The sequence below is a fragment of the Sapajus apella genome, unplaced genomic scaffold (assembly GCF_009761245.1).
Source record: "Sapajus apella isolate SASKATOON/1434 unplaced genomic scaffold, GSC_monkey_1.0 scaffold19, whole genome shotgun sequence".
In the NCBI taxonomy this organism is placed as follows: domain Eukaryota; kingdom Metazoa; phylum Chordata; class Mammalia; order Primates; family Cebidae; genus Sapajus; species Sapajus apella.
The window spans coordinates 3,057,491-3,345,848 of NW_022436959.1; the positions used below are offsets into that span (position 1 = coordinate 3,057,491).

General features: G+C 39.6%; 1 protein-coding gene and 2 non-coding genes across 4 annotated transcripts; all 3 read right to left on the minus strand.

Moving 5' to 3' along the window:
- Positions 1 to 41,696: 41,696 nt before the first annotated feature.
- NPSR1 (neuropeptide S receptor 1) lies at positions 41,697 to 215,913 on the minus strand. Of its 2 annotated transcripts, none has more exons than XM_032286820.1 (9): positions 215,532 to 215,913; positions 182,260 to 182,392; positions 96,145 to 96,248; positions 80,392 to 80,485; positions 71,456 to 71,657; positions 62,370 to 62,446; positions 51,830 to 51,916; positions 46,356 to 46,535; positions 41,697 to 45,368 (listed from the first exon to the last, which is right to left on the minus strand). In XM_032286820.1, the coding sequence occupies exons 1-9, from the start codon at positions 215,676 to 215,678 to the stop codon at positions 45,217 to 45,219; spliced, it is 1,176 nt and encodes a 391-aa protein (XP_032142711.1). In that variant the 5' UTR covers positions 215,679 to 215,913; the 3' UTR covers positions 41,697 to 45,216. The 2 variants fall into 2 exon arrangements, with proteins under 2 accessions (XP_032142711.1, XP_032142710.1); XM_032286819.1 differs by having other exon boundaries at positions 41,697 to 45,122; positions 46,355 to 46,535.
- LOC116557624 lies at positions 64,863 to 64,968 on the minus strand. Its single transcript, XR_004271608.1, has one exon. It is a non-coding gene; the product is annotated as a U6 spliceosomal RNA (small nuclear RNA).
- Positions 215,914 to 265,188: 49,275 nt separating the features above from the next.
- On the minus strand, positions 265,189 to 265,352 carry LOC116557626. The gene has a single exon (XR_004271610.1). It is a non-coding gene; the product is annotated as a U1 spliceosomal RNA (small nuclear RNA).
- Positions 265,353 to 288,358: the final 23,006 nt, after the last annotated feature.

Below are 288,358 nucleotides of genomic sequence, written 5' to 3' on the forward strand. Positions count from 1 at the left end.
GAGATGAAACAATAGGCAAGGAAAGAACAGGTGGGGAAGAAGTGGTACTAGGGTCTCAGGGAGGATGGGTTGTGGGTCAAATGGGCAGGGGATGCAGGGGGCAGAAGCTGTGAATAGGCATGAGGAACAGGGAAGTCACAACCTGAGAGAGTGAAGCAGAGAGGAGTCAGGAGTGGGCTATGGCCACAACCCTCTCCAAATTCCTCTCATATGGTGTCCTATGGTGAGCCCATTCCTCCCATCTTGATGAATGAAGTAAGGCCCTAAATCACTCAGCCCTGCAGATGGCACCCCCAGAGGTGAGATGGCTGCAGCCTCCACAGGGGCCCCAGGTCCCTTGGAAATTCTTCCATTTGCTTTCTTGTTCTCCTCAGCATCATTTCCAAATCTTTACCCCCTCCCCACCACCACCCGCCTCTGTCCCTTCCTCAATACAGGCTGTACTTTTAAAAAGTCCTGTCTGGGCATGGTGGCTGATATCTGTAATCCCAGCACCTTGGGAAGCTAGCTTTGAACCTAGGAATTTGAGACCAGCATAGATAACAGGGTAAAACCCGGTCTCTACAAAAAAAAAAAAAAAAAAAAAAAAAAAAACAGAAAAAATTAGTCATGGTAGTTTATACTTGTAGTTCCAGCTACTTGGGAGGCTGAGGTGGGAGGATCACCTGAGCCTGGGAGGTTGAGGCTTAGGTGAGCTATAATTGTACCACTTCACTGCAGCCCAAGCAATAGAGTGAGACTCTGTCTCAAAACACAAAGTCCTAATACAAAAAATCCCTTGAGAAATGATCTCCCTCAGCTTCCTTTACAAATTCATTTGCCTAGAAATCACCCTAATCCTTCCTCGGTGCAGAAACTGAAATCCACCCCAGTTTAAGGCCTGTGCTCCCCTGGAGCCTTGATCGACCCCCTCTTCTTCCTCCCTTGCTCCCACACTTTATCATGACACTCATATGTCATCAAAGTCTCCCAGGAGTCTCTTGCCCCTTAACTTGTAGACTGCTGAAGTCTTCTCTGCCCTTGATTGTGGTCCAGCTCTCTCTGGTGACATCCCCTTCCTCCTTTGTTCTCTGCCACGCATCTTTTAGAAGTTGTTTACTTTTTCATCTACCATTCAGACCTGGACCAGGGCCACCTTCCCTCCTCTCCCTTAACTGCTAGCACTGCCACCTATCCCATCTACCACCTTTAAACCCATGGACTTTTCATGCTGTATCTTCCCAGGTTTCTGCCCTTTTTACAGCTTTGACCACACTCATCTTCTTGACGCTGTGTCACAGCTTCCAAGATACCCCACACTCCCAGTGCTGCCCATTCAGCTTTGCCTGTCATTTTCCCATCTCTTGCCTGGGCTCCTCTGTCCACCACATTCCTGATGATGTTGCTCAGAGTTCTCCCCCTGAAGCTTGATTTTTCCACTCTTTGCCTGTTCTCTGTGATCTTACTGGTCTCCATGCTGTTGACTCCCAAACATTTATCTTTGTGTATTGCATCTCCCTAAGCTTTGGATTTATATATTCAACTGCTTTTTGAACACATTTGTATGTCCCATAAGCTTCCTCTAGTCGGCATGTCAAAAACTGAATTCATAAACTCCCTTTATTCCCCAAACAGGCTTTTATTCCTCATTTTTGCTGCAAAATCACCATCCAGCTGTTTCTCCCACTATATTGTCTCCTCAACATCTAACCAATCACCAAGTCTTGCTACTTTTGTTTCTTGTATATTTCTGGCAGCTGTCACCTCTTTCCCACCCTGTTTCTGTGGTCCTGGTCAGGCTCTATGACCTCTCACTGGGGCCATGTCAGTGGCCTCTCACTTAGTGTCCTGAGTGGCTGGCTCCTGCAGGCTTCTCCAGACTCTGAGTCTACAGTGCCGATCTTGCCTTGTGTGCCCAGTGGCTTTAAGGGGGCTGTCTTTACTGTTTCCACTTTTCAGGCTGATGACTCCCACCAGACACCTTGCTTCGTTGCCTATTCATTTGCTAATTGGGTTTCTTACATTGATGTATTAGTTTGCTAATGCTGCTCTAACAAAATACTACAAACTGACTGGCTTAAAACAATAGATGTGTATTCCTGAGCAGTTCTGGAAAGTAGGAGACTGAAATCAAGGTGTCAGCAGGGCTGTATTAGTTCATTCTTGCACAGCTAAAAAGAAATACCCAAGACTGGGTAATTTATAAAGAAAAGGTTTAATTGGCTCATGGTTCCATAGGCTGTTCAGGAAGCATAGTGGCTTCTGCTTCTGGGGAGGCCTCAGGAAACCTGCAATCGTGGAAGAAGGCAAAAGGGAAGCAGGCACGTTTTACATGGCCAGAACAGGAGCAAGAGAGAAAGATGGGAGGTACCACACACTTTTAAACAACGAGATCTTGTGAGAACTCACTCACTATACCATAATGAAGGGGACGGCTCTAAACCATTAATGACAACTCCACCTCCATGATCCAATCACCTCCCACCAGACCCCACCTCCAACACTGGAAATTACAAATTAGACTTGAGATTTGGACAGGGTCACATATTCAGACCACATGATTCCACCCCTACTCCCTCCCAAATGTTATGTCCTTCTCAAATTTCAAAATACAATTATGCCCAACAGTCCCCCAAAGTCTTATTTCAACATTAACTCAAAAGTCCAAAGTCCAGAGTATCATCTGAAACAAGGCTAGTCCTTTTCACCGGTGATCCTGTAAAATAAAAAAACAAGTTAGTTACTCTCAAGATACAATGAGGGTACAAGCATTGGGTAAATACTCCCATGAGGGTACAGACATTGGGTAAATACCCCCAAAAGGGAGAAGGTAGCCAAAATAAAAGGGCTACAGGCCCCATGCAAGTCCAAAACCCATCAGGACAGTCATTAAACCTCAAAGCTCCAAAATAATTTCCTTTGACTCCATGTCTCACATCCAGGGCACAGTGGTGCAAGGGGTGGGCCGCCAAGGCCTTGGGCAGCTCTAACTCTGTGGCATTGCAGGATTCAGCCTCTATGGCTGCTCTCAAGGGCTGATGTTGAGTCTCTGTAGCTTTTCCAGGTACAGAGTGCAACCTGCTGGTGAAGCTATCATTCTGGGGTCTGGAGGATCGTGGTCCTCTGCTCACAGCTCCACTAGGTAGTTCCCCACTACCCAACCCCACATTTTCTCTCTGCACTGCCCTACTAGAGGTTCTACATGAGGCTCTGCCCCTGCAGCAGGCTTCTGCCTGGATATTCAGGCTTTTCCATACATCCTCTGAAATCCAGGCAGAGGTTCCCATACCTCAATTCTTGCACTGTGTGCATCTGCAGGCTTAACACTATATGAAAACTTATAAGGTGTATGGCTTGCACCCTTTGGTGCAGCCACCTGAGCTATAAATGGGCCCCTTTGAGCCACAGCTGGGGCTGAACTGATAGGGATGCAGGGAGCAGTGCTCAGAGGCTGTGCTGGGCAGTGGGGCACTGGACCTGGACCACAAAACCATTCAGTCCTCCTAGGCCTCTGGGCTTATGATGGGAGGGGCTGTCATGATGTTCTCTGAAATACCTTTAAGGCCTTCTCCCCATTGTCCTGGCTATCAGCACTTGGCTTCTCTTATGCAAATTTCTGCATCCAACTTGAATTCCTTCCCAGAAAACTGGTTCATCTTTTCAGACCACATGGCCAGTCTGAAAATTTTCCAAAATTTTTTACTCTGCTTCCCTTTTAAATATAAGTTCCAGTTTCAGGTCATTTCTTGGCTCATGCATGTGCGCATAGGCTGTTTAAAGCAATTAGGTCACATCTTGAATACTTCATTGCTTAGAAATTTCTTCTGCCAGATACCCTACATCATCACTTTCAAGTTCAAAGTCCCATAGAGCCTTAAAGCAGTGACACAATGCCTCCAACCTCTTTGCTAACACATAACAAAAGTGATGTTTTCTCCAGTTGCCAATATATTCCTCATCTCTGTCTGAGACCTCCTCAGCCTGGACTTCATTGTCCATGTCACTATCAGTGTTTTGGTCACAGCCACTCAACAAGTCTCTAGGAAGTTCAAACTTTCCCTCACCCTCCTGTTCTCTTCTGAGCCCTCCATACTCTTCCAATCTCTGTTCATTACCCAATTCCAAAGTTGATTTCACATTTTCATTTATCTTTATAGCAATGCACCACTCAAGTAGCAATTTTCTGTATTAGTCTGTTCTTGCATTGCTTTACGAAATAACCAAGACTGGGTAATTTATTTAAAAAAGGAAATTTAATTGGCTCACATTTTTGCAGGCTGTATAGGAAGCATAGTGACTTCTACTTCTGGGGAGGCCTCAGGAAACTTATAATCATGGCATAAGGCAAAGGAAAAGCAGGCATGTCTTATATGATCAGAGCAGGAGCAAGGGAGAGAGTCAGGAGGTGCCACATACTTTAAAAAAAAATCATAAGAACTCACTACAACCCAGTACTAATGAGCGATGGTGCTCAGCCATTCATGAGAACTCTGCCCCCATGATCCAATGAATTCCCACCAGACCCTACCTCCAACATTGGGAATTACAATTCAACATGAGTTTTGGATGTGGACACAGAGCCAAACCATGTCAATGGCCATGCTTATGCTCCAGTTTCTGTGGTTGCAGGCAGTGTTTGGTGTTCCCGGGTGTGCAGCTACACAACTCTCATTTCTGCCTCTGTCATCACACAACATTCTTCCTGTATGTTTGTGTCTTCACATGGCATTCTCCTCTCTGTGTGAGTCTGTCTCTGTGACTTTTCTCCTCTTATAAGGACACCAGTCATATTGGCTTAGGGTGCACTCTAATAATTTTATCATAATTTGATTACATCTGCAAAGACCCGATTTCCAAATAAGGTTACATTCTCAGATACCGAGGTTCGCACTTCAACACATCTTTTTGGAGACACAATGCAACCCATAACAGTTGAGAAGAGCTTTCTTACATTTATTTGCATGCCAAGTTCTCTGTTAAGATTCAAATCTCCCTTTGGGAGGCCAAGGCGGGTGGATCACGAGGTCAAGAGATCGAGACCATACTGGTCAATATGGAGAAACCCCGTCTCTACTAAAAAAAAAAAAAAAAAAAAATTAGCTGGATGTGGTGGTGCACGCCTGTAGTCCCAGCTACTTGGGAAGCTGAGGCAGGAGAATTGCTTGAACCCAGGAGGTGGAGGTTGCAGTGAGCCGAGAGTGTGCCATTTCACTCCAGCCTGGGTAATGAGCAAAACTCCGTCTCAAAAAAAAAAAAAAAAAAAAAAAGAAGATTCAAGTCTCCTCTCAGGTTTTCTTTCCTGCAGGAAGAATTCTCAAGATGCCTTATGCCCATTTCCATATTGGTGGCACCACCATATTACATTGAAGTTATCTTTTTATATGCCTTCTCCCCTATCAGACTACTGGCTCCTCAAGGCCAAGGATATTCGTATATGCCCAGGACAAAGCCTGGTGTCTAAAAGATGATATTCGAAGCAGAATTCAGATTGTGTGTGTGTGTAGTTTAAATCTATTTTTTCTTTGTTGAGAGTTCTTATTGTGAAAAGAAAAATTATGTTTTCCAAATCATATACCCAGGGGGCACCAAAAAACGATCCACTGTCATGTAGAAATAATAGATTAGAATATTTGTGTACATATTTTATCTCTTCCTTTAAAAGCTTTTTATTATATGTGTATTATTATGTCTATATTATATTTGTACATAGTATAGATATACAGTGTAGAAATATTAATAAGTAATCAACATTAGTAAATAAATATAAACATTGGCACATGCTAACATGTATCTCTATGTTTTCCTTTTAAATGACATCAATCACTAATTTAAAGTGGCTTCACCAAGGCAGGCAAAAAAATCATATTTGCAAAAATACTCAGCACTCTGGCTCATTCAAATGACCCATCCTCTCCCCTGACCCATCAGAGCTTCAACTCCTGTTGTACTGAGCCTTTGGTTTTAAAAAATTACCATTTCCCACTCCAGCCTGGGCCATAGAGCAAGACCCCGGTTCAAAAACCTAATAATGTTTAAGGATACATGAGACTTAACCCCTCCAGGAATACTGTTGTAAAGTTTTTTCTTGTGTAAAATGTCAAACATTGACACAAATAAGAGATTAGTAAAATAAACCCCTGTGTGTTCACCACCCAGCTTCAGCAATGAACACCCAGACAATCCTGTTTCTGTCACTCCCCACTCCTACCCCTGTGTCAGTTACCCCTCTCCCACATTATGATTTTTCAGAAAACTTTATTGAAGTATGATGTACATGCACATGTATACATATACACAGGTACAGAAAAGCATATGCTATAAAATTAAAGCACAGTGAATTTTCATAACCCAAAACCATTTGTGTAAAGGCACATTCCAGATGCCCACCTCATCCTATCTACTGGTCACTATCTCCACCCTCCACCCCACTCTCCTCACCTCAACAGCATGGGTTGTGATTTTGTTTTCTTTTGTACTGTAAATGAAATAATACCCATCCTGTATTATTTTAAGCTAATCCCCCAATCATATCATTGTATTCATAAATATTTCAATATATGTCTCCAAAAGATAAGAACTTTAAAAAAATGACCACAATACTGTTATATAGTTAGATTTCTTCCCTCTTCAATTTTGGCTGCCACATTCAGACAGACGGAAAGTGTAAGGTCAGTTTTTCCTTGCATCTGCAGGGGAAACCTTAGCAGCAGATAGTTATTATTCTAGTCTGTCAAATAGATACATATATAACTGAATTTTTAAAGAGATGTGTTGTTAATACCAACATATCACTGTCTCTGGGAATAAGTGGAGGAGGTAGTTGTGAGGGTTGTTTACTGCCAGCAGCATAGGTTGGGGCATGGGGCAGGTGGTTTACTGCCCCATGTTCTCCTCTGCCCCTTCATGAGGTTTCAGACACACCAGGTTCAACAATGATCCCCAGCCCTGTGGGATCACATGGGGATCAAATGCCTCCACTCACCTGTGCTGCTTGCTGTTTATTCTGTAGTAAGTGCTTCTGCTAAAGTAGTCACAGAAAGTTCTTCTTTGGGGAATTGGAGGAGCTGGAATTGGGGGAAACTGATTCTGGTTATGACTTCAGGTGAGAATAAATCTGATAGTCATCAGTCCCTGATGACTATGCTGCAGAGGGAGGAAGAATGTATCTTTTGAGCATTCATGTCAAGGATGCTTGACTGGAGAAATCCCTCTACAGCTGCACTCAGGGCATTTTGTAAAATGTATGAGTAAAGCAGAGATCTGCTGAGGCCCTTCACTTGTCTACACTTGACTCAAATGCTCCAGCACCCCCACCCCCGGAAGCTTCCAGAGCCCTTGGCCTAATGTTGGTTCTATTCTAAGCCCATGAATGGAGCCGCTTGTTCCAGTCATGTCAGCTTGTGGAACTCAGTTCTGCCAGATTTTCACAGAAAATGCAATCACACTAGCATTGTGTGAGCCATTGGCTTAAGGTTGAGAGCGCAGGCCAGAGGTCGTACAACCTCCCAGACAGCCTCCTCCAGCCCCAGCCTTCTTTCCCCACCAGAGAGAACCTAGGGTCTCATTCCCTCAGAAGCAAACACATTCCCCTCTTCCCCAGGGTGAGACGTCCAATAGCCTTCCTTTCCAAATTCCCTACCCGCAGGCTGGCAGCCAGTTTTCCGGCTGACTTATTAATGATTCATGTTCAAATATTACAGAAGCCGTAATAAGTGGTCAATAAATATTTCCAGAATTAAACTCTCCTTAACGGTTGCCTATTAAAAGAGGAAAGAAACTAACATTTGCTGGGTGCTGTTGTATGCCAGTCATGATGCTACAGTCTCTCACAAACAATATCTTACTTAATTTTCACAACAACCTTGTGAAAAAGGTACTATTATCCCTATTGCAAAGATAAATAAACTGGCCCAGGGCAGTGGCTCATGCCTGTAATCACAGCACTTTGGGAGGCTGAGGTGGGAGGCATATATCACTTGAGGTCAGGAGTTTTTACCAGCCTAGCCAACATGGTCAAATCCCATCTCTACTGAAAATACAAAAAAATAGCCAGGTGTGGTTGTGCATGCCTGTAATTCCAGCTACTCAAAAGGTGAGACATGAAAATCACTTGAGCCCAGGTGGTGGAGGTTGCAGTGAGCTGAGATTGTGCCATTGTACTTCAGCTTGGGAGGTAGAGCAAGATGGATTCAAAATAAATAAATAAAAGGAAACTGATGCTTAAAGACATGAATTGATTTGCGTGAGGTCATCCAATCAGCAACTGAGGACATGAGCTCAAATCTCTGTTCTCACAGTCTTATGTAATAGTTGTATCACTCTGGATAACCTTGTCCAGCCTAGGATGCTTGAAATACTTCCACAACATCCCCTGTGAGTGGGTGTCCAGCCTTGGCTTCTATGTCTATGAGGATAAGGGACTCACATATTTGAGAAGTCCCATTTCACTTGTGAAGAAGTCTGCAGCTAAAAACATCTGACTTATACTGAGCTGAGTTGTAACTCTTTGAAACACTAATCACTTAGTACCTACTCCTTCTCGAAAGATTACACACAAAAAATAAGATCACTTTTTAATATGTGAGAAGAGTCTTGTGTTCTCAAGGCCAAGATGACAAGTATTCCAATCCCACTAACAATCCTGAAACTTAAACAAGCGTATAAGCTTACCACTTATGAGCAGATAAGGATTGCTGATTAATCAAATAATTCAATGATAATCAAAAGATGGGGATTCTTCATTAGATATCATTGTTTGACTCAACATTCTTTGCTTCATGAAATCACCTCTTTCCATGTGGGCTTCAGGGACCTGTCAATCATGTTGCCCCACCCTCTTGCCAGATACAGGTTGACACTCAACTCAGGCTAGCCATTCAGAATAGTCCCTTCTCAGGCACTGGGCTGGGTGCTGAAAAATGAGATATCCCATGCTCAGGCCAGTCACATTTTCTTTCTCTATCTACCCTGAATCCTTAGGTGATGTCCAGTACCATGGTTCTAAATATTATCTAAATGTCACTAACTTGTCTATGTATTCTCTAGCCTGGACCACTTCCCTGAACTACAGATTCATATATATATATATATATACATATATATATATATACACATATCTGCCTGTTCACTATTTCTCCATGGCTGTCTAATAGGCATCTTACATTTAGCATATTTAAAACTGAGCTCTCTGGCCCAGTGTGGTAGCTCACACCTGTAATCCCAGAACTTTAGGAGGCTGAGGTGGGAGGATCACTTGAAACCAGGAGTTTGAGACCAGCCTGGGCAACATGGTGAATCCTGTCTCTACAAAATACACCACTGGGCATGGTGGTATGCACCTGTAGTCCCAGCTGTTTGGGAGGCTGAGGCGGGAGAACTGCTTGAGCACAGGAGGTCTAGGCTGCAGTGAGCTGTGATGGTGCCACTGTACTCCAGCCTGAGCAACAGAGCGAGACTTTGACTCAAAAAAAAAAAAAAAAAAGTAAATAAATAAAACTGAGCTCTCTATATCCATCTCACTTAATGTACGCCTCTCATAATTTACCACATTTTGATAAACAGCAACTCCATTCCATCACCTGAAAAAACTCTCAGAATCACCTTGAACTCCTTGCCTTCTACACATAATTTATAAGCAAATTCCACTTCTAGCTTCAAAATATGCTACAAATTGTACCTCTTTAAATCTCTTGAAATACTGTGATTTTGATGGAAGCCATGGAGACAATTGCATCCATAGCAGCCTCCCTTGTTCTCTGAAGAAGAGGAAAGCAGCCCCTGATAACTGGGATCTGCCTGGCACCCACACACAGAACATCCACAACAGACAAGGCCACTCTATGGCTAAGATGGATTAAGACAAAAACATTGTCCAAATGCAAAAGTGACCAAACATCTTCCTAGCCTGAGTGATTACTTTACCAATCAAATTTTCAGTCTCACTTTGTTCTTCCCACCTTCAAAATAAGAGTGATTAAGATACACTGCTACGGATTAGCCTGATGGCACCCAAGGCCCCACTTTCTTAATCCCCACTCTCAAATCTCCTGACAGAACCTTAAACCCTGCAGTAAGTTACACCCATTTTTTAAAACGGAGACACCTCACACTTCTTCTTTTTGCAACAAATCAATAAAACCAAACTACAGACTGGTGGTCTTTGGCTGGAGGACACTCATATCCCTACAATATAAGCTCTGCACAACATCATGTAGAACCTTCTAAAGCATCAGCACATCACTGTCCTGCTGAACACCCTCCCCTAGTGTCCCGTGTTAGGGCAAAGTAAAAAATCCTTATCATAGTCTATAAGGCTCTGTAAAATAGCCAACCCCAAGTCCAAAATCTCATCTTCTGCTACTCCCTTCTTTGTTCTTGACTTTCTAGAGGCAATGGTTTTCTTGTAGTTTCCTAAGCGGGATGAGCAGCTTCCAATCTCAGAGCCTCCATACTTGCTGCTTCCTAAATCTGGATTACTCTTCCTCTGGATGTGGATATTCACAAAGCTTACTTTTTCACTTCCTTCAGGTCTTTGCTTAAATATCACTATTATGTCATCAGAGAGGCTGTCCTGCCATCCTATCTAGAAAGCCCCTTCGCAATGACACTTTATCACCTTATCATACCTTTTTCTTCTTTGTCACATATGTCATCACATGGCATGTTGTATCTCAAAATCTTAAGCATCAAGAGGTAGAGGAGTGATTGTTTTCACTGCTGTACCTTCAGCACTAGACCGGTACATGCCACACACATTAAATATAGACTTATTGAATAAATGAATAAACGAATCTGAAGGTGGGCACATGGACTAAGCTAGGCCAATAAGAATCCTCCCATGAGATGCCCTCCATGAACGCTGGGAGCAGAAAGGCCCTCTTCTTTGATCAATCACAAGTCAAGGGTCTAAGTTTGAGACTGCCAGTGGCTTTTTGTCTACCAGGAGGTGGGGTGGGGAGACTGCCACTGAGAGTAAAGCCAACATTCTGAGGGAACGAGGTGGAAGGAGGGCACAAGACAGCCCTGATAGCATCACTTGAGCCCCTGGATTCAGCTGGGCGTAAGGCAATTCTACTACAGATTGTCCAATTATTTGAATCAATAAATGCTACTTTATTGCCTAAGTGATTTTTGTGTTTGAGCGGCGTCTCACCCTATCACTCAGGCTGGAGTGCAGTGGCATGATCTTGGCTAATTACAATCTCTATTGATTCTCATGCCTCAGCCTCCTGAGTAACTGGCTTTACAGGTGTGCACAATCATGCCTGGCTAATTTTTGTATTTTTAGTTTGCCATGTTGGTCAGGCTGGTCTTGAACTCCTGGCCTCAGGTAATGTGCCTGCTTCAGCCTCCCAAAGTGCTGGGATTACAGGCATGGGCCATAGAGCACGGCTATTGCCTAAGTGAATTTAAGTCACTTGAAAGCAGAAGGGGTTCAAATTAATACAGACACCTTCCTAAGGTGTGGCTTTTGGGTTTGCCTATGATATTCCAGGTACATCCAAATGACAGCACAGGCCAGAACAACATGCCTTTATTTCCTCTGTTTTTTTAAACTTCACACTTCTGTGATCACAGCTTGAGATGGTGTTTTTCTACTGGCCAACATATCACAATGTTGGTGCCTATTGAGCTTATTCTACAGAGGTACCTTGTTTCCTGGAAAAAAAAAAATTCCCCTTTACATCCAGGTACATCTTGTGGAGGTTAGATGGTTTTTCCTTATTGCATAGGTGACTTTATTTCTATGAAAGAATATCAATGATACCACCTGGAAGACTGATTCTACATTCAACAGAGGAAGAGTATCAGTATGCTGGACCCTTGTCTGAGAGAACAAATTCAGATTGACTTCTATGCAGGTCTTAGCAAATGCCCAATGGAGGGAAATGTCAATGGGAGGTCCTTGAATGGATAAGTAGGTCATCCACTTCTCCAGGCACACCAACATCCCATTCATTCACAGAAACAGCATTTCAGAATTGTCTTAATTATTTGCCTGAGGCTTTCATCAAACAAACATCACTGCAAGACACAGTCATTATGACATTATCTCTGCGAGACATAGTAAAAATATTATTGCATCTATTACACTACGTAGTGTTAACTAGGTAAACTCTCACAGGAGAAATGACATTTAAAATTAATACAAGAAAGCACTTGGCTTCTCCTGAGGAAATGGCATGCTTTCTCCTTTTGATATTGACAATTAGGTAACTGATTCTGCTTGCCTTTCACATTGGCTCCTGGGAAGCTCAAGGTCAGTCTTCTTTTTTTTGAAGTTTAATTAGAGACATTCAGTTGGCTCTGAGGAGGGTGTGTGCACATTTCATTAACTTTTGCTCTAATTCTAATCTCCTACTTTTAATAGTATTTTCCCCAAATCTTGTCTTTATTTTTCCTTTTTTAAAATCATAATTTCATTGAGTATGTTCTTGTCATTATGACCTAACTTTGTGCGTGTGTTTATAACAAAGTCCTGCCGGCTGGGTCCAGAGTCCTAACACAGCCTCAATCGTAAGGAATTAGATAATAGCTCTTGGACAAATTAAATGATCTCCCAGGATCTCATTTTCCTCACCTGAAAAATGAGGTCATTGGGTTACACATTGGCTTCTTTTATCCCTACCTTCCTCCTTAATTGGATAGAGACCCAGAACATTGATGGATTTCATTTCCTTCATAGATGTACCCATGGGCATCAACAGGCCATTCCTCATTTCTGCAGTGATGTAGTTGTCAGCCAGGAGACTCACATTCGTTTTAGAGTTTTGCTCAGTTTTTGGTGGAATGCATCTCTTACAATCTGCATTAGTCTTCTCAGGCATTTTGTAACAAATTTCACTAAGTGGCTTAGCCAACAAAAATTTATTCTCTCAGGCCGTAGGTCAGAAGTCTGAAATTAGTATCACTGGACTGAAATCAAGGTGTCAATAAGAGTGAGATCTCTCTGCAGGCTTTGAGGAGAATCTGTCCCGTGCCTCTTCCAGCTTCTGGTGACAGCCAGTATTCCTTGATTTATGGCTACTTTACTCTAATTTCTGTGGTCACATTGCCTTCTCCTCTTCTCTATGTGTAATCTCCCACTGTGTTCTCTTATAAGGACACTTGTGATTTCATTTATGACCCACCCTGATAATCTAGGATAACCTCCTCATGTCAGTATCCTTAATATAATCACATCTACAAAGACTCTTTGTCCTTACAACATGTACAAGTTCTAGTGGTTAGAATCTCATATTTTTAGACAATTTCACCATTTTATATCAGCCTTGTCAATGCCATGAGCAAGAAGGGGAGATAAGTGGTTGCAATGGCATTTCAGCCTCCGAATCATAGCTGTGACCTTTGTAAAATCATAGAGATGGATGTCAATGGGGATGGCTCCAACATTCTTAAATGCATTGAACTTTTTCAGGCAAAAAGAGCAGGTCTATAGAGTCTAGGCTTCTTGTACTACATGATGAAATTCTCAATGTCTTGGCACTCTACTAGAGACAGGAAACAGATGACCTGTTCAGAGATCTTTTGTTCTTTTCTCTTGTAGGTCACTATTCTGAGTGAGGGTGGTGTGGGAGGAAAAAACTGCAGAAGGAACTGAAAACCTTCCACGGGCAGTGTTTTACTGGAAATTTAAAGTTTTCAGATCCATGTCCCACAAGCTCCCAAGGCTTTTGGCTTTTGGCTTTCTGCTGTTTTTTTTTCTCTCTCTCTTTCTTTCTCTGTGCACACATGGCTGATAGGTAAGATTATTAATAAACATGTTTTGATTTAAATACATTAATTCAAAGTCCTAATCTCAAAATTCATTACCTTGTTTTTCCCTGTTTGACATTGGCAAGTCACTACACCTTTCTAAACCTCAGTTTTCTCATTTGTAACTTGAAGGGGAAGAGCACTGAGGGCACAGGCAGGAAGGGATGTGCAGTGTGATGAAGATTGCAACATGTAGTGGAACAGCTCATGCTTCAGAACCAGGCAGACTGGAATTAGAAACCTGGCTCTGACATTCTTCTAGTAGGGTGCTCTGAGCAGGTTGCTTTTCTTTCTGAGTCACAGACTCCTAATCTGTAAAATGGGGTTACCAATTGTTATGAGGATTCATGGAGGTAAAATGTCTTGTATAGAGCCTACACATAGGCATTCTTCATAGGTACCAGGAGTGGGGTGTGGATGAAAAAATACCCAAAAATGTGGAAGCAAATTTGGAACTAGGTAACAGGCAGAAGTTGGAACAATTTGGAGGGCTCAGAAGAAGATAGAAACATGTGGAAAAAGTTGGAACTTCCTAGAGACTTATTGAATGGCTTTGCTCAAAATGCTGATAGCAATATGGATAATAAGGCCCAGGCTGAGGTGGTCTCACATGGAGATGAGAAACTTCTGGGAATTAGAATAAAGGTGACTCTTTTTATGTTTTAGCATAGAGACTTGTGGCATTTTGCCCCTGCCCTAGAGATTTGTGGAACTTTGAACTTGAGAAAGATGATTTAGGGTATCTGGTAGAAAAAAAATTATAAACAGCGAAGCATTCAAGATGTAACTTGGGTGTTGTTAAAAGTATTCGGTTTTATAACGGAAGCAGAGCATAAAAGTTTAGATAATTTGCATCCTCACTATGCAATAGGAAATAAAAACCCATTTTCTGGGGAGAAATTCAAGCCAGCTGCAAAAATTTGCAAAAGTAGCAAGGAGCCTAATGTTAGTCCCCAAGACCATGAGAAAAATGGCTCCAGGCCATGACAGAGACTTTCACAGCAGCACCTCCCATCACAGGCCAGGAAGCACAGGAAGAAAAAGTGGTTTTGTGGGCCAGGCCTAAGGTTCCCGTGCTGTGTGTAGCTTAGAGACTCAATACCCTGTGTCCCAGCCAATCCAGATGTGGTTGATAGGAGCCAATGTACAGCTCTGGCCATGGCTTTACAGGCTAGAAGCCCCAGGGCTTGGGAGCTTCCACATGGTATTGAGCCTGTGTGTGCACATAAGTCAAGAACTGAGGTTTGAGAACTCCACCTAGATTTCAGAAGATGTATGGAAATGGCTGGATGCCCAGGCAAAGGTTTGCTGCAGAGGTGGGGCCCTATGGAGAACCTCTGCTAGGGCAGTGTGGAAAGGAAAAGGGAAGCCACAGTGCCCAAACACAGTCCCTACTGAGGCACTGCCTAGTGGAGCTGTGAGAAGAGGGCCACCATCCTCCAGACTCCAAAATGGTAGATCCACTGACAACTTCCACTGTGTGCCTGGAAAAGCCAAAAACACTCAATGCCAGCCCATGAAAGCAGCCAGGAGGCGGGCTATAACCCTGCAAAGCCACAGGGGCAGAGCTGCCAAAGACCATGGAAACCCACCTCTTGCATCAGTGTAACCTGGATGTGAGACCCGGAGTCAAAGGGGTCATTTTAGAGCCTTAAAATTTGACTGCCCTGCTGGATTTCAGACTTGCATGGGCCCTGTAACCCCTTTGTTTTGGCCAATTTCTCCCATTAGAACAGCTGCATTTACCCAATACCGGTACCCCCACTGTACGTAGGAAGTAACAAGCTTGCTTTTGATTTTACAGGCTCATAGGCAGAAGGGACTTGCCTTGTCTCAGATGAGACTTTGGACTGTGGACTTTGGGTTAATACTGAAATGAGTTCAGCCTTTGGGGGACTGTTGGGAAGGCACAATTGATTTTGAAATGTGAAGACTTGAGATTTTGAGGGCCCAGGGGCGTAATGATATGGTTGGGCTGTGTCCGCACCCAAATCTCAACTTGAATTGTAGCTCCCAGAATTCCCACATATTGTGGGAGGGACCTAGGGGGAGGCAATTGAATCATGGGGGCTAGTCTTTCCTATGCTATTTTCGTGATAGTGAACAAGTCTCACAAGATCTGATGGGTTTGTCAGGGATTTCCACTTTTGCCTCTTTCTCATTTTGTTTTGCCACTGCAATGTAAGAAGTGCCTTTTGCCTCTGGCCATGATTCTGAGGCCTCCCCAGCCATGTGGAACTGTAAGTCCAATTAAACCTTTTTTTTTTCTTTCCAATCTCAGGTATGTCTTAGGTATATCTTTATGAGCAGCATGAAAATGCACTAATACACCATCTATCCTTCCATCCATCTATCCATCCATTTATCTATCCATTCATCCCTGGATCTATCTATCCATCCATCCATTCATCTATCCATCAATCTGTCTATCAGTATCTCAGATCCATACCTTGCTTCAGACACTGATGAGCTGCTGAGAACATGGCAGAGATCAGTACAAGAAAATTTGCTACTTCCTAGAACTCTCACACTGAAGTACTTAAAAAAACTTTTCATTTTAGAAAAGTTCTAGATTTATGAAAAAATTGTGAAGATAGCACACAGCTTTCTCACATGTCCCACACCTGGTTCCCCTTGTTATTAACATCTTACTTTAGTATGGTATATTTGTCACAACTAATGAATCAATTTTTTGATTCACTATTATTGACTAAAGTTCACAGTTTTTAAAAGATTTACTTAGTTTTTTCCTAGTGTCCTTTTTCTGTTCCAGGATCCCATCAGGATATCACCTTATAAACGTAAGGTGATATAAGTTGTTGTTATAGTTTGAATTGTGTCCCCCAGAAAGATACATTGAAAGCCAAACTCCAGTACCTCAGAATGTGACCTGATGTGGGAAAGGAAATAATGTGGATGTAATTAGTTAATATGAGGTCATACTGAGGTAGAATGGGTTCTTGATCCAATGACTGGTTTTCTTATAGGAAGACACTATTCTGGGTGCTGGACAGACAGAGCTGAGCAAAGTAGGTGACATGGTTCTTATCTGTATGGAGCTTACAGAATAGTAGGGGAAATATATTAATCAATTAATCGCCCACCAAAATGTAAATTTGGAACTGTGCTAAATGCGTTGAGGGACTACTTTTATGACACTGTGAGACTATCTCCAAAATCCTGTGCCAGAGGCCTGAAGCCTTGTACATCTTATCAAGCCTGTGGCCCCAGGCTGGGCACTGAAGCAGTTTCTTGTCCACAGTAATCCCCACTAGTCTCCATGGCACCAGAGCCCTCCTTCACGACCCACCTTCTCATCCTGCAGGTTGGCAATCCTGATGGTCACGCCAACCAGACTCCAACAATAGCAGCATACATTGGCAAAAGAGGAGATAAATAATCAATTGCACATGTTAAAAAAATCCATGGATTTGAGTCCCACCTCTTCACCTGCCTGAAGGAGCTTTCCCACTGTCCAGAGGAGGTGGGGCACATGTCTACTTTGCTCAGCTCTGTCTTTCCAGCACCCAGAACAGTGTCTGGAGCCTGTGAGGGTCAGCACTGTTGGCTGAATCAATGAAAGTATTGGAAAGAACATGAGTTTTGAGATTGAACCAATGAGGGTTCAATATCCATTGAAGGGACATTTCTGCTTCCAGGTTTGACTGGGTCACTTTGTGGTTCTGAGCCTCCAAATCCTCATGAGTAAAATGAAGATGCTGCTGCCTTCTCTTTAGAAGAACTCAACACATGTGAACTTATCCCTTACTTTCCACTGTCCTAACTCTGAACACTTTTCCAGGCTGTCTCTTTATAAATCAAACAGGGACCAAAAGCCTGGATCTCACAGAATCATTACAGAAATTAAAGGACAATGCATGAAAGAAATTGCTTTATAAAAGTTGGTTCTAAAATTACGATGGCTATTGTTTAAAGAGGGAGGTAGAAGAGCACCGAAGTCTGTGTTCACCTCACAAGTTTGTCCAGAATATTCAAGAGTTGTATTTTACTTTATTTTATTTTTTGACAGTTCAGAGGTCTTTTATTTTTTTCACACCTATTATGCCATGAATTCATAGGGAAGAGGTTCCAGCAGCTCAGGCTCCTTCTTATTCGGTTCTTACACAGTGTGCTTCTCTGGGTGGTGCAGGCTGGTGCTTCGGTAGAACCCAGGTACCTTTCTCTTTGACCTCTTTCTTTTTCTGATCATTTTCCTTCACGTGTTTCAGGAAGTGATCTCAGCTCTTAGAGTGCTTAATATGCTCAATACACACATTAATTCTCTTGGCAAGAATCTTGCCTTGTGTGTTTACAACAATGCCAACAGCATGCTGGGTAATATTGTAGAGTTTTCCAGTTTGCCATGGTAACACTTGCGGGGCTTCCTTTTAAACAGTACCCATCCCCTTGATGTCTACAATATCACCTTTCTTATAGAATCCCATGTACATGACCAAATGAACAACTCCATGCTTTCTAAAAGGCCTAGAGACAATATATTGGGTGCCTCTCCTCTTTCCCTTTGTGTTCGTCATTTTGGCAAATTACTGGAAGAAGGTGGTTCCAGCCGAAAGGGCTATTCAGGAATTTTAACCCAGCAATTAGTTGTACTCTTTGTTATTTAATGACCCCAGTGGCATTTCTGAAGGTCACCAATGCCAAACGGACCCCAGAACCAAACGCCCTGAGTAGGGGAGGGTGGATGGGTATGTGTGTTTTGAGGAGGAAAACATAAAGACCCTTACCTCCCATATTCTGAGAGGCAGCTCATGGCAGAGGCTGCCTGGGTAGTGGCCTTGGACCCTGGGCACCTCGGCTGGGGGCTCCTTACAAGGACAGGGCTTGGCCAGGTAAGTGTTCACAAATGTCATGGTGATGTAGAGAAGAGAGCCCACCTCTCAGAAATAAGTAAGAAAAATATTATTTCATGCTCTGAATACTTCACTAGAATTAAATATGTAGGAATTTCCTTCCTGCCAGTAAAGGAGTGGGGAGGGAAACATTTTGTTTAAATCTGCTTTGTGCCTTGTGCCAGGGACATAGCAGCCTCTGGAAGAAGGTGTTATTTAGCCTTATTTCACAAGGGAGAAACTGAGTATGCAGCGATGCAATCTCTTGCTCAGCTTGTAAATGGTGAAGTGAGGACTCCGGGCCAAGTCTGCTGCTCCAAGGCCTCCATCTGCCTGTTTCTCTAGACCGGAGTGACTTGTCAGACACTCATCAGAGACAAGGGGGCCCAAGGTCACCCCTGTCTTCAGGGTGGTAGGGGTGGAGCAGAGGAGCATGGTAAGGGCTGGAGCCTCTGGAGAGTTCTGGGCTTCTCAGAGAGCTCTGTGCGTTGTGCAGGTCCCAGGACAGTTGTGCAGAACAGAGGCGGGGCCAGGCAGCATTCCTCCCATTGTGCTTTGTCATCTCCTCCTGCTCACAGACTCTGCCTGGGAGCCCCTGGTGTCTGCTACCTCCGATTTCACACCCATGGCCTCCACTGCTTGAGTCCATCTCAAAGGCTGGGGAGGGGTGTTAACTGGGGGCCCTATGTGTGTCAGGCACCATATCTTTAAGATACCATTCTTTAAGCAATCACCACTATGCCTATAGGTGGGCTTTGCTGTTCTCATTTGCAAATGAAAAATGGAGCTGGGAAGCCTCTCACCTGGGCACCCAAGGTCATACACCTCTAGTGAGCACAGATCAGATCTTCTCCCCTCCTGCTCCAGGGAGAGCAACAGCCAACTCAGCCCTGGCATGGCGGGGCTCTGGCTTAAGAGGGGTCTGTTGTCCCCAGTGAGAGCCCTGGCACCAGGCACAGGGCCACCTGCAGTACAGGGGAACATCCCACAGTAGCCTCTCCTCCCCACCATGTTGATATCAGCCTCAGTTTCTTTGCTCAGTTCTTTCATTTCCTGCTGACTAGAGCCCTATCCCGAATGCATGCCCAGCTCCCCAGCCCTAACCTCCTCCTTAACTCCTGTGGGGAAAAAAAAGGCAACACGTTAATTTAACTGAGTGAAATGAGTGTTCATTTACAAAAGCCAGCCATGCAATCCACTAGTCAGAATGAAGAGTGTATTGAAATGAACACAGACTAACCCTCTCCAGATGAAAGGAAGGGGACAGCACGCCTCTCTAGGAGGCATTGCGTTTCTAGGAGACCCACACGCTGAGTCTGAGCTAAGCCGCTCTGGGGGTCCAAATACGTCATAATCTGCTTCCCAGCACTCACAAAAACATATTTTCATTATGAACAGAATACATGTTTATTATAGAAAGTCAATTGCGAAAGAAATAGAGAAGAGAAACCTCTATCATCCTACAACTCAGATACATGCACATGCGTGAGCGTGTGTTTACAGAATCACAGTTATACATTTATTATTTACTACAAAGCATATTGCATATATATTTACAAAATTGGACACACACTTTTAGCTACCTTTTGTGAAATCATTTTTCATATTTGGATAGTTGTATTGTTTTGTGTAGATCAATATTTTCCAAATTTGGCTGTGTTTCACAATTGCTTGGGGAGTTGAAACATTTTTGTAAATTCCTGGGCTCTTGCCTACATGTTATTGCATCAGAATTTCTGGGTTTAGAAGTCTGCCTTCTTGGCCGGGCATGGTGGCTCATGCCTGTAATCCCAGCACTTTGGGAGGCCGAAGTGGGTGGATCACCTGAGATTAGGAGTTTGAGATCAACCTGGCCAACATGGTAAAACCCTGTCTCTACTAAAATACAAAAAATTAGCCAGGCATGGTGGTGGGTGCCTGTAATCCCACCTACTCAGGAGGCTGAGTCAGGAGAATTGTTGAACCTGGGAGATGAAGCATCCCCACTGTCCATTCTGAGATCCAGATCCTTTTTGTTATCAGAATGATTGCCAAAATGTAGTCCTATCTTGTGGTTCATGAACCGAGCATAGACCTTCTAACTTCCCAACTCCTTCAGAGCAGTGGGCATGGGTGTCTACTGGCCAGGAGTCGGGGGCAGGTCCAGGCTGTGTGTCTGTCTGGGGGACTCATAGGCTCTGCCATTTAACCTGTAGCCCTGACTCTCCCAGGCCTGATTCCCCAGTGACTCCTGCCAGCCACTGACCCTCACTGCTGGAGTCCTGCAGTGGAGTCCCCAGCATTCCAAGTCTTTTTCTGCTGTCAGAGCATTTCTCTCTAACCTTGTTCAATGAATGCTGGAATGAGATCTATTCAGAGGTCCCAGACAGAGGCTGAGTAAGAAAGTGGTCCTGTAGAGGTCATGACTCAAGAGATATCAGCCTAGGTCCTTCTCAGACCTCCTGATACCATTTCCATGATTAGAGAGTCTTGCTTTTGAAACAGAAGCCATTGACTCTTTTGAAGTCACCACTTAAATATAAATATTAGGTTGTATTAAAAGTAATGGCAAAAACAGCAATAGCTTTTGCACCAACCTCTAATATCTTGAGAGGAATCATGCCTTAAGCTTTCTCAGGGGGTGACATGGGCAGAGCTGGGGCCATGTTGTATGTACTAGTTGACAGGCAAAAGGAAGCAATTTCTAGGTTACTTAAAAACTGAGCTAGAATTCACAGTTTATATGTCAAGAACTGGGCTAAGCACTTTCCTGTGCTTGATTTCAGTTAATTTCACTGGCATATCACCACATACGGCTAATATCAGCATCTGCATGTGGCAAACCAGGAAAATGAGATCCAGAAAGCGTAAGCAGAACGCCTAAGTCACGTAGTCAGCATGTGGGGTAAGGGTTTCGATCTTGGGCTTCCTGACATCCTGCCCCATGGTGTGGGACAGTGGTGATGTTTCCCTGCCCTGTTCTTTCTCTCCTCTCCTTCAAGCTGTGGGACAGCATTCACAAACTCTGTTGCCTGCACCCTTCCCTGATCTGCTTGTGGTCTGTGGCTGTCATCACCTGTCTTTTGCCCCTTCATCTCTCCCTGCCCCACCATCCCTCCAAGTCCCTGGCAAAGTTTGCGGTAGCTTTACACCCTTTTCCTTGAGGAGACAATAGGCCTTGCAGTGTGGCCAAGGAGCCACAGTGTTTCTGAGGATGGGGGTGGGGCTCAGGAGGGGCTACATGTAGGAACAGTGGCCATTATAATGGGGCTTTCAGGGGAGGGCTAAGCAGGGTTCACACACAATGCCTTGGCTTTTATCTCTTAATCATTTCCTGGTCCATTTGGCTGGTTCCTGCCATTGAAATCCTATAATAAAGGGCCATTGTGCTTCTTTCCCAAATAGAATTGGGTCTGTCATTCCAAATGCAGATAGGAGCCCTGCCTTTTAGTCAGCATATACAGTGCCACTGTCCCCACAGTTCCTCATTCTCTCCTAATAATAGCAGCCGGGTGCTGCCAAGAGCATGACTCCGCACAGCTGGAGGCCTCCAGGAGGCACTGGGGCTTGACACCCTCTCAGGGAGCTCTTGATTCCTTGCCTCAAGCTTGGAGAATCTCTAGGCTAATCCAGGGTGAAGGGTAGACTGACGATGGAGCTGCAGGGCCAGAGACCATAGTGATCTGCCTGCATTTGCAGTCTTCCATCTCATTGCTTGAATCATGCCTTTGATGCGAAGCAGCTAAGCTCTCTGGAGATTGTTACCTCTTAGAACAGTGCTTCTCAACCTTCAATGTGTGGGAATCATCTGGGATCTTGTTAAAATGCAAGTTTGGATTCAGCCTGAAAGTCTGTATTTTTAATAAGCTTCCAAGAAAGATCAATGTTGCTCCAGGGTCTCTGTTTTCACTAGCAAGGGCTCAGGAACTTGCTCAGTATGGTCACTTTGACCTTTGATTACTTCTGTGTGGGACTAGGACCTGAATTTCATTGTCAGGAAGAGTTCCAAGCATTCATTCATTAATTCCTTCATCCAATAAATATGCAAAGAGTGTCTACTATTGTTTTGGAGTGATAATGCCACAGGGATGAAGGTGGAATATACCTGGTTGTAACTGTCAGTGTAGAAGCAGGCAATTAAACTGATTGTTAGGCACAGTGCGTCAGATGAGATAAGTGGAATGATAGAGGAAGTACTTCCCAGGAGCAGGATCCTTGAAAAATATATCTGTTGCTTAACAAGCAGAGGTAGTGGGAGTCAGGAGAACAGAGAAAAAGGGAGGACCAATGGTCTGCTTAGCCTTGGTGGAGTAGTAAGTCCAGAAAGCGGAAAGGGAACTGATATGGCCTGCTGGGGTCCTGTAACTTGGTACTTCACATAGGACCTGGAGTTTCCTGTTGGTTGCTCATGCAGGGAGAATTTGCCTGTTCTCTGCTCAGTTTAAATTCTCGTTTCCCTACTCCCTTCCTCCATAATACGCAATTCCTGGGGTCCTCAAAAGATGTTACCCAGATGCTGCACAGATCCAACCTTTTCAGCTTTCATTGGTTTTAAGCAATAAAACAAGATGGTCCCATGGTTTAACTGAGGTTTCATTGAACTTCCCATGAAGCAATCCATTTCTGATTATTGTGGCCCTTGCACAATTCCAGGGGTGGGACCTGGGGACAACATTAATTACACCCCCACCCCCAAATTCTCTCTCCCTTTTTTTAACCAGTGCCTATTTTCATCAGATCTCTACCCAGGAATCTTTTAATTCCTTGCAGCAGCCTGCTGGTAGGGTGACTCTTAGGGTAATGTGAGCTCAAATACGACACCACTGTGTTATAAAATATTAAGTAATTTAATTCTTACAGGAAGATCCTGACAGGCAGTATTATTGTTTCTACATTACGTTTGAGCAAAGGGAGCCACACACAGATAGATAAGCACTGCGACTTTTCTAGCCTCACTGGGCTTGTGGTGGCCAGTGTGCCAAGGCTCCCCTTAGCTGATGGGGTGGGGACCATCCTCTAGCTCCAAGAGCAGTGGACTCGGGTGGGAAGCCAGGATTCTAGTCTCAACTCTCCGCTTGGAGGGAAATTTACTCACTTCTCTGGGCCTCTGTCTTCTCCTCTTTAAAAAGAAGAGTGTGTATCACTAGGGCTCTTGCCAGCTCTAACTTACCATGTCCCTGACAGGTATGAATTGTTATAACTGTAGTTATCAGTGATTAGTTAGGGGCTGACAACAAGTCCCCTTTGCTGCCCTCAGGGGAAGTTGAATGATGAGGAGCCTGCTTTGTTCTCCACTGCTTCCTGCCGCCTTGTCTTCCTGTTTTCTGCCTAGGCTGTTTCTGAAGCCTGTTGCTGGCTTGCCCCACCTCGTCCAGCTGTCTTGGCATTCATCTCTGATGTGGTTTGGATGTTTGCCCCCTCCAAATCTCATGTTAAAACGTAACCCCTGTGTTGGAGATGGGGCCTCCCATCATGAATGGCTCCTTCATGAATGTCTTAGCCCTATTCCCTTGGTGATGGGTGAGTTCTTGCCCTGGTATTTCATGTAAGATCTGGTTGTTTAAAAGAGTATGGTACGGCCCTCCTCCCCGCACCCCCCCCCGCTTGCTCCTGCTCTGACCATGTGACACATTGATTATACCTTCACTTTTCACCATGATTGTAAGCTCCCTGAGGCCTCCCCAAAAGCAGTTGCCAGCACCATGCTTCCTGTAAAGCCTGCAGAACCATGAACCGATTAAATCTTATTTCTCTATAAATTAGCCAGCCTCAGGTAGTTTTTTATAGCAATGCAAGAATGACCTAACACCAAATTAGTACTGAGGAGTGGGGCATTAGTATAAAGATATCTAAAGATGTGGATGCAGCTTTGGAACTGGGTAATGGGCAGAGATTAGAAGAATGTGGAGGTTTCAGAAGAAGACAGAAAGGTGAAGGAAAGGTTGCAACTTGTAGACTAGCTAAATGGTTGTGACCAAAATGCTGATAGAGATATTGAAGTCCAGGGTGATGAAGTCTCAGATGGAAATGAAGTTATTTGGAACTGGAGTAAAGTCACCCATGTTATGCTTTAGTAAAGAGCTTGGCTGCATTATGTCCATGCCCTAAGCCTCTACAGAAGTTTGAACTTAAAAGTGATGACATAGGGTATCTGGCAATAGAAATTTCTAAGCAGCAAAGTATTCAAGAAGTGGCCTAGTTGCTTCAACCAGCAAATGCTTATATGTGTGGGCAAAGAAATGACCTGAAACTGGGACTTATATTTAAAAGGGAAGCAGAGTGTAAAAGTTTGAAAAATTTGCACATTGGCTGATATGGTTAGGCTATGTCCTCATCCAAATCTCATCTTGAATTCCCATGTGTTGTAGGAGAGACCCAGTGTGAGATAATTGAATTATGGGGGGAAGTCTTTCCTGTGCTATTCTCTTGATAGTGAATAAATCTCACGAGACCTGATCATTTTATAAAGAGGAGTTCTTTCTGTCTTTGCCTGCTACCATCCATGAAAGACATGACTTGTTCCTCTTTGCCTTCCTTCATGATTGTGAGGCCTCCCCAGCAATGTGTAACTGTAAGTCCATTAAATCCTTTTTCCTATATAAATTACCCAGTCTCTGTTATGTCTTTGTCAGCAACATGGAAATGGACTAATACACAGGCCATGTAGCACAGAAAGAAAATCATTTTCAGAAGAGAAATTCAAGCAGACTGTGGAGCAACCATTTGCAAGGGAGATTAGCCTGACCTAAATGAAGTCAAGCGTTAACATCTAAGACAACGGGAAAAAGGCCTTGAAGGCACTTTAGAAGTCTTGGGGCAGTCTCATCCATTATAGGCCCAGAGTTCTAGGAGAAAAGTGACTTAATGGTCCAGGTCCAGGGCTTTGCTTCCCTGTGCCACACTTCTCCCTGTATCCCGGCCACTCTGGCTTCATCCATGACTCAAACAGGCCAAGGTACAGCTTGGGCTGCAGCTCTAGAGGGTGCAAACCATGCCTCAGCAGTTGTCTGTGATGTTAAGTCTTCAGGTGCTCAGAATGTAAGTGTGAATGAAACTTCCCCCCTAGATTTCAGAAGATTATGGAAGAGCTTGGGTGCCCAGGCAGAGGCCTGTTGCAGGGTGGAGCCCCAACAGAGAAACTCTACTAGGGCAATGCTAATGGAAAATGTGGGATTGGAGCCTCTACACACTTTCCACTGGGACACTGCCTAGTGGAGCTATGGGTATGAGGCCACTGCCTTCCAGACCCCAGAATTGTAGATTGGCAGCTTGCACACTCTGCCTGGAAAAGCCACAAGCACTCAACTCTAACCTTTGATAACAGCCATGTGTGCTGCACCCTGCAAAGCCACAGAGATGGGTCTGTCCAAGACCTTGGAAGCCCACCCTGTTGTACCAGGATGTGGGACATGAAGTCAAAGGAGATTATTTTGGAGCTTTAAAATGTAGTGACTATCTTGCTTGGTTTTAGAATTGGTGTGGTGCCTGTTGCCCCTTTCTTTTGGCAAATGTCTTTCTTTTGGAATGGGAATGTTTACCTAATGACTGTACCACCATTGTATATTGGAAGCAGATAACTTGTATTTGATTATACAGGCCCATGGTGGAAGGAGAATGAGTCTCAGATGATACGTAGAACTTTGGACTTGATGTTGGAAAGAGTTAAGACTTTGGGGCACTACTGGAAAGGTCCGATTGTATTTTATAATGTGAGAAGGACATGATATTTGGGGGCCAGGGATGAAATGGTATGGTTTAGATATCTGTTCCCTCCAAAATTCATGTTGAAATGTAATTCCCAATGTTGGAGATGGAGCCTAGCATGAGATGTTTGTGTCATGGGGGTGGATGCTTCATGACTATCTTAGCCCCATCCCCTTGATAATGAGTGAGTTCTTGCTCTGGTAGTTCACATGAGATCTGGCTGTTTTAAAGAGTGTGGTGCCTTCTCTCTCTCTCTCTTGCCATGTGACATGCTGGCTTCCTGTCACCTTCTGCCATTATCGTAAGATTTGTGAGATTTACTTCCTGTAAAGCCTGCAGAACCGTGAGACAATTAAATCTCTTTTATCTGTAAGTTACCCAGCCCCAGATACTTCTTTATAGCAATGCAAGGATGGCCTAATGCAATCTCATTTGCCACCTCCACTACTAAGCCATTCACAACCTCTTCTTTCAGTGATCTATCTATCCATCCACCTATCCATCCATCCATCCATCCATCCATCCATCTTACCCACTTCTTCCTGACTAAACTGTCAAATTAGGCAACCCTGTTTGTTCATGTCTAGATGAGATGAATTTAAAGCCATAGTCCAAGGATTCTGAAGAATCCAGAGCTTTACAAGATTTTCATAAATTCCTGGGGGGCTTATTACTTGTGGTCACTTCTGGCTTCAGGCTCCTTATTCTGAGAAAATTCAGTCTAGGAATCACCGTGCTTATTGGTCATGACTTCCCTGGTCTGTACGCTGTTAACTCAGTTACAGGACTCAGCCATTTTTCTTAACGTTCACCACTCCAACCATTTCTATAAGGCATTCACATTGTGAATATCTTGTAGGTATGGAATAATTTTAGCTCAGAAAAGCATATCTCAATGTTACATATTACTGTACCTAAATATCCCATGGTCATTTCTACAATTTGAGCTCATCTCACCTTATACTTGATTCCTTTCCTAAAATGAAGTCTGATGACAGCTGTTAAAATAAGAGACATATTTTTTTTCCTGGCTCCAAATTTATTCAAAAGGAATTTATTTTAGAGTGGTCCAGGAACTGGGCCAGGCACTGTACCAGGGGTTGGGGATATTGATGAGTCATGTCTGACTCATCCCTGGCTTCAAGAACTTCACAGTACAGTGGGTTGACAGTCACATGACTAAGTAAGTGCTGAAGGTGTTCTGGGTGTGCACATGGTACAGCAGCAGTTCAGAGGGAGGAGGAGTCCGCTCTCCCTCTTAGGTCCAAAACTGCTTTGATATTTGAAATAAGTCTTGAAGGTAGGTATTCATCAGACAGACAAGAAGAAGAAGAGATTTCTAGGCACAGTGAGCAGCATGGGCTAAGGTACAAACGTATGCTGGTAAATGTTCAACAACCTGTTCTTGAAAAAGAAGATGCCCAGTTTCTGCCAATTTGTAGTGACTGCTGATTTCCACGGTGTAAATATTCCCACCCAGGTTGATGTCAAGCTACCAAAGCAATATCACTGAATGCAGAGTTGGGAAGAGATGTGCACCCTTGGTTTCCATGAGCTGATAAAAGCCCGGGTCCATACCACTGAATGCAGAAGAGCTGAAGACAGAGGGGTGCTAAATTTTGCCCGTAGAATGTAACTTCCTAAAGTCAGGGACTTTTGGTCTTTGGTTTACTGTTCCCTAGAACCCTTAACAGTAGTCTAGGGTAGAGTTGTCACTCGATAAATATTTGTTAAATGAATGAATAAACGGAGGCTGTTATAAAGCCTATAATATGTGTAGACTTTCGCCCCAAAAGTACAGGAAGTCAGGGAACATTGCTAGAGCTAAGGAGGGCCCTGATGAGACTGGAGATTTATAGATTGTTGTGAAAGCAGTGAGGAAGTGGGAGAGTGCAGTGAGGTGAGGCTGGTGGCAATAATCCTATCAGCAGTTCATTATGTCTGATCTAAGAAAGGGTGTGTGGGAATGGAGAAAAGGCAGAGGTTTTAAACAGGATCTGATATCATCAAATTTGCATTTTAGATTAATCACTTTGCAGTACTATGAATGACTGGGCCTTTATTTCCCCCCTTGAATTGTTTTGTTGTTTCACTTGAATCATTTCATTGTCTAATCCATGCTTCACTGATGTTTGCCTCCACCTGGTTATGCAGGACACATTCTCCCCATGGTTTCCAGTGGCTGTCATTCATGAAAAGTCCTGTCTGCTACCATACTATGGCAGTCCTGTCATGGAGTAGACTTCTTCCTACCAGCACTGTGGGACTAATTTTCCCTGAACCTTGACATTAAATGCTAAATAGAGTGTTGCGTGCAACACCTTTCCTTCATCAATGATAGAAACAGGAGGTGCAATGAGAGGCCGCAAGTGACAAGTCCTTAGGAGTGGTTGATCTCCTCTCCCACTGAAGTCCTGTCTTCTGCAAATGGGCTTGCTGCAAGTAGGCTGTTCGTTCCTCTGAGCCACCCCCATTCAGGCCTTTGGAGATCTGAGGGTCAGCAGCACTTCTTTCTCCATCTATGTTATATTTTGATAGAGGGAAACAGAGTAGTCCTGATGCCTCACAGACTTCTGGTGACCCTGCCTGCCTGCCTGCCTACAGGGTTTAAACCAGAGTCCATGGAAACTGACTCGGGACAAACAGTGTGGCCAAGACCACAATACTGTGAGAGCTGCCCCTCTTATTTTGAGGAAGAAGGTTTGTCTTACTGGGCCAATGTCATGCTCCCAGCTCCTTTTTCCCATAGTGTGAGTTTTCTCTCTTCTGCCAAGGGCAATCTCACCCCTCCCTGTCTGCTGGACAACCGTACACACTGCTGTGCCCAGTGGTGCGTCCTGCTGAGGGTCATGCTAGATGTTGAGTGCAGCTGTGTGTCCAGATCTCATTCCCTTTCCTTGACTTTGGGGCTTACTTTTTGCAGAGTGACTCTCACCCCTTCTTGGTTAGGGATGCTGAAATTCCCAACTTCAACTTTCTCTTTATTTGGGTTAGAGTTACTTAGGTCAGTCTAAGGGAGAGACTAATAGGCCAGGTGAGGTAACAGGGCTGTGGGGTACGGAGTGGGTCTGCCTGGTCCCTCCCTCCCCAGGGCTGGCTTTCTAGTGAAGGGGGAGCAGAGGTTTTAGACCCTTCCTAACTCTCACTTTTGGCTGTCGCTGAAAGGGCCTACATCCCCATGTCCCCAGAGCTTTGAAACCTGCTGACTTCTTGCTCTTTAATAAAGAAAATTCACCAGGGGCTTATTTAATAATAGTCCACTATCCCACTGCACCTGCAGATTATTTGGCAATTTGGTTAGTTGAACTGTCAATCTTAGATTCATCTCATTTGATTTCCTCCCTAACATCATTGTTTTTGGGGAGACTCAGAAATTTCAATATGGTATAGCTTTCCATGTTATAAATTCTAAAGGCTGAAAATTTTTATTAATATTGGCTGGACTTTCTCCGTTTGGGGTAGGCATACCTCATTACTTTATTTTTGGAGTTCCTCCCTTCCCACAGGTGACCTTGGAATTGAGTGCCAAACTGTTTTAGATTTATCCTGAAAGGCTGGAATACAGGGAGTACAATGCCTCAGACACCACTGAGCAGGAGAGCCACTTGCTTTACAGTTTCTTAAGAGAGGTTGCTTCTTAAGGAAGCTCTAATTCCATTCATATCTCCAGTGACCCATTACTTATTTCCAGAGCAAAAATCAATCATCCATGTTGCTCCTGGGGTGATATGGGAAATCTTCAGGAAGAAAGATGACACTGCTTTGTAGCTATGATAGTTGTGAGTCATGGGGACTTGGATGTGTTTCCAATGGCCAGTGGGCATTGCCCCAGGCCTGCCTGCTTTGGGTTGGTGAGCTGGCCTGGCCAATTAACTGTTCCCTCCAGTAGCTGGCTTCTGGGCTCCAAATAGCCTCAAGCCTTTACTGAAGATAGAAACAGGAGGTGCAATGAGAGGCAGCAAATGCCAGGATTTGCGATATCAGCTGGGATATCCTATCTCACATGGGACTCCACATCTACCATGCTTTCCACTTGCCACTTTGCCATCCTCTCCAGGGCTTAGCTTGGGAATAAGCCTTCTCACTGTCCCTTCTTCCATCTCTTCTGGTTTGGAGGTTGAGTCCACAAAGCCTTTTGGCTCTTAAAACTCTGTCAGGGCAATCACTCCCTTTCTTAGAGACATTCATTGGTTTTGATGTTTGGGTTCTGGGTTCCTACATCATGGCAGCCCATGTTTATGGGCACTTGTACTAGTGCCTCTTTCATCTTTTCTTGGAAGGGTCTTATTCAGGCCTCCACGACCCTCAGTGAAAGGGCTCAGTCTCTCTCCTGCGTGGAAAGGTGACACAGGCGACACTGAGGCCTAGCTTTAGTTCTCCCACCCTCAGAAGAAAAGAAAGTAAAAATCTTTTTTTTTTTCCCCAGAGCCATTATTTCCTTGAAGACCTCCCACGTGGTCTAAAGAATCTTTCAATTTGCAGGGGTTTTGCTGCAGGAATTTTTTTTTAACTGTAACCTCCAAACCTCATAGTAAGCTAATGAATATCCCAATAATTTACCTAGCTTACTCTCCTTTCTCCCCAAAGTGCAAATCTTACAAAACTATCTAGTGTTTATTCATACCCTTTTCCCTAAAGTTTGTAGCTCAAGGCATCGGCTGTTTTAGGTAGAAACAGGGAGAAGCCCATATGATGATGGTTTTGTAGATTACTTATCACAGTCTAATTATGCAATTGTGCAAGTGAGTTGTTTCAATCAGGTGAGGCACAGTGACCTTGACCACCCAAGTCAGGTCAAGGAGAAAGGAGCTTATTATAAACACAGACAAGGAAAGGAAGCACTGAACAACTGACAGGTTCCAAGGTAGCTCTGTGAATGGTTTCCTCTAGGCTGTGCGCTCTGCCTCCTGTCTCTCCACTCTCCTCTCATCATTTGCATACCTCTTTACAACTGAGCCATTGTCCTTTCTCCATGAGCTGACTTCCCCCATTACACATGCGTCCTGCTGTCTTATGATTTTGAGATGGTTCATTGTGACTTAGCTCATTTGAATTCTACATCATGAACTTTGGGTTTCCAGTCCCGTTAACTGGCTTTTCTCTCAGCCTTAGTTTGCTGACCAATCCGTGTGCATCCACCTCTGCCTCATCTGTTTTGTTGGGGAGGTAGAGGCCACGTGGGACCGAACGTTGGCCTAAGTATTCAGGGCTCTGCAGAGCATTGTCCCTCAGTAGGGACTATGAGCACGACAGGCACGTTGAAGTGGGTTCATCCCAGCATTAGTTTTGCTGTGATGAAGATTGGAGCTTTACTCTCTCCTTTTCAAATAAAACCAGGGAAGGAAGGTGGGTCTGTAGGGCAGGTAGACTTTGGGCATGGCTGTGGGTGCAAACTTCCCTTAGGAAGAGCGTGGTGATTTGTGAGGAAAGGCCTTCATTGTTAAAAAGAAGAATGCATTCAGGATCTTTATTATGTCTGCTGACAATGACATTTCACGGACTCTGGAATCTGGAACAGGTAGAAAGAGAGATCAAGAAGGGCTGTTTCTCCTTTAACTCTCACCCAAGATTGCCCAAAGGGGACCATATGACTGGTATTCATGGGCTAGTCATAAGAGAGAAAGGTCGTTCCCCTCTGTTTTGTGCCTGCTAAAGATGCTAGAAGGGGGTGCATCTTTAGAAACAGTATGTAGAACTGGATGGGGAACAAAGGGAAAGATTTCTAGAGATCAAGAAAAGAGCTACACAGAAAGAGAACACATTTATTGGTGGAGAGCTGTTTCCTTCCATGTGGCGGTGTGATTATTTTAGCCTCTGGAAAGAAGCTCCCTCACTCCTATCAAGAAAGAAAGAGGGGCTTAAGCTGCTTGGATTGAACATGGAAAGATTCCACTGAGCATCCTCAGCTCAGCCTTGCCCTCTTTCTTTTGGGGAGTGCTGTCCGTAGGGTCAGAAGTTTCTTCTGTGTCTCTGTCTCACCTGAGCAGTTCACCCCCTGCCACAGCAAAACCTGTCCTGCATCAGGGCCTCCAGAGATTTTCTGGGTGTATCAGGCAGGACAGGCTAACCAGTGAAACAAACAACTTCCAAACATTCTGTGGCTGAACAAAAATAAATGTCTGTTTCTCACTTATGCCACCGTTCCCTGAGGTTTGGTGAAAGAGAAACAGGCTATATTCCATGCGATAATGCTGAGACCTAGTGTTCTTCCATCTGGTGGCTTTGCCCTCTTCTAAGCCCTGAGAGTCCTCTTCATTCAGCTTGCAAATGAAGAGGGCAGGGTGTGAAAGCATGAAGCACACTTGAGAAATTTTTATAGACCATGCTAGAAGGGTGCATATAATTTTTTTCTACATTTCACTGGTCAAAATTCAATCACATGAACAGAGTTCACCATAAGGGAGCTGAGAAGGATCTACTGTAGTTGTGCCTGGAAGAGGGGACACACACAGATGTGGTGAACAGTAGCTGTTTATGCCACAGTGGGGAAGCCAGTTCTAGAGTTCACTGTTAGCAGCCTTTCTTGCCTGTAGGCACAAGCCACATTTGTTAGTAAGAAGGGTGTTGTTTTAGTCTCTTCTCTGATCTTCGTTGTTTTATTTTATAATCTGTTTAAGATGCGTATGATGAAAAAAGAAGTTATATTTGGACACCTCAACTCCAACATTTTGTGCATGGCCTAGGAGCGCTGAGAAATATAACACAGCAGTTGAATAAGAATTGGGATATATTTCGGACATTAATTTTCTTTGAACTTTTAATTACAAGGGGAAGAGAATATGATTTTGGACTTTAACTCCTTTGGGCTTTAATATCTTTGTACATTAATTTAATCATTGAACTTAATCATTGAATTTTAATTTCAGAAAATTAATGATGAGAAGGAGTTTATATTCAAATTTGGAACATCTTATAATTGGTATTTTATTGCTGGAGTATCTTAATGTTGTCATTGAATTTCACTGTAGAACATATGATGGTCTATATTTAGAGTGACCATATAATTTATCACCCAAACTAGATAGTTTTGAGAAAGAAAGGAGGCTGTATTAATAATTATGCTGGGATAGCAGGCCAAAACCTGGACTGTCTTGGGTGCATTGGTGTGTATCGTCACCCTAGTCATATTGGACAATGTGGAAGGGCATAATTAGGAAAGAGAAATGGAATAAGGAATGGATTTGCGGTCTTGTAGAAATTTAATTAGTAAATTTTCTGACTCACATAAGAGTTCTTTGGGGATGAATTCTAACTAGTCCACTAGTGTTCTCAAAAGTATCTACAGAGAAGCTGTATGAGTTAGGGGCCATCTGGGTAGGGAAAGAGAAACCACACTAGGTATTTCAGATAGAGAGACTCAATGCAGGGAACTGATCCCTCTGCCATCGGAGGGCTGAAAGAGCAGGAGGGAGGAGTAACATAGAGATTCTAACTGCAGAAAGCTGCTACCATTCCTAAGACTGGAGGAGCAAAAATTAAAGGCTAGAGTTATCCTAAGAGTTCAGAGGAGGCCCCAGGGCTGATGCTGGTAAGCTTCATGCAACTGAGGAGAAATAGTGCCTGAATGCTGCTAGTAACTGAGGAGATGGCAAGGCTGGGACTTGGAGGAAGAACTGCCACTGCCACCCCCAACTACTGCTCCCCTGCAATTATGTTCTTCCTTGCTTCCAGTCTCCTGCCTATCTCCTTTAGGCAGACAGGAAGTCAGCGATTGAGGTAGTCTGAGAAAGCTGGTCTGCAAAGTACTCACACCACCATCAAGAGAAGGGAATAGAAGGGTGGCTTTGGAGTTGAGAAACAATAGGGAAATAAAGGGCACAGGTGCAGTGGTTGGCACTTGGGGAGTGCCTGTTGAAGGGGGAGCAGAATGCTCTTGCTAGAACTTCTAATCTCTGAGGATCACCAAGGCTGAAACTGAGCATGGCCTTAGGAGTTGAGTGCATATGAGTTAAGAACAAACAGTTGGGGATATCAGGGGTGGGTTCTTCTTTTTCATTCCTGATGTCTTCTTTCATTGTGGACATGTCACATTCCCAATTCCTATTTGCCATTCAATCACTTTGATGAGAAGAAGTGGCTGAACCATGCATCATAAATTTGCAGGGAATAAACCAAGTATGCTCAGCTCTGCTTCCCCCTTCTCTTGGGAGCAGGCTGCTTACAGGAAGCTGATGTTCTCCTCTGCCCCTCCATTTGTAAATATTACTTGTGAGGTTCATTAAGCTAATATTTTTGGTTTCTACTCTATTTTGGGTGTGGTTCTGTCCTTGGGAATACAACAGTGAATAAAACAAAGATCTTTGTCTCATGGGAGATATCAATAACAAACAATAAACATAGCCAATAAGTATATTGTACAGTTTGTTAGAAAGCAATACATACTACTGCAAAAGAAAAATGCAGGATGGTCGGCGTCGGCATCTGGATTGCTAGGCTGGCAGCTGCAGTCTTAAGTAATGTAGTCTTGGTGGGCCTCTCTTAGAAAGTGCCATGTGGGCAAAGAGCTGAAGAAAGCAAGGATGTTGGACAAACAGATATCTGGGGAAACACATCCTCAGAGGGGGATCAGCTCAAGTTCCTGGGGAGGTGGCTCAGAGGCCCATTCTGACAAACATGAGTGCTGTTTGTTGCTTACACTTAGAACCCTGGGAAATGCCATAAACTTTGAGGTGAATCTTGACTATTCTCTTCCTCAATTCAAGCAATCACCTGTCCCCAGTCTTGGCCACTCCCTGAGAGCGTGTTTGAGTAGGGCATTGGGCTCTTGCCCCCAGCAGAGGTGGGCTTAACCACCAGGTGAGCCTGCTGAGGTGTTTGTTGTCTGGAGCGAAGACTCAATCTGCGTTGGCTATAGTTAGTGCTTTCACCAGTCTGCAAACTGATGCAAATGGTCCCTTAGCTTGCCCACCTCACCCACCTCAGCTTTGTGTTGAAGAGAACAATTTTACGGCAATGGCTCTCTATTGGCATAGAAAGGAGCACACTGCTTTTCTTTCAAGAAGCATCTTCAGTCTCCAAAGCGTGGTCCAGAACCAGAATGGGGGTGGGGAGGGTGGGGAAGGAGGGGCCAAGTCTGAGAAGCTTGGGGGTCTGTGAGGTCAAAACTATTTTTGTAACAGTACTAAGATGTTACTTGCCTTTTTCATTTTCATTCTCTCATGTGTACAGTGGAATTTTCCAGAGGTTACATGACATGTTATAATGCAACAGATTAAGTGCAGAGGCAGATTAAAATACTCCCTTTTTCTAACTACACATTTGTAAGGACTGATTTTCCTTATATATTTCCATCAAAACAGCATATTGTAACAGATTGAATGCAGAAGATATGAAAATCTGTCTTCTATTAAGTCAAACTTAAAAAGATTTGCATAAAGTTAAAACAATGTCACTTTTCTCCCTAATTTTGTTGAAAATAGTTATTTTCGTATAAAAGGTATTTATGTTAACATAGTGAGTTTATTATTTTTACTTGTAAATGATTTATAAAGAAATATTTTTCACTTTTAAGTTTTAATATGAATGTATTATACATATCTGTGTAAATATCAATGCATACAACACACATAAGCAATCATAAAAGACTTGTTTGCTCCCTCTGAGGCCAAAATATTTGAGAATGGCTTCTCTGGAGTGCTTTGATAAGGTATCACATCAGCATGTTGGTCTAGCTCTCAAAACACCTCTGCAGAGGTGTCCTTCCTTGTTCCGAGACATCACATCAACACATGGCCATATTTCCCAACTTGGCTCTCATTTGAGCATTTATATGCATGCATAACTACATTAGATTAAAGTCTATCTTTATGTGAAAAAAATACATTTAATCTCTAGTGGAAAGAGGAAGAATTAAGATATGTCTTGCATTTACCAGCAGATGTCTAGATGGTTAGAACAAGTGATAAAGTTGGACTCTTAAGAGATAACATTTGTGTTCCAGTTGGACCAGGGGAAACTACGTGAATGTAAGCAAGGGGTTCAGAAATCTGGATTAAAAAAGCAAATTCCATAATGCAGCCAGGTTTGAGAACATTGGATCAGCCTCCTTAAAGTCTGTCAGATAGTTATGATGATTGAGTTACACTGTTTGCCCCAGATATTTCTTCCAGTTGCCTATCATGGGCTCAAAGTCCCAAGCTTTTGTGATTAGTTCTTCGGGGTTTGGGCAGCAGTATCTCCAGTGTTCCCTTATAGAGGACAAATCCTCTCCTGAAGAATGCTGTGTTCAGCTGTGCTCTGAAAGTAATATCATCGCATGGGGGGCATATTATTTGAGATCTCCGCTCTGGGAGACAAGAAAGGGCAGAAAGAATGAAGACAAGCAGGAGGAGACTCTTTGGATGAATATTGAAGTGGGAAACTAGGAGCAAAAGCTTAAGGATTCCAGGTCCTCTTGGCAGGCAAGAAGAGAACAGAAGATGGATACTGATTACTTCTGAACTGACTCACAATCTCTGAGGAGGAGCTAAGTCATTTCTGCAGACTTTGAAAAATACTGGCATCAATGTTCCTGCTATCACCAGATGCTAATGATAGATGATGGCTCTGAACACAGAGAAGGATCTTTCAGCTGTCTCTGTTTCTGTATGTAACCGAGATCCAGTTGATTACCTCCGCGTTTCTAGTCTGGCTCCCTTCTCTGCACTGCTTCCAGAATAAAGTGAACACTCTTGAACCTGCCATGCACAGCAAAAAAGAGACTCTGTCAGCCCCTCTCTGCACATCTCTATCTCCCCACAAATTTATTCCAATCTGGACTTTCATAAGAAGTGATTTCCTTGCTTTGCTTTAGAGTTTTATCACTGATATGGTTTGGCTCTGTGTCCTCACCCAAGTCTCATCTTGTAGCACCCATAATTCCCATGTGTTGTGGAAGGCACCCAGTGGGAGATGACTGAATCATGGGGATGGGTCTTTCTTATGCTGTTCTCTGATAGTGAATGGGTCTTATGAGATCTGATGGTTTTAAAAATGGGAGTTTCTCTGCACAAGCTCACTCTGACTGCTGCCATCCATGTAAGATGTGACTTGCTCCTTCACGATCTCATGATTATGAAGCATCCCCAGACATGTGGAACTGTATGTCCAATAAACCTTTTTTTTGTAAATTGCCCAGTCTTGGGTATGTCTTTATCAGCAGTGTGAAAACAGACTAATACAATTACCTATGTGTGCATTGCCAAACATGATAAATTAATTTTGGCTAGTTTTGAATTTCCTGTAAATGAGGTCATATGATATCTTTAATGTCTCTGCCTTTGACCTTTATATTATGTTTTTTAAAGTTTTTTTTTTATGTTGCTGCAAACATATGCAGTTTCTTCATTTTCATTTTGTTGCTGTGAAATATTCCATTGTATAAAATACACCATAATTATCTATTCTACTGCTAATGGGTATTTATTTTACCTCCAATTTAAGACTCTTATAATTGGTGGTATTATGAATATTTTTTCATATATATTATGGTGCACATAATTCACACTTCTGTAGGGTATGTACTCAGTGTAGAATTTCAAGGTCATGGGAAACACAAATCCTTAGTTTTACTAGTTTAAGGCACGTAATTTTCCAGAATAGTTGTAGTAATTATTCTCCAGTCCATACAAGATAAGCATTTCTTATGCTCTACATCCTCACCAACACTTGATATTGTCAAAGATTTTAAGGTGTGCCAATCTGTATACTCATGTATCATTGAGATTTAATTTACTTTTCTCTGCTTTTTAATGAGATTAAACACCTTGTCATATGACTGTTGTCCATTTGAATAACCTCTTTTCTGAAGTTAATTCTTGCCCATTTTTCTATGTCTTCTGTTGTCTTTTTAAACCTTTTTCTAACTGATTTGCAGGAGTTTTTATACATTACAAATGTATAAAATAGATCTTGGTCAGTTATATATTTTGCAAATGTCATTTTCCATTCTATAGCATGTCTTTTCACATTTTTAATATACTTCGATGAATAGAAATGTCTAGTTTTAGGTAATTAAATTTATCAATATTTTCCTTTGTGAGTACAGTGGTTTCGTGTTTGGTTTAAGAGCTCTTTCCATCCCCTGAAATCTTTCAGGATATTCCCTCATATTACTTTTTTAATGTTGTACTGTCTTGTGAATTTAGATCTATAATCAATCCGGAACCAATTTTACTTATAATCCAGTAGTTTTTCATTTAAATTTTCTCCCACATAAATGTCCAATTTCTTATATAATTGAAAAGAACATCCTTTCCTTACTGCTTTGCAATGTTACCTCTGAAACAAATCAAGTTTCCCTATATGTGGGCATCTTTTTCTGGATTCCTTTTCTATTCCATTTGCTAATTTGTCTACTTTAGAGCCCATACCACAGTTTTCATTACTATTCTTTCATGATAAGTTTGATATGTGGTCAGTTAAGCTCTCCCATTTTTTCCGTTAGTTAACAGTGCTGCAGCTATTCTTGGCCCTATGCATTTCCATATAAATTTTACAGACAGCTTATCAAGTTCCACAAAATTCTTCTTGGGGCTTTGGCATTCTACTGATCATCAGAGATCAATCTGAAAATTGATTATTTTAGGATATTCAGTTTCCAAACAATGGTCAGGATATATTTCTGCATTTAGTTTTTAGAATATATAGCATTATAAGAATATTAGCATTTATAAGAATATTAGCGTTATAAGAATATATAGCATTTATAGAATATTAGCATTATAATTTCTCCATAGAAATTTACATACCTTTTATAAGTTTACTCCTAAGAATTTCATCTTTGAAGGCTATTGCAAATAACAAATGCAGGAACTCATGGAACTTTATCCCAAAATATAACTTCATGGTATTATAATCAGTATTTTGAATTAAAGGCCCTTAGAGATGAACGGATGCTAGAAGAGATTTTATCCCCCATCTACATAAACGCTGGACCAGTTTTCAGTTCTCCTACCAGGGAGAACAGTTGTGTCTCCTCTTCTTCCTCCTGTCTCTCAATCCTGAAGTTTCCTTATCTGCCTAAATCTAGACTTACCAAAGAAGAAAACAATGGCTTCTGGTCCTTTCCCTGAGTTCTCATTAACTGAACCCATATAATAAGAAGGAACACTAAAGTCTGTCAACAAACATGGGCAGACTTTTGTCACAAACTTTGTCTCAACCGACTTTGTCCTGGCCACTGAATTCCTAAAAATCATTTACTATTCCCCTAAAATCATCCTCACTTCCCCATCTCCCCTTCCTCTAAGAAGAAGGCTCTATAAGTATTTCCCCACTGGAATATTGGCAAATCACTCTGATTTTCCCTGTGTGTTTAGGAGTAATAAATTTGTTTGCCTTTTCTCTTATTTATCTGCCTTTTTGTGACTTGATTTTTCAGTGAAGCCTCTAAAGGCAAAAAGAGGCAAAAAGGAAGCTTTCCCTTTGTTGCTGTAAAACTTTAAGAATTAAATTTTTTATTTATTGCTATGTGGAAATAATATTGATTTTTGTATAATGATTTTTGTATCCTGCAACCTTACTAAACTTTCTGATTAATTCTAATAATTTGTATATTATTTTGGATATTCATCTATATATTTATATCAGTAATGTCAGTTTTTATTATTCATTATGAATCTATGTACCTTTTATCTTATGTTTTTTCTTCTTTTACTGCATTGGTTAGGATCACTTACAATGTGGAATAGAAGTGATGATGCCGGCATTCTTCACTCATTCGTTATTTCAAAAGGAAAATCTTCAAAGCTTCACCATTAGTATAGATTTCCTGTAGCTTTCTTGCAGATAAACTTTAAGGTTAAAGAAATTGTCTTCTATCCCAAGTTTGTGAAAATCTTTTATCATGATCGGAGCTTGAAAATTTTTATCAAATGTTTTTCTGCATCTGTTAATATATTGTTTTATCCTGTACTCTATTAATGTAATGAGTTGAGTGATTTTCTAATAGTAAGCCAATATTGCATTCCTGGAATGAAATCAGTTTTGTCACATATGTTAGCCTTGATATATTTTGCTGGATTTGATTACTAATTTTTGTTTTTGGAATTTTCGCATATATTTTCATGGCAAAATGGACTTGCAATTTTTTTTCTTGTAACGCCTTTGCAGCATTTGAGATTCAGATTTCTTTAGCCTCATAAGTAATTTGAAAAGTCACCCTTTTGCTATTTTACTAAACACTGTAAAATTGGTGTTGCTTTGTCCTTAAATTTTGGTAGAACTCACCAATGAAGACATTTTCTTTCTTTAGCAGTTATGCTACTACTTGGATTTTGTTTCTTTTTGGATCAATTATATATTTTCCCATGTATCTATATTTTGAATTTGTTTTGACATAAACTTGATTGTTATATCCTCTTATTATCTTTTTATTGACTCCAGGATCTATAGTGATATCCTTTAAAAATACTGTTTATTTGTGCCTTCTCTCTTTTTCTTCCTTTGATCAGTCTCGCCAGAGGTTTATTAATTTAAATTTTTTTAAGAACAGAATTTGATCTTTGTTGAGCCTATTTATTACATTTCTTATTTCATTAATTTTAATCTTATTCTTATTATTTTATTCCTTCTACTTCCTTTGAGTTTAATTTGGCGAATTTTTCTAACTGCTGACTCGGGCATTTAATCTCTTTGCACTTATAATTACTAATAAGTTTGGATAAAAAAACCCACCATCTTCCTATGTGTTTTTTGCTTATCCCAGCTGTTTTATGTCCCTGTTTCTCTCTTTTCTTGCTTTCTCTCAAATTATTTGAGTGACTTGTCACTCAGCTTTCCTTCTCTTTTAGTCTGAAAGATATATATTTCTGTATTATTTTAGTGATGACCCTGAAATTATAACATGCATTCTTGGTGTATCAATGTCTAATCTTAATCCACATTTTGCATGTAAGATAATTCAAAAAAACCTGAAACTATTTAACTGCATTTAGTTGCCTCTTGACTTCTATGCTATTGTTGTGTGTAAGAATTTTTTTTTTTTTTTGAGGCCAGGTTTTGCTCTTGTTGTGCAGGTTGGAGTGGAATGGCATGATCTTGGATCACTGCAACCTCTGACTGCTGGGTTCAAGTGATTCTCCTGCCTCAGCCTCCCGAGTAGCTGGGATTACAGGTGACCTGCCGCCATGCCCAGAAAAATTTTTGTATTTTTAGTAGAGATAGGGTTTCACCATGTTGTCCAGGCTGGTCTCGAACGCTTGATCTCAGGTGATCCATCCACCTTAGCCTCCTAAAGTGCTGGGATTACAGGCATGAGCCACCATGCCCAGCCATGTAAAAATATTAATATTGAGTCACCTCCTTGGAACTACTTCAGAGTCTCTGAGCAGTCTGAAAACCATGAGACTAGATGATACAAGACTCCATCGACTTTAACATTCTGTAAGCCTAGAATTGCACTTTTAAAATGTTAACTGGACCAGTCCTGTTGTGGATAATGTATTCTTAAAATGCAGTTGCAGAGAAATGAGGCACCGGTTTTTCATGTTTCCAAAAGCACATAGGTTGACATCTAAACAGTTAGCACTATGTCCCTTCAATTAAATGCAATTGGAAAGCTTCAGGGAGCACTGGTCGATCTGCATATAATATGAGGTATAGTCAAATGATGATGAAGAAATTGGAGTTGTCAGCAGGTCTGTAACTCACCGAAGATAATTTTAGAAGAGCAAAATCACTTTATTTCCTGCTAAAGATTTTTGCTTTCCATTTGTTCTCTCAGACTCAGGCTTGTGGCCTTTTCTGATTGACACTGTAAATGCATTTGGAAAAGGCAAGGTCATTTCTGCATATGTGTGTACAGAATTTTCCAAACAAAGCTAGGAAGTTTAAACTGCCTGTTGGGCTGGCTTCAAAGGGACTCTATTTTTCTCATGATTGTTCACAAATGAAAGTCATTAAAAAGGTGTTACCATTTTCTGGGGGAAAAGGTGGGAGATGTTGCTTAGTGAAAGTAAACTTCAACTAAATGATGTTCACATGCACCCTGAAAGTAGAGAAGTTTTTACCATTCATGTTTAATTTAGTTCAGTAAAGTGGAGACACTTATTTTCTAGAGTATGGCTGAAAATAGTAAGCACACCTACTCTGGCTCTCCTAAATTTTCTCCTGTCCCTGAAGCTATGCAATAATGTAACCACATTTATAATAATTTACAATGATGTAGCCACATTTATAATAATGTAGCCAATGCCTGAAAATGAATTTGTTGGCATTTCAAGGACAAATACTTTCTTGGCTACAAGCACTGAACTTCCAATCCAAAACTGGGGAAAAAGTCTAGACTTTTTGACATCTTGGTTTTTATTTCTTTTTGACGTCTCAAAAAGTGACATCTTAGGTGACATCTTAGGAACCACCCTGCTGGCTTCTCTGATTCCACCTGGGCATCAAAGGCTGCAAACAGTAATGTCACAGCACTAAGCTTCTAATTTTCTCCAAGAGCTCAGACTGCATTTCTCAGTTGGGAAATGATATTTCTCTGCATTCATAGCAATAGATAGGGAAGTTATACCTCTGAAGGGCAAATGACTCAGCATTAAGTCATTGAGTCATTGGTCTTCTGGAGAAAGAATTCTAGAAGCTCTCACTCTCAGAGTCTGTGCCTAGGAGGAACCACCAAGATCCTCTGCCCCAGGCTGATTTTGTCTCCATCTTGCAGATGAGACCATTGATGCCCAGAGGTGTGAAATGATTTGTTGAAGGTCACAAGACTATTCATTACCAGTATTTTCATAATGCTTAAGTCATGTTTCCCCAAGCTCAGCAAATACATGGAAATGACAATTCTAGAATTCATACCACTATCAAGCACGTTTCATTTAAATGGCAGATTATCCTGCAACAATCTGTACCCTTATCTTATTGATCTCCAGTCTTCACAGGAAATGAGAGAGACAGCATCACAACAACTATGAAATCACATCCACAGTTTCTGTAGATCACAACGCCCCCCACTATACTCTCTCCTTCACTTTGATAATCTACTGATGGATGAGGTAGGCATGCAATGTAGTTTGCAGACCAGACTTGACAAAGATTGAAAGCATCTGTCAAGAGAACCTGGTCCTCCTGTTTTGCCATCTAGGACATCTGCCAGTTTTTGCTCTGTTAATTGGCTCCTGTGCAGGCAGCTATTTTAGCAACAGTTCTGTGGGTCTTCTGTGGCACATCTTGATTTAAAGTGAAATGTGGAAAAGCATTTCTCAACTGTTCAAAGCTTCCAGGGTTGCTCAAGTTTAGCTGATTGGACAGAGAGGGAGGCAGCCTTCAAAAGTATTGTGTAGAAATAAAACTAGATTATTCAGCCTCCTCAAATTCAGAGAATAATTCTCGGAGAGATGGTGAGTGAGGAGTCTGATTTCCTCTTAAAGAGATACTTTCCCTAAGGTCAGATCGAACTGAAAAGAGAGTTTACAAAAAAAAAAAAAAAAAAATAGCCCACATGACCTTAAGCATGCAGACTTTGAGTTGACACCACAGTGAGGAATGGAGTGCTATTAAAATATACTGAACAGTTTAATGACTCCACTAGCAGTATGCCAAAAAGAAAAAGAAAAAAAAAGATTTAAGCTCTGAATAATTCTGGGAAGGAGGATTTTGCCAAGGAGACTTTAATGTCAAGAATATATGTGAAGCTAAAATAAGGTGCTCACGCGCATCCCAGAGCCGTGGGTGGGATGTATATATGATCAAATGAAATTATTTCACTTCCACTTGTGGAAAAATCTGATGGGAGAAATTGACTAGAAAACATTAAGTCATATTTCACTTGGATTATGCTCATAAGTGCCAAACTCCAGACCTGTCAAAATAAGCCCCACCAGCGCTTCCCGGCCGAGGTGCTAGACAAAGGCTGTGACAGGCAAAAACAATAAAGAGCTTAGCGAAACATCGAGCCTGGAAAAGCCACAGGAACCCAGCTCCCAAAGAAACAGCAGGTTCAGGTAGTTAAGAAGGGGAAGACTTGTTCTTGAGGTGTGAGGAATGGAGCCCAGAGTGGCCCAAGTGTTGAATACAGAGCAAGAGGTCTCAGAAAGCCTCAAGGACGTGTGTGTTCCAGGGACCAGCTCTCAGAGGCTGGAAGTCAGGGGTCCATGGCTTTTTAACACAACTTGTTTTCTATCAGAGCCAGTATTCCTTTGTTTGACCTTGTTCTGGAGGGCCAACAGTGTGCCCTTTCCACAAATCATTTGTTGATGGAATAGGAAATGCACTTGCCTGCTGCCAGCACACTCATCTGCAAACCAAGGCTATCTGCAGAAGAGGCACAAAGCACCAATGCCTGAAAATGAATTTGTTGGCATTTCAAGGACAGACACTTTCTTGGCTATAAGCACTGAACCTCCAATCCAAAACTGGGGAAAAAGTCTAGGCTTAATTAAGTATTTTATTTTCTTCTTCTATTGTGGCGAGAAGATTCATGCATAACCCTGCTACTTTTGTCCCTTCTGCTTGCCTGTCTACTCACTGCCTCCAAGCCAGGGCCCGGGGCCACCGATGCCTGTGTTCACTGGGTTCAGGTGCTGGCCAGTGGGAAGGAGGACTGGGAACAGTAGGGAGGGAAGGCGTTTCCTTCCAGGCTGGCATGAATAACTGGGGAGTTCGTGTTGGCCAATACTTAATGCAGTGCGTGGACTCAATAGAACATTTGTTTTGTGCATCTCCCAGGTGATGACGAGGGTGGGTGAAGTTGGCTCAGGTTCCATGCACATGCCCAAGCAGGTGACAAGGACCTGGGAGAGCTGATGGTGCTCAGCCTAGCACTGGTACTGCCCCAGGGTCTAGATGAATTCTGGCTTGGACAGAATCTGCATCTCACGCCTCTCGGTTCTCTCCCAGAACGTCATTCTGGAATCCTGTGATCTTTGCTCCCTGGAGAAAGTAAAAATGAAGCAAGGAGGGAAGTAATTTGACCTAATGAAAACGGAAGAAGACATGTTAAGAGACAATAGTTATAAAAAATGTATTAAACATCAGACAAAAACTGTGCCAGGTACTTTACATGTAATACCCTGACCTTCCTTCTCAATGACTCACAGCTCTCCTTCCCACTGGTCAGCACCAGAGCCCAGAGGACAGAGACATCACAGGCCAACAGGTAGACAATGCTGTTAGCCCCGTTTTACAAATGAAGAAAATGAGGTTTATAGAAGTTAACTAACTTGCCCAAGGTCACACATCACTATGACGAGGCAATGGCAAGATACAAATCTCAACCACTGGCATTAAGCCCAAGACTTAAATCGTTCTCCTCTTATGTCTCATATGGAATTCTCCACCTACCCTCTGTGGCTTATGCAGGAAAACAGCTGAAAAACAGCAGAAAAACAGCAGAATGACAATAGCTGTAGGAGGGATTTAATTTCAGCTCTGCTACTAATTATTTATATAACCTTAATGATGTCATTAAACTCGTAAGACTTACTTTGTTTATCTGTAAAATGGTAATAAGGCTCCATGTTCTGTTATTGCCATAGAATTGTATTGAGGCAATTCATGTGAAGATGCTTGGAACAAAAGCAAGGTCTTTTAGATGCGTCATGATTAAGATGGTTGCTATAGGAGGTGTTGTGGTATAAGAAAAAGCACATTGGCTGTGGCCTGGGCCAGGGTTTAAAATTAGTCACATTAGTGGAATCTTTCTGACTCTCAAGCCTCTCATCTATAAAAGGAGGATTCTGGTCGGGTGTGGTGGCTCATGCTTTAATCCCAGCACTTCAGGAGGCCGAGGTGAGCAGACCACGAGGTCAAGAGATCAAGACCATCCTGGCCAACATTGTGAAACCATGTCTCTATTAAAAATACAAAAATTAGTGGGGCATGGTGGCATGCACCTGTAGTCAGTCCCAGCTACTCAAGAGGCTGAGGCAGGAGAATCACTTGAACCTGGGAGGCGGAGGTTGCAGTGAGCTGAGATCATGCCACTGCACTCCAGCCTAGCAACAGAGCAAGACTCTGTCTCAAAAGAAAAAAAAAAGGTGGGTGGTGGGGCGGGGGGCATTCTGTAACCTACTGGAGAGTTTGGGCATGAGAAACCCACGTGTTGGTGGAATCCCAGTGCAGTGGCTATCAGTGTGTCTGACTCATGCAAGAGCTCCCCTTACCGGCAGGAGAAAGAGATGGAGCTGCTGAAGACACAGTAAATGAGGGGGTTGATGGCACTATTCAATGCTGGCAGGTTCTGAATGATGACAGAGGCATAGAAACGCTCCTGGGTGTCTGGAAGGAGGTTGAAATTGTCCAAAATGTCAAAGAGAAAGTATGGACTCCAACAGCAGATGAAGGCTGGGGGAGAAGAGAGCCATTAGCACCACAGCAGGCAGCAGGTCTTTTTGGTTGGTCCTGACTGGACTTTTACCTGGGAGGTTATTTGGGATCTGGGATTTCTCAGAAAAAATTGGGGTTAGATGCTGTTTAGAGCATTGATGTCATATTCACTTGAACACATACACACATGCATATGGACACATCTTACAGACATGTTCCTAAGACTGAGCAAAGGTCATAGAGCTTCCCATTGGTAAAATATTCTGCTGTTGTGGATTCTTTATAGAAACCTCAGGAACAGGTGACAATGACCATAGCCTCTCATCTAACACAGGGATCAGGAAAAAACAGCAAAATACTTTGAAGACTCTCTAGGAAAAGACAGAAGGACAAGAAGCATTTTTGACCACATAGTGACTACTGGTTTTAGGTTATGGCAAGGAGAAGGGGTGATCACAATATTCTCAAAGCGCAGCCCAGTTTAATTACACTGTTTTCAGTTTTTTTCACCTCTAAGTTGGCCTCTCCAGAAAACATCCACACAATATCCTTCAATAAATCCACTGGTTTATGTGAGACCCTAATTTTGTTTGGCTCTAAATTCTCAAATGGATGAAAGGTAGGGATTCAGAATGTGATGGTTAATTTTGAGACTTCTTGACTGGGGTGTGGAGTGATTCGGTTAAACACTATTCTGGGTGCATATGAAGATGTTTCTGGATGAGAGTAACATTTGAACTGGTAGAGTAAGAAAAGCAGATTTCCCTCCCCTGCATGCAGGCCCCATCCAATCTGTTGAAGGTTTGGGTTGTGGAAGGTTAGGTGAGAGAAAATTCACTCTGCTTGCCTGTCTTTGAGCTAGGACATTGGTCTTCTCCTTCCTTCATACTTGGAGTCAAACTGAAACATACCATCCACTCTCCTCAGACTTGGACTAGAACCTACACCATTGGGTTTCCTGGGTCTCCAGCTGTCAACTGCATAACTTGGGAATTCTCAGCCTCAGTAATCACCTGAGCCAATTCCTTCTAATAAACCTCTCTCTTTCATTTTTTCTGGAGGGCACAGACTACTACACAGAGCTAAACTCTCGTAAGTTGACTGGAAATACACGCATCTCTCATTTTCTCACCACGTGTCCTCCACTCTCCTTCTCCCACTTTCTCATCCATAGAATTTTTTCTCAGAGTAGAAGTTTGGCTTCCTCGGCTTTCTGCATGCAGGGACAAGCTTTCCTCCACAACTCTGTAATGCGAATTCTGTAACTTGTTGGGGAATTTTGGAATAATAAACTGACTCATGGTTCCCCTCTTGATCCCAGACCTTGGCAATGTATTGAAGAGGAGCAATTCAAACACAAAGCCCACTGAGTGTTCTGGATCCTGGTTAATTAACTCAAACATTGGCCCTGAAAAGTGTCTGGGGCACTAAGGGGGCAAATGGCCTTGTGTGCTTGTGTGTTTGCATGTGTGTGTATGTGAGCTTGGGGGATTCTAATTGTCACAGGGATGCCAGTCCTCTGGCATGCTACAGGCAGCTCAGCCAGCAAAGATTTGTATCTACGCTGAATGCCCAACTAGACGTTCATGTGGGGAGAACCCTCTGTATAGTTATCCCAGTCTAGAAACCTGACTTCATTTTACACATAAACACAGGTATTTTAAAGAATTTTCTAGAAATGCAATTCTGTTGCAAATGGAAGAAAGATTGCTTTGTTTAATTCAAAAATTTACAAGGATTTTTTTTTTTTTTTTTTTTTTGCAGCTCAGAAAATCAAGTCGCTGACAGCAATACTGCTTACATTTTTTTTTATATCTCCATGAAAATACACCTGTATTGGTTTTCATTCGTAGCTGTTACTATGTCAAGGTGTAGGTATCGCTACTTCATTCCTCTTCTAGTGTAGCTATGCTTACGTTTTTACATATTAAAATTAGAATAAATTTTAATTAACAAAATAGTATTTTTTTTTTCCCTTTATTTTATTGCATTTTAGGTTTTGGGGTACATGTGAAGAACATGCAAAATTGTTGTATAGGAACACACATGGCAGTGTGATTTGCTGCCTTCCTCCCCATCACCTACATCTGGCATTTCTCCCCTTGCTATCTCTCCCCAGCTTCCCACCCCCCACCCTCCCTCCCCTATTTCCCCCCAACTGACCCCAGTGTGTAGTGCTCCCCTCCCTGTGTCCATGTGTTCTCATTGTTCAACACCCGCCTATGAGTGAGAACATGCGGTGTTTGATCTTCTGCTCTCCTGTCAGTTTGCTGAGAATGATGGTTTCCAGGTTCATCCATGTCCCTACAAAGGACCCTAACTCATCGTTTTTGATGGCTGCATAATATTCCATGGTGTATATGTGCCACATTTTCCCTATCCAGTCTATCGTCGATGGGCATTTGGGTTGGTTCCAGGTCTTTGCTATTGTAAACAGTGCTGCAATGAACATTCGTGTGCACGTGTCCTTATAGTAGAACGATTTGTAATCCTTTGGATATATACCCAGCAATGGGATTGCTGGGTCAAATGGAATTTCTATTTCTATGTCCTTGAGGAATCTCCACACTGTCTTCCACAATGGTTGAACTAATTTACACTCCCACCAACAGTGTAAAAGTGTTCCTATTTCTCCACATCCTCTCCAGCATCTGTTGTCTCCAGATTTTTTAATGATCGCCATTCTAACTGGCGTGAGATGGTATCTCAATGTAGTTTTGATTTGCATTTCTCTGATGACCAGTGATGATGAGCATTTTTTCATATGTTTGTTGGCCTCACGTATGTCTTCTTTTGTAAAGTGTCTGTTCATATCCTTTGCCCACTTTTGAATGGGCTTGTTAGTTTTTTTCTTGTAAATCTGTTTTAGTTCTTTGTAAATTTTGGATATCAGCCCTTTGTCAGATGGGTAAACTGCAAAAATTTTTTCCCAATCTGTTGGTTGCCGATTCACTCTAATGATTGTTTCTTTTGCTGTGCAGAAGCTGTGGAGTTTGATTAGGTCCCATTTGTCTATTTTGGCTTTTGTTGTCAATGCTTTTGGTGTTTTGGTCATGAAGTCCTTGCCTACACCTACGTCCTGAATGGTTTTACCTAGATTTTCTTCTAGGGTTTTTATGGTGTTAGGTCTTATGTTTAAGTCTTTAATCCATCTGGAGTTAATTTTAGTGTAAGGTGTCAGGAAGGGGTCCAGTTTCTGCTTTCTGCACATGGCTAGCCAGCTTTCCCAACACCATTTATTGAACAGGGAATCCTTTCCCCATTGCTTGTTTTTGACTGGTTTGTCAAAGATCAGATGGTTGTAGATATGTTGTGTTGCCTCCGAGACCTCTGTTCTGTTCCATTGGTCTATATCTCTGTTTTGGTACCAGTACCATGCTGTTTTGATTACTGTAGCCTTGTAGTATAGTTTGAAGTCTGGTAGTGTGATGCCCCCCGCTTTGTTCTTTTTGCTTAGAATTGACTTGGCTATGCGGGCAATAGTATTGTTTTATTATAGATTATATTCTTATTCTTCCTTTGTATTACCTTTATATTATTTTGGGGGCAACATTTTTCTTTTTTTTTTTTTTCTTGAGACAGGGTCTTGATCTGTCACCCAGGCTGGAGCTCAGTGGTGCAATCTCACCTCACTGCAACCTCTGCTTTCCCGATTCAAGCGATTCTCCTGCCTCAGCCTCCTGAGTAGCTGCGACTACAGGCGCATGCCATCATGCCTGGCTAATTTTTGTATTTTCAGTAGAGACAGGGTTTCACCATATTGGTCAGGCTGCTCTCAAACTCCTGACCTTGTGATCCACCTGCCTCAGCCTCCCAAAGTGCTGGGATTATAGGCGTGAGCCACCACACCTGGCCTAATTTTTTTAGTTACCATGGTAGGTAGTATAAGTATACATTTTATTTCAAGATGGGAAAGGGACATTACAAAGTGTTTGCTATAGAAAGGGCCCTTTTGGTCTGACAGGGATGACAACACTTGCTGACCCTCCAGTGGGTGTCCCTGCTTGCTGACTGAAGGCATCCCACAGGGCCTGGGAGTATGGTTGCTGATGACAAAGGGCTATGCTGGCTCTGGGACACACTTGTAACATACATTTTCCAACTCAACATCCAGGGAACGTGCCTCTGTGGTTATGACTATCTGGGAAGGCAGAGGAGTCTTTGATCTACTTCAGAAGCCTCTGAGAAAGTTTTTGAGCCCTGGTGGGTTGTGTACGTTTTATCCCAGTTCTGCCTGCAGTGTTGTTTTGTGCCCACGTCCTGCTGGCTGAGTCGTGCTGCGTGTGGTCTGTTTGGCATTTTGCAGTTGTGTTTTAAAAAGGTGAGAAGACTGTTCTGGTGCTTTGACATGCAGCTAATGGGAGATCTATGCTTCCTCGGGGCTTCCAAGAGTTGACAGAGGGGCAAGTAGTGGGTATTTAAGCTAAGTAAAAAAGAAAATAGCACAAATGCTTTCCTTCTTGTGTATTTGTATGCACTCATTCATTCATTTAACAAATGTTAGTTGAGCAGTGTGTGGGGGACCCTATTTTAGGCCTTGGTGAAAATGTAAGTCACACAAAAGCCAAAGTCATTGCCCTCATAAATGTATTACTCCAGCATGGGAGATAGACGATAAGAAAATCAATCCATATCCTATCGTGCCGGGTAGAACCAAGAAGAAAAATAAGGCAGAGTAAAGGCTAGAGAAAGGATATAAGACTTGTCAAGGAGCCCTCAGGGAGGTGGCATTATTGGGGAACAAATGAGGTTTGGAAGTAAGCCAGGTCACCACTGGAGAGCAGCGTATTTCAGACAGGCAATAGTGCAAGGTGACTTTATGGGGCTTAAGCACAGAGAGAAAGGAAAAGGAAAGGGCAAAAGATAGGAGGGTGGAAGGGCAGGTAAGGTGCCATAAGGGAGGAATTTGTAGTGACCCTAACATTAAATATTCAGAAGAGATGGAAAGCCACTTCTGCCTTCTTTTTGCTTATGAACTCCAGCCTGGGGGAAGAGTGTGTCTTAAAGGAAGTGACTGAGTTAGCAGGTGATGTGAGCATCCCCTTCAGCTAGTTAGGTCCTAATCAGATTTTCTCCAAATTATTCAACCCATGGCCTTGGCAGGCAGCTGTATTCATAAGGAGAGGGATTAGGAACCAAATTTCAGCCTTTGAAAGAACCATGGATGGGCTGATGAGTTTCACACATTACTTTCCAATCAGACCAGTGTAGAAGTGCCCATCAACAAATTCCTTTCTGCTGCCAGGTCCAGGAGCAAGCTTGCTTTTGGGATGTTCATACCACTTTACAGCTCAGGAAGGGACACTGCTTACCAAGAATGATGACGATGCTATACTTGATAGCCTTGAGTTTTGCCTTTGAGATGAGTCCTCGGTTGTAGTGGCTGCACAGTTTCCCATCTGTAGATACAAGAGGGGAATGGTAAGATGAAGTGTTCAAGATGTGACAGTGTCTGTTTCTGCCAATGGGAACATTAAAGGTTAGACTCCAGTTCTCCAGTTTTCGCTTATATCCTGTGCACTTATGCCCAGATGGCCTCCTTGGAAATTCTTAGATTAAAGATAGTTCTGGGCTGCTTTCTAGAGAATGCTCAGTTTACACCTTAATATTATATGCAAATGCTATGGAATACTCAGACTCTCTCAAGAAACGTGGTCAGATGGCCTGAGCTAGCTGAAGCTGGAATTAGAGCATGTCACCATGCAGGAACTGAGCCCTTCCCTGGGGAGCACTATTCTCTGAGCCCTGGCTATGCTGAGACACCCATGCGGCCACTTTAGCAACCTGGGCAAAATTATTTTCTAAAATGGTTGCCCCAGACAAACACATTTGTCAAAAAAAAAAAACAAAAAAAAAAAAAAAACAAACACTCTCAAGCAAAGCTCAATCCAGGGGTATCAGAACTTTCCAAAATAGCAGCTTGGATGTACATTTTTTCATATGTGGGCTGCTGTCTGATGCTGAACACTGAGGGGTGAATATAAGAATCCACTAGAATACAAGCTTGATGAGAATAGGGTCTTTGTTTCCTGCACTCCTGTAGCCTATACACATATGAATGACTAATACAAACGTGTTGAATGAATCAATAACCAATAACCACCTCTCATTAGTTAAGTAGCAGTACAACAAGGGGATAGAATTAGGCTAGGCAGGATCCAATGCCATAGGCCTTAGTTAAAGGAGTGGTTACTGTAAATTTGGGGATAAAAATGTCAGATGCAGTGTCCTTTTCCTCATGGAAGAGTTTGTACTGTCAGGGCTTCCACCAGCCCATATGCCACCTTTGTGAAAATTCAGAAAAAGGACCCTTCCTCTGATCAGCACAGGCCTGCCTAGGGCACATATTCAGTGAGGGAAATACGAAGAGGATGGCAGTTCCGCACACCTCTCAGCCAGGAGCCACCCAGTGAGGCTCAATGGGCACAACCCCAGTGGTGGCCTTGGTCAGAGGCCCACCCAGTGCATCCACGTCACACGGAGCAGGGTAGCCGTGCACTAGAAAGGCAATCTGCTGTGCTCCATTGTCCTCACTGCACTGTACAGCTCTCATGTTTGAAATTTATTTTAATGCCCATGGAAACCAGTCAGATGTTTACATATTTGCAATATTAATTCAATCCCACCTCCAATCTGATCTCACCCAACCCCACAAGCATAGCATATCTGCTAAGAGATAAGGACTGACTGGAAGGGCTGAAATAGAGTTTTTGTTCTCTAAGAATTTTCAATCCAGTGTGTAAGACCACATACTCTCCATAAAACTGGTTGAGATGAGAGAGATGCTGCTGTGGTTTGAATGTCTCTGCCAAAACTCATATTTAAATTTAATTGTCATTGTAACAGTATTGGGAGGTAGAGCCCGTGAGAGGTGATTAGGCCACCAGGGCTTGGCCCTCACGAATGGATTAGTGCTGTTATTGTGGAAGTGGGCTTCTCATGAAATGGACGAGCTTGGCTTGACTTTCTATCTCTTGTGTGCTCGCTTTCACCCTCTGTCTTCTGCCATGGGATGACCCTTGCCAGTTGCAGGCACCCTGCTCTTGAATTTCCCAGCCTCTAGAACCATAAGCCAAATAAATCTCTTTAAAAAACAAATAAATTTCCCAGCCTGTGGTATTCTGTTATAGCATCAGCAAATGGACTAAGACAGAGTGAAACCAACTGCGGACAGAGGAGAGACCCATCCGTCCACCACTGTGCTGGTGAGGCTGTGTGGGAGAGGCAGAGAGCGTCAAGTGAACTCAAATGACATAAGAAGGATTCCAAAACAAAGGCAGGGTGCAGCGTGGGATGGGGAGAGGTGGGAAGCAGAGAGTGAACATCCTCAGCCAAGACATGGAACAAGAAAATGTAGGATGCGTTTTCACCACAGTGAGTCATATTGCTTGGCTGTAGCCTGCAAATGTGTGGGGTTTGAGAGTGGAGAAGAGAACTGAAGACAAACTGGGGAGGCCTTGAATGTCTTTGTGAGGAGTTTGGGCTGAACTCCTGAGGTGGCAGCAGGCCATTGAAGCTTCTGAGTGTTTGTACAGTGTGAACATTTACTCACTGCAGAGGACGAATGATTTTCAAGAGTAACAGGAATAGGGGCTCTTTAGGTACAAATAACTAAAATGCTTATTATAATTAATTCATATTTCTTAAAGCATACCCTCCTAAATACTATTAGGGTCTTCAAGTTATTCTGTGCATTTCCTGGGATCATGAAACCTCAGTCTTGTAAGAAAGCAAATGCTTCAGAGCATTTAGAGCAGTGATTCTCCACTAGGGTGATCTTGCTTTACAGGGAACTTTGGGCAATTGACACATTTTTGGTTATCACCATTGTGTGTGCATGTGTGCTACTGGCGTCTAGTGGGCAGAAGCCAGATATGTTGCTAAACATCCTTCAATGCACAGAGCAGCCCCCACAACAAAGAATTATCCAGTCCAAAATGCCAAAGGTGTCAAGAAACCTTGATTTCTAGGATGGGATCTTGGGAAGGACACAGGCTGTAAGATCGGATTGGAATGCATCTTCCGTCTCTACCAATTACTAACTGTGTAACCTTAGGCAAATTGTCTAAAGTTCCAGCTTCAGTTTCTCCATTTAAAAATCGAGGCGTAGAACACCTCATTCGCAGAGTTACTTTGAAGATTAACATAAAATAATATATTCAAGGAGCCAAGCCCCATGCCGGGGATGTCGGATGTGCTATCAGTTGAGATGGATGCAGTTTTAACAGTATTTCAGGTGGAAGGTGAGCCAACTTTATGGAAGTGAACAGAAGGTATTACTACATTTGATTGTCTATTATGCGAGGTTGTTATCTGTGTAAGAATTATGTAAAGCAGAAAATGATCAGGGTGAGATTATTCCCATGGGGGGCAAGTAAAGAAGACAGCAGACCAAATTATATTCTTTCAAAATGTCCCCACTGGCTGTTCCTAGGCAACAGCTGGCCCCTAAACAGTATGACTCTGCAGACTAAGTTGGTCTTTCAGCAAAGTTTTCGAGAATGACATTTGTGCTCTCAAATCTCTTTAAAATGGAAACTCGCAGTGCTTTCCACAGGGCAACGGGGTGGCAATATAATCAACTACCCGCCCAGAGATCAGTGAAAAGCATCTTTAATCTGACCATTCCAGGAAATGCAAAGCCTCTAGCTTCTAAAGATGGCTCTTCAGAGAGAGCTGAGCTACAAAATGCCGGTAATTCTCCTTTATTGGGAGATAAAAGGATTATTTCTACTCAGGCCTTGGCGCTGAGCTGCAGTGAAAAGCAGTTCAATTCCGCTGTCACTGTGCATTAATAACTGGGGTAGCCTGAAGTTGGCAGGTCCATTTGATTTGGGACTGGAAGAAGCACACTGATGTGGACTGTTTCAGTTCCAGGGTACATCCCTAATGGGGGCCTATGCTGAAAATTTAGTCTCCAAATGGCCATTTCTGGCTCTTGACCTTCCCAAGGCCACAGGCCTCTTACAGAGCTGCTGGGAACCCATGCTTCATATAGGCTGAGCACCTGAAGTGGGAGGAATTGGTACCTTGGGATTTCAAATGGAAGTAGAATTGGTTTCTAGGAAGTGGTGGGGGGAATTCATCTGTGTACCCATAATGAGTGCAGGTGATTTCTTTACAAACAAGGAAGTCTAACTGGCAATATTTTTAAATAAATGTGCTTACTAAGGTAGAAATTTGTGTATGTTAGGTTGATTTTTAAAAACTTTAATGTATTTTTAGCAGTTTTTCCTGATTTCTAAAAGTTTTAAAATTTGAAATTCATTTTGAACAGTAACGTTCTCTTTACAAATAGAGCGTGAATACTGCCTGAAATCACCAGTTCAGTATTTTAAGTGTATTAGGTCTCATCTGCTTAGCTGCAGGACTGTAGTCCGTTTCTTTCCAGGGTATTTTAGTTCCTCTAGTTTTTCTGGTAGACCCAAGGAGGCATCTCAGAGTGTTCCAGGATCCACCCGGGCTACTGCCTGTGCCTCTGCGGTGACGCTGTCTGGAGCCTGCTTTCTAGGTTCACTGCAGCTGCCCTGGGCTGCCCCAGGCCCCTTCACCCAGACCTCCTCTTTGCCAGTGACTGCCTCTTGAGGGGCTGCGGCTGGGCACCAGATGCTCCACAGCCACAGTCACTTCTAAGCCACGTTGTGAGTCGTCTTTGTTATTGCTCTTGACCTTGGGAAGTTGCTTTGCTTTTCCGCTCCACCTTTCAGGAACTCAGTTCTGTTCCAGGGCTGTGGACTATTTAGCACCACTGCCCTTCCCTGGGATACTTGCTATCCAAGTTCTTCTGCCAGGAAACAAGGAAATGGCCTCACTCCTCTGTGCTGTGCTATTCCAGGGGGCTACACCAGACTTGCTTGAACTCCCAGGGATGTCAGCTTCTTTAGCCCTCCCACACACAATGTTTTCCTCCCTAGATGCTGACGAGTGGCCAGAGTGCTTAGGTGGGAATGCTCTTCTGTGGCCCAGAACTTACATTTCCTTTTGACCTTGAGGTGCTCATTGTGCCTGACGCCATATTCTCCAGAATGTTTTCATGTTCAGGAATCTTACTGTCTTTTTCTTGTCATCTGAGGTGCTCCCTCTCTCCCCATTCAGTGGGCATGCCTGCATATCTCTGAACCTTCAAGTAGGAAAGCATTTTGAGTTTCTTTTCAGGAGGTTTTTAGTCCAGATCCAACTGTAAATCATAGCTAGGTATGAGAAGGTTTCATCTAACTCACCAGTTAGCCCTTTCTGTACCTCAGCACCTTGGCTCAGGCAGAAGCAGGAGCCCTGACAGCCTAAAATAGCTATGCAAAGACCAATGTGCTGTTCACCAAACCCATTCCTGTGTCCCCAAGGCACACAACTAGACTTCAATTCCCAGCCTGCCTTCCACCAGTGTGTAGTCATGTGACAAGGATCTGTCTAAGGGATGCTGGGAAGAGTTAATGTCTACTATCCCCAAACCTGGCTCAGATACCTCTCCTGAGCAGTCCTCCACCCTCTTTCTTCTCCCATCCCTGCCTGCTGGAGAGAGGTGCTGAGGGGTAACTTAACAGTCCTCTGTTAAGCATGGCAGAATCTCCATCTGCTTGAATTTCTGAATGACCCTGTAGAACAATGTCTTTCCCTCTGGTCTTTATTGCCAACTGGATTTTAATTAAGACATAAACTTCTATGTGGTTAAGGCTACTGATATTTTGGGTTTATACAGCTGCTAGTGTTTTCCTTACTAAAGTAGAAATTGGTACCTCATATGCAGTGCTGTCTTAATGAAAACCTGAAACATGTGGCATTGGATTCTGGGGCAGGCAGCAGGTGGCATGGAAACGGAGGTTTCCATTTGTCTATTGTGCCAATACCACACTCTGACTTTACAATGCATTTCAACATTTGGTAAACCAAACTTTCTCTACCTTGTTCTGCATCTCTAGGAATGTCTTGGCTACTGTGGGCTATTGAATTTTCCATGTATATTTTAAAATAGGCTTGTCAAGCTCAATAAAATGTTTCAACTCAATTTTGATTGGGACTTTGTTAACTTGTAGATCAGCTGGGGAGATTCAACATCTTTATAATATTGAGCCTTACTATGCACGAACACGTCATAATCTTCATTTATTTGTTTCTTTATGTTTTTCTGGCACATCTTTTATTAAATGTAATTAATTGTAGAGAAGCCATTTTATTCACCGTTACTGATGAAGAAGCTGATGTGGAGAGCAGTTAATGGACTTCTTTTAGTTTTCTTTAAGCTAGAAAATGAATAGGACTCTAACCCAATTCCTAATCCGTAGCTTCTTTCTTCACTCCATTGTACCTCATTTAATTAGAAACATGAGATTTGGATATAGCATCGATCATATCTAGCAAGCTATAATAGTTAGACATAGTTAAAATGAGATAAGTTATATTTTGTTCCATGGGTACACCTGCCTAACAGCTCTCATGCAGTAAATGTTCTATTTTGGAGAAGTAGATCCTCCTGGACATCAATAATATGCTCATTTATGAAAGATAACATACAAGATTGGAAACCCCATCTCCTCTATGTCTTGCGCTCCTCGTTTGTTTATGGGAAAGTCTTTAGATCATTTAGAATACAATCTTTTTTCTTTTTCTGTCAGCCTTTAAGGGGGAGAAAATAGACATATATGTCAGCAAGAAGAGCGGTTCCTGCACTAAGGATGGCTTGAGTTTTTCGGCCAGTGTTTACAAAGCGAGCTTCTGTTCACACTAATCACGGCTAATGTCCCCTTGTTGATGAGCAATAATCCTGGCATGTGGACACAGCTGGAGATCTCATTTACCTGCCAACTCCAGAGCTGCTTAGCTATAATGACAGATGGAAAATCAACTGCGTTTCATTTATGAATAAGATATAGAGAGTATATGAGCTTTTGAGAATACAAGCTGCCCTCATTCCAGGATGAGGTCACTGATGGTAACTAAAAAATAGATATAATGGAGATATAAAATTATATACAAGAATAAAAACTGGTGGCAGCCATTTCCACCTTTGGGAGGGAGTAACGGCATACTGTATATCAGTGGGAAACAGAGCTCTAAGTGGCTTTGTACAATTTCAAGGGCTGGAAGTCAGGGGAGCCCAAGAGTGCAAGGACTGGCTTATGTAGTAGCAGGAGACATGGAACTCTGGAGAGAGCCTGGAGCTCAGCCACCCCTGGGAGAGGCGTGCTGAGGAAGGTGGTGGGCAAGGGCGGTGCTGCTGTGGAGGGAACAGGAGAGCTGTGGGAGGTAAGACAGTGAGAGTGAGTGCTCAGAGGGACAGGGAGAGAGGAGTATGTCAGACCCACGGAACTGGCAGAAATCACAAAACAGGATTTACACCAATCTGATTTGTCTCAAAGTACAGGAAGACCTCGGCTACCTCCACAAAATTGGTCTCCACGCTGCCAGTCATGACTCAGCCTTTAGATTTCAAATATATCAAAACAAAACCTTCAGGAGATGAGGTAGGAATAGCTCTCTGAAGGCAGAGCTCTGGAGGGAGTGCCCTGGAGGGGAAGCCACACTCAAGACCCTGAGTTTGTGTTTTTAATTTTTAGAAAGTCTTGCCTTTATGTGTGCATTCGAATACCGGTTGTGTCACATGCTACCTGTGAAAACAAGCAAACTGCTTAACCTTTGAGCCTGCTGTCCGTCTGTGAGAGACAGCTAATAACACCTGGAACTGCTGCGTATTAATCCATTTCCTGTTTAGGGAAAAAAAAGTGCATCTCACTGCCAGTGCAGTATTCTCAAACGGGAGATGGGTTAAATGGGTAATGCGCACTGGCTGAAATGGGGCAAACAGGAACTGGGTTAAAGAAGAATACATGGAAAGGACCTAGCAGTGGCTGACAGGAGCCGCTCCCTCTGTCCTGTCAGTCTGTGTTGAGAGATGAATGGACGATGGCCTTGAGTGGGCCTTAGAGTGCCTGAGCATGACGTTTACTCAGAGAAGTGCATTGCAAATGAATGTTTTTGTGGGGGCTGAGTTGATGGTTTTAAAAAATGAACATACGTATCTATACATCTGGTATAATATTGGCTGTTTACTCAGGCTAAAGGGCCCCAGGGCTACTGTTTCAATTATATGATATAGGTAATTGTAGAAAACTTAAAAATATGGCTAAGTGGAGAATAGAAGAAAATAAAAATCAACTAAAATTCTACCACTCAGAGATAATCGCAATAACATTGATAACATTTAGCTTCTTGACATCTCCCTTCTCTCTCTCTCTCTCTCTAGCTATCTTCTATCTATACATGCACATACATATTCTGTAAAATATGGTATCCCTTTTTATAAATACATGTACATATTGATAAATATGTGCCTATGTACACATATTTATAAAAGGGATATCATACTGCTTTCTTTTTCTTAACCTAATATATTAGAGAAATATTTCTGTGGCAATAAGTATACTCTATAAAATAATTTTTAGGGCTGTAGTATTTAATTGTATGGCTATATAATTATTATATTCAGTCCATCATTGTAGGCTATTCAGACCTTTCCAGTTTTCCCTGATTATAAACAATATTTCTTACACTTTTTTCCTTTCTCTTTCCCTCTCCCCATCTTCCCCCCTCCTCTCCCTCCCCCTCCCTCCTTCCCTCCTTTCCCTTCCTTCCCTTCCTCCCTTCCTTCCTTCCTTCCTTCCTTCTTTCCTTCCTTCCTTCCTTCCTTCCTCCCTCCCTCCCTCCCTCCCTTCCTTCCTTCCTTTTCTTTCTCTCTCACTCTTTCTTTCTCTCTCATTCATTCTTTTGTTATTCCTTTCATAAGGGGTGTATTTCCTTGTAGCATATGATATAACAATTTAGTATATGATTATTTCCATATGGGCAGTTGTCTCAACACTAGTAATTAATTTCTATTTCTCTATTAGTTCAAAATACTTCATCACATTCTAAATTTCTGAGGTTTTCTTTAGCATTTCTGTTTTATTGGATGTCCCTGTCCATATAATTCTCTTTCAATGATTATGGTATTGTAATTACAGTACTTATTGCATTTATTTGATATCTGATAGAGGAAGGATGACTTCATTCATGTTTTTTCAGATGAACATTCTAACCTTTAACCAAAGCCAATTGTACTGAATAGAATGAATATACCTGTGTTTAGTCTCTCTGATTGCTCTTGCTCATCTAGAAAAACCAGGGTGTGGAGACTGTGCCAGTGAAGGGGGAGCACTAGGATCTGCATGGGGGCTGGAATTAGCCCCAAGCTGAATTACTGGGTCTTCGTGGGTTCAACATTTCCAAGCAGCCTAAGCACATCTCTTGGTTACCCTGGTTAGTCAGTGTGAAGGTCTGCCACCTGTGACTCTGTGTCCCACTGGGCCAGTTGCACATTAAAAACACCTAAAGAGCTTTTCTGAAATAATGATGTCCATGTCCCACTCCAGACGGAGTGAATCAGAGTCTCTCAGGAAATGGTGTCTGGGGTTTGGTGCATTTTAAAACCCCAGACAATTGTGCTGTGCAGCCAGGGCCAAGACCCAAGGCCCTGGACTGTAAGCTGCCTGTAGTCAGGAACCATGCTATTCATTCATTTGCCATTCCCAGTCCCTTGTACCATTCCTGACATGCAGAACACAAAAGAATTGAACTGAATCCAGGTGAAGAACCCAGACTTATACATCTCTACTCATTCTTCTAGGGAAAGAGACACAGATTATCAGTGACCAATAATACTTATGCATCCTCTTGGTGGCCTCACAGTCTTACTGGAAAAAGTAGCTTTAAGAGGGAGAAAACAGATCTGTCTCGGTCCAATAAAAGTTCAGCTCACAGTCTGAAAAGAGGAGGGCTTAGGGAGAATCCAGTCTATCCCCTTATTTTAATGTCTTGGAACCCAGGGATTACATGACTTTGCCAGGCGGTGCAGATCTTAGTAGCACATCTGGAACAGAGAGCAGCTCTTTTTATTCCAGATATTTGTGCTATAGCTTGTTGTCCTTGTGTATGTGCATATAGGTGTGAGTATGCATTGTTAGTGTGTGTGAGACTGAGTGTGTGAAGGTGTATATATGTGTGTATGTGAGTCTGTGTTGTGTGTGTGTGTGTGTGCACAAGGAATGGGAGGGGTGTGGAACCTGAGCGGAACCAGTCTCCTTCTGCAGAGCAATCACATTATTATAAACAGAAAACTAGAAGTGCTTTCTTCCTTTGGCCCTTAGGTTTGCTGTGTCTTCTCCAGGTTGACCTTGGTCAGGTCCAGTAATATTTTCCTGGGAACAGGGCAGGCTTCCAGGGCTCAGAGTCTATTGCATACAAGGTGCTCTACATTCAGGTGTACTGAGAAGAAATTTGGGGAAGGGTTGTAGTAGGTGGTCTTAGGCTTGATCTGGTTTGAATTGGTATGTCAGAGCAGCTGGGAAAGCATGGGCCATTGTGCCTGTACTGGCTTAGGGTCTAAGAGTTTTCTATGAACAGATGGCAGCTTTACGCATCTGAAAATTCAAGTAAAAAAAAAAAAGAGACGATCCTTATCCTTGCTGAAGGTGTGATGTCCTCCTTGGACAGTCTCTCTTTTCATATCTGTGTCCTCCAAGGTGCTTCTCTGCCAGTCCTGAGGCTAGGGTAACCCTTGGGTCCTAGCTCAAAGGCTAACTCTCTGCTGGCATAGCTTGGTCAGGCCCAAAGTCCCCCCCTTCCTTCTAGACTTCAGGGAGGTCGCATGGGGGAAGATAGAGCCTGCCTGTGACAGCCTTCGGTGGGTCTGGTCTGCTGGCTGGCTCCTGATATGATCCTGTATGCTTGTGTATCAAGGAAGCCCCAGCTTAAATTTGCTAGAGGAAAATCTCTGTGGAAGCAGATTAACCAAGAATTGGGCCATGCAGATTAGAGACTCACCTGAGCAGTTGGAAATCACTGATTCATAGGTTTTGCTTTTAATCCAAATAGTTCGGATCACAATGCCATACATGACGCTGCAGAAAGAACCAAAGGGAATATTAAAGTGGCTGGTGGATCCCTACTGTGAGGACACAAAGAAGACCACTCCCACCTCCCTGAGTGCAAGGTGTGAAGGGAGGGATCTTTTAACCATGCCTGCCCCTCCCCCATACTTGCTGTTTACAGAACTGAAAGTGACCATGAGGATCCACTGGATGGAGTTACTTCTTTCTTAAGTGAGGAGGCTAAGGGCTGGTAAAGTTATTGCAGTTTCCTCAACGTAACCCAAATGGTCTGAGGGAGAGCCGTGATTAAAATCCAGAAACAGGCTTTAGAGTCACAAAAACTTGGGTCTCCTCTACTACTTTCCTGTTGTTCAATCCTGACTTTAGACAGTCTTTTAAGTGGCATCTATGATCCCTGACTCTGGCATTCATGGCTTTGTGTGAACCTCACCCCTTTACTGTGGAAAGAGATGGTGACTTGCTTCTAAGCCATGCAATGTGGCAAAGGGAATGGGACTGATTACATAGAGCGTAGTGCCTGTCTTGCTGGTGTTTCTCTCCATTGCTGGCTTTAAAGAAGCAAGCTGCCATGAACCTCACAGCTGCAAGAGAATGAATTCTGCTAAGGACCTGAGGAAGCTTGGAAAAGAACCTTTCCTAGTCCAGCCTCTGATGACCCCCTGCCCTGGATAAACACCTTGACGGCTGCCTTGCCTGAGTAGGGGTCCCAGTTAAGCCATGGCCAGACTCTGACCCGCAGAAACTGTGAGATAATACATGTATCTTGCTTTAAGCCACTAGGTTCCTGGTAATTTGTTGTGCAGTAGTAGGTAACTACCACAGTGAGCCTTCACTGAGATTCTACCAAACGATGTTAAGAATACAGACCTCTTGAACTTGTTGAGTATCAGATGTGACAATATTTAAAGTGCCAAGTATAGTGCTGAAACATTAGTGGAGACTTAAAAGGCGTAATTTCCTTTCTTCTCTTTTTTGCCTATTTTGTACACTGTATCACACCAATTCTTACATGATTTAATCTGTGCCTAACAGGAAAACAAAGTGTTAATGATTCAAAAGTGTCAGCAAGTTTTTTGTCCTGGGTACTCTTTGATAAATAGAAAAATTCATACTCTTCTTTCATATTACTTGATATTTTGACTACATTAAGTGCCTTGACTAAAAACTTAAGCACCTTGACTAAAAACTTCGGGACAAAGCAATGCTTTATTTTAAAACTGCATATTTTCCCTCTTGAGAATCATTAGTTTAAAAAAAAAAAAAAAGCAGAGCTTCAGTTTGCAGTAGCTGACGAGGCACTAATTGCTTTTAATGATCTTTAGAATATAACTTAATTAATGGCCGTGTTAAAATCTCTGCTTCTTATTGCCTTTTCCCATCCTTGCTCAGCGAACCCCTCTGAGTGCTCCAGGAAAGCTCAGGGACTTTTTGGAGCATCTCCGTTCTTTCGCATATAACTGCCCAGGGACTTTTTTGAAATTTGTATGCCTGCAGTAAAGAACAATGTTATTAGTGAGTTCAACCCTAAGTTGAATATTTGCTAGAACAGGGAAGCTTCTTCCCCAGATAAGTAAAATACTGTGCAAGGTAAGGTTACACCCACCATGAAATGCCTGTGGTTATGCCAGTTGCAACCCCAATATTTAACTGACAAATAATTCAAATATTTATGACTATCAACCATATATATAGGGGGAGAGTTAAGAAATGTCTTCTGCTTTAGTGATTTGGGCCTAAGTCACCTGCCCTTTTTACCTAGGGCCAATCAGATGAGTGAAAGCCAGTAACAGCTTTTCTGTTAGCATGGTAAACACCTGATAACTAGGATATTATGGCCAAACCAGGCTACTACTTAGAGCATAGCAATCATGCATGAAAGAGACGTCTGCATTACTGTTTGTCACCATTGTTTTTGGACACAGGGTTTTGCTCTGTCACCCAGGCTGGAGTGCAGTGGCAGGATCATAGCTCACTGCAGCCTTGACCTCCCACTTCAGCCCCCTGAATAGGTGGAACTACCAGTGTACACCACCATGCCCAGCTAATTTTTGTGTGTTTTGTAGAGATGGGGTTTCACCATGTTGCTCAGGCTGGTCTTGAACTCCCGGACTCAAGAGATCTGCCTGCCTTGGCCTCCCAGAGTGCTGAGATTATAGCTAATTTTCAAATTAATTTTGTAGAGACAAGGTCTTGCTATGTTGCTCAGGCTGGCCTCAAATTCTTGAACTCAGTTGGTCCTCCCACCTTGGCCTCCCAAAGTGCTAAGATTACAGGCCGGAGCCACCATGCCCAGGCCATTTTAATTATTTGGAAGTGTACAGTTCTGTGGCATTAACTGCATCCACATTGTTGGGGTGCCATGACTACCATTTGTCTGCACAGTTTTTTCATCTTCCTCAACTGAAACTCTGTACCCATCAGACACATAAATATGATGTGTCTCATGAATTTGTGCATCATCCTTGTGTAGGAACCATGCTAATCTCTGTTATCATTCCAATTTTTGGTAAATGTGTTATCAAAATGAGCACCTCTTATAATCTCTTGCTTGCTTATTGGCATAATCCTGTAACAATCCCACTCTGTTACCATCTCCACACCACCATTGAGGCTGTAGCTGCAGGACACGGAGCCATCCCCCGGCTTCATGACCCAGCAGCTCCCCTTTCCACAAGATGCTATCCAGTCTCTTCAGCAGGGCATCCAAGCCTCTCAGTATTCCTCCACCATCCTCGCCCTCCTGGCTTCCTCTACCCAGTGTCTCTCGACACCTTTCCCTGTGTTGGTTAGCCAACCAAACCACCCTGACTCCATAACTCCTATGCACTTCGGATGAGTGTGAGCTCCAGTGCTTCCCATCTCTCTGTGCCTGCTTTGCCCCCTCTTTGGAATGCAACTTTGTCTTCTTTTTGTCCATTGTCCATACATCAACTTGCTATGAAGCCTCCTTGAACTGCCCTTTTCTCCCTGGTAATCAGTTCCATCTTCCTTGGAACCCCCAGGCTGGCAGAACACCCATTGCTTTAATTCTATCTATGGCGGTCATGTCTTCAGGATTGAGTGGACCTAGAATAGCTCTTTCTCATAAACAGAACTAAGGAAAAGCAATTTCATCATCTTGGGTATAACTTCCTTCATGTCTTTGCTCTATCTTCACTCTCTAAAGAAATGAGTTTAGCTTTTCTTGAAGCTTCTTAGAAATCTGAAAACTGAAGGATTGCCCAGACTGAGTAAAGTGCCCCTTTCTTGCACCTGGCTGGTTTATTTCTTGACTTCCTAGAAAAGGATCCAGCACAGGCCTGTTTCCTTCACTTCCTTCATAGTGGCAGCTCATGGTAGTATGGTGGTGGCAGAACGGGGAGTGCGAGCCACCAGAGCAAGACCTGCAGATATCCAGGAGAATGCCTGAGGCCAGATCCTGAGCCTTGGTTCTGGATCATGTGCAGGAAGTGTCCAGGAAATAGGGCAAACAGTTTGTTCTCCCCATAAGACACGACAGAGAGTGCTCTATCAAACTGGAAGTGCCCCCGTCCTGACCCCCTCACGGCTCAGTATGGGGTTAGGGACTTGAAAGATGCCCATCACTGCCTTGGAGCTATAGACCTTCAGAGGCAGAGAGGGCCTAAGGTTCCGCCTCCGCCAGCTGGATTTCCCGACCTTACCTCGTGGGGCTTGAGGGTGACATGAAGTTGTGCTCTGGAGGTCTCAGCAGGGCTATACACCTGTGCTCAGCCAAGCATGGGGAGAAGGGGTGAGGGAGAACTGGCGTTTTGTTTGATAATACCCCTTTTTCTTTTCTCTTACCAAGACCCTTAAGGATTCTTCCTGGCCAAAAGTGTCTCTCTCCTTCTTTAATTAATTTTGCAATAGTTATTTGAGCACCAGCTTTGTCCTAGGAACTGGATGAACTATTGTGGATACCATGGTAGGCAAAACAGACAAGGTCTCATTCCTCATGGAGCTCACATCTTAGCGAGAGATGATAACAAAATGAGGACACAAGTAATACATGATTGCAAAGGAGTAAAGTGCTATGAAGATACAATGCAAGGGGTACAAGGGTGTATAATAGGGGCCCTGACTTGGTTGGGGGGGTGTGTTAGAAAGTCTTCCCAGAGGAGGTGAAGTATCAGCTGAGATCTGAAATATAAAAAGATTTTCTAAATGCAGAAGGAGAGTGATCATTCAGGCTGAAATGGGATCACGTGGCCGTTCCTGAACTATTCACACGGTGAAGGGAGGAGTTGCTGTGAGTGGCTGAGAGTGAAAGTGGAATGGATGCTGGAAATCCAACCACAACCATCTTCTGTAATTTAGGAATGTAGGAATACATACCTCTTGCCACTTCTCAGTTAATTTTATATATACATATATGGTGTCACTTTGTCTTTTTGTAGAGACAAGGTTTCACCATATCTCATGATACATACATCAATACCAGCATTGGTGTCCTTTCCCTTCCTAATGTGATGGATTGACTTAGGGCCCTGTGATTCTCTTTGACCTTGGACCGCATGCCCATAGACAGTGCTGGCCAGGTCCCTGGGACCCTTTTACCCACTATGGCCGTGTATTCATTCCACAGGGCTGCACTGACCTGGCATAGGGCTTTCCTACAGTGTGATCCCATTTCCTAAGCAAAATAAATAAAGTTTTCTCACATGTGACAAATAAATGATCCATGACCAATGTGCTTTTTTCCACTTATTTTTTTTTTCAATTGTTGGCCATGATCCTCTTCTGCTTTTACCTTTATCTTACAGAGATGACAATGAGAAGAGAATGAGAAATCAATTAGGTAGCAAGGAAATAAGCACAGCTAAAGTAAAGTAATTACACTAGGGCTAATAACCTCCCCAGCAACAATTAGACAGTTACGTCAAGTGAATTTCAAAACAACTCTTGTTTTGATGCAGAAAAACAGCGTATTGCCTTTGCTGTCAGTCACTATGGTTTCAACTCCTAGCCTGATTTAGTGGGTGATGGAACAGCTAAATCTTTATTCATACACTGCTCTCATGAGAGTTTGCCACCAGCAATATGACTGCTTCTCTCTCTCTTTCTCTCTCTCCCTCTCTCCCTGTCTTTCTCCTCCTACTCATTATTTTCTCCCTTTTTTCCTTCCTCTCACATATATTTATGGAGGAGCTATCATATGCCAAAAATGGATCTAGGCATAAGATGGCTAGAAATTTTTATATTAGCAGGACGTGTACACGCTCACGCGTGCGTGCGTTTGTGTGTGTGTGTGTGTGTGTGTCTGTGTGTGTGTTTGTGCATGAAAGAGAGAGAGACTGAGGGAAAGGGAGAGAAAGAGAGAGTAGAGAGGGTGACATGACAGATCTGTTGTTACGTGCAATTTATTGTGTTATTCATTCAATGTAATATTCAGCAACCAATGTTACACCAACAATATTAGATTGAATGTTACTCATTCAATCTAATATTTACACTAATATTTAATGTGTGCTGGATGTGAAATCCAGAAACAAAAAGGTCACAGTCCCTGCACTTATGAGATACAGTCACACTACCATATAGTCTAGATAACTACATGGATAAAGTGAGGTTGCAGGTTAGGGAGTGAGGACCTGAGGTGCCTCTTGGTCCAGGGTTGGCAAGGGCAGCTCTACTGTGGAGCTGGTATTGGAAATAAGACACAAGGGATGTGAACTAACTGGCCAGAAGCAAGGCAAGCTGAGTTTGGCATAGTGTTCAGGCATGGGGGTGATGCACATGGGTAAGAGGGGTGTTTGTTCCATGGCTGGAGCTGGGAGTGCAGGTGAGGTCAGCAGCTCGCCATGAAGCAGCCAGGGAGTCTTTGAAAAAGAGAAGTGGATCTTGTCCTAGCAGATACTAAATGCATATGAAGCTAGGCAGTAAGTAAAACAATGAAGTACTCATGGCAGAAAAGCCACTAAAGTAGTAACTTGTGCTTTCTCCTTTTTTCTTAATTATGTCAATCACTATCATTAATAACCAAAAACAAAATAAAACCATAATATAGAGGCAAGTGACAAATCAGGAGAAATATTTGCAACACACGCGAAAAGGGAAAGGTTATTGTATAAAGAGTATCTCTAAATATAGAGAATAGAGAAAATAAAAACATTTAAACAATTAAAGCGGCATTACTTTTGAGGACAAAATCCGCAATTACTTTTGCACCAATCTAATAAGTACTTTAAACAAACAAAAATGACAATAAGTATATAAAATACATTTAATCTCATTTGTAATGAAAGAAATGCAAAATAAAACAAGTATGATTGTTTTTCTATCAATTTGATAAAGATATATATGCATATGTCGCATGCATGAAGAGCATGAGGCATGAGGAACAACGTGAGTGAACACTTTCCTTGAGCTGTTTTCTTTGTGTATTTAAGCTTCAAATGAAGAATTTAACCTTACTCAGAGAATTGAGCCCAGGGGGCCAGAATATAGATAATAAAGAAAAAATAAGAGTTGAACCTTATCTCTGAGATGAAATTGTAGCACCTGTGTCAGGTACTAGTTGGAAACAAGTTCCTCACAAATTCCCCCCGGGGCCTGGTCTCGTTAGAGAAGAGAGTCGTTGCTGAAGGAGGTGGAGGGTTAGTCCCCCAGTGCCTTCTTTCTTTACCAGGGGGAGCCATGGAAGAGGGAAGGTGATGGAAGGGCAGCCTCTTGTCAGGTAGGAAATGCTTCAGAGAAGCTCAAGGATGGCTGGAGGTCACAGCTGAGTTTTCATGACTACCACAACTGGAAGCGAGGAGCCAGGAGCAGGCCTTAACAGAGGCCTTAGCTTGATGAGAGCTGAGGGAAAGCAGCTTTTGAAATCATTTCCTTCAATCAGCAGACACATTGTATCTTGCCCTTTCAAGGACACTAAAAAAAAAACATACTAGCTAGCCTGTAGGCAAGTTTGAGGAGAAGTCCTGGTGGGAAAAAAAAAAAAAGCCCAAATTCATGGGGAAATCATAGATACAGGACATCCTGAGCTGCGCGGTCCACGTGCTGCAGCACCGCTCTGCTGAGCAGGGATTTTGACCATCATTCCTTGAGCTGATAGGAAATCAATCAGCAGTGAAGCCAGGACATGCACTGGCACTGAAATTGATGCCTCAGTTGCTCGGGATGACACAAGCCACTTCCTTCCAAATGCTTTCTGACAGTTGTGGCTCACTTGCCTGCCTCCTCTGCCATGGGCCCCTTCCCACATGCTGTGACTTACCTTGAATGGTTGTCTAAATAACCTTGTCTTTTTCAAGCTTCCTCTCAAGCTCAGCTTGATGAAGTAGAGGACAGTAAGTCGAAATAAAGTGTAGGTGTTACGTTGTCCATTCAGCAGAGATTACTAGACAACACCCCATCTCAGAAAGCCTGCTGGGCTGGCTATTGGGGTTACTCTGTGCTTGCCCATCTCAATCTCTGATGGGGAGCAAGGCAGTTAGCTTCTTTTAGCCTTAAGTCTACTCTTATGAATAATTCAGGGGTTTGAGCATATGACGGATAACATTTCTCCCGGCTTTAGTATTCTATGAGACTAAAGATAAACAATAAGCAAAAAAAGATGACTCCCACCATATCAGAAAATACTTGAAAAGCATGCCACCAGCTTCATAATTAAAGAAACGCATATTAAAACAATGATACACTTTTTAAACTCTTAGGTTGGCAAAGATTTAATAAGGAAATAGTACTACTTTCCATCAGATCGGGGAGCAAAAAGCAAGAGCCCTTGTATAGTGTTGCCCAGAATATACATTTTCTACAACTAATCTTAGCTAAAGGGCCAAGAAGCAATAAACCTTTTCTCAAGGGCAGCTTGTGACTATGCATCAAAAGTTTTAAAATGTGCATCATCTTGGATCCAGACCTTTGATGTAGTAATTCCTCTAGAATGAGTTATGAGGAAATAACCAGAGACTCATGTACAATTTTAAGTACAAGGATTTTTATCACAGCTCTCTTTACACTGTCAAAAACAAAGGATGATCTTCCTTTGCCCACGACGTGTTATATGACACACCATGGCAGGCTTAGAAGCACTTAAAAGGTGTAGGATCACCATGGCCTAAGAATAACATGCAATGTGCCAGGTCTCTCCCTGTAGTCTCCCACCCCATCCACACATACAGAGCCTATTTCAGAGGGTGATCCTGCCACAAGGCCAGGTGAGACCCTACCTTGACCAGGCTGTTGTGCTAATCTCTGTTGAGAGACCATCTATGGCTTACCATTGGCTGCAGGACACAGGACATCCTATGACTTTGTTGCCAAGGCCATTCACAATTAAGCCTCCTCCAGCCACTGGAAGGAGCTCATTGCCAACTTATGTCCCACTGGCACTACCTACCTGTCCACTCTGCCCTCATACTCACTCCGATATCTGGTGATCACAGAGTCTGCTTCCTCCCCACTTCTCCCGTATCCTACCTGAATCCTTACCTCCTTCAATGGTGGCTTCCCAAATATATTCCCTGCCATTATGTGACTCCACTGCATACACATTTTAGCATTTTAGCGCATACTGAGATTTATGTTCAGTTTGTTTTAGGTATACCTATCTTTCATTTACAAAATCCCTAAAACTGGTATTTTGCCTTGTATCTGAAAGGCTGTGAGATATAAGAGAAATAATATGGTATGAAATCAGAAAAACCTGGATTTCAATCTTGTTTTATGTTGAGTAAGATACTTAACCACTCTGAGCTTGGGTTTTATTATTCATTAAATTGGGACAATGGTAATTATTTCACAGGTTGTTTTGTGGCTAATGCAATAATTGTTAGCTATTTAGCATGATGCCCTATAGTGTATATCCCGTAATTCTTCATTCCCTTCTCCTTACTCTACTTTGAAGAAACTAGGCTTAGCCCATGGTAGCTATTGATCGAATCTTGAGGCCTGGCCAATTCCCCCAAAAGCACTAGGAAAAATGGGCCTGTAGGGGAGGAAAGCAGCAACTGGTGAAGCAGGAAAGCCCACCTGTCCCCGCGGGCTCTGTGTGGTCCTGGCATGATAGCTTCTTACCTGATGATTGTCAGAGGGATGAAGTATACCAGGAAGGCCACAATGGTCATGTATGGGGTCCAGTAGGAGTCGTCAGGCCACACGGCCCAGCACTGCACTTCACCGTTGGAGAGTGTCCTCTTCCCAAATATGATCAGGGTGGGAATGGAGAACAGGAAAGACAGGCTCCAGGCAATCACGATGAGGACCCTGGCTTGCTTTTCTGCCCAAAGAAAAAAGGGATGCCTGGGTATGTGGCAACCATTTTCGAGAGCACAATGGAGTCTGCTATAGAAAAGGATCACCATGGGGCAGCCACCCTGGACTTCACAGAACCTCCCAGAGCCTCCGTTTCCTCATATGTAAACAGTGATACAGTACCTGCATACAGGGTCAATGGGAAGATTATAGAGGGAAGCTTGAACAGAAGCTAGCACATTGCCTGGCCTAAGGTTGATGCTTCTTCTTTCCTGATTTACCCATCTGATTTGAGATGTTGATGAATCCACCTCTGCAGTGTTAGGGAGCTCAGTCTGTGCTATGTACATCTGATAAGCTGTGGTGCAAATGCTGATTGTGTCTACCCACACGCAGTTAGTCTCTTGGTACCAGGCAGGGCTACAGGCTTTGGTCTGTGCGGCATCCTTTCACTGTACCCAGCACTGCAAAGCTCTGGGACAGTTTTCGAGAGTTATTTGCCAAATGGGAAGGAACCTTCTTTTTTTTTTTTTTTTTGGTAGGAAAATGAATGGACTTATAAGGCAGAGAAAGAACACTGAACTTTGTTCTGGAGAATAGGGCTCATTCAAACCCAGACCAGAAACCTGGTAGCTATGTCTGCTCACTGGATTTCAGTTGCAATATTCTGACCTTGGGTAAACTATGCAGTCTCAGCCTCATCTTTTCTTTAAATTGGTATAAAAAATACCTGTTCTGGTCACCTCAGCAGGTTATGATGGGAATGGAGAGAGATAATTCATATATAAGCAAGTGCCTTTAAAATACACCTGTTGTTATGATGTGATGCTTTCTGTCAAGTTGTTGTTGAAGCCCTTGCCTCAATCCCTCACCTAGCTGTGCTTTCTGTGCTGCTTGCCCCTGGGACCTTCTTCCAGAAACAGAAGGCCACCTTGCTCCCCTACTTTCAACTTGGAAAGCAGTGTGTCTTTGGGTGGGGTTGGAATGTAGTCAGTGGTGTTGTTGAATGGTGTGCTGGCTGTGGTCAAGGAGCTACAAGAAGTGAGAAAAATCTAGAGGAAACTAGGGAATCTATAAAAATCTCAAACCCAAAATATTTCGGAGAATAATAATTCTCCTAAATATTTCGGGTTTGAGATTTTTATAGAGTCCTAGGGTCCTGTTCTTGCTGAATTGTATGCACTGGAAAGAGATATTAGATCTGTGTAGAAAAGAGTAGTTATTGGTCCACTGAGCAAGCAAGAGTCTTGGGGTAGAATTATAATAGCAATCCAATTAAGGCCTTTTCTGTTCTTTACTTGCAACCAGTAATCCACTGGGGATGGGGGAGTGGTTTTCTTGCCCACCTTTGGAAACTTAAGCCCCTTTGTGTCAGTGATGACTCATAGGTGACAGACACATTAAGTGGTAAACATTGTGTCAATTTAGTTAATTGCATACAAATTAGTAATATCAATTTTTATGTAATTAACTAAAACATTGTTTTATTCTAGATATCAATAAAACCCCCAAATTCCCAAGATCATTTCAAGTTAAGTCTTTTCTCTCTAGATGGGCTTGCTTCAGGGAGGAAGCTGGAGTCTGGGCAGGGGGACCGGCCCTTCCACTCTCTATCCTTGTCTGCTGTTCCTCCTCCTCCCCCAGATTGCTAACCATGTTGGGGTCTCTCCAGAGTTGGGGTACAGGGAACCCAGAGGAGGAAGAGGACAGTTCTCGCTTGCCTGGTGCTGTCATCAGATGGCTTTGTGCTGTCTGTGCCTGGCTGCCTCCAAAGCTGATTCTTGGTCCCCTGAGGAACTTTTCCGGGTCCTTTGGAAATTCTCCTGTGGGGTCTCTCTGGTTGACTTGGGCTTGACTTGGGCAGTGTCTTTCCACCCCTCCCTGACCTCCAGCCTCTTTCTCCTGAGGCCTCTCACTCTCTGGCAGAAATGTCTGGGGCAGGATCTTTTTACACACAGCCTCAGGCAAACTTTGCGATGCAGGTTCTATATGGGCCCTCATGGCTAGGACCACAGTGCCAACCAGCCTCTCCTCAGCATTCTCAGGTGTGAGGTAGTCATTGATTCACAATGCTCTCAAATACCGGAAACATGTCAAGCTCTGTGAGTCATCGTGTGAAGCCCTCTCACTAGACTTGGTTTATGTAGACATCGAGTCACCTGTGATTAGGACAGTATGAAAGGTGAAAGAGAGACTGAGAATAGTGTCAACATCTTCACTGGATGAGAGTTGTGGCCATATGGGCACAGACATGGGGGAGGTGTTGTAGAAGGTAGTCTAGACTCATAGCATGAGCATCAGGGAAACAGAGTGGGCATGCGTAGGCAATACCGAAGGAGAAATGGCCTGGAAGTGGTTTGGAAAAGGAGGAAAATGTCTTCACCATCACCAGGCCAGGAGGTACCTAAGAAAGAAGGCTGAGGAGCATGCTCTTAAGATGTCTTAAGGAAATCGGCTACCTCAGGAGGCAGGATGTGGAGGGATCCTCCTATTAGGAAGTTGATGGTATAGGGGAGCTGGTCCCTAAAGGAATAGAGAAAAACCGGGGTAGAGAGAAGCAGTGGGAGTTCAGATCAGGAAAGAAGCAAGGTGGGATTAATAGGACAGGCGATGGTACTGGAGGGGATTCTTCTTAATGGTGAGGTTGTGAAGCCTGATGGGTTTCTATGGACCTGGGTGACGTTAATAGCTGGTGCCTGTGCTCTTGTTCTTTCACTGGTTAGAATTCGAATGTCATCTCCTTCTGTAGGTCCCAGGGTACTGTTAAGGGCAACATGTCACTCCTGGGCCCCACCCAGATTCCCACTTGATGGATATACTGCATTCACTTTTGCGAGGGATGCACAGGGAAACAGATTAAAGGGGTATAGCACCATGCTTTAGGATCTCCTCTACCAAGGTCTCCAAAGATGTTTCCCTAAAGGCCCACCAGGGTACAGGCTTGGAGCTGTTTTTCTCATACTGGAGCTGGGCTATGCTGGGAAAGCCCCACTCTCTTAGGCTGTGATGCGGCTGCCACAGCAGGGAGACTGGTGGCCTTCTAGGCAGCTGAGCCCATGTGCCATGAAGAGTGACTTCTCAGGGCTGAAGGATCCAGGACTGAACAGAGGAAATGTGGTTTGCATATGAGGTGGACTGTCTCGTGTTTCTCACCCATGGAAAGTCAGACTCCCTCTTCCCTGTGCTCTTATCTAGCTCTGTGCTTCTCTGCGGCTTAGCCTTCGCCTTTTCCATGTAACTCATTTATCTTTTTAAAAATCGTGTAAGTTCCACACATTGATTACAGAAATACTAGCAAATAAAAATAAGCGAAAAGGAAGAAAACTCCATAGTGGCACCATCTAGAAACAGCAAGTTTAAATTTTGATAATGCATGCATATATAATACATAGACTACACATTTAAAGATGAGATCATGATACAGATGCTACCTTGTAAACTAACTTTTTTCCTCCGAAAAGCCTGTTATGACCATCTTTTCCTGTTAAGAAATGTGAACCCATACAAATGGCATTTTATTTTTCTGGTAGTAAGATCCTTTCTTCAAATATAATTTTATCTTGGACCCAGTATAGAAACGTGTAGAAAGCTCAGGTATCCTCAACTCAAACTGAGACAGCCAGCAGCTCCCAGACCTGCCCTGGGGCAGGCCAGAGAAATGAGCCCTCTGGGGGTCAGCGTGGGAAGTGCAATTGGAAAAGCACTGATAAATGACTAAAATTTATTTTGTTATTAGCCATGGCAGGTGGCGATCTAATCTTTTGAAAAATGGCCAGACAGTTATTTCAACACCATATACTGACTAATTCATTTTTGCTAGCTGATTTGAAATTTCATATGATTTATGTGTTATTCTGGTTCCAGTATTATATTGTTTTAATTATCAAAGTTTTATATTATGTTTTAATATGACACTGTATATTTATCTTTATTATTTTGATATTTTTCTAATTATTCTCATATTCATTTTTGATGAAGAGCTTTAAAATTGTCAACTTTTCTGGAGTTGCTGGCTAAGAAAATACCCCTTCGGTAAATAGCAATAAAATAAATAAAAGATGGCCTCCCCTCAGTTTAGCGGCCATTGCCTGTGCCTGCACAGCTGCATTTGACTCTCTCCTGGCTTCTCCCTGCTCCATGGCTCTCCACAGAGAGCCCTGCTACTCTCTGGGAAATCTCCTCTTTCTACGGCTTTCTCTTAGCTGAGTCGCATAAACCCCGAACCCCGCCTCTCACAGCTGCCCCTCACAGCTGCCCTTAAATTCTGACAAGCTGCGGCACTAACGTGACTCCTGTGTTATTTCCTGGAACCTCTTGTGCCCTGTTCTCACAGGCTGCCCTCACCCTATAAACTTGTGAGGATCAGTTCATCCTGTGCAAGGCCAGGGAGTGCTCCCAGGGGCTGAATTACACATTGACACTTGGCCTCCGTGTTTAATCTGCTCCCTCGTGTGCTGGGAATTCTTTGAAGTTTCTGGTATTTGGATGGCTTCTTTCCTTGGCTCTCATTCCAGATGCAGGTCTCCCCCTGTTTTTACATTTCTTCAGTGACTTTCGTTGGGACTGCCCAGAGGAGGGGAGCTGGCTAATGTCTGTTTCCAAGCTTTCATCTTTCCCAGAAGCTATGGATGATGAGGATTTTCCAAGCACCCGATGTTGAGCCTCTCTTAATTTTGTAGTGAGGAAATAAGTTGTTTTACATCTTTAGAAAAGCACTCTAATATTAATTGCTTCCTTTCTGATAATTTAGGACACTGTTCATGATATTAGACAATGTCTCCCAGAACTAGACATATTTTCCAAGCAAACAGTTAATTTTTTAACCCAGTGAATTTGGTGAAACGTAATCCATCACGTCACCCTCTTGGCTATGGGTCTCAAGTCCTCCCCTCTAACAAGTTTCCTGAGACTTCCCTCATGTAATTTCCTGTATTTATTTTTCCTTCACTTCTATTTCTTCACCTTAAAATTCTTAGGTGTCGATGTTCTTTTGTCCACCACATTCAACCTTTTCTGAAGTCTGCTAGGCATAAACAAATAGATGGACAAATACGTGTATCACGGGCCCGGTGCGGTGTTTCATGCCTGTAATCCCAGCACTTTGGAAGGCCAAGGTGGATTGCTTGAGCAGAGGAGTTTGAGCCCAGCCTGGACAACATGGTGAAACCCCATCGCTACTAAAAATACAAAAATTAGCCAGGCATGGTTAATTACAGGTACACACCCGTAATCCCAGCTACTCAGGAGGCTGAGGCACAAGAATCACTTAAGCCCGGGAGGCAGAAGTTGCAGTGAGCCAAGATCGAGCCACTGCACTCCAGCCAAGATGACAAAGCAAGACTCTGTCTTAAAAAAAAAAAAAGTGTATCACAAACCAAAAATAAAGTTAGAAGGGCCTCCAACCATCTGAATGAATTTCTTCCTCAGCCAAGGCTCTTTTAAAATGTAACCTGAGAGGCTGTTCCAGGCCATGCTGGGAAGTGGGGGTCGGGCATGTCTCATTGTATCCCTCCAACATTAACAGCAACACAGACTTTAAGTCTGATGAGAAACATTTTACAACCTAGTCTCTCACACTGGAAGCCTGCAGCCTGAAAGTTTCCTCTGAAAATAAGAAATATGGTCTCCACAATTCTTTATCTTAACTCAGACATTTCTTTCTATTGATCTCAGGTCTTTAGATAAATTCGACCAAATGTCAACCAGAAAAAAGTTAAATCTACCTATCATCTGGAAGCCTCACCCACCCCACCCGACCCTACCCAGCCTGCCATTTTGGGCCAACCCTATGTATTTCTTAAATGCGTTTGATTGAAGTCTCATGTCTCCCTGAAACGTATAAAACCAAGCTGCATCCTGACCACCTTGGGCTCATGTTCTTATGACTGCCTGAGGGCTTTGTCATGGGCCATGGTGACTCATTTTTCGCTCAGAATAAATCTCTACTCATATTTTACAGAGTTTGATGCTTCATTGACACATCTTTGCATATCTATGTCATGAAACGTCCTTCCTACCTCTCCTGCCTCATCCATTCCCTGCCTCCCCTCTCATAATAACTAGGGCTGCACAGTGCCCAGAAAACTTGGTGCAAGACTCAACCCTTCACAAAACAGACAGGTCAAATTACCAAGAAGAAGCCTAGGAAACAAGTATACATTCTATTTGTTAAGTTAACTTCTAAGCCACTTTGTTGGTATATAATTGACATATAAAAAGCTGTACATATACAACACATACCACTTAATTTGTCTGGAAATATGTATATACTTATGTAACCATCATTACAAGCCATGCCATAAACATATCCATCACTTCCTAAGGCTTCTTCCTGTCCCCTTTTAGTTTTGTTTTGTTTAGTTTTTTCCTTTTGTGGTAAGAGCACTTAATATAAGATTTACCTTGTTAGCAAATTCTTTTTTTTTTTTTTTTTTTTTTTTACGGGGTCTCACTCTGTCACCCAGGCTGGAGGGCAATGGCACGATTGCGGCTCACTGCAACTTCTGCCTCCCAGGTTCAAGCGATTCTCCTGCCTCAGCCTCCTGAGTAGCTGGGGTTACAGGCATGTGCCACCATGCCCAGCTAATTTTTGTATTTGTAGTAGAGAAGGGGTTTCAATATCTTGGCCAGGTTGGTCTCAAACTTCTGATCTTGTGATCCACCTGCCTTGGCCTCCTAAAGTGCTGGGATTACATGCATGAGCCACCACACCCAGCCGTTAGCAAATTCTTAAGACTGCTATTTAGTATTGTTACTCATATGTCTCACGCTGTGCAATAGACCTCTCATACTTATTTAGCAGGATCAAAATAACTTAATTTTAATTGCATACAACACATTAATATGTTCTTCATGTAAAAATTACTGCCTTGCATATAAGTTCCTGTGGTGGTCACTACCACTAGTCTAACTCCCATCCGTAGCAGTGAGGTCAAATGTCAAGTTGATGTGTGTTTTTGCAGATTATTGTTCATTTTCCCTTGAGCTCTCTTTTGTGTGTTCTCTCTCCTCCTCTCTATCTTTCTGTACATGGTGTCTAGCATTTGTTTTGAGTTTTTGACTCTAATGGTATCATTCTGCATGGGTTTTTGTGCATGTTGTTTTTGTCACTCAGCATATAATGTAGATATGTTCATATTGATGCGTATTACTTCCAACATAGCTCTACCACTTCCACATTGAGAGGCGGCTATATAGTATTCGAGGGCACCAGAGCTAGACCCAGACTGTGTGGGTTCAAATCCTGCTCCTGCACTACTGGCTGTGACCTTGGGCAAATTACTTTCACTCTTGGAACAGCAATTAACTGTAAAATGCAGATAATAATAGAACCTACCTCAAAGAGATGTTATGAATATTAAAATATTTAATACGTGTAAACACTTAGAATCGCGAATGATGCCTAGTGTGCAATCAATAAACATAAGCTACTGAAACTTCTTCCATAGACTAGTTAACCATTCCTCCACTGAGAGACACCAAGGGTAGCAATGAATTCCTGCTCTTCTAGGCAATGCCACAATATGCATCACATATGTATACATGCACACATGTGGGTGTTTCTCCAGAGCAGATACCAAGAAGTCATTTCAAAGTGCTGCACATTTTATATTTCAATAAGATGTGTTTACTTATACCCCTGTCAATAATACATGAAATTACCATATTTCACCCCACTTCTTGCAGATCCTTGATAACGTTAATTATACTTATCTTAAAATTCTATTAAATTTGCTTCCCTAGATGTAAATTCTAAGGAATCATTTTTTAAGTGGATTATCTGTTTTCTACTGTTTGGATTTTGTCGCTTTTTAAATGTTTGATTGCACCTCATTTTTGTGATCAAGATCGTTAGGTTCTTTATCAATTTTCAAAGTTATCTGGAGGAAGGGGAGTACGGGCTGTTAAACACTGGCTTCTTAGTTGCCTTCAGTGTGTATGGAGAAGAGTGGGCTCCAACTGTGGGCAGAGCAGTGGGCAGCTAGTCTTGTGAATATGTACTGGCCCTTCCTCTATGGCATTAGTGCTCCCCAGGGCCCCACTCTGCATCTTCAAACCCAGGGAAACTTGCTATGATTAATCCTCCGTGTTGTACTTCAGGAATCACCCTGTCAGTTGCCTTGGGTCCTCTCCTGCACTCCACATTTATGCAGCCTGTTTAGGAAGTGCTCTTGAGAACTCTCCCATCCCACTTGAGCATCATCTGGGGGTAGTGTGGGCTGTGTGGTCTCAGCCTTCCCACCAGCCAATCTGCTTCCATTTCTTAGGGATCCCTCACCATTTCTGAATCAAGGAGAGTTTCCTTTCACCCCACCCCAATACGATTATCAATTAAAAATATCTTTCCAATTCTTTCTATGGTTTTGGATAAGGAGGACAAGATATTTGTTTCTGAGAAGTTAGTATGGGAGAGTTCATTTCTTTGGACAGGTATGCATGTCAACACTGTTGTAGTGGAAAAAGATGAAAGCATCAGCTTCAAGGTGAATGGTCACAAAGTGGGACAGCCACCTACCTTCCTTAGTGGCTCTGGGCTGTCCATGGGAACCATCAGCATTTTCCCAGGCATCTAAGTTTTCTTTTGTACATCTTTTTGGACAATCAGACCCATGAAGTGAGGAAAGAGGTAGAAGAGGAGAAGGAAGAGGAGGAAAGAGGAGGAAGGTCACAACTATTAAGAGTTACATATTAGTGAAAATGATCCTACCCTCACTCAAGGACGATTCTTTATGAAACAGCACCTGGTCAAGCCAGCTCACCTCCTTGAAGGAACTTCATGGGGTAGACGATGGCGTGGTACCTGTCTATGCTGAGGGACACCAGGACGTAGGTAGAGGCGTAGAGCAGCACAACCTAAAGAGAGAAACAAGAAGAGGCTCATCACTTCAGAGAAGTGAGAGAATGCACAGAATGGAAAGAATAGCACCTTGTGTTATTTAGAAACCTGAGAAGTGAACCAAAGAAGGGGTGAGGGTTGGGTTAGGGAAGGAAATAAATGAATCTCTGATATAAACAAGAGACAGGGAAATACTGGGTAGAAAAGGGCAGTTCCCCAGCAAAAACCCTACCTTCAAGCCTGGAAACCAGTGCCCCTAAATGAGAACAGGCATTCCTGTTTTCATGTCCAAAATGTTGCCTTTTGGCCTGCCACATGACCCTATCCTGTACCCATATAAACACCAAACCCCAGGCTCCAGGAGGAAGTGAGCAGATGAATGGCAGAATGATGTGGCAGAGAAGGAGAGAAGAGAAGGAGAGTCTGAATGCCAAGAGGAGTTCAGCTTGGGACCACCAGAGAGGAGATTGGCCGACGGACGGCCAAATTCCAGGGGAAGATCGTCTTCCCTTTCCATCCCCCTTCTAACTCCCCATCACTGAGAATTACCTCCACCACTCAATAAAACTCCTGCATTCATCCTTCAAGTCCATGTGTGACCTGATTCTTGTTGGACTATGGACAAGGTCCTGGGTACCAAGAGGGCACTGAGCTGGTTAACGCTTAAGCCATCTGCAGACAGCAGAGCTAAAACGGCACAGTAATTCAGGGGCTTCAAGAGTCACAGCTACCCACTCCAGACACTACTATGGAGCCAAAGCCCAAAGCATTTGTCCTGGCTCCTGCACCTGCCCTTCTGTGTGATCCCCCTCCTGTAAGGGTTTTGAGCTTGAGGCAGCCAAACAGAGAGCTATACCCCTGTCCCACATCCTGTGATGGATGGGCCAGGGAACTCTCCCGTTTCATCTCCATACCAGGAAGCAGATTTTGGTTCCTGGTGCTAGAATTTGCACTGTTGGCTATGATGAGTGAGAATGCTTCCAGTTCTTTCTTGCTTACTCAGTCCCTTGGCCTCTTGGAAACTGTATATTTCAGGATCAGTCCTTCTTGACATTTGCATGGTACATTTGTTTGTAATTGACTTTTAAAGCTAAACTAATTTTCCCAGCCACAATTGACATTCCAGAATAATTAGAAAAAAAAGTTCATTTGCCTTTTATCAGCAGGAGTCAAGAGATGACAGAAGGATTCCTGTTTTAGGGAACCTATGTGCAATGTTGAATAATTTATCATCATTAGCACTGACACCATCTGAGAGCTCCCCCTTTTCATCCTCTTCATTAGGCTGAGGCTCTGTTTCTCCTCTCCCTTTCCACTCTCTCTTTTATTAACTTTACTCACACCTCTTAATTATCTGTGTATATCTTTTTTTTTTTTTTTGGCATACTTAGCAGAAAAGGAAATCGGGATTTAAGAAGTTAATTTATCTTATGTGAAGACCATATTTAAAATGTAATTAAATGAAATATATTTGAAGTGATGATCAAGGTGAAATTTTTTTCAGATAACTTGGAGCCTTATTTCTACCAAGAGTCCAGCTGTATTTCTGCTTTGTAACATTTGGATCAAATGCAGATGGGGTAGGAGAGTAACTTGTATACTGAAGTCTAACGGTGAGTATTTATTTCACTTTCTTCTTGGCAATTACCTTTGTTCTGAATTCATGCCTTTTGTTCTTTCTCTGGATCAGACAAACAACATTCAAGTACATTGTTGTTCTTTATTATTTCTACAAATGCATCTCAGCATGAATGTTGTGAAAGACACCAGGGGGAGGAGATTCTGAGGAATGATTAGAAATTGAAGGCTCATAAGAAAGAATGAGATCATGTCCTTTGCAGGGACATGGATGGACATGGACAGAGGACATTATCTTCAGCAAACTAACACAGAAATAGAAAACGAAATATTGTATGTTTTTACATATAAGTGGAAGCTAAATGATGAGAACACATGGACTCATAGAGGGGAACAACACACACTGGGGCCTATAGGAGGATAGAGGGTGGGAGGAAGGAGAGGATCATGAAAAATAACTAACAGGTAGGAAGCTTATTACCTGGTTGATGAAATAATTTGTGCAACAAACTCCTATGACACAAGTTTACCTGTATAACAAACCTGCACATTACCCTGGACTTAAAATAAAAGTTAGAAAAAAAGGTTAAAAAAAGAAATGGAAGGCCCCCCGAAAACTACAGGAAAAAATTGTCCTCTTGGGAAAAAGGTGATAAATAGAGAAAGAGAAAATGGATGACTAAGTTTAAGAAAACAAAAATCGAACAATTGCCTACTTAGACAAAATTGGGGTTTCTACATGTGATCCATGAATTTAGAACTATTAAGCCTGCTACACACAGAGGAGGAGAAGGATGGAAAGGAAGCCATGCAATGGTGGAACGTGTGGGGTGGAACATCATGGTGAGAAGTTTATAAGCATTTTGGGCCTCTGTAGCTGTCTTGAGCGAGGAGAAAGGCACAGTTCAGAATCTGGAGCAGGAGGAAGAGTCACAAACAAGAGTCGCCAGAAGAGCAGTCAATGTTGATAAAAAGATACCAACTTTGAGATACAATCCAAAAGAGTATTTGATTTCAGAGATTAACCATCTTCAGGCATTTAAGCAGGGTAAAAAAAAATTAAAGGTTACCTAAAAGAAATGCATCTTAAATTATCATACCTCTTTTCCACAAGAATAAATGCCAGAAAACAGTATAACAACATGTTCAGACTTTTGAAAAAAAATTATAACATGAGATCTTTGTAAATATCATTTCTGTGCCAAGGCACAGAACAATTTTCTCAGATATATAAGAAAGAAGAAAATGTAACATCATATACTCTTCCTGGCATACTTCAGCTAATTGAGAATTGAATCAAAATTAAGCATTCAGCAAGAGGAAAGAGGATAGACTAATAACAACTATGGTAAGCAATGAAGTTAGAAACACATTAAATGCCTGCAAAATAATTATAAATGTGATTATGACACATTTCAGGAAAAACTTTAGGGAGTTGAATGAAGGGACAGAGTAAAAAGAAAGATAGTATGTTCAATTTTGTTATGTATTTTGGGCATCCCTTTTGTTTTTTACCTTTATAGGGATATATTAAAGCTAAAAGCTTAAGATAAGTTATGATAGAGTAAAATAAAAATGGAGAAATTTTAATTAGTTTCCTATGGTGGCTATAACAAATTAACTACAAACTTGTTGGCTTAAAACAACATAAATATATTCTCGCACAGCTTTGGAGACCAGAAGTCCAAAATCAGTTCTATTGGGCAAAAATAAAAGTTTGGCAAGGCCATGATTCCTCCAGAGACTCTAGGGAGAATCTGTCCCTTGCGTCTTCCGGCTTCAGGTGACTGCCAGCAGTCTTTGGCATGTGGCCAAAGCAGCCCAAGCTCTGCCTTTTCCGCTTCTGTGTGTCACATTCCCTTCTACCTCCCCGTTATGATTGCATTTGGGACTCGGTGGGATAAACCAGGATAATCTCCCTGTTTTAAGATCACTAGCTTAATCACATTTGCAAAGCTCCCTTTTCTTATGTAAGGTAACATCACAGGTTCCATGGATTAGGATATGGATTTTGTGGTGGGGGGATGGGAGGGCTTTTTTAAGCCTACCATAATTGATAATCAATAAAAAGAAAAAAAAAAAAAAAAAAAAGAAAAACAAGTAAATAGCAACAAACAAACCCTTAACGTAGAAAAACTAAACTGAGGTAACTGAAATAACACCAGACCCCAGCACTGTCTGTCACAATACATGTGAATGACTTAAGATCTTTCACTAAGAAAATAACTATTATTTTAAAACATCACTAAAATCCAATTCTATGCTGTTTAAAAGAGAAAAATGTAAAAACCACATCACTTAGATATCTAAATGTGAAAACAGAGGAATGGCCAAAGATATATCAAGCAAGTAAAAATTAAAGAAGGCATTAATTACCATGCTGCTATTAGACAAATTAAATTCAAAGCAAACAACATTTCATGTGATAAAAGATTATTTATATTGATAAAAGATACAATACATGGTGGCAGTAGAACACTCACAAACTTATATGTAACAAGTAATGTAACACTAAATATACAATGAAAATGTTCAAAGTTTTGCAGAAGAATAAAAATATATAGGTAGAAAAAAATAGACTTCATAACATAAGAATACTACACATCTCTATAAAATATCCAGACATTTCAAAAATTGGTGATATACTAAACTACCAAGAAAAAAATCCCTCTCAATAGCTCTAAAAAGTAGGGCTTACGTAAATCACATATTTAAAACAATGAGCAATGAAGCAGAAATTAGTAACATGTTTTTTTTAAAAAATACCACTTGGAAATTTAAACACCCTCATAATTAACTCGAGTCAAGAAGGAAATCAAAGTACAATTATAGTCAATTCATAAATGTCAACAATGAAAACTCTACACATCAACAACATATGGGATACCATTCGGAGAACAGATGGCACCCCGAGGACATATGTCTGAATTCTCACTACCCCACCCCTTAATTCTGACAGAAATGACCTAGGAAATATAAAACTTAAGAAAATCTTGCACAGAAAAGTGAGACTTAAATGCTGGAAACAGAGAAATTTTACTTAGAAAAATGCCAGATTGGATTCTATAAACGAGGATCCCTAGGCTGACTTTAAGAAAATAGACTTAATTTTTCATAACAATTTTATATTTACAAAAAAATTGCAAACAGAGAATTTCCATATTACCCCTCTCCCATCTATATAATTTTCCTTGCTATTAACATGTTACATTAATGCAGTTTGTTCATCAGTTTGTGTAAATTGATGAACAAATATGCATACATTATTATTAACTAAAGTCCATTGTTCACATTAAGGTTCACTCTGTGTTGGACAGTTCTATGGGTTTTGACAATTGCATAATGTTATGTATCCACCGTATAGTATCAGAAGAGTTTCACTGTCCTAAAAATCCCCTGCTTTTATCTATTCATCTCTTTCCTTCTCCAAATCTCTGGCAACACTGGTTTCTTGCTCTTCTATAGTTTTGCCTTTTCGACAATGTAATATAGTTGATAATCATTTAGTATGTAGCTTTTTCAGACTGGTTACATTTACTTAGCAATGAACATTTAAGATTCTTCCATGTCTTTTCATGGCTTGATAGCACATTTTGTTATATCACTGAATAATATCCCATTTAATGGATGTACCACAGTTCATCCATTCAACTTTTTAGGAACATCTTGTTTGCTTCCAGTTTTTGGTGATTGTGAATAAAGCTGCTATAAACATTCTTGTGTAGACATAAATTGTCAACTCAATTGAGTAAATATCTAGCCTTATGATTGCTGGGGTGTATGGTAAGATCATGTTTAATTTTGTAAGAAACTGTCAAATTATCTTCCAAAGTGACTGTATCATTTTGAATTCCAAGCAGTAATAAATGAAGTTCCTGTTAATATACATCCTCATCAGCCATTGGTATTTTCAGTTTTTTAAATTTTAGCAATGATTAATAGATGAGTAGTGTTATCTTGTTGTTTTAATTTGCAATTCTCTAATGGTGTGTGATTTTTTGAGCTTCCTTCCATATATTTACTTGCCATCTTCTTGGTGAAATGTTTGTTCAGATCTTTTGCCCATTTTGTTTGTTTTCTTATTGTTGAGTTTTAAGAGTTCTTTGTACATATTTGGATACAAATCCTTTATGAAATATATATTCTGCAAATATTTTCTCTCATTCTGAGGGTTGTCTTTTCATTCTCTTAAATAGTGTCCTTTGCAAAGTTTTAAATTTTCATAACGTCCAACATTTCAATTATTTTTCATACCAGGATTATGCTCCTGGTATTGTATCTAAAAACTCATTAACAAACTATAGGTCCATTAAATCTTCTCCTATGTTATCTTCTAGTAGTTTTATATAATAGTATTGAGCATTATATTATATCTATGATCTAAACTAAGTTTGTTTTTGTGAAAGGCATAAGGTCTATGTTAAGATTTCTTTTTTTTTTTTGCATGTGGACATTCAACCACTCTTTCAAGAAAGACAGACATTCTTGAAAAGGCTGCCTCTCACCTCTGCTCCTTTCTCAAAGACTAGTTGACTATCTTTGTGTATATCTATTTCTGGGCTCTCTCTTCTATTTCATTGATGTATTTGTTGATTCTTTACCAATTGTTGATTATTTTACAAATACCATGCTGTGTTGATTATGAAGCTTTATAGTAAATGTTAAAATCAGGTAGTTTCAATTGTTCAAACTTGCTCTTTTTCTTTAGTATTGCATTGGGAGCAAATATTTACAAGCCACATATATGATAAAGAGTTAATATCCAACATATATTAAAAACATCTACAACTCAATTTTAAAAATACTACCAGGAATGGTGGTTCATGCATGTAGTCCTAGCACTTTGGGAGGTTGAGGCTGGTGAATGGCTTGAGCCGAGGTATTCAAGACCAGCCAGGGAAATATGTCAAAACCCTGTCTCTACAAATATAAATATATATATTTGTATAGACGCAGAATAACCTATGCATATATCTATCTATATAAATAGATATATAAATAGATTATTTTGTGTCTTTTGCTTTTCCATATGATTTTAGAGTTTGTCTATATCCATAAAATACTTTGTTGGGACTTTGGAATTGTATGGAATTTGTAGATCACATTGGACAGAATAGACATCTTAACAATATTAAGTCTTCCTATTTGTGAACATGGAACATCTCTTCATTTATTTAGATATTTTGCTTTGTTCCATCAGTTTTGTAGCCTTCTTCAATAGATCTTGTATATATTTTGCTAGATTTACACCTAAGTTTCATTTTTTGGTGTTCATGTAAAAGGTATTGTGTTTTTAATTTCAACCTCAACTTTTAATTGCTGGGAAAAAACTGACTTTTGCATATTAACCTTGTATTCTGCAATGTTGCTATTTTTGCCTACTAGGTCCAGAAGTTTCTTTTTTAAAATTATTTTTCTTGTCTACTGTTTCAGATTTCGATTTCTTAACAAAGACATTTTAATTTCATCTTTTCCAATGTATAAACCTTTTATTTCTTTTTCTTTTCCTGTTAAATTACCTAAGAAATCTAGTTTAGTGTTGAATGGGAGTGGTGAGAGAAGACATCTTGGCCTTGTTCTCAGTCTTAGGACAAAAGCACTTAATTTCTCCCCATTAAATATGAGTTTAATGGTAGGGTTTTTGTAGATGCTATTAATCAAGTTGAGGCAGTTTCTCTTGATTTCCAGTTTGCTCAGTTTTTATGATAAATGGATGTTGAATTTTGTTAAATGCTTTTCTTGTGTCTATTGATGGAAAATCGCATAATTTTCCTTTTTTATCTTGTTTGTGTGATAGATTATATTAATGATTTTAAAGTATTTAACCAGTTAGCCAAGTTGTGAATGTAGAGGAAAAGTTCTTGAAGAAAAGTAAAATGACTACTTCAGTGAACACACAAATTATAAGAACAAACTTACTGCTGATATGGAGGAAGTTTTAGTGGTCTGGATATACGGTTAAACTAGCTGCAACGTTCCATTAAGCCATAGACTAAGCCAGAGCAAGTTCTTAAACTCTATTCACCTCTGTGATGGCTGAGATAGACGTGAAAGCTGGAGCAGAAAAGTTTGAAGCTACTGGAGTTTGTTTCATGAGGTTTAAGGATAGAAGCTGTCTCTGTGATGTAAACATGTAAGGCAAAGCACCAAGTGCTGATAGAGAAGTTGCATTAAGTTATCCAGAATATCGAGGTAAGACAACTGATGAAGGTGGCACCCTAAACAATAGCTTTTCAATGGAAATAAACAATCAAATACTAGAAGAAGATGCCATCTAGAACTTCTATAGTTAGAGAGGAGAAGTCAAGGCTTGGCTTCAAAGCTTCAAAGGACAGAATAATTGTTTTTTTAGGGGCTAATGCAGCTGGTGACTTTAAGTTGAACACAATGCTCAGGCCCTCAACAATTAGACTAATCTACTGTGCCTGTGCTCTATAAATAAAAAAAACAAAGCCTAGATGACAGTACATCTGTTTACAGCATGGTTCACTGAATATTTTAAGCTGCCTGTTGATATCTACTTCTCAGAAAAAAAAGATTCCTTTCCAAATATCACTGTTCATTGACAATGCACCTTGTTATCCAAGAGCTTTGATAAAGATGAACAAAAAGATTAAACTTGTTTCCATTTCTGCCAACACAACATCCATTTTGCATCCCACAGATCAAAGATTAATTTTGACTTTCAAGTCTTCTTATTTAAGAAATACATTTTATAAGGCCATAACTGCCATAGATAGTAATTCCTCTGCTGGATCAGGACCAAAGAGATTGAAAACTTTTCAGAGGGACTCCACACTTAGATGTCATTAAGAACATTCATGATTTATGTGAGAAGATGAATAAATCAACATTTACAAGAGTTTAGAAGGTTGATTCCAACTCTTATGAATGACTGATGGTTTCAAGATTTCACTAAAGAAAAGAATTGCAAATGTAGTGGAAATAGCAAGAGAACTAGAATTGGAAGTGGAGTGTGTAGATGTGACTGAATTGCTTCATTCTCGTGATAAAACTTGAATGGATGAGAAGTTGCTTATTATGGATGAGCAAAGAAAGTGGTTTCTTGAGATGGAATCTACTCTTGGTGATAATGCTATGAACATTGTTGAAATGATAACAAATAATTTAAACTAGTACATAAACATAGTTGATAAAAACAGTGGCAAGGTTTGAGAGAATTGACTTCAATTTTGAAAGAGGTTCTACTCTGGGTAGAATGCTATCAAACAGCGTTGCATACTACCAATAAATTTTTTTTGGATAAGGAAAAGTCAGTTGATGAAACAAACTTTATTGTTGTCTGGTTTTAAAAAATTGCCACAGCCGCCTCAACCTTTAGCAACCACCACCCTGATAAGTCAGCAGTCATCTACATTAAAGCAAAATCTTATAGCAGTAAAAAGGCCAATATTTGATGAAGGCTCAGATGATAAACTTTTTTTTTTTTTAGCAATTAAGTATTTTTAAATTAACATATATGTTTTAAACATGTTATCACACATTTAATAGGCTACAGTAAAATATAAACATAACTTTTATATGTACTGGGAAACAAAAAAATTGTGAGATTACCTTTATTATGATACTTGCTTTATTTAGATATTCTGGAATTGAACCCACAGTATCTCTGAGGTATACCTGCATTGTAGCTATTATTATTTTTAATAGCTTTGTCTTTTAACCTTTATACTAAGTATATCAGTGATTTACACACCACAGTTAGAGTATTAGAATATTGTAAAGGTACTTAAACAGTGAGTGATATACTTTTATATGTTTTCATGTCAATTAGCTTGCTTGCTTTTTTTTTCTTTAGCTTGAAGAATTCTGTGTAGAATTTTTGGAAAATAGGTCTGGTAGTGATGAACGTCTTCAGCTTTTGTTTGTCTGGGAAAGTCTTTATCTCTCCTGATTCCTAAAGGACAGCTTCGTTAGGTAAATATTTCTGGTTGGGAGATTTTCTTTCCTTCCTTACATGTATTCTCCTGTTCTCTCCTATTCTGCAAGGGATCTACCGAGAAATTTTCTACTAGCCTTGTTGTAATTCTCTTACACGTGATTTGCTTCTCTCTTGCTGTTGTCAGGATTTTCTCTGTGTTTTTGATTTTTAACAGTTTGATTATAATATGCCTTGGTGTAGTTTTATTTTTATTGAATGTGATTGGAAACTTTTGACCTTCTTATACCTGGATATTTATATCTTTCCCCAGATTTGCAAATCATTCTGCCATTATTCATTTAAATAATCTCTTCTTTTGTCTCTCTCATCTCCTTCTATAACTCCTGTAACTTGTTTGCTATAGTTTGGCTATGTCCCACCCAAATCTCATTTTGAATTTTAGTTCCCATAATCCCTACATGTTGTGGGAGAGATTCAATGGGAGGTAATTAAATCATGGAGGTGATTTTTTCCCATGTTATTCTTATGATAGTAAGTTCTCATGAAATCTGGTGGTTTTATAAGGAGCTTCCCTCTTTGTTCAGTTCTCATTCTTCTCTCTCCTGCCACCTTGTATAGAAGGACATGTTTGCTTTCCCTTCCACCATGGCTGTAAGTTTCCTGAGGCCTCCCCAACACTATAGAAGTGTGAGTCAACTAAATCTCTTTCCTTTATAAACTACCCAGTCTTGGATACGTCCTTATAGCAGCATGAGAATGGACAAATGCATTGTACATTTGCTCTTTTGATGCTGTCTCATAAACCTCTTAAGCTTTCTTCATCTTTTATCATTCTTTTTTCTTTCTTCTTCTTTAGTTGTATATTTTCAAATAACCAGTTTTTCAGTTCACAGCTTCTTTGTCTATGTGATAATTTCTGCTGTTGATGCTATTTATTATTTATTATGATTTTTAGCTCCAGAATTTCTATTTGATTTTAAAACATAAATTCAATTTCTTTGTTCAATTCTTGGTTTTGGTTGTACTTTTCTTTTCTGGTTTTGTAGAATTGCTTCTCTTTAAGTTCACTAAGCTTTCCTAAAACAATTATTTTAATTGTTTTGTCAGGCATTTCATATATCTCTATTATGTTGGGGTGAGTTACTGTAAAATTATTGTGTTCTTCTGATGGTGTTATGTCTTTTTGTTTTTTTTTTAATGTTTATTTTTGCCTTATGTTGATGTGTGTGCATTTGGTAAAGCAGTCAAATGCACACACATCAATCTAGGGGAAAAATAAACATTAACACAACCAAAAAGAATCACCTTCCATTGATGGGCACTTGGGTTGGTTCCAAGTCTTTACTATTGTGAACAGTGACACAATAAACATATCTGTGCATGTGCCTTTATAATAGAATTATATATAATCCTTTGGGTATATACCCAGTAATGGGATTGCTGGGTCAAATGGTATTTCTGTTTCTAGATCCTTGAGGAATCGCCACACTGTCTTCTACAATGGTTGAACTAATTTACACTCCCACCAACAGTGTAAAAGTGTTCCTATTTCTCTACATCCTCTCCAGCATCTGTTGTCTCCTGATTTTTTAATGAGCGCCGTTCTAACTGGCGTGAGATGGTATCTCAATGTGGTTTTGATTTGCATTTCTCTAATGACCAGTGATGATGAGCTTTTTTTCATATGTTTGTTGGCTGCATAAATTTCTTCTTTTGAGAAGTGTCTGTTCATATACTGGATAAAGAAAACGTGGCACATATACACCATGGAATACTATGCAGCCATAAAAAAGGATGAGTTCATGTCCTTTGCAGGGACATGGATAAAGCTTGAAATCATCATTCTCAGCAAACTGACACAAGAACAGAAAACCAAACACTTCATGTGCTAATGCATAAGTGCGTGTTGAACAATGAGAATACATAGACACAGGGAGGGGAATATCACACACTGGGGCTTGTTGCGGGGTGGAGACTAGGGGAGGGATAGCAGGGGGTGAAGGGATAGGGGAGGAATAGCATTAGGAGAAATACCTAATGTTGGTATGGGGTGATGGAGACAGCAAACCACCATGGCACATGTATACCTATGTAATAAACCTGCACATTCTGCACATGTAACACACAACCTATAGCATAAAAAAAAATCTGAGGAAAAAACAAGAATCACCTTCCAGAATTTATGAACTAGTTCACTCTGAAAAGACCATTCTCTATGGTGGAGGGTTTATTGGGTGGGGTGGTATCAGTGATGGTGCAGATTTGTAGTCTTTGTGTAGTTTTTTCAGCTCAGGTTAGAGTTGACAAAGATCATAAGGATCTTCAGTGGCCAAAGCAGTGGATATTGGCAGTAGCAGCAAGAATTGATAGGGTCTTCAGTGGTGATGGCTGCTAAGGTTCTTCTGATCTTTTCTCCCACCAGGGAAGCTGGAGCTGAGAAGATTTTTCTTTGTACTAGATCTGGCTTGTAGGGCCTCTCATAGTGGTCTGATAAGTGGCACTCATGGAGTAGCCGTAGAACTGAGGTCTGATGCATGGGCTCACATGGAGTGACTGTGGCTCTGGAATTGGAGTGGTAATGACACTGGCGCTCAAGGTGCAGATGCCCCCTCTGCTGCATGGTGTGGCATGTAAGGCATGGTTACACATGCAAAATAGTGTGGGAACTGAGAACACAGTCTTTCAGTGGCTTCAGGGTTAGGGCAAGACCTAGCTCTCTATGACTGAGTTGTTTCCCAGGGCATAGGTGCCTCTGCTGTAATGTTGGTAATAGTATACTTGTGAATTAGTCAAGGAGACAAGAATGGGAGCACAGGTATGCACAGAATTATAATGGCTCTGTGGCCTGGGTGGGGCTACCTCTCTATAGCGGTTAAGTCAGTGTCTGGAGTGTGGACATGCAGGGAGAGTTTAATATTGGGGTTTGAAGTGTTAACTAGCTTACTGTGGTGCTGGCTGTGGTGTTAAAAACATGATTGGGCCCAGTGTAGTCAGAGACTCTCAGTCTGGAGTGTGGGCATTCCCAGATGGCCACGGCTCCAGGGCTGGAACTTGCACATGGTTGGAAGAGATGACAATCCCATTCCCAAAGCAGCTCAACAGCAATTGCTTCTTGCGGGATAGGAGGGAGTTATAGCCACATCTCCCCCTCTGGGGTTCCCTTGCAGGAATGGCTGTTGTTTAGACAGAGGGAAAAGATTCTAGTGTCTTCTGTGGAGCAGGCCACTAGAGACAATGTTGGTCCTTTCTGTGTCTAACACTGATAACTTCCACCTTTCCTCTTTGTTCCTAGCCAGACCATGGCCTCTCAGGTATGCCAATCTACCAGCAATTCTTTCTATGTTGTTATTCTCCATTTTTTGCTGCATAATGTTGCTGCAAATTCTTTAATGGGAACTTGAGCCCTCTCTGGGCTATTTTAGTTTGTGAATAGCTGTCTATACTTGAATGTTTTAGAGGGATGAAGGTGAATACCTCCTACTCTGCGATCTTGGTGATAGCTCCTAAACAGAGATTTTCTTAAATTCCAGAAACTACTAATTCCCCCAGTCATTGCAGAGGCCTGTGTGAATGTTGGAGCATGATTTTGACACTTAGCCAGGCAACTGACAATTATGTCTTTGCCTTCACTTCCTCCTTGCAGAAAGCCTCAAGATCAACAGCTCAGTGCCTTCTCTATTTCTTCCTTAGGATGAGCATAGTTGTAGGCATATACCTAGTCTTCTAGATTTTTGGGACTATGTCAGAGATTTTCAAATTTCCTGTGGATATGTCATTACTCAGCTTATGTTTTTAAGCTTTGGTTAGTCTATTGTTTTCCCCAACTTTTATCCAATACCTCAGTCATAAGCAAAGTTAAGCAAAGTAATTGTTTTGACAAATGCCCAGAGGAAAAAGGTTTTTCACAGTGGGTGAGTTCTGATTTAAGTAAAATAAAGATAGCTTTGCAAGTGGAGTCTTCCAGAAAACTGCCAGACATGTCAAATAATGGCAATTTCTAGGAAATTTGAAAGGGCGCTATCCCTGTTCTGCTTTCTACAGTGGCTGCCAGACAATTTTTCACTGTGAATGAGAGCTATTAAGTTTTAAGGCTATTACAGAATTGAATACTAGGGGATGAGAATAATGCAAGCCAAAACACCACAAAGCTCATTTTTCTCACTGAGATTCAGCCATTTTCCTGAATAAATGCTCCCTGGGTAATTGCAAAGCTTTGGTTAATTTCCAGAGTCCTACAAATTTGATTCTGATAATTTTTTGCCAATTTTCTTGCTTCCTTTATAGAAGAGAGAATTATCAAAATTTCTTTCTCTATCGTTTTCCTCATGTCATAAAGATATTTTATATATAGTGTTATCTTATCATTTATTATAGATACAGTTAGAAGAAATGTTACTGACATGCATATTTCTAAATCAAGAAGACATTTTAAAGTTAACAATTAGGAGAAAACATAGGTTATAAAATACTTTGGAAAAATATGAAAATACGAAGATATGTATGGTTGCCAACCTCCAACATGTCAAAAATAATCCTTGCTTCCTAGTTTTGTGGGTCTTCCTTCCCCATACAGAATCAGAGTTGATTTGTACGACCAAAATAATCATATGAAAGTGATGGTGTATGACTTATGCGACTAGCTCATAAAATACATTGCCACTTCCACCTTGATCACTTGAATATGTTATTCTTGGAAAAGCCACCTACTATGCTGTGAGGACACTAAAATACACCTATAGAGAGAGGTCCATGTGGAGAACTGAGTGTTCCACCAAAGCCAGCACTAATTTCCCACCTACGTGAGTGATCCATCTTGTCCAGTCCCAGTCAAGTGTTCTGATGGCTACATTTCCACAAAGCATCTGACTGAACCTTTTGATAAGCCTTTATCCAGCTCTGCCCAGCCAAGCTGCTCCTGAATTCTTGGCTAATAGACTATGAGATAATAAATGTTTATTGTTTTAAGCCACAAAGTTTTTCATAATTTGTGTCTCAACAATTAATTACTAATATAATAAGCAATTGAAAGCATTTATGTACAAGGAAACAAATATCCTCAGAAAGAAATTGAAATATGTTTTTAAAAATTTCCCCTGAGAAAACACTAGCCATACATAATGGTAAAGGCTCTTTCACACATAACAAACTTCCAAGGTTATAATCAGAGCACAAAAGAAGATTGTAACTGTAACCGTTCCAAATTCATTTTCTGAATATAAAATAACTTCATTACCAAGACCTGAAAATAATAAAACCAATAAAAATTATAATTTTACTTATGAATATAGATACAAGCATTCTAAAAGATTCTACTAACAGATGAAATCTAGCAGGATAAAGCTTTCTAGAAATGTACTATATGTACATAAAATGATAATAATTTAGATCTGAAGTACTAGCATCAGAATACAAATATATTAATCAAAAATAATTTTAAGAACTCAGAAACATGGCATCAGACCTAAAATCAGTTATGAATGATTCATTCTTTTCATACTTAGTTGAAGTGTCTTAATCTATATTATATACATCTATGACATATTAATAATTTAAGTATGTGGTATATATATAATATTTTAAGTCAAATATACATATGATACATAAATGTGGCTTACAATGAAGCAGACTGACATACAAAGCATGGATATCTTTAATCTAAAAATAGATCTTAGAAAAACTACAAAAATAATGTCTCTCAGTTACAAAATCATTCAAAAAGGAAAATAGGAAATTTGAGAGGAAGAAATTCAAATGCCAAAAGATACATTAAAAAGTATAATTTAGGCAGTAATTCAATAGGTAATAGTTATTTTCTAACAAATTCCCCTTGTTTTACAAAAAGAACAGTAGCCAGTATTGAGTTCATTTGAAGGATAAAAGGTAAATATCATTAACAAACATTTTGGAGATCCACAATACGCCAACATCCTTAATATTGACCCAGACATTTTAACGTTTGAAATATGAATGCTTTACTTCCTTAGCATTGCTTGTTTGTGTTTTCTTTACATAGATACTATTTTTAGCAAAGGAAATACATTTAAAAACTTTCAAATTTTTATTGCCCTTCCACGTAGGAGAAAACGGGGAGTCTGATGCATAGAAATGAAGGTTTCATATTATTTTCCTTATGATAAATCTAAGAGCTAACTCTGGTATCAGTTTGTCTGATCACATTTGGAAGGTGTTACATACCTGCAAATAGCGGACCACTCGGCAAACCAGGTCAGGTGCCATGAAGTCCCCAGTGAATCGCCAAATAATATCTGTCAGAATGTTGACTAGTCCTGTGAAAGAATCTAACAAAAACATACAAGTGCTTACATTCAGGTTTTTTTTTCCCCCCAAATTTGCAGCTAAGCCACAATAGAAATGAAATCCTGGGGAGGTTCATTCTTTTTTTGTCTTCCTGATGTATCAGATGGCCACTGGGGAAAAGTAAAGCAAGGTAGGAGTTCTTTGACTTTTATTATTAGAGCTTGTTACCACTTAGATGTAACCACCTAGGAAAAATTTTACTAATTACTGAAGAGGAATCACGATAATCATCAATCTAAGTATCTATTGACAGATGAATGGATAAAGAAAAGATGGTACATATACATAATGGAGGACTATTTTGCTATAACAAAGAATAAGATCCTGTCATTTGCAACAACATGGATGGAACAGGCGATCATTATGTGACATTATCAATTAAGTGAAATAAGCCAGGCACAGAAAGACAAACATCACATGTTCTCAAAATATCTCCTGTATCTCATAAATATATACACTTACTATGTACCCACAAAATTTTTTTTTAAATTAAAAAAAAATCCCACAGTGCAGCAGGGATTCTCTGCTGATTAATGGATAGGACTGGAACACAAGACTGGATAAGCAAGAACTCACTGACTTGGATCACTTTTTGGGGACATGGGATATAACACCCTGTCAAGGACCCCAGAGGGAGGGGAAACTTATTCCTAAGGTAGTTCTTAGAAGGATGGAGAAAGTGATGGTCCTAAGAAGAATGGAAATCCTTGAGTTTCCCTGGTAGATACTAGAGAAAATAATGCAAAGGCTAAAGGAAGTGGGCATGCTGTAATGGATGTATTGAGAGAAGCCAGAAGACCCATGAGAGAATTATTTTCCTTGAAAGGACTCAGAAGGCACGAGCATCATCAAGAAACTCAGTAGTGGTTTCCATCTGCAATCCAGGATGGATGGTAGGAGAGATAGTCATAGAGCCAAGTCTTGCAAAACTATAGAAAGTATGTAGTGCAATGATTCCTCTAATCTTTTCTGAAAGGGTCCTATGCCTATTTATTTGAGTGACTGTACACTAGGGAAATGAAAATAGACATTTTGAGGACCATTAGGCACAGGGTCTGAATTAACATAAAATCCAGAGTCATAGACCACTATTAGAATGAAATCTTATGGGACCAAGTAATAAATAAAATACTGGCTACAGCAAAATGGTCAACTAGGTTTGCCTTCCTTTCCATTAGTCATTCCCTCATCCCCTAAATGTTTAATTGGCAGTTGAAGGAACCCTATATTGGTTTTCCCATCATAGTAGGAAAGGCCAAGTAGAAGTCATCAATTCACCAGCCTGGTCCCTGTAGAAAGCGGGTGGATCCTGGAGAATGAGTAGGCTGCAGCAAGCTCAAACAAGCAGTAGCCCTGATTGTGGCTGTGGTTTTGGACATAGTATCTTTGCTAGAGCAGGTTAATATGGCCTCAGGTAAACGGCATGCAGATGTTCATTTGGCAAGAGTGTTCTTTACTAATCTGATCAGAAAAGATCAGAGTTTGTATTCACATGAAACAGACAATAACATTCATTTTCTGCTTTCCCCAGGGCTATGTTACCTCTTCAAATGCCTGTCATAATAAGGTCTGAAGAGAGCTCAACCATCTGAACATTCTGTAGAATATCACATTGATCCATTTACACCAAAGACATCATTAAGAGTCAACAAGAAATGTCTAATACATTAGAGGCCTTAGTAGGACACATACACTCTGGAAAGTGGGAGATAAACCCTGTGAAAATTCAGGAACATGCCACAGTGGAAAGGTTTTTAGTGGTTTGGTAGTGAAAGGCTGCTAGAATACCTCCCCCCCATGCCACCACTGCACTTTCAAGTAAAAGTTAAATTGCTGGGGCCGGGCGCGGTGGCTCAAGCCTGTAATCCCAGCACTTTGGGAGGCCGAGGTGGGTGGATCACGAGGTCAAGAGATTGAGACCATCCTGGTCAACACGGTAAAACCCCGTCTCTACTAAAAATACAAAAAATTAGCTGGGCATGGTGGCGCGTGCCTGTAATCCCAGCTACTCAGGAGGCTGATGCAGGAGAATTGCCTGAACCCGGGAGGCGGAGGTTGCGGTGAGCCGAGATTGCGCCATTGCACTCCAGCCTGGGTAACAAGAGCGAAACTCCGTCCCAAAAAAAAAAAAAAAAGTTAAATTGCTGTATCTTACATTTCCGGTCTCAATAAATAAAGTAAGATACCTGGTATCTTTGTGTTTTGGTGGCAATACATTTCATATCTAGTAATATTTTTTGGTCCCATATACTGAACTGCACAAAAGTCTCACAGCTTTGAGTGGGCCTGGAGCAAGAAAGGGTTCTGCAGCATGTGTGGGCTGCAGTATCAGCAAGCCTACTACGCGGGGCATATGATCTGGCTGACCCGATGGTGCTGAACGTGTTAGTGGGGAAAGATACAGTTTGGAGTTGATGGATGCCCAAGTGAAAGAATCAGAATGAAGGCCCCTAGGGCTGTGAAGCAATGCCATGCCATTTTCAGTATAAAGTTATAAACCTTTTGAGAAACTGTTTCTAGAATGTTGCTGAGCCTTGGTCAAGATGGAATGGTTGATAATGGGACACCAAATGTATTTGGAACTGACTATTATGAGCTAGATTATTGCTGATGCACTAAGTTATACACTCAGACATGTCCCACAGCCTTCTACTGGAAAATGGAAATGGCACACCTGGGATCAAACCCTTATGGGACTAGACTGGCATAGGAAGCTGCATGAGCAGGTAGCACAGATGCCCCCATGTTATCCACCAGGGTTGTACCAGTGCCCTTTCATAGCTCACACTTATGGCTATATGGGGGGTTCTCTATGACTAGCTGAAAGGGAGGTAAAGGGCCAATCTTGGTTGACAATGGGTTAGTTCACTATGCAGCTGTAAAGCAAAAATAGATGGTCACTGAAGTGCGGCTGCATTATGGGGTAGCCTTGGAAGACAGTGGAGAAGGAAGTTCTTTTCAATAAATGAAGCTGCAAGCAGTGCATATGGTTATCTACTTTGTGTGGAAGAAAAAATGGTCTAACATATGAATATATTAGATTTCTGCGCAATAGCCAATAGTTTAGCTATGTGGACAAGGACCTGAATAAAAGGGACTTGGAGATGAGAGACAAGAATATGAGTCAGAGGCATGTGGTTGGGATTATGGGAGTGGGCACAATGTGTGAAGATTCTTGTGTCATGCATTTGACATTAATTGGGAAGCATCAAGTATACAAGAAGCACTAAAAAAACAAATAGGCAAGGTAACTTGTCCAGTTGGCATGATCCAGGCTTTGTCATCAGATAAAGGACTGGTACAATGGGCACATGAATAGAGTGGCCACAGCAGCAAAGAGCAACACTACTCCTGGCCAGTCTAGCTACTGCTGATTTTGAATGTACAACTTGCTAACAAGAGAGACCAACACTGAGCCCTCAATAGGTTACTAGTTCTTCAGGAGATCAACTGGTTGCTTTGTGGCAAGTTGACTACATTGGGCGCCCTCTGTCCTGCAGCAGCCAGCTGTCTTTCCTTCCAATGATGCACTTATTCTGGGTATAAGCTTTCCTTTCCTCATCTCTGAGTCGTAGTCTACATGACTAACTATTCTCTGGGGGCTTTTGGATTACCAAACTAGAATGGAATTCCATACATAGTATTTGATCAGGGGACCCACTTAATAGTGAAGGGGGTGTAGGATTGGTTCATGATCCTAGAACCTACTGTTTGTATCACATATTTTACCAGACAGAAGTAGCTGTACTTTTAGCACCCTAGAATGAACTACTGAAGGAAGCGATGAAGTGCCAGGGTCCCATCCTTTAAAGTGTGGCATATGTGTTAAATCAGAGCACACTTCATGGTGTTGGGTCCCTAACAGAAGTATACGTAGGTCTTAGAATCAAGGGGTAGAGGAAGAAATGGCCTCAGTTAACGTCACTCCCATTGACCCATGGAAGGGCTTTGTGCTTCTTCATCTGTACCTTTATGCTCTTCAAGTTGGAGAGCCTGGTCACCAAAGGACTTGTACTTTGGCCAGGGAACATAGCAAAGATCCCATTGAACTAAAAGTTATGGCTGCCACCAGGGCACTTTGGATTCTTTGTGTTTAGGGACTAGCAGGCAAGAAAAGGAGTCACCATCTTGGCAAGAGTGATTGGTGGTAACTAGCAGATGGAGGTAGGGCTGTGTTTACACAATGAGAAAGGCAGGCATATGGGGAGAACACAGGCAATTCGCTCGTAACTGTCAAGTTGTGATTGATGGCAGACAATTAGTGAATGGGACCAGGGATGTTGAGCATCTTCAGCAGGCCCTCAACATAGGGTTGTTCAGATTATTTATGCTCTAGGGTGCCTTGCCCCTGCTGTGGTGAAAGGGTGAATGGGGGCAGAAATTGAGTATTATTGTCATGCAGACATACATCCTAGTTGCACAAAGACAAGGCAAGTGTGGATTCTCTGGACTGTCCGTGGGCTGTACCCGTGGGTATTAAATCATTCAGCTCAGAATTCCAATCATGCCTCTGTTGAGAAACGCTGTTAGGCTACACGAGGATTTGTTGTTTCTGTGCAATTCTAGTTAGACCGAGAACTGGGCAGAACTCTGCTCAGAAATAGAGTATGTACTTGGCTGGGTTCAGCCTCTCAGAAAATTGAACGGCTGAAAAACAAAAGAAACTGCAACTTTGGGGATTAATCTAGGATACTCATAGTTTCATTTCCAATAGTTTATTTTTATTGCTGTGTTTCTGCTAAAGAGCAATAGTAAAAATGGAAAGTCACACTGTCATTTGGTTAATTGCTTTTTGAATATTGGAAAATGAGGTTTATTAACGTGAGAACAGAAGGAGCTCAGGGTATGGCATGCAGCAAGTGCTGAGCTCATGCTTGAATGAATTGCCATTGTGGTTTGAAAAGGCTTTTAAAAAAATAAAACAAAATAAAAACTTTTTTGAAATAATTAGAGACTCACGAGAAGTTACAAAAAACAGAACAGAAAGGTTTCATGTGCCTACCACACACCATCCCCCAATGGTGACACCTTACATAACTCTAGGTGGACTTCACGGCTTAAAGGAGAATTACTACCCTTAACCTGGCTTCTCTAGAACACAGAACATGATTGTGAGGGTTGTTATTAAGCAGTTATTATATCCTTGGCAAAGTTCTAAATAGAATCATTAACTTATTTAATCTCACAACAAACTATGAGATAAAATCTCAGTTTTATAGATGAACAAAATAAGAGAGATTAAAACATTTTAAGATTTCAGAGAAAGAGGTGAAGCTAGGCTTTAACCCATTCTGTAGATGTCAGCGTCTGATTGCCTTCCAAATTGCCTTTTATTGTTTTCATTTATTTCTTTTTAGATTCTTTTCTCCTTCATTCCCTAGGCTAACATGCCAACACAAGTTCCTGTCTTCTCTTTTCCTCATTCCCTACTTAGGTTGCCCGTTTTCTATTTTGGCCCCTTGTATTTATAGGGCCGGGCATTCTACCCACAGAAGTTGCTTTTACTCCTTTAGAGAACTGGGGAGATCAATTTCCCTTTTTTGTATCTTATTTTGGAGAGAAGGGGGACAGGGTATCGCTGTCACCCAGGCTGGAGTGCAGTGGTATGATCATGGCTTGCTGCAGTCTCGACTTTCCAGGATCAAGTGATCCTCCTGCCTCAGTCTCCTGAGTAATTGGGAATAGTACATGCCACCACACCCAGCTAACTTTTACTATTTAAAAATTTTCATAGCGTTTACAGGTGTGAGCCACTGCATCTCTCCCTTTCTGCATCCTCACTGTTAACAGAATGAAGTGTGAGTCCCACAGCTTAGCATAAAAGTCTTTCACGATTTGGCCTTGCCTACTGCTACAGTTTGTATGTGTCTTCCAGAATTCATGTGTTGGAAACTTAATTCCCAATGTGACAGTGGGGGCTAGTGGGAAGCATTTAGGTTGAGCCCTTATGAATAGATTAATACCATTATAAAAAGCTAATGGACTCATCCTCTCTCACCCTTTGGCCTTCTGCCGCGTGAAGATCCAGGCAGCATGCAGGACACCGTCTTGGAAGAAGAGAATGACCTCGCCAGACACTGAACCTTCTGGCACCTGAATTTTAGACATCCTAGCCTCCAGAACTGTGTCCTAATAAATTTCTGCTGATAAATTATACAGTCTCTGGTATTCTGTCATAGCAGCACAAACAGACTAAGACAACTACCTTTTGTCAGGTCCCCATGTGGGATTTCAATGTTGAGCACCATATTGATCATACATTTGTGCTTCTAGATACATATTCTCTCTGCTTGGAATAGCCTCCCTCCATTTTCCACCCTATTGAATTCCCATTGATCTTTCAACATCTAGCTAATATGTCCCATGTTCCAGAAGCTTTCCTTGAGTTTTCACATGGTATGGTTTACCATACAAAGTTATGTGACCTTCCCAGTCTTTTGCCTGTCTGTATTTTCTGTTATTTTTCTACAGTTACCAACAAAAAGCATTGGCAAGGACATGGGATCAATAATCAAAAGTGTCAAAAGCTTGGAGAGGAAAAATCCCATAACTGTTCTAAGCTATAAGAGAAGTCCTTACTTAGAAGGTCAGACGTGAGCAGTCACTGAGAGCTGCGGGTTCTGACTGATCAAATAGGAATGTCATGAAGATTTTCCTGGCACAAATGGATAGATGAATGAACGGAATGGACTTGGTTACTTGGATATTCTCTTTTGGCTTATTAATTCCTTGATTTTTTAAAAAAGGAAAGATTATCTTATGTTTCTCTGGATCCAAGTGCTTATGTAAATAACAATAATCTATTCTGTTAGAATCTATTTTTGCCCTGGAGCTCAATCTCAAATAAGCCTATTTCTGAAAGTAGACTATCAGTGGAACTATGCCACTGCATTTGTTAGTTGCTGTTAAGCAAATGATGCTCAATGCTGATCAGTAAAAAGCTATTTAGTTAACCTAAGTAATTGAGTACATTGCAAATAAACTGCTCCTAAATGATAATGAACAAGACCTTGGGAACAAAGGGTACATTTTAAAGGCTTAATCACCTCCACGTATTACTCTTGCTTTTAAAAATCTGTTATGTGAAAGATCTTAGGAAAGTTTTATACTCAGGAAAGCCAAAGTAGACTTACACAGGCTTTATTGTCCTTTGAGTGTTTCTTGTAAACATGAATGGGGATTCCCAGCTGGAGCACAAATATAGGTGGACTGGGAAGAAGTCAAGAATGAGGCAATCGCTGAGCTTTTCAGTGACGATTGGTCAAGTGAGAAGGGAATGCAGAATTCTGATTCTAGGCACAGATGACAGCATGAACAAAGTTATGGAGATGAGAAATTACTTGGCTTGTGTATATTAAACATCAGTTTGTTGTTGCTGAAGCCTAAACGGGAGCTAAGAAGTGGCAAAAATAGGTCTGCAGAAACAAGAAGAATCCAGACTTTTAGAGCCTCATATGCCAGTTAAAAGAGATTGTAATTTTTTTTATACTGTGAAAGTTGTTAAATGTTTATATCCTCAAACATGTATTTTAAATAGATCTCTTTAGTTGCTGCAGGGAGGATCAATTTGTTAAGTCCAATACTGGAATTAATTACCATTTAAATTATGAAACTATGCAGACGTTCAAAGAAGAAATGTATGTTAAACAACAGTAGGAATGTAGAGAGGATATACATTGTAAAGCCCAGGTCAACATGAAAAGAAATAGAAAAAGAGGCATAATTAATAAGTTGATAATAGAGACAAAATGAAATCATAAAAAGCTCAATGAATCCAGGCTGAAATAGAAAGAAAAAAAGGAACAAAAATATGGATGGAACAAATAAAAGCAACAAACCAGTGGTAGGTAGATTTCAATCCCAACGCATAAATAATAACATTACATGTAAATTGCCTGAAACCCCAATTAAAATGCAAACTCATTAACTTTTCATATTAATGATCATATCCTCCTCTATTCTCACTCACTGATGGCACAACTATCTACTAGGGACACCCAAGCCAGGAACCCATAATACATAGACTCTTCCCCTACCTCACATTCAGAACGTTTTCATATTCAGTCACCAAATCCTCCTTATTTTACCTTATTAAGTGATCTCAAATTGGAATCCTCTCTGTATTCTTACTATTATTTGTCATACTCTAGGTGCTGATGATTTCTTTGTTGAACTTCTGCAGTTTCCTAACTAATCTAAATGGTAATTCCAGTGCTGGACCTGTCAAATTGATCCTCCCTGCAGCAACTAAAGACTGAGTATTAGATGTTTTATATAATATTATACAAATTCCTACACATTGTGAAGACTTATACATTCAAATCCCTCATAAACTTTGTGCTATTGTTATCAGATGTTTAAATTTTACATGGGTTATAAATCCCACTGCTATAATTTTGCTTCAGGTAGTCAATTACATTTCAGAGTTATTTAAAATTAAGAAAAATATGTTTTTAAATATTAATCTTTATTTTTACTATTTTCAGAGCTCTTCATATATTCATGTAGATAAAATTTCTTGTCTGGTTTCACTTTCATTCTGTCAGAAGAACATTCTTTAATGTTTCTTAAAGTATAGGTCTGCTGGTAAGGAATTCTCCCATTACGAAAATTTTGAATAGTTTTTATTGTACCTTCATTTTAAACAGGTATTCTAGATGTAGAATTCTGGATGATCGTTGTCCCTCCCAGTTGGGTTTAAAGATATGTTTTATCTTCTGGCTTTAATTGCTTGAGACAAGAAGTCAGCTATAATTTTTGTTTTTTCTTCTTTATATTAATTTTATTTTCTTTAATTTGTAAGTTAACAAAATAAGTGTATATATATTCATGAGGTTACAGGGTGATGTGTTAATACATATAGTTATCAGATCAGGGTGACTGGCATGTCTATTATCTCTAGCATTTATCATTTTTTATGTTAGGATCATTCAATATTCTTCTAGTTATTTGAAACCATATGTTATTGTTAACTATAGTAATCCTACAGTGATAAGGAACACTAGAACTTATTCCAGTTCTATCTAGCTGTAATTTTGTAATCTTTAACAATTTCTGATTTAATGTGTTCATATATTTTTCCACTGGTTTCCTTCAATTTCCTCTTTACCTTTATTTGGTACTTTGAATAAGTTATGTCTACCTTTTCAAAATTTGTTCTGCTTCAGGTTATGGAAAAATTTTGGATCTATGGTTTGATGCTTTCATTATTTTTGGAGAATTCTAGCTATTATTCAGAGATTTCTTTTGTCCATTTTCTCTTCTCCTTGTGTAACTTCAATGACATATATTTTAGACTATTTGATATTGTCCCAGAGTTCTTAAATGCTTTGTTCTCCCCACCCCCTTTCTTTTATTTTTCTTATTGATTTTCAATTTGGGCAATTTTTACTGATCTATCTTCAAATTACCTAATTCTTCCTCTGGGTATGTAAAATCTATGATTCCTAGAATTAATTCTGTGAATTGCTACTGTGATTTCCATCCCCCCCCCTCACATTTCTACTTGAATTGTGCTTATAGTTTTTATCTTTCTGTGAAATCATTCAACAGTTCATCTATGTTGTCCACTTTTATCCCCTGGAATCTTTAACCTATGAATCATAGTTATTTAGTTGGGAGAATTTTTTAAAGCATTCATTTTGAAATCATTTAAGACTCATATTAAAGTTGCAAAAATGAGACAGAAGTTTCCCATGTACACATTACCTGGTCAATATCAGTTTAATGAAAACCACAAAATTGACATTGGCATAATACTGTTAACTAAACTATAGCATTATTTGGACATCACCAATTTTTACAAGCATTTTATATATCTATGAAATTTAATCTCATACATATAAGGTCATGTCACTAACACGACAGTCGGGATAGAGAACTACAACTATCAAGAAATTCCCTTGTGCTATTCCTTTATAGCCACACTCCCTACTCACCCCTATTTCCTAGCAAACACTAATCTCTTCTTTATCATTAGAGTTTTATCAATGCCTTTGAAAGTCTTCTAAGGCCTGAGTATCATTTGTTTGTTCTTTCTTATTTCCAATAGTGTTAAATTGTATAAATGTATCACAATATGTTTATTCACTTACTGAAATATATTTGGGTTTTCAGTTTTTAGTTAGTTCAAACAAGGCTGATACAAACATTCATGTACAGGTTTTTGTGTGAATGTAAGTTTTCATTTCTCTAGGATAAATAGGAGTGGAATTGTTGGGGCACAGAATAACTAAATACATGTTTAGCTTTATTAAAAACTGCCTAGCAGTTTTCCAGTGTTGCTGCACCACTGTGTACTTCCATCAACAATGTACGAGAGAGACTGTGGTTCTAGGTACTTGCTAGCACTCAGGACTGTCAATGTGTTTTGTTTTAGTTGTTTTACTGAGTATGTAGTGATATTTCATCATGGCTTTACTTTGCATTTCTCTAATGACTAATGATGTTGAACATCTTTTTTTTTTTTTCCTCTCAATTTGTTCATTTTTCTTTTGCTTTTTTTTTTAGAAATGAATTCAACTTTAATTTAGATTCAGGGGGTACATGTGCAGGCTTGTATACTGTGTGATGCTGAGGTTTAGGGTACGATTGATCCCATTACACAGGTACTGAGAATAGTGCTCAGTAGCTAGGTTTTTGTCTCTTGCTCTAGTTCTTTCCATCTCTATGTCCATGTGTATCCAAGTTTTAGCTCCCACTTACAAGTGAGATCATGCAGCATGATCTCATCTGTTTCATGCATTAATTCACTTAGAATAATGGCCTCCAGATGCATCATGGTGCAGTAAAGGATATGATGTCATTTTCTTTTATGGCTGCATAGTATTTCATGGTGTGTATGTACTACATTTTCTTTATCCAATCCATTGATTGGCATTTAGGTTGAGTCCATGTCTTTGCTATTATGAAGATACATAGTGCTATGATGAACATATGAGTGCATGTGTCCTTTTGGCAGAACAATTTGCTTTTGTTTGGGTATATATCCAATAATGGGATTGCTAAGACAAATGGTAGGTATGTTTTTTTGAGAACTCTCCATACTGCTTCCAACAGTGGATGAGCTAATTTACATATCCATCAATAGTGTATAAGCTGCTGAACATTTTTAAAAGTGCTTTTTTGCCATCCATATATCCTCTTTCATGAAGTAGTTTTAATGTCTTTTTCCTATTCATTGTAATTATTTTATTTAAAGTCACTGTCTAAGAGCTGCAACATTGGAGTCATGTCTCTGGCTCTGTTGATTGCTTTGGCTTTTAACAGTGGGTTGCATTTTGTTTTTGAGTCTCATACATTTTGATTAAATGGAAAACGTTATGTGTAGAAGATCATCAAATACTGAGACACATAGTATTTATGCCTGGAAATTCTTTAAAGTTGTTAGAATGGGGTGCGAAATCAACCTACTTAGGAGTCTAGCTAGACTTGAGTTTTGTTGTTAGTAGGATCAACCTCAGCCTCCTAAGGGCTTCAAATTTTTATTTGGATTTTCTATTAACATAGTAGTTGAAGTGTTGAAGGGTTTTAATGCCCCACTCTCTGCTTTCAGCTGCACCTGTTTTGCTGTAAATACTGCTACTGCTTGTCACTCAATGCTTGCTAAACTGGTGGTTGTAGGGTTTCTCTTTTGTCCGAGTTCAGCCACGGACCCATACAGGCCTGTGTGCCTGGGCCTTAAAGGTGGGATATTCTCAGTGTTCCAATTCCTCCTCTTAATGAAAATCAAACTCCTGCCTTGTATCTGTGGTGGGTGTTGCATACAATAGAGTTTCATGCCCTTCCCTAGAAGTAGGAGACGTGCAGTGGTATTGGTGATGACACTTCTGGCCTCTGTCCCCAAGGGACAGGGTTTTTCTCAGTCATTTATCTGCCTTTATTGGTGCTCTGGTGGGGCAACAGCGTTTGGTCCTCTACGGGGTTAAGGGTTTTGTTTGGGGAAGTGTTTAGGAAGGTGCATAGTATTTCATATCTTTCCTGTAGGCATGGTGTAAACTCTCCTGCATAATTGCATATAGTCTCTGTAACAACTACTCAACTCTGCCATTGTAGTGTGGAAGCAATCATAGACAATTCTGTAACTGGATGGGTCTGGCTGTATTCCAAGAAAACTTAATTTATAAAAATAACCCGCAGGCTGGATTTGGCTTGCAGGCTGGAGTTTGCAGACCTCTGGTCTAGAGAATAAATTCCAAATGTCCTACTGTGACTTTCCTTCTTTTCAAGTCTAATCTTCCCTCATTCTATTTTAAATTCATACATTAAGAGAAACCCTTTCAACCAGCACATTAATAATAGTGGCTGGTTAACGGATTAAAACATTGGTTAAAGAAATAAAGCATACATACAAATTTACCCTAAAACATTTTCATAAAAACATAAACATGCATTTGTCATTTCTTTAATGTAGAGCCAAGATTTTGTTTCAATTTGATTCTTTTTGCATAAAATACACCCATAATTTATCTTTTATAATTTTCAGTTTTGGTTTCTTTAAATGGTAATAATCAATTGAGAAACCAGCAAAGCAATCTGAGGCAGAATCTCATTATAAAGATTTTTATAATCTTCCTTCATCTTTCATGGTTGCATCTCCTGCACTTAGTTTTATTGCAGCTCACTAAAACGAAAGTCATGTCTTTCTAAAGGGAAAGCATAAATTGACAGCTTTGTCATGTGTAATAATATCCTGCTAGTCATGGGAGTTTAGTTACTCAGGGTGTTTTGCTAAGAGAATGGAGAGCATTGATTAATCTTTTGAGGCCGTGGAGAAGATGCAGTTGAGAGAGTTTCTTTGACCATACCCAACCGTTCACTCTGTCATGCCATTTCTTTATGCTGCTCCATTGGTTTGTTAAGCTCTTTATACACCTCTACCTGAAGAATATCAATTTCCTCAAGGTTTAATTCAAGGTTACCTCCTTTGGAACACCTTTTCTGAGTACTGAGATTGGCTTGGTTATTTCCACCTCTGTGTGTCTTCTTACCCTACTATTATAGAAACGATAATACATTAACACATTAATTTTTTTTGGTATTTCTTTCCTATTCCACTATACTATGGGATAACAGAGTTTATTATTTTTAATTCAGCTCTACCTCCCCAGGCCCTAGAACTGTGATATTACATAGTAACAGCTTGATAAATTTCCATTAAATGAAGCAGTACATTATCACTGTTGTTGCTTGATTGGCTGACTGTAGCATGGGTGATTTCATACAGCAGATGGAACCACATTAATCATCTCCTTCAATGAAGATTAAAATAATGATTACAGAATCAAGATGCTGGAAGGAGGAGTGGGATTGGAAATTTTGACCCCTAAGCAAATATCTAAAAGAGCTCCCTGGAGTTTAAGATCTCTGCTAGATTGTAAGCTACTGATTGGCAGTGGCTGTGCCTTACTCATGTTTATAGTTTTATCTTTTTTCATAGTGCCTGGCAAGATACTCGGCACTTGCTAGATAAAGGAAGAAATGTCCAATTAAACATGTTTACAAATTTCCTTAAGACGCAAAGGCCACTAGTGTAGGATTCACCCTGTGTAAAGGGCAAGTTGAGTCCCACGTCTTAGATTCCTGCTTGCTCTCAGTTGCTGTTTGCACTTTCCCCTGCAGAGCAGAGCCATAGAATAATGAATACATAGCAAGCTGAGTAACCCTTTTTCTCAGCACGAGTACTACACAAATATTTGTCACACTGGATAAGGGAGATATTGAATGCAAACACAATTTTTATGAAGACATTGAAACTTCTGGTAACGTAAGATCCTTTTAGCCTTTATTGTGGTATTATGGATGACCTCTGGCTTTCCTGGAAGGACACTGTGGGTAACAATATCAACTGTGTATCTCCAGAGTATGCAATGCTTCCAGCTCAACTCCATGTTTTAGTGTTGTTTTTAAAGTGAGTGTGTGTGTAAAATAATAGCTTGCTTGCTTTTGGTTGCACAAGAAACTACTTTTGATATTGCTAAGGGCCCCTCTTCCACTTTTCTTTTTTAACCAATGCTGAGGACACTCTAAATTGAACAAGTCCTGAAGAACTTGTGTGAAACTTTGTTTGATGATGGAACTGAATTGCCCAACCTGATGTCAGGTACTTAGCCAATTAAAATTATTTCTCCAAAAGTATATTCTTATATCTCTATGTTTTGGGCTCATTTTACAATATTAATATGATTCTTGCCCTTCGCCAAGATGAAGTACCAGCTGAGCCTAATGGTCTCAACTGTCAGCTCCCTGGTTCTTTATTAATCCCGGGGAAGTGGCCTGCACCTCAGTCATTATTGCCCAATTAGGTAAATAATCATCACATTCATTCTCATTAGAGCATTCTCTTCACAGAAAGCTTTGTTCCTGAGATTTTCAATTAGTCTTAACAAGTTACAGATGCCACTAGCGTCGCCCTTTCTCCATTAGTCCCCCCAACCAAATGAAAATCTAGTGTCTAATTAAGGAAACCCAGGTCCTCATAAAACTTACTCTCTTTGCCTCTTTGTATTCAGAAATGGAGAAGCTCATTAAGTGAGGCCAATTGGCCTACCTGATTCAGTCATTGCTCAGTGGGGAAGAACTCCTGTGCTCATAAGCACAAGCATCAGGTTCAGCAAGAACAAATGTTTTCTTAAAGTAAAGCATTGAGCCTCCACGTTTCTCCTCCTCACTCCACTTTAAGGGGAAATTTCTCGAGGCATGGTAGTGTGTAATTATCATTGCATAAGACATACTTCATTGCACAACACGGGGCTCAAAATGACTCTTGAGTGTAAGTATAAGACAAAGACAACTTGTTTTCTCTTTTCAAGGATGCTATTTTCCTAGTAAAAAGAATTCACAGAAATTATCTGGGATGTTTAGAAGTCCAAGGGAAGGAGAGAAGAGTTCCATTTTCACTTACGCAAGAGACAAGCTCTTCAAAGGTCCTTTTCCCTTTGCCCAAAGAAAGCTAAGTGGTAGCAGGCTGAGATGAAAGTGGTAAATTGTAACAAAAAATATTTCTTTCTCATCTCATCATGCTGCAATCAGATACAGGCTAGTACATACGGAAGCAAGGCACACATACCGATATGCTGCTCAGATCCGCCTTCAACAAAGACCTTGCTGTCCAGCTGTGAGGAATATGGTTTGCTGACATCCTCTAGCTGTTAGATTCCTCGGGGCCTGTCTCAGCTTTTTAGCTGCTATTCTTGGTACAACCTCTACCAATGACTAAGTTCCAGTAGAAGGGTCTAGTTATTTCCACCCAACATGGGAATCCTAAAGGATTCCTGAGCCGGCAGGGACTGTCAGGCTAATGTCAGGCTCTGATGGGTCCTCCAGCCCAATCTTACTTCTTCCCTTTGCTTTCACAGGTGTGACTTGTCCCCAGATTTTTGTATACCTGATTCTGTTTCAGCATCTGCTTCCCAAAGAATCCAGTGTGAAGCAGGAGGTAAGGAAGGAAGGGGCCCAAGATCATTTGATTTTCTAGGGATGGTCTTTTTGGTTTCCTCTGTTGCATAATGTCAGAGCTTAGCAAAAATCCTACTTATTCAAAACTAAAGCCAGTGAGAAAGCTACCAGGATGCTGGAAATTACTATGTGATGATGACTGCTATGCTGAGTCTGCCTGCGGAGTAGCCTACATGCCTATGCTTAGGCATCACACTGGCTCCTCTTAGAGATCTACTGATTCTTTGTAGAGATGTTGAGGACATTTTAGTGCTGTTTCATCAAAATACTGAATATAAAACTCCATAGTATCAGTTTTCTTGATGAAGAAACATCTTGCTGTGCATTTCCCTCTAGACTACAACAAATTATATTTGGTCAGTTTTGCCCTTGGTTTTAGCCACTAACTAGGAAACACAAAATAAACTCTGATTGGTTGCAGTAACTTTGCAGTGACTCACAGCCTAAATTTGGTTCTTTCTTCTTTACAGTTACAATTTAATGTTTTTCATGATCTTCTTGTTTCAGTTTTTATTTTTCATTGTGTTGGGTATGTTCTTACATGCATGGGTAGTCTACACAGTGTGGGTACTAGACCCTGACTGTGGGATTTTGAATGTTGGCTTTGTCACATGACAGCTGTGCTCTCTTGGGCTTGCTCCTGACCACACTGAATCGCAGGTCCTTTGTAAAACTGTAATAAGAATGCCTGATTTATAGGGCTACTGTGAGGGTTAAATGAGACAATGCATGTAAGTGCTTAGTAAAATGCTTGCCCTGTAAAACCTGGGTACCTGTTATTGGTGCTGATGCAATGAATAGTGTCAATAACTAGACAGAGAGCTGCAAGAACTGGAAATTAGAGGGTTGTCTCAACATAAGTCCTAGGCTTCTAGCCAACTGGCTAGAATAACGTTTTCTGCAAAAATTGACACGTAAGAGGTAGAGGCTTTGTTTAAACTAGATCTACAATGAAGACTCGCTGTTTTATTTGCTATAATGCATGCTAGCTAATCCAATACATTTGATTGACACATTTGATAAATCTAATGTATTAAATTCCCACTACGAAAACAGTGGTGACTAAATTATTAACTGATGGCCGATAAGGTGAAAAGAACTAAGCCAATCATTGAGAGACTAGAACACAAGAAAGACTAGTTTATGATGAGTGGTTCAGGGATCAGATCACTATTTATTAACAGGAATGCTACTTACAGGGCAATTCTGTGTTAGGATAGATGGTCCTGTGCAGGAAATTTGGCATCCCTGGACTGTGCTTACTAAATGCCAGAAGTAACCCCTGCTGCCCCAGTCTTTGTGATAACACCACTGTCCCACCATTTTCAAATGCCCCAGGATTGCCTCCTGTTAAAAACCACAGAGGTGTGGAAGGACATCTAGAGGTAGATCGGGAATATTCCAGCAGAGGAAAAAAGCCTCTTGCCGCGTCAGTTTAAAAGTCGTGTTCACAGCTGCTGCTGGGCAGGCCGTCAGTTCCCCCATCTCCGTGGCTTTCCGTGGCCTTATTGGCCCTGCCAGAGCCACGTGAGCGCCTGGGCCACTCCCCAAGCTGCTGCCCACACAGGGACCCGCGGCCAGCAGGCCAACGCCCCGGCGAGCCTTTACACTGCCGCCTGGGGCTGGGGAACACCGGAGAGGCCTGTCAGAACGATGTGCCAGGCCGCCGCCAGGCCGCCTCCAAGCCGCCGTGCTTCCTCGGCCCTCCCGCTGTTTTCTCCTGCCCGGCTTCTCCTTGCTGCGCAGCCGAGCTGCAGGGGGGGTCCCAGGTCCTGTTCCCGCGCTGGGCTGTTCCCAGCCAGCAGGGCGCGAAAGGCCCGGGGGCGGTGCTCCCCTGCTCCACCCCACAGGCTCCCTCCGCTTTTGGTTCCAGCGATAATATCTGAAGGACAGAGAAGGAGACGGAAAGCAGAGAGAGAGCTTGAAGGTAAAAAACCTGTGCTTTTAAATCCTGCTGGCCCACGCCGCTTAAGACGGGCTGGGTCGTGCCTCCAAGGCTCGGGGCCTCTGCGCAGGTTCCCTGAAGCCTTGCCTGGCTGCCGCCGCTTCAGGCATTCTTAAAGAGACAGGACAGAGTGCGGCTGGTTTTACTCATGATTTGGAAGTTTTCTTCTCTGGCTGTACCCCTTTCCCGGTTGTACCTCTGTTCTGGCTGTACCCCTTTTTCTGGTGTACCCCTCTCCTGGCTGGCTCGCCAAATGTAATATTGGGGTTCAGGGTGCCCTCAGCTCCCCTGAGAGGACGTTTCTCCAGGTTCTTGGCCTCCTGCCCTCTTAAGAATGAGAGAGGGGACGACGGCACAGTGTGCAGTAAATGCCGGATTCAAAAGTGTTAGTAGAAAGTGATTTATTTAGAGACGGAAAAAGGAGAAGGAGAGAGAAATAAACAGCTAACTCTCCCACCGAGTGAGAGAATCCAGAAAGATACAATCCAGGAAAGGAAAGCAGCTTCCACCCTGAGTGGAACGGAATAGAAACAGATGGAGTTTAGGAGGGAAGACAGGCTTCCATGAGAGAATGTGGAAGGGGACTCCAGAGGGGAAATCCAGGAGAGAGAAAGACAGCTTCCACGAAGGGAGTGTTCGTGGAAGGGGACCCAAACATGGAGTCTGAAAGGCTGTCGAAGAAGGGGACTTTTAACCAGGGAGGAACCCCCACCTTTTCTAAGACCCCCAGGCCAATGAAAGGAGTTCATTAGAACTGCCACTGGAGTGATTGACTCTTAAGTTTCTGCCCGCACCCGCAAAGTGTAAACATAGACCCTTAACTCTTACCAGATAGAGATGGGAGGGGGGCATCGCACTGGGAAGTTCTCCCCCTTAAAACTACGCCCCCTTGTGGACCCAGAAAGAGAACAACTTCCCTCAAAATGACAAAGCAAATATGGAAAACATTGTTTCAGGAAAGTGAGTACAGAATACATAGGGGTATTGTACTACTCTTGAAGACTTTCTATAATCCTGAAATTATGTCAAAACAAGAAGCTAAAAATGAAAAATGTCCTGATTGGGAAGATACGTGATATGGTTGCTCAACCCACAGGGGAAGAGCTGGCAGAATGTGATGGCTGTGAACTCGGCACAGTACTGAAGATAGGGGTAACACGTTGGGCAAGGGCTGCTGTTATATTGATAAGTGAGTTTTAGAATTGTTCGGCAAGTTTCTTCTCATTCAGACCAGTATAGGCTTTCCTGGTAAACTACTATCCAACATATGTGTTAATTATTAGCTCAGAGAGAGATTCAGCAAGTGGGCTAATGGATGTTCCCATGAAACACCACGAACTTCATACTCTCTGGGGAGATCTAGGACTCAGAAATATAGATGCTATTAAGAGAAAACAGATATAACAGCTAACACATATAAAGTGCCTACTGCGTGCTATCCACTGCTACCGGCACTTTCTATAGAAGAACTAATTTAATCATCACCATAACCCTATTGGATAGATGATATTTTTGCAACCTCCATTTTACAGGTGAAGAAACTAAAGTATAGACCTGGTGAGTAACTCACTCAAGTGTTAGTATGCAGGGGAGCTGGAATTGAAACACCAGTTAGGGTCATTCCAGAGGATGGTTGCTGTCTTCACCACCCTACTCTTCTGCTTCCTGAGGGGCTCTGAGCAATGAAACTCTTTTTACATTGTGCTTATAAAGCAAACAGAGGTGTCCAGGACTAGACATCTAAAAGAGTCTGAGCTGTTGCACTCAGTTGGTGAGTTGTTGGTGCTGAGTGGGGAATGCAACCAAAGCTTAACGGAGGCATCAGAAGGTAGGAGCAGGTATGTGGAGCAGACTAGCAGAACAGTCAGAAGAAAGAAGCAAGCTGGAGGTTTTGGCTGAGGTTGGGTCACTAGATAGCAGAGTGAGAGAAAGCAACACCACATTAGTAGGTGACTGATCAAGGCAGAAGCTGGGGGGTCAGTATAAGAACAAGCCAGGCGACCAGGTGCGGTGGCTCACGTCTGTAATCCCAGCACTTTGGGAGGCCGAGGCGGGTGGATCACGAGGTCAAGAGATCAAGACCATCCTGGTCAGCATGGTGAAACCCCATCTCTACTAAAAATACAAAAAATCAGCTGGGCATGGTGGCGCATGCCTGTAATCCCAGCTACTCAGGAGGCTGAGGCAGGAGAATTGCCTGAACCCAGGAGGCGGAGGTTGCGGTGAGCCGAGATTGCGCCATTGCACTCCAGCCTGGGTAAGAAGAGTGAAACTCCATCTCAAAAAAAAAAAAAAAAAAAAAAAAAAAAAAAAACAAAGAACAAGCCAGGCTTCAGAGCCAGAACTCACACACAGAATATGTTGGATTTATTCCTTGGAAAGGCTGTGTGTTCCAGTGTGTCTGATAAGGCCTTGGCCTTTTCCTTCTGGTGGTACTCACCTTTCTCGAAAAGTAACTAAGTCTAATCTTTCCCACTAAGGAAGTGGGAACAAACACTAGCTGACACCTGCATCCCAGGCTCTTTGCTAGGTATTTAACATGTATTACCTTTCTTAATGCAATGTTTTAAACAAGTGTGTCTGAGCCAAACTGCCTACCGTGCACATATATATTAGGTTGGCGCAAAAGTAATTGCTGTTTTTGCCATTAAAAGTGATGGCAATTACTTTTGCACCAACCTAGTAGAAAGAGTGACAATTTAAAGTGTGGACTCAGCTTTTGGTTCAGTGAAATTTGGAGTGTAAATTGGACCTTGGTGTAATTGTAATTAAATAGAATAATATAGTTAATTATTCACTCTAAGTGCAATACAAATATGGGGACTCAAAACATCATAGGTATTAGAAAAAGCAGGCAGGCCGGGTGTGGTGGTTCACCCCTGTAATCCCAGCACTTTGAGAGGCCAAGGCGGATCACCTGAGATCGGGAGTTTGAGACCAGCCTGGCCTACATAGTGAAACCTGTCTCTACTGAAAATACAAAAATAGCCGGGTGTGGTGGTGCATGCCTGTACTCCCAGCTACTCAGGAGGCTGAGGCAGGAGAATCGCTTGAACCCGGGAGGCAGAGGTTGCGATGAGCCAAGATTGCTCCATTACACTCCAGCCTGGGCAACAAGAGTGAAACTCTGTCTTAAAAAAAAAAAAGAGAGAGAGAAAGAAAAAGAAAAAAAAAGCAGGCATGCTTTCATTGAACCAACACGGGAACTTTTGCATACAGCAGGAAGCATCAAACTCAATGAACTATGGAGGCCAGCTCAGACACAATTATACACATAATTTCTTAATCATTATAACTATCCGAGGAAGGCAATCATATAATTTCAGACTTTTGTGCTTATTATAAGGATTTAATTCAGTAAAGCGTATAAAGGATGTGGCTCCGTGCCAGCCACAAGGGAGCCCCTGAATGCGTGCCACCTGCTCTGCTCATTTTCTCAAGAGAGAAGTGAAGCTTGGTGAATGTAACATGTGGAAAGCCACAGAAAAAACAAATGGTTGAGAGAGGATTTGAATTCAGGTCTCTAAACTTTGTCCCCTATTTGTGCAGCTTTCAAACTAAGAATAGCTTTTAAATATTTTACTGGTTAAAAAATATTTTTTTAAAAAGAAATACATGCCCAGGCACATGAAAATTATATGAAATTCAAATATCTGTGCCATAAATGAGGTTTTACTGGCACACAGCCATGCCAGTTTGGTCACGTGTTGTCTGTGGCTGCTTTTGTGTTACAGTGCCAGAGTTGGGTAGTTGACACAGAGATCAGAGGACCTGCAAAGCCTAAAATATTTAAATATTTCCCTTTACAGAGAAAGTTGGTTAACCCCTGCCCTAGACCTTAGACTCCTGCTCTTTCCATTATTCTCAAGTGCTGGTGGATCCAGATTGGTCGTGGCGTTGCTAAATCTCCCTGAATTCTTGGGAAATTATTAAACTGCCATGAAGGTTGCACTAAGTGCCCCCTCCTGGCTTGAATAGGAGCGTTTTGAAGGTGCCAGATGGGTATAGATTCCTTTCTTTCATCTTAACATTAATAATCCAATCTCACTCTCTTTGATGTTCAAGAGCATTTGATTAATTAGGATATGAAGCGGGGAAGGAACAATCCGAGCTGTTAAGCTGGACTGAGCTGGCAGTTTCAGGTGCTCTCATTTCAGCTCCTCCTCCCCATGTCCAGCAGGCTCCCTGAACAACCAGCTGAGTGTAATCGGAGCTGTGTAATGCCCAGGCTTTACAGTCAGAGACCTGTATGTGTACTGTGATTCCCCACTTGCTAGTTGTATGGTTTGTACATGTTACTCAACCTCCTTCAGTCTCAGTTTCTGCAGGCCTAATATGAGTGTAGTGAGAATACCTATAGCTTTGAGTGATTTGGAGGATTAAATGCAAACATATATGAAAAGATGATTTTCCCCAAAGAGTTGGCTCTGTGAGCATTCAGTAAATATTAGCTATTACTGTCTTTTTTTTCTGCCTACTTGTCAGTAGGGAAGGAGCTAACTTTCTGATCCTAGTTTAAAAGCCCTTGAAAGTATTTTTAGGAAATTTTTAAAAAATAATACATGCACATAATACAAAATTCAAGTAGCACAAATAATAAAAATAAGTAGCTCACAAAATGATGTATCCTGGACTGTTCAAGGATGCATAAATACTTATACTTTCTTTTATAAAGAGTACTAAAAGTCTGCAACTATATGAAACAACGATGAATCCCCTGAATCTAATGCTGAGCAAAAGAAGTCAGAAACAAAACTCACATATTGTAAGATTCCACTTATGTAAAGAATTAAATCATTCTACATATTTGGTACTTTATATCCTTGACCTAAATCTCCACATTCCTCCCTCCCACCCTGACTAACTCTGGTAACCACTGTTTTATGTCTTTGTGATGAAAATCCCCAAATAACAAATGTTGGTAAGGATGAGGAGAAATGGAAACCTTTATACACTGCTGGACGGAATGCAAACCTGCAGTTGCTTAGAATGCTAACCACAGTGTTACCATATGAACCAGCAATTCTGCTCCTAGTTACATACCCAAGAGAAAAAAAAAAGCTGTCCACACAAAAAGTTGTACATCCATGTATAGCAGCATTTTATTCCTAAGAGCCAAAAGGTAGAAAACCACTGAGATATCCATCAACTGATGAATGGATAAACAAAATGTGGTATATCCATATGATAGAATATTATTTGGCCATAAAAAATGAAATGTGAATCCATGCTACAACAAAAATAGACCTTGAAAGTGTTATGTTAAGTGAAATAAGCCAATCACAAAAGACAATATATTACATGATTCCATTTATATGAAATGTAGAGAACTGGCAATTTCATAGAGACAGGAAGCAGACTGGTAGTTGGTGAGGCTTGGTGAGGATGTGAGGTGGGGAGTCAAAGCTAAAAGTTACTAGCTTTCTTTTTGAGGTGATAAAAATGTTTTAAAATTGACTTTAGTGATGTTTATACATATCTGTGAATATACTGAAAGTCACTGCATTTTATACTTTTAATGGGTGAACTGTATTGTTACGTGAATAGTTTAATAAAGCTGTTTATAAAAAGAAAAAGTCAAGTATAAAATTGGGTGAAGCCTGTCTGCGCCTCAGGGCTTACTCTTGGTTGGGGGAAGAGGTGGGACTGGGAATTGGCAGGAGTGGGCACGGGGGAAGCTGGTAATATTTCTTACTTTGAGTGCTAGTTACAGTGGTATCTTCAGTTTGTGAAAATTCATCAGCTGATACTTGTGTGCACAGGATTGGACTTCATACCTCAGTAAAAATAAAAACTAAAACTAAGAAAGCCACCCTTCTCCACCAGTTGACTGTTAGTCACTCAGTTCTTTCCTCGGAAGCAACCACTCTTAACATCAAACAGAATCCAGAGACAGACTATTCAGAGAGAGTTACTGATGTACAATAACATGTGTTCTTGTGTATATTGTGTTTCTTGTCTTCTTTTTATTTCCTGAGAGCAAGTTTTGATAAACCTAGTCCTATGTCCGGCTGACCACCTACTACAAAGGGGTCATGGACCTCAGAAAAGGATAGGGGGAGAAGAGGGGATGGGAAGAAGTTTTGATCTTGGGTGACCTTCTCGGACATGGCAAGGTTTCAACAAATGTTCGTAAAACTGTCAAAGTGAATTTAAGGGCTTTAAAATGTCCGGGTTTCCTTCTAGTGTTGGTCTGAGATCCAGATAAAGTCTCTGATGCCTATTTTGTGCTTGAAACTCCAGGAATCCCTTTGGGCTGCCTTGATCCCCAAAGCCTTCTATTATTTTTTCTTTCTTTTAAAAATCAATTTAAAAAAATTCATTTTCTATTTATGTTTATTTAAAATTTATTCGTAGTCTTGTAGAGACTGAGTCTCGCCATGTTGCCCTGGCTGGTCTTGGACTCCTGGCTTCAAGCAATCCTCCTTCCCCAGCCTCCCAAAGTACTAGGATTGCAGGTTTCTTTCTTTCTTTGATTTTCTTTGAGAGGAGGTCTCTCTATGTTGCTCACATTGTAGTGCAGTGGCTGTTCACTGGCATGATCCCACTGCTGATCACCATGGGAATGTTGACCTGCTTGGTTTCTGACTTGGGCTGGTTCATTCCTCCTAAGGCAATCTAGTGGTCACCTGCTCCTGGGAGAGGGGTAACCATACTGATGCCAAACTTAGTACAAACACCTGATTGGCATAGCACACTACAGCCCAGAGCTTCTGGGCTCAAGTGATCCTCCCACTTCAGCCTCCTGAGTAGCTGGGATTACAGGCATGTACCACCACTCCTGGCTAGGCCCCTGTTCTTGATGAATCCTCATCAAGAACAGAGGCCTAGCCAGAACAGCATTTTTGTAATTCAGAACAGCATTCATGTTCCCATTGTAAAATATTACCTGTCTCCATTTTTTTTTTTTTTTTTTTTTTTTTGAGACGGAGTTTCACTCATGTTACCCAGGCTGGAGTGCAATGGCGCGATCTTGGTTCACCGCAACCTCCGCCTCCTGGGTTCAGGCAATTCTCCTGCCTCAGCCTCCTGAGTAGCTGGGATTACAGGCACGTACCACCATGCCCAGCTAATTTTTCGTATTTTTAGTAGAGACGGGGTTTCACCATGTTGACCAGGATGGTCTCGATCTCTTGACCTCGTGATCCACCCGCCTCGGCCTCCCAAAGTGCTGGGATTACAAGCTTGAGCCACCGCGCCCGGCCTTCTTTCTCCATTTTTTAAAAAAGAATACATATATTGATTTTAAAATGATTTGTAAAATGCAAGGCCTTTCTCTTAAATTAGCGTAACTGAACCGTGTTGAGCTACTTTCACTTTGGAATATATTTTTGGCAATCTCCTTGTTTTCTAATAAATAAATGTTTTTATTTACTTAAAAAAAAAAAAAAAAAAAGCTCTTTTCCTCTCCAGTTCATCTGCATCTCGTTATTGAGCCACAAGAAACAGCAGCCTGACCCTCAGCTTGGTCCGGCAACAATATTAGATAGAAATAAAAGATTAAGGGCAAACACAGAAAGAGTCATCTTAAAAGATTTAATTAAGGCCTGAATTTTAAACATTCAACAGATCCCATTCTTAGAATATGAATTTCTCATCAGCATTGGAATTTGAAGGAAACCTTCCAAGGATGTGAAATTGAACTTTAATTGTATTAGTTATTATAATCAGGGGCAAGCTGTGATTGGCAAGTTGTCTCCCTTGCACTTTCTGCCCTTATTCAACAACCTCCTCTTGGGTCCCCAGGGCTTGCCTCTCAGGAAGTTGTGAATTATTTTGAGTGTAATTCGGCCTGGCCTATGATATAGTCATTATCTGAATTCATTGTTTGCCAAGTAATTGCTTTGTGACTTTGGGTAACTTACTTAGATATCTTGGGTCTTAGTTTCTACCTTATAAAATTGAGATGAATATACTTACTTTGTCAAGATTAAATGTCCCGAGTGTTTGGAACATCATAGGCTCCCAATAATGAAGATCTCCTCCCTTTCCTCGCCTTACTTCCCCCTTCTACCCTCTTCCCTTTTTCTTGAAAGTTTTATAGATTTTTAAAAATATACTTTAAGTTCTGGGGTACATGTGCAGAATGTGCAGGTTTATTACATAGGTATACACATTCCATGGCGGTTTGCTGCATCCATCACCTTGTCATCTATATTAGGTATTTTTCCTTATACTATCCCTCCCCTAGCCCCTGACCCCCTAACAGGCCCTGGTGTGTGGTGTTCCCCTCCCTGTGTCCATGTGTTCTCATTGTTCAACTCCCATTTCTGAGTGAGAACATGCGGTGTTTGGTTTTCTGTTCTTGTGTCAGTTTGCTGAGAATGATGTTTTCCAGATTCATCCATGTCCCTGCAGAGGACAGGAACTCATTGTTTTTTTATGGCTGCATAGTATTCCATGGTGTATATGTGCTACATTTTCTTTATCCAGTCTATCATTGATGAGCATTGGGTTTTTAAAGAAAAGAATTAAGGAGCTAGAGAATCAAGAGAAATGTTAAGACATTTACCGTGTACTCTGTTTCATGCCATTTCCCATGCATTCCCCCATTCCCAGGAATTAAGATTGAAGTTGAAGGTTTGAGGCCACAACATCAGGATGAGAGTCGCCACACAGAGGCTCAGCTTTGTTTGGGTCACACATGTTGCAGAGGAAGGACCAGGCAGTATTTATTTGGGAGAAGAGAAGATTCAGGGGGTCATGGTGCCTGTCACACACTTTCAAGGGCTGTCACCTGGGAGAAGCATTAGACATTGGACTAATTCAAGGCTGGGCTCAGGGTCTTTTCTCGGTAATATCTTAGAGGTTCCAAGTAGCTTGCCTTAGGAGAAGGTGATTATCCTATCACTAGAGGTTATTAAGTAAAGATCCTCAGTTCCATTGGTCAGGGATTCAGGTACTGGGGGAAGATGCAAGCAATGACCCGTGCTATGCCTCCCAGACCTACCTGTCTAGGATTCTATAGTGATTGACAAAGACCCTCCCTTCCCCCAACCCCACTTCTAGGCAGATTTCCCCCACCCCAGCAAAGCCTCTTCTCTCTGCTCCCCCAGTGCCTCACCCACACAAACGGAAGGAGTTCTCAGCTGTAAACAAATTGAACTGATGAATTAGTTCTGCAGGGCTAATGACTGAAGCCATTTATTCTCCCAACAGCATTTTCATTTTAATGGGGACATCAAACCTTGGCCCAGGAGTGACTTAGTAATATAGGAATTCCAGGTGGTATGGCATGTGGAGAGGAATAGAATGGGCTGGCATCTAGCCCAAGGTCACACAGCCAAGAATAAATAAAACCTAGCTGCCCCCACCCCCAGTCTCATGCTGTGGCCCCCTCTTGAGGCTGCTTCCTGTCTGGTCACCCTGGGGACTTCCTGCCCCATTCTGAAGCTGTGTTAGTGACTGTGGCATGGCCTGAGTGTGAAGAGGCTGTGATGGTGAGTCCTGAAATAGTCTTCCTTCACTGCCAGATGCTGGCATGAAGAATAGCAGCTTCCTAGAGGTCTGATCAGTAGATATGCAAATGCTTAGAGCAATAACATTGCTCTCCATTACCAGGCTAACACTCCCAGTAAAGAGTGTGCCTTGATCCTGACAGTTTTATATTTTCTGGTTTGTCAGACTGAAATCAGGGTCTAACTGATGCCTATATGAAAGCATAACAGGTACATGACTGGCGGAGGTCCAACTCCTTTTTCTTTGAATTAGAGGCCCTTCCACCAAGAGCTGACAAGAGCTCCAGCTCTGTGCACATCAATTATGTTCTCTGGCCAAGAGCCTTGCTGCACAGTAAACATGACTGGAGCCACAATGAGCCTCATTTGTGATATGGTCCCCATATAAAGAAGGCAGCGAGGCAGCAGTGTTCAGATCCCTTCTTTAACTTGTCCCACCCATCACCCCAGGTATAGAGTCCTGGAATCTGAGCATTCATTACATATTTGCTTATAGTTGTATAATAAAAATAACATTTGTCATTTTCTAAAACTGATGTTAATTGCTAGTAAAATCTCCTACTCTGCTGGATAACAAAAACTTAATTGCATCTGGGTGCGGTGGCTCATGCCTGCAATCCTAGCACTTTGAGAGGCCAAGATGGGTGGATCACAAGATCAGGGGTTTAAGACAAGCCTGGCCAACATGGTAAAACCCCTTCTCCACTAAAGATAAGAAAAAAAATAGCCAAGTGAGGTGGCGCCTGCCTATAATCCCAGCCACTCAGAAGGCTGAGGCAGAAGAATCACTTGAACCTGGGAGGTGGAGATTGCAGTGAGCCAAGATTGCGCCATTGTACTCCAGCCTGGGTGACAGGGTGAGACTCCATCTCAAAAAAATAAAAAATAAACTTAATTGCAGGCAATTAAGTATTTACTCTTTGTGCTTGTAGTCATCTTTAAGCTTTAGAAAATGTATGCAATATCAAGTCATGTGTGTGTGTGTATGTATGTAAGATGACGGGTCCTTGGTGTCATCTCTTATCATTGGCATCTATTTGAGATATCTCTGTTCCCACCTTGCACTTAGCTGTCAGCAAATCAAAGTGGTGCCTCCTTGTTCCAACTGCAGGGCCTCACTGGGCCACAGGCTTTGTCACAAAGGCATGGCTCTTGTTGCTCAGAGTAAGTACATTCTTCTGATCCCTGCACCTGGCTGCAGGTGCAGAGACCCACACGTGGCTGTTTCAAGCTCTCTGCCTAGACACTCACATAGACATTTCTTCTTACTTTCAATATGCAGAAGAGGTCCGCTGTGCCTTACTCACTCTCTGGACTGTCTCTGAGGAAAGTGGGTAGGATGGGTTACAGATGCCCTTGCTCGTGACGTTCTCCAACCTGTAAATCCTGTCTCATGCCCCAAATTCCCATCAATGTCTGCCCTAGGGTGGTACTGGGCTTAAGATCCCTCTCTTAGAAATGCCTCCATGTTTAAGCTCTTGTTTCCTCCCTGCATACTCCTCATTCTTTCCCATTCTTGGATCCAGACAGCCTGGTTTTCATTTTTCTTTCTAAATCACTTGAAACTCAAGAGCAAGAAATAGACCAAAACTTTTTGTTTTTCACATTTCCTAATTAACATGCATTGTGGCAGTAAAAACCTCCTGATACAGTTGTCCAAACAGAGAATTATGTAATGATAGAAATGCTAAGACAGGGGTGGGTGGAGGGAGAACATGTGGTTAAGAAGCAAAAGGTCCGCCTTATCTGTGAGGGATACCTTTGAAGAGTCCCAATGAATGCCTGAACTGTAGATAGTACTGAACCCTATATGTAGCATGTTTTCTCTTACACATACATACATAACTATGATAAAATTTAATTTATAAATCAGGCACATAAATGAACAGCATTCTACTGCACTATTATAACAAACCGTGGAAAGTGAAACTGTGAATAAGGGAGGACTACTGAATACAGCTAATTTGATTCTTTTATTGCTTGTAATCATTCTCAATCAGAATTCCAGAGAAAATTAAGTTTTGTGGAAAATATTTGAGATCTTTCTTGCTTTTTTTTTTGAGAGGGGATCTCTCTATGTTGCTCACATTGTAGTGCAGAGTAGGGTGTTCTAAGACTGCATACAACCAGCAACGAATGTTGGCAAAAACCAGTAGAATCAACTTTCACAGAACTAGGAAACATAGCGATAAACTAACAACAACCAGGGGAAGTTTAATGAAGAAAGAACTGCAGCATTGTGGTAATAGAGTGTTAGAGCATTTAAAATTGCCTGATTGCCACCCCTCCTCCCCAGAGTAGTGGTGGCCATGAAGATACTATTCTAGTGTGCCAGTGCCACAGGGGACAGAATAGACTTTTTATTCTTGAAGAATTTTGGTGGTATGTTTTGACCTTTCTGGCAGCTCCCTGAAGGACCAGTGCAAAGTGTGCCTTTGTTTTACCTAACTTGGAATATGCCCAGGGTCATAGAGCTTCCTGAACCACATTTGCGAAAAATATTTCAAGCTAAAGGTATTGTCCACAGCAGCCTGGGGCAAGTGATAACAGTCAGGACAAACAATAGATCAAAAATCCTAGGAAGAATGAGATTGGAAAAGAAGGTATATGGAGGAATAACAATTTTCAAAAGCACTAATATGCATAAGTGAATCAGGGCACTCTCAAAAAAGACATGAGAAGATCCTGAACTTTCACCTCTAGGTATCTTAAAGGAAGGTGAGTGAGAGAAAGGGACAGAAAGAGTATTTAAAGAAATAATGGCCAAAACCAGGGGTTTGCTGGCAAGATGGCTGAATAGGAACAGCTCTGGTCTGCAGCTCCCAGCAAGATTGACACAGAAGGTGGGTGATATCTGCATTTCCAACTGAAATATCCAGTTCATCTCATGGGAACTGGTTTGACAGTGGGTGCAGCCCATGGAGGGTGAGCTGAAACAGGCTGGGTCATTGCCTCACCTGAGAAGCACAAGGGGTTAGGGGATTTCATTTCCCTAGCCTAGGGAAGCCATGAGAGACTGTACTACTGGGAAAAACAGTGCATTCTGGCCCAGATGCTTCACTTTTCCCCACAGTCTTCACAACTGGCACACAAGGAGATTCCCTTCGGTGTCTGTACCACCAGGGCACTGGGTTTCAAGCACAAAACTGGGCAGCTGTTTGGGCAGACACTGAGCTAGTGGCAGGAATTTATATATATACTTTAGTGGCACCTGGAATGCCAGCGAGGTAGAACTGTTCACTCCTCAGAAAATGGGGCTGAAGCCAGGGAGCCAAGTGGTCTGGCTTGGCAGAACCCATCCGCATGGAGCCTACCAAGCTAAGATCCACTGGCTTGAAAGTCTCACTACTAGCACAGCAGTCTGAGGTCGACCTGGGACACTTGAGTTTGCTGGGGGGAGGGGCAGCCATTATTACTGAGACTTGAGTAGGTGGTTTAACCATCACAGTGTAAACAAAGCCCAGGAAGTTTGAACTGGGCGGAGCCCACGGAGGCTCAGCAAGGCCTCTGCTGCCACACCTCTCTAGATTCCTCCTACCTGGGCAGGACATCTCTGAAAAAAAGGCAGCAACCCCAGGAAGGGACTTATAACTTATACTCACATCTGCCTGGGACAGAACACTTGGGGCTAGTGGGGCTGTAGGCACAGCTTCGTCAGACTTAAACGTCCCTGTCTGACGGCTCTGAAGGGAGTAGCAGATCTCCCAGCACAGCATTCGAGCTCTAATAAGGGACAGACTGCCTCTTCAAGTGGGTCCTTGACCCCTATGTATCCTGACTGGAAGATACCTCCCAGTAGAGGCGGACAGACACCTCCTAGAGGAGAGCTCTGGCTGGCATCTGGAGGGGATGAAGCTTCCAGAGGAAGGAACAGGCAGCAATCTTTGCTGTTCTGCAGCCTCTGCTCGTGCTACCCAGGCAAACAGGATCTGGAGGGGATCTCCAGCAAACTCTAGCAGACCTGCAGCAGAGGGGCCTGACTGTTAGAAGGAAAACTAACAAACAGTAATAATATCAACATCAACAAAAAGGATGTCCACTCAAGGACGCCATCCAAAGGTCACCAACATCAAAGATCAAAGGTAGATAAATGCACACAGACGGGGAGAAACCAGCACAAAAAAGGCAGAAAATTCCAAAAACCAGAATGCCTGTTCTTCTCCAAAGGATCACAACTCCTTGCCAGTGAGGGAACAAAACTGGACAGAGAATGAATTTGATGAATTGTCAAAAGTAGGCTTCAGAAGATGGGTAGCAACAAACTCATCTGAACTAAAGGAGCATGTTCTAGTCCATTGCAAGGAAGCTAAGAACCTTGAAAAAAGGTTACAGGAATTGCTACCTAGAATAACCAGTTTAGAGAAGAACATAAATAACCTGATGGAGCTGAAAAATGTGACACGAGAACATTGTGAAGCATAACAAGTATCAATAGCTGAATCAATAAAGCAGAAGAAAGGGTATCAGAGATTGAAGATCAACTCAGTAAAATAAAATTGAGAAGACAAGATTGAAGAAAAAAGAGTGAAGAGAAAGAAACAAAGCCTTCAAGAAATATAAGACTATGTGAAAAGACCAAATCTACATTTGATTGGTGTATTTAAAAGGGGCAAGGAGAATGGAACCAAGTTGGAAAACACTTTTCAGGATATTATACAGAACTTCCCCACCCTAGCAAGGCAGGCCAACATTCAAATTCAAGAAATGCAAAGAACACCACAGAAATACTCCTTGAGAAGAGCAACCCTAAGACACATAATCACTAACTTCACCAAGGTTGAAATGAAGGAAAAAATGTTAATGGCAGCCAGAAAGAGAGAGAGAGTAAGCAAGCAAGGAGAGTCAGTAGGGGGTGGGTGTGTGTGGAGAGAGAGAGAGCAAGCAAGGAGAGTCAGTAGGGTGTGTGTATGTGTGTGTTTCCAGCCTTGCTCTCCTATGTGGGTACAAAGAAAAAAGTGGGATTGTAGTTTTTCCAGGTAATGTCATGAAAAAAGGCAGGGTCAAGGAAGTTGAGGATGTGAAAAACAGCCTAATAAAAACGACTATGGAATTCAATCTGGGTAAGGAGAGAAAAAGCAGATGAAGATGAGTACAGCACAGTACCAGCTATCAAGGAATTCACAGTATTGTGTGTCAGACAACACATAAATAGAGGAGATGGGGAGGGTGTTTTAGGGAGGAGGGAGTGATCAGATGTGTTAAATTCTGCTGGCAGCTCAACCAAGATAAAGACTGAGAACTAAATATGGGTAAGTTATTTGGATAAATTATTCTTTCCCAACATATAAAAACTAGAGGGAAGTAGAAAGTTGGGAGATGACAATCATATATGTTTTATCACCACCAAAACAACTCTTATTTGCATTATTGAATGATCCTTCTCATCCCTGTTTTTAATGTAAGTCTTCACTTTTTTATATAGCTGGAGTTTATAGTGCATATATAATTTTCTATTCTGCTTTTTATTAATTTTGAGATTTTTTCTGTATTACAAATTTATTGTCAATATTGTTTATAATGGTACGTAATATTAGTTATGAGGATTTACCATCTGTTATTTAGCTGTTCTTTCAATGCTAGATATTTAAGTTGTCTATGGTTTTCTATTGTTATAAATAGCCCTGTAATGAAAAGCTCTTTGCCAAAAGCTTTATCAGCAGTTTTAGATGACTTCCTTAGGGGAGAGTATCAAAACCTTAACTACTGTTTCAAAGAAACAAACATTTGAAAATTCTGTTTTAGGATTTTTGAAACTAATTAATTAAGCACTACTTTTCATAAGCCCCACTCTGTTTTCTCTGGATTCTGAGCAGATAGCTCTCACATTTTCAGGTCTTATATTCTAATAATCACTTAATTTATTCTTTGGAGGGAAGGCATAAGGTATGCAGAAATAGATGTATTTCCAAACATATATTCATGTGCTCATTTATCAAGGTCAGCAAAACAGAGGAGGGGAACAGGGCTCTAGGATAATAAACAATAGAGATGGCCCTGCCAAGAATGGCACAACAAATTTGCCTTCATTTTTAGCTGTGTCTTCTGGTGTGGTCTCTTCGCTAGCATGGTTGTCTCTGCCTCCACACATGGCTGTGCATGGATGCATGGAGACCAGAAAGGAAATACAGTAGCCCATGAATCATTCCTGGGGGCTAAGGGCGTGGAGGGACTCTCTTGAGGTTTTACACGTCATCTGTGGTTTTTGCCTACCCTTAAAATATTTCTTCTTCTAATAGCACTGTCTCAGTTATCCTTCCTGCAACCAGGTCTTCATCCACATGATTTAAGTGGTATTGACTCTTTTTCTTCCCACCTGTGGTGGTCTCATGAGCTAGGGCTGGCCAATCCGAGCAGTCCATCCATGGCCATAGTGACTGGTTACTTGCTCTAAGGATGATGTACGCCTACTGATACTGAGGTCCCTTGTGGGGAGATTGCGCCAGAGCAAAACACCATCTCAGAAAACACTACAACCAAGAGGGCAAGCTAAGAGAGAAAATATAAGGCCAGCAGAAGGTGACAGAGAACACACTTGGAGGTAACATGGGTTTTCAAGGAGACTGAAATCTGATAATTATTATAAAACTTTGTGGTCATTTAGACCGCTTTCTTAAGGATTTTTGAAACTAATTAAGTTTTGTCCTCTGAGGACACTTGCTCCATCTCAATATTGAAGAACTCATCAATCTATCTCACCTAGGAGCAAAATCTTCATAATGGGATGCTGCTGTTTCAACATTCAGATCTTCCTTCAGAACAAGCACCTTTGGTCAAGTGATATTTCTCTTGTGACTTTTGAGAAGATTTACTTTTCCCACCCACAGAAAACATTGTTTTTTGAATAATAGGGGTTTTCCTTGCTGATTGCCACTCCCAGTCTGTGGGCTTGGAGATCAGGTTAGATTTTGAAGAGATTATACTTAGCGTTTTTTCAAAGCTTGAAATGTGTTCAGCTTTGAGCAGGTCCTCTATATTTTTCATGTTAATATTTTCTACCCTATCATCTAAGCTGTTCAAGACACACATCTGGAAGTTGACCCCTGCCTGCTTCTCCATTCCCACCATTCAGTCATCATCTGTTTCCTAAATGCTTTCTGAATGTATCCACATTTATTGTCTTGTTTAGTTTAGAATAGCATTCTCAGTTCTCATCTCACATCACAATTGTTTGGGGAACTTAAAAAAATTGACACCCAGATGTCACTTCCAGATATAATTGATCTGGAATGATATTCAACATCTTTAGTTTCAAAAGCTCTTTGGCGATCTCTAATATCTAGGTAAAGTTGAGGACCAGTAGATTTGAAGCTTACTTTGGATCTTCATCATCTTTTCAGGGCTATTAAATTAGTTTCCCAAGTTGTCAGCCTGCCTCCTCCAATCTGGTTTCTTTTCTGTCTGTCTTCCGTGTCATTCGCAGAGGAATATTTTTAAAACACTAATCTGATTCTGTTACCCCCATGACTATGACTCGTCTGTGACCCTAACCTCTGCATGGCTTTAAAGACAACCTTGTTGTCCATCTCCTCAATATTCTCTCTGCCCGTTTCCTCTCCCAGTTTTCTATTGTGGTACCAAAGCAGTCTTCAGCATTCAAAAGAGAAATATCTCAAGACAGCTGTGAAACTCTATTTTCTTGAAAGTCACGTAATTTCTTTCCATAGAAAGCAGTAACTTATAACGGAAAAACTGTGACTTCCACACAGATTCTATAAATGCAAAAGTAATGTAATTTAAATAGCAATTACGGTATACTTTGTCATGAAAATAACCTACACAAATATTGCATTACATCTCTATAGTAATACTGACCAATGGTGATGATGTTAATTATTCCTGTTAAGTCCACATTTGTATACAGGTGTGATTATCAAAAGCCCTCTCTTCACAAAGCCTTATGATCTAAATTCTGCAAAGAAAAATATTTCCTAAAAATTTCAGCTAACTTTTATTTTGCAGCGTATGCTATTCCAAAGCCTTGATAGTATTTTTGCTCTGCGTGGATTCTTATGAGTCAGCGACCTGTTAACACTCTGTTAACCACCATTTCATCATTCATTTGTCTAACTTCTAAGTTGATGAGAAATTTTTGAATTGGTTCAAGAAATCATTAAAAGGGCTTCACAAATCACCTTTACTTTTCCAAAATGCTGTTGTACTTATTCACATTCAAACTTTTAGATGTGTTAATAATTTTCTTCTTTGTCATTTATCCAGAACTTCTCTTTTCTGTCCAAGAACTACCAGTTTCTTTCTTAATGGCCACCACCATCATTAGGAATTACCATCACACTCATTGTGTGAGTGAGCATGCATGTGTGTTGATAAATACATGAAGAGAAGTCAAGTTGAGATGTGACTGCTGGCAGTCAGTGGACTCATTTGCTTGTTTAGTGATGTGTTCTGCACCCTACCTTTCAAGCATGGGTGAGTCAAATCCAGCCTCAGTAAAATTAAAATTAATTAAATGTCATAGAGCTCTGGTACCACAAACAGGGCAGTCCAAAAGCAACCCTAGAAATTCTCCCCAGGTTGCCTGCACGATGAATGAGTGAGGATAATGTGCTTTCCCCATGTCAGGAGGTGGGGCTGCACCTGATCTCAACTTCCCCTGAATCTTAAGCTGGCGGTGGGTGGCTTTCCTAAGCAGCTAAACAAATGACATCAAAATCATATTGCCTGGTGCCAAAGTGGTCCATTTCCTCCCCACACCACTAGCTTCCCCTCACTGATAAACTTGTGCTATCTGTTGCTATATTAGAAAGTGGAACAACTTCTTGATTCGTGACAAAGGGAGCTGGGTTCCTCTCCCAGAAGATAATCTCATGACCTGTTCAGCATTCCCCAGAGCGAGAGATGAGAGGAATATGTCTTTTCTTTTCTTGCTGACACTTTCTTTGTAAGTCTCATAAAAAACCCTGTCTTTAACTCATAACCAGTAAGGTGAATTTCAACCTCAGCCCTGTTACCTGATAGACTTTTAGTATCAGTTGTGAATTATACAAACTGAGAATTCCAAGTGAAGTGTTGCTTTTTTTTGTTTCTTTCTTTCTTTGCTTGTTTAGACAGAGTCTTGCTCTGTCACCCAGGCAGGAATACAGTGGAGCAATCTCAGCTCACTGCAACATGTGCCTCCCAGGTTCAAGCTGTTCTCCCTGCCTCAGCCTCCTGAGTAGCTGGGATTACAGGTGCCCACCAGCGTGCCCGGCTAATTTTTGTATTTTTTAATAGAGATAGGGTTTCGCCATGTTGGCCAGGCTGGTCTTGAACTCTTGACCTCAGGTGAGCTGTCCGCCTTGGTCTCCCTAAGTGCTGGGATTACAGGCATGAGTCACTGTACCTGGCCTTGTGTTGCTTATTTTTATTATGATACTGCATTGCCCCATGCTGTCTTGTGTTCCTCTCGTTTTGCATGTTCTGTTTATCTGCCTATAATCTCTTCTTCCATTGGCCACATGGAAAACCTCATTTGTCCTTCAAGATTTATCTGTGCACTATTAACCCTCAGCTCCTGGCCCTCATCTAAAGCAGTGAAAAATCACCTCCTCCTTTCTGCTACTGAAAGGTGCAACTTACATACACAATTTTCAGTACTGGAGCATTATTTTCCAAGATTGGCCCTCTCTAGGAGCCAACAATTTATCGTACTATTTATTTTTTATGTAAAATCACTTTTTTAAATTACGTAACTACTACATATTGGTGAATAATTAGAAAGTACCAAAAAGCAAAATATAACCCAGGGATACTTTTAAATATTTCGTTGATACCATTTTAGGTTTCTTCAGTAAAAATGGACTAATATACTACCTTACTTTTTTTTCTTATTGAAAATTTTTAAATTTTCCAATAAAATAAGAATTTTTTTTTATTTTTCCAGTAAAATTAAAAAAAATTCTTATTTTAAAAAATCTTTTCTTATTGGAAAATTTAGCAACTCATTATTTTTATTTTCATTTATTTAGTTTTTTGCAAAATTAAGCATTTAAAATAGGTTTACTGGTGAATTGCACTTACACAAGTAAGTGTCTTACTTGTTTCTATATTTGTGTTTATTCTATTAAGTATTTATCTTCTACTTATTGATTTGTAGGAAGTCCTTTTTAGTGAGTATGTTAACCCTTGATCAGCTATGTTAATACTATTTATGTTGTAAACATTTATATTTGTTTATAATTTTATTTATATTAAAAAATCTTAATTTTACAATTGAAATTTTGTAAGTTTTATATTTTGCAGTAAAATCTGTTAGTCTTTTATAAGGATTTCTGCCTTGGCATCATGCTTAAAAAAAATCTTTTCTATGTGAATTATTGAAATTTTTTCCTAAAAACAATTTTATGGCTGTATTGGAAACCTTAACCTATTTTAGCATATTCCATCCCTGCCCCCTCTCCTCTCCTATTTCCTTTGATGAATATTTGTTCGGTTTTCTTTCTGTTCAGGCACTCACTTTTTTTTGGTTCTGAAAATACAATGAACAATGATGACATGGTTCCTGCCTCCCTGGAGTTAACATTCTAATGAGAAAAGCAGATAATAGACACAAAACTCAATAGATATAGATTATAATGTCACAGAGTGATAGGTGCTATACTAAAAACTGAAGGGGGAGGAGTTTGAGAATGGGGTGGGGTATGTTATGCAAATGAGCCAAAATGGCTTCTATATATTACTCCTGGGTTCATGACTGCGTCACAGCAGGCTGAGATTTGTTAGCTCAAAGCCCACTAGCACCACACTCAATTTTTTACACATCCAATTGTTTTAAACATAACCCAAATAAACAGATTTTTAATCATTGAGAGCCTTCCTGCTTTGCACACTCTGCACACTTATGACCTACATTTGCTAGCCATAGATAAGCCCCAAAGTTATAAAGACCCCAAGATACTGCTATCCCTTTAAAGAACATTGAGTAGAGACCAGAAATAAGCTTTGAGGGAAGACTGTTCAGGTCAGAGGGAACAGCAAGTACAGAGGTTTTTCAGGCAGCACAGAGTTAAGTGTATTCAGAAAAGCAGGAACATTAATGTGCTGGAGACATGATCCCTTTTTTCTCTATTCATCTCAAATGCACTTAAAAAAAAATCCTAGGTTCTTATATATATTGGATTTGTTTCTGACCATTAATTCTGTTCCCTTACCGGGAAAATTGAAGGTATTTTCATTTATTAAACTTTTAAAATGTCACTCAGTAAACTTCTGCAATTTTCTTCATATAAGTCACCACAATTATTTTTAAAGTTTATTCATGGCCAGACACAGGTGATCACGTTTATAATCCCAGCACTTTGGGAGGCCATGATGGACACATCACCTGAGGTCAGAAGTTCCAGACTAGCCTGGTCAACATGGCGAAAACCCATCTCTACTAAAAAATACAAAAATCAGCAGGGTGTGGCAGGCAAGCACCTGTAGTCCCAGTTACTCCAGAGTCTAACATAGAAAAATCACTTGAACCTGAGAGGCGGAGGTTGCAGTGAGTCAAGATGGCACCACTGCACTCCAGCCTGGGCGACAGAGTGAGACTCCATCTCAAAAACAAAAAAAAAAGTTTATTCCCCTGCATTTTGTATTTTAATTGTTCCTGAATATTTGATCTTTTGTTTTTTAAAATTATATTTTCTAATTGGTTACTGATAGTGTAATGAAAAGCTAATTACTTTTTATATTTGTTTGTTTTCATCTTCTTTAATTACATGTCTTATTAGGCCCAATGATTTTTCAAAAAAATCTTGTTTTTTTTCTTCTTAATTATATCATTTCCAAATTGATCATTTTAATTTTTCAGTTATATCTTTTATTATGTTGTTTTCTTATTGAGTTGAATTATCTAAATTACTCAGATAAATTCCTTTAGTCATTGTCGATAAGAGTCATAGATACAGACTCTGTATGTGTTCATTGATCTTTTCAATTTTTCGCATCTTTCAAGAGGGTGGTCAATTTTTTCATGATCTTTCAACTTGTGAAATTCAGGGATTCAGCACCTCTCTGAGATTGAATACACTTTGACTTTTTTATTCACAGTGGGATGGAAATTTCAATGCATACAAGGGCAAATGAAGAACAATCAAGACATTTCCTTTGTCTTCAGTCCATCTCAAGTACAAGGCCAAGCAGTCTGCAGGCATCACTAGCACTGCAGCTACCCTTTGTGAGGTTCTCAAACAGTCTGGGTGGTTCTAGACTGTGTGTTGATCAGACTTACTGGGAGAGGCTCAGAAGGTTTGCTCAGAGCTGAACCTCTGAGTAGATGATGACTGTAGCAAAGAAGAGGTGGGAAGGGTTTGGACTCCTGTATTGATGTTTTTAGGTCAGAAACTGTGGGTCCACTATGGATTCTAATCTAACTTTGATTCTTCTCTTGAGAGTTGGAGGAGTAAGTTTCTCTTTACTCTTTAGTAGAAATATAAAAGGTAGGCAGAAATGCTTTCTAAACAAAGAGGGGCTATAATGAGAATTTACAGGCATTTAATCTTTTCTCTTTGTTTCTATTTGCAGCTTATCTGAGAAAAAGCACAGAGAGATAGGTCAGTCATTGCAGTCTTCATGCCCGTCAGTTTCTTGTGAGAAGGAAACCAGTACATGTAGCTATCATGGGTCTCAAGCCCAGCAGAGAAGTTATCCTCAAAGGTCATAATACCAAAGGTTCATAATAGCAAACTTGTAGCTGAAATTATTTTTTTCAGAGATGATATCACTCCTGTTTAATTGCTTGGATGATTCCTGAAAAAACTCAGGTGAACAGACAAGAGGAGGGGGAGAATTTTCTCCAGTTCCATTTGGCCAGATTAAAGTCCAGTTATTTTTTTAGGCTAAGGCAAGAGTGTTTGCTCCACCTGGAGCTTCCGAGCTTTGTCGGGGGCTGAGGCACTGCACCTCTCCAGTTAGCAGCACTGGCTCAGGTGGGAACTGGCTCTGCCAGCATGCACCCTGCGTCATGCATTCAGCTCAGCCCAGCCTACCTCCAGCATGCCTCCTTGGCCCAGGATAGATTGGGAGGATGCTCTCTCTGATCACCTGCTCCAATGGCAGGGTCTGGTGCATTTCCTCTGTAACTGGCACCTAGAACATTTTTTATTTCCAGCTTTTCATTTGGGGATTGAGAATGAAGTTTTGATGGGTATCTCTTTCCATCTCTAACGGCAGTTTTTTGTTTTTCTTCCCATATGGTGGCTTTCCATCTCACCTGTTCTGAATCTGGCAAGAAAGCCTCAGGTTTTATTTTTTTTTAACCATATGGATAGCAATCTTTTCTATCATCAGGGATTAAAAAAAATCTTTTCCCCAATTTTTATGTTATATTGTTTCACTAAAGATGTTTGAGGGGATGGCACTTAAACTCACATAGGCTCCAGTTGAAGTGGAAGAAAGGGCACTTAATAGTGTGGTAAGGTGCACCCAATCCATGTATTTAATAGACTGCTGTCAGCTCAAGATTATACACAAATAAAAATGATCTGTGAGATTGAGCCCATATGCAAATCAGAAGAACCACATGCTGTTTATTGATGTCATGGATTCAGTCATCTGTTTATTCACTTGCTTATTTGTTTGTTGACTTAAAATTACTCACTTAAGAGTGCTATTGAGAATCATGTTCAGCACTGGATGACAAAAGTGAACAAGATACTGTGGTGGTTGCTACATGAACTTAGGTAGCAAAGTTGTGTCCAGCTATACACACGTTGTACATATGTCAATGTCCTGATTTTGACCTCAAACTAGAGTTACATTAAATGTTATGCAAAAACCATTGGGGGAAACTTAATACAGCAAGCCTCTTTATTTTTGCAACTTCCTTTGAATGTATTGCTTTTTCAGAATGACTTTTTAGAAAATAAACAAGATAAACATGATAATTCTCCTGGAGATCCTGTTTATAAATGAATTGTAAAAGGCTGCACATGTGTTTGAAGATAGCCTCCACTCCTTTTGATCCCCAGCTTTATTAAGGTATAATTGGCAAATATACATCATTTAAGAAGAAAAATCTTATTTTGGGGGGCAGTTTTAGATTCACAGCAAAATCGAGTAAGTACAGAGTTTCTGTATATTTTCTGCTCCCACAGATGCACAACCCACACTCCCCACTATAAATATCCCCTACCAGAGTGGTACATTTCTTACTGTTGATGAACCTATGTTGACACACCATCATCACCCAAAGTTCATTGTCTACATTAGGGTTCACTCTTGGTGTTGTACATCTTATGGGTTTAGACAAATGTACAATGACACATATACACCCTTATAATAACATACGGAATAGTTTCACTGCCCTAAGAATCTTCCATGCTCTGCCTGTTGATCCCTCCCCCTCCTTAATCCTTGGAAGTTGCTGATGTTTTTACTGTCTTCATAGTTTTATTTTCACCAGAATATCATATACTTGGGAATTATAGTATGTAGCCTTTGTAGATTGACTTCTTTCTATTAGCAATATGCATTTAAGTGTCTTTCATGTCTTCATGGCTTGATAGATCATTTCATTTTAGTGCTGAATAATATTCCATTGTCTGGATATACTATAGTTTATTTTTCCATTCATCTGCTGAGGACATTTTGGTAGCTTCCAAGTTTTGGCTGTTATGCATAAAACTACTATAAACATTCAAGTGCAGGTTCTTGTGTGGACATGAGCTGCCAATTCATTTGGTTAAATACCAAGAAGTGTGATTGCTGCATTATATGGTAAGAGTATGTTTAGTTTTGTGAGAAACTGCCAAACTGTCTTCCAAAGTGACAGTCTTATTTTGCATTCCCACCAGCAGTGAAGGAGAAACCCTGTTGTTCCACAGTCCTACCAGCATTTGGTGTTGTCAGTGCTCTGGATGGTGGCCATTCTGAAAGATGTGTGGTGCTATCTCATTGTTGCTTTAATTTGCATTCCCTGATTATGTTCATTTGCCATCTGTGTATCTTTATTGGTGAGGTGTCTGTTTGGGTCTTTTACCCATTTTTAATTGGGCTATTTGTTATCTTATTGTTGAGTTTTAGGAGTTCTGTGTACATTTTGTACCATAGTTGTATTAGTCTGTTCTCACATTGCTAATAAAGATATACCTGAGACTGGGTAATTTATAAAGGAAAGAGGTTTAATTGACTCACAGTTCCACATATGATTGAGTGGAAGGTGAAGGAGGAGCAAAGTCATATCTTACATGGCGGCAGGCAAGAGAGCTTGTTCAGGAACTCACATTTATGAAACCATCAGATCTCATGAGACTTATTCACTACCATAAAAACAGTATGGGGGAAACTGCCCTAAAGATTTAATTATCTCCACCTGGCCCCACCTTTGACGCATGGGGATTATTGCAATTCAAGGTGAGATTTGGGTGGGGACACAGCCAAACTATATCAATAGTCCTTTATCAGATGTCTGTTTTTTGCCAATATTTTATCCCAGCCTGTGGTTTGACTTCTCATTCTCTTGATCCACTTCCTTTTTACTAACAATCTAGTTATAACAGCTGGTATGGGGCAGAAAACCATCTCTCTACCAGATTTTGCCCACATTCTAGGGACTTCATTATGTTCTTAACTGTGTTTGGGAGCACAGGCTTTCAGATGTGTTAACTTATGTATGAGTCTTGGTTCCACTGTCTGCGAGGTGTGCAGCCTGGGTAGATTACTTAATATCTCTGTCCTTCAGTTTCCTCAATTGTAGGAGTGGTTGTCAAGGTAGCATAATCTTATCATAGTAGAGGATTTGGGGCAGTTGATGGGACGGAGTAAATTTTACATAAATGTTATTATCGATATTCTAACATGCATTGTGACATCCATTTTGGCTATAGTATCTTAATAAGTTTTAGTTTTACAAGTGTTTTCTCCTCTTGGAACATATGTGATTTCAGCAGTGGTTATGAAAGTTGTATCTGCATTTATTCTCTGGCAGCAGTGTTCAGAGGGCTGTGTGTGTGTCTGTGTGTCTGTGTGTGTGGGTACTTAGAAGGGTTTCAGGGGTCCCTTTTTTTGTTCCTTTTCCATGTAGAAATTTAAATGGATCATCCATTTGGGTAGCTTGGTGACACTTTGCTGTGTATTACTACTGAACATTTCCCTCATCTCACCACATAGGCTACAGATATTTGGGGTTTTATTTAATCACTTTTTTTCCAACAAAATGAGGACTTTGTTACATACTATGATACTACTTGTTTTATACTTTTCATGTAATATAATGATGATAGTTATCACTCCCATTTATTGGTTGGCTGTTGTAACCTAGATACTATGCTAAGCACTTTTCTTATATCACCACTCTCCATTTTAAAAACAGGTAAGTTGAGGCTTAGCCAGTGAATTGACCTGCCAGATTCACTCAGCTGATTGGAGTAGAGGTGGGATTTGACCCCAGACTCTGTGACTCCATGCTTCTCACCACTATGTGCAGACTACCAGGTACTCCACTCCAGAGATTCTCAAAGCATTGTCCCAAAAGCACCTGAGGAGGAATAACTTTAAGGGTGAGTTTAAGCAAATCTATCTTCCTGAGTCCCACCTGAGATCTAGGAATCAGGATGTCATCTTTCTCTCCGTCTCTGAACCTGCCTTTTCCCCCACAAATGTTTTACACTTTATCAGAAGGGAGAAACCTTCCTGGTCCTGGGAGGAGAGAACAGATGTCAGGAAGTAAAGCTATGTGGGCTTATGGGTAGAAATGAATAAGTTTGCATCCAGCTATGAACAAAGGTAGGGAGAAACTCATATAACGTGCATTTTCTCCCTAGCGTTCTCAGGTTTATTTTTCTGAGTCTGTTTCTATGGCAATATGGCTACACTGTTCAGAAGTTTTCCTTTATGCTAGCTATACCATTTTTCAAGATCTAGTTATAGGAAGTAATAAAAAGAAAGTCAATATTAATTATACTTTTGGAGAAATGAGCTGGTAATTCAGGTTTGGGTGATTTTGAAAGCAAAGGTGAAAGTGAAAGTATAATGGATGTTTTCCTTTCTTGATAACAACATATTTATTTAAAATAAAAGACCAACTCAGTGTGGAAGGTAGACGGGTTTCACTTCAACCAATGGATAATTTTTCTCTCTGACATCTGTAGAAATCAAGTTAGCATCTTCACTGATTGTTATAAAGATAGAGATATATTCATAACAGAGCCTGACAAAGGGTAACAAACATTCATATTATGTTATTATAATTATTACTATTATGGTTATAAATTATAGCTGATAAAAAGTGCTGAGCTGGGTGCAGTGGGGGTGCACACCCATAGCCCCAGGTGCTCCAGAGGCTGAGATGGAAGGATTGCTTGAATACAGGAGTTCAAGTCTAGCCTGGGAAACATAGTGAGACCCCCCCTCAAAAAAAAGCCTGAATAGATCAAGTGAAAAAGAAATTTTTTGGTAAAGAATTTCAGTGGAGATTTGAAATGGGAATCCCAGTGACCTATTTCTACTTCAAATGTCTGCTAAAGATAGATAATTACAATTCATCTTTATTTTATTTGCCATTTAGAAATCTTGTGCCTCCTTCCTCCTGCACAGAAAAGGTTGCTTTGTTCAAATTCTTAGGCACTTGGTGTCCTCAGGGAGATCCTGCCAGTGTGATGACTCTTCTTTTTCTGACAGGAGCTCCAATCTGCTAGATGATATTTTGGAGCAGGTCTTTGGGGAAAGGACACCTAGACCCAGTGAAGGTCATGGTGATTATTATTGGACATTGGGACATTGCTCTGCTATTGTAAGTAATTGGGGTCAAATGCAGTCTTCCTAGAAATAGTAACTGTGCTGTGCTTGGCTGATCCTGGATTCCCAGAAATTCTCCATTCATGAGTAAATGAGGCACACAACAGAGAATAACCCCTTTCTGCCAAGCAGCCTAGCACTGAGCAGCATTGTCTGGGGATTGCTGCAGCCAGGATGGATGGATTTGCTCTGACTTAATTTGCTTACAGATTCCATGGGGAGCAGTGCTTTCCTCTCACTTTAAAAATGTTTATTCAAATTTGGTGACTCTGTTTGCAATTTGGCTAAGAAAGACCACTGTGAGACAGGCCAAATAATGGAACACTCACTTCAGGCTAAATGGCCTTCCTCTCCTTTCCAGCTGGTTGACTCTTTGTTATCCTTTAAAGCTCAAAGGAGGCATGATTTCTTCTAAGAGGTGTTGCCAATTCCTCCCAGAATGATCTTCCAGTGGCTCAAGACACTTCCATCCACATCGATGCTGACATATGGAACTGTCATTATCTGCAGCCACACTCCCATATCTATGAATTTCCCACACCATCAGTTCTTCATCTTGGGATCACTCAAGTCTGCCCATTTGTGTCCATCTTATTGCCATTGTCTGGATTTAGGGTACCATCACCTCTCACTTGGTTTGTTTCAGTTACCTTCTCTCTCATATTGGTCCTTGCAATTCTGTCTCTACCCTTACAAATCTAAATATATCATAGCCTTGTTTAAATCCTTTACATGTAACTTGCAGAAAAACTAAAAAATCCAGATGAGCTCCAAAAAATTAACATAGAACATAATAAGCATGCAAAATCTTTTCCTCCGGATGTAACAATAGTTAACATTTAGCTGCAGAGATTTCTAGACCTTATTTTCTATTTATATACCTATAGACATATTTTTCCAAAGTAGAATTGTACTATGGTATTGGGTTATAACTTGTGATTTTTCTTTTTCTTTTTTTTTTTAATGTATATAACATATTACAGTTTATTACCCTATGGATGGATTTTATCTATATTATTCTATTATATTTCATTATAGGTATGTGTTGTTCATATAAGCAACTCCATTATTGTTTTATTCTTATATTCTTTAACTTTTTTCACTTTGTAACTAATATTGTAAATTACACTCTTGTTTAGAAATCATTATACCCATCCTTAAATAATTCATTGGGAAATTTTTTTTTACTAATAAAACCATTCATCTTTTTTCTTCCTTCTTCTCTTCCTTCTCCACCTTTTCCCCCTCCTTTTTTCTAAAAAAAAAAAATAAAAGGAATAGTTAAGGATGTACATATATATATATATATATAAATTATATATATATATATTAATTATATATATATATATTCTTTTCCTAGTATAATGTTTGTGATATCATTTCAGTTTATAACTATATTGTACCAGCTATGCTTATCTATGCTTATCTGTATTTTAATAATTTCAGAATATCTATACCATTACTTCTTTAGTCCTAGGACTTTAATTCTGTTCCAATTCTCCATTGGTTATGGAACACATTTAACTATTTTTTAAGCATTTAATATTAATGCCACAGTTTTAAAAACTGTTGCTTTCACACAGAAAATGTAATTTGGGAGCATATGAAATTCCTGAGCCATAAACTATTCTCTTAAAACTATAGATGTTGTTCTACAATGTCTTATTTGTTTTTACAAAGAAATCTAAAGTCACTGTGCATATTATACATACATAATTTTGTGCTACCTGAAATTTTGGGACCTCTTTCTTTAACCTTTTTAGTTGCAGTGCCTAGCATGTAGTTGGAATAAAATAAGTGTTAGTTGAGAGAATGAATAAAAATGGTTTGGCAAGATGTGATGATGAAGGTGGATGTGGGGTCTCATTCTAACTACTGTGCTTGAAAATGGTGAGCCCTAGGAATTGGCTCATGCAAGACTCTTCCTCCCTCTTTTACGAAGCTCAGGAAGGGTTTCCTTTATATATATATGTGAAACATTATATATATATATATATATATATATATGTGTATATATATATATATATATATAAGAAATGTGTGTGTGTGTGTGTGTGTGTGTGTATCATTGCACTTTAGGTTCTGGGGTACATGTGCAGAACATGCAGGATTGTCGCATAGGTACATACATGGCAATATGGTTTGCTGCCTCCATCCCCCCGTCACCTACATCTGGCATTTCTCCCCACGTTATCCCTCCCCAACCTCCATATCCCCTACTGTCCCTCCCCTTTTCCCCTCCAACAGACCGTAGTGTGTGATACTCCCCTCCCTGCATCCATGTGTTCTGAAGGTTTCTTCTCTTGTAGGTTTGATTCAGCTTCTCTTTCATTTATTCCTGTTTCTCTTCCAGGAACACTCTTTGCTGTCTTCCATTCCTATTTCATTGTTTTCATTTCCTTATTCTTTCCTTTGACATTCTGGAAATGCACCTCAAATTTGTCTTTCCAGGAATGGATTGAATTTTATGCATCACAAAATGCACCTGTTTTGGTCATTATTGCCTCAGGCATTACTCCTTGATTGTTCTTGGTTTTTCATACCATCCTATTCCGTTACCACTGAGTTTTTGCTTATGACACTGTTCATATTTATGTCTTCTTACAACTTTGCATGACACTAAAAAATTTTCTTGAAATACATTTTTCTAGTCACTGAGGTATTTATATATGTATATATTTTCCAGAGACAGTATTTTCTTCTGAGCCTTCCAGATGTTGTTCCTTTTTCTTGGTATAAAGTGTACTTCTACAGTTCCAAATTATTTATGGCTTCTCTATTTTTTCTCAAAAAAAAGTATCCAGATTTCTTTTCACACTTGATGATTAGAAGCAGATATGTGAATAAATCACTCTTGTCCCTGTTTTCTGTTCATTGTACAGTGAACAAATAAGACTTTTTCCTTGTATGCATCTGGAGGCAGGTCAGTGTGCAAAGCTCCAGGCCAACTCCAAGATTCTGATGAGGTCTCTAGCTGACGGAATTCTTCTCCTTCAATTGTCTGACTCCCCAGGACTCTTAAATACTGCAGTTAAGTGCTTGTACACACACTCCCTGTCCCGCATCACATACACCAAACCCCACACAGCACACACAGCTCTCAACATGGCACTGTTACTCAGAGGACTTCTCCCAACTCACATATGCAGGGTTTATTTGGGGAACTACACATTGCATCATATCTTATGTCTGATCCTACATCCTGCCCATATTTCCCCCGGGACTTGTCTTCCTTTCCAGAAAGTGGAGACTGGTATAGAGTTCACACTCTGCTTGCCTCACAGCCTGGTAGCACCTACAGCTTAGCAACTCCTGGTCTGGTGGGCCAGATCCTGGCACAGAGGGTTCCATGCCTCTGCCTTGCCTGTGCCTGGCTTTCCATCTCTCTTTTTTTAAAACTAGTCTAAGTGTGGCATGGGTGTGGAGGGCTCCTTGGCTTGGTGTTTACTATTGCAGCTCCATCTGCCTTACAATTAACGTCAGTTCCTCTCTGATTCTGACATTAGACTGTCACTGGTGGTTTTCCATAATAATGAGTTTTTTTTTTCCCCATCTTTTAAAAGTGAAAAAATGGGACAGGTTGCGCTGAGGGCTGTTAGCCAGACACAATCTCGAACTGGAAGTCCATCTAGATGTTTTGCATAAGAGAATGGAAACAATCTGTCTGTGCTTTAGGGACATATGCTGGCAGCAATATGGGAATACATTTTGAATTCTCATTAACAAAACAGGTATGAAATACATATTTATTTAGTAAGGTGCCAGTTGTATGAAAAATCCATTTCTTATTTCTGGCAATATTTCTGAACATCTTAGCAGTGCATAAAGACAGCATGTCATCGTTATCTAGGGACAGTGTGTTATTGCATTTTTCCTAGGGAAGATCTTTTCTAGGTCACCTGCTGCTTCACTAAAGCTCTGACCAATCTAGCTTGCTAACCTGTGACTCCATTTTCCTAAGTCCTGAGAGAGAAAAATGCTTTGCAGCAAATTATGCCAGGTGTCCGTGTGTCTAAATGAAAAAATAAAAATAAAAAAAAGAGGAAAAAGCCTCCCTCCTTCCCTCTGTTGAAAAGTTCAGGGTCCCCATATATATGCATGCACAGCATATACTGTGGGGGCATTTACTGTCCCTTGGGTCACTCTGAACACTGGTCAGGTTGCTGTTCTATTTTTCCACTTTGTCTGACTCTCCTACAGGAAGTTATTAGGCATTGAGTGCTCATACACTCCTGGCAGAGTTACCACATGCCATTAGCTCTGGATAAACTTCCAGAAAAAAGTCCATCCTCCACTTCTCTCAGCTCCCTGCCAACCCTGGACACCTTCTCACTAAGCCGGCAGGACTGGGAAAAGCCTGGGATTTAAGATCAAACAAACACGCCTTTAAATTAGGACTCTGTCACTTCCCATCTACTGGGCACTTAGCTTGTGTATGTGATTTCTCATCTGTAAAACAGAGTAAGATGATTACCTCCCAAATTTTCTGTGTTTCGTATTTGAATTAAATCAGGTCATTTCCATGAAGTGCTTGGACTTTATTTTCATTTTACAAAGGAAGTCTTAAAAAAAATGTCATGACTTTCCCTTTCAGGCAGATATTAAGAGACATATCCTGCCCATCAGCTGCTGCCTCTCTGGGTTCCATACTCACAAACACAGGGGCACAACCTGCAACTGGTTTATCCTTTACTAGTCCACAATTATTCTACAAATGCCAAGATTCCTTGATCTTTAATGGAGTCATACCCTTAACCAGGAATAGGCTGTATTGACCTTCCCCTTGGGCCCTGGAGACTTGCCTGAGGTATTTAGAAGCCTAGGAGTGGATCATATCAGAACACCTCAATCACCTAGAACAAACCTCTAAAAAAGAGGTCTTCCAGTAGGGTCAGGGCCTCCTATGGGTCTCCGAGACCCCTTCAGGGGGTATGCAAAGTCAAAACTATTTTTTACAACAATCTTGAGTTGTCATTTGTCTTTTTCACTCTCATTCCCTCTTGTGTGTAGAGTGGAATTTTCCGGAGGCTACATCGTGAGTGATATCACAGATGAATGGAAAAGAAACCAGAATCAAAGAGATTTGCAAAAATGTGAAAAAATGCAAGCAGTGTTTTTGTTATTTTGAAAAATAGGAGTTATTTATCATAACCTATCACATTTATGTTAACATTTTATTATTTAAAATGAATTTATAAACAATATTTTAAAGAATTTTCTACTTTAACTTCTAAAATGATAAATATCTGTAGAGATACATTAATTAACATCCTCAAAAATTCTTTGGGGTTCTCAATATTATTTTTAAGAGTGAAAACTAGAAAGTTAAACACTGCTGCCTTAAAATATGTCATCAGGATAAGGTACAGTTGGATTTGCCCATCTATTGTGTTTATTCCTGTGCTTATACACCAAGAAGGGTCACAGTGACATTTTTACTGGTTCAGGGGATTTCAGATCCTTTGAGTAAGGAGGAGGGCAGCCATTTGACTTGTCTGATGGCACTCAAAATTCCCCGAGCAGGATATGTCCTCATGAAAATGCCTTTGGTGCTGGAGTTGAGGCTTGCTGAATTTGCACACTGATTACTTATTGTTCACTGACGAGCAGTACTCAAATCACCATTATATACTCTGCAATACTAGGTTTGGAAGCTGTCCTCTTTCAAGGTGAGACCCTGAAGACCCTACTGGGCTTCATTTTGAGCATTGCCAGTTGGGAGCAGGAGTAGAAGTTCTGTGCCAACTGGTAACTCCTTAGTGACTGTCTCTGGGAGTCCCAGAGTTCTCATTTGGATAATTTTCCCTCTCAATTCCTTCTCAAATGCCCAAGTCTTCCACCATTTTACATTTCCCCCGATCTAACCCTTTAGAGAAGAAACCTGAGAAATTAATTTATACTGAGGTGTACTGACTGGTAAGACTCATTACACATCCTCTCCCTGGAAATTTTGTATTTTAGCAAATGAATGTGTCCTATCTTTTAAGTTTAGACATTAGAAAGTAAGTGAGTAAAATGTCCTTGGCAGTGGAGTCTCTTTGGTGTTTATTAAAGCATTCCAAGGCAGGGACTACCTGGCTTCTTCACCTCTAAGGGAAACACTCATTAGCAGAGCAGTGGCTAGTGGCTAAAGGACTTCATGTAATCTGCCCCTGATACCCTAGTTATTGGTGCAAAGCAGACAATGGCAGTGGCAAGTTAGAGACTTAGGATACCCAGAGGCAGAAAAATGAATTAGGACCCTTAAGCTGTGATGCTCCCATTCCAAAGTGCGGACCTCAGGAATTGCACAGCAGGTGTAGAAAGGGGAGAAGTGGCCTGTGTTGGACATTTAGGGATGAGAAGAGATAAAAGATTGTTGGCGGATACCTGGCCAGAGGTTTAAAGGATCCTGGTAAAATCATAATATCTAACATTCATGGAGGACTCATGTATCAGACACAGTGCTAAGAACTTTTCTTCATGATCCACTGTAATTTTCATACTAATCTCATGAAAAATGAATTGCTTTTATCTTGTTTGACAGATGAAATACTTGAAACAGAAAGAAGTCAAGCAGTTGCCTTGCAAGATCTCCCAATAGAAAGCAGGAGAGCAAGGATTTGAGCCAGAAACTCTGTCTCTGGATCCTGCTCCCAATATGTACACTCTTCTCACTCTTCTGCTCTTCTTAAGTCAAAATTGAAGTCACAAGAGCGTGATTTCCCAATAATGCTCAGCTTTTTCTATGGCACCAGGTATAGTGTCTGGAGGACTGATATTTGCCATCATTTTATGGGCTAGTAATTATGTATCTGCCCCTTTCCTCTTTTGGAAGATGAGTGGCAGTACTTTTTTTTTTTTTTTTTTTTGAGATGGAGTCCTGCTCTGTTGCCCATTGCTGTGCGGTCTCAGCTTACTGTAACCTCCACTTCTTGGGTTCAAGCAATTCTGCTTCAGCCTCCTGAGTAGCTGGGATTACAGGCACCCACCACCACGCCCGACTAATTTTTTGTATTTTTAGTAGAGACGGGGTTTCACCATGTTGGTCAGGCTGGTCTCAAACTCCTGACCTCATGATACATCCACCTTGGCCTCCCACAGTGTTGGGATTACAGGTGTGAGCCACTGCACCCGCCGTGGCAGTGCTTTTGTTATAGTCATCTTGTGGTTCAAGCGGCAAGGCTCTCCCGTGGCAGAGTTTAAAGCATGCTTTTCATCACACGTGTGTTTTCCAGTCAGTGGGCACTGAAGCATGGATTACTCATTTGCATACTGAGTCCTGGACAGCTCATTCCACGCATAATTTGTTGTACATCCTGGTGGTCTCACCTCTGGAGGCCATCCTCTTCCCACTCTTTCTCCAAGGTTTTTATCCTTCCTTCTTTGAATTTAACCAATACCATCTCCCTCATTTTGACTTTTGTCTTCTCTTGACTTTCTTCTCATGGTAGTACATCCTAGAACTATGTCTGCTAATTACCTCCAAGCTGAACACAGAGGTTCAGCTTCCCAGGTGCTATTCACCACCCAGGTGCTTCTCCTCATGCATTGCCCTTCCATGTGGTGGCCTGAGCATCATGGCGCCCCTACATTAGTTACAAAGATGAACCTGATAGACTAGGCAGAGGCTTCTGGTACCTGTAGTAGCACACAACTCCAAATGCAACTGTTTTGTACTCTGGGCTGTTTTGATCTGAGGACCCTGCCACCTCAACACATGGGCTCTATAGTCACAGATCAAAGCAGAGAGACAGAACCATCTAATAGGGGCTTTTCATGGTCTCAGCCTGGGACTGACATGATCCCTTTGACTCACATTTCATTGGTCTGAGCACATCACATGACCCCATCCATGGAATATCGTGAACATGTGGCATTACTTCTGCCACAAGTTTAAGTTAAGCCAGACAGAAGGTTCTGTAGGGCTGACAGACAATTCCTTGGTAGAGGCACCAAGCGTGTAAGGATTTTCTGACTCTTAAATGTTTTGCCCCTTGGGCTACCTCATAAACCACTTGGGCCTCATTGGCTGTCAAAAAGAGAATTTCTTTGGGGAAAAAACTTTCTGGACTCACATTCTCATGTGCTTAGTTCAAGCAATGCTGGCTTGGGATAGCATAGCTTTCCATACTTGAGTCTCCTGATTTTACTAAACTAGGTAACTTTTCTTTCCCTGCCTTTCAAGCAACCCAAATTATGAGGCCATCGTATCTCTGCTGTATTCAGAAGCATCAGCCAGACAGAGCCGAACCCACCACTGTGCAGAATTCCTGCTCTGATCGCCAGGCTCCTCTCATGCTCTTTCTCACATCAGGTGTGCTGTTAATCCTCCTTCAGATAGAGGGAACACAATGCAACTTGTCATTTGTGTTAATCTAGGCACACATCATTACTGTGAAGTGTACCAGCCTGGGATGTGGCATGGTGTTTCTTTCCAGAGATCACTGCTGCTGGGCTGAGATGGGAGATTTGTGATTCAAGTACAATTTATTATAGATATGCTTGTGATCTTACATCCTTCCAAATAATAGCAAATCTTCATTCATTTGGTTCCTGGTTTCTATGGCACTTCTCAATGCACAGCTAAAGTCTGGGGCAGCCCACCTACCCACCTAGCCCTGACCCTGACTCTGCTTCACTCCTGAGGTGGGTCAGGGGCAATTGACTGGGTCTAGGATGAGAAACCTATGGATCCCCACTAGGTAAGCCCAGCTTGGAGCTCACAGCCCAGCTCTGGTAGTGGGGACCTACCTTCTCCTTAAGGTCATCTTCCAGGAGATGTATCATCTTTGGAAACTGAGGGAGCCTTGTAGATACTCTAGTATGTGAAAGCCCTTCTGTAGGAGAGTTTTATGGTCACTTCTGAAGTGCACCATTGGGTTGACTTATTCTTAACTTGTGTTTCTATTTATGCTTTACACTGGGATTTCTACAAACACAGCCAAGCACTGGCCCATTGCACAATTCCAGATGTGTGGTCACTAGTCTCCAAAGATGGCCCCCTATGAGCCATGTTTCATGTTATGCACACCCTTGTGTGGTTCCCTCTCCTTGAACCCTGGCCGGAGCTAGGACTCATGCTTGACCAATGGAATGTGGCCGAATGGCATTTCATAATTTCAGAACCTGGGTCATAGGAATCCTTACAGCTTTCACCTGGTCCTCTTGGAATCCAGGTAGCACCAGCAAGGGAGTTCTGGAGAGGCAGGCCCAAGTGAGGAGGAACTGAGGAACTTGCCTAACGATCTTTGCCACACTTACAGCAGACAGCTGGCACCAATGTGCCAACAATGCCAGTCAAGCCATTTCTGGTGGGGTCTCAGACAGAATAGAGAAAAGATGAGCTGCCTGACTGCATCCCATTTGAATTCTTGACCCTCAGAAACATGAGAGGCAATAAACTGATGTTTTAAGTCACTAATATTTGGGATGGTTTGTTACACAGCAGTCAATGACCAGAACAAGGACATGTGTTTATGTGAATGATGTTCCCTCGATGTGTCCAGTGGACATGGTGCCTGGCACATAGTGCCCTGTGGGTTTGAGATCGTATTTCTTGAGATTCCTATTTCCAGAGGGACTGGGACAGGCCTGGGATGGGCCTAGGTCAGATGGCTAACATCCCAGATTTCCCATCTCCCAGTCGTGAACTCTGCAGAGCTTTGCCAGTGCCAGGCTTATTTGGGAAGCCTAGTTCCATGCTCTAGAGCTGGAGTCTTCACTTCTGGACAGGAGAGTTAAAAACAGCCTGTAAATATTGCATCGGGATCCCCAGTGTGCTCTGCCGAGCTTCAACTCTCATAGCCTTCCCACTGAAGATTTGCCCTTCATTTCTGATGCCTAGAAATTTCACTTTCTGCCTTTGACCTAAATTATTATCATTTTAAAAATATATAATATTATTTATAAATAATAAATTTTGAATTTTGAGTGAGGTTACTGATGGGCTAAAAAGGAATTCTAGAGGCTGCTCCATCTGACATTTTAACTTGAATTCTCCCATCTTCTTTTTAGAATATTTTTGGGCATTTTCCCCCTACTTCACAGGACTGTGCTAGCAAAACCATGAATATGCTGACTCCTAAAAGAGGCAAACTCATTTAGAAAAGTGAGATTGTGTCCTTGGTTTCTAAATTATTTAATTTACACTTGTATTTTATTGTTCCTCTAGGACAGAGCTGACAATTGAAATTCTGTTTGCTGTAGGAACCACTGGCGGTGGTTCCTGATCGGGACAGGACCCGCTCTGCCCAGTCTATGTTCCTTCTTAGCAACCGTGGAAGGGTGGTGTCCTTAAGATTACAACTGCTTGTAATCCACCTCTAACAGATAACAACTAATGGAGCTGGCAGCTCCCATTGATCTCCTAGATAATGTAGAGGGTTCCCCTCCACATTTAGATTTTAATAAAACTAGCAGAAGGAAATTCAAGCTGTACCATTCAGTGAGAGACTTAATATACTGCAATGTAGCCTCTGACAGATACTCAAATCAGCACGTGGCTATCAGGGCAAGAAAGTGGAGAAAAAAATAATTATGGAAGAAAGGAAATTGGAGACAGAGCTGAAATGATTATAGAAGCGCACTAAGAAATGAATAAAGGATTTTTTTTCTCAGAAGTAATTCTTTTTTTTTAAATCCCCAATTTTTATTTTGACTTATAAGCTTAAATACATCTCTGTTTAGGTTGCTCCTCTGCTCAAAGATTTCAGGGATGACCCAGTGCTCTTATTTATTCCATTCCAACTCCCGCTCCTGGGCATTGGAAGATGCCATAGTCTGGCCTCAACCTACTCCTAGAACAGTGGTTCTTAATTTTTGAATCACTGGGGTACTTTATAAATTCTGGATGTCTTCACACATGCACAAAAATAGATGGAACATTATAACTAACTGCATGCTCATTGTACCACTATGACTATATTATTAGATCATTACCCAGCTTCCATAATTAATTTGAATTTTGAATAAAATAACTTTGGCTACAGTGTGAAGAAGGCATAAATATGTACAACAAAGAAAACATGAATAATGGAAAAGTAGAGTGGAGAAGTCAGGAGAGTATTACAGTTGAGTATCTATAGTCTCTGACAATTAGTTAAATTAATATTATGCAAGTATATGCCATGTGGTAGAGCTCTGCTGTACGCTGAATGTTTTTGTATAAAAATGAAAACAAAGCAAAAGAAACACCGTCTTTGATCTACAGTGGTTCACAGTGGGAGCGATAATATAAACAAGCAGCTTTAATACAAAGCACATTGTGAACAGTGAAATGGCAAAGAGAAATGCCAATCAATTATTATGGGGAAATAGAGATCAGATCATATGAGGATATTTGTGGAATATTTTTTTTATTTGTGGAATATTAATTGAGAAAGTAAATAATGGGGATACCTGGGTCCTACCTCCAGAGATTCTAATTTAATTGGTTAGAAAGCAACCTAGCCATCTTTTGCAAACCTTTGCAAAGCACCTCTGTTGATTTAAATGTGTAGCCAGGGCTGAGAAGTGCTGCTATAGGGCCTCTTTTCTCACCATTTCCAGGGAACTGTGGGGCAATGGGAGGCACACTTCCCTAGGAAGCCTGTGCCCAAGTCTCAACCACCCAAACAATGATGGCAGATAGCAACGACTAACATTTCTTGAGCAGGCTCTGGGCTAGGCATTTTGTGTGTATTATCTCAGTGTTTTTCAGCACTGGCTGCAAATTAAAATCACCTGGGAAGCTCTGGAAAAGTACTGTCTTCATTTGGCTTCAGATCAATAAAATCAGAATCTTTGGTGTGAGTGTGTATATTTTGTAACTATTTTTCTTTCAAATTGAAAGCAGCCACTGTTTGTTAACTGACAAGATTACAAAAATTATCATGGCAGAAACCTTATTTTATCCATCTAATGAGCCCATTAATCTGATCTTCCCTGTTGCCAGCATCTCTACCTCTACAAAATAAGTGGTCTTTTTCTTCATTCCACCTCATGGAGAGGATAATTTGAAGGAGTACAGGAAGTTATTTGCTTCTTTGAAGTGCTTTCCAGCAGTACAAATTTCATGAATCAGATTCTCCATGCAGATGAAGCCAAATCAAGCAATCAAAGTGGTATCTATCAGGGCAGCTTGCTTCTTACTGATCTTGCCATAATGATGCTCGTAGATTAGTTCATGTAATGACTTCAGGTTTGGTTACCCCTGTGCAATGTATGGTTCTACAATCCTCAGCATGCCAATGAAAGCCATGTTGAGCTTTAACAAAGCTTCCATTGACAATCTGACAAAGGGGAAGAAGCTACACCTTTTGGACCCTTGGGCTCACACCATTGGTATCTCTCTGATCCTGATGACAAACACCAGTTGGGGTTCTGCAGGTACACAGAAGTGGTCAGCTTTTCTTGCCATCCTAGCCATTTGAATTTCAGTTCTGTCCATCTGCCTGTACTCCTTGTAATAGTCTTTCACTTTTTCATCAACAAGCTTCCTCCTTGCCTTTGGAAGCATCTCTTGAGGCAAACTTGTTTCTCAGGTGCTTGATCTTCAGCTCTGTGAAATTCCTTTGCTTTTTCTTAAGGGTTTCTGATACAGCAGGAAACTTATTTCTTCTCTTCAACATATTTTTAACTATTCTTGGAGTTGATTCTTATAGGCTGAATGATTGAGAATCACTAGACTCAGATGCTATAAAGTGCTCTTGTGATTGTATTTATGAACCTACTCCTTTATGAAGTTTTTGTTATCTAGCCAAGAAAGCCTGTGTTTGCCATTTTCTGAAAACACTGCATACCTCCAGGCATCCTGTTTTCTAGGCTAGAATGGCTTCCCCACCTCTCTCTTTCGGAAACCTGCCCAACATTTAAGATCCATCTATTCTGGAAAGGCCTTTCTGAATTATCTTACCAGACTACAATTTACACTTTTTGAAACTCTTTTAGCTCTTGCCAAAACAAGAATACAGGAAGTGCAAGTGACAGTTTAGTCACTAATAGTAGAATCTAGAAACAGGTAATTCACAGAAAAAATTCCTCTGCTCCTTTTGTCTGCTTTCTCTTCTTTCCCTAAAGGGAGGCAACTGTAGCTTTAGCCTTAGGAGGATGGGGCGAGGATCAAAAGAATTGGGAATAATCCAATAATTCTTCCTCTACAAACTTACCCAACTTGTCAGATTTGGTCAGAAGGTAGCCTTTCTAAGATATTGCAAGTAGGAAGGGTTTGGATACAGAAATTTGAGACTGAAAAGGGATCAGGGAATGAAAATCATGGAAACTATAGCTTGAGTTCCTAAGGTCAACCAGTATCTGAATAGCTAGAGAGCTACTGGAGGTGCTTGCAGCACCAAAACAGATGTTTTGCAGGAGCTTGCCCGGGAGTCTGAAAGCTTTAATAATTTTTGGAAGCAGCAGGAAATCAGCTGATTTCCAGGAACTAGCTCAGAAGGTGCTGCTGATCTCATGTTTGCTCTCTGCTCATGTTCTGTTAGCCCTGCTACAGGAGAATAATGGTTTTTCCTTCTCATCTATCTTCCAAATCTCACGTCTGTACCTGTCACTGGCTGACTCCAACTGGGCCTGTAGAAGACCTGCAGAGTGGCTTTCTATACCTGCTGTGCTGGGCTGGGGACAAACTATGTAGAGACCTACAGAGTGGCTTTCCCATGGGGAGTTTGCCAGGGCCTATGGCTTAGTCCTCGGCCCAGCACAGCAGGTGTAGAAACTGAGTTTCTAATCCAGGCCTCCTGTCTACCCCTATTTCCCCAAACCCACAGTTTCTGATAGTCTATTTGGGAGACTGCAGTGGTCATTGGAAGACTGCTTCATGATTGTTGAATCAGTGCCAGAAGATGTGACTGGTCTTAGAGACCCCTTGCACCCTCTTTGACTAGTGTGGGTTTAATATCTGTCATCCCCAATAGACTTAGGCTCCATAGGGCAGGAGCACTTTTGTTCCTGTTCACCACTTGATCTCTGGCACTTAGCACAAGCTTGATGCATAGCAGATGCTCAGAGTTTTGGTTGTTGAATGAATTAGTATATGATCATGGTGAGGCCAGATGACGTATCATTGACTTACAGGGAAGAATATCACATTAGTGACCAGATTAAGTGCCTCTCTGTTGGCCAGTAGCAGTTATCTATTTCATAACATTTTCTTTTCATTAAAAAATTCAGAATGTTAATCCCTTTGAATTTTATATATCTATATCTCTATATGTGCAAAAATATATGTAGGTATCTGTATCCATATGTATTTGTACATATTAAATACATATTCTATATATCTGTATATTATATGTACAGATGAGATTGATACCAAAAATATATAACATCATATTTTCATATATATCATAGAATATGTATATTACATTTAATAAATTTTATAGTCTGTATTTAGAAGATTTAACTTCCTCTCTGCTTCAGTCTCTTCATTTTTCTGGGAAGCGTTCATAGTGTTTCATAAAGTCTTCCTGAACCACTCTGTTATACTTTTCTGTCTCTTGCTGAAATCTGCTTTGTACATTCAGCTATACTAGTAATTTTAATGCTAATTATATGCCAATATACTGTTCCTGAATTCCTTTTACTGTGTATGTGATAAAAAATTCTTGATGTAAAGGAACATGCCACCTTTTTTTTTTTGTGGATATTCTCCCATAATTCTTAGTAGAGTGTTAGGATATATAAATATTTTTATATTCATCTTTCATTCATCATTTGGTTCATTCATTTCTCCAACAAATATTAATTGAATATCTACTGTTTTAAGTTCTTGAAGAACAAAACAAAGATCTCTGTCTTACAGGGATGTTAGGCAAACAATCAATGGTAAATTCAATAAATAAGTAAGTTGTAGGAGAACTGAATGTGACAATTGCTGTGAAAAAGGCAAAAAGTGAAACTGAGTAAAGGAAGTCAGGAATGCTGTGATCTGGGGCTGGCAGGCTGTATTCATCAGGTTGGTCACAGAAAGCCCCATAAGAAACTGATATTTGAAGAAAGATTTGAAGGACATGAGGGAGTTAGCCATACAGATTATTTGGAGAAAGAACTCTCCAGGGGGAAGAAATAGCACATGCAAAGGCCCTGAGTAGAAATGTGCTTGGCATGTTGGAAGAACAGTGAGGGATCCTTTGGACTGGAGCAGAGTGCATGAGGAGGAAAGTAGTAGAAGAGGCAAAATAAATAAATAAGTAATAAGCCAGATCGTGTAGCCTTGAAGGCCTAGGCAAACCTTTGGATTTTACTCTGAGTAGAATGAGAAGTCATAGGAGGAATGTGGGCAGAAACATGACCTGTTATGATTTTCACTTTGAAAGGGGCCTATCAAGTTGCTGAGTTGAGAATTGTCAGAGGTCAGCAAACTTTTTTTCTTTTCTTTCACTTCTTTTCCTTTCTAGGTCCTAAAGGTTAGTGCTTACCACTCACCTTTCTATGTGAATATCAGGGAGGGAAATACAATTGCAATTTATTTGATCTGTGTACATTCCCCTGAGTTGAATGGGATAGGTTAAATTTATAACTTCGTAAATATTACTTTTCTCAGGTAATGTTAAAATATTTTTAATACTCAAAGATACTCAAAAGATTTCCAATTCTTGGGCAGAGTCATCTTCTGACCTGCTTTGGAATCTAGATGCTGACTGCTGAAGGTTTCCCAATCCCAAAGCCCTGAGAAAAATCTTATTTTTCCTTCCTCTAACTGTAAACTCTAGCATGTTCAGGACTCTATTATTTTTCCTCATAGCATTTGCATTGGACATTGAGATTACCTTTCCAATATCTATTTCTCCTGCTTTTGTTAAGCACCCTGGCTTTCATCAGTTGAAGTATCTATCCTACCTGCTCAGCCCATGTGTTTTGGGGAAGTCTGAATTTTCAGGAGTGAGACATTTGACTTCAGCCTAAGCTCATCAGTGTGATTGCATGTCTTGTTCCATGGATTAGTTCGGATATGACCACGTAACTTATGTTGGATCATCAAGGTACATGCACAGGCTTGTCAACCCTGCTGGGAGGGGTTCCTTCCTATACTTGTAATAAAACTTGTAGAAGTCATAGTCTATCTGTTTGCATGTGGATGGGTGTTCCTATGAGTTACTAGCAGGTATTTGTTATGGGCTGAATCGCATCTCCCTTAAATTCATATGTTAAAGTCCTAGCCCCCAGTCCTTCAGAATGTGACATACTTAAAGATAGGGACTTTAAAGGGATAATGAAGAAAATGTGAGGTAATATGGGTGGGCCCTAGTCCAGTATAACTGGTGGTGTCCTCATAAGAAGAGAAGATTAAGATATAGATATGGACAGAGGAAAAGCCATGTGAAAAAATTTGAGAAGACAGCCATCTACAATCCAATGAGAGAGGTCTCAGAATGAAATTAACGCCTTGATAGAGGACAGCTAGCCTCTAGAACTATGAGAAAGTACATTTCTGTTTAAGCTGCCCAGTCTTTGGTATTTGTTATGGCAGTCCTACCAAACTAATACAACATCCTATAACCGGCATTGGGAGCAAGGCTTAGGATGAGACTTCCCCGTTGCCCTCTACCACTCTTGCATTACGAAGGCAAATCAAGTCTAGGTTTCACTCTGCCACTGAGCTTTTCATGATGAAAGCAAAAATATCCTTTTTATTGCTTTATTATTTTAGCTGTAACTTATAATCAAATACACCATGGGTCCTTAGCACCTAGAACCATGCTTCACCATAGTAAGTGCTTAATACTGTTTGTTGAAGTATAAAAGCAGGGAAGGAGTAAATAATCACAGTATGGAATTGTCCTAAGTTGACTTTGTAACCTGAGTGAGTCAGGAGAGCAACAGGAGAATGGGAGTCAGCTTGTTACTATAGTCTATTGTCTACATTTCTTCTGCATGGGCCAGAAGCCAGATATTTCTATTATTAAGTGACAAGCTGATTCATAATGGTGACTGACACTCATTACAGCAAAAATTGTTTAGTTAGTAGGCGTCTGAAATGTAGAAATTCCCTTCAACTTTTGCTGTTGGAAATTTCTAATTAGAATCAAAGAACCATTACAACCAGATTGATTCTGGCTTCCTAAAGATCATGGAAATAACCCTTTCATTTTAGAAATGAGAAAACGAAGGTTTAACAAGGGTAAATGCCTTTCCCAGGTCACATATTGTGCTCTGAAGCAAAGGCATGGTATATAAAGAAACCCAATTTTTCTAAAGAAGAAAAAGCTTGACTAGAAGAATTCATTCTTTTTAGTTGAATTATTCACATAGTGAATGGACAATGCTATTTTTCTCCTGATTGAGAGAAACTGATTTTCTTTCTGAACATGGCCCAGTGATTCTCAGAGGAGGAAACAGTAAGAGCATTGTGCAGCTAGTGTAGGAATAATCCAAATAAAAGACATGTGCATTTATTCAGATGCTAGTCGATTAAAAAACTTTCAGTAGATGAGTGAAACACATGAGAGAGAGATTTCCTAGCATTAATTAAGTTATAAATAGCACAAAAATATCAGAAGAAGAATAAACATTAAAAAAAAACTGTAGCTCAAGAAACACTGAAATTTAGACAGTGCATATTTTGCATTATTTTTACATTTTGGGAACACTTTGACAATATGGAATAAAAGGTGAAAGATGAGATAATAAGACAGTAGATAGTTTGTGAAAAGGGAAACACTGAGAAGCTGACAGAAATAAAAAGTCACCAGATAATACAAAGAAAGAATGTTTTAAAACTTATAGACAAAGCAACTTTTAAGATACTTTAGAAACAATAAAGAGTAGAATTAACACTGCTAATCATCGAATCAAAATCAAATCATTGATTAATAAAGCTTAAATAATTTTTCCAATGTGGAGGGATGGGATTAAGATATTTAAATGATGACAGAAAGGCCAAAATTACTAACATATGGACAGTTAGAGTTCCTGAAGATGAGATTAGAATAAATGGAAACTAATCTGTATTCAAAGACTTAAAGCAAATAATCTAAGAATTCAGTTTAATTAGCAAATCAAAAGAGCTTATGGCAGCCTGGAGAACTCCTTTTACAGGTGACTAATAAATAGACATAACCAGGTGAAAGCATGAAATCAAAAAAAAAAAAAGACAAAATGAGATAACCTAGCAATAAAGAAATCTCAGACTGACTTTAGATTTCTTTTTTTTAACGTAAAATACCAGAAGTCAATGGAGCAACACCTATAGAGATTTGAGTTATGAATTCAAGATTTCTATACTCATCTGTATCACCATTGTTGTGGAGTCAAGAGAAAGAACTCTTTCAGAAATGACAGCTGTTTAGAATCTTATCCAGGTGCCGCCTTGGGGGGGCAGAAAAAAAACTACCCAAAGTACTACAGAAAATTGAAAGCTGTGTTAAAATGCAGGAAGCAAAAATGGGGAAACAAGCTCTTGATAATTATTGAAACACTCAAACATAGAAATACACATTGATAATTATTTCGAGAAGAGTCACAATGCAGGAGTTAAATGCCAAAACATTTACAAAAATGAGATATTATTTAAAATGTTTGGTTCAGTGCTTGGCTAACAAGTGCAATAAAAAGAAGATAGATAAACATAATATTACATTAGTAAAATTTAAAGCAAAGCTAATAAATGAAAAGACTTATGTGTGTGTATGAGAGAGAGAGATCCGTATATATATATACAAATATACCTTAAAGATATGCTAATGAGGAGCCTTTAGGAGCCACATAAGAAACCATTGAAATGTATAAAACAAACATTGATTAAAAATACTAAAAGATGACAAAGTGTGAAAGATTTTGTTTGTTTGTTTGTTTTGAGATGGAGTCTTGCTCTGCCACCCAGGCTGCAGTGCAGCAGTGCAGTGGCATGATCCCTGCTCACTGCAACCTCTGCCTCCTGGGTTCAAGCCATCCTTCCACTTCAGCCTCCTGAGCAGCTGGTATTACAGGTGTGTGCCATCAAGCCTAGCTAATTTTTATATTTTTAGTAGAGGCTGGATTTCACCATGTTGGCCAGGCTGGTCTTGAACTCTTGACCTCCAGTGATCTGCCCACCTCAGTCTCCCAAAGTGCTGGGATTATAGGCGTGAGTCACTGCATCTGGCTGAAAGTGTGAAAATTTTTAATAGCACTTTTAGTCATCTATGGTATATTAAAGGCAAAAAAGTACAAAAAGAGACAATAGAAACCATAATTAGTAAAGGCAAATTCAAAAGAATAAGTACAAATACATTGAGAGACTGAACATATAGACAATGGCCAGAACATATACATAAAATAGAATTCTTATCCACAACTTGCAGCAACCAGCTCAGGAAGCCAAACAATTACACGATAGCAATTAGCCCAACAAACCCAGAACTTGATTCATAACTGATAGCTTCTTTAATTTTTTCCCTTGCTTCTTACTTAGGACCAATAGGAGAAAGGTAAATATGCACCCTTAACCAATCAGATAAGATGCTGTGCTTCAGGTCAACTTCCCCAGGCCAACAGTCTCGAATCAGGGCACACCAGAGGCCCTGCCTTCTTTCCCCCTTGAGAAGCTTTCCCACTCTGCCTGCCTTTGAATCTCTGTCAACACAAGGAACTGTGGGCTGACTCCCAAAGTCTGAGTAAATAGCCATTTCTTGTTCTCATTTGGATGGTCTGTTTAATTCCACAGCATCAATTATGTCTTACATTTTAGTATACATTAAATATTTTTAAAGATAATAATTACATCTTAAACCTCAAAGACACTTTTAATAAGTTCCAAAGAGCGTAAGTCCTTTCAAAAATATTCCTTGACTACAAGGCAATAAAATTAAATATGAATTACAAAATATTAAAGGAAAAGTCACCTAGAAATTAAAGACAGTAAAAATTACTAGTTTTTGTGTGAAAGAGGAACTACTTCAACAGAAAAATATTTAGAAAATAACATCTCATAAAAATGTATGAATTCAGAAAAAATTCAGTCAATATTTTCACTATGAGTAAGAATAAAAATAATGTATTGAGCATGCAACTCAAAATCCAAAAAATAAGGACTGAACTCCACACAGAAAAGTGTCAGTGAACTCCACAGATGGGCCTGAACCCCTCAACACTCTGGCCTCACCTGCCTTGCTGAACATCTCAAGTTTCTCTGCATTCAGGTAATGTATAGAAGGGTTATGAGGGCAGAGAATTCCTAGGTTCATTAGCAAATTGCTCTTCAGAAAGTGCTTTGAAGCAAAGCTAATTTCCTTTCCCAATATGAGAAAATTTGGCCCTACCAGAAAAAGGAAATGATTTGAATGTGTGCCAAAAAATGTTTTCTCTCTCTTCTTTGTTGAACACTCAATGGGAGTTACTCTCATTAGTTCCCCTTTCTTATTGCATTTGAACAAAACAGACAAGTAAGTCTTAAAGATGATAAATGAATAATAAATTTTAATTGGCACTTTAGCTCATAAAATATAAAAAGTCATTAAATTCATCCAGAAAATTGTTAGAATGGAAATGCTAAGAATTACAGAATGTGCCAAAATAGTGGCTTCAAGATCTATTTTCTTTCCAACCTCAAGATTAAGTCTACAGCCAAGATTCTTAATAGAATATGTAGAGAATAATTAGTTAATATTTTCTTTGAAGGGGTCAAAATTGTGGAAAAGAGGAAAGTGGGTTAAAACATAGAAGAGCAAAAGAAAAACACATCCTCCATTCAAATGTTCTAAGTGATGTGTTTTCTTTTCATGAATATGTGAACACTGCCATAGGCACTGTGGGGAAAAATAAAAGACAATTAGGTGTAGATTCTTCTCTGATGCACTGGCTAAGGTGGAAAAAAAAATGTTCCTTTTTATAATAAGCAAATTACCAGTAGGTGGCTAAGTATCATTAAGGGAGGAGCAGAGAGAATCTCTGCTCTCAAGAAACCAGTTATAATTCTGTAACTATTGCAAGTCAACTAGGGTTTTGTTTACAGGGACCTTTTAAAATAAGACTTATTGTAGGTCTATGCTGGTGGCTTCTAGAGCATTTGTCCCCTGCCATTTTCCATTATCTTTTGGGTGACCAAAAAAGATATTAGACAATTCAAAAGCCACCAAAGTGTCTTTCTTTGATACAATAAGTCCACTTCTATAAACTTTTTCTAAATAAATACAGAATTCTTCTAAAAATTTAATTATAAGAATGTTTATCATAGGATTGCTAATAGCCTAAAAATGGCAAAAAAAAAAAAAAAAAAAAAAAGAAAACCATAAACAGCCAGCAATAGAAATTTATCGACGTAATGAGACAATCATCCAATGGATCACTGCAGCTTATGGAGAGTAGGAAAAGCGCAGCCTGCCAAGATACTAGGTCATTGGAAGACGGTGTGGGACCGTGGAAGAAGCATTCTCAAAGCAGGGAACGGATAGACAAAGATTTGTTGTGTAAACTTCTCAGTTCTGGATGGAAGTAAAAGTATGGAGGACAAGCTAAGCCAGAGACTGCACCTTAATTCTATTTACTCCTTCTTCCTTAGGAAAAAAAAAAGCTGGTTTTACTCTGGCCAATGGGCCTGGGTTAAAAAAATAAATAAATGAAAATATTTCCCAGGCTTTTTTTCAGCTAGACATTACCAATGAGATGCAAGGAAAAACCAGTGGGTGGGAATTCTAGCAATGCCAAAAGGAGGACAGACAGCTGATACAGGCCCCTCTGTCTGTCCTCCCTTCTTCCTTCCTGCTGACTAGAATTTGGGCATGATGACAGGTATTCTAGCAGCCATCTTGAACCAACAGCCATCTGTACCACGAGCTGAACTTGAGGGTGACAGACCTTTAATACAGTAGAAATACAGAGGAACCTGGGTTCCTGATGATAAGAAAACACAACATGAGCCCTGGATTACCTACCTCTAGACTTCTTTACATAAGATAAAAATAAATCTTTGTAAACTTAAGCTGGCATTATTTGGATTTACTTATGTGCACTGAATCTAATTCCAGCAGATTCATCAACTTAGTAAAGACCAAATGGAAATAAAAATGTTCTTCAAAGAATCACTCAAGGCTACTGGTCTTTAATTAGGAAGGTGTTTTCAAGATGTGGATCATGATGAAAAACATCATTTAATGAAAAACATCCATATTGCCTTACCCGACAATGCCTGTTACTACTTATTATTTTACCTCAGAAAAGTCAGATATAATGTCACTGAATTATAGGGGAGGAAAGAATTTCCCTCTACTCTTTAAGGTTGGATAGCTGGGTCTATGAAATAAACTGACAACAAGCAGATAAATAAGAGAGAAGGCATTCATTTTAATATTATGTGCATGGGGGCCGCAGGAAAAAAATAAATATTTCCAAAACAGGTGAGATTTGAGAGCTTACATACTGTGTTAACCCGGGATGGGGAGGGGTGATGTAAGCCATTTAGGATGGAGTAAATCATTTGGGGGAAAGATGAATGGGTTCTTAGAAGAATCAATGGGAATTATAATAGTTTATGAAAAAGTTTGTCTGGGGGTTGTGGTGACTTCCAGTTTCCTCTATTGTGATGAGTCTGTCTTTCCTGGTTAATAAAACTCCCAGGCAGACGATATATGGCAATTGAATTCCTTTCAGAGGATCTGTTTTTAGGCAGGTAAGTTTAGAGAAAGCTTCCCTTGATTTGCTGTTTGCAAATGCAATCAGCTCAAAGTAATCAATTTATAAAAGCAGAATATTTTGGGGTGACATGTCCTGAACTCCTTCAAGAATGTTAGATGACTAAGTCTGGTCATTCTTTAAAGCAATGCTTGAGCGCCAAAGACACACCTGAGCAAAGTTTATTGTCCCGAATAAAAGAGCAAAACAAGGAAAGAGGTTTGAAATGAAATGCAGGCCTTTTGGAGAACTTTCACTCTTTAGTAAATTACTTCAAGGAGTTTAAATTAATCACTTCTACAGTGAATAACTATAGCAGTAGCATTCACAACTAGCATTTATTGAACAATAATATGCCTATCACTGTGCTAGGCACTTTATATGCATTATCTTATTTAATGCCCACCACAACTCTAAGAATTATTCTCATTTTTTGAATTGGGAAATGGATATTCAGAGAAATTGTCACTTTTCCTAGGTCATAGGGCTCAGAAGTGGAATTGCTGAGATTCACACTCATGTCTAAATAACCTAAAACACTGGCAAAGCAAAATGTGAATCCAGAGAGACGAGTGTGTGGAAAATGTTTTAAGGAGTGATTTAGTATTTATTAGGGGAATAGCCATTCTTGTGGGTGTGAAGTGGTATCTCCCTGATTTTTGGATTTGTATTTTTCTAATGACTAATGCTAATGAACATCTTTTCTTATTCTTACAGGTAATTTGTATATCTTCTCTGAAAAAAATTTGAGGCTTAAATGAGATAATCTACAGAAAGCAAGTAGCTCAGAGCCTGGTGCATGGTAAACACAAGTTTTGTTTCCATTATTATGGCCATGTTTGCTAGTGACTTTCTCTGCCACCTTACCTCGACTGCCCAGTACAATGGTTGCACTGAGTTATACCACCTTGGCAATATTCATCTGAGAATATCTTGCTTCCTGAACAAGTCCTTCGTTCCTTCCAGCTCTGTTGTTCAGGTGCTCTCGTTCTATCCACCTTACGACTTTGGGATGACCTCTGGTTCCTTGAGCTTCTACTGTCTCTATGTCTTTCTGACCTTCTTGGTTTTCCCTCTTCACAATAAGGTTATTTTCCTTCCCTTACTGTGTTCTCGTGTTACCAGCAAAACCTGGCCATGGATTAATTTAAGTATGTGTTTTCTCATTTTCTACACCTTGGGTGGCTTTTGTAGTAATCCATATCAAAGGTGATGGCCGTCTGAACAAAGTTCGCAGAAGAGGGGCTTTGCTAAAAGCAAAGCCTGAACTTCTTAGCAAGTCATATGAAGCTCCTATTATCTCCCCACCCCCACCTTTTGCTATTGTTACGTTTCCTCTAGCATCTGTTCCCTCAGCTGTCTTTTGCCCAACATGGCTCTTTCCAGCTGTTAGCAGACTGAATGTGTTCCCCTAAAATTTATATGTTGAATCCCTAACTCCCAATGTGACTATAGTTAAACATATGACCTCTGTGGAAGTAATCAGGGTTGACAAGGGTGGGGCCCTGATTCCACAGGATTTGTGAGCTTACAAGAAGCGACACCACATAACTTGCTGTCTCTCTCTCTTTGTGCAGAAGCATTGCAGAAAGGCCAGGTGAAGATGCAGCGAGACGGTGACATCTGCAACCCAGGAAGAGTCCCAGCATGCTGGCACCCTAATGTTGAACTTTCAGCCTAAGGACTGTGAGTAAATAAATTTCTGTTGTTTGAGCCACACAGTTTATATTATTTTGTTATGACAGTCCCTAGACTAAAACATCTCCCTCCTTGAGGCTAAGGGGAAAACACCTATAAACTCATAACTATATTTGGGCAAGCATGTTAGCATTACAGAAATGTACTAATAATAACAGCATCATTTAATTTTTTAAAATCTTTAAAAGATATTTTAGTAGAGACGGAGTCTTACTATGTTGCTCAGGCTGGTCTTGAACTCCTGGACACAAGGGATATACTCACCTAGGCCTCCCAAAGTGCTGAGATTACAGGTGTGAGCCACCACACCTGGCCAATAACAGCATCTTTATGGGAGAACAACTCGTCTGTGTTAAGCTTAAGCTAGCAGGCTCTTTAATATCATCCTAACAGAGCCAGTATTGTGTCAGTGATTCTTCCCCTCATATGATCGATTCATGGTCTTCTGATAGAACAATTCTAGTAATAAGCAGATATGAATATGTGCTTATCTTGACTTTTCTGCTTAATCAGATGGTCATCTGAAAATCATGAAGATTTCTGGTTATATGTGTTGGACTTTACATCATTTGGAAATTTTCCTTTATATTTTTGTTCTCACTGTTATGGTCTCTGAGACATATAATGGTTCAGATTTCTTTAAAAATTATAATAATAAAAACAATAATAAACACATTAGGAGAAGAAAATCCTAATATAAGATATTCTTTGAACAGAAGGGATTTTAAACCTTTTAAGACTTATGCTTTGTCTAAACCATTGTAAATGTTAACCTCCCCAACTCCTTGCCCTCACTTCTCACAATCCACAGATAAAGATTAATATTCCACCTCTCAAATTGAAGGTGGGATTCATACTTCAGAGGTGGGCTAGAATTTTATAGTGGCACATTTTTCAAATTCTGACATTTAAATTTTATATATCAGTTGTTGTAAAAAAGTTGCCCTTAGGCCAAACCTGGCCTGCATGTGCGATTTGTTTGATCAGCACAGTGTTTGACAAAAACTGATTTTAATGTCTTTAGGCAGGGCATTCATTCTCTGGTTTTACCTGTTTTCATTTTGTTTGTCTCTTCCCCTTGACTCCTTTACATGTTTACATTACCTACTTGATTCCTAAAGCTATTTGAGATTGCAACTCCTGCTTTGGATTAATGTATTTTGTAAATAAATTTTTATTGAAATAAAATACATAAAGTGCATAAAATCGTAAGTATATAATTTGGTGAATTATTACAAGGGAAACACGCCCACATAACTACAAGCAAGATCAAGAAATAGAACATTACTAGCTTTAGAAGCCCTTCTGTCTTTGTATTTCCTTCAAAGCAAATGATAAGACAGGGATAAAGCTACAAGTGATTCCAAGAATCACAGCAAATATAAAAATTTTTGATACACATATGCAGCTGCATTGGCTTACTTTTACTTTGTGTTTTTTTTTGGTTTCACTATTTTTTACCATTTTACTTTACTATCCTTATGCTTTTAATTTTAACCTGCATCATTCTATTTATGGTGTACACCTTTTATAAGCAAATTAAAATATGTAATTAAAAAATCAACTCTAACAATCTTGTTATTTTAATGTGAATATTTAGTCCATTTACAATTAATGCAATTACTGATATATTTGAAGTTAAGTCTATTGGCCTATTTGTCTTGTTCTAATAATTCTAATATTTTTTCTCTCCTAACTTTGCTTAGATTGATGATATATGATATATATGTATTATAATTGGCCCTTCATATCTGTGGTTTCCACATCCGTGGATTCTATCAACTGCAAATTACAAATTTTAAGAAAGTATAAAATAAGAATACAAGAAAAATGACACAAATTTTAAGAATATAGTATAACAATTTTTTACATAGAATTTACATTGTACTAGAAATTATAAGTAATTTAGGGATGACTTAAAGTCTACAGGAGGATGTATGTAGGTTATATGCAAATACTATCCATTTTATATAAGGGACTTGAGCATCCTCAAATTTTTGTATTGGCAGGGGATTCTGGAACTAATCCGTATGGATACTGGGGGACAACTGTATATATAAACATCTGTATTTGCATATTTAAACACTCAATTTTATACCTTGTTCAGCTTACTAGTAATGTCAATTTTCATAATTTGGGAGTATTACCTTAGAGATTTTAACACACCTCCTTGACATTAAAATCTAATAGAAATTAGTACTCTTATTACATCCAGACAATCCAAGGACTTTGACATCTTTACCCAAATTTCTTTATTTTGTTTCATTGTAATCCTGTATATGTTTTTGTTTTGAATTTTATTATGAAAAATCTTATTTATATTAAGATTTAAATTAATATTTTTGTATATTTTTATATTAAGATATTAATATGATATTAAAATCTTATATTTTTATACTATTCTCTCTACTTTTAGAGAGTAGAGAGAATAGTATAAAAGTAGAGAGAATAGTATAAAAAATATAAACAATCCAATGCACTCACAACCAATGTCCAACAGTTACATTATCAATTTTGTCACATCTATATATCTCTACCCACCCCACCCTCAAATTATTTTGGAGTAAATTCCAGACATTGTTAACAATTTACCTGTAAACTTTTTGTTATATAGCCTTAAAAGCTCCTGTTAAGCATAAAATGTATCATGAGTTAGCATAAACACTTCCATTTCGAATTCAAGATTATGGGCTTTTACTTAGTCTTATCATTTCATGTGTTTTAATTCTGTTTATATTTGTTTGCTTCTTAATTCTGCTATCCTTTGTGGTGTTTTATGCATTTGTGATTTGATGTCTTTGAAGAGTTTGGGAAAATTATTGGTCATTATATCTTTAAATGTTGTTTCTTTCCTGTCTGTCCTTTATCTCTTTCTGAGATTCCTTTTCACTACTTCTGTATGCTTTTTATTTTTTGTATTTTTCATCCTTTTCTATTCTCATGTCTCAATCTAATTATTTTCTTCTGACTTATATTCCAGTTCAATGATTTCTTCAGCTACATTTAATTTGCTGCTAAATTTAATTATTGTATTTTAAGCATCAGTTGTAATTTTCAGTTCCTCCATTTTCTGTTTTGTTCCTTTCTGGGACATTCAATATTTATTATTTTTAAATTTTTGATTCTGGGCATACATGTGCAGTTTTTTACACAGGCATGTTGTAATACACAGGTATATTGAAACTAGTGGAGATTGTGATTCCAGTGTACCCATTACCTAAATAGTGAACACTGTAACCAATAGGTCATTTTTCAGCCTTTACTCACCTCCCACCCTTCTCCTTTTTGGATTCCTTAGTGTCTAGTATTTCCATCTTTGTATCTGTGTGTACTCATTATTTAGCTCCCCCTTATAAAGGAGGACATATGTTATTTGATTTGAGTTACTTTACTTAGTATAATGGCTTCCAGCTTTATCCATGGTTTTGCAAAGGACATTATTTCATTCTTTTTTATGGCTGCATAGTGTCCTGTGATACATATTTATCACAGTTTCTTTATCCAGTCAACCATTCCTGGACACTGAGGTTGATTTGATTGCCTGACTTTGCTAAAGTGAATAGTATTACAAGGAACATATAAGTGCAGATGTCATTTTTATATAGTGATTTCATTTTCTTTGAGTAGATATTTAGTAGTGGGATTGTTTGGTGAAATGGAAGTTCTAAGTTATCTAAGAAATCTCTATGCTGTTTTCTATAGTGGTTGAACTAATTTACATTCCCACCAAAAGTTTATAAGTCTACCCTTTTCCTCACAGCCTTGCCAGCATCTGTTTTTTTTTTTTTTAATTTTTAAATAATAGCCATTCTGACTGGTGTTAAGATGGTACCTCATTGTGGTATTACTTTTAATCTCTCTGATGATTAGTGATATTGAGCACTTTTTCATGTGTTTGTTGGCTGGTGGTATTTCTAATTTTGAGAAATGCCTGTTTATGTCTCTGCCCAGTTTTTAATGGGGTTGTTTATTCTTTCTTGTTGATTAGTCTTAGTTCCTTATAGATTTTGGATATTAGTCATTTGTTGAAGAAATAATCTGCAAATACTTTCTCTCCAAATAGGTTGTTTATTTGTTGATAGTTTCTTTTGCTGTTCAGAAGCTTTTTAATTTAATTAGGTTCTACTTGCCTATTTTTTTTTCTGTTTCATTTGTTTTGGGGGTCTTTGTCATAAATTCTTTGCCTAGGCTAATGTCCAGTAGAGTTTTTCCTAGTTTTTTTCCTATGATTTTTATTTTCACATCTTACATTTAAGTCTTTAATCTATTTTGAATTAATTTTTTTGTACATTGTCATAGGTAGAGTTTTATTCTTCTGGATATGGCTAATTTTTCCAGCACCATTTATGGAATAAGGTGTCCTTTCCATATTGTTTATTTTTGTCAGCTTTGCAAAGATCAGTTGATTGCAGGTATGTGGCATTTTTACTACTTTTTCTATTCTGTTTCATTTATCTATGTGTCTATTTTTGTACTAGAATCACGCTGTTTTGGTTATGATAGCCTTGAGGTATAAAGTCAAGCTATGTGATGCCTCTGAACTTTTTCTCTTGCTAATAATTGCTTTGGCTATTCAGGATCTTTTAAAATTCTATGTAAACTTTAATGTAGTTTTTCTAATTCTCTGAAAAATGACATTTTTAATATGATAGGGATTGTTTTGAATCTGTAGATTGCTTTGGGAAGTATGGTCATTTTAATAATATTAATTTTTCTAATCCATGAGTATGGGATATTTTTCCACTCGTGTGTTATCTACAATTTCTTTTATCACTGTTTTGCAGTTCTCTTTGTAGAGATATTTCATCTCCTTGGTTAAAAGTATTCCTAGGTTGTTTTTTTTTTTTTTTAATTGCTATTGTGAAGATGATAGAGTTTTTGATTTGGTTCTCAGACTGAAGACTATTGGGGTATAGACATGCTACTAATTTTTATATGTTGATTCTGTACCTGAAAATTTACTGAAGTTGTTTGTCAAGTCTAGGAGTCTTTTGGGGTTTGTAGATTGTTTTCTCGGTATACAATCATGTCATTACTGAACAGAGATAATTTGGTAATTTGACTTTTTTCCAACGTGGATTCCTTTTATGTCTTTCTCTTGCCCGAGTCTCTGGCTAGGACTTTCAGTACTATGTTGAATAGGAGTGGTGAATGTGGACATCCTCATTGTGTTCCCGTTTTTAGGGATAATACTTTCAATTTTCCCGCATTCAGTATAATGTTGGCTGTAGGTTTGTAATAGATGGCTCTTATTTTGAGGTATATTCTTAGATGCCTAATTTATTGAGAGTTTTTATTATCAAAAGATGTTGGATTTTACTGAAGGCTTTTTTTTTTTTTTGCGTGTATTGGAATAATCATATGGTTTTGGTTTTTAGTTCTGCTAATGTGGTGAATCACATTTATTGATTTGCATATGAATCATCCTTGCATCCCTGAAATAAAACTCACTTGATTGTGATGTATTATCTTTTTTATGTGCTGTTGGGTTTGGTTTGCTGATATCTTAATGAGGAATTTTGCAACTATGTCCATCAGGGTTATTGGCTTGTAGTGTTTTGTTGTTGTTGTTGTTGTTTTGTTGTGTCCTTGTATGATTTTGATAGCAGGGTGATACTGGTTTTACAGAAAGAGTTAGGAATTGCTTCACATTCATGTTTTGGAATAGATTCAGTAAGACTGGTGCCAGTTCTTCTTTGTGCATGTGATAAAATTCAGCCGTGAATCTGTCTGGTCTTGAGATTTTTTTGTTGGAAGATTTTTTTATTACTGACTTGATTACATTACTTGCTATTGGTCTATTTAGGATTTCTGCTTCTTCCTTGTTCAATCTTGGGGGGGTTCTATGTTTCTGGAATTTATCCATTTCTTCCAGGTTTTCTAGTTTGTATGCACAGAGGTGTTCAAAGCAGTCTCTGATGATTTTGTTATTTCTATAGTATCAGTTGTAATGTCACTGTATTAGTCCATTCTCACAATGGTATAAAGAAATAACTGAGACTGGGTAATTTATAAAGAAAAGAGGTTTAATTAGCTCATGGTTCTGTAGGCTATACATCTGCTTGGCTTCTTGGAAGGCTTCAAGAAACTTACCATCATAATGGAAGGAAAGGCAAAGAGGGAGCAGGTACATCACATGGCCAAAGCAGAATCGAGAAAGAGGGAGAAAGAGGGAGAGAGAGAGCGAGAGAGCGCGAGAGCGAGAGAGAGAGTGAGAGAGAGAGCGAGAGAGCGTGCGCGCGCGCGCGAGTTGGGGGAAGCTACACAATTTTAAATGAATAGATCTTACAAAAACTCACTCACTATCATGAAGGCAGTATCTGGGTGCCCAAGGGGAGTGGTGCTAAACCATTCATGACAAATCTTCCCCCATGAATAATCACCTCCCACCGGGCCCTACCTCCAACACCAGGGATTATATTTCAACATGTGATTTGACCTGGGATGTACATCTAAACTACGTTAATTGCCTTTCTCATTTCTGATTGTACTTAATTGAATCTTCTCTTTCTTGTTTTTCTTGCTAGAAGGCTGCTAATTTTATTTATCTTTTCAAAAAAACCAACATTTTGTTTTGTTGACTTTTTGTATCTTTTTTAAATCTCAATTTCATGTTATTGTGCTCTAATCTTTGTTATTATATTTCTTTGTTTTCTGCTAACTTTGGGTTTGGCTTATTCTTGTTTTCCTTGTTCCTTAGAGGTGTAATGTTAGGTAGTTAATTTGACAATCTTTCTAGCCTTTAATGTAAACATTGAATTCTATAAACTTTTCTCTTAGAACTGCTTTTACTATATCCCAGAGCTTTTGGTATGTTGTATCTGTACTTATATTCATTTTGAAAAATTTTATTATTTTTGCCCTAATTTTATTGTTTGCCAAAGGTCATTCAGGAGCAAGTTGTTTAGTTTTCATAATTTTGTGTAGTTTTGAAGGTGACTCTTGGTTTAATTTATAATTTTATTCCACCGTGGTTTGTGAAAATACTTGATATGATTTCAGTTTTTTTGAATTTATTGAGAATTGCTTTATGGCTAAGAATACAGTCAATTTGGGAGAATGTTCCATGCTGAACATGTCTATATACAATTTAACGCTAGAGTTTCCTTTTGTTTTGTCTTTTAGGAGACAAGGTCTCACTCTTTTGTCCAGGCTGGATTGCAGTGGTACTCACTGTAACCTCAAACTCCTGTGCTTGCAGAATCCTTCCAGCTCAGCCTCCCAAGTAGCTTAGATTACAGGCATGCACTATCATGCTTAATTTTTATTTATTTTGTGGAATTGGGTCTCAGCATATTTCCCAGGCTGGTCTTGAACTACTGGCCTCAAACAATCTTACCACCTCAGTCCCCCGAAAGTGCTGGGATTACAAGAGTCAGTCATTGTACCCAGCTAAGTCCAGATTTTTTTTGTTGATTTTCTGCCTTGATGATCTGTCTACTGGTATCAGTAGAGTATTGAAGACCACTATGTTTTTCTATTAATCTTTGTTCTTATTTGTAGTCATAATTTTTATGAATCTGGGCTCTCCAGTGTATACATATAGGATAGTTCAATCTTCTTCTTGTATTGAACCTTTTTATTATTATATGATGCCCTTCTTTGTCTTTTGTTTTTAACTGTTGTTCGTTTGTTGTCCCTTTTATGTAATATAAGAATGGCTACTCTTGCTTGCTTTTTCCCCCATTTGCATAATATATATTTCCCCACCCCTTTGAATCTATAGCTGTCTTTAACCAGTAAGTAGGTATCTTGTATAGGTATCTTGTATGTAGTAGATGGTTGGGTGTCTTTTTCATCCAATTTTTCACTCCATATTTTAAGTGGAATATTGATGTGTTCCTGTCACAGTGTTGTTAATTGTCTTGGAGTTTCAATTGTGTTTTTACAGAATCTGTGAGCTTTGTATTTATGTGTCCTTTTATGATGATGAGTATTGTCCTTTTGTTTCCATGTTTATAACTCCTCTGAGCTTTTCTTGTAAGTCTGGTCTAGTATAGACAAACTCGGTTAGCATTTATTTGTCTGCTTAAGACTTTATTTCTTCATTTCTAAAACTTAGTTTGGCAGGATGTGAAAATCTTGGCAGGCACATTTTTTTCTTTAAGGAGGCTAAAATTAGGCCCCTGATCTCTTCTGGCATTCAGGGTTTCTGCTGAGAAGTCCACTGTTAGTCTTATGAAATTTTCTTTATAGGTGATTAGACACTTCTTTCTGGGCACTCAGGATTTTTTCCTTCATGTTGACTTTGATAGTCTGATGACTATATATCTTGGTGATGTATTACCTCAAATAGGTTTTCCATACTTTTTCTTCTTCTCCCTTTAGAATACCTATAATATGTAGCTTTGGGAGCTTTATATAATCCCATATTTCTCAAAGGCACTGCTCATTTCTTAAAATTGATTTTTCTGTATTTTTTTCTTACTGGATTAATTTGATGTCTTCTACCTCTGAAATTCTTTCTTCTACTTGGTCTAGCCTATTGAAGCTGTCATTTTAATTTTGTTATTCCTTCAATAAATTTTTAATTTCCAGTTTTTTGTTTTGTTTTGTTTAGTGATATCTCTTTTTGCATGTCCTGAATTGTTATTTTCTGTTTTGTTTCAGTTTTCAGTTTTCTCTTGGATCTCATTAAGCATTTTAAAAATCAATATTTTGAATTCTTAATATTTCTAAGATTTCACCTTGGTTAGAATTTATTACTGGAAAGTTAGTGTCATCCTTTGGGGGTGTTGTAACACTATTTTATTCACATTTTCAGAGTTATTTATCTGGTTCCTTCTCATCCCAATAAGCTGTCTCTCACTTTTTTAAAAATTTGCATTTATTTGGATATAACATTTTCCTCTTCTGAGGATATGTCTGTAGTTTATGTTATGTAAGGTCCTTTGGATTTGGTTCTGAGTGCTTTCAGTGGCAACTCATCTGTATAGGCATTTCTTGGTAATAGGTAGCCTTCGTATGGTGGCTTTCCCAAATGCTGGTTGTAGTAGTTGTGTACTGAGTATGCGAGCAGTCTCACTGCCTCCTATGAGGCTGGGTGGTTCAGGTCTCAGGAGGCTTATTTCATTTTCCAGTGCTGTGCACTTTTGTCAGACTTTTTTTTTTTTTTTTTTTTTTTGAGACAGGGTCTCACTTTGTCACCCAGGCTGGAGTGCAGTGGCATGATCTTGGCTTACTGCTGCCTTGACCTTCTAGGCACCGATAATTCTCCCACCTCAGCCTCCCTAGCAACTGGGACTACAGGTATGTACCATCATGTCCGGTTAATTTTCACATTCTTTTTTTTGTAGAGACAGTGTCTCACTATGTTGCTCAGGTTGATCTCAAACTCCTAAGCTCAAGTGATCTGCCGGCCGTAGCCTCCGAAAGTGCTGGGACTACGGGCATGAAACACCAGGTCCTGGCCCAGTTTCTTATTGTATTGTGCAGTTCAGCCTCCAGGCCAGTAAGTGATGCATATGGATACAGGTCAGCTGCAGCTGACTCAAATGGGTATATACCTGATTCTTGTTTACTGGGAGAAACTCTGTTGACTCAGGCAGTCTTGGTCCCCACTGTGGAATACACAGTGGTCTGAGCTCCCTGCTTAATTCTGGAGTGGGGACAAAGATGGGTGGGATAGATTAAGCAAGCCCTCCTACATTTCTCCCAATGGCAGGCAGAAGCTGTAAGGAGGGGTCCAGTGGGCAGCTGCCAAGTGCCTGGAGACGTGCCTAGGCATAGAGTCTGGAAACCTTCACTGTCCCAAGTTCTCTGCACAGGAAGTGGGGGAAGCTTAAATTCCTAATTTAAAAGAGCTTCAAATTCCAGGCTTCAAATGCCTGGAAATATATTTGGGCATTGAGTGAAGAAAGCTTTGCTCTTCTAAGCTCTCTGCAGGGAGGGGCAGGTCAGGCTTCTAATTTAGACAATCAGGCGTGCCAAATGCCTGGAAATATGCCCCAGCAAGGTGGAGAAAAACCACTGTGCCACAAAGTTTTCCTGGGGAAGGGAGGGGTAGCCCAAGCTCCTAATCTGGGAGCAGGTGCATCTCAAGCTGGGTGATATGTCTGGGGAAAGACCAGAGAAACTGCAACCACAACAAAGTCTTTGCATTGGAGGACGAGGTGGCTCAAACTCCTAGTCCATTGGAGCAGGTGTGTTAAATGGCTGGGATTACATCCATGTGTGGCATGGAGGAAGTGCCACTACACCAAGTTCTTTATGTGAAAAGGGAGTGGCAGCTCAAGTTCCAATTCTAAGGGGGCAGGTGCATCAAAAGCCTGGAGACAGGACATTCAATCTTTAATCTTGTTTTGTAGTTTCTAAACAAAAGAGCAACAGTTATAAGTTTTGTGTCTGATAATGTCAATAGGTGGATCTCTTGTGCAACTCTTCATTATCTGTTTTTCTTCTTGTTTTTCATCAATTCTTTTATTTTTGCACTCCTGGTTTTTTAAATTCAAGTGCTGAACATTGTGCATGGAAATTATAATTTGATGCTGTGATAATCCTTTGTTCCTCCAAAGAAGATTTACTTTTGCACTGGCAGATAGTTTGAGTGCATGCAGAGGTGGATCATCTGATTTCATTCAGGTTTGGGGTTGTATTTCATTTTTTGTGAGGGCTGATCCATTTTTAATTTACTCTTACTTGTAGGGTGTATCTTTTTAGCAGTACCAATAGAAACCCCAGAACATTTATCAAAGCTGCTTTGCTCTGGCAGATTAATTTTGCTCCATCAGTCCAATGAAGCTGCCAAAAGCTCTACTCAGGTTTTCAGCCTTCCAGTCTCTGCTTTTAAATCAGCTAGTGCTTTAAGGGGATAGTGGTGTCTAATAATGTATTTATCTCATAAAATTTCCTGCTCTATGGAATCTTGGCCCCCCTCAAGTCTTAGTTGTCTTTGGTAGCTATGTGATACCTTTTAACAAATGTTTAAATTTTGTCCAACTTTTCTAATTATTTTAGGTAGGAGTATTGATCTAAAATCAGTTCAAAATTTTTGCAAGCACAGCACATAATATATGATATGATGTGACTCTGTGTCCATACCCAAAACTCACCTTAGATTGTAATAATTCCATGTGTCAAGGGCAAGACCAGGTGGACGTAGTTGGATCATGGGGGGCAGTTTCCTCCATGCTGTTCTCGTAATAATGAGTGAGCCTCTGATGGTTTTATAAGCATCTGGCATTCCCCTTCCTTGCACTCACTCCACATTGCTGCTCTGTGAAGAAGGTACCTGCTTCTCCTTTGCCTTCTGCCATGATTGTATTAATCCATTTCCTCAGGTCTCCCTAGCAATGTAGAACTGAGTCAATTAAACTTCTTTCCTTTATAAATTACCCAGTCTTGGGTATTTCTTGATAGCAATATGAGAACAGACTAATACAATATACTATTGAGTTATCACTGTATATCTTACAGTTTTATACAAGTCAGAATAATTTATTGTTAGCCATGACATGTGTAACTATAAATATGAATCTGTATTCTTCTTTATCATTGTAACTAGTTCCAGGGTTCTTTGTTAAAAATTTTTTTTTAAAAAAAGGCTGATACTTGTTTTTTGGAAGTTGTGGGGTCTCTGAGATCATGGTTTGGTAGGAGTAAGAACAAAGCAAAACAAAAAACAGAGGAAAGTATTAAAACTTTCCGACACAATATAATAGACATTTAGAAGAGAGAGTAGATTAGTGAAGACAAGAAATAAGGCTGAAGCAAAGTTAAACTGAGATATTTCCTTTTTTTTTTTTTTTTTTTTTTTTTGAGATACAGTCTCACTCTGTCACCCAGGCTGGAGTGTGCTGGTACAATCAAACTGAGACATTTCTGATGGCAGCTGAAAGTTCTGAGAAAATGAAATATTCACTCTTAAGATACTTTTCTATGATATAATATCCTAATATTACAGGAAGTATTCAGCAAAGTCCTTTAAACATAGAAAGTCATATTTTTGTGGATGATCTTAAAGAAAATAAAGGAGGGTGCCTTGAGTACCTGGTTAGGGACAGCATGAAATAACCACACAAAAAAAAGGAGCTCAGAAAGATGAGATACTGGTGAGAGACAGCAAGAATTTAGTGGCAGGAGGAAGCAAAAGAGAGAAGTAAAAATATAAATTCCACAGAATTTGAAGAAATGTACGTTTGATAGGCGTACCTGAATGTGACGGAGAGAATGAATCCAAACTGGAAAACACTCTTCAGGATATGATTCAAGAAGACTTCCCCAACCTAGCAAGGCAGGCCAATATTCAAGTCCAGGACATACAGAGAACATCACAAAGATATTCCTCAAGAAAAGCAACCCCAAGGCACATAATTATCAGATTCTCCAGGGTTGAAATGAAGGAGAAAATGCTAAGGGCAGCCAGAGAGAAAGGTCGGGTCACTCTCAGACTCACAGAGGCTGTCTCAGCAGAAACCCTACAAGCCAGAAGAGAGTGGGGGGACCAATATTCAACATCCTTAAAGAAAAGAACTTTCAACCTAGGATTTCATATCTAGCCAAACTAAGTTTCATAAGTGAAGGAGAAATAAAATCCCTTATGCCCAAGCAATTACTGAGAGATTTCATCACCACCAGGCCTGCTTTACAAGAGCTCCTGAAAGAAGCACTAAACAGGGAAGGGACAACCAGTACCAGCCACTCCAAAAACATACCAAGTGGTAAAGAGCATTGACACAATGAAGAAACTGCATCAACTAACAGGCAAAACAACCAGCTAGCATCAAAGTGGCAGGATCAAATTCACACATAATAATATTAACCCTAAATGTAAATAGGCTAAATTCCTCAATCAAAAGACAAAGACTGGCAAAATGGATAAAAAGTCAAAACCCATGGGTGTGCTGTATTCAGGAAACCCATCTCGCATGCAAGGATACACATAGGCTCAAAATAAAGGGATGGAGGAAGATTTACCAAACAAATGGAGAGCAAAATATCAGGAGTTTTAATCCTAGTCTCTGATAAAATAGACTTTAAACCAACAAAGATCAAAAGAGACAAAGAAGGACATTACATAATGGTAAAAGGATCAATGCAACAAGAAGAGCTAACAATCCTAAATATATATGAACCCAATACAGGAGCACCCAGATACATAAAGCAAGTTCTTAATGACTTACAAAGAGACTTACACTCCCACACAATAATAGTGGGAGACTTTAACACTCCACTGTGAATATTAGACAGATTAACAAGACAGAAAATTAACAAGGATATCCAGGACTTGAACTCAGACCTGGACCAAGCAAACCTAATAGACATGTACAGAACTCTCCACCCCAAATCCACAGAATACACATTATTCTCAGGACAACATCACACCTACTCTAAAATTGACCACATAATTGGAAGTAAATCACTCCTCAACAAATGCCAAATAATGGAAATCATAACAAAGAGTCTCTCAGATACAGTGCAATCAAGTTAGAACTCAGAATTCAGAAACTAACTCAGAACCACATAGCTTCATGGAAACTGAACAAGTGGCTCTTGAATGTTGACTGGATAAACAATGAAATGAAGACAGAAATAAAGATGTTCTTAGAAACCAACAAGAACAAAGACACAACATACCAGAATCTCTGGGACACATTTAAAGCAGTGTCTAGAGGAAAATATATAGCAATAAATGCCTATATGAGAAGCAAGGAAAGATCTAAAATTGACACCCTATCATCAAAATTGAGCTAGAAGAGCAAGATAAAAAAAAAAAAAAACCAAAAAACTCAAAAGCTAGCAGAAGACAAGGAATAACTAAGATCAGAGCAGAACTGAAGGAGATAGACACAAAAAGCCCTTTAAAAATATCAGTAAATCCAGGAGCTGATTTTTGGAAAGATCAACAAAATAGACCACTAGCCAGATTAATAAAAAAGAAAGAAGAATCAAATAGATGCAATAAAAAACAATAAAGGGGATATCACCACAGATTCCACAGAAATACAAACTACCATCAGAGATTACTACAAACAACTCTATGCACATAAACCAGTAAACCTGGAAGAAATTGATAAATTCTTGTACACTGGCATCCTCTCAAGCCTAAACCAGGAAGTTGAAACCCTGAATAGACCAATAACAAGGGCTGAAGTTGAGGCAGCAATTAATAGCCTATCAACCAATAAAAGCCCAGGTCCAGACAGGTTCACAGCCAAATTCTACCAGACATACCAAGGAGCTGGTACCACTCCTTCTGAAACTATTCCAAACAATCCAGAAAGAGGGAATCCTTCCCAAATCATTTTATGAGACCAGCATCATCCTGATACCAAAACCTGGCAGAGACTCAACAAGAAAAGAAAACTTCAGGCCAATATACATGATGAACATAGATGCAAAAATCTTCAAAAAAATACTGGCAAACTGATTGCAACAGCACATCAAAAAGCTTATCCATCATGATCAAGTAGGCTTCAGCCTGCAGATGCAAGGCTGGTTCAACATACACAAGTCTATAAATGTAATTCACAACATAAACAGAATGAAACACAAAAAGCAAATGATTATCTCAATAGATTCAGAGAAGGCCTTTGACAAAATTCAACAGCCCTTTATGCTAAAAACTCTCAATAACTAGGTATTGATGGAATGTATCTCAAAATAATAAAAGCTATTTACAACAAACCCACAGCCAATATCATACTGAATGGGCAAAAACTGGAAGCATTCCCTTTGAAATCTGGCACTAGACAAGGATGCCCTCTCTCACCACTCCTATTCAATACAGTATTGGAAGTTCTAGCCAGAGCAACCAGGCAAGAAAAAGAAATAAAGGGTATTCAATTAGGAAAGGAGGAAGTCAAATAGTCCCTATTTGCAGACGACATGATGGTATGTTTAGAAGACCCATTGTCTCAGCCCAAAATCTCCTGAAACTGATAAGCAACTTCAGCAAAGTCTCAGGATACAAAATCAATGTGCAGAAATCACAGGCATTCCTATACAGCAATACAAACTTAAAGAGAGCCAAATCAAGAACTAGCTGCCATTCACAGTTGCTACAAAGAGAATAAAATACCTAGGAATACAAATAACAAAGAACGTAAAGGACCTCTTCAAGGAGAACTACAAACCACTGCTCAATGAAATAAGAGAGGATAGAAACAGATGGAGAAACATTCCAAGCTCATGGTTAGGAAGAATCAGTATCGTGAAAATGGCCATACTGCCCAAAGTAATTTATGGATTCAACACTATCCCCATCAAGCTACCAATGACCTTCTTCACAGAACTGGAAAAAACCACCTTAAACTTCATATGGAACCAACAGAGAGCCCGCATAGCCAAGTCAATTCTAAGCAAAAAGAACAAAGCTGGAGGCATCACACTACCTGACTTCAAACTATACTACAAGGCTACAGTAATCACAACACCATGGTACCGGTACCAAAACAGAGATATAGACCAATGGAAAAGAACAGAGGCCTCGGAGGCAACACCACACATCTACAACCATTTGATCTTTGACACACCTCACAAAAACAAGCAATGGGAAAAGGAGTCCCTGTTTAATAAATGGTGTTGGGAAAACTGGCTAGCCATGTGCAGAAAGCAGAAACTGGGCCCCTTCCTGACACCTTACACTTAACTCCAGATGGATTAAGACTTAAATATAAGATCTAACACCATAAAAAACCTAGAAGAAAACCTAGGCAAAACCATCCAGGACATAGGCATAGGCAAGGACTTCATGACTAAAATACCAAAAGTATTGGCAGCAAAAGCCAAAATAGACAAATGGGACCTAATTAAACTCCACAGCTTCTGCACAGCAAAAGAAACCATCATTAGAGTGAATCGGCAACCAACAGAATGGGAAAAGATTTTTGCAATCTACCCATCTGACAAAGGGCTAGTATCCAGAATCTACAAAGAACGAAAACAGATACACAAGAAAAAAACAAGCCCATACAAAAGTGGGCAAAGGATATGAACAGACACTTTACAAAAGAAGACATATATGAGGCCAACAAACATATGAAAAAATGCTCACCATCACTGGTCATTAGAGAAATGCAAATCAAAACCACACTGAGATACCATCTCATGCCAGTTAGAATGGTGATCATTAAAAAATCTGGAGACAACAGATGCCAGAGAGGATGTGGAGAAATCAGAACACTTTTACACTGTTGGTAGGAGTGTAAATTAGTTCAACCATTGTGGAAGACAGTGTGGCAATTCTTCAAGGACCTAGAAATAGAAATTCCATTTGACCCAGCAATCCCATTACTGGGTATATATCCAAAGGATTATATAAATCATTCTATTATAAGGACACATGCACATGAATGTTCATTGCAGCACTGTTTACAATAGCAAGCACTTGGAACCAACTCAAATGCTCACCAATGATAGACTGGACAGGGAAAACGTGGCACATATACACCATGGAATACTACACAGCCATAAAAACCAATGAGTTTGTGTCCTTTGTAGGGACTTGGATGAACCTGGAAACCATCATTCTCAGCAAACTGACACAAGAACAGAAAATCAAACACCACATGTTCTCACTCATAGGCAAGTGTTGAACAATGAGAACACATGGACACAGGGAGAGGAGCATCACACAGTGGGGTGTGTGGGGGGGAACTAATGGAGGCACAGTGTGGGGTGGGGAGTTGGGGAGGGATAACATGGGGAGAAATGCCAGATATAGGTGATAGGGAGGAAGGCAGCAAACCACACTGCCATGTATGTACCTATGCAACAATCTTGCATGTTCTTCACATCTACCCCAAAACCTAAAATGCAATAAAATATATATTTAAAAAATTAATAATTGAATAGAGATAGTGCTGGTGCATTTTCTGGGATGTATTCCTTAAGCTCTTAATACATGGTGATATGATAATATCACATTAGTGAAATATGGAGGCTACTGTATATAGAAACAGGGAAATCCTATAGAACCATTTGGTGGCACTGATAATGGTATTTCTATTACTGCAGTGAGTTATTTTTATAATGAAATCTTAGAGACGTTCATGTGTGTTGAGTATGCCAGAGGAAATATTGAAACGTGTTTTATATTCTTTCAGAAATTATTCTCAAATTTACCCATGTGTTACATTTTTATTGATAAAATTCATTAAAAGCAGGAAGCCATATGGACTTTGCATACAGCTTCCTTCTCTCACTTGCATAGTGACTTACCCGTGATGGCCAGCTGAGTCACAAAGAAGAGCATTCTTGACTTCCTCTTTCTCCTCCATGTGGAAAAAAGCACAACGGAGTTTCCAACAATGGTAAAAACAAAGAGGACCCACAGCGTTATCAATTGCTCAGTCTGTAAGAAACAGAAAAAAATAAAACCAGTGTGCCTGTGAGAACCAGGGTTCTTTATAGAATGCATAGAGGCTTTGGTGCTAGATTTCTTCCTCCTGATCCCATATCCCTACCTTTGGAAGCTCTTCTCTCAAGAAAACAATGACAAAATGGTCTTCATTTACACCAGCTGCAGGGTAAATTAATGCACCTTTTAAAAATCTTTTGGAAATGTAAGTCAAGAGATAAAAAGTTTGTATTCTTTGGTCAAGTAATTTTAACACTATGTGGAAAGTCAAAATGTAAAAAAGAATACCACTGTCACAAAGATGTCCATTATTACGTGCATCTAATTTCTTATTGTAAAAAGAAATCAGAAATTGTTTAAAGATAATAGGGTAGCTAAGTAAATCAAGCACTTCGATTCAGTGAACTGTTACAGCATAGCTATTAACAATGACAAACATGAAGACTATGTAGCAATATTAAAAATACCTGTAATATAATGGTAAGTGGGAAAACATAATAAAATCATATACTGGGTATGATTACAACTCTGTAAAATTATATACTTAGGAAAAAGGCTGAAGTAGAGTAAAATGTTAAAAGCGGTCATTTTAGGGTAGTGTAATTATGGGCTATCTTTTCTTTTTTTCATTTGACAGAATTTTATAAGGTGGTTATATTAAAGTTGTACTGAAGAATGTTTCTGTGGTTTGAATGTGTCCTCCAAGGTTCATGTGTTGAAATTTAATCCCCAAAGCAATGGATTTAATGTAGAACCTTTAAGAGGTGATTAGATCATGAAGGCTCTGCCCTCAGGAATGGATTAATCTTGTTATTGTGGGAGTGGGTTAGTTATTGCAGGAGTGTGTTCCTGATAAAGGAATGAGTTCAGTTCCCTTCCCTTGTCCCTCTCTCACCATCCCTCATCCACTTCCTTTCTGCCATGGAATGATGCAGCAAGAAAGCCCTCACCAGATACCAGCACCTTTCCAGCCCCTGGCACTGTAGAAATAAATTACTTTTCTTTATAAAGAAGAGTAATAAATATAGTATACAATAGTATATAGTATAAAGAGTACTATATTACTCAGTCTTTGGTATTCTGTCATAGCAGCATAAAACAGATTAAGACAAATGATGAATTAGTTAAAAGAAAAAAGCAGGAATGCTATTAATGTAATAGTCCTTCTAAAATTTTTTATGAACATCTTCATGAGTACTGCACTTTATCAATCTGATATTTAGGCTCTCTATCCTGGATTTACAGATCAGTTTCTAAGATCCCAGGTGGAGGTCAGGGCCTTGGAACTGCGGATCTGTGGAAATGAGGATAGGCATTGTAGTGATGTGGAGGGAGGATGATGGCTGCACAGCTAGAGTGCAAGGGCGATAGGATTGGAGAACTCTGCAGGTATATCATGTCCAGCATGCATATATCATTTCCCACTTGGAGGGCAGCATCTTTGCTCAGCTTTAAGCCACATACTTTTTCTCTGGTTCTTTGATGACTAGAAGTGTTGTATCTTTCTGGATAACTCATTTCTCTAGCAGTGTTGAAATGAGTGCTATAGCATCAGGAAAAAAAAACTAATTATTATGCAAAGGACTATACTGAGTAGAGGGAGTGAATTTTTGTAAGAGAATTCTCCCCTTTGAGATGGATTGACAACAGTGTTGTCAGTAGCAGATACAGCAGGAGAGGCCTTTGATGTAGACTGACACTTCCTATTCAGGTGGTGTGTCAGCAGTGGGACATAAACAAGTCATTTAATTTGGAAGACCTCTTCAAAAGCTATGAAACAACTTACAGAGTAACATAAGCAGCCAGGTGGCTTGGAAGTCTCCATCATAAAGTCTCACTGACACCATGGTGCTGACAGATGAAACAATTCAGGGCCAGGGTGGGGGATCATGTGTCTATGTTCCTCATATTGTTCTAATACAGTGTTCTATCAGGGAGGATGATGGTGCCCTGGGGGTGTCTAGGTTCAGGAAAGAGCCCATCAAGCAGGTGGCCTGGCAGGTAAGGTATGACAGAAAGCCATCAAATACTTTTGGTCTCTGGAATAAGCTTCGGTGTGAATGACCCAAAGCCTGTGTCACAGCCCTCCTGTCCCATGATCTTCCGTAGTTCCCTTACTTCCCCATTCCTTGTTAACATTCTAAGTCTTCTAGGGAAGGGCCCCATTCTTACAGAAGCTTTTCCACCTGTGTAGCATGAGCTTGGCTCTGAGCAGCTGCACATGGGGAGGCCTTTGGAAAGTGTTTCTCAAAGTATGGTCCATGGCTAGGGTAATTATGTAACCTGGTTTGCCTAGGGCAGTCCTAGTTGTCAACTGTTGACCCAAGATAATTATTTAAATTGCCTTTCCTCTCAAAAAGTGTCTTTGGTTAGATAGTAAATTATATAATCACCCTATACATGGCTCCCAATGAGTGGGCTCCAAATACGACAGCCTAGTCTATATCAATCCCTAAAAATGTATCTCTCTCTCTCTCTCTCTCTCTCTCTCTCTCTCAGCTTTGATTTAGGGCATTTTGAGGTTTGGGTCAGTTCATGATGTGATGTGGGGTCCCTGGAGACTTTTCAAGAACTATGCTCATTGAATATGGCACTTCAACACTAGAGTTGAAGGAGTCTACAGCTCTAGTGGGTCACCTATATCCAGTTCCACAACCCCATGCTGGAGGCTTGGGATGGCCTCATCTTCCTGGGTAAGGCCACCATATATGTCTTTGGCACTGCTAAGAGGCCCAGGAAGTATTTCAGCACACTGCCTGGCTGGAAAAGAGGTACTATCTCTTCTGCTGGTGCTGCTATTCATCCATGTAGGAGAAGAAACTGAATCCACAAGGCTCTGTATACCTCTATTTACCTTGTAGTTGCGTGATGTTGCAACATGTTCATGGATGTGGGGTAAAGGGTGTCCTGAGGTCAAAGTGAACAGCAGTTGACTGGAGCTAAAACTGTCAAAGGTGCAAAGTCACCTCCTCTCCTCACCTTTGTGAGTTGCCCACAATTACAGGAAAATTTAGCTGTGCATCAATTTGCTATGGCCCCTGAGGGCTGGGACCATCCTCCAGGAATGAGAAACCAAGAAGGATGTTGGCATTTCCCATCTTGGTAAAGGGAAGATTGAGACCCAGCTATCCCTCAGGTTGGAACTTGGGCTGTGGAAGGCAGCAAGGCAGATCTTGAGCCTGTAGAATGAAAAGCTGAAAGGGTCCCAAGGGACTGTGCCAAGAAGTGGAAGAAATCAAGAGTTTAGGACTATGCAGATGGTCTATCTGACACAAAGACCTAAAGGAGCTGAGCAAAGAAATGGCACCTAGCCAGGAGGTGGGCTGGGAACTGGGGCTGTCACACAGGCCAAGAGCTCAAGGCAGCTTGTTGTGGTTTTAGATGGGAGGGAGCTGGGAGGGGCATCTTGCAAAGTGTCTTTCTCAGGATAATAAATTACATCAGAATACGTCCTAGAAAACAAAATTATAAGATACAGAAGAAACTAAAAATTACTCACTTACAATTTGGGGGTATGTAATTCCAAAACTAAATTTCTCAATACCTGTGTATCATTCTTCTTGCCCTGCTGCACAGAAATTGGGGCTTTTTGTCAGGGTTTTGTTTTGGAACTTGCTTTTTTCTTACACCACAACATATAGAATCAAGAGCTTCCTGGTATTTGACATATATCACTTTATTTATTAATCCTCTCAGCAGCTAAAGAAGTTTGTTTGTTTGTCTCAGGTTTACCTATGAGGCAACTGAAGATCAAAAAAGTTGACCTGGGGTCAAAGGAGGTCTATGTAAGCCCAGTTTTCTTGACTTTGTCATTTAGACTTCTGAGCAATTACAACACATAACTTCACCTGGTCACTTTAGTGGCTGCCTACTTCCCAGTATTTGAGTATACTGTAATTTACTCAACTGATGCTCTGTTTTTGGATGTTAAATTTTAGCTATTTTTTCCAATCATAAATAATACCGTGATAAACATCCATTATATATGCCTAATTCATGAGTTAAAATTTCTAGATATGAAAGATTAAAATAAATAAGTGGATTTTTAAGGTTTTGCATACATATTCATTTTTGTTAAGAAATGTTTGGAGAGGGGGGATCCAAGATGGCCAATTAGACACAACTCCAGCGCACAACACCCAGTGAGAGAGAAGCAGAAATCCCGAGATCTCCTAGCTCCAACCGAGATACCAGGTGCATTTCAACAGGTCTGGTCCCATGGTGAGCAAAGCCCTCTCAAGGCAGACTGAGGCAGGGAGGGATGCTGTTTCACCCCGAAAGTGCACCTGACCAGCGAGTAATAGGGTCCCTGTCTGGTGCTCTGGTCCAGATACAGCACTTCCTCCAAAGCCTCAGCAATACACAGAACAGGGGATCTTTGACAGTTAAGCGCCAGGAATTACAAGCACAGAGTTGAATAAGAATCCAGGATGGTGTCCCGGATTTGTGCACAGACCTAAGCAGACACATAAGCCCAAAAGGCGGCCAGGAGAGCTTGCCGACTGAGCTTTCGCACCCTCTCCCTGCCTGGAGAGAGAGGAAGCTGTAAGCGGGAGCAGTTGGGTTGGCCCCTACCCGGAGAGAAAAGAAGCTGAAAGGGGGAGATGGTGGGGTGCAGCTGGGCGGGTCCCTACCCTCCCCCACAAACCCCAGAGGGCTGAAGCTCTGACTCTACTGGCTTGCGCACCCAGAGCCACAGTCTGAGCCGAATGCTGAATAATCCAGCCCAGTGGAGGAAGGGCACAACCCACTGTTAGAGAGGTGGGACTGGGCTACACGTTTTAACAAAAAACTCAGGAAGCCTACTTAGCAATGGGACAGCATTCCTGACAGCCCAGCAGTACCTACAGGTAAGCAGAAGAGGTGGGCCTTATCTCCCAGTATAAACAAAAAAGAAAGAGGAAGCTTCCTTAGTAACCTGAAGGAGTCCCTAAGAAACCCAGTAGTGCCTTCATAGGCAGACAAGCGACCTCATCAAGCAGCTCCCTGACATCACAGCCAGGTAAATCCACAAAGATGGGAAAAAACCAGCACAAAAAAAGGATGAATCCATCAAAGACCAAAACACCTCTTCTCCTTCAAGAGATCACAACTCTCAGCAACACAGGATCAAAACTTGACCGAGAAGGAGTGCGACAAATCGACAGAAACAGGCTTCAGAAAATGGATAATAACAAACTTTTCTGAGCTCAAGGAACACATTCTAACTCAATGCAAAGAAACCAAAAACCTTGAAAAAAGGTTAGACGAAATGCTAACTAGAATAACCAGCTTAGAGAAGAACGTAAACGACTTGATGGAGTTGAAAAACACAGCATGAGAACTACATGAAGGAAACACAAGTTTTAATAGCTGAATCGATCAAGCAGAAGAAAGGATATCAGAGATTGAAGATCAACTCAATGAAATAAAGAGAAGGCAAGACAAGAGAATGAAGAGTGAAAAGAAATGAACAAAGCCTCCAAAAAATATGGGATTATGTGAAAAGACCTAATCTATGCTTAATTGGTGTACCTGAATATTATGGGGAGAATGAATCCAACCTGAAAAACATGCTCCAGGATATTATCCAGGATAGCTTCCCAAGCCTAGCAAGGCAGTCCAAATTTCAAATTCAAGAAATGCAGAGAACTACACAAAGATATGCCTCAAGAAGAGCAACCCCAAGGCACATAACTGTCAGATTCACCAGGGTTGAAATGAAGGAAAAAATTCTAAGCACAGCCAGAGAGAAAGGTCGGGTCACCCACAGATGGAAGCCAGTCAGACTCACAGCAGATCTCTTGGCAGAAACCCTACAAGCCAGAAGAGAGTGGGGGCCAATATACAACATCCTTAAAGAAAAGAACTTTCAACACAGAATCTCATATCCATCTAAACTAAGCTTCATAAGTGAAGGAGAAAATAAATCTTTTACAGACAAGCAATTACTGAGAGATTTCATCACCACCAGACCTGCCATACAAGAGCTCCTGAAAGAAACACTAAGCACAGAAAGGAAAAAGTACCAGTCACTGCAAAAGCAAACCAGTTGGCAAAGACCAAAAATGCAATGCAGAAAATGAGTCAACTAATAGGAAAGAAAACCAGCCAGTAACAAAATGGCAGGATCAAATTCACACATAACAATATTAACATTGAATGTAAATGGCCTAAATGCCCCAATCAAAAGACACAGACTGGCAAACTGGATAAAAAGTCAAAACCCATCAGTGTGCTATATTCAGGAAACCCATCTCACATGCAAAGACACACATAGACTCAAAGGGATGAGAAAAGATTTACCAAGCAAATGGAGAACAAAAAAAGCAGGGGTTGCAATCCTAGTCTCTGATAAAATGAACTTCAAACCAACAAAGATCAAAAGAGACAAAGAAGGACACTACATAATGGTAAAATGATCAATCCAATAAGAAGAGCTAACTATGCTAAATATATATGCCCTGAACACAGGAACACCCAGATACATAAAGCAAGTTCTTAATGACCTAATATGAGATTTAGACTTCCACACAGTAATAGTGGGAGACTTCAACACTCCACTGTCAATATTAGATCCACAAGACAGAAAATTAACAAGGATATCCAGGACTTGAATGCAGAGCTGGACCAAGCAGACCTAATAGACATATACAGAACGCTCCACCCCAAATTCACAGACTATACATTTTTCTCAGCACCACATTGCACTTACTCTAAAATTGACCACATCATTGGAAGCAAATCACTCCTCAGCAAATGCAAAAGAACAGAAATCATAACAGTCTATCAGACCACAATGCAATCAGATTAGAACTCAGGATTAAGAAACACACCTAAACCTGCACAACCACTTGGAAACTGAACAACTTGCTTCTGAGTGTCGACTGGATAAATAGTGAAATGAAGGCAGAAATAAAGATGTCTTTGAAACCAACCAGAATGAAGACAAAACTTACCAGAATCTCTGGGACACCTTTAAAGCAGTGTCGAGTGGGAAATTTATATCAATAAATGCCCACATGAGAAATAAGGAAAGATCTAAAATTGACACCCTATCATCAAAATTGAAAGAGCTAGAGGAGGAAGATCAAAAACACTCAAAAGCTAGCAGAAGACAAGAAATAACTAAGAGCAGAATTGAAGGACATAGAGACACAAAAAACCATTCAAAAAAATCAGTAAATCCAGGAGCTGGTTTTTTGAAAAGATCAACAAAATACAAAGACTGCTAGCCAGATTAATAAAAAGAAAAGGGAGAAGAATCAAATAGATGCAATAAAAAATGATAAAGGGGATATCATCACTGATCCCACAGAAATACAAACTACCATCAGAGGTTACTACAAACAGCTCTATTCACATAAACCAGTAAACCAGGAAGAAATGGATAAATTCCTAGACACTTGTACTCGACCAAGACTAAACCAGGAGGAAGTTGAATCCCTGAATAGACCAATAACAAGGGCTGAGGTAGAGGCAGCATTCAATAGCCTACAAACCAAAAAAGCCCAGGTCCAGATGGGTTCACAGTCAAATTATACCAGATGTACAAAGAGGAGTTGGTTCCATTCCTTCTGAAAATGTGTCAAACAATACAAAAGGAGGGAATCCTCCCTAACTCATCTTATGAGACCAACATCATCCTGATACCAAAACCTGGCAGAAACTCAACTAAAAAAGAAAACTTCAACCAATATCCATGATGAACATTGATGCAAAAATCTTCAATAAAATACTGGCAAACAGATTGCAACAGCACATCAAGAAGCTTATCCATCACGATCAAGTAGGCTTCATCATGGGGATGCAAGGCTGGTTCAACATATGCAAATCCATGAATGTAATCCATCACATAAACAGAACCAAAGACAAAAACCACGTGATTATCTCAATAGATGCAGAGAAGGCCTTTGATAAAATTCAACAGCCCTTCATGCTAAAAACTCTCAAATAGGTATTGACATAAAAATAATAAAATATTATTATTAAATAAAATAATAAAAGCTATATATGACAAACCTACAGCCAATATCATACTGAACAGGTAAAAGCTGGAAGAATTCCCTTTGAAATCAGGCACTAGACAAGGATACCCTCTCTCACCACTCCTATTCAATATAGTATTGGAAGTTCTAGCCAGAGCAATCAGGCAAGAAGAAGAAATAAAGGGTATTCAATTAGGAAAGGAGGAAGTCAAACAGTCTCTATTTGCAGATGACATGATTGTATATCTAGAAGATCCCATTGTCTCAGCCCAAAATCTTCTCAAACTGATAAGCAACTTCAGCAAAGTCTCAGGATACAAAATCAATGTGCAGAAATCACAAGCATTCCTATATACCAATAACAGACAAACAGAAACCCAAATCAAGAGTGAACTCCCTTTCACAGTTGCTACAAAGAGAATAAAATACCTAGGAATACAAATAACAAAGGATGTAAAGGACCTCTTCAAGGAGAACTACAAGCCACTACTCAATGAAATAAGAGAGGAAAAAAACAGATGGAAAAACATTCCATGCTCATGGTTAGGAAAATTAATATCGTGAAAATGGCCATACTGCCCAAAGTAATCTATAGATTCAGTGCTATCCCCATCAAGCTACCAATGACCTTCTTCACAGAACTGGAAAAAAACCACCTTAAGCTTCCTATGGAATCACAAGAGAGCTCACATAGCCAAGACAATCCTAAGCATAAAGAACAAAGCTGGAGGCATCCCACTGCTGGACTTCCAACTATACTACAAGGCTACAGTAATCAAAACAGCATGGTACTGGTACCAAAACAGAGACATAGACCAATGTAACAGAACAGAGACTCTAGAAGAAACACATCTACAACCATCTGATCTTTGACAAACCCGGCAAAAACAAGCAATGGGGAAAGGATTCCCTGTTTAATAAATGGTGTTGGGAAAACTGGCTAGCAATGTGCAGAAAGCAGAAACTGGACCCCTACCTGTCACCTTACACTAAAATTTAATCCAGATGGATTAAAGATTTAAACATAAAACCTAACACCATAAAAACCCTAGAAGAAAATGTAGGCAAAACCATCCATGACATAGGCATAGGAAAGGACTTCATGACTAAAACACCAAAAGCAATGGCAATAAAAGCCAAGATAGACAAATGGGATCTAATTAAAATTTACTGTACAGTAAAAGAAAGCATCATTAGAGCGAATCAGCACCCAACAGAATGGGAAAAAATGTTTGCAATTTACCCATCTGACAAAGGGCTAATATCCAGAATCCACAAATAACTAAAAAAGATATACAAGAAACAAACAAACAAACCCATTCAAAATTGGGTGAAGGATATGAATAGACACTTTTCAAAAGAAGACATATGAGGCCAACAAAGATACGAAAAAATGCTCATCATCACTGGTCATTAGAGAAACACAAATCAAAAGCACACTGAGATATCATCTTACGCCAGTTAGAATGGCGATCATTAAAAATCTGGAGACAACAGATGCTGGAGAGGATATGGAGAAATAGGAACACTCTTACACAGTTGGTGGGAGTGTAAATTAGTTCAACCATTGTGTAAGACAGTGTGGCGATTTCTCAGGGATCTAGAAATAAAAATTCCATTTGACCCAGCAATCCCATTACTGGGTATATACCCAAAGAACTATAAATCATTCTATTATAAAGACACATGCACATGTATGTCCATTGAGACACTCTTAATCAAACACCGCATGTTCTCACTCATAGGCGGGTGTTGAACAATGAGAACACGTGGACTCAGGGAGAGGAGCATCACATACTGGGGGCAGTTGGGGGGGTAGGGGAGAGACAGCAGGGGGTGGGGTGAGGGGGGGTGGGGAGGGATAACATGGGGAGAAATGCCAGATACAGTATGCACCTAAAATAAAATAAATTTAAAAAAAGAAAAAAGAAATGTTTGTACTGGTTGTTACCTACACTGCCAGAAGATGAAAATGAGTATTTCAAAACACTCCCATGTTGTTAATCTTTTACAATTTAGTGCATGACAACTACTTATAGGATTTTGTTATTATAAACATTTTATCTACTTATTAACCATTTCTTATTTTGTAAATTATACATTTGGAAACTCAGCCCATTTTCCCATTCTTTTAGATTGATATTTACAAGTTTTTTAATTTAAAGGATATAATCTCTTAGAAATGTAAGTGGCAAGTATTTTATCAGTTTGCAATTGCATTTTATTTTGTGGTATTTTTAATTACAAAATATACAACATAAAAAGTGCACAATATATATACATACATTTTACTTAGTAATCATAGAGTAAAAACCCATGTAATTACCACCAACATCATTAAGAAAACCCATTGTCAACACCAGAAAGCCCTTCATATGTAAAACTCTATTTCACCTCTTCTAGAAATTACCTCCAACCTGATTTCTACTTATTTAATTTTTACTGTTATCACTTAAATATGCATCCATAAAGAATAGGGTCTGCTTTCCAACTTTATAGAGTAGTTTTATGCCATATGTTTCTTTTGTCTTGGCTCTTTGGTTTATGATTGCAAGATTCATTCTTGTGACTGCAAAGAGCTGCAGGTTTTTCATTTTTATTCCTATATAGTAGTCCATGGTATGACTGTGCTCCGATTTATGTATCCCAGGTACTTGACAGACATTTGGGTGGTTTGTAGTTTGAAGCTATCATAAACGATGCTATAGGGTTCAGCACTTTTTTTCTCTAGTACATATTCTAAGTATGGAAATGCTGGGACATGGGAGAAACAAATCCTAAACTTGACTAGGTAATGCCATGGTACTTTCTTTACTGGTTCTGAGTAGCTTTACAGTTTTCTTCACATTTTTTATTCCTAGATATTTTCTATTTTAAGATTTCTATTTTAAATGACATATTTCATTTACACCATTGTATTTCTCTAACTGGGTAATGCTGGTTAAAAATAAAAAAACTTATTTTCATATATTTACTTTGAAGCCAACAAAGTTATAAATTGTTTCACTAATCCTAATTGTCGTTTCATTAGGTCTTTTGTATTTTCCGTGGAGACTATCATATCAATGGCAAATGATAATTTTCTTTCCAACTTTCAAGGATTATATTTCCCATTTTATCATATTGGTTAGAAGTTTCAGAACAATGATCTGGTTATAATATCATAGAAGGCATTCTTGTTATGTGTAAAATCGGTTAGGCTGTCTGGTGTTTTACTTACTATGGTCATATCAAGTGAGCTTTGTAAATATTTGCTATGCAATTCTTTATGTGATAACATTTCTGCAATTATTTTTATAACATTGAATTGTCTACATAAGATTGACTTTTGATATTTTTTTGTCTCATTTGTGACCAATTTTAACACTTTGTATTTTGTATTTAGTATTAGTTTCTTAGTTTCTTCCTAACTAGTAGTAGTATTATTTCAGTATACACTTATAAGTAAAGCTTTTGAATATTATTTAAATAATCTCTATACTAATTTTCAAGTTTACCTGTTATTTCTAATAATTTTTGTTTACACATTTTAATGAAATATTTTAATTTGGCTTGTGATTTTATGTCTATTTCATCTTCAGTTACATAACTTACAGTAAGCCCTCACTTATCAATAGCTTCTTGGAAACTGACTTTAAGTGAAATGAACTATAGCAGGTCCTGAATGACATCATTTTGTGCCACATTATACCATTGATAAGAAAAAGAAAAATCACTGGTTTTGTTCTACGTAGTTTGACTTACAGTCACAGTTTCTGAGAAGTTATCAAAACACTCAGATGTTAAGTGAAGACTTACTGTGCTTTTCTTACATAATTCTTTTTATCTTGAATTATGTATTTCCTGATATTAATTTTGCCATATACTTGATTTAATCATATTTCTCTTTAATGGTTTATCTTTATCTATATATTTCTAACCATTTTGCTTCATTTGCTACCAAGTATTTCTCCTGTAAGTAGAATATAATTTTTGTTTCTGACTTAAACTGAGAGTCTACTTTTAATAATGACAGTTCATTGTAACTTATTGTGTAACTGATATATGTAAGTTCTTACAAAGGTTTTTAAATTTTTTGTATTAAAAAAAATTTTTTTGTCATTGGTGTTTTTATTGTAATTTGTTCACCAGTAATTTGAAACATTTTATCACATATTAACTTTTAAAACATTTCAGACATTGAAAGCTTAATTTTTAAGTGACCATTAAAAATCATTCAAATTTCACTTCACATTGATAAATAAAAAGGCTTTAAATTTTTTTTATTTCCTTAACCCCAGACTCTATTAAAATAATCTGTGATTTTAAAATTTAGATTATTAGCATATTCTAGTATAACATACCTTTCTAAGAGTCATTTTTGACATTTGTATTAAAGTTTTATAAACATATCACCAAGAATTATTTAGCTATTAATTCCATATTTTACTGGTATCTTTGCTTTTGGTGCTCTTTTATACTCTATCTTCCATGCTGTGCTCTTCTACACTATATCTTCTAAGTTTTTGTTTTGATTAATTTCTGACTAAAGTAGTACACTTAATACTCAATGATTTAGGAAGTATAGAATATGTTTTAAATCTTCACATGGTAGGGAGAAAGTTTCTGCTGCACTTTTACAGCATTTGATAGTCAAGTCACAGTATTTTCCTCTTAGAGCTCTGTTGACATGCACTAAGAATGTGAATGTGAAAGAATATATTGTGGCCTCTAATGTTGTATTGTAGAGGAGGAGACTATTTTTTTTTCTTTGCAATAATCCATTTTTCTATCTACATTCTTGGTGGACTTTTTTGTTTTCAATATCCTTAAAATTTGGGTACTAGTTGATTTGGGTTAGGTCTTTTTTCATTGTGATTCTTTTTGACCTTTTTAGAATAAAAGATTCAACTTTTGAAGTCAGGTAGATTGTCTCCTATTATTGTTCTAATTTTTGCTTCTCCTCTGATCTCTTCTCTCCTATGGCATTTTTACTATATGAAGCTCATGTGACTTCCCTGCATTTCTCTTCTCCTTCTCTTCCTCATTTTCAGCTTTCCATTGTTTACAGTGAATTTTATGAGAATTTCTTGACTATTCTTGGCTGGGTGCGGTGGCTTACTCCTGTAATCCCAGCACTCTGGGAGGCTGAGGTGGGCAGATCATGAGGTCAGGAGATCAAGACCATCCTGGCTAACATAGTGAAAACCCATCTCTATTAAAAATACAAAAAATTAGCCAGGTGTGGTGGCATGCACCTGTAGTCCCAGCTACTTGGGATGCTGAGGCAGGAGAATCGCTTGAACCCAGGAGGCAGAGGTTGCAGTGAGCTGAGATAGCACCACTGCATTCCAGCCTGGGTGACAGAGCAAGACTTTGTCTCAAAATAATAATAATAATAATAATAATAATAATAATAGTAATAATTCTCAACTATTCTTATATCTAACCTCTCAGGTTATCTGTTCACTCCCAATTCCTTGCAGTAACTGCATTTTCATGTTAAAACAATATTTTATGAACTCAGGCCATGTCCCTTTTCTTAATGCAGTATCCTTTCAAGCTCTGGTGAGAACACAAATAAGAGATTTTCCAAGATTTTCTCGTTCCTTTTAGGAAATCTGTTTCATAGAGAGAAGCATGCTGATGCCTTAAGGCAATTTCTTCTTCAAGAATTGCAAAGCCTTGTATCATGTCCAGCATTTTTTCACAGCCTGGATGGTGCTGGGGGATGATTTATTCCATACTTGTCCAGTACTATGTTGGTCTCTGTTGGACACTTTCATTCTTGGATGAAGAAGGAAGAGAAAAGTTAAACTGCTTGTGATGTTTCTTTACCAGATCGGAAATCCGGGTCTCCGTGGTGGGAGAGGCAAGAATGATGCCTGGGAACAGCCAAAGGAGGAGGAAATGGTGGGATGTGAGGAAGACAGTAGATACAGGACTGTTTTCCATACTGAGGCTCTGTCTTCACCTTCGCCATCCATGGTCTTGCCCAAGTTTACTTAGCTGTCCACCTTCCTTTAACCGGGAGAAGGTGCTGGCCACAATCCTCTTCTGTGAGGTCTGTAGCAATCAGTGAACTTCCCACAGAAATTTGTTCATTGGAGGTGGTTCCAGCCTCAATGGGCTGGACTCTGTATAATGGAATCCCCCAGGGTTGGTCTCTTTTCTGCTGACGCCCCAGAAAGACCTTTACTTCATGTCAGAGAGCAGAGGCGTCTGTCGGCCCTTCTCTCAGAACATCTTACCTGCTCCATACCTCCTGGACATGCCTCCGGTTTTCCAGCAGGTGGAAGGGAATAGGGAAGGCATCAACCTTCCCTATTTTCTACTTTTGATATGGAAGTCTTTTCAACTGAAATTACATTCTGACAGCCTTTTGGATGAGAATTGAAAAGAGAAAACATTAAGTGAACTCAGGATAGTTTTGCATTGGAAGTCAACATTACGTTTCCAGACTCTCTCTTTCATGTTCCCCTTTCATTATGTAAGTAAAGGCAGGCCGTGTTTCCAGAAAATCAATGCTGAAGTGGGACAATGGTTTGCTTTGCACAGATAGTCGGCATTTTTGCCCAGCAATGTTTACATTTCCAGAAATGAAGTTTCTTTCTAATGGAAGAGGCCACTGGTCCCCAGTGGGCAGTAAACTGCTTTCTTCATCTTTGTAGAGTACTGTCAGAACCGAGGGATCCAGTCTCTTCAAAGTAGTCTCAGGGCTCAGATCTGCATTGTTGAAAGTTCAGAGTGACAAGCACTGCATATCAAATCACCCTGGTTTGATGTGACAGTGTTGGAAGTCAGCCTCTGGGGCTGGTGAGTCAGTGATCGCTTGGATTGGGTTTTTTTTCTTGGACTGTGCTTTGGGGTGGTAAGTCTAAGGAGCTCTGTAAACAGGTTGGGGTCTATTTTCCCTCAATTGGCTGATGTCTAGAGGGCAGGCTGAGCAAGTTCTATAAATTATACCCTCCCCGCCTCCACATCTATTGGAGTTTTCTATTGGAAGATAATCTCACCTTACTTCATAGGCTTCAGGACACTTCCGGACGTAAGAAGCACCCCCTACCCCACAAATACTTTCTGGGGTCTTCCTAAGAGCTGTGTTTATTTATCTGTTTATGAAATTATCTAACATCTATTAATAGTCTACCATATGCCAGACACGGTGTAAGGTTTTGGTGCTACAAGAGAATAAAACATGTTGAGTGTGCAAGTTATACTCAGTCAAGTTTAAATCCCATTTCACTGACTACTACAAGGGTCATTAAGTATGAAAACACTCAGCTGCATGCTGTTTTATTCACAGCCTTATTATGAGTGCAGGTCCTCCTCCTCACCCACAGGCACACAGAAACACACACAAATCCTAGGATAATTTGGAGAGTGATAGTAATGGGGATTCAGGGAACAATTTCAGAGGAGTGAGAATATGCACAACCAGGTGAGCCTCATGGAAGAAAAGGTGATAGGCTTTGAAATCAACCTGACCTAGACTCAGTCTCTGCTGCTTGCTGGTTGTGTGATAGGTTGTAAGTGATAAACTATCTGACCTTTTTATTGGTAAAATGAGGATGAAGACAAAACCTATATCTCAGGATAGTTGTGACAGGTAGATAAGATGATGAAGATGGAGATTTTTAGATCAGTGCCTGTTACATAGTAGATATGCAGTGAAAATGGGTTTATCTCCTTCCTTAGGTTTGTGGACCACATACATACATTTGAAGGGTGATAACTAACTCACTACCTTTTCAAAGTGGTGCTTGAATTCACCCTGTTCATCCTGCTTTCAGCACAGTTACTGGAATTTCACTGAGCCTAAGAAGCACTCTCCCTACCCACCCCCCACCACACTGTGCTGTTGGTGTCCCAACACCATCCCCAAACTATTGCAGAATATAGTTGGGCATAAAATGCCCCCTAGTGGTGATGTGAGGCAAAATTCCAGCCAGATGGTCAAATACTGAGTGGAAATAAGAAGTGTCTTTAAAATGTTTCAGTAACTAAAGATTGACCTGTTCTCAGCTCAATTACATGGTTGGTGGCACATGACTGATTGGCTTTTAACCTCAAGTTAACCAAGGTACATAATGACATCAGTCCTCTGGAGCCTTGGAGAATTGCAAACTGGGATTTTGAGAGATGAATTACAGGTTCCTTTGATGATGGTGGTGCTGCCACAGGACGGATATCTGGGCTGTGGCTCCATAAGACATGCTTACAGAGCCAAAAGGATGCCCATGTTGGCAGGCACTAAGTCTGAGTCACAACTCCGGCATCTGTCTGGTCCACAGAAAGTGCTTAATAAATATCTGTCAGATGGAAACATGGTTGGTAACAAGTGCAAGGCTGCTTACAAGAATCACAGAAAGGTCATTTGAAATGGGAATTATCTCAGGAAATAGAAGATATTAGTTACTGTAGTTGATTCTGGATATGTCAGGCTAGCCTGGATTTATCCAGATCCAAGGAATAATGATCCCCTTTTTCAGTGAGGTGCTGGAAACTGGAAGACAAAAAGCCTAACTATCTTTAACAATTGTAGGGTGAAAGGGAACTAAATAATTTGAGTGAATCACTTTAATCCAGTATATGACTTACTGAGTTTGTAACGTATATGGTAGCTGCACAATAAATGATTTTAATTGATTGCCATGTGCCACGCATCATTTGAGAAGCCTTACATATTGCTCACTTAACCATCAAAACCTGACCAACAAGATATCACTGTCCTCAATCTTATAGGTAGGGAAATGAGGCTCAGAGAAGTTACTTATCTGGGTTACTGGCTCATTAGGTGATGCAGATGGGATTTGAATGTCGCTTTGCTTAACTGGAAAGACCATGCCCTGCTTACTGTCGTATTTTTCTGCCCCAATTTTGGCTCAGAGATAGTGAAGTTGCCTCATTTACTTTCAATTTTCCAGGGGGAGACAAATCTTCATTTTCTTTCCGAGCCAAAACTTGTCTGAAGCTGGGCTTCCAGGGTTGGGTTGGATTCATGACTGTCTTCCCCAGGAGCGAGCGTAGGGTCCATGCATTGGAGGAATGGAGGGACTCTATAGCAACATGTGGCCTTCACACAACAGTAGTGATAAATGTCACACAGGATACAGCTATGTCAGCTATCCTGGGGGTCACAAAGCTTACAGTGCCCTCATGTTTTCAGAGTTTTTCTTAGGAAGGTTGTTATGTATGTGATGTTGAAGATGAATATCTTCAACACAGGAAGGAGCAAATATCTTCTATTTGACAAGATAGGAAATAAAGTATCAGAAAAACAGTTTCAGTAATTTGGTGTCACTTCTCACTGAGAAGGCAATGAAATGCTACTGCCCTGTCCCTGAGACTTGTGTGGCTTTTATCATTCACAGCACCAGGCTCTGAGTCTACTCACAGCCTCATTAATTTGCTTAGGTGAATTGGTAATATCAAGTGCAAATATCGAAAATCTCTAATTTTATTAGGGATCAGTCACAGTATAACACAGAGACATACATGGGCACCTGATTTTGTGAAACAGGTAGGAGCAGATAGCAAAGTTCTGTGTTCCTGAAGCTGCTTAATTGGACTTGGGGAATGAGACACATTGTGAAGATGTGGTGACCCCTGGGCAGTAACCGGACAGTTGGTAATCGGTCATTCAGGAGGTCATTCCAGCTTCTTCCCTTATCTTGTCCCACCTTGTCAAGGTCAACAAGGAGGCCTGAAGGTAGGACTGGGCTCATTCAGGAGGGTCTGCCATCCTCCCCAACAGCCATCCCCTTCTGATGATGCCCCTTTTTAAAATCTGTCTCTCTTCCACTCCCCTGCCACCAACTCCCAAGTAACTCAGCTGGGAGGCATGCTTGCAAATACAGTTGAATTATTGTCATCATGACCTCCTGTTGGCATTCATATTTTCTAACTGTTTTACTATGAACTACGGGGATTCCATCCCAGATTACCGAGGATTGTTATCGTTTATAACAATTATGAAAACATGTATGACAAGATTTTTAAATCAATCACAAAAACGTAAGAAAGCCGTATAATGCTACATATAAATTTGGTTGTTAGCTCAAGTTTTAATACCATTGTAAGGCTTTTCATATCACTTTAACAAGGGTCTAGAACAGGGATGGAGACTGCACCCTTTGCAGTGCCTCTAAACCTGTCTGGAGACTGGCAAGACAAGCTGACAGAAGCCCCCTGCATGAAGAATAGAGTATGTGGATGAGATGGGACGTGCAGTTTAAGCCTAGACCTGTTGAACTGTGGATCACGATTGTCCAAGTAGTTGTGAACTGAGAGTCATTCTGTGAACTCCCATGTAGTATACCAGAGGGATTTACCCTGAGGAGAGAGCCTTGGCTTACATGTTGGTGTAGTAATGATACTCAGGCCAGAAGTGGGAAGCTGTCCTGAAAATCATGGAGCTGGAGACATGATTATACTGGTTTGTAATCTGGTATGTAATCAAATTCCATAAACATTTTTGAGAATCTAATATCAACGTTCAATATACTTTGGGGATATAAGAGAGGCTAAGACAAGGAGAACTTCTAGTCTGATGGTGGAGGCAGTTATATTGACTAAAATTTTCATTGTGAACTTCTATGATAAAGGTGTTGTAGAAACCCAAATAAGGAACATGCACTAGAACTTTGTGGGAGGCTGGATATACCAACCGTGGTTGGTCAATGGGTATATCCTAGAGAGACTGTTATGTGAGCTGAGTCTGAAACAATGAGTAGAAGTAGCCGAGCTAAGAAGCAGGGTGCCTGCCAACAGCATAAGTGAAGGCAGAGGGCGAACTGCAGGTTAGTGAGGACAGATAGTGGCATCCAGGCACTTTTGAGGTAGTAACAGCAGGAAAAGGTTTGCAATGAGAAGCTGGAGCTCAGTCTAAAAGCCAATTATTTTAATAATGGGACAAGGGCAATGATGCAGGCCCTGTACCTAACTTAGAAGAGTGTGCTGTCAAGAGGAGAGACTCCTGTCCATCTGTGATCTTCAGTTGCCTTTGCCTGAATTGCCTTTGCCTTACCTCTCAACACCATCATTACAAGTGATGGAATGTAATACTAGCACCTTCAGACTGGGACTGAACAGGAAACCGATTCAGTAGACTCCGGATCACTGCCTAACATTGATTTCTTAGTTAAGTCTCCAGGACATGTTGAGTAACTGCATTAGTCATTTCTACTCTGACCTGAAAGGCATACTTATTGGTTTGGAGTTTTCATCATCGGTACCATGGGTTGTAGATCACGTTTTATTAGCAATGTTAATCTCCCACATCCTAAGTGTTCCCATTTCAATCAGGACTTGGCACGTGGGACTGCATTTGTGTTACTTTCAAATTCAGTGTTCTGGTTACTGATGAATCCTTGAATTTCACCAGAAACAGAAATGCCAATGTTCTGCATTCATTTTAATGTGAATCTCTTCTTGAGATTTGTTCTTGGATCACAAGGACTTCCAAATTAACCACTAATAGCATATATTGAAAGTTTTGAAACAATTAAATTCTGGAATTCCATTTAAATTCCCATAATATAGCAAACCATAGATGTTAAAAATCATTTGGAATCCTACTGGGCTTCAAATCTATGCAGTAATTAATATTTGCTGAATAAACGAATGAAATGTCGGCTATGTAACAAGAACTGAGATTAACATTTAAATTGCTGTTTAAGCTCTAGACTCTTGAAATACAAAAAACTAACATTTGAGTAAATTAAGTCCAAATCTTTACTGTGTCGTAGAAACCAAAGTAATTACTGTATAATAAAAATACCAAGAATGTGTTATTCCTAATAATCTACATAATTAAAGTAATAAACCTACAGGAATTTGTTTTCTGTTCTGGGGGTGCTAATAAAAAGTGAAAGTGTCTGAGAAACTTTCCCCTGAAGATCCACCTTGGCTTGAACCTGATACTTGAAATCCATCTGGGAGGCTCAAAAATCAAGTAGCTGAAAGAAACCAGGTGGAGTGAACACATGGATGAGCAGAAGCAGATGTAAGGACCAGAGAACGGAGCTGAACATCCTGGGAGATGAAAACAGGTAGGCGAGGGGGCATGAGAGAGGCTCCACAAGAGTACTACTGCTACAGAGTCTGGAATTACTACTCTTGCAAGCTTCGTTTTTGGTGCAGCTAAGTTGGGTGGTTGGCTAGCAAAATATAAAAGGCTAATAAGTTGGTATGCATTCAATTCATATAGCCAGTCATCTGCTCTGGTTTTCATTTGCTGTCTTGTTCCCTTGCCTGCATTTCTAGGTCCCTTAATGTGCTCTCGGGATCGTACAAGCCTCCCTCGCTTGGATTCATTTCTGGGGTTCTGCAGAGTAAATAGACTCGTCCTATTTACTCTCATGGAAACACAATGCAGAAAATTTATTTGAGAAGTTGTATGGTGTATCTTACATGGTTATTTTGTTGTTTAGAATAATAAATGTAATATGTGCTCACTCTAGAAAATAAAGTTTTACACAAATACAACATAAAAATAACCTGCAAAATAACTTTCAGAGAGAATTTCTTACTTTTCCATCTTGTTATTTGTTTCTTCTATATTTTATGAGTATATACAAAACTCCAAATATATTGTATTTATTATGCTTTTTAAAAACTTTAACATTACACAAAGAGAAATGGCTGTTGTAGTTGCATAATATTCCTTAATATTCCATTCTATGGTTATGTGATAATTTTATTATTCCATTGTCAGAAACTTACATTTTAATAAAGCAACTTAATGCAGTCTTTGTTTCTGTCTTTGAATGTTTCTTTAGTAAACTTACAGTATAATCCTACAAGTAGAATTACTAAGCAAAGTCTGAATATATTGTTTAAGTTTGCTGTATATTACCAAAGTGCTCTCCAGAAAAATTGGGTTATATTGTTCTGGTTTACTCTCCTATGTTTCACAGAACTGTTATATACTTTATATATTATTTTCCTTTAATCTTTATTTGATATGTTTCATATTATGATGCATTGAGTTTGTGTTGTTCAGACCACTAATAATATTTTTTATATATTTTTAACTCTGTATTTAATCTAAAATTGTTTTTATTTTCCATGCCCATTTTTCCATTAGAAATATCATTTATTTTCCCTCAGGGGCTGTTTATATATTAAGGACTTTAATCATGTAATATTTTTTATGTAATTATTGTATATATTATTAGCTATTATATATTTATTTTTATTGCAAATAATTTTGTTTCCCTTTAAATTTTTGTTTTTCGGCTTCAATAACACTTGCTTATCCTAAAATTAGTGTCATCATTATGTAATTCTTCTAGTTATTTTGTAAAAATGTAGTTCCGCAATCCATCTGATTATCTTATAATTTTATATAAGAACCATAACCCACTCACCCTCTACTTTCCTTGCCAAAATATTAGTTCCTTTTTTTACTAATTTTGGTAATTTCTTTGTAACATTAACCTTACATATGGACCAGTACTTTATTTTCAGAGCAAACTATTATTACTGATTCATCTGTCAATTATTTTGCCAGCTCTGTAATGCTTTGCTTACTGTGGATATACATTTATCAATAACTAATAGGGAGACGTATTTCTTCCCCATAGTTGTTTGTGTTCAAATTTCTGAGCTTTTTTCACCTATTTTTTACATAAAACTTTCAAATTATTTAATCAATTTAAAACAATCACATTGAAGTTTTGATTACAATTGTTTCAAGCGTTATATGCTAATTTGGGGACAACTGACATCTTCACAAAATTTAATCTTCCTATCTTGAAGCACCACATGTATTTCCCTGTATTCTACGTATTTTAGTAATGCTTAGCCTAGAGAATTAATGCTGTCTTAAATTCAAATAGTGCTTTCCAGTTTATAAAGCACTCTCATTTTTTCATGAGCCTCTCAAAAGCTGAGCAGAAGCTCCGACTTGGATATTTAGAGACTATAGTTTTTGTCCTGACTCTACCATCTACCAGCTCTGTAACCTTGGGAGGTAATTTTACCTCTCTGGGCCTCATCTGCTCAAAGGGGTAGTTCTGTTCAGTTATCTGCTAGGTTTTTTTTTTTTTTTTTTTCGGGAAAGCACATAAAGTACCACAATATTGCCTTTCATTTTTTATTAAATTATGACTTGTGAATAATGCTCCTTGTGTGAACACTTTGGTTCAATATCTGTATGTGCGTGGAATTCCGAGTGCTGTTGGGCTATCTTGGGTTTGATTCAGAGGCCTGGGTGAATCATGGCTCTATACCGAAGTGTGTGCCATGGTCATTATTAGAGGTACTATCATAATGCTCTGGTCAAATATATTTGGAAAATGTATTTTAAGGAATCAAACAAGTTTCTTTACTGTAAGACTTCTCAGAGAGTTAAATAGGTGAATGCATCCTCTAAGTATATAATGGCGTATAATATATGGTGCTTCCCAAGTTCTTTGTTTCACATTCTGCTGACAACTGCTGAAGAAGTCTCATAATTAGAGTTCTGTGGAACAGCCTTTGAGAATTTCTAATATGGTGGAAGGAGCATGCGCCTTAGAACCATATCTGGGTTCAAATTTTTGGATTATTAACTATTTTGTGGTCTTACCTTCTCAGAGTCTCACTTTTCTTCTCTCTAAATCAAAAAGAATAATGCCTGTCTCAGAGATTTAGGAGTGGCATTAGGCATCACTGAGCACCAATATTCCCTGCCTTTCCCAGAGGGAGGATTATGCTTCTTTGTTCCGCTGATATCAGACTTGACCAGGAATAGTGAGCGGAAGTCATATGTGGCATTTCTGGGCAGAAGCTTATGAGACCCAGGGCAAGGTTCATTATTCTGTATCTCTCTAGCTCTTTCTCTCCTGACTCTAGTATTAGGGAACGCTGTGTTGACATGGAGCTTCCATCAGCCTGGTTCCCTGAGAGATTACAATACACAGAGGCCCCCTGTTAACCTGTGATGGACATGGGACATGAGTAGGAAACATGGAAACATTATGATTTAACCCACTGAGAATGTCGAGTTATTTGTTTCCTTAGCATAAGCTAGCTTAACCTGATTAAGGAACGAATATACCAAATCAACAGAAAAGACAGAGTGGCCTGGCAGAGTTGCATTCATTACATTATTCTAAGTTTTATTTTAGGCTAATAGTTTCTGTGTTCCTGAATACTCTTTGCATTTTTATCTTAACCAAGACCAAAAATCCTCAAAAGGGACTAAATGCATTGGAAAGGGAATAAATTTATGCTTAGTCAAAAGAATATCTTCTATTTGCATGGATTGTTTTGTGTTGCCAAAGGTTAGAGTCTACAATAATAGGTGAAAGAAGAGAAACCTGCATTTGAACACTTATAATATTCCCTTTCATTTTTTATTAAATTATAACTTGTGAATAATGCTCCTTGTGTCAACACAATATTTATATGTGAGTGGAATTCTGAGTGCTGCGGGATATCTTGGGTCTGATTCAGAGGCCTGGGTGAATCGTGGCTCTAGCCCAGCAGAAGAGTTGTGGGTTCTTTAGGCAACTCCAAGAATCCTCTAGACTCTGCCCTAGTCCCTGCCCCTGACTCTACCAGGGGATGGAGAGTAGGAGTTTATTTTATATTAAGCAAAGGCTTCTTTTAAAATGCAAACAGCCATGGCAGGTTGGAGGGCGTATTAGAAGAGACATCTGAGGGACAGAACTCAGAACTCCTTTACTTAGAATGGGTTTTTTTATTTTTGCTAATATTTGGAATCGGTTTATTGAAGAAAGGGGTTTTAATGAGATAAAAGAGGGATTGTGGAAAAGGGTGAGAAAGAGATGCTTTTTAAAAACTGAGCATGCAAAGTCCAAGCTGAATGCCCTGGTAAGGATGAGGGCAAGCAGATAAGGCTGGGAAAGGAGAGACTTGTGAGAGGGCAGGGAATCTTCATCAGGGTTCTTGTGAGTCTTGTCAAAATTATGATTGCATCTTATTCCTTTACAACCACCTACTCCTCTCTTTAGAAGGAGTCAAGAGTCCCAGGAAGTTTCTTTTTTATTTATCTTTAGCAAAGGGTGACTAGTCTGGGTGGGTGGAGAGTCTTTGAGGGTAGAGAGTCTGGAAAAGTGGAGAATTTGAGTAAATGGAGCGATTAGGAAGGTGGAGAGGCCAGGAGGGTGAAGAAGCTGGATGAATGGAGAGTCCAGAAGGCTGGCCTTCGAGGGTGAAGAGCATCAGTCCTCCCCTACCTCCCACCTTCTCTGGGCTTGGACAGGATTGTCACAGATTAGTAAGCAGAACTCCTCCATGACTACCTCCCTTCTCCTGTCTCTCAAAACTGTTCCTCCCACATGAGAACTGGATCCATTCCTACTTCACCATGCAAGCAGAATGGTGGTCATTGTTCTGAACCCAAAGCAGAAATACCTGGGGCTAGAGCAGCCCTGTGACATGCTTAGGGTCCCACAGCATAACGCCGGCTGCCAAGTCCAGAGCCATGGCTCCAGCTCACATTTTCCTTGGATGTTTTAAGGTGTCAGAAAAGGATATGATTCCTTATGCTTTTTGGAGGAGAATAAAAAAAAATCTTCTTCTTTAGCCATCATGAATAAATGGGCAAATGTTTTAGGTAGTTTTCTGAGCTGATGTTTTAGAATGCTTTTAGTACTTTTTCATAAAATTATATAAGTGAATGGAATTGTTATTATCTGGAATGTAGAGAATCATTTGACAAATGTTAAGGCCCTTTTCTTTGAGAAGGGGGAGAAACTTTTACTTTCTTTGTTACTCAAAACCGTACAATCTAGTCTAAACAGTGTTTATGAGAATCAATTCAACCTCTTTGTAATCTAGATAATAACAGTACAAAAACCATGGGTAGAGCCAGCCTTTGTACCCTCCAAATGTGTAATATCTGCAATGTCTGTTTGACTCTCTGTGGGCAACTTTTTAGGACCTTGGCTTCAATACTATCAACGTCATATTACACTTAGTATTTATATCAATTAGGAAAGTATTCAGCTTAGCAATAGCTTAAACAAAGATTTAATTTTTTTTTTCATATAAGAAATCTGAAAATATGTTGCTGCTGAACTCAATTAACTAAGATTTCCTTGGCTTTTTTCTGTGGTCACAAAATGGCTGCTGTACCTCCATGCATTGTGTCTGAATTCAAGTCGGGGGGAAATCAAAATGCCAGCTATCTTTTTCCACTTTCATCAGAAAAGGAAAAACCTCTGTTAGAAATCTCAGAGACTTCCAATTAAGCGTCCCAAACTGTGCTGCCTTTAACTACAAGGGAGACTAGGACAGTGAATACTTATTTGGAAAAGTGAGATGGCAATTGAAACCAAGTATTATTTCCACCAAACGGCATCCTCGGTTACAGAAGCCTATTCCTTTTCCCTTTCCCTTCTCCAGACTCATATAGTGCCTCCACTCACCATCCTACTGGTGCTTCCCAAAATCCGATAGCATCATCATTATTCTCATCAGTGCTAAATAATATATAACATGGCTTACTATGATGTCAGGAATTCCCTAAATTATGGCACCTATAAATTCAAGCCAAATGGGTAGTGAATAAGGATTAAGACTCCATCTATCTAAATTCATTCATATGAACTTATTGACATGTTAGCAGTAAACTTGTTTTACAGATTATTTCTTGAGATACTCTTTCATTCAACAACACATTTATTGACCTTTTATCTGCTCTGTGTCAGTCACCATACTAGGGAGAGTGGACTTAATGGTGTCCCTAAATAACTGACATCTAATCTCTGTGTGTGCACATGTGTGTCGGTCACTGTATTTGTATGTGTCCATGTGTAGGTGCTCATGGCTGTGTATGTGTGGGGGGATGTGTAGGTGAACAAGCATGTTAAGAGAGGAACTGTGTTACACAGAGATTCGAAGTGCTTTAGGAGCACAAGGGTATGATGATGCTGGACTACTAAATGATTCTGCAGGCTTCCCAGAAGAGGAGGCAAGTGAGCTTAGAGGGCGATCAGAAGAAAAAGATGTGAGAAAGGCATTTCTAGCAAAGGTAAACAGGACCTTGTATCCTCGGACTATGGTAAGACATTCAAATCAACATAGTCCAGGATGTGAAGAGAGAAGAGAAGATGATTGGGGTCAGTATGTGAAAGGCAAATAGGCCATGCCCAAGGATTTGAGTTTTATCTGCCACAAGGCATGGATCAAACCTTTAAAGCCATGCATTATGTTCCCCAACCTGGGGGCGTTTCTCTTGCCCATCAAAGTAACTAATTCTTGCCAATAGAACTCAGTCAAAGTCATGTGTCCTTTCAAGCCACAGCCAACAAGAGAAAGTTTGTCATCTCCCCTGAAAGCCACTTGTTCTAGAAGATACAGCTACAAGTTGACCTGTTTCCTACTGTGATGTGAGGGAACAATAAACCTCTGGTGTGTTACACCACTGAGATTCGGAGTTTGGTTTTTACTGTTGCAGAGCTTAACCTATCCTGACCAAAATCAGCTCAGAATCCCCTTTCTTTTCTTTCTTATTTTTATTTTATCTTAACTTTTAGGAAGTTTACACCTTTAACTTCTCTCAGACTTTAGTTTCATATCTGGTTAAAGAAAAAGAATGCTATTTTAAATCTCCCTAGAGCTGATGGGAGGTTCAAATGTGATAATGTGAAATCATACTGCACACTGTAAAGTGCTGACAAGAGTAATAGATCTATCATTTCTAGGCAACCATCAATATTGCCTAAGTGGGCAAACAAGAACCTTGATTATTCCTTACGACTTCCTCATGACCTTGGGTGATTTTGCCATCTGTGGCCTGGAAAATCTTTTTACCAAAGAAGCCACTTCTTTCTTTCTCCAGATAGGGCATAATTTGCTCTTTCTGCAAATAGCCTTTCATGTTGTGGGCCATTAAGTTTGCCTAGATAATAGCTAGACATAATATCAGGATGATAAAGTAAGAAATAGAATTTTTTCCTCTATATCTCTATCTTATTCTACATTTTCATGGTCTTTAAAAAAAAAAAAAAAAGAAGAAACAGCTCAATTTACCACCATTGTTTGAGGACCACCTGCGTATTAAAGCTGCCTTGAAGTGCCTCCACCTGCAGTGGTCTCTCAGCATTTTCCAATACTTCATTACAGATAATGCTGCCTCCTCACCTCTCAGTAGTTGTCTTGAGGAAAGAGTGGAATGACGAATTCCTGGGACTCTAACTGTGAATAATGAACGCTACTGTGGGCCGCTGGCTGTTCTTTAAGGCTGTATAAACATTCTGTCACTTAACTTTTTACAACAACTCTCTAAAGGCCATGAAATTATTAGCTTTGTTTGTTAGACGAGGAAACTGAGACACCCGTGGAAGTAAATTACCCAAAGTCCACTAGATGTAAATTACTCCACTAGATGGTGGTGGCACTGGGATTTGACCCCAGCAGCCTGGCTCTAAAGCCTGCTCTCTGAGCCACGCTACCTCACTGAAATGATGGAGAAAGCTCCAAAGCCTGAGTTTACTTGGGGCACTGAGAAGTCCAGAGAGAAGCTGAGTTTACTTAAGAGAAACCGGGTTAGATTTCGTATCTACTCGAGTGTATGGCTTGAAACATTCTTACTCACTTCATAAGCAGGAGATTATTTCAAGGATGGCAGAGTGACGTTGTGAAACATGAATGGATGTGCTTCTTCCCACTTCTTTGACACACTGTCCACCAGCCCAGGCAGCCCCACTGCTCTGAGTGCACTCTTTATTCCATCAATGCAGAGAAGCAAGTCAGCACCACGTTTTTGAAATACCTCATCAAGGCTATCTTAAACAGCTGGAGGAGAAATGGCTTTTTCTGTTGCAAGAGGGTGTGACTTTTGAGCATTCAGAACAGAAAGCCTGGAATAAAAAATTGAGGGACACTGTGTCATCAGTTTCCCCATGACAGAGGAGAGGCTGAGGGAGATGGAAGGGCTAGATGGTGCAGTAGTGGTGTTGGATACCAGGGGAGATGTGAGACAACTGAGACAATGACAAATGGGTATTGGATTGCCCCCTCCAAGGGCTAGCAGGAGAAAGAGGAGGAAGAGCGAACAACTGGTACATCTGGGGAGCACAGGACTGGAAGGGTGCTGAGGTCCACTTACTGTGTAGAGACCAGGGAAGGACAGTCTCCCAGATTTTGCCATGTATCATGAGGTGGGAGTTGTACAGTGTAGATGGCTACATGGCATGAGAGAGGGCCAGAGACACTCCATTGTGTTTTCTGCAGCCCAGAGTTGGGAGCAGTCAAACTTTCTATTCCTAGTAAGGAGGCAGAAATTTATTCAGGACTGAGAGAGGGGATTCAAGCACACTGTACCAGGAGAGAACGTGGCCAAGGGCTACTACCCCAGAAAGCAGTGTGGGCCTGACACAAGTCGGCCGGGAACCCAGATGAAAGTCCAGAATGAGGAAGACCACATCTGAGGGACAGAGGAGTCTTTCAGCTGATGCCAACTTCCTCAGATCCCTCACTAGATCAAAGTCCCTTCACCTCTTATCCCCCCACATCCCCTCCCCCAAAGAGAGAGGGGGGGAGAGGGGAGGGAGGAGGGGGAGGGGGGAGAGAGAGAGAGAAACACAATACAGAAGCACTGCCCTTGGAGATAGAGGCCTTCCCAAAGCCAGAAATTGTGAAAACTCTTCCTGAGCTGAAAAGCTCTGCAATGACTGGATTTATTCTGAATTCACTAAGATACTAAGATTATGCTTCCTGCCATCAGATGTATTAGTAATGCAAAGAGAAATTTAGCTGAGGAAGATTTCCTTTTCAAATACTAGAGTCTACAGTTTGGAAATTACATGCCATCCTCAGCCTTTCTCATTTGCAGGGGGTGAAATTGGACACACTGCACAGTAGAGTTTACCCAGAGTCAGGGATTGGAAAGCGAAGCGCTAGGTCTGGGTAGCAGAACAGGCAGGAAGGAATAATATCTTTAATAATGATTTAACTGAGCAAAACTAGTAGTTAATTCCCTTAGGTGCAGCCACAGTATTCAACTGTAGAAACTCAAATTAAACAAACTGAGCGAGACTAATTAGAAAAAATTTAAAAATGCATGATTTAAATGTAAGACCCCTTGTTACAAATTGCAGGAGATGCATTAGGAGGTTGTGACATGAGGGATTCTGGATTCCAGGAAGGGCATCACCGACACTATCCTGGGGCCAGGGCAGGGAGAACAGCAAGCCCTGGAAAGGTGTGAGGCGTTGCGATGACAGTCATAGGTGAAAAAGCCAGTACTTAGTAGGTAGAATAAGGTCTTAGAAATGAGTTGCCAACCGAAATGTAGTGAAAACAAGCAGTTTACCTAAGTCTTCATTTGAGCTCTGCAAAAGCAGTGTGAGATAATTGGGACATGCACTGAGTTGAAATTTGCTTTTGTTATATTAATGGAGGAAGAGTGTGTTAAGAAAATTAACAGTAAGACAGCATGGCAGGGAGAGTGTACAAACAAAGGGAACAAACTGTGTCCAATCACCCTGAAGCACTTAGAAGAAACCATTAACATATAAACAATAGACTAATCACATATCACTGGTAACTACCCACGGAAGGAGGCACTACAAAAGATTGTTATTATGTGATATTTAACAGTCTTGGTTCCCTTTCTCCCCTCACCTGTGAGTAATAAAACCAAGTTTTATTCACATTATTTTGTAATTAAGGTAATTCACTAATTCAGACAGGTCTCCCTTCCAGTTACTTCTAATTAGGTTTCTCATTATTAAGAATCAGAGATTCAGGAAACTGCTGGTGAATTCACCGGCAAAATTAAGGGCTTTCTGTGTGAAGAATTATGTATTTGCCTTGCATTTGGACAGCCTTATATTCAGATACCTCATTCATTTTCTGACAAATGGGTATTGGATTTGTCCAATACCCATTTTTCAGTTCCCAGAATCTACCGGAAGTTTTCAAGCTAGTTCCCATTCCCGTGAAAACTTCTGGTAGATTCTTGAAGCCCATATAATCCCTTAATTCCAAGGTCTAGGTCTTGAGAAGGTGAGCTGGATGTGATCTTGAAAGTACAAGAAATTGGAAACTGTGAAGGGAGCCAAGGGCTGAGCTGAGAATCTTGGACCCAAGACCACATAGGGCTAGTTACGCAAGGCCCATGTAGAGGATGGGATGGGTGAACCCACTCCAGACCTCCCTGCTCATTTCCAAGAGCCTAACATGCTTAGGAAGGCAGAGTAGGTTAGAGTGGTGGGAGCGGAAGCTAAAATTCTTCTGGGAGGTGGGAGGAAGGAACAGGCTCTAAGCCTGTGAAGGAAGTGCCAGTAAGATCTAGACAGGGATGCTTTGTCTCCTTCCGAAAGGGCTTTGGGGTTCAGAGGATAAGAACTAGAATGTGAGATGGGAAACTAAGTCAGAAGCCCAGGTATGTGGACTGAGCAAGACAGCTGAGACAAGGCAAGGCTTCTGTGTGCTACAGATGGATTCCCCAAGGCTAGACCACCTGCTGGTACCAGCTCATGGTGCCTCAGCTAATTCCATACCCCAGCCACTGGAATCTAGAACTGACCTGGTCTCATTGTCTTTGAAATGGATTAGGGACAAATTGAACAGGCTTGCAGACAGGGACCTGGGTGAGAATAGAGACCGGGCAGGGTAGGGGCTGAGGGGTGGAATCGGGGTTAATAAGAGCCCCCACCCATCTCTGTCACAGTGAATACAAGCTTTATCATGCTTATTTGACAAAATGTTGGTAGTTGACAGAAAAAAAAAACACACCACACTTTAAGTCAATGTTTGTTGAGTATGACTAGCGTAGTGGTAGGTCCTGGGAGAGAATATGAAACAAATATAAGGCATTCCTTTTACTCAAGGAGCTTGAGGACTCTAACACGTTCACCCAACACATATGGAAACAGTAGTTTAAGACAGAGTTGCATTCAGTCGCAAGAAGGGAGGTACAGTCTGTGACACTAATGAAGCTCAGGGAGGGGTGAGTCAAGGAGGGCTTCATGGAAGAAGCAACCCAAGCTGAGCTTTAAAGAGTGGATAAAATTGAGATAAATAGATGAAGATGGAAGGCAGGTCCAGGGGGAAAGATACACCATGGATTGTGAGAATTAGATGCTTCACAGAAAGTCACTTGCTAAGTCAGTCTTGCTAAGACTCTTGGCACCAAGAATGCCCAAAACAAATGAGATGTATGGTTGTTGCTATTACTGTTATTTTTGTGACTTTTACTGTTGTTGCTATTTTTGTTTTTATGCTTTTTTTTAGTGCTTTTAATAAAGGCAATGAGGATTAAAGGGATACATTTGGGAGATAGCAAAAGGGGCATGGTTTTGAACTTCTTCTCCAGAAGTATGTCAGATAAAACGAATTGCAGTGAACAAGGGCTTGCATCAGAACTATTTCTGTACGAACAATGCTACCAAATTGCTTGTGCTCAAAGGGGATCATAGAAAAAAGTTACTAAGAAATGTAAGCTAAGTTCTCACAAATACCACCACTCATCACTGTGTAACTAATAATCACAGTGTTTGTCAATACATGTCTCTCAAATAATGAATCTGAGCATTCTAAGCTCCTGGCCAGACACAATTCCTCTCTTTCTCTTTGTCCAGTGGTCCAGCTGTTTTGCTGCAAATGTATCAATAGGAATCAGATAAAGACGCTGTGATTCTCTTTAGTGTCTGGTGATAAGGTTGCTAGGATAGAGAGGACAAACACTTATAGAGAGCAAGGCAGGATTTGTTTGTTCGCATGTTCCAAACATCCCTGTAGGTGTTGTATTCAAAAAATGGCAAATGGGACTTCAGCTGAGATTGATTCTTGCCTGAGTCTCAGAATAACCACCTTATTGCTGATTATTATCCCCTTTGCAATGGAGGGCCTCTCTGCATTCTGCTTGCTGTTGTGTTCTAAGAATATCAAAGAAGCCACACAGGCAGCAATACTGAGTGGAGTCCTGTGCTTCCTGGGTGCACAAAGCCTGACAAGACAGACTTTCTGGGTCTGCAGGCTGATTTTATAGAGGGGATTATTCGGTCATCATTAAGTGGCAACAAACTCTAATTTCACTTTCCATGCTACATCGTGGAGCTGTGCAGCTGGGCTATGTGTATGTATTAGGAGGTGATTCCGAGGGACAGGGTTTCACTGCAGCCATTGGAGGAGTGATTTGCTCAGGCTCTGCTTTGCTACAGGGTCTTTAAAGCCCTTGAAGTGTAAGTTTGACTCCTGGGACAGCTCTCTGCTGAAAGTTTTATTCTGAATATTCACAAATATTCACACACTTCTGGTAGGGAGTTGGATGTTACAGTAATGCTTCCTCGTTGTGTAAAAACCAAGTCATTTCAAGAACATACAGAGGATTAACAACCACAACAGCAAAACCCAAGAAAGCAACAACTAGAATCTTCTCAAAGTATTTTTTTCTTTAGTGAAAGGGACCAGTTTGAGACCTGTGAATTATTGAAATGACTAAACATATCATTAGGCAGGGAGTGAAATAACCTGAAAGCCCAGCATTCTGATGCAAGAAGCAGGAAACTGTTGTTTTCCCAGATGCGTGGTTCATTTCTGTCCACAAGATCTTATTGCAGAATAGGAAACAATACAGTATTAGCTTAATGAGGATCCTTCCTCAGCGTGGCCCTTGGATACTTTGAAGGTGAAACTCACCAAACTCTGTCTTCTAGGAGGTAACTTGTTGCAAATAGTGGCATCATCAGCTACCCTCAAAGAAATCTGCTTCTCACTGATGTTTAATGAAAAGGATCATCAAAGAAAGTGTCGTCCTTCCTGCCTTACTCAATGCTGTTTCTCATCACATCAGTCACTGCCCTGGTGACTGTGAGCTTTCCACACCTTTGGTGTTCCTAGCAAAAAACTCACAGCTCTAACCCCTACTAGAAACAGACATTTCAAGTACTGCTACAGGATTAATTAAAAGTGCTTTCACCTGAGGAAAGGGGAAAGTATCATCCACTCATAAATTTTACTCATGATTCACACATTTCCAGCAACATCAGAAAGAAAAACACCACCTGTATTCATAAGACGCTATAATCTAGGTCTCTGCACACTAAAGCTTGTTGCTTTAGCACTTCACACTTTTCAAAATCCTTTTTAGTAAAGAATATAAACAATACTCATTCACAATACTGGCTAGGATACTTTAATTGACACTCTTAAGTGTCATTATTATTCCACCAGTCTCATTATTATAAGTCAGTGTTCAGAGTCAAAGGCAGGAAACTTACCTTAAAGGAATGGTAGAAGGAGCCCCATTCCTTTCCTTCCACCACTTCAGTAAAAGTCCCTGTTTCAGTGCAAGCCACTGGGGAAGAATCCAGCATCTGCCTGGTCCCATTGGAATCGAGGCTGCTCTCTGTGAAGTTGGCTGGCATGGCTCAGGCAGAGTTGAACCTTTCTGTCCCTGATCCTGCAGCCGAGTGAGGGTGTCCAGCTCGCCTCCTGAGAGCTGGGCAGCAGCTGCAGCTCTGCTGAGCAGAGGCACAGAGCCCTCCCTGAACCCACCTCACTGAAGAGCTCTGCCTGATGACGGGGAGGATCTACGTGCTGCTCGCTCCTTAGCAATTACCACTGGGTAACCAGCACAGCACAACCCTCATCATCCCACAGTCCCACCCACGAACGGGGCCCCACCCCAAGAGCAAAGTGGAGCCCCCCACAGCCATCGATGTGGCTCCCTGGATGGGACCCCTGCTCTGTTGTGCTTTTCCTGACTTCCACAGCAGACCCCCACTTCCGCTGTAGCTTCAACAATACAGAAATTTGGACTAATCGGTAGGTGCAAGAACTCCGGTCATGTTTCCACTTCTGAAATCAAATCATAATTATGCATTTATTTCAGCTGAGGTTGCTTTCTGACTTAAAGATCACCTTGTGATCTACTCTGTCATGTACTTTTATTTCCGTAAATATAGGCAAATACTACATTTGTATTTCACAACCATAATTCTTTCTAGGTGTTCACAGGGCAATTCTCAGAAAAGCATGAGGTCTGTGTTAGTCAAAAAGCCACAAACACCTCGTGATATGACTGGGAGGAGCCTGGTGAAGACTCTTATTGCCTTCAGTATATTCACCTGTTTCTACCTAGGACCAATACTCAGGGCGAGGGTAGAAAGGAGGTAGTATAGCATCGTGGGCACCACAGACAAGGCTGGGCGAGGATATTAAGAGCTGCTCCTGTTTCACACACACACACACACACACACACACACACCCTACAAAGCACATTTACACGTTCTTTCATTCAATTTCCAAACAACCCCATGAGATAGGCAAGGAATGTATCTTTATGTTCTCCCTTATGCTAGCAGAGAGTGGCTCCAACAGGTGAAATGACTTGCCCAAGATCCCACAGCTGCTGGTGTAAATGAGCTGATAACCCATCTCCAGAATTTCCTAGACAGTGGTGCTTTTACTGTAACAGATTAGTTTGCATCAAATCTCAAATGCCTATGGGGCATGAAGGTAACATGAATGAGGGTAGCAGGCCAGGTCTAGAACAATAGGAACTAAGCTGCTTATAAGACAACCAAGCATAATACCTGATTCCTTAAGCTGAAAGCACTCTGTGAGCCAAACAGATCCAGTCACTGGTTTGTGACAACTGGTATAAGAGGTAGCAGGTTTAGAGGCCACCATTAAAGAACCTGGTCCTATGAGATCTCCCGGGAAAGCTTTATTATGAACCATCCAGCCCCAAGGAGGGCACAGTGCTCTAGCGATGAGAAGGCATTAAGTTTATAATGAAGGGCAGCAAACAGAAGGGAGTTGTGCAGAAAACTGGATAAGCTGTGGGTTCTTAAAGGGTTAAAACAGGACAACAACTCACTAGCAAAACAAGTGCAGCATATTCCAGCTAACAAATAAGCATGAAAATATGTTCAACCATATTAACAATTAAGGAAAATAACTCAAAACAGTAAGAATTTTTACCTATCAGCATAGTAAAAGCTAGTGTATGGATTCCCAAGTGGTGAAAAGATTGAAGGGAAATGGCTGTGCATCTTCTGTGAGAGTTAGTTGACATGGTAATTTTGAAGAGCAATTCAGCAGTATTTAGTAAAGCTGGAATTACATATCCTCTAATGCACTGTTCCATTTCTAGATCCTAATAATTTTTCATCTCTGTCTGGGTTACTTACATGTGCTCAATTCACAGAAATTCTTTGCACTGCAAACTTAAAACACATGCACTTTTCTGTAGGTATGTTTTACTTCAAGAAAATGTTTATAAGACAAAATCTGTGAGGAACTTTTGAAAGAAGGTAGAAGCTGGTTAGGTCACAGTATGTAGGCGCAGAGTGAGGGAAAGTGGCAGCGTCCATGGACAGAGAATAGGTGGGGAGGGAGAGCTTTCTGGTTGTGTCCTTTTCTTTCCATTCATGATTCAGGTAGATCATTGTTTAACCTGTGGCTACCCAAGAGAAACATTCATGTATCTGTACAAGCAGACATGGAAAGAGATGCCTTTCCAACTCATTAAAGAAACATATCAGGAGCAACCTGAATATTCATAATGTCAAAATCAATGAATCATCCCAAACTGGAAACCACCCAAATGTCCATCAACTGGATGAATAAATTTTCATGTAGTCACACAATGCAATGAGAAAATGATCTGCAGCCAAAAATAACATAAATGGAACTTACAAACATTAAGCAAAATAATAAATGTTTGTTTTCATTTTTATAAAGTATAACTATGCTTGTTACAATACAGTGGAATATTATACAGTAGTTAAAAGAAATAGCTGTGTACAAGATGACAAACTAACATGGTATAATGTTTAACTTTATGTTTCAGCTTGACAAGGCCATGGAATGCCCAAATAGTTAAACATTATTCTGGGTGTGTCTGTGAGGGTGGCTCTGGATGAGATTACATTTGAATTGGCAGACTGAGTAAAGCAGATTGCCCTCCTTAAGGTGAATGGATCTTATCCATTCAATCAAAGGCCTGAATAGAATAAATAGGGTAATTCTTCTGTGAAAAAGGGAGAAATCCCCCTGTCTGACTACTTTGAGCTGGGACATTGTTTTCTTTTTTTCTGGTTTTTGGACTTGAACTAAAACATCAGTTCTTTTTGAGTCTTGAGCATGCTGGCTTTCAGACTGGAAATATACCACCAGCTCTCCTGGTTCTCTGGCCTTTATACTCAGACTGGAACTACACATCAGCTCTCCTGGGTCTTCAGCTTGCTGCTTGTAGGTCTTGGAACTTCTTAGTCTCTTTTAATTGTGTAAATGATTATTTCATATTGTATTCCTTATAAGACATTTCTCTCTGTTTCTCTCTCCCCTCCCTACACACACACACACACACACACACACACACACACACACACACAGACGTACACATGCATCTCCTATTGCTTCTGTTTCTCTGTAGAACTAATACACATTCTCACCTGAACTCATTTGTAGAAATTCTATAAAAATGAGGGCAGCATTGATGAAATGCAGGACTTAAAGAAAAACCAGAAGACATTTGCTAGAATGGCTTAAATGATAAAGATGGAATATACTACCTGTTGGTGAGGATGTGGAGGAAAAACTAGCATACCCTACTGTAGTGATTCAACTTGGCACAAGCCCCTTTAAAAAAACTGCTCAGTAATATCGTCTACTGCAGAATGTATGCATGCTCTATGACCTAGCAGTTTCACTGCTCAGAAAATACCCAACACAAATCAGCACACATATTAACCAAAAAATGTAACAATCAATATGGCAGTTCTGTTTGTAATAGCCTCCAACTAGAAGCTACCTAAGTGTCCTTCAATAGTAAAATAAAAAAAATAAATTGTGGTATATTCACACAATGAAAAACATACACTAATGCAAATGAATGATGCTGAGACGCTGTTCATTGATTGGACTGATATGAACCTGAAGGTGTTCCACTTGTGAAAATGCATTGAGCTTTATACACTTATAATTTTTGCATTCTTCCGTGTGTATGTTATACAAGCTTATTTTTTAAAAACTGTGAGAAAATCCTGGAGGTGGATTAGAAGCTGACTGAGTCACGTTTGATAAAGATGGGAGCTTGGATGGGGAAATGGCAACTTAGAGTAGGCAAAGGCAACATGCTATGAACAGTAGATAGGCTGAGAGAGAAGTCTTTTTAGTTGTGTCTTTTTCTGCATACATTGTCCAGGTGGCTCATTGCTTGGCCTATGGTTACACACAGCAGAAACTCTGGGGCCTGGCCTGGAGATGAGGGGTGGGGGTGCACTGCAGGAGCAGGGGAGCAGATCGCAACACATACAGATGGGCAGCCTGGCACTGGGTATTTCTTCTTGTCCATCTGTATTAGGTTGAAATCAAGGTGTTGGTTGGGATTGGGGACTCATCACAGGGTCAACTGGGGAAGGATCTACTTCTAGGTCCTCAGAATTGTTGGCAGAATTCATTTCCTATGTCTATGGAACTCAGGGCAGCTTGTCTCTTCAAAGCCAGCAAAGCAGGGAGAGATTCTAACAAGATGAGTACAACACTCTTATGTAATTACACGCACGTCATTGTATATGTCCTGTTACCATTGGCGGAAAGCAAGTCACATAGTCTGCTCACACTCAAGAGAAGGGGATTATAGAAAAGCATGAAAACCAGGTGTCAGGTATTATGGGGGGGAAGTCACCTTAAAGTCTATCCTCCACACCACTCCATGGGCTAGATGTTTACAAGTGAAGAGGCAGCTTGTGAAAAAGAAGACCCAGGAAGCCCAAGCATGGCAGTTCACAACCATAATCACAGCGCTTTGGGAGGCCAAAGTGTGGGGATCACTTGAGCCCAGGAGTTCAAGACCAGCCTGGGCAACATACATCCCATTTCTACAAAAAAGTAAAAGGAATTAGCTGGACGTGGTGGTGTGTGCCTGTGATCCCAGCTACTCAGGAAACTGATTACTTGAGTCCAGAAGATTGAGGCTGCAGTGAGGTGTGATGGCACCACTGTACTCCATCTGGAATGACCTGTGATTCTGTCTCAAAACAAACAAACAAACAAATAAATAAGAAGACCAAGGAAGAATGGAGCTAAGTATTTAAGGCATACCAGCAGGAAATACTGAGTATAAAAGCAAATAGCTGGGAAAACTACTAAATAGATGTTTTGAATGACTAGAGAAAAGAATGAATGAGAAAAAAGATGAAAAACTCTCAGAAGATATTAAAAGTGACAATATTATAAAAAAAAGGGGACAAATAGTTAAGGAATATGTGCAATGAATATAGATGTCTGAGCATCTGTATACCAAGTCCCAGTGGGAGAGTTAAAAATCAATGGAAGAGATTGGAAAACAAAATTTATGAAACAGTTTTATTTATAATCCATAAAAATTCCCCAAATTTTGACATGTAAAATTCTTAAGAATAGATTTACAAAAGACAGAAAATATCTCCATAAAACATAGCAGAAGGAAATGAATAAAGACACGAGGAAATTGAGAATACCAGTTCAGGGATTGGAGGACTTGGGATTGCTAGAGATGTCACTCTTTCCCAAATTGATCTATAAACTCAGGAAAATTCCACTAACAATCAAGCCAAGATTTTTAGTATAAATTAAGCTGATATCAAAATTCATACCAAAAGGCAACAAATCTAGACAATCTAAAGCACTTAAAAATGAAGAACATCACTGAAGAGCTTAAACTACATGACTTCAAGATTTCCTATAAAGCTATAGAATTTAAGACAGTGGGGACTGATGAATAGATAAATGGAACAATACATTTTGCGTATGTAAAAATTGATCTCTGCTTATATAGGAATCTGATTCTTGACAGAGGTACCAAAACAAACCAGTGGGGAATAGAAAGTCTTTTCAACAAATAGCACATGCAACTGGATATTCACATGAAAAAGGAAATGATTGTCAGCCTATGATTCTCATCCTGGCCAAAATTAATTTGAAGTGGATCACAGACTCAAAACTATCAGCCATTATAAGAAAGCAGGGGACAATATTTTTACAACTTGGGATTAGGCAAATATTTCTCAGATAAGATGCAGAAAGCAATAATCATAACAAAATTTGATAAACTGGACTTCATTAAAATTAAAATGTTATGATAATCAAATGTTGTTTTGAAAGTACTTTTTTAATAAAAGAAAATATGTTAAAATGTACAGAAAATATTGGGAGAAAACATTTATAAAATACATATCTGACAAAGAACTGATATCAAAGATATATCAATAACAATAAAAAGACAAAAAAATTAAAATAGAAAATTAATGTAGACACCTTACAAAGGATGATGTGAGAATTCACCATAAGCATTTGTAAAAGCACTCAAGGACAATGGTCTGGGAGATGCATGGTGAGACAACACTACACATTCACAAGAAGGACATTAAAGTTCAAGAGACTGACAACACCGAAGGTTGGTGAGGATGTGCAGCATTTGAAATTCTCACATAATGCTAGTGGAAGGAAAAAATGGTACCACTGTGGTGGTTTATGTTTATGTTTGTTGATGAAAAACTGGAAAGATTCCATCGGTAGGACAATGGGTAAATAAACCAGGATATACCCATACAGGGAAGTACTTCTCATCAATAAAAAGGAACAAAGCAAGAATACATGTCACAACATGAATTAATTTCAAAGCCATTAGTCTGAATGGAAAAACTTTAAAAACTGCGTATTATATAATTTTGTTTATCTTGAGCCCTAGAATAAGCAAAATTAATCAATGGTAGAAAATTTAAGCATGGTAATTGCATCTGTGGGGTTGGGTATGGGACTGGATTTGGAGGTCGCTGGAAGAGGCATAGAGAACTTTCAGAGTGGTGGTGATGTTCCGTATCTTGATAGGGGTCTGGGATACAAAAGTGTATGCATCCGTCAAAATGCATTGAATGGCATAATTAAGATTTGTGTATTTTATTGTGCATAATTTTAACTTAAGGAGACAAAATTAAAAATAAACAAATAGTAGTATGCATTTACTTGATATTCACGCTGAAGCACTTGAGGAGATGTTACTGATGTTTCTGACTTACTTGGAATTGCATTAAACACCTAAAATAATTGTTGGATAGAAAGTTGAATAGAGTGATAGGTCTGTGACAATGCAAAAAAAGATTGATAGAATCTAAATGGTGTTTACATGAATTTTCATTGTATAATTTTTTCTATATGATTGACAATTTTCATAATAGAATATTAGAAAAAATAAGGAAAATTTTTTGAAGGAATAATTATTGAAAATTTGTCAGAATTAAAGGAAGCTGTAAGACTTTACATTGCAAGGATACAACAGGTGTGAAAGAAAAGAAGAAAAGGAAAACCTAGACAAGTAACAGTACAGTTTAAGGATATCAAGGACAAGGAAAAAATTCTAAACATTTTCAAAGAGAAAAAACAGAACTTTTACAAACAAATAAGCATCATATGGGTATCTGAGTTCCTAATAACAATACTGGATGCAAGAAGATTATTAAATAATGATTTAAAATCTTATATCCAGGAAAGTTCATGTATGAGTATAAAATGATACTTTTTTCACATTCCTGGCTCCAAGATGAACTAGCTTGTTTGTTTGTTTGTTTTTGACAGAGTTTTGCTCTTATTGCCCAGGCTGGAGCACAATGGTGCGATCTTGGCTCACTACAACCTCCTCCTCCTGGTTTCAAGCAATGCTCCTCACTCAGCCTCCTGAGTAGCTGGGATTACAGGCACCTGCCACCATGCCCAGCTAATTTTGTACTTTGAGACTGGGTTTCTCCATGTTGGTCAGGCTGGTCTGAAACTCCCAACCTCAGGTGATCTGCCCTCCTTGGCCTTCCAAAGTGCTAGGATTACAGGCATGAACCACCATGCCGGGCCATGAACCAGTTTTTTTGTTTGTTTGTTTGTTTTGGAGGCAGGGGAGGGATTTTAGATGACCTTGAGAAAAGAAACAAATGATTTTTTAAAGAAATAAAAATATAGGTATGATTTGATAAATCTATTGACCACTGGTATACACACTGCAACCTCTGCCTCCCAGGTTCAAATGATTCTCCTGCCTCAGCCTCCCAAGTAGCTGATATTACTTGGTGGCCAAGGCACCCACCACCATTTCTGGCTAATTTTTATAATTTTAGTAGAGATGGAGTTTCACCATGTTGGCCAGGCTGGTCTCGAACCCCTGACTTCGTGATCCACCTGCCTTGGCCTCCCAAAGTTCTGGGATTACAGGCGTGAGCCACTGTGCCCAGCCTATAAGTACTTCTGTACCTCACTTATATGTTTGTGAAGTCTAAATTTTGATTTCTCCCTAAATTAGCTGGACACTGTCTTTGGGTAGTTGCTTGACTTCTTGATTCTTAAGTATTATATATTTGAGAACTTCCATTATTCAAACTTGACTTTGTAGACATTGTTTTCTGGCATTTAATGTTGTAAAGAAGAAATGCAGGGTATCATTTTTTATTTACTTACTAAATTAATATATTATTTTTTATAAAGTGACTTATTTCTGCTGAATGAATGTAGAGTTGTTTATTTTTGAAATGCCGTATTTCTTGGTATAACCACTTTTATTTTTTTACAAGTTTTGTCACTTTATGATGGACACTTTAGCTCTGCAGATTTAGTGTAATAAAATGGTTAAGAATGAAGAGTTTGGAGACTTCTCTAAGTTTTGGTTCTGTAATTTACCACCACCTGTAGTTCTTAGACTCAAAGTAGGGTGATCATGTAATTTATTGTCCAAATTCATAGTGTTAGGAATGAAATGAGTACTTTAGGTAGTTTACATCCAGTAAACCAGAATCATCCTAAGCAAACTGGAGATACCTAGTCATCTTAGCTCTAGGGATCCTTTGTAAAATGGAAATTATAGTGCATGCTTCCTAGGGTTGTTGTAATGGTTCAAGGACCTGCTATGTGCTCAGTGCAGTTGTGGTACATCATTGCCTGATATTTATTCTTGCTAATGATAGTATTATTTGTATTTAGAATTCTCTTCAGTTAAAAGAACATTTTAAATCATATCTTTAATATTTTTGTTACATTGATTCTCCTCTGCACCCCAAGAACACTAATTATCCCTACTCTGTTCCTCATTATATGTCATCTGTCTCTATCTTTCTATCATCTATTTTCTGATCACCTTAATCTCTTTCTCCTGTTTCTCTGCATTGTCTGTGATGTCTTTAATTTTAGTCTGATCAACACTAAACTAGATTTGGGTCTTTATACTCTTTTTCATTCTTTTTAATACCAGTTACAATTATGCAACAGTATTATAAATTACTTGAATTATTTCTTTAGTATTACCATCTTCCTTCTAATCTGTCTTCTTATTCTAGCCTTAGTCTTTTATCTCTAGTTAGACCTCAGTTTCTATACTTGTACAATCGAACATAACATCAAACTTAGAGGATTGTTTACAGGATAAAATGATATAAAGCACTTGGAATAATACCTGGAATATAGTCAATGCTCAATATATTTTAGTTACTACTATTTTAGAATTTGTTTTTTAAAAAAATTCCTGCAACTTAATTTTTTTCCCTATTTTTGGAGTAATTTTTTCCAAAGTAATAAGCTTTATTTTTGCATGTTATATCTATTTAAATTTTTACATCAGTTTTGCAGAATTTTAGTCAATTCTACATGTTTTTTTTAAAACGGTTTTTGTGATATAATGTATGTACCATAAAATTTACCCATTTTAAGTACACAACTTACTTAACTTCTGGTAAATTTGCAACCATTACCACAATCCAATTTTAGAATATTTCTCTCACGCAAATAGTAGCTCTCATGCCCATTTGTAGTCATTCCTTATAGCCACTCCAGTCCCAAGCAGCCACTAATCGGCTTTTCATCTCTGTAGATTTATCTTTTCTGGATATTTTGTAGAAATTAAATCATAAAATATGTGGAATTTGTCTTGGATATCTTTTGTGCAGCGTAATTTTCTGAAGTTCAAGCATAGCTTGGCAAATATTTTTTTTAGAAAAAAAAAGTAACTATGTTACTTTTTATCATTGAAAATTATTCCATTATGTGGATATAGCACGTTTTGTTTATCCATTTACCAGTTCAATGACATTTGAGTTGTTTCCACTTTGGGGGTATTATGAACAATAAACATTCATATACAGGTCTTTGTATGGACATCTTTCATTTTTGTCTCTCTCGGAGAGATTACTAGGACTAGAATTGTTGCTTTGCATGGTAACATTGTGTTTCGTTTTTAAGAAATTGCCAAACTGCTTTCCAAAGTGGCCACACCATTTTACATTCCCATCAGCAATGTATAAATGAGGGTTTCAGTTTTTCCAGATCATTGACGTCACTTTTATTGTCTGCTTTTTTGTTATAGCCATTTCAATGATGAGTAAGTGTTATTTCATGTGGTTTTCATTTGCATTTCCTAATAGCCAATAATGTTGAGCATGTTTTCAGGTTCTTATTAGTTATTTGTATATCTTCTTTGATAAAATATCTACTAAAATCTGTCCATTTACAAATTTTTGTCTTTTTATTGAGATTAAGACTTCTTGATTAAATCTGAATTTCATATGGGCTGTGTTCATTTCTCTCTTTACACATCTTATAAAGGAATCAGGTCTATATAGTCTTTCTGTTTCCGTATCTTGGTGTGGTGGGTATTTTCTTCTTGAAAAGAGGAGATTTATATTTGCATTGTCACCTAGAGGGAAGACCGTAGGAAATGAGAAGGAATAGGCAATCAGATCTCTGGGATGTTTCTTTGTGCACATTTTCTCACATTTTAAACTACTTAATCTGATACCAAATCATGAGAGCATACAATTGAAGAAATAACTGTAGAGTTACAGATTGCCGTCTCTTTTTTTTTTTTTTTTTTTTTTTCAGATTGCTCTCTTACATGCACGACGAATCTGCCTCATTCGTGAGAATTGAAAGTAGAGACAGTAGTTTTCAATTTTGACTAGACTTTTGCCTGGGAAGCCTTATAAACCACCAAAACCTGTGCTTGCCTCCCAGTTTTGCTGTAACTAGTCTGGGTTACAGCAATGAGGAGTTTGAAACATTCTTCGATTGTAATGTGCAGCTAAGGTTGAGAAACTCCGGGCTCAAAAAAGGAAGTGCACATGCAGATTTTATCTGTGTTGAGGATAGACAGCGTGCCCCCACATTTAGCTGGCAAGTAAATTGGTCTTTGTCTCTACTGTTGTATGATTGTATGGCCACATGTCCTCGGATTCATAATGTGTGTATGGGCATGGATTCAGAGGGAGAAGGTACTGAAATTAAGAAACTGTCTGCTCAGTGAAAAGTGATGAAAAAGGACACTCGCTTTCCAATCCAGCTAAACCACTCCTCAAACATTTCCTACGTGTAGTGGGAAAAGGGGCAGAAACTGTTGCCCTCTTATCTACAGTTCATCCTTTTCTCTACTTACTTCCTATAACACTATATCAAATGTTCTCAAACTCGGATGTGTTTTAGAATTATCTAGGAAGTTAATAAAGAATAGAGGCTCAGGTTCATCAAGTAGGCAAAAAGCCTGGGCTTCTGTAGTTTAACAAGTTCCCCAGGTGATTATGATATATACCACAACTTTGAGAATCACTGCGCTAAGATATTTTCTTGAGAACTCTAATTAGTAAGAGTCTTAGGTGAATCATGTGCTGTTTTCACGCACAGTTGGATGTGACTCAAACGCAATTTTATCTAGTAAAAATTTCTTGAGCTATCTTTTTACTTTACTTGACAACATATTCATTGGACCATATGAGAAAGTGATCAAATTGCTGCTCTGATTTGTAACAGGCAAGGTAGCAGAGTCAGCTGCTGGAGGGTGTGGAGGAACTGAGGAAGTCGGAGATGTCCATTAGAGCCCTGGTTAGTGAAAAATCAGAGATGGGAGATTTATATCATGACCTCTGACTTCAGATGGGATAACGTCAGGCATAACTGGGCAATTGCAGTTCAAGAGTAAAGGTCTTTCAAAGTTCTCAGTTCATGTCAATGATTTCAATTTCCACTTTTATATCATTTTCAAATATAAAAGCTTTTCAGCCAATTATTTTCTCTTATCTGAACTACTAACCTTTTTTTCTTCTTCCTTCTCTCATATGTGACAAAATTTTACCAGACTCAGAACATCACGCTCTTGTATTGTCACACTAAACTATGTGTTAAATTATATTGCTGCCAAGAATCCTAGAAATATTCATATTAAGGTACATTTGCTGAAAGCAAAATTAACAAACCAGTCTCTTGTCACTTAGAGAAGATTCATTGCTCTAAACCTAATGCATGCTGATTGATTATATGTTAACTAAAAAAGAGGTTCCTTTTAACTCAGTAGAGCAACTAGGCCTGTCCAAGAATGGTTTTTTATTCATCACTGCAAGAGAATGCATCTGCTATTTGATTTTTGGAATGCATCTAAGAAAGAAAACAGAAATTAGCACTCTGAAGGAAGGTGACAAGAAATGTACAATCCCTGACCTTAGCAATTCCAGCCAATTACAGAGTTTCTGTAAAATTAGTGAACTGGCACTCAAAACGTCCCTTGGCAACATATTCATTGAAATCTGTGAGACGAAGGTTAAATTGCTGCCCCAATTTGGCAAAGTCAGCTATTGCTGGGATGTGGAGTATCTGGGGACGTTTCAGGTGGCTGTTATATCCCTGATTAGTGTAAAATCAGAGAAGGGGGTAATAGCAAGTTAGTATTATATTTTGCCGAAGGCATAAGGAGTCTATGATAGCAATAGATTCCTGTTCTTTATGTATTAGGTCCCCTTATGATTAACCATTTGGCAAGAAATCAGAGCTACTGTGCTAATTTCAAAGACCCTCTCCCTGGGGCAAATGACATGGTTGATGTATCATCCCAGAGATTCAGAAGGCAAAAATACCAATGCCCATGTGCATCTCATTGGAGTTGGGGTAGAACAAGAGCATCTGAAATAGTCCTTAAGGATTCCTTACTGCCTCTGCACTTTCTTGCTTTTTTATTCAGTAGCTCCTCCTGTCTCAAACCTATACCATTATACCTCAGATCTTTCCCTTGCATTCTTGGGCTTATATCTACTTGACCTGGGCTCCTCCAACTTCCCATGTATTTCCTAACCTTGTTCTCTGTCTTGGTTTTTGATCTGTGAATTAGGTTTGGGAAAAACTACCTACACCTTCTTTTTTGGGATGTTCTCTGGAGCAATGACTCCAGGTGAGATCATGGTTGATCATGAATTCACACTGAAACAGAAGCTGGGTCAATAAGACTGGGGCTATTCAGGAAGTATTTCTCCTTTATTCTCTGTCAACTCTGCCAAATATACCCCACAATGGATCTGGCCCCTCTCCCTGAAGGTGGTGGTCTGAAGCCATCTGTACAGTCCTGGGGCCCTAGAGATAGCATATAAAAAGCATGTTTTGATGACAGGCAGGGTAAAGAAGAGTTTGCCCACAACTTGAGGTACAGCCTATATGAGTATGACAAGGACACTGTGGGACATGACAGGTGTTGAAGGAGGCATCTTAATGCTTCTTATCTTACCTAGGAGAGAAATTGAGAACCCATACTAATACATCACAGCCACATTCTTTTATTTGAAACGTGAATGGAACAGTTTCTCATAGGTATACAAACATGCACATAAAAATCCAAACAGTGAAAGTAAATAACAGTGTTCAAATAATAAGGCCTTTAAATGAAAGTATTTTCACTTGATATGATTCATGAGGAGTGACTTTCAAAAACTGTTTTTAGATACTGCAATTTCCCTTCCTTTTTATAGAAGTGAAAATAGCTCTTAGAAGTGGTATCCAGGCTTCTCAAAAGTAGTGACGCTACCTATTCATTTCATCAATTCTCTCCATAAGACTAAAATAATTGACTGGAGGTTTCCAGGGGGATGTTCCTGAGGTTTCTCAAAAGTTTTTCTCAGATGCCAAACCCCTTTTCATCTTTACTACTTTTTTTTTTTTTTTGAGAACTGAAAAGGGCCCTAAAAATAAAATAATAAACTAGAGCAGATACTAAAAAAAAGTTGTTACCTCTTATCTCTTTAAATGGACTATACATTTCTTGGAAGCCAGGAGTGTGGCTTTACTTCTCTGTCTCTGCCAAGTCACCTACATAAGTGATTCCGCCATTGAGGCCTTCGATTAGTATTAACAGAATATGTCATGTCATATGTAACGCCCCCCACCCCCAGCCTACCTGTTATCTACATTTGTTCAATTAATGAGTTCTGCCAATGCTCCTTTTTAACAGTTTTAAAACTATTTCTCCCCATATCCACCAGGAAAATTCCACTTCAGGCCCCCATCATTGCTCACCTTAGTTATTGAAACAGTCTAACACAGTCTCCTTGCTCGTCACTCTTGGTTTTGAGATTTATATTTTTTATCTTACCCTCATATGGCCCTGTAATATTTCTGCCATTGGGTAACAGAGGCTGTCCTATCTCCTTTTCTGTTTTCTTAGCTTCAGGATGAGATTGGTACACTTTTGATACAGAGTGAACATCTGTTTAATGAGTATCAATGGAGCCACCTCTAGCTGTTTTGAGTGATTACAGGTGGGTGCTTGAGAGTTTAATGTTTAGTGGTTGGTCCTGTTATTATCTTCAGGGGCCACTGGGTGCAGTCAATTCTGAAATTAATCAGGATGACTAAAAGATGAAGCCACTGTGGTTGTTAAACCTTAGCATAAACACATTGTACTTAAACCCAGAAAATGGTAAAATTTATAGCATGAAATAACAAAAGGAGGGAGAAAAATTCTCTTCTTTTTATGGTATTTATTACACTTGTTCTATGGATTAGCAGGGTTAGGTGCTTTATACATGTGATCTCTTATAAAATCTTCAGAAAACTATGTGAGATAGATATTAGCCTTAGCATTTCATGTATGAGGAAACTGAGGAAAGAGTAATATACCCAGTCAGCTATGGAACTGTGTAGTCTGATTCCATGCCCACAATCCTTCTAATATTATGCAGTGGCCTGAGTAGCTGCTGCTGACTCTCTTCTGTTGTGTATGACTTATAATTTAAACATTCCCTTATGGGACTTTCAGAACTTTAAAGGGCATAAAAAGTTACCCACAGTGAGTCAAGAAGCCTATCTGCCAACAATAAAACATTACTCAGGACAGATCAATACCCTTGGAACTAGTATCAGAAGCAAATCAAGTGGAGTGATGTGGTTTCCTCTGAACAGGTCCATTATTGAGCATGGAAGTGCTGTGAGGTGAGAGCTATAAAGGCTGGTCAAGTCATATACAAATAAAAGTCAGATGTGACAGTAACAGAACAGACAGCTCTGTTTCTTCTTTTGGAAAGTTGCTGTTGGTTCAGAGAGATGAGTCCTAATGTATTATACTTCAGGATTGTCACATTGTCTGCTGCAACTTTAAATTTTACAGTATCAACTCAGATGGACAAAACAAAACTTCCTTTACAAGATAAATTAACGTAGCTCTTTGGTTCTATAGTGGGACAAAACCCAAAAAACTCTTAACATCTCATTTCAGGGTAATTTATTTTAAAATTTAGTCTGCCTGAGTGATTCTCTTTCTACTTATTTTTCTTCCATTTATCTGACACAATCATTTTCTGAGTCTCTGATATGGGAATGTGAATCCCTGATGCATACCAGCTCCTAATTCTCTGCTGTCCTTTGAGCTTCTCTTTGGAAGAAGCTTGGGAGCTTTTTGAAGTATCTTCCAAGACCTGAGATGAGTTGGTGTTGCTATGCTGTGCCGCTATTCTGAATCCATTGCTGTCTACCCATGTTGCTGCAAGGCACTCTACAAGGCCATCTCCTCTCTTGAGTTCTAAGCAGGAAATGTGGTGCAAGTCCTTTCTACATTCAGATCTCCAAGCCTATTTTATTCACCCCATCAATGGGTAAACCTTATAGGAAAGGAAAGCCAGGAAGCAGAGCCCAATATTAGCATCTACTGTCTTCCTGTCCATTCCCTATCCTCTCTAGAAAATGTTCTGATTTTCTCTGTGCACAGGGAAGAAACAACTCTCGAATAGATTACTCCTTGTCCTGCCTCACTGTATAAACTGTTGGCTTCAACTTCCTCAGAAATGTTCTCAAGAATCTGGTTCTAATAATTAAAATATAAGTCTTTTAAACTTGTGATTTTGCTTCTACAGCTTTACAAAAATATCATTCAGAGAGTCGGTAACTTTCTTGTTCTAGGTGGTGTCTATATTGCAAAAATGGCAGAGCAATACACCTGCATCTCAGTTGCTGGTGTATTGGCTTTAGAATACATTGGATAGCAAGGAGCAGAGGACTTAGCTTACAGTAGATCAAGCCATGAAGCCATGTATTGTTTATACCACAAAGAACTGGAGCTGGGTAGTATCATGGTGGGTTTGGTAGCTAAACAAGTCTCCAGAACACGAGACTCCTTTCATCTTCCTCTATGCTATTTTTATCATGTTGCCAATATCTTCCTTCATGATCAGAAGATGGCTCCAGCTCCCTAATCATTATATCTTCACATGCCAGTCCAAATCAGAAAGCCTGGACAGCAATGGGTTTAAAAAGAGGGGAGACTGGGCACAGTGGCTCATGTCTGTAATCCCAGAACTTTGGAAAGGGAAGGTGGGCAGATCACTTGAGGCCAGGAGTTCGAGACCAGCCTGACCAACATGGTGAAACCCCGTCTCTACTAAAAATACAAAAATTAGCTGGGCGTGGTGGCAGATGCTTGTAATCTCAGCTACTCTGGAGGCTGAGGTGGGAGAATCACTTGAACTCAGGAGGCAGAAGTTGCAGTGAGTCAAGATCATGCCACTGCATTCTAGCCTGGGTGACAGAGTGAGACTCTGTCTCAAAAAATAAAATAAAATAAAATGGTGGAGGGAGAAAGGTACTGGTGGTAGAGGAGAACATTCTTCATCTGTTTCTCTTTTCAAAGAGGAAAGTATTTTCATGATGCTCATGAAGATGATGGCAGTTATCTCTTTACATCTTGTTGGCAAAAACTAGGTTATACAGAAGCCCCCTTATGAAAGGGGGCTTGAAAAATGAGTGCCTGGCTTGTAAAGACTTGGCAATGGGACATGGAAAGGAAGAATGGTGTTGAAAATAACTATAGAGTAGTTGAGTTGGGTAATAGCTGATAATGGCTGCAAGAAAGCCCAGGAGAGAAGCAACCTCTTGATATTGAATCATGTTCTTGTTCCTTATGTCAGACCTGGGCACACTCCCCATTCTTTGTGCCTGCTGCCCATCCTCCACATTCACTGATGGATTATGGCACTGAGACTCACTGTGCCTTAGTATACTTTAGAATTTTTCTCAAGGTAGTGCCATGGAAGTTGATCAGATTGGCTTAAGAGGTAAAACTTAGATCCACTTTGGAAATTTTTGAGAAAAATAATATAAATTTTGGCTTAAGATCACTTTCAATATGAATCTCCAACCTACTTCTTTAAAAACATTATACTTTAAGTTCTGTGCAGAATGTGCAGGTTTGTTACATAAGTATACACATGCCATGGTAGTTTGCTGCACCAACAACCCATCATCTACATTAGGTATTTCTCTTAATGTCATCCCATTAACCTCTGACAAACCCTGGTGTGTGATGTTTCCCTCCCTTTGTCCATGTGTTCTCATTGTTAAATTCTCACTTGTGAGTGAAGACATATGGTGTTTTGTTTTCTGTTCCTGTGTTAGTTTGCTGAGAATGATAGTTTCCAGCTTCATCCGTGTCCCTGTAAAGGACATGAACTCATCATTTTTTATGACTGCGTAGTATTCCATGGTGTTTGTGTGCCACATTTTCTTTATGCAGTCTATCATTGATGGGCATTTGAGTTAGTTCTAAGTCTTTGCTATTGTGAACAGTGCCGTAATAAACATACGTGTGCATGTGTCTTTATAGTAGAACGATTTATAATCCTTTAGGTATATACCCAGTAATGGGATTGCTAGGTCAAATGGAATTTCTGGTTCTAGATCCTTGAGGATTTGCTACACTGTCTTCCACAATGTTTGAACTAATTCACACTCCCACCAATAGTGCAAAGGCATTCCTATTTCTCCACATCCTCTCCAGCGTCTGTTTTCTCCCAATTGTTTAATGATCACCATTCTAACTGGTGTTAGGTGGTATCTCATTGTGGTTTCGATTTGTATTTCTCCAATGACCAGTGATGATGAGTCTTTTTTCTTATGTTTGTTAGTCACGTAAATGTCTTCTTTTGAGAAGTATCTGTTCATATCCTTTGCCCACTTTTTGATGGGGCTGTTTGTTTCTTTTAAATTTAAGTTTCTAAGATTCTGGTACATTGTGTCTTTGTTCTCATTGGTTTCAAAGAACTTATTTATTTATGTCTTAATTCCATTATTTACCTAGTAGTCATTCAGGAGCAGGTTGTTCAGTTTCCATGCAATTGTGCAGTTTTGAGTGAGTTTCTTAATCTCAAGTTCTAATTTAATTGCACTGTGGTCTCAGAGACTGTTATGGTTTCTGTTCTTTTGCATTTGCTGAGGAGTGTTTACTTCCAATTATGCGGTCAATTTTAGTATAAGTGTGATGTGGTGCTGAGAAGAATGTACATTCTGTTGATTTGGGATGGAATGTTCTGTAGATGTCTATTAGGTCTGCTTGGTCCAGAGCTGAGTTCAAGTTCTGAATATCCTTGGTAATTTTCTGCCTCATTGATCTGTCTAATATTGACAGTGGGGTGTTAAAGTCTCCCATTATTATTGTGTGGGAGTCTATCTCTTTGTAGCTCTCTAAGAACTTGCTTTATAAATCTGGGTGCTCCTATATTGAGTGCATATATATTAGGATAGTTAGCTCTTCTAGTTGCATTGATCCCTTTACCATTATGTAATGCCCTTCTTTGCCTTTCTTGATCTTTGTTGATTTAAAGTCTATTTTATCAGAGATTAGGATTGCAACCACTGCTTTTTTTTGCTTTCCATTTGCTTGGTAGATATTCCTCCATCTCTTTATTTTGAGCCTATGTGTGTCTTTTTATGTGGGATAGGTCTCCTGAATAGAGCATACCAATGGGTCTTTACTCTTTGTCCAATTTTCCAGTCTGTATCTTTTGATTGGGGCATTTAGCCTGTTTACATTTAAGGTTAATATTGTTATGTGTGAATTTGATACTGTCATTATGATGCTAGCTGGTTATTTTGTGTGTTAGTTGATGTAGTTTCTTCGTAATGTCAGTGGTCTTTACTGGTATGGTTTTTGCAGTGGCTGGTACCGGTTTTTCCTTTTTATATTTGGTGCTTCCTTCAAGACCTCTTGTAAGTTAGGCCTGGTAGTGACAAAATCTCTCAGCATTTTGCTTGCCTGTAAGGGATTTTATTTCTCCTCTGCTTATGAAGCTTAGTTTGGCTGGATGTGAAATTCTGGGTTGAAAATATATTTTCTTTAAGAATTTTGAATATTGGCTCTCACTCTCTTCTGGCTTTGTAGAGTTTCTGAAGAGAGATCTGCTGTTAGTCTGATGGGCTTCTTTTTGTGGGTAACCTGACCTTTCTCTCTGGCTGCCCTTAGCATTTTTTTCTTCATTTCATCATTGGTGAATCTGACAGTTATGTGCCCAGGGGTTGCTCTTCTCAAGGAGTATCTTTGTGGTGTTCTCTGTATTTCCTGAATTTGAATGTTGGCCTGTCTTGCTAGCTTGGGAAAGTTCTCCTGGATAATATTCTGAGAGTGTTTTCTAGCTTGGTTCCATTCTCCCTGTCACTTTCAGGTACACAAATCAAACTTGTGTTTGGTCTTTTCATATAGTGCGATATTTCTTTGAGGCTTTGTTTGTTGTTTTTAGTCTTTTTTCCCTAAACTTGTCTTCTTACTTTATTTCATTAAGTTTATTTTCAATCTCTGATATGCTTTCTTCCACTTGATTGATTCAGCTATTGATACTTGTGTATGCTTCGTGAAGTTCTCGTGCTGTGTTTTTCAGCTCCTTCAGGTCATTTATGGTTTTTTTCTAAACTGGCTATTCTAGTTAGCAATTCCTGTAACCTTTTTTCAAGGTTCTTAGCTTCCTTCCATTAGGTTTAAACATGTTCCTTTAGCTCAGAGAAGTTTGTTATTATCCACTTTCTGAAGCCTACTTTTGTCAATTTGTCAAACTCATTCTCTTTCCTGTTTTGTTCCCTTACTGATGAGAAATTGTGATCTTTAGAGGAGAAGAGGTGTTCTGGTTTTTGGAATTTTCAGCCTCTTTGTGATGATTTTTTCTCATCTTTGTGGATTTGTCTACCTTTGGTCTTTATGTTGGTAACCTTCAGATGGGGTTTCTGAGTGGACATCCTTTTTGTTGATGTTGATGCTATTCCTTTCTGTTTGTCAATTTTCCTTTTAACAGTCAGGCCTGTCTGCTGCATGTCTGCTGGAGTTTACTGGAGGTCCACTCCAGATATCCTGTTTGCCTGGATATCACCAGTGGAGGCTGAAGAACAGCAAATATTCCTGCCTGTTCCTTCCTCTGGAAGTTTCATCCCAGAGGGTCACCCGCCAGATGCTAGCTAGAGCTCTCCTGTATTAGGTGTCTGTTGACCTGTGCTGGGAGGTGTCTCCCAGTCAGGAGGCACAAGGGACATGGACCTACTTGAGGAGGCACTCTGTCCCTTAGCAGAGCTCAAGTGCTGTGCTGGGAGATCCAATGCTGTCTTCAGAGCCTGCAGGCAGGAATGTTTAAGTCTGTTGAAGCTGTGCCACAGCCACCCTTTCTCCCAGGTGCTCTTTCTCAGGGAGATAGGAATTTTATCTATAAGCCCATGAACTGGGACTGCTGCCTTTCTTTCAGAGATGCCCTGCCCAGAGAGGAGAAATCTAGAAAGCGCCAGTCTACTTTTTATTAACTATATATGGCAAGATAGGTCTCTCAGCTTTGATTCCTTCCTAAATAAAATAAAATAAAATAGGCAGTGATGCATATATCTGACTCAGTGAAGACTAAATACTGACATGCATTTAGAGTACCTGGAACATTGTAGGTGCTCAATCAATGTGAGGATAAATATCAAATGATGAGAGTGGTTGGTGTGCTGCCAGAATTGAGAGGCAAAAGACCCCTCAAAGATAGTGGAAGAAAGGCATAACTCACAGAAGGACTGTTTATTTTGTATGCACTTTGGAGAATGGGTAAGGTTAATAGAGAAAGTCAAGATCACATTCTGTATATAAGAATAATTACAGAAGAATGGTAGAGACAAGCATTTGAAAGTAAAAGTAGAAGAGTATATACTTCAGACTGTTAGTTTGAGAGAGATAAAACTTAAAATCTAAGTAGCTGACTGTTTGTAAATGGTTCTGAGTGACAGGCTAAAGAATCTGAACCTAATTCTGTAGGAAAAAGAAAAGTATTGAAGATTTTTGAGCAAGAAATTGGTGTGATACCATGTCAATTGACTTGAGAGAAACTTTCCTTTATCATAATATTTAAAGACATAATTTTAGTTGATAGTTAAAAAATTGCTAGAAAAAAAATCAGTGGTTGAAAAAATAGATGTTGACCTACTTGTTCTCCAGAGTAATGTTTTACCTTTTGTCAAGGTATTGATAATGTCAATTTAGAAAGCTTAAATAGTGAAATGACACAAAGACAGAAACTAATTATTACTAATGTACATAATGAAACAGGGCTTCATTCTATAAAGGGTTGGCTTTATTTATTTGCTGTAATCATTTGGACATAGCATTTGATATTGAAATTGACCTACAGTTGGAGGATTCTGGAAACAGATTTACTGGTTATGATCTTAGTTGTCCACTCTTTGTTGTGTGATTTTAGGACACGACTTAACTATTTGTGCCTCAGTTTCTTAATGTATAAGCTGGAGATAAGAATAGCACCCAGCTTTACAGAGAAATTGCTTCAGAATTGACAGTGTGTGGCAGATAATAGGCCCTCAATAAATGTTAATTTATTAGTGGTAATTGTTCAACTCAATTTGTAAATATTTTTTACTCCATAAATGTTTCATTTGGTGACAGTCTCATTTGCAATGAGCCATGGTGTCACTTAGCTGGAGAAGAAACTTGAGTTTATGGAGTATTTGTATATGCTCAGTAGTGTTCTTACAACAACTGTTTGTTAAAAACTTAGAGTATGTGGAGAATTGTGCCAGGTATTTTATACATTTTTAAATTATTTCTACTTTGTTGGTGGGAAAACTGAGGCTCAAAAGAGTATTAAGTAGTTTCCTTAAAGTCACATTCACCTAGCTGATAAAGAGTGAAGATAAAGTTCCAACTGAGGTATGGGTATCTGTAATATGAAAACTCAAATTATTTCCACTTAGGACATTATGGAAAATGTTGTGTGTTGGGGGTTAGCAGGTCTGGGTAGTATTTTGAGTAGCAATCCTTAACAATTGTGTAATTGTGAAATTATTTTATCTCTCATACTGTTTATAATAGAGTGAATATAGTATTATTGTCCTGCCTGTTCTGGAGTTGATGTGAAAAATTAAATGAGATAATCAGTGTGAAAGTACTGTGAAAGCCATTAGTGTCAGACAATTGAATGATATTTAAGTGAATAAAAGATATCATTTTATCATCATCAATAAACATAAGTAGTAAATTGGAAAATTTCAGAGAAAATTGGGAACCTCATGTGACCTGGTACCAGGCATTTCTAGCCTTGGCTTCACAGTATTCCTCGGAAAGTTAAAAATAGAGGAATTAATGTTTAGCACAGACCAGGACATAAAAAGAATTAGGTGGAAAATAGGACAGGCAGGACTTCTGAGAGAAACACACGTCATTGCCTTCGAATACCCATAATTTGAGTGAACTGAGTTTTCTCTACAGAGTTGACATCTGATTATATGTATAAATTAAAACCTAAAGAGAAAAAAATTAATTTTATTTTGTGACTCAAAAGATGGAATATGTCTTAAGAGGCAACACATGCCAATAATTAATTTGAGCTGCTTGGAATATTTTGAAAAATTAGAAATGTATAAACAGAACATTTTTGTATATTCATTGTAAAGCCCATATGTTGCCTGGATAAGAATACATTAATCTCTTCATTTTTTTTCAGTGATTCGCTTTTAATGGGACTTTAATCATTAACAATTTATGATCATCTTCTAGATTCATGTCACCTCAAGTTTCTCATTATAATTTTAATGTCTTTTAGAAGATAATAAGTCAAATAGTGCATATATATTTAGCATCTATTTTAAAATATTTCAGAGTTCAAAGGTACCTTAAGCTCTTATAACATATTGAAACCATGGAGTCCTGCTTAGGTTGGAGTTGTGCACTCTGATCTCCAGCAATCTACAAACTCTGCAACAGAGAGGGTTGGCAGGTAGCAGAATGGCCCCTTCACGTACATGGAAATATTGCTGGTCATGCATTCACTATGCTGACATATTAATAGAGGATATATATAGAAAGATGGATTTTTTCCAGTTTGTAACTCCGGGTTTTGTTTTTTTTTTTTTGGATCCTCACAAATGAGCCAGATGGCAAATGAGGTCTTCAGTCAGGTGCAGAATTTAGAAGAGAAAGAGAATGCAATGACATTTTGGAGGCAGATTATCCACTTTTCTTCAAAGAAGCTTATGGCCAAGTAAACTTCAACAAAGAAACAATTTACATCATTCATAATTTAAAAGATAGGAACAGTTAAAATTGCATTTTCTCTATCTGTGTTAGGCTTTTTGAAATAGAAAAAGTGCTTAATCAAACCTTTAAATATACTACCAGAAAGATGACCAGGCCACAGATACTTTAAATTCTGTTAGTACAAAGATTCCAATAATAGGATCACCAGCCCCTCTGGCTTTAGGGTTAAGGGGTCTTTGACATGGAATGCCTCAGACTGACCGAGAACCATTGATTATAGTGACTCACAGGACGAACAAGTAAACAGTGTGGGCTTATATTAGTTAGGGTTCTCTAGAGGGATGGAACTAAGAGGATAGATGAATATATAAAGGGATTTTATTAAGGAGTATTGACTCATAGTTTCATAAGGTCCCACAATAGGCTATCTGCAAGCTCAGGAGCAAGGAAGTCAGTCTGAGTCCCAAAGCTGAGGAACTTGAAGTCTGATGTTTGAGGGCAGAAAGGATCCAGCACAGGAGAAAGATGTAGGGGAGAAGACTAAACCAGTCTCATCTTTTCATGTTCTTCTGCCTGCTTTTATTCTGGCTGCATTGGCAACTTATTAGACTGCTTTTATTCTGGCTGCACTGGCAGCCCACCCAGATTGAGGGTGGGTCTGCCTTTCCCAGTCCACTGCCTCAAATGTTAATCTCTTTTGGCAACACCCTCACAGACACACCCAGGAACAATACTTTGCATTCTTCAATCCAATCAAGTTGATACTCAGTGAACCATTACAGGGCTCCTAGATGGAGCCTCTTAGCATTTACTTTAATCAGCTTAGATTTTTGCAATTATTCCTTAGATGTTTGCAATGATTTCTTAGATGCTTGCAATAATGCCCTTCAGTATCTTTGAGCCTGTATTGCAATCTCCTTTCAGCTCTTCAGTTTTTATCTCTGCCAAAGAGAAAGAATGGCAAATAAGAACAATCTCTTTTACACAGTTGTTAGAAACACATGTTTTCTTTTCTGAGATCTTATGAATTTGGAGAAGAAAAAACAAAATGTCAACTCAATGCATAATTATGAGAAAGCAAAGTAGTCATATTATTACAACTTTGCACATGTGTAACATATTTAAAAGATCCCTAAAGTGTTACAGAAAGAAGGCATAATGCACTATGGTTATGTTCAAAGAATCCAGGGTATCACGAGCATAGGAGTTAATTTGAGAACCATATAAAACATATTTAAATGCAAAAAAATGTGCTCATGTAGTAACCATGAATTCCATGTGAGAACTAAATCTCTATTAAGGGTTTTACATAAGTTATTTTATTTTACCCGAATACCAACACTATGAGGTAGATATTAGAAGAAAGTTGATGACCAGGGAGATTAAATAGTTTATTCCAGGACACATAAATAGCAAATGGAGAGTCAAGATTCAAGCTCAGTTTTCTGACGTTAAAGATCCTCTTGTGAACAATGCAGTATGAGGATGGAGAATTTGCAGAGGATGTTGCCTTCTTCTTTGTGATTATTGCCTTCTTTTCTTGCTTATTGTCTATTGGCCTTTAAGCTTGGTGAGGTCAGTGATTGCATCTGTTATATTTTCAACTGCATCCCAGCTCTGAGAACAGTGCTTGCTACATAGTAGCCCCTTGATTATATTTGTTGAATGAATGAATGAATGAAACAACGAATGAATATCTTGGTTTTCTTGATGACTCTGGATTGAAAGAGTGTTTCAGATGGGCTGGACTGTAAGTATGAAAAAGACTTAGGAATTCTTTAACCAATTCATTTCATGTACATTTTCCTTTTATATACGTACAAGAGTGATACATGATTAAAAACCTAATGTCCACATAAATTTAAAAACAGCTCTTTAAATGGGTATACAATTTTCCTGAGTCATTAGAAAACTTCGTGTGTTTTAATTAGCAGTGTTTTTCAATTTCTTAGTGGTACAAACAACAATGGTGTCTCTTGTAATTGATTGATTTGTAGAGTCTATGAATTACCCACACAGTAGCCAGGAAAAGTCTTTTTATATCCTATTTATCTATTCCAGGTAGCTTCTCATTTCACTTAGAGGCATTACAACATCCTTCACATGACTCAGACGACCCCATGTGATCTGCTCCCTCTCTGATCTCAGCCCCCTTCTGACCCCAGGCCAGTGTCCTGCCACTGTCACTGGCCCTTTGCTTTTCTTCTCAACATGCCACATAGCTTTTGCTTCACCCCTTTGCACTTGCCCTTCCTTTGACCTGCAATTGCTGTTTTCATAGATGTTATCCTTGTGATCTCTGCTCAACTGTCATTTGTTCAGTCCTTCCCTGACCCCTCTACACCTCTCCATCTCTGTCACTCTCTGCCTTCTCACATGGTATGTTATTCTCCATGGGGCCCTTTATTCTATGAACTGCTATGATGTATTTATTTGTGTATTATCTGCCTCTCTCCTCCCACTCCCCTTCTCCTCCCATTAGAATGTGGGCTTCATCAGAGCAGAGACTGGTTTTGCTCTCTGTTGTGTCACCTTTGTCTAGAACAATGCCCAAAACAGAGGGCTATAAATAACCACTTGTTGAATGAGTTGATGAATGGGTAAATAGATGGATGGACAGGCCTCTCTGAGACCAGCACAGGTCTCATGGGAAAACTTGATATAAAGATAGAATACAATGGGCCACTTTACCAGTGGAGAGTGACAGAATTTAAAAGACCAGAGGGTGAATATACATTCTTTGTACCCAAGTGAGAGCTTTCAGGGTCAAAATTCAAGATTCCAAACTTGTTATCTGGTTCAATAGGAACTAGTAATAGGAGATGAGAAAAAAATTACCTAGAATTGTATAGTCAGCTGGATAGTCAGACAGCTGAATAAATAAGGTTTAAGAGTTTTTCAGCATCAGAATGCACAAAGCTTGTTTCCCTTGAGCACTGGCTGAATTGGGACACAGTGACCTCTGTTACTATAATACTCATTAGGGTAAACAACCCCCACAGTTTTTATTCCAAGCCTAGTCTACCTCTCTTTTGTCCCCAATTTTCCTTAGTCTTGAAAATAGTCACAGAGTTCTATTATTTCCAGACACTCTTGACAGGAGCTTTGTGTCAGGAATTTGGCTAACATTTCTTAGCTTCAGACCACCCTTATGTACCCAGCATTCAAAGACAGGGCTAAGCATTCTGTGAACCCCATTTCAGTTTTGTCAGTGGACTTCTCCTTAGGCTCTGGCATTAGCGAATTCCAGAGGAAGGATGCATGGAAGAGGGAGTGCTACTTCGTGTCCTTTCCTGGTCACCTTAGCAACACCGCAGCAATGGTTGTTCACGCTGGCAGTGGCAGCAAATTCCAGGAGCAGTGGTTATCCATTTTACCTTTAGAGCCTGCCTCATGGTATCCTCTCAGGGATGGTAGCTCTGGCATGGGGCTGAAGGGGGCTGCTGCTCAGAGGTCTGAGTGTCAGCCCCACAGATGGTTCCTACAAGTCCCCAAAGAATCATCCCAGCACCAATCAGGCAGCGAATGCCTTCCAGGAGGTCTCCATCCCAATTCCTTGGGACCCCTTTTCTAAGCATGTATGTTTTAATAATTGCAGTCCCTTCTCTTTGCCCTTCCAACCCAAGGGGGTAGTTGTGTCTTCCTGGAGTTACAACTTCTATACTACCTCAGTGGCTCATGTTTGCACCTTCAGTTCTTCAATATCAATTAACTACTCTTTGAATGAAATTTTCTCTGTAAAAATAACTGGTGTGGTCACTGTCCCCATACCAACCAAGACCAGCTAGAAAAAGACAACTGGCTGTTTGATAGAGAAGTGTTTCTTTAGTTTTCATTTCAGGTTGGCATCAGAATCAGCATTCCAAACAAGACCTACCCCCTGATAGAACTCAAATACCGTGGATAGTGTGTCGAGAGGGAAAGTGGCAAAATTAAAAATAAAAGGATATAGAATACCTGTCATAAAACAAATGATATTGGAAAATGAAAACCAAAAAATAGAACTGTTTGAATAATAGTAGTTAAGATTATTTTAAAAGAAGCAAATGTGAGGGAAATTCTTAAAGGAGATGACTCAAAATGTATTATTGAAAGAGATGAAAAGAATTCAGATACAATATATCTTATATTTCAATTGTACATGGGAGTAGAAAAGGGTAAGCAGAAGTGAAAATATATTGTACATTTTGTCCGATGGACATCATCAATAGATGCAGTTGTGTATTTCATGTCGATAGACACATTTAAGCTTTCTCCTCTAAAATAAAGGCTCTAAAAATCATAAAGATAGCTCATCTTCATAGCCTGTATTCAAGGAGCCAGCAATCAAGTTGCTCTTTCCTTAAACACAGAAACACAATTATCTTTTTATTACTTTAAGCCTCTAGTGATATATATTTATTTTACAATAATCAGGAGATTCAGATAAGCCAAAAATACTACCATCCAGATAATATTAACATTAATATCTTGGTGTATATTTTCTAGACATTTTTATGTGCTTATATATATATATATATGTATATGCCTATTTGGGTAATATAAATGAGTATAGCCTGTTTCTTTCCTGAAAGTATATAATGAATATGTTCTCCTCATCAGTAAGTACTACTCACTAGCGCTGTCAGTTTAGTCCTTGTTTTCTCCCAGATTCACTCCCCACAGTTTCCTGCCCTGTTCTGAATCACAGGGAACTATGCTTTCTAGACTCCCTTGCCTTCAATTTTCAGGCAGATTCACTAATGGGAGGAGCTGGTAGAAGACTGGAAAGGATAAGGTGGGATATTTCCCTGCCTTTCTCTTTGCTTTGAGTGTTACTTTTGACAGCAACTGAGCCTCTTCATTGACTCCAGATAGAAGGATACCTCTTTTCTCTTTGGCCCCAGGTTCCCATGAGACCTATTCAGGTAGCTAATGGGACCCCAGCTCCCACAGAAGGGCCTCAGTTTCTAGGTTCAGTAGCACTCCTCCTTCCTGTCATCAGTCCCAGCTCAGAGGTGTTGGCAGCTTCCCACTGTTCTAATCTCTACATTGTCTCCTCATCCCCTTTTGGCTTCTTGGTTCTTCTGTCACTTGCATAACCAATTCCCTGACAGGACTGTGACTGGCAATGATGATCCTGCTGCTGAAATGGTTTCCATTTTATGAATATACCCTAATATATTCGAAATCGCTTCCTTATTCAATATTTGGAATGTTTCCATTTCATGCCATTATAAACAAAGCTACAGTAAACATCTTTGTCCATTAGTCTAATTGCATGTTATTGATAGTTTTCTCAAGAAGAAATTGCTCTGTCACAGGGCATATCTTTGATTTTTTTAGGTCAAAATTTTCTCACTTTATCTCAATATAGGTTAAAATATTTTAAAGACTTACCAAAAGTGAGAAATAATAATGAGGAGAATGACAATGATAAAATGATAATAACTAACATTTTATGAGTCCTTACTATGTGCCAGCCTTTCTTCTAAGGTACTATGTGATTGACAAGTGTTAGCGCTGGTGGGATAGCATGTTTTCTTGGTCTGGATTTATATAAGAAAACATATTTTCTCTAATAATGTGTGAATGAGGCTTGTAGGACACACTTAAATGAAAACAAAATTCATTGACAGTTTGGTTGAAATGATTTTAATGTGTAGGCTACTTGGAGAACAACCGACATCTTTATGATGGCGTTTTAGTCTGATTGGGCTGCTATAACAATGTATCACAGATTAGGTGGTTTCAATAATAGACATTTATTTTCTCACAGTTTTGGTGACTGAAAATCTATGGTAAGGTGCCAGCAAATTCAGTTTTTGACAAGGGCTGTCTTTCTGGTTTGTAGTTGGCCACTTTCTCACTATGTTCTCACATGGCCATTCTTCCTTGTGTGTACATGGAAAAGAGTAAGTGAGCTCTCTGGTGTCTCCTTTGATGAGGACACTAATTCTGTTGGAACTTTGTTTAACCTTAATTACTCCCAACCAGAGTAATTTTGAATGCTCTAACCCCAGTATGGCTCTATTATTCCCCAAATAGAGCTTGCTACATGGGAATTGCAGGAGAATACAAACATTCAGGCCATCACACATAGAGACTTTCAATCTAGTACATCTTGTTTCTCCAATATTATTCATGTTTTCTTGTTGGGTATATCAGGAGGTCTTCTGGCATTTTTTGCATTATGTTTCTTGTAAATAAATTCACTAATATATATTTAAGGATGATCAATTGAATTTTGCTTAGTATTGCTAATATATTAATTTATATACTGCTTTTTAATTAAACAACCTGCTGAATTCACTTATCAGGTCTAATAGTTATTTAGTTGGTTATTTGTGTGTTTTATGGTATAAAATAACAGCATAGGAAAATAATAGTAACTTGCCTCCTCTTTTATAATATTTATACCTCTTAATTTTTTTCTTTGCTTTCTTGTGTTGCTTTTTGGCAGGAGCAAATATCTTATTGCATTGGCCAAAATATGCAGAGCATTATTGGATAATTCAATTATAATGAACTATATTTTATCTGTAGTAGAACAGTCTCTAGAATTTAATTCAAGAATAGTTGCATATCTTTTTATTGCTACTTTTCAAGTGTTGTTTTAGTATCTTTTTTACAGGTTTTATTCTTTGATTCAGTTATATGATGAATTAAATTAACCAATTCTAAAATTCTGAGTTACACTTTTACTTACAAAGTGAATCTTACATAATCCTTGTGCCTGCTTTCCCATCTGTTCTGAGATCCATTTCCTACCTTGTCTCTACTCTACTGGTTATCTCTGGAATCAACCCGCAAATCACATTTGAGGTTCTCTTACAAACAAGTGTTTGATTAAGTTTGACTAGTGAGTTTCTCATCATTTTGACAAGTACTCAGTGTCTTTTTAACAAAGATGGAAGCTTCAGAGAGCTCTTATCTAAAGATGGAAGCTATATCTTAGGACATTTTTTCTACTATTTTTTTAAATTATTGCTTTGTTAGTTTCTTTTTATGTGTTCCTTCTCCAAATAGATTACAGGTGAATGAGATCTCCCGACCTTTTCCTCAGTGTTTCTTTTTTTCAATTTTTCAAATGTGTTAAAATATATATAACATAAAATTTACCATTTAACAATTTTTACATATACAGTTCAGTGATATTAAATATATTATAATGTTCTGCAACAATAACCACCATCCATTTCCATAAACTTTTTATTATGTAAAACAGAAACTCTATTTCCATTAAAAAATAACTCATTTCCCTTTTACCCCAGCCCCTGGCAACCACCATTCTACTTTCTGTATCTATGATTTTAAGTACTTTAAGTAACTCGTATAAGTGGAATCATACAGTATTTATCTTTGTGTGACCAGCTTATTTTACTTATGATAATGTCTTCAAGCTTCATCTAATGGTAAGTCAGATTCTCTCTCTTCCTCAGGGTTTGCTTTTTAAAAAGTTATTTATTGTTTTGCATTTTGAGTTGTCATTGACTGTATTTAAGATTAGCTTGAGGTATAAAGTCAAAGCATTTTCAGGCCTTTCTGAGTCTGCAGTTTTCCCTGAACATGCATGGTCTGTTTCCAACTTTTACTGTATATGTAGGTGTTGCTGAATTTCTCAGTGTTTAATGTCTGATTACAAAACTGGGAGAAAGAAAAATAAAGAGATGGATGAGAGGGTGCTGGTCTTTTAAATCCTCTGAAAACCACTCTAGAAACAGGGGTTTGCAACAATGGGGAAATGGCCATTCATATCTGTCTGTACCTCTGTGATCAGAAACAGCAATTAGAAATCTGAATACAGATCTTAAGTATCTGGAGGATTTGGTTCTTGTTTTGCACTTTGGTTCCTGTAAGTTTTGTACATCCTGCCACAGAAATGTGCACAGTTAGCCTGTCATGGGGCCTTAGGTGGGGATGGGTAGCTGCTACTGTACTAAGATCTGAAGGATAAAATTAACTGCACTTTACTATACAAGCCTTCTCCTGGAAGTTGTGACTCTTCAATAGACTTCAGAGTTCCAAAATCGTTACATCAGAAATATTTACTGTACAATTGTTATCTAGTTGGGGAGACAGATTGCTGATGCTTTGTACTTTGCCGTCTTCCCAGAATCACCTTCTAATCTGTGTCTTTTTTTAGTGTGTTCCCTGCATTCATCATGATTATTTTCTCCTATTTGTGAAAAAATTTCTTAAGACTTTCATGTAATTAACAAATTTCATATATATATATCTAATATATGTATGTATACATACATCATCATCCAGAGCCTCCATTATATTTTAAACCTATTTATGCTGATGATCTCAAGATAATTTTCCCTCATCTCAGATTATTAACTTCTAATAGATAAAAGTTTCTCTTGAATCTATTTGAAACTATACACACAAATTGTTAACATATAGTTTTCCTTGACTTTCTTTTTTATGAAAAGTATTTACTCTGATTTCCCAGAATGGTGTCCTTGTTTGTAACTGTTGGATGTTTTCATAGATTTGCAGCTTTTTCTCTACTTTCTCATTCTTATGGAGAGATGCCATATCTATTTTGTTTTTGTGTTGTGGTCAGAGTGGATACCCCCGAAGATTTTCAGATACCTGTTCAAATATGTTGTCCTAGACAAAAGGAAAAAGCAATCTTCATGCTGGGTCTGTTTCATTCTGTGAGGAAAAGGTTGGTTGCCTGTCAAGTGTAGGAAGGCATTTCAGTGGAATGCATTTGCAAGCTACAAAGCACATTCCTGCCTGGCTTCTTTCCCATGCATGTGGGTACAGACAGAAGTTGTCTGGGGCTGTTTTCACCTTCCTTAAGTGGTAATGGGAGCGCTCTGTAGTAAGTGGCAGGCCTACTATCTCACATGCTGAGAATGCTCGCTTCCTGAGATAACCCACAAGTGTGACTCTACCCTAATATTTGCTCCCTGGACAGCTTCACCTTTATCACCTATTACTCTGCTTGTATCAGAGTCTATGAAGTGTCGGGCAGAAGCTACCATCTGATGCTTGTGATTTTCATTATTGAAGTCCATGCAAATGAGTTCACATCTGTTTCCCATTAATTTTTCAAGCCTCCACCGCCTATAGCACAACATTGAATCTCTCTTGGCATTTTCTTCATACTATCTCAGAATTCCCAGGTGTTTTGAGATCTATAAGAAATCACTTTGGTTTTCACACTCAGGACAAGAGTCTACTTCTACTTTTCACTGCTAAGGGATGCATATTTAAAATTGCAGATAGGATTAGAAATTCTACACTGAATCCTACACTGTGATATGCTCTCTAGTCCAGATGCCTGAATGAAAAGAGTACTCCCACACTCCCCAAATGCCAAGTTCAACTAAGCAGGCCTCATTCTAGGTGCATATAGCTCAGCTTTTTAAGCTTTCACACCCAGCCTCTACCCAGAACCCCATCCAAGTTCATGAACTCTGCCTGGAACAGGCCTTATTCTGGTGTCCTTCCTCTATTGCATGAAGAATTAATGGTCCCTTCTGTCACTATGGATCTACATTCAAGCAGTAAGATTAGATTCTCAAAACCCAGTGGGCCAAACACAAAACTACTCACATGCTTTGCTCCAGTTATGTCATTCCTGTGAATACCAAAGATATAATCTCTTAGAGGTATGATATACATTATTATGTACCTTGTATCACCATCCATTTTAGCAGAAAGAAGGGAAAGGATACCTAGATGTTTAACAGAGTAATGGCTTAATCATAATATAAAAGCATAATAAAATTGGAAGCTTTTTGGGGTTTTTTTAAAAATATAGAAACTATTTGACATAATGTATAGTTCAAGTAGATTATAAAATAGCATGCATGTCAAAATTAGTAAAATTTGAATGTAGAATGTAACACATACTGTTAATACAGGGAGAGTGGTGGAATAATGGATGATATATTTTCATTATCTCTTTCAAAGGTCTTTTAATATTACTGTGATATTATCTTTTCTACTAAAAATCAGTTATCTAGTATTTGATCTAGCTACTCACCCCATTTTTGTCTTTCTACTTCCTATTCTCTGGAGTGAGTGAGCTTCTCAGGCTGCCTTGTTCCTTTCCGGACCTCCCTCCTCTCACTTCTACCCTCACCATCTAAGTGTTGGCACATTTTCAAATGTCTTTAGGCACCAACACCACCACCTTCTTAGTAAAAATTCTCTTGGGTCTTACTTGCCTTGACCTTTATGTAAATTTAATGCCACAGAGAGTAATCCTAACTTCTTCAGTTTTTCTTTGCGTATTGTAATTTTAAAAATCCAACCATAGAGAAAATTTGAAAGAATAGTGCAATAGTACAGTGCCCTACAACCAGATTCAAAAATTGTTTCTTTTTGATCATTTGCTTTCCACCCACCCTGTGTGCGTGTTATTGTTGTGGTCATTTTTGCTGAACTATTTGAAAGTAAGTTACAGACATTAAAATGTCTCACTCCTAGATACTCCTTCATGCAAGTCCTCAAAGTAGGGCCTTCTCATATTTAGCTGTGTTATCAAATTTAAGAAAACTAATACTTCTCCAATATTATCTAATATTCAGTATACTATAATGCATTGTCCAATGATGAGGATATGTTCTGAGAAATATGTCACTAGGAGATTACATTGCTGTGTAAACATTATAGAGTATTCTCACAAAAACCTAGATGTACAGCCCACTGCCCATCTAGGGTACACAGTATGGCCTATTGCTTCTAGGCTACAAACCTGTACAGCACCTTATTATACCAAATACTACAGGCAATTGTAACATAATGGTAAGTATTTGCATATCTAAACATAAAAACATACAGTAAAACTATGATAATGTAATGTTATGGGAACTTCATCGTGTAAGTAGCCCATTGCTAACTAAAATGTCATTATGCGGTGTGTGGCTGTTTAATAATTTATTCAATTATCCAAGAATGGCATTTGTTATTGTTGTCTTTTTAATCAGAATCTAATCAAAGTTGATATATTTTACTTGGATATAAAGTCTCATTTTCTTTATTTTTCTCTTTTGATTTTATTTGTTTGTTTTACCTGGCAGAGATAGAAGAGGATCTAGCTGAAACAATAGTACCATATTAAATGATACAATGGAGTAAATATAAAAAGTTACCTATAAACTCTCTGTTAGTATTTTTGATTAGAAAATATTAAATAGAACAGGGAAAAATAATGCAAACAAATAGTAAACTAATCTGGAATTGATAAGGGTATTTTGATTGCTATAGCATTAACTACTTCAAAAGAGATAAAATTTGAAATAAATAGTGATCTGCAGATATTATTGAAACATCATTCAAATTGGCGGGTCCATTAAGGACATTTTGGCACTTTTGACTTTCTAACATAACACATCTGAAATGAATCACTTTTACCAATTTGACCATTTTCACTTTCTGCTTTACTTAACTGCTGATGTTTCCCTGCTACTTGCTCACTGATGTCTTTGGTAGGTAAACCCTGATATACAATGGTAACATTTCAGCAGATATAATAAGTAGAAAATTTCATTGACTTTTTGTTGTTTTCAGAGAACCTTACCTAAACATTTATCTGCCTGTTGTTGTTATGCTTAGGTATTGCATAAAATCAGTTAAATAAATGCCATCACCAAACTATGGGTAGGCATTTTGGTCAGAGAGACAGACTCAGCAGATTGAGCAACTCTTACCAGCTATGTGACCTTAGGCAAGTTGTTTAACCTCTCCTTGCCTTGGTGAACTGGTTGTAGTAAAGATTCTAGAAAATAAATGAAGAGTTTGGTACAGTAGCTGGCATATACTCAACTTTCTTTATATCTAAGTCTTCATACTTTTTTTCCCATGATGTTGTCATGTTTTGATGAGTCCAGGCCAGTTATCTTATAGAATATTCCAACTTATGGATTTGTCTCATTGTTTACTTGTGGTGTTATTTATTCTTGTATCCATGTATTTCCGATAAATTAGAAATTATATCTAGAAGCTTGATTAGGTTGGGCTAAACACTGTGGGCAAGAATTCCTCATGGCTGATGTTACAGATGTTATAGTGAGTTATTTCAGGAGCTCCATCACCTCAGGTTGTTGCACTATTCATAACGCTAACTCTAATCATCTGATCTCTCCATTGTTATGATAAATTTCACCATTTACCATTAGTAAGAAAGCAGCCACATGATACTTTGACATGGAAGAATATCTCCCACTTCTAATGGTTTTAGCATCCATGGATAAAGCCTGCCTAAATCAATTACGACATTGAGGGTTGAAACATAGTGATTTTATAATTCTACTATTTCTTCTGCACTGGTTATCTAGTAGTATTCTGTAGAGAAGAGCCTTTATGTTTTCCCTTTCTATCTTTATGATTTTTTATTTGGGGTGAAGAGATGGTATCAGCAGGAACTCGGGATTTTTATGTATTCAATATATTACAAACCACAATAGTCCATCTTTTTTGATGCTCATATTATCCTGAATTTAGCCTTACAATTCTTTTTAATTTGACTCCTGGGTCCTTTGAACATGTACCCTTAGTTTTTGAGTGCTTTCTTGGTTTCTACTACAAAGGATGTCTCAGACTCACCTGAGCTTTCTCTGTCCCAGATCTAGACTCAGTCATTCTCCAACAAGCTTAGTTCATATTAGGGGGAATGGTAAAATCCAGGCACTGGCTATGTTCATTGTTACCTGGATGTCATTGCTTCTAGATCCTGTTGATGTCAGAGGTAGGAAATAAGAATTATGAGGGCCAACTGATATTTCTATTATGAAGTTTTATCTTATCTTTTTGTACATGTATTTCTTTTATATTAAAATCATGTTTCCTAATAACATTAATATATTTCCTTGTTTGCTTTAACCTACAATATACATATAGTAGTTTCAAATTTATAATACCATTTTGTTTAATAATAATAAGCCCAAATTTAGTTTGACTACTTGAGTAAAAATTGAGCCTGAGTGAAATGTAAGCTTTCTTGGCAGTTTATTTTGTTCTTAAAGTACTGTATATTACACTAAAGCCGTATAGTCAGAGTTCTGATCCAAAAGTTATTTGAAGTACATTTTTAAATGGACCATTTTGTGTTAATTATATATATCTCTATATATAAATATTGATATACACATACATATTTAAGTTTATTTGTTTCTGCTTATGCTCAGTTTTATAATGTACCTTTTTCTTTTGGATTTAATTTGATTTTTTAATACATGCAAAACATTCATATAACTTAAAGGTCAGAAATAAAAGAAAAGATACTATCAGATTACTTCTAGAAGTAACCACTTTCATAAGTTTCTGGTTCATTTTTTTTATGTTTCATTTGGCAAATATAAACATATATACTTAAATCTTATTTCCTAAAAGCCATTAATATATTAGTTTCCCTTTCTTTTTGCCCAAAAGGTAGCATGTAATAAACACTGTAATTCATATATATATATATATATATATATATATATATATATATATTCACATACAAGTATGCCCTAGGAACCATTGGTATCAGTTTGCAGAGAACATATTCCTCTTAAATAGATGCATCATAGTCCACTGTGTGGGGATACTATAACCCTTTATTGATGGACTTTTATTGCTCAAATAATGCTATAATTCATAAACACACACATATACTTTTTCATATTTTTGGAGTTTATTTTCAGGGTATATTTCTAGAATTGAGATTGCTGAGTCAAAAGTCATATGTAAGTTCATTAAATATTTCCAAATTTTCTTCTGCAGGCAACATTAACTTCCTGGCACTCCCCATTGTCTATCAGGATACTGATGTTTCTGCATTTTTATCCTGACTCTCGAACTTTAAAAAAAAATTATTCACCAGGGATAATTCTTCCTTTTAGCTATATTCTTTATCCTTACTTCAATAGACTTCTGTTGAGTCTAATACAAGGTACCAATATTTGAAAGATAAACAAGGCACAGCTCCTACTTTCAAGGAGCTTACAGTCTTAAGTAGATAATCACTTGCAAACTGATCTTGAATCATAAGGATTGATGCATTAATTAAAGAATAAACAAGGTATTGTGGTGTTCTGTGGGGGATTCAGCCTGAGGTTGTTTGGAAATCTTCGAAAAGAAGTAATCTTTTACATGGTTCATGTGAAAAGTGAGGAGTGACAAATAGATGAACAGAATTTTAAAGTCAGGACATTGTGATAGAGACTGGCGCATTGAGGGGTGGGAGGCTGAGGCTGTGAGGTGAGGTTGTGAGGCTGACGCACCAGGTGTGTGTGAAGAAGTATGGTAAGACATGAGGCTGGACAGGTAGCTGGAGAGTAATTAATGAAAAATGTTGTATGCCAATATATGGATTTTGATTTTGATTTCACAAAGCAAGAAGAAAATGGGATATAATTATTTAAATGAATCTGTATCTGATTTGTGCAAGATGGCATGTTAAGTAGTTGCCGAAGATAAAAAGTAAAGATACAAAGTCAAGAACCCCATAGGTACATTTTAAGACAAACAAACCATTTAGTTGTATATGCACAGGGCACCATAGAAGCACAAAAACAAGACACTAACTCTGAATCTGCTCTATACTTGCTACACTTCTTAGATTCTTCATTTGCTGTGAAGTGTTTTAAGCCACAAACCTGGGCATCATCCTTGGTACCTCCTCTGTCCCGACCTCCACATCCAATGCATCACCAAGTCCTGTTGATTTCAACTTCAAAATTGATCTCAAAATCTTTCTTACCCATTGTCCTTGTTCTAACCATGCCTAGACTATCAGTTTCCCTTCTTCTACTCTTTCCACCCATGACTCATTCATGACAGCTAGAGTGAACATCTACATCAATCTGATCACACCCTTCTGATCCTCTAAATGCTTACATCTTCCCACTGCAGTTTGAATAAAGTTCAAGACCCTTAACTTATCCCATAAGTACATATAACCTGGTTCCTCTCAAACCTTTCAGCTTACGTTGAGCAACTCTTCCTTTTTTTTTTTTTTTTTTTTTTTTTTCTAGACGGAGCGTCTCTCTCTCTCTCACCCAGGCTGGAGTGCAGTGGCATGATTTTGGATCATTGCCACCTCTGCCTCCCAGATTCAAGTGATTCTCCTTCCTTAGCATCCCAAATAGCTGAGACTACAGGCACGAGCCACCACGCCCAGCTAATTTTTGTACTTTTAGTAGGGATGGAGTTTCACAATATTGGCCAGGATGGTCTCAAACTTCTGACAAGTGATCAACCCGCCTCGGCCTCCCAAAGTGCTGGTATTATAGGCATGAGCCACCATGCCTGGTCTTCTACTCTTCCTTTTAATTACTTCTGTTGAGTTTCTAGCAGCTTCTGGAGTATACAAACCTCTTTTCTACCTCCTGGCACTTATACATGTTGCTCTGTCTGGAGCACATTTCATCCCCCATCGCTACACAGAGCTGCCTTCTCCACAGGTTTATGTCGCTCCTTCAAGGAGATCTTTGCCAATACTTAATCTGCATTCTTCTGTTCTTTCTCAAAACAGAATGGACTTTTCCTCTATGTCTAACAAGGATGAATTGTTTATCACACTCAGAGTGTAAGAAATGTCACATCTCTATTATATTCTCAAGCATATACTACAGTTCAGAGTTTCCATTTACCAAGATAAGAGTTTATTTAGCTTGGAAAATGGGAGAAGCGCTCTGTTTCCTTGGACTATATTGTTAATTTGGCTGCTTCTGCTAAATGATGCTGCATTTGAGGGTTACCCTTCATTAACTACCGATCCAGAAATAGAATACAGATATGCCTCTCTATCACCCAAAGATTTGATCACCAGGGTGTTTGCCAGGATACCAAGTTTTGGCAGTTAATATTTATGTCTTAGTTACCACATACCAGCTCAACAAAAGGTCTTCCTACTACAGGAAAATAACTTTAAAGAAAGATGTAGCTAGTCCAAATTGAGATGTGTTGTGATTTTAACATTAGATATTGAAAACTTGTTGTGAAAAAAGAATGTAAAATATCTCATAATGGTTTTGTATTAATTGCATGTTGAAAACTATTTGGGATATTGAGGTTAAATAAAATTTATTATCAAAATTAATTACACTTAAAAAAATTGTTTTAATATGGCTACTAGAAAATGTAAAACTACGTATGTAACGATATTACAATTCTATTGTGTGCCACTGTTCTAGACCTTACAAAACAGAGGCCAGGACCCTTTCCCCATTTAGTGCTCTACTTTCAGGACCTGGGAGGCCTAACCTACCTTACACAAAGCCTGAATATCTTTTGAAGGGAGAGAGAGAAAAGCTACCTTTATACTTTTTTCTTAATAAGTCAGCTACAGAAAAAGAAAGGCATGAGGTAATTTATAAAATTATTGATACATCATTATCCTGGCATATCAGCTTTATAACGGCCTTATTATATGTGAATTCTTTGTTTAATGTTTGACTCAACCACTAGAATGTAAACTTGATGAAGGTAGAAATTACTTCATTTTTGTTCACTTCAATATCTCCAACACTTGCAGAAGTTTAAGGATCACAGTATCTGTGGAATAAATGAATGGTAGCATTGTAAGGGAAGGCTGTCAGAAGACAAGGCTTTGAGTTAAATTCTGAAGAATGATTAGGAGTTAGTTACATGAGAAAGAAATAATTACATTTCAGATAGAAAACAATATACGAGAAGGATGGATCCATGACTCAACTCCCCATCCCTACCTTCCACTGTGGAATCATGATTGGCAGGGGTCAGATTGTGAATATCTTTATTTTTCCAGCAGGTATTGATATTGTTTCTTTTCTTTTTCTTTTTTTCTTTTAAAGACGAAGTTTCACTCTTGCCCCCCAGGCTAGAATGCAATGGCACAATCTTGGCTCACTGCAAACTCCACCTCCCTGCTTCAAGTGATTCTCTTTCCTCAGCCTCCTGAGTAGCTGGGATTATAGGCGCCTGCCACCATGCCCAGCTAATATTTGTATTTTTCGTAGAGACAGGGTTTCACCATGTTGGCCAGGTTGGTCTTGAACTCCTGACCTCAGGTGATCCATCCACCTTGGTCTCCCAAAGTGCTGGGATTACAGGCATGAGCTACCATGCCTGACTGATATTGTTTCTTATAAAAGAAAATAAGAATACTACATTTGTGATGTCCTTGGACTATGGGCTGGGGGAAAGAGGTAGTTACATAAAAGGCAAGAGATAGGTTGTGAATTATATTTTAGAGTGAAGGTAAGAAGTACACTTTTTGAGAGATGTATGTGCTCAGATATGGAAACCAGACCTGACTGTATTTGAATCTCCAGCTCTCCCTGAGATTAACTTCCCTGAGCTTAGGGAGACTTGTGTTTAATCCATTTAAATAAGTATTAGGTTGGTGCAAAAGTAAATGTGGTTTTTAACATTACTTTCAATGGCAAAAAACGCAATTACTTTTGACCCAACCTAGTATCAAGGACTGGAGGGTCAGTCATTCATAAATTCTAAATCTGGTACTCACCAAATCTGTGCAGAAGCAAAAAAATGCAGAAAACCAACCTTATTTGTTTGTTAGTAATACTACGGACATATCATATCAACCCTTGCTAAATTACTGTTAATATTTTTAACAGCAACACATGCATTCCTGGCTGCTACCACACAAAATACTGGCCTTTGGCTGGGTCCCAATAGCTGGCATGCTGCCTCTCCATTTCTTTATGCTTCACCCCTAGTGCCAGAGGTCTTACAATTCTCCTGGCTAAAGCCAGTAGCACAGTTAAAATGATGCAGGGTCTTCAAAACGTTCATGAAAATGTATGTCATGGAAAAATTATGCATGAATTTCAAAAATGTTTTGCACCAAAATAAACTGGCACTAACTTTTTATAACATGTATGAACAGGATCTAGTTTGAGGCACTAAGAAAGATAAAACATCAGTTTGAAAAGAGCCTCTGTCAGAGCAAAATGAATTCTGCTAAAATTGAAGCAAGAACAAACATCAAATTTAGTGAAACTTGAGAGAAAGAATGGTGAAATCATTGATGCTTTATAAAGAATTTATGAGGACAATTTCCCAAAGAAATCAGCAGTTTACAGATGGATAGCTTTTTTTAAGAAGGGAGAAGTCAATGTTGAAGATAAAGCCTACAGTGGCAAATTATCCACATCAATTTGTGAGAAAAAAATTAATCTTGTTTGAGCCCTAATTGGACAGGACAGAACAGAACATGAACAGCAGAAACAATGGCTAACACTATAGATATCTCAATTGGTTAAGGTTACATGATTCTTACTAAGAAATTAAAAGTAAACTTTTCATTGATGGGTGCCAAAACTGTTGCACCCAGATTACCTGCACATAAGAGCAGGCTTTCAGTGGAATTTTTTTTAGACAAAGTTCAAGATTCTGAAGCATCTCTTCAAAGAATGGTAGCAGGTGAGGAAACATGACATTACCAGTACTATCCTGAAGACAAAGCACAATCAAGCAATGGCTACCAAGAGGTGGAAGTGGTCCAGTCAAAGCAAAAGCTTTTGCTGGTCAAGAGCAAGAGCTATTACACTGGTCATGGCAATAGTTTTTTGAGATGTGCGTGGCACTTTTTCTTGTTGACCTTCTGGAGGACCAAAGAATAATATCTGCTTATTTTATTTTGGGAAAGGCCAAAGCTTTAGCAGAAAAAAAATGCCCACAAATCTTCACTAGAGAATCCCTTTTCACTACCACAATACTCCTACTCATTCCTCTAGTCAAATAAGAGCAATTATGTGAGATTTCTAATGGAAATCATTAGGCATTTACACAAAAGTCTTGATTTGGCTCCTTCTGACTTCTTTTTATTTCCTTATCTAAAGAAAGATCTGAAAAAGCCACCCATTTTTCTTCCATTAATATCATTAAAAAGACTGCATTGACATGGTTAAATCCCAGGGTCCTCTGTTCTTTAGGGATGGATTACATGACTGGTATCATCACTTATAATATATTGAGTCTTGAATTTGATGCAGTTTATCTTAAGAGAGAAAATATATATATTTTTATTTTTATCAATTCTATTTTTCCATAAACTTTTTGAGGTCCCCCTGTAGAGTCATTGTCTGAGTCCCTCAGCCCTAAAGTCTGGTATCATTGTGACTGATGGCTTCCTATGGCTGCTGTTACTGCTGTGCTGCTATCACCTACCACAGCCTCTGAGGAGGAACCCTCAGTACTGACATGATTCTGCATTTCTTTGGAAGTCGTTCTCCTACTCAGGCCTAATCCAGAATATAGGCTCTAATACAGAGCTAATACAGAGCAAAACAGATTAGGCCTAAGTAGGAGAAAATTACCACGTACATATCCTGGATTAGGCCTGAGTAGGAGAAAATTACCACAAGTGTTTAGCACTTACAACAACACAAATGTGTGAGCTCATAGTTGTGTAGGTAAATAGGGCATATGGCCTAGCTGGATCTTTTGGTTTGAGTCTCACAAGGCTAAAATCAGGGTACTGGAAGGACTATCTCAAGGGTCTGAGGATGAATCTGCATCTAAGTTAATTCAAGTTGTTGGCCACACTCAATTTCTTGCCGTTGCAGGGCTGAGGTCCCCAGTCTATTGCTGGCTATCAGCTGGGGCAGATTTCTGTTCCTAAAAGTGTCCACATTCCATCTCATACTTTCCATGTGGTTTTTTTCAGTATTGCTTTATTGAGTTCTTCTCATGCTTCAAATATCTCCAAGCTCCTTTTCTGTCACAGGGAGTTGACTCCAGCTGGAAGAGGCTCTCTGCTGTTGTTTTTTTTGTTTTTTTTTTTTTAAAAACAGGATCTGTTACCTGGCTAGAGTGCAGTGGTGCAATCTCAGCTCACTGTAACCTCTGCCTCCCAGGCTCAAGCAATCGTCCCACCTCAGCCTCCAGAGTAGCTGAGACTAGAGGTGCATATACCACACCCAGATAATTTCTATATTTTTATTGGAGATGGAGTTTTGCCATGCTGCTAAGACTGGTCTCAAACTCCTGAGCTGAAGCAATCCACCTGCCTCAGCCTCCCAAAGTGCTGGGATGATTACAGCCATAAGCCGCCATGCCTGGACTGCTCTCTGCTTTTAAGGATTAATTTGATTGTGTTGGGCATACCTGATAATCCAGGCTAACCTTCCTATTTTAAGGTTCATAACCTTAACCCCACATGCAAAATTAGTTTTGCCGTGGCCTGCAGCATAGTCACAGGATCCAGAGACAAGAGCATGGACACCTTTGGGGGCCTTTCTCACTTCCACAGTCTCTATGTTTCCCTTTGTTCTCATGAGTGAAGTGGTAAGTTTTCTTCTCATAATAATAAAGGCTACACTTATTGTGAACCTGCTAAGTTGGGCTACATGCCCTATATTCAGCATACCATTTAATTCTTGCAAGAATTCTAGAAATTTATATGTTTATCCTTTTATGACCAACTAGAACATAAGGCTCCAATGGTGGGACAAATCAAAAGAAAGGCTATGTCAATAATCATACTAATAATAGATAATACTGTGGGTGCCATGGAAGGAAAGCCCATGGGGTTGGCTAAAACCCTAAGAGTGGTTTAATCTATGTGGCTTCCGATTGTTGCTGGGATGAAAAGTCAACACTTTGTTTAGTTTATGATAGAAAACACATTTCTAGCTAGGAAGGCAACAGACAGAGACAATGCAGCAGAATCAGACTTAGGGCACTGGAAAAGAATGAGCTCATGATAAGGTAAGTTGAGGGCAAGAAAGGAGGATTTGAGGAGTAAATTAAGATAGTTAAGCACTGAGCCTATGAACCGAAATTGTTAGAGCCTATCCTTCATAAGGTGCCTAGTGAGTGGCAGGGATCACTGGATACAGACAGAGGCTGAAAGACTTAAGGCTGGACACTGGAAGGGCACCGAGAACACCATCTTCTCAGAACACTTTTTGTGAAATCTCTTAACTAGCCAAAATAGCTGAATTACTTGCAGCTATTTTAAAGCATTCCCCTGGGATGATCCTGGGGGTGCTATAAAAATATTAAAGATAAACCAATACTCTAAATGTTTAAGGAGAAAAAATTAAAAATAATATAAACGAAAAACAAAACACAACCCCCTCAAAGCAGCTTCCTGAAACAGTCTGGTGAAAAGGCTCTGCCTCTAATAGTATACTTAATCTACATCAGACAGAATCTTTTCTGCATGTTATTTCCTGTTGCTTTTTTGTAATAATAGAACTAAGTCAGCTAAGATGTCCTGGTCTCTGCCCTAGGCCAGGTCTCCCAAGAGCATACAATGGCTTCTAAGAGGTGGCAAAAGGCTCCTGTCTCCATGGTACAAATCTCCCATAGGTAAAAGTAACAGACATAAACGTGAACCCAAGAATAACATGCTGAGATCTTATTTTAAGCTTTCAGAGTTATAGAAGAAAATTATTTCTGACTATTTATCTTTCCAATAAGCAGAGTGATTCCCTCATTAAGATCATTAAATAAAATCTTTTCAAATAAATGGATGGCGGAAGAAAGAAAGAGACTGGACTCTCTTAGTGGGGTAAGGAGAAGAAAAAAAAAATCCTGTTGTGAAAATTTTTTTTTTATCATTTTTTTTTTTCTGAGGAACCAGCCTGGTTCAGAGAAACAAGTGCTCTGTGTCCAGAAGTTTGGATGTACCATTGCACCACTGGGTAAACATAGGGATCTAGGAAAAGTCGCATGTCTGCCTTAACCACCTATCCTTTTCTGTAAAAACTGGCGTCTCTCATCTCCCAACCTGTTTAGGCAGTTTGCAAACACAAACATTAGCTACATTTGTCATATGGAACTGGCAAAACTTTACGTAAGACTCAGTGCAGCATGGGGGCTGATAACCACAGCTGCCATCTGCACAGTGACTATGCAACCAGGAATTGTTCCAAGCCAGAAGTTCTGAACATTCTCATATCATGGCATCCGTAGTAATAGTAATTTTTTCATAGCACATCTAGGCCAAAAGAAATACCCATCATATCCATTTATTAAGTAATTATATCTCAACCACTTAATACATATTTGTGTCTTGACAACTTGGTGGGAATTTGAAAAAATAATATGCATAAATTGAAAGAAAATATTTTTATTTCATTCTTAAGTAACACAATAGTGACTAATGGCATGTGTGCACCTGTTGGGTGCTGTACAATGTCTGGAAACTTGGAGTCGGTGAAGATCAGACTCCTTCACCCGAATTTCTTGTTCCACGTTGGTTTTAGGGTGGTATTTGCTTTTCATCATAGCAAAAGATGAACATCCAGCTTTGTGAATATATATAGTGCCATCGACAGGGATGCGGTGTGATCTAATGTTGAAACTGTGAACTACCTCAAGCTGGTAGTTCACTCAATGACTGACAGACATCAGTTATCCCCTCATTTCCCTTGAAAATGTTAAATGTTCCAACAATCCTTTGCAAGTTGACTGCCGTGCCCTGGGATATGTTAGCACATGCGATGGGAATCTCGGAACTAAGCACCTAAGCTATATTAACTTTTTTGATCCTCACAGCAGCCCTGTGATTTAGTACTGTCCCTGTTACTATTCTCCATTTTGGAGAAGACACTGAGGGACAGAGAAATTTAAAAACTTGCCCAAATTCACACAGCTATGAAACCAGAATTTGAAGCCAAGCCTTTTGGCTCCAAGTCCTTAAATCGCATAAGTACACAGGTCGGGGATGGGGAACGCTGGGTTCTTCTTCTCAGGATTTGCGTGGCCTTAGGCAACCTAAGTGACTTATCTATGGCTCAGCATTCTTTTCAGTCAAAAGGGGATAATAACAGTTGTCTTAAGGATTAAATGAGACAATACATGTGAAGACCTGAACTTAGTGCCTGTCACAAAATCTTTACTTAAAACTAGTACAATTTTGCACAGGGATCCATTGTGTCATTTCCTTGTTTTTCTCCTAAGAACTATATAGGTGAAAGGGAGGAAGGCAGCAAATCACACTGCCATGTGTGTACCTATGCAACTATCTTGCATGTTCTTCAAATGTACCCCAAAACCTAAAATGCAATAAAAAGAAAAAGAAAAAAAAAAACTTCTGTGACATATGTTAGTTTTAAGAAGTCAAATCACAGAAATAATTCAGAGGACTTTGCAGTAAATCTGTGATTAATTGCTCGCAGCCCTGGTATCTTCCCAAGTATGCACCTTTTAACCACCTTCCCAGCTGGGCTATGTAAAGAAGGGGAAGCATTGAGCTTTCAGGGGAGAGGTTTCTTATCAACACATGATAAAATTCTGAAGAATTGGTAGGAAAATATCAAATATTTTGATTGAAAAGCTTTATTTTTTAATGATGGAAAGTGAAAAAATTATTGAGCCATCCTTATCTGACAAAATAGAAGAAATGTCACAGTGCAGTCCTAGGGACTCACTCCCTTTCTTTTACAGAATAAGCAAAACAAACTAAAACAAACACAACCCCCCCCCAAACTCCCAAAACAGAAAACAAAAGGGCTTCCCACTTATTAAAATACAAAAACCTAGGGGGAAAAATATCACCTCCTACCCCCAAACCAATTGCTTTCTCCTCCAGAGTCTAAAACTGTTTTATTTATGATCTCCAAATGAATAAAAATCTGTTGTGGTCCGACTATTCATCTCCGCAGGCAGCCCAGGGTAGCATCCCACACAGCAAACTTCCGTCAGAGCTTTGCACTCATTTTTGAAGCTTTTCTTCCACATGAATTATAATATTCTGTTTCAGTTAGCAATGCTTTGATAGTCATGGGCTTCTTCTTTGTGCTACACAGAATAGTTTAACAGAAGGAGTTGAACCATGAAATGAGGTGACCCACGCATTGAGTCTTGCAGGGCTCTGCCACCCAACAGTTGTGTAGATTTGTAAAGTCTCACCTTCTTGCATCACCATCTCCTCATCTGTAATGCTGGGATAGCACTACTCCCCCTCACCGCCAGTGTCATTGGGAAGGTTATCTGTGATAATACACGTAAAGATGAGCTATGCGGTAGACATTGTACTGCCATTGTCTCAAAGACATTCTGTTGATGTTTTCTCAATGCTGAAACATTGCTTTCTTCCCACCTCTACTCTCTTGAAGAATATAGGAATTCCTGGGCTGTTTTCTTCAGGGATGCTAATTTATTTGCCTTACAAATATTTGTCTGTTTTCTCTCACGTTAGTATGTAAATTGGGTTTTAAATTTATCTTAAAGTTATCTTAAAGACTTTGTGTGAGCTATGATCTGCAGGGAATGTATTTATTTGGCTCTTTTCTATACCCTGGAAATGGACACTGCAGAGATCATTTAGAAGTTATGAAGACATTTAGAGTTTTAAGACTATTCCCTTGCTGGCAAGGAGTTGTAATCCCTTGAAGGAGAAAAGGCATTCTGGTTTTTGGAATTTTCAGCCATTTTGCACTGGTTTTTTCCCATCTTCATGGATTTATCTACCTTTGGTCTTTGAAGCTGGTGAACTTTGGATGAAGCCTCTGAGTGGATGTCTTTTTTGTTAATGTTGAAACTATTCCTTTCTGTTTGTTAGTTTTCCTTCTAACAGTCAGGCCCCTCTGCTGCAGGTCTGCTGGAGTTTGGTGGAGGTTCACTCCAGACCCTGCTTGCCTGGTAATCACCAGCATGGGCTGCAGAACAGCAAAGATTCCTGCCCTTTACTTTCTCTGGTATCTTCTTCCCACAACAGTACCCACCATATGCCAGCCAGAACTCTCCTGTATTCCTCATTCAATATATTTTTTACGTTTATTAAAATAAGTATTTCTTTAAAATTTTTATGTTAATATATAGAATTACATTGATTTTTCAAATATTAAACTTATATGTTTGGATTTGTGTCCTCACCCAAATCTCATCTCAACTTGTAATTTCCATAATCCCCACCATGTCTGGGGAGAGACCTGGTGGAAGGTGATTGGATCATGGGGTAGTTTCCCCATGCTATTCTCCTGATAGTGAGTTCTCATGAGATCTGATAGTTTTGTAAGGGGTTCTTCCCAACTTGCTCCACACACTTCTGTCTCCTACAACCTTGTGAAGAAGGATGTGTTTGCTTCCCTTTTTACCATGATTGTAAGTTTCCTGAGGCTTCCCAGCCATGTGAAACTGTGAGTCAATGAAACCTCTTTTCTTTATAAATTACTCAGTCTACGGTAGTATCTTTTTAGCAGTGTGAAAACAAAGTAATACATAAACCAACATGCCATTTCTGAATAAATTCCATTTGATCATAAGTATTATCCTGTCAATATGATAGGATTCACCACTGTCATTTTATTTAGAATGTACTCATTAAAAAGGTTATTCTATAATTTTCTTTTCTTATAATTTTTTTTGAAAAAGTTCTAAAATCAAGATCATGAATGGTCTTATATAGATATCAAAGGTCTTATATAAGTTTTTGAAACTGTTGTCTCTCTATTATCTAGATTTTAAGACTTATGTTATCTCTTTTTAAATTATTTGGAAAACTATCTGTAAAGCCATGTGTTTTTTTTGTAGTAAACATGTTTAATAATGCACTAAAAATAAAAAACTATTTATATTTCTATTTTGTGTGTCTATTTTATGATTTTTAAAGAACTGTTAATTTATAATGAAGTAGCATATCTATTGGTGTAAAGTTATCTTATTCATGTGAAGTTGACTGTCCTTATTTACAAGTCCTGCATCTGTGGATTCAACCAATCACAGATAGAAAATAAGGGGAAAAGGCACAATAAAAAGCAACAAAACAAAAATAGAAAATACTAATAAAAACAATACAGTATGACAAATATTTACATAGCATTTACATTGTATTATGTAATATAAGTAGTCCAGAGATGATTTAAAATATGCAAGAAGATATGCCTGGGTTTTAAGCATTATATTTTATTCCATTCATATAAGAGACTTGAGCATCTGTGGATTTTGGTATTTGGCAGCAGGGTGGGGTGGTTCCTGGAACAAATCTTCTGCAGACACAGAGGGACTACTTTATGCAGAATCTGTAGTAGTGTCTTCTTTTGCATTCTAAATATTGACAATTTGTATCCTCTATTTTTCCTGTCTTTCTTTTTCCATTTTATTAATCATTTAAAATAACTAGCTTTAGAGTGTTGATTTTCCATGTCATATTCTTGTTTTTTATTTCACTGATTACTGCTCTTATCTTTGGAATGCAGCCATCAATGCAATGAGGCTGTGAACTTCCTCATTCCACACACTTTGCTATTTTCATTTCTTTATTATAATTCAGTTTTCTACATTTACTAATTTCTACTATGATTTTTTTCTTTGAACTATAGATTTCTGAACAGTGTATTGTTTAATTTCTATTCATATTTTTGTATTTGAATATTTTGGCTTGATTCTATTGTGATCGAAAAACTTATGATGAATGATCTCAATTCTTTTTTTTTTTTTTTTAATACCAGGGGAAAGTGGGAAGGCAGTCCCCCACTACCACAAATTATGCAGCTGAGTTTCCCACATTTGGAGAAATCACAGGGGTCAGCACATCCGGAGCGCAATGGATAAGCCTCGCCCTGGGAAAACCACCTTCGTGATCATGGTATCTCCCCTGACAGGTAAGTACTGATCTCAATTCTTTAGTTTGTTGACATTTGCTTTAACCCCAGCATATGACCATTTTTGCTTTGCTTTACATACTACATACACCTGAATGGAATGAGGAGTCTGTCATTGTCAGATGCGATGTTCTATACATGCCAGTTAGGTAAATTTTTAAAAATTTGTCTCTCTGATCTTGTATATTCTTACTCATTTCTTATTTTTATTATATTTGCTTCTTATATTGTTTTTTATATTTAACAATTTCCAAATAATTTTTAGAAAGTAAATAGTGAGGATTAAATCTACCAGAGAATAAGCTCTAATACAAGGATCTTGTCATAAAGGAAAAAAAAAAAAGATGGACTACTGGTTCAAGTACAAGTTGATAAATATAATTCAATGGAAAGTCAGAAACTGAGCCATGTTTTTGGGGGAACTTAATGTAAGACAGTACCACATCAGTGAAGGAGAAGATACATTATTAATAAAAGCTCACATATAAAGAGCTGTGTATCATTCAAAATACAAGAATTAATTCTAGTGAATTATAAATATTCAAGGTCAAAATAAAGATAACAGGAAAAAATATAAAAGATTATCTTTCTGACTTCAAGTCAGATAGATATTCTTAAGAGGACCTTAAAAATATAACTCACAATGTGAAAAATTAATATTTAATTACATCAAAAATGGAGATTTCTATCAAATGGAAAACATGATAGACAAAATTAATAGACAGATAATGAATTGGAAGAAGATACCTGTCAAAACTAACATTGATAAGAGATTAAAATCTAGGATATTTGAGATTTCTTCCGAATCATTAGGGAAAAATCAAGACACTGAAAGGAAAATTCCACAGACAAAGAACATGTATACTCAAATCTCAGAAGTGAAAAATTAAATGGCTATATGAATTGAAAGTTAAACTTACTAATTAATAAGATGTGAATTATGACAGCAGTGAACTACTACGTTATCCTCATTACGTTGATAAAAGTTAATGACAAGTATTGGAGAGAATGAGAAGAAATTAACCACATGGACAAGTAGGTGATAGGGAAAAATGGTGCAGACAATATGAAAAGCAATTCAAAAGTACTTTGGGAAAACGAGAATATATATATTCTTATATATTCTCCTGTGTCTCAGCTAAATTTTTGCAGAGGTCCATAATGGAAAGCTCATAGGGATGTTTATTACTTCATTCATTGTGATAAAAAAAAATTCTAAAACAGTGGATAATTATAACGTGGTATATGATTGCTTGAGAAGGGGGAAAAAGGGAATGAAGATTGGGAATCTTAAAGAAAGAAACATGGTCCTAAGAAAAATAAGCAAGAGATGGGTTCTTCCATGTGTAGGTGATGGCAGTTAATGTTTCATGAGTTGAGAAGTGTGATAACTTCAACTCTCTGCCCATGCAGTTCCAAAACAAAATAAACAAAACCACCTCAAAACACCTTCTGACATGTATCTTTGCAGATCAGCCTAGTACATTTTAAGGAAAGTTTCACCAAATTGGGTTGTTAGACAAAAGAGTACATGCATTTTAAATTTTAATATATTTTACCAGGCAAGTTCTTTATTAGCTATTTCAAATTTTTTTCTTAGATAGTCTTATTCATTTATACCTTAGGTTGAATTTGGAGTGAACTAATCAAGTTATAAAAGAAACCCATGGGGATTTATGTTAGAATTGCATTCTAATAAGGAATTGCAATTTAGAATTACATTAAATTAATAGCTTAATTTGTGGGTAATTGACCCACTTTCAATCTGAGGAAATATTTTATAAGCATAAAAACTAAGAGGAAATCATAAGTGAAAACATTAAAATGTTAATGATGATATTTCTTGGATAATGGACCTACATGTACTTTTTTCCTCTGTCCACCTTTCTGGGTATCCAAATTTTCTTTAATATGCACACTCTACTTTTAAGTAAAAGCATTTATTTAAAAAGTGAACCATATAGTAATAGAGCCAGGAGGGATGGTTATTTCCAAAATTAGTTTTTTCCTTTTTAATGAGAAAAGGGATTCAGAAGCTGCATTTTAAATGTCAGAAGTTATTTATCAAAGTTGCTTTTAATGATTAGAGGAATAAAAAAATGGGCCGGGCGCGGTGGCTCAAGCCTGTAATTCCAGCACTTTGGGAGGCCGAGGCGGGTGGATCACGAGGTCAAGAGATCGAGACCATCCTGGTCAACATGGTGAAACCCCGTCTCTACTAAAAATACAAAAAAATTAGCTGGGCATGGTGGTGCGTGCCTGTAATCCCAGCTACTCAGGAGGCTGAGGCAGGAGAATTGCCTGAACCCAGGAGGCGGAGGTTGCTGTGAGCCGAGATCGTGCCATTGCACTCCAGCCTGGGTAACAAGAGCGAAACTCCGTCTCAAAAAAAAAAAAAAAAATGATATTGCAGTTTGGGTACGTAAAACTACTTTTCTTCTTCATGAAGCAATGTTTTAAAACCAAGTGGGTCTCATTATGTGGCATGGTCCCTGAGGAAAATGTTACCAAGGTTCTCTAATGAAGCATGGAACACTTTTTTTTTTTTTTTTTTTTTTTTTGGTTCTAACATATTTAATGCTCAGAAATTACTAGAAGGCAAGAGGACTAGATTCCAACTGGGAGGCATCAGCTCATTCTGTCAGAGAGATGAATTGCAGAGTTTGGCACTTTTCCAAAAGTGAAGAAAAAAATCTTTGGGGTTCTACTCTTTTTTAACAACAGATACAGCAGTTTATCAAAAGTTCAGTTTGCAAGTTCTTCCTGAAAAATTGGGAATATCTATTGAAGTCTGTGACTACCTAGAAACTGAAGTTGAGGCAACTGCACATCTGTACATTTCAACTCCACCCTAACTCTCTTAATTTTGAAGGGGTGGTAATAAAGAAGGAGAAAACTGAGAGTTGGCAAGGAGCAGGAGAGACACAGAAAAAAAAAAAAAAGACGTGGACGTGTTGTAGCAAGAAGCCAAGTCAAGAAACTCTAGGCATAGCACTGCTGCATGGTGTCTGTGAGGCTGGAGGGAACAGCTAGATGAGTGGCTTCTCCCACTTCTTGATCCAGAGAGTTCTGCAGGAAGCCATTACAGGTGAAGTTAAGGGCTCTATAATAAGCCCTTTACCAAAGATGAGCAGAATATGAAATTAGAAGGCATAAATTTTGGACTTTAACAAGCAAAAGTATTAATCTTTGGACTTTAATTTCCCTCTGAAATTTGATTAAGGGAGAAGTTTTAGTAATCAAGTTCAAGATATCTATCTATTTGTCATTTTATTCATTCTTTTTTTTTATTGCAAAACCTCTGATATGCTCTCTGGATGTAATTTGGCATGAGAAATAAAATAGAGAACAAATTTTCACCCTTGGGAACCAAATGACCCTAGCGTTGTCCTAATTAATTAGCTGTTCTGACCAATTTCTGAATGTTGTGGAGGCAAATTACAATTGGCCATGAGCACCCACATGAGGATACACAGAGATGCAAAGGTCAGTGCTGGAGATGGGTGTAGTGAAGGTGGAGCAGGTCTGCCCTGTAGACCTGGGCCATTCTTCTCCCATGAGGGAGCAACCATAGTCATGGGTGACCAAAAGCTTAACGGTTGAGCTCAATAGACTAAGATAAAAATGAGCTAGGCAGTGGAAGGGTGGGGTCTGGTACCATTCTTTCCCTTTATGTGGAAAGACATCCATAAGCATTACAAGCCTGGTTCCCACAGTAACTGATTTGGTTGGTGAGTTATATATACAGAAAACACACCTAGTCTCCCTCTTTCTCCCTTCCCTCTTGGGTGAAGCTGCCCTTCAGAAAAACACTTCCCTCTGCTCCCCTACATTGTAATCCTCACTCCTTAGCAGGGCTAAGGATCCACAGGAAGCTTTAAGAGCTCTGTTCTGGTCCAGCTTGAACCAAGATAGATGTCTATTTAGTTTGAGTCACTTTCTTTCATCATTTCCTTGCTCTAAGCTCCCTCGGGACCCATTCTTCCTGCAGACGGCAGGAACTCTGTTACTTTTCTCAATGCTTTCCATTTTGGAAATCGTTACACCCTCAGACCCTTTCCTACCAAGGAGTTTCCTGTTTAAAAGCCCACTTGACTACCGATAGAAATGATTTTCTCTAACCTTGCCTCTAGTAGCCATTTCTTGAAATAAGGGAATATTTTGTTTATTCTTTGAATTATTTTTCAGTTAAGTGGATCTCAACACATGGGTATTGTAGAGGCCAAGTGCAGTGTTCAGCAACTGGCCCGTGTAGACACAGGGAATCATGATACTACTACACTGAACAAAGACTTTCAACCACCATGCATTTTCATGGTCATTACCTGAGTTATATTCATCCTTTCATATCCTGTGGATTAAGAAAAACATCACAGGAAATAGTCAGTAGTCTCCCAAGTGTGTTTCATCATCTGATGATCTATTAGCTTTTCAGTTAAGTAGAAGTAAGCTGTTGATCTGAAGGAAACATGGACCAGCCCAGGTGGTGTGATATGCTGTGGCCAGGTTGCACTGGCTTTGGAGAGAGTGGCTATGGGCATCTCTTACAAATCCAGCATTTAGTGACATCACCTTGGTAGCTTGAAAACAGCAATGATTTGGACATTTACTCTAAGGAAATTGGCAAATACTACAAATCAGGGTGTTATATAAAGGTCTGTCTTGCCAGCACCCCACTTTCTCCATCCCTAATATCTCCGCAGCACTTTTTATATTACAGGGTTTAAGTAAGTATCCTAAATCAGTATTGAATTTGATGACTGGGAATTGTGACTTTATTTAGCTATCCATACCTTTGAACTTGGAAGGAGACTGACAGACTGAGAGAGAACTCAGAGAAAAGACCTGCTCATTAGGTCTTTGGAAGGGGTCCCATGTGGGACCTTCACTCTTTCAGCCAGCGTTCTCCCTCTCTACAGTCCTCTGTGCTTCTTCACCTCTTCATTCTCACCTCCTTTCACAGGACACTCTACTTCTTTCCATACGATAACAGTTGCCTTATCAACTCTCCCCAGCTCCCTCCCCATATCTAACAAATGCTGACCCCCAGTCTTTAGCTCTATGTGAGTGAAGCTTTTCTCTATCTGGGCTTTCCTTGGTTCTGAAGAGGAAAGGGATATCTTGCTTGTTGGAGGATATGGGAGGGAGTATCTGGCTTAAACTGCATATCTGCTCTCTCCAACAATAAGGCTATAGCTTGTTTTTTCCTGAATAACCCAAAGGAAAATACAACTTCTAGGTCTATGTATATTCTTCCAAAGAGGAACTAGAATTGGCTCATTTGAAGAACTAAAATTCACCTATTCACAATGACATTGACTTTAATTTGCTCTTCTGCTGAAAGTGCAAGAACCCATCCCTGTTCACAAAGGTCCATGTTAATAGAGCCATCAAAAATAGCACAACACCCCTCATCAGAGATGTCCTCTATGCGCTTTGGTTCAGGCATGGTTGTTGTGATATCTTATTGTGCTTTATTCTTATGATTTGGGGCTTCCACACAAGCATGGTAGGAAGGAGCTGTTCCCTTTAATATTAGCAAAGAAAACAAGCAGGCATTGCAAGTTTCAGAGCACTGAGTCAGCTGCTTAAGACAAGTCCCCTCTTAGCCTTATGAAAGGGACAACCTCTAAATAACAGCCATTGCAGCTCTAATGTTGATAGCACTGAGTGCAGCTTCTGCTCAGTCTTTGAAAAGCTGGGGAAAGCCTATTAGAAGAAAGTCTACTTATACAAGATTCTACTGTAGCCCCAGACCTACTCATTCACCATTCTTCTAATCCTGAAAGTGCAGTTAAAATACAGCTTTTGTCTGTAAAACCCACTTTAGCTTAACCCATGCAACTTTCAGGAGGCATCCACTTGCTAAGATTAATACCCAACATGAAGAGGATTAAATACTTATACAATTCCAGCCATCAAAAGGAGATTAGAAAAATTATTCTACCTTTTGCTTGTTGGCTTCAAAGTACTCACAGCACATTGTTGTTGGCTGGTGATATTAGTTTCCAGTTAATGCAATGTCAAATAATTTTTAAAAAGCAATATTTTACTTTTAATGATGCAGTATAATGTAATAAGTAAGAGCAGGAACTTTGGAGTGAGATATCTGAATTTGAATTTTTACCCTATTAGTTATTAGCCATGTGACCGTGAGTAACTTACTTAACCTTGATATGTCTCAGTTTTCTCATCTGTTAAAGAGAATATTTTATCTCATATTGTTGAACACTAAATAAGTTAACATTCACAGAGCTTTTTTTTTTTTTTTTTGGGACGGAGTTTCGCTCGTTACCCAGGCTGGAGTGCAATGGCGTGATCTTGGCTCACCGCAACCTCCACCTCCTAGGTTCAGGCAATTCTCCCACCTCAGCCTCCCGAGTAACTGGGACTACAGGCATGCACCACCATGCCCAGCTGATTTTTTGTATTTTTAGTAGAGATGGGGTTTCACCATGTTGTCCAGGATGGTCTCGATCTTTTGACCTTGTGATCCACCCTCCTCGACCTCCCAAAGTGCTGGGATTACAGGCTTGAGCCACCGCGCCCGGCCCACAGAGCTTTTAAGAATAGTCCCTACATATAGTGAGGTCTGTCTAGGTGTTGGTTAAACAAAATATATATTTTTTAAAATGATACAAGTAAATTTTATGTGGAATCTACTTTATGGCCCTGAGCATTTTTTTTTTTTAATACTCACAAAACATAATGAGAGGAAGGAAACAAATGATTTGGAGATAAAGAATATCTGACTCTCTCTTGGCTGTATGGTTTTGTACATAGAAGCATAAACATATGATGTCACCCTAGGACATGATTTGATAGTTCCCAGTAAGCCAGTCAATTCCAAAGAAGATTGGAAAACTGCTCCTTGAGTCTCATTATAAGGCTTCCTCTCTGGTCTTTCGTAGGTTCTAGAAAAACAAGGTAGCCTTTAAGGCCACATACCACCTCCAGTCATCCTTGTGTCTCTCAGAAATACTAATAATAACGTAAACTTAAAATTCTTAGCGATTACATTTAGCAACAAAGTGAGTAAAAAAAAAAATCTGTCACTGCCCAAGGGGTTCACCTTGCCTACTGCCTAGACAGAGCTGATTCATCAAGACAGGGGAATTGCAATAAAGAATACTTCACGCAGAGCCGGCTGTGTGGGAGACTGAAGTTTTATCAGTACTCAAATCAGTCTCCTCAAGCATTCAAGTAGCAGAGTTTTTAAGGATAACTTGATCACTGTGCGGAAGCTAGTGAGACAGGAGAACTAATAGATCACAGATGAAATCTAGGGAGTCCAACTTGTCTTCTTGCGCTGAGTCAGTTCCTGGGAGAGGGCTCAGGGTTATAAAACAAGTAGCCAGTCCAGAAACGGAAATCAGATGAGCCAGTTATCTGGGTGGTGCCAGCTGCTCCATCAAGGGCAGGGTCTGCAAAACATCTTAAGCGCTGATCTTAGGAGCAGTTTAGGGAGGGTCAGAATCTTGTAGCCTCCAGCTGCATGACTCCTAAAACATAATTTCTAATCTTGTGGCTAATGTTAGTCCTACAATGGCAATTTAGTCCCCAGGCAAGAAGGAGGTCTGCTTTGCGAAAGGGCTGGTACTATCTTTGTTTAAACTATAAACTATAAACTAAGTTTCTCCTAAAGTTAGTTCAGTCTGTGCCCAGGAATGAACAAAGTACAGCTTGGAGGTTAGAAGCAAGATGGAGTCGGTTAAGTTAGATCTCTTTTACTGTCACAGTCATAATTTTGCAAAGGCAGCTTCAAATCTTGATGACATTTAAAAGATGAGAAACTAAGACTCCTAAAGATTGATGATTTTCTAGAGCCAGGGGAGTAATATGATTCAACCAGGTCTGTATCACTGATGTTCTAACTATGGTGAGAGACGATGTTAGAGGGACTTCTCTTCGTGGGTCCTTGAGGGGCATGGTTTCAAGTGCAGGAATTCCCTGGCTTCCTGCCTCAGACGGTTAGGGCTCTTTGTGCACCTTCCTTCTGGCTGGACAGGTAAGGTTCTTTGTCTACCTACCCAGACAGGCAAGCCAGATAGGGACTTTGTCTCTGAATTTTCCGTGAGGGTTCTTGGAGGAGGGGGCTCTGTGACTCAGGATTATAAAACAAATAGCCAATTTGGAAACGGAGTCAAAGGTCAATCAATCCAGAGGAAGTTTGAAAGAACTCTCCCATTGGACAAGAATATGAATGGGGAGGGAATAATTCAAGAAATAAAACTTCAGCCTCCCCTGCCAGAAGGGATTCCCCTCCCATGACAGTGTGGGAGCTGCCTTTTCTCTCTCCCTCTGTCTAATAAATCACTCTTTCCCAAAACTCTTTGGATCCATAATATTTATCTGAACAGTAAACTCTCCACACCTCCAGGGCTGCTTTTCCCATTCTTCCGGGTTAGAGAGGCCAAGAGTCTACCAGCTGGCAGTAGTTCCTGTTTCCGTGGTGGTCTAGTGGTTAGGATTTCTGGTTTTCACCCAGGCAGCCCTGGCTCGACTCCTGGTGTGGGAATGGGACCCAGGCAATCCAGTTGAAGTTTTACTCCCCTGGTAATAATGGTGTCATGATTTGTACTCTGCCTCATAAACTGAGCTTGAGTATCTTAGTCTGTCATTGCTGCTGTAACCAAATACCTTAAACTGGGTAACGTGAGATAAATTTATCTTTCACAATTCTGGTGACTGGGAAGTCCAAGATCAAAGCGCCAGCATATTCAATGTCTGAGACTCACTCTTGGCTTCCAGGATGGTGCCTTATTGTTTCGTCCTCACATGGTGGAAGGGATGAATGCTGTTTCATTGCAAAGATGAAGGCAGAAGGAAAAAAGGGACTAAGATTCTTCCTTCAGCCTCCTTTTATAAGATCACTAATTCTAACATGAGGGTGGAGTGCTTATGACTTAATCACTGCCCAAAAGGACTTGGCTCAGAATACTATTGTATTGGGCATTAGGTTCTAATATATAAATGTTGGAGGCTCTGTGAGCCTCCATGCAAACCATAGCAAAGAGAAATGTTAGACATGCCCACTGACATTGTCTTTAGAGGCAAAGGGGTGAACATCCAAGGACAGAAATCAGAATATGCACAAGTAGAAAATATTAAACTTTAAATCTATTTACTTTTCATATTCCAGATGTTGTGACCATTTCCTTCCTGTATTTTCCTTCTCTGCTAAGAGAAAGCACAGTTTTGATGTGAGTGAAAATAACATTGATTCAGCTTCTTCATTTTTTCCATCTGCCAAGTAATGTGTCTTGTGATTTGTGTGTATATGTGTGTGTTTAATTGCTTTCTAAGTATGACTTTTATAAGAAGTATTTTTCAGTTTCTACTTTGCTTTTCAGAACCACCTCCACTTACACACACACACACACACACACACACACACACACACACACAGACATGTCAGACTTCATTTTTTTTCAAATGCCATTTTTCATGGATTGCTGGCACTTTCTGCTCCCCACTGTGTGAAATTGTGGCAAAGTTTTTATTTACCACATGGAGTTTATTCTGCTTAGCTAAAGTTTATTCTGCTTAGCTGAAGGCATTAACTTAAACTCTGTTTTTATGTAGTTTCTTTCAATGGAAATTGACACTGCAATTAATCAGCGACTACACATGAGTCCTCCATCAGGCAATGTTGTAGATTCCAATTTCTAGAGCTTCTGGATGAAATGCTGGACAACTGACTTTCTCCCACCTTTACCCTTGCTAACACGGTAAAGTGTGCTGGTTTATAATCTGTGTGGAGTAGATCTCTCAAGGTAGCACTGGGACCAGTCAGTATGGGTTAGCATGGGCCTACGGTTCTGACTGATGCACCTCTTTTAATTTTTCCAAAATCTTTATTGTGATAAAATACACATAACATAGACGTTACTGTCTTAACTATTTTTAAGTATACAAGTCAGCGGCACTAAATACATTCATAATGTGCAACCATCACTACCACTCATCTCTGTAACATTTTACATCTTGTAAGATTAAAACTCTATAGTCATTAAACACTAACTCCTCATTCCTCCCTTCCTCAGCCCCTGGAAACCACCATTCTATTTTCTGTTTCTAAAATTTTGACTACTCTAAGTATCTCATATAAGTGGAATCATACAGTATTTTTGTTTTTATACCTGGCTAATTTCACTTAGTATGATATCCTTATGGTTCATCCATGTTGTAGCGTGTGTAAGAATTTCCTTCCTTTTTAAGGCTGAATAAGATTCCATTTTACGTATTCACCCCATTTTGTTTATCCAATTCATCCACTGATGGACCCTTGAGTTGGTTCATGTTTTAGCTATTGTGAATAATGCTCCTGTGAACATGGTTGTACAGATATCTTTTTGAGACCCTTCTTTCAATTTTGGGGGTGTATATCCAGAAGTAAAAAAATTACTGGATCACATGGTAATTATATTTTTAATTTTTTGAGAACCCACCATACTGTTTTCCACAGTAGGTGTACCTTTTTACATTCCCACAAACACTGCACAAATATTTGAATTTCTCCACATTCTTGCCAACACTTGTCATTCTCTGTTTTTTTTTTTTTTTAATAGTAGCCATGATAATGGATGTGAGGTAGTATCTCATTGTAGTTTTGATTTGGATTTCCCTAATGATTACTGATATTGAGCATCTTCCCACGTGCTTATTGGCCATTTGTATGGCCATCAACAGGTGAGTCTCCAGGTCCCATATCTGCTTTGAATTTATCCTCTTTATGTATTGCCTTCCTCATAATATATAATTAGCAGGAAGAGACAATAGCTAAAAATACTTTGAACCAGTGGTGTGTGAGTGAAGACTGCAGTGTTGAGTCAGAGATCAGCATAGAGTTTCTGTTGAAAACAGGCAGTATCGCCTTAGGAAAATTACTTAATTTCCTGAGGCTTCATTTCTTGATTTACAAAAAGAAAGGTTTGACTAGGTGATCTTCAAATTTTTTCTATTGCTCTAACTTTGCGTGATTCACCAAGACTAATTGAAAACCACTTAATGTCGGCACCACAAGCTGTAATTAAAATAAAGATGTAGACAGCAATATGAGAAGGGAAAGTCAGTGGTAGCAGATGCCAGGAAGGAAGCACAATACATTAATACAGTCGGCTCATTTTACAGGTGAGAAAACACAACCATGTGACCAGGGTGGCCAAATCACCCTGGTCATCTAAACATTATTAGACTTTGTCTAAATTTTCCACATTGACTAGGAATTCAAACAGAGGAAAACTTGATGATTCTGATTTCAAAAGAATCCTACAACAAAGTAAGATAGAAAATTTGGTAGGTTCTCCTTTTATCTCCCAGAGAAAGCATGACAATTGCTCACTTTGATTTGCTGCATACTTTCCTGTGGGCAAGCTCGTGGAAGTCCTCGGATAATTAGACAGTTCTGAGAATCTCAAGAACTTTCTTCATTAAGATCAAGAGAAATAATAAAATCTAAGCATATTAGGATAGGATTTTAGAAAACTTGCTGAGACCTAAGTTTCCATATTTGCTTCATGTTGGGGAAGGGGGTCTACTTTTTGAGAATTTCTACCTTTCTATCTACCTCTGTTTTTTTTTTTTTTATTTGCTGGAAGGAAGAATTGCTGAGTGCCAGAGGCACAAGTGTGAGCTTTTAGTCTTTCAAAAGCCAATTAAATACCCACATTAAGATGGCCAGACACCATAAAAGTAATATATACGTTATTAATTAAAGGAGAATGAGGCTGGGCATGATGGCTCACACCTATAATCCCAGCACTTTGGGAGGCTGAGGCAAGCCGATCACTTGAGGGCAGAAGTTTGAGACTAGACTGGCCAACATGGCAAAATCCCATCTCAACTAAAAATACAAAAATTAGTCCCCCTGGCGAGGTGGCACACACCTATAATCCGAGCTACTTGGAAGGCTGAGGCAGGAAAATCTCTTGAAACTGGGAGGAGGAAGTTGCAGTGAACCAAAATGGTACCACTGCATTCCAGACTGGGTGACAGACTGAGACTCTGTCTCAATAAATAAATTAATTAAATTAAATTAAATACAAAATAAAGGAGAACAAGTCAAAATTTATCTGAGCCAAATATGTCAACATCCCTAGTTCTTCTGAACCAACATTTTCTCTATGGAACTCTACATGACAGGCAGACACTGGCCAAATGACACGCTCCTCTGAGTGCAAATCAGGAACCTAGACTCTCTTGTGTAAGAGAAGAGACAGCTCTTTGGAAATTCTGTGAGTTAGTCCTTTCCTTTCATCTGACTGCTTTTGGGAGGGGAAAAAAATTGCTTCGTATTAGTTGCGCAGATCTCATTGACTTCACTTCCATGCAGTGATTTTTCTTTTTTATGACTGAAAATTATTGAAGTTCCTCCATGGCCCAAAGACTGAGGAGGTGGTCCTCAGAGAGTAAAGAACAGACTGGGGTAAACAATGCCCTGTCGATTAATGAGTCCTGCTTCATTACTTTGTGTAAAGTTTCTCAGGTGGGCAGTTAGCTTGTAATTTCATTTTAGCAGAATGAGAGTTAAGGGACCTTGATGCAAATGCACTGCTCCCTTCAATCATTTCGTCAGAAGAGCTTTAATTTGTGGGGAGTTGCACAAGGAAAAGGAGGAAGACTGAACTACTTAAACTTTTTGAAGGCAACACACATTTTATAGACATCATATTGTGGAATGAAGAAACTTGTCAAATGAGGGATTTCTTAATAAAGTTGCTTTGCCTATTATTTTGTTTAGTTTTTTCTCTTGACCAAATCTCTTTTTGCTTCTGAGAAGAGATAAGAGTAGAGGAGTGGAAGAAAGAGGGAGCCAGAGGCCAGAAGACCTAGGCTTAAATACCTATCTTGACCTCCAAATCCTACTTGCAAACATGGGGAATGGGTGATATTTTCCATTACCTCACAAAGTTACGTTGAGACTCAAATGAAATAATGTCAGGAACAGCAGTGTTGAAGGTGACTTTTTAACATTCACAATTATAACTTGTTTTTCTTAAGGAGAAATTCGAAGTTCTTCTCCCCTTAACCCCACCCAAGAGAAAGAGGAGGTCATATAAGGATGTCAGGGTTAAGGACATTTTATTGCTCAGTAAGAGTACATGGAATCTCACTGCCTGGTGAAAAGTTGAGCCCTTTCTGGAGTTCCTCCATTTCACTTGACAAGAATTAAACCCAGGAAAGCCAGCTCAGCTCTCTGTTTCCATTTCTTTGCAGATGCTTGGGTCCACTTAGACCACAGGCACTGAGACACTCATAGAATTTGAGTGCTGAATTTTTCATGGCCAATATGTTTATTAGTATGTATCTATCTGCTGTTCTAGTGGATCATTGCATTCTCAAATAGGAAAGGAGCTTGAAAGTTTAGATTAGGTGCATAAAGGCTACAAATTCAATCCAAATCATTCTTTTTTTTTTTTTTTTTGAGATGGAGTTTCGCTCTTGTTACCCGGGCTGGAGTGCAATGGCGCGATCTTGGCTCACCTCAACCTCCGCCTCCTGGGTTCAGGCAATTCTCCTGCCTCAGCCTCCCGAGTAACTGGGACTACAGGCACGCACCACCATGCCCAGCTGATTTTTTGTATTTTTAGTAGAGACGGGGTTTCACCATGTTGTCCAGGATGGTCTCGATCTCTTGACCTCGTGATCCACCCGCCTCGGCCTCCCAAAGTGCTGGGATTACAGGCGTGAGCCACTGCGCCCGGCCCATCCAAATCATTCTTAAGAACAGAAACAATTTCTTTGTAGTACCATGAATTTTGGCAGATTAGGGATTCACACTAACTGGTATTTGAATCAGTAAACCCTTCCCTTGCAACCTCTTTAAGAAAGTCAGAGCGCTACACACACCATAGAGAAAGGCTTCAAAGAATCCTGATGAAAGGTAAGTTAATATAGCGTTGACCTTGGGCCATTTACTATAGATAATCTCTTTCTGCAGACCACCCTGTCAATGCCCCACCCATATCCCCTTGTCTACCTGAGCTCTGTCACTGCCAGAGGGTAATTGCTGTCTGCAGGAGTGTGTCCTGCAGCTCACCTACCCCAATTGCATAGCAAGCTGGAAGTGTCAGATGGAGGCCTAGGAATGACTTTCAGCAAAATAATAAGATGAATTAGTATCAATAATTGTAGAAAATCTAGGTGGTAAGTGTACAGTGTAAAATAGTCAACATAAGTTGATCAATAAAAGTTACAAAATAGTACACACTATGATCACAGTGTTGTAAATACAAAATGTGTGTGTGTGTGTGTGTGTGTATATATATATACTGTTTATATACTGAGTGTTTATATATATAGTAAATGTGCATATGTAGACCCTCATTAAATAGACATGTAGATAGATTGGTTTGTACATGCCACTTTCAATATCTTTAGTTGTATTAGATACAATATTTTTGGAAGGAAATACAACAAAAAGATAGCAATTGTTGGCAATGGGTAATGAACATACAGGTTATTTTAAAATGAACTTCATGTTACTTCTCTATACCTTCTAAATATTCTATAATGTATTTATACAGTCAGATTTAAAATATTATTTACTAATTGTGTTTTGTACAGTGTTTGGTGATGGGGAACAACGAAATTATATGTAGTTGTTGTTCTGTGGTATGATTACAACTGAAAGCCATATTATGTTGGAAGGTTTTAAGACCTTTTTATTGCTGGTAACTGAGGGGAAACAGAGAAAATTGTGTTGGAAGTTAAATCACAAAGGTAATAACGCTTGTCGCTAAGATGTACTTTTAGGGGGAATTTCTTTTTTTTTAACTCTAAAACTTTCTGTTTGTCTTGATTTTCTACAAAAACACTTATTATTTTTACCATCAAACAAAATATTTCACTTTAAAGGGAGAAGGCCTAAGTTTTTATTTCAGGCCCAGCACCATTTTTATCTATGCTTTTCATAGGACTGTCATGAGTCAAATGAAATTAGAAATGAGAAAACACTCTTATAATGTCGAAATGTAGAGATTATTTTATAACATGTTATTATAACAAATTAAGGTAATTTTTTTACAGCTTTTCAAATTCCAGAGGTTATTTTAAGCATTAAGAATATGAGGCTCTTTTTACAAATAAATCTTCAGGCTCTACTGATTCACCTTTCATGGGACTCATTTTTCACTGAATAGCCAGAGCATAACAAGCTTCATATATCATTATCTAAGTTGAAGAGCAGTAAGAATCCATAGCAGGGGAGAGTTCTATTAAAGCTGTGCATGCCAGTGCTCTCTTTCTTTCCACACTCAGAGCCTAGAGCAATATTAATGGAAACACGTCCAACATTAGATAAACATGAAATTGCTAAGCATAAGCAACTGTGAGGCACCATTATATCCCGTGGAGTGTGTGATGGTTTACCTACCATCATTTCCTTCCCTCTCTGTACACACATACCGATCCTTCATTGAGCCAAGGAGTCTCTTCTTCTACCAGTTTGAATCTGGACTGGCCTAATTGCTTGGACCAGTAGAATACAGTAGAGGTGTTTGAACCAGAGTGACTCCATCTTGAATAGGAGCTGGGTAAAATGAGGCTGAGACCTGCTGGGCTGCATTCCCAGTAGGTTAAGCATTCTTACTTACAAGATTAGATAGGAAGTTGATAGGACTGGTATCACAAAATACAGATGATAAAGACCCTGCTGGTAAAATAGGATGCAATAAAGAAGCTGGCCAAAACCCACCAAAACCAAGATAACCAGAAAAGTGACTTCTGGTCTTCTTAGCTGCTCATTATACGGTAATTACAATGCACTATCATGCTAAAAGACACTCCCACCAGGACCATGACAGTTTACAAATGCCTTGGTAATGTCAAGAAGTTACCCTCTGTGGTATAAAAAGGGGAGGAACCTTCAGTTCTGGGAATTCTTCACCCCTTTCCTGGAAAACTCATGAATAATCTACTCCTTATTAGGCATATGATCAAAAACGACCATAAAAAATAACTAGCTAGCATCCTTGCAGCTGCTCTGCCTATGGAGTGGCCATTCTTTTGTTCCTTTACTTTTTTAATAAACTTGCTTTCACTTTACTCTATGGGCTTGTCCTGAATTCTTTCTTGGGTGAGGTCCAAGAACCCTCTCTTGGGGTCTGGATCGGGATTCCTTTCCGGTAACAGAGTGATGTTGTGCTGGTTTTGCTGCTATCCTTTCACAGGATTGGCAGTGCCTGCTTCCTCCTCTGAGCTGTCACGCAAGACGTGCAAGGGTACTCTGCTAGAAAGAGAGGTCATGTGCAGAAGTACTGCAGTATCCGAGGTGTGACTCTCTTCCACCTAGAACATTCCGTCTCTCATGGTCTGCCATGTGTGTAAACCTTCTGCCTTAGCTGGGGAACTGTGAGGTCATCCTGCTTTGTTAGTGACCAGGTTGGCAATTTTAATTTCTGTTTCCCGAAGAGCATCAAGTGGAGTGGATGGATCAGGATGCCCCTTTAGCACTAGCTCTACGCTGTATTTTCCTATCAGGTTTGTCAGTAATTGAGCTCTTGAATTCTCCATCTGTCTGTGCTGTCTGATTTCTTAACCTAGAGGTGTGGGGTGGGGAAGAAGTTTGATTCATTATCATCCCCCCAAACCTCAACACTTGAGTATTTTCCTTTATCTATGTAATTAGAAAAATTGTCAGGATAAATTCTGGCATGGATCTCCTGTCATTGATTTTATCTGCACTGTAGGGCGCCATTTCAATTACACACCCATGTCTCCAGGTCAGCTGAGCATTCTGAGATAATTTGCCCCAGCCATACAAGTGTAATGAGCTCCAAAGCTTTAGCTTATAGGCAAAATGCACATACATTTTATCTTTAACATTAATGTAAAAACTGCTGTGCTTCTGTTAATGAAAAAGTTCCAGCTTTAAGTTGTTAATATCTATAGTGAGTATTGATAATTATCTACTGTAGATAATTGCAGTCGCTATCATTGTGCATTTATATTTTTAAAAATTCCTGAAGTAATAGGGATTTTGACAATAGTAGTTATATTTGTGTTTGCCAATTTGCCCATTTATGTGTTTGTGTGTGTGTATACATATAGATGTACATGTGTATATAGTTACTTATTTTGGGGTCCACATACATTACAAGTGGTGGTTGAAATGTATCTGGAAGCCAACTCTGTAATAAATTAAAATATTATTAAAGATAAAACTTTAACCCTAAAAATTGAAAAATACATGAGCAATACTTTATGTGACATAGCCTTGAGCTGGCTGCAATCAGCTTCAACAAGGTAGATGCAGCAAAAGGTCTCGCTCTGTGCAGCAAAAGTGGGTGGTTTATAACGAGTGAGAAGTGATTGCTAAAAAGATCCTGGAACCTCTCCACCCCTCTTACTTCCCCCCCAAGCCATGTGATCTCTGTAAATGCTGGCTCCTCTTCACCTTCTATCAGGAGTAGAAGCAGCCAAGATGTTTGCCAGATTCAGGTGCTGGTGCTGTGCTTCTTGTGCAGTCTGCAGAACCATGCACCAAATAAACCTCTTTTTAAAATAAATTACCCAGCCTTAGGTATTCCTTTATAGCAATACAAATGAAGTAAGATATTACTCAACCTCATGTATAAAGTGGTGCTAATACCTCACAAGCTCGTCATGAGGATTAACCAAGATACCCTATAGGAAACCACCTTGCACAGAAGAGATGCCCCAGTAAAGGTTAATTTCTTTCCTTTGTTCCTTTTCTTTTTTCTTCATTCTCCTTTCTTTCTTTCCTTCCTTCTCTTTTCACTCTCCTCTTCCCTCTCCTCCCATCCCTTATTGGTAGAGTTGGAGTTTGCAGGAGAGAACCATAGAGATTTAGAGGGAAACAGGAAAGTGACTCTGAGAAAGGCAAGAGAAGGAGAAAAATGTCAGAGACCAGGGCAAAGGAGGGCAATAGGGAGAGGAATGGGGCCGAAGGCAAAGAGAAATAATTTTTAACAAAAAGATTCTGCAGTAACACAATGTCATAGATTGCATGCTTCCTACAATCAGGCAGAAACTCTTTGTGGCGAAGCCAGCCTCAAGCATGTTAACACCTAGAGAGAAAGAACAGAACAGGATCTCCCCACTGTCCCACCCTCAGCTGCCCATCGTCCACCTTCTTCTGCAGCCCTTTGTAAAGGCTTCTTGTTTGGAAAGTTCTTTATCTTCCACCTTGCGTGTGCCTCTCAACCTCCTACTTATTTTTTGATGCTCAGCTTAACTATGCCTTAGGCTATGTGATTTGTTCCTGCAAGTGTCCTCCCCCTGCTCCACACCTGGTCACCCACAGCATCCTGCCAAACTTCTGATATGCATTTACTAGTTCAGTTCAGGCTCAAAATAATTTGTAGTGTGTCTCATGTTCCATGCATGAGGCCGGGCAGTGGGTGTGAAATAGCCTCACTACCAAAGCTATGCCAGCAGGGAAAGAGGTTCCCAAAACCCAGCTCCCACTGCACATACTACATCAAAATACCTGAGAGATATTTGTTAAAATGTATATTTCTTGACCATACTCCCAAGAATTCATATAAGGCTGAGGCTTAGGTATCTTTAATGTAAGAAGTTCTCCCAGCTAATTTTGATGGGCAGCCAAGTTTAGGAACTTAGGTAGTGAAATAAAAAATAAACAATTTCAGAATATTCTCTGTGATAAGATTTGAATTGATGGCATTCTGGGTTGCCAATTACAGACTGCTTCAACAATGTCTGAGGACAATTAGGTACGTTTACATATTATTACATTGTCTTAAAGCTTCCATTCCGTTTAAGGAACTAACATTTCTTCTGGTGAAGATCTGACAAACAGAGAAGGCAGATGAGCAAGCCACTGTCATTTGACATGCATGCCAGTAGCCTTGGTGAAAAGGACATGTGGACTTTAGACTTCTGTTGGCTTCTGCTCTGATGCCTGGAGTCTAGCTGGCTTACCACCATGACACAGGGATTGCCACTGAAGACTCAACCTGTAGGCAGCAGCCTTCTTCTGTGTTCTGTCTGGGGCAACTTTTCTGCTGCATATATCTCATTTTTCTTGCTCTCACCCTCTCTGTCTTGGAGTCTGGCTTCATGCCCCAGGCACGACTTCTGATGTTCCTCCCCGTCTTTCCCTGGTTCATCATTGTCCTTCGCTCACTCTGCCTTTGACTGTGTGCAGCCCCATTCTAGGTGAGACTCATTCTTCCAGGCAGGCAGACACAGTCTCCTGCGCAGACTAAACTCACTCCTGTCACTACCAGAGGAGGGAGCCTTCTGCCTACCCAGCCCTTCCCTGTAATTCTGCAAAGGCAGTTCCATACTGAGTAACTTGTGGCTTTCCTGGGAAACTGAGAAGATGTGCCTTGAGGATCCTTCGTGTCACTGCAGAGAGAAGTATTCGTTGATGGGCTCCCGGAGGAGCACAGAGTGCTCACAAGCAAGTGAACAGGAATGAGAAAATTTCAAGGAGAATGGTCCATGGCTGCATTAAAAGTGATTTCTGTTTCTTTGGGGAGGTAGATGCCACTCCAGATGAAGTGGGGTTGAAAACTCTGCTCTAAGATCCTGAAGTTGAAATACTTCTTCCTGAAGTAAATCTGAAAGTCTAAAGTCAAAGACAGGAAGGTGTGTAAAATGGAACAAATACAAAAGCAGAAACCATTTTCCCGAGAGATTTCATGGAAATTGTTTAAATGATAACTGAAAGAGAGTACCAGGACCACAGAACATTAAAAAGAGAGCATTGTTAGAAGGTCAAGCATCTGCAGGAGGCAAAGACTACCATATCTTTTTGAAACACAAAGAGCAAGAAGGCATTATAACCAAGGCTAGGTGGCCTTGGGCTGTGCCCTTTGGACAAAGCTAAAGCAATAACTGGGTAGGTGGGTTCAGCCAGACCTCTTATTTCTAGGGAGGCTTGTCGTCCCTCCCTTTCCATCTTATCATCTGTAGTTCTGAGAGAGAAAGAATTTGAGAAAAAAAAAAAAAAAAGAACAGTTGGAAACATTGGCAATTGTCTAAGTTTTCTAGAGTTGCCATAACAAATTACCACAAACTGGGTGGCTTAAAACAGTGTACATTTATTCTCTCCCAGTTTTTGATACTGGAAGTCCAAAATCAAGGTGTCAGCAGGTTGGCACTGCCTCTGAAGGCTCTAGGGAGCATTCCTTTCCTCTAGCAGCTCGCTGGGGCTCCCGGCATTCCTTGGCTTGTAGCAACATCACCCTCATACCTGTTTTCATCTTTGCATGACCTTCTCTGTGTGCTCTCTTCTTCCCTTCTAAGGATACTTGACATAGGATTTGGCTTGCCCTAATTTAAGATGATCTCATCTTGTGATCTTTAACTACATCTGCAAAGACCCTTTTTCCAAATCAGCCATATTCACAGTTTGCAGAGGACATATCTTTTGGGGAACTACCATTTAACCCACCACAACAGGCTTTGAGAAAATGCCCTCTATGATAACATCTAAAATGAAACCTGAACTCTGTTTCCCACATGGTGCAGCTCACAAGTTGACTCTGAGTACTACTGCTGGTCTGGGTTGTCTTCTGTCATTGATTCCTCACAGCTGTTCAGCCACACTGGCCCTGTTTCAGGTCCCTGGATTCACCAAATCCCTCCCCACCTTGAAGCCTTTGCACCTTCCTCAAGGAAAGTTCTGAGCAGCACCTTTTTTGCGCAGCTCACTTCTCACCCTGGAGTTCTCATCTCTAATGATTACCTCTTCCCAGACAGAAGTTCCCTGACCATGCTTTTATTATTTTTAATCATAAGCAGTTTGTTTCCTTTAAAGCACTGAATGCAAGTTTTTAATTATTTAGATGATCCGTCTCTCCCATGCCCAACAATTTGAAGGGCTAAGTGTGCGAGGAACGAGTCTACCCTGTTTACCTGGCACATCTAACACCAGGCACAGCATTGGGTTCTCAAAAAATGATAACTGAAAATAATGCACCTAAGGTAGTAAGTGAATGAGCACATAATGTTGTGACATCATTTCCCTTCCCTGTTTGCACCTCTTTCGTCTTTTCCTGGACTGGGCTTTTCCAAGTGACTATCTAAAACTTTACTCTTATCTTCATCTAATCATTGTTAGGATGGTAACTGATAGACGCACTCATGCTTGTGGTCCTAAATAGTTTACAACTGCAGATTAGTTTACACCTGTATCTCTCTTCTACTGTAATTGAGATTGAAACATCTAAGTAGGTATTTCTGTTGCACCAAGTACGTTGGCGATTGGCTGCAGTGTTTTGTCGTCATGACAGTTCTCTCCAAGGACAGGGATTAGGAATCAGAGGGAGGGGTGGCCATGGCCTCAAGGGCAAATGCCAAGCCTGTGAGGTATAGCAGTGAACATGGTGAGCAGCCAGCCTTATGCTTCTAATTGGCCTCTGAATTGTCTCTGCTTAAGTGACATCACCCAATGTACCCTTAAGCTCTTAGACATTTCTCCAGCTTTGGCAAATATTCCTTTATTAGAGCTTTCTTTATTGTCTTTATAGAAATGATATATTCTCATTGTAAAAATTCAAGCATTGAAAAAAGTATGAAGATGAGAATTTAAAAAAAATTCACCCAAACCCCATCACTGAGAAATATAATGGACATTAGATAAGCATGATTCCAGGCAGCTGTCTAGTACCACATATATATACATAAGGAAGGTATATATACGTAAGTTCTCTCTAGGTGTATATACATAAGGAAGGGTGAATGATTAGGTAAATAGACTGAGAAATCATCTTCATAACAATAGATCATACTTCACATAAAATAATATTTTTGATAAGAATGTATAAAATTTACTTTTTCATGAATTAAACTAGGAAATGAAATTGATTTGAAATAAGTATTTGCTGAATTTCAGGGTTTTTTTTAACTATAGAAACATGAGATTTCAGATGATCCAAAGTCAAGAGAAAAACTTATTTAAAATGACATTTAAGATTACTTACTGTTCAGCTATATTTTAAAAGAATCTATAATCCCCAGCAGTCCTTCTTACCCCAGTGTCTTCATTCTGGATTTCTTTATTTGGGCATTATTTTGTTCCTTAAAGTCTTATAATATTAATTGTCTTAATTTTTTTCATACACAATTAATATTTATTATCTTCTTAGTTTGTTCTAAATCATATGTCTCAAGAGTCTACCCTTTTTCCAGACACCCACTTCTTGGGACTGTTATTATGCTCCAGGCTGTATAAATTGCTCTGTATGCTTCTGTAAAACTGTTAATTTGGAAGCTTGCTTTTATTACTTTCCCATTTTGGATTTATATTTTTTTAGAAACTAAGTCTTTCTCTTTCTTAATGATTCTTATTTGGTAGATCATATTTTCAATTAATTCCTCATCATGATGATTGGGAAGAAAAACATTTCTGAGTTATTTCATATCTAAAAGATCCTTTATTTGTTTAAAAGACAGTTTGGCTGAGGTTAGAAACTATTGTTCTAGGTTCTTAGTGGACTATTTCACATAAAAACACAATCTAAAGGCATTTCTTGTTGTTATTTGGAAATTAGGTGGTTTTTCTTCATTTATTTCAACTGAGATCTAATTCATATATGGTGAAACATAGATTTTTATAGTTTGGTGAGTTTTAACAATTGAGTATATCAATGCAATACTACCTCAGACAAGATATAGAATATGTATATCTATCAGTCTCCAAATTCCTAGGGTCAACTCCTGCCTTACTCTCATTAGCTGTAGCCACTTTTCTGATTTCTAACACCATAGATGAGTTTTACCTGTTCTAGTACCTCATAAAGTGGAATCATCCTATATGTGCACTTCTGCCTAGCTTCTTTTGCTCAGCATAAATTTGAGATTCATTCATGTATTGCATATTTTAGAAGCATATTCTAGTGTGTTGCTGAGTAATATTTCCTTGTATGACTGTACAACAATTTGTTTGCTAAATCTCTATTGACAGATATTTGGATTGTTTCCAGTACTTTCTTATAAAAGACTTGCAGAAATATTTCACTTTCTTTCTCTCTTTTTTAATTTTCTTTCTTTCCCTCCCTCTGTCCCTCCCTCCCTC

Excerpts from the sequence above, each read along its gene's own strand:
- NPSR1 (XM_032286820.1), bottom strand. The coding sequence starts at position 215,678 with ATGCCAGCCAACTTCACAGAGAGCAGCCTCGATTCCAATGGGACCAGG. Across the intron at positions 71,658-80,391 it reads CATGAAGTTCCTTCAAGGAG|AAAAGCAAGCCAGGGTCCTC; the intron begins GTGAGCTGGCTT and ends TTCTTTGGGCAG. Across the intron at positions 62,447-71,455 it reads ATCCCTCTGACAATCATCAG|CGTCATGTATGGCATTGTGA; the intron begins GTAAGAAGCTAT and ends TTCTTTCTGCAG.